Source organism: Pseudonaja textilis, chromosome 1 (genome assembly GCF_049901715.1).
Source record: "Pseudonaja textilis isolate UNSWEBS1 chromosome 1, rPseTex1.2, whole genome shotgun sequence".
Classification (NCBI taxonomy): domain Eukaryota; kingdom Metazoa; phylum Chordata; class Lepidosauria; order Squamata; family Elapidae; genus Pseudonaja; species Pseudonaja textilis.
Genome location: NC_141990.1, coordinates 28,402,603 through 28,690,960, shown reverse-complemented (window position 1 = coordinate 28,690,960; position 288,358 = coordinate 28,402,603). Strand labels below are relative to the sequence as shown.

General features: G+C 38.5%; 6 protein-coding genes, 6 long non-coding RNA genes and 1 other non-coding gene across 29 annotated transcripts in view; 6 read left to right on the top strand and 7 right to left on the bottom strand.

Annotated features, from left to right (window-relative positions):
• The window catches only part of LOC148127544 (uncharacterized), a 20,025-nt gene extending 2,058 nt beyond the window's left edge, over positions 1 to 17,967 (bottom strand). Inside the window, exons 1-2 of the long non-coding RNA XR_015742931.1 lie at positions 17,953 to 17,967; positions 108 to 200 (exon numbers count right to left, since the gene is read on the bottom strand). This is a non-coding gene — a long non-coding RNA (uncharacterized LOC148127544). The remainder of the gene's footprint in view (positions 1 to 107; positions 201 to 17,952) is intronic.
• A 4,495-nt stretch (positions 17,968 to 22,462) lies between these two features.
• On the bottom strand, positions 22,463 to 23,140 carry LOC148127543 (uncharacterized). Its single transcript, XR_015742932.1, has 2 exons — positions 22,937 to 23,140; positions 22,463 to 22,627 (listed from the first exon to the last, which is right to left on the bottom strand). It is a non-coding gene; the product is annotated as an uncharacterized LOC148127543 (long non-coding RNA).
• A 25,892-nt stretch (positions 23,141 to 49,032) lies between these two features.
• CTSB (cathepsin B) lies at positions 49,033 to 65,009 on the top strand. Of its 5 annotated transcripts, none has more exons than XM_087930212.1 (10): positions 49,033 to 49,324; positions 53,617 to 53,770; positions 55,185 to 55,270; positions 56,217 to 56,331; positions 56,806 to 56,924; positions 57,764 to 57,849; positions 58,835 to 58,981; positions 60,512 to 60,628; positions 62,277 to 62,405; positions 63,713 to 65,009. In XM_087930212.1, the coding sequence occupies exons 2-10, from the start codon at positions 53,645 to 53,647 to the stop codon at positions 63,808 to 63,810; spliced, it is 1,023 nt and encodes a 340-aa protein (XP_087786338.1). In that variant the 5' UTR covers positions 49,033 to 49,324; positions 53,617 to 53,644; the 3' UTR covers positions 63,811 to 65,009. The 5 variants fall into 5 exon arrangements, with proteins under 5 accessions (XP_087786338.1, XP_087786322.1, XP_087786317.1 ...); XM_087930196.1 differs by having other exon boundaries at positions 49,045 to 49,804; XM_087930191.1 differs by lacking the exon at positions 49,033 to 49,324 and adding an exon at positions 49,807 to 49,923.
• Positions 65,010 to 66,927: 1,918 nt separating this feature from the next.
• Positions 66,928 to 79,109, bottom strand: FDFT1 (farnesyl-diphosphate farnesyltransferase 1). 5 transcript variants are annotated; one of them, XM_026715970.2, is made up of 8 exons: positions 78,619 to 79,109; positions 76,174 to 76,271; positions 74,890 to 75,073; positions 73,280 to 73,408; positions 72,502 to 72,693; positions 70,414 to 70,590; positions 68,744 to 68,896; positions 66,928 to 67,516 (listed from the first exon to the last, which is right to left on the bottom strand). In XM_026715970.2, exons 1-8 carry the CDS (start codon positions 78,718 to 78,720, stop codon positions 67,295 to 67,297), a joined length of 1,257 nt encoding a protein of 418 aa, XP_026571755.1. In that variant the 5' UTR covers positions 78,721 to 79,109; the 3' UTR covers positions 66,928 to 67,294. The 5 variants fall into 5 exon arrangements, with proteins under 5 accessions (XP_026571755.1, XP_026571756.1, XP_026571753.1 ...); XM_026715971.2 differs by lacking the exon at positions 76,174 to 76,271 and having other exon boundaries at positions 78,619 to 78,756; XM_026715968.2 differs by lacking the exon at positions 78,619 to 79,109 and having other exon boundaries at positions 76,174 to 76,754.
• Positions 79,110 to 85,001: 5,892 nt separating this feature from the next.
• On the bottom strand, positions 85,002 to 91,246 carry NEIL2 (nei like DNA glycosylase 2). Of its 5 annotated transcripts, XM_087930124.1 has the most exons (6): positions 90,989 to 91,211; positions 90,713 to 90,903; positions 89,126 to 89,336; positions 88,028 to 88,368; positions 87,060 to 87,256; positions 85,002 to 86,174 (listed from the first exon to the last, which is right to left on the bottom strand). In XM_087930124.1, exons 3-6 carry the CDS (start codon positions 89,261 to 89,263, stop codon positions 85,855 to 85,857), a joined length of 996 nt encoding a protein of 331 aa, XP_087786250.1. In that variant the 5' UTR covers positions 89,264 to 89,336; positions 90,713 to 90,903; positions 90,989 to 91,211; the 3' UTR covers positions 85,002 to 85,854. The 5 variants fall into 5 exon arrangements, with proteins under 5 accessions (XP_087786250.1, XP_026571761.1, XP_087786256.1 ...); XM_026715976.2 differs by lacking the exon at positions 90,713 to 90,903 and having other exon boundaries at positions 90,932 to 91,246; XM_087930130.1 differs by lacking the exon at positions 90,713 to 90,903 and having other exon boundaries at positions 90,989 to 91,205.
• An 80-nt stretch (positions 91,247 to 91,326) lies between these two features.
• Positions 91,327 to 95,223, top strand: LOC148127542 (uncharacterized). Its single transcript, XR_015742919.1, has 2 exons — positions 91,327 to 91,618; positions 95,148 to 95,223. It is a non-coding gene; the product is annotated as an uncharacterized LOC148127542 (long non-coding RNA).
• Positions 95,224 to 95,504: 281 nt separating this feature from the next.
• On the bottom strand, positions 95,505 to 161,587 carry GATA4 (GATA binding protein 4). 3 transcript variants are annotated; one of them, XM_087930115.1, is made up of 7 exons: positions 161,220 to 161,587; positions 138,052 to 138,840; positions 103,998 to 104,164; positions 103,250 to 103,375; positions 98,673 to 98,760; positions 97,756 to 97,904; positions 95,505 to 96,716 (listed from the first exon to the last, which is right to left on the bottom strand). In XM_087930115.1, exons 2-7 carry the CDS (start codon positions 138,575 to 138,577, stop codon positions 96,534 to 96,536), a joined length of 1,239 nt encoding a protein of 412 aa, XP_087786241.1. In that variant the 5' UTR covers positions 138,578 to 138,840; positions 161,220 to 161,587; the 3' UTR covers positions 95,505 to 96,533. The 3 variants fall into 3 exon arrangements, with proteins under 3 accessions (XP_087786241.1, XP_087786236.1, XP_026571768.1); XM_087930110.1 differs by lacking the exon at positions 161,220 to 161,587 and adding an exon at positions 144,449 to 145,053; XM_026715983.2 differs by lacking the exon at positions 161,220 to 161,587 and adding an exon at positions 144,420 to 144,929.
• LOC148127541 (uncharacterized) lies at positions 156,835 to 179,389 on the top strand. Its single transcript, XR_015742915.1, has 3 exons — positions 156,835 to 157,020; positions 175,785 to 175,916; positions 179,331 to 179,389. It is a non-coding gene; the product is annotated as an uncharacterized LOC148127541 (long non-coding RNA).
• A 4,843-nt stretch (positions 179,390 to 184,232) lies between these two features.
• On the top strand, positions 184,233 to 185,852 carry LOC148127540 (uncharacterized). The gene is made up of 3 exons (XR_015740943.1): positions 184,233 to 184,281; positions 184,961 to 185,002; positions 185,687 to 185,852. It is a non-coding gene; the product is annotated as an uncharacterized LOC148127540 (long non-coding RNA).
• A 7,674-nt stretch (positions 185,853 to 193,526) lies between these two features.
• Positions 193,527 to 206,153, top strand: LOC148127539 (uncharacterized). The gene is made up of 3 exons (XR_015742918.1): positions 193,527 to 193,693; positions 205,561 to 205,702; positions 205,867 to 206,153. It is a non-coding gene; the product is annotated as an uncharacterized LOC148127539 (long non-coding RNA).
• Positions 206,154 to 211,460: 5,307 nt separating this feature from the next.
• On the bottom strand, positions 211,461 to 232,694 carry BLK (BLK proto-oncogene, Src family tyrosine kinase). Its single transcript, XM_026715940.2, has 12 exons — positions 232,581 to 232,694; positions 230,889 to 230,931; positions 227,116 to 227,209; positions 226,056 to 226,154; positions 224,759 to 224,862; positions 222,570 to 222,716; positions 220,455 to 220,607; positions 218,887 to 219,066; positions 218,139 to 218,215; positions 215,994 to 216,144; positions 212,965 to 213,096; positions 211,461 to 212,234 (listed from the first exon to the last, which is right to left on the bottom strand). Exons 1-12 carry the CDS (start codon positions 232,692 to 232,694, stop codon positions 212,023 to 212,025), a joined length of 1,506 nt encoding a protein of 501 aa, XP_026571725.2. The 3' UTR covers positions 211,461 to 212,022.
• LOC113446367 (U5 spliceosomal RNA) lies at positions 226,851 to 226,963 on the bottom strand. Its single transcript, XR_003375471.1, has one exon. It is a non-coding gene; the product is annotated as a U5 spliceosomal RNA (small nuclear RNA).
• Positions 232,695 to 246,494: 13,800 nt separating the features above from the next.
• On the top strand, positions 246,495 to 277,567 carry FAM167A (family with sequence similarity 167 member A). Of its 3 annotated transcripts, none has more exons than XM_087930089.1 (3): positions 246,495 to 246,702; positions 267,352 to 267,734; positions 274,512 to 277,567. In XM_087930089.1, the coding sequence occupies exons 2-3, from the start codon at positions 267,357 to 267,359 to the stop codon at positions 274,773 to 274,775; spliced, it is 642 nt and encodes a 213-aa protein (XP_087786215.1). In that variant the 5' UTR covers positions 246,495 to 246,702; positions 267,352 to 267,356; the 3' UTR covers positions 274,776 to 277,567. The 3 variants fall into 3 exon arrangements, with proteins under 3 accessions (XP_087786215.1, XP_026571749.1, XP_026571748.1); XM_026715964.2 differs by having other exon boundaries at positions 267,349 to 267,734; XM_026715963.2 differs by having other exon boundaries at positions 246,496 to 246,702; positions 267,207 to 267,734.
• The last annotated feature ends 10,791 nt before the right edge of the window (positions 277,568 to 288,358 follow it).

Genomic DNA, 288,358 nt, shown 5'->3' with positions numbered 1-288,358 from the left:
GGGGACAACTATATTGGGCAACTTGTCTTTTTTTTCCCGAGGGGGACAACCCTTGGGGACAACCCTTGGAAGGTATTCTGTAGAGCAGCAACTCTTACACATCTTACCTAAAGAGATAAGGAAGACAGCAAAAAGAGCAACAACTAACAGCTTACAGGAACTCATGGCTGAGAGGGTCATCACCTATAATCATCGATTAACTGGAACAAACAACAACAATAAAAAATGAATGTCAAATAAAGCTTTTCAGCGGCTAGCCAAAAGAGGGAAGAAAGAGTCAGATAGTACCAATTCGGTCCACAATTTGCTTTATCTGTAATGATATGGAGAAAGAATGTGTTAGCCTCCCATCAGACTAAACCCACAAACTCACCTTAACCAAGAGTAAACATTCTGTTGGTCTATTGGCCAAAGCAAGTCATGTGACAACTCTGGAATGCTCCATTGTTGATTTTTTTTTCTGTCTTAGATTTTCTACTAAAAAGGTCTATAGTCTGGCCATGGCTGAGATTATTTTTTAGACCCTAAACGACTTATGTGATTCTAGATTTTAATCATTCAAAATATGCATATTGTTCAACCAATCAAAATACTGTTTCTCTTTGCTAATAAATGAAATGTATATGTAACTAGAATTACATATGGAGCTTAAAGAACTTGAACAGATTTCACGAAATTAAAGTAATAAATATTAAAATCCAAATTCATTAGAATTTGATTTAATATAAGTACCTTTTTATAGATATTTCTTTTACTTACCAAACTAGCCTATCTATTGCTGAGATTTCCTGATGGTTTTTTAATCAACATTAATTATGTCTAAGATTACATATTTTTTTTCTGTTACAAAATCAGCCAAGACTATCTGATGCTGCTGGCCATTTTGAGGCCCATTTTCAGCCTGCTTTTCAGCCCATTTACAGCCCATATTTTGGTCCATTTATGGCCAGCAGAGTGCTACAGGAAGCCACGGAGAGTGAAAACAAGATGCAGGAGGGCCACATATGGCCCATTTTAGCTGCCAGAGGCAACGCTGGCTGGTCCTTTGATATTTTAGGGCCAGCCCCATGGGCTGGATTTAAGCACCCTGAGTTTGACACCCCTGGTTTAACAAATAAATAAGATCAGGGGTGTCAAATTGATGGTCTGCAGGCCGGATGTGTCACCTACAGGTCACACCCACCCCAGTTTCCACAAAGGCAAAAAACATTGTGATATGTCAAGTGAGATGATCGAGTCTGACACCATGATCGAGTGTGACAGCACGTGATAATCCTTAGTTGTGACTGCTGTGTATAATTACAGGTGTGTAAATCTTCAAAAGCATGCTTTGCTTCAAGAAATGTTCATGTAAAGTCCACCTAAAACTGCATCTCAATGCAATACTGCCCCCTTGCTTCCAAGAGCGAAGAGAAGCAACCAAGTTATTCCCCTTTGCTCTGCTTTACAGGGTCCTCAGCACATGAAAATATCGGAAAATGCTTTTGGCTATTGCAAGTAATAAGAGATAAAAAGCAACAGCAATTCTAAGCCTCTGCTTCAGTGAGGAGAACCACTCCTGTACTGCTACCAAGGAAACAACGCAGATGTATCCATGTCATTGCCAGGAACCATGATCCATTCTAGGGCATCTTTAACTTTTAAAATAGAAATACCAATGTACCAATAGAATATATGTAGTTTAGGATTGAACTACGAAGTCCTTGGTGCTCTCAAAGCTTGTTTTCTTGTAGATATTTTAGAACCCAAATAGTCAATATCTTTAGTACTAAAATTGAGTGAGTTAACTGTCTGTTTATTTGCAGCAGTTGCCCTGTGAGTGCTGGTGAGGGTATTGTTTTCTCCTTAGTAGTGTCTTAGGGTACTGTTTACTGTTTGGTATTAATCTGGTATTAACCCCTTTCTATCTGGGTTAAAATTACTGGCAATAACTTTCTAGGGAAGTCTATAATGCTGAGCAAGGTAAAAGGACAACTACTATTGACCTCAACCCTTTCTGAAGAGGTCTGTAGGGGGCATGCATAAGTGCACCAATCATGCCTACCGTCCCTGCCCTATTGTTTCTTTTATTTTTCTTATATGTATCCATTTCATGTATTCATAACTATGTATATACTATTATCTTGTAAGCGATTGACAAATCAAAATAAATAAATAAATTTAAAAATGAAGAAGAAAAGGGTGTTTGGACTCAATTATAATGGTGAAAGGGTACGCTATTGGAAGACCTATAGAACCAGACTAAGGACAGATTTACTAGAAGAAAATATCTAATGTGGTCCCTAGGAGTTGATACTAGTTTGATGGTACATAGTCAGTTAATCAGTGCTGATCTTGATTGACTATTTAGCAGTTCCTTTAGTCCCACTGGGCCATTTTGATAATCTGTTTCTTCACATTTATTATCCATCTCCAGCTACCATGGAAATTTTTAAAGTACTGTTGATATTTAACCTTCAGTGACTTACAGTCATGGCCTAAGGCCAATGTTAAGCATCCTAACACATTGCACAGTTTTTCAGTTCCTGGTTTTAAATCAACTCCAGAACCTAGAGCCAATCTGGATTAGAAAAGACAAAACTACTTCTCTGCCAATAACTGAAAAGAAATTATTTACATATGTGCTCCGATTGGCTCAGTAGCTCTGGAACTGAGATTTTATTCAGCCTATAGCAAAAGAGGTCTTCATTATCTTATGTCATACTAGAAGTTCCAAGCATGAGTTGGTTAGAATCACTGTGAGAGAAGTACTAAAGAGAGAAAGAGGTAAGACCAGTTGGGTCACCACCTGATAGAAATGTTGAATTATTCTATACAATTTTAACATTTACACTTGTGCCTACCTCTATTTCAATTCACCCAAAATAATTCCAGAAAGCCAGTCATTGGAATAGAACTACTGATATTGATTAGGATTTCCCAATCTGCTGTTGTATGGATGCATTTAACTATAGCCTCCATTCCCACCAGCCTGTTTGAACATTCTGGTTAGGGATGATGGAAACTGTGGGCAAATTCAAAAAATAACATGTTGGGGAAGGTGATTTAGAAGTTAAGTTAAATTATAAGTCCTAATTAGTTAATGTAAACTATATTAAATTTGGTCAATACATTCACCTATACATATTGGCCTGGTAAAATAACTATCAGAAAATAAGATCAGTGATTCTCTTCCAGAAAATCCAAAATATTCAGGCACCTTTCTGGATCTGACTTTCCCTTTTTATATGTAAAAATAAATTAAAGAACATATTCCTATCATATGTTTTATTTTCTAATTAAATATCACATTTTTCTATTTTTAGATTGTTATTAATATATCCCCAATTGTATAAAATGTCATGAAAACATCTATAAGTAGTTTATTCTTCATATAATTTAATCATAGCAAATTAAATCTGATTAACTATTACCAAAATACAACAACATAAGACACAACTTGATTTAAATAGCTTGATAAATTGGATTCTTAAAGTGGATTAAATAATTGGTTTTTGAAAAAGTGAATGATAGAATGAATACCTCTCACAGTGAAACACATGTGGGCAAGAAATATTACATGAATGGTAATAAAAATGTCCATTGAGTCATTCACTAATAATCAACATTTATATGCTGCTTGCTTATGCAATTCTTGAGTGGCTTACTGTAAAAAAAGACATAAAATACATCCTAATAAGCTAAACCACATGCTACAAGAGATTTGAAGCTGCATCTTATCTCCAAATTAATATATAACTATATAATTCAGAAAGATTTTAGGAAAAGTTTTGATTATTGTTCGAAAAAAATGTGTTGTAGGGGTAGAAAAAAATAAAAGGAATATGGAGTCTTGCAGGAAGAGGGGAAAAAATAATTATTTATAGATTTTAGCCTTCATCAGTCTGATGATTTCTTCATATAACCACAACTGCCACCAAGCTTGGATGACTGAATATTATGCCAATTATAATTAAAATCATCTGAAGCCATTTGTTTTGCTCTATTGCCAACCCCCAGATTTTTATAATCACAATTAAATATTATTTTAATAGTGGTTGTCAGCATATAAAAAGATTACAATGATGGTCTTCCTTATTTGATCCTCCCAGTTTAACCCAGCAGACTGAGTTTGACACAGCCATGAAGATTTGCCATCTTGCAATTGTCCTTTTCTTTGCAATGCTCTTAGTGAGCTCAGGTAAGATGCACTCACAAAGCCACAACTCTGTCTTGGAAGTCAAATATTATTATTGCAGAAAGGAAACCAAACTCAGGATCAATTTCCCAGCTTTGAAACACTCAGATACTAGAAAAACATCTCACTTTTGCTTTACCTAAAGCAATAATTTATGGTCAAGGTACAAGGAAAATGTGCTTTAAAATTCTAAATGGGACATAATCATAAGGTATAAATTTGTGATAAAGACAATACTTTCAAATGGACTTCATTTAGTAGCATTAATGGAGAATCCAGCAGAACATGTATAAAAGTGATCAGTAGTTTTCCACTAAAACCACACAGCAGAGACTAAACAGACTTGAGGATTTAGATATTTATTTTATTTATTTATTTTGTCAAAAGCTTACAATACAATAGAAATAAGAATAAATATAAGTTTAAATATAAGAAATAGGGACTAATAATTGGGAACAATAGGACAGGGACGGTAGGCATGATTGTGTGCTTATGCACACCCCTTACAGACCTCTTAGGAATGGGGTGAGGTCAATAGAGGTTAGTTTGAGGGTAAAGGAGTGGGGGTTTGAGCAGGTGACAACAGAATCAAGTATTGAGTTCCAGACATTGACCACTCTGTTGCTGAAATTGTACTTCCTGCAATCAAGGGTGGAGTGGTTTACATTAAGTGTATATTTGTTATGTGTTCTAGAGACCATGACATTTCCTTGTTTATTCAGCAATCTACTTAGTATACCTTTCCAGATTCTTGATTTAAATCTTGGCACATTTGGCACATCACTGGAAAAAAAAATGGAGGGGAGTGTTATGTGGGTTTTTTCTTCCAATGCACACAATATTGTGAGCATTTTTCCTTTATGAAGTCATAAAGCCCCAGGCTTGTCTCTTTAAAATGGTAAGTGCTTTACAAAGAAGCATTACTTCACATATATAAAATTATCTGATGGAATTCATCACAAGAGCTAGTGACTGACAATTTTTTTCTGACATTTTTCTAATAGAAATAGGTAATTCACACAAACTCCAAAAAATAGTCATGAAAAACAACATGGAACTTCCATAGACAAAGACAATCTAATTCTGGATATCAAATGTTGGGGATAAAAGAAACAGGAAAGCCGTGATGTGGTAACTGCTTTCAAATATTACTGCATTGGAAAGAAAATTAAAAAGTAATTCATAAGATCTTCTCTTTTCTGCAGGAAATGGCGAACGTATAGTCCGATTTGTGAGCCACTGCCTTCGGAGAGGTGGGATTTGCCGGTATGATGACTGCAGTGAGGGTGAAGAACAAATTGGGACCTGTTATCACCACACTATGATCTGTTGCCGGGATGAAGTAATGTAATTAAGAGAGTGTCCTGGCAAGATGAAAAGACCAATGAATAAGGGAGGATTCTTCTGTCCCCTTTCCCCTGGCTAAAAATGACACTGCCTTCCTAATAAAAGCTATTTTTTGCTCTTAAACTTATGTGTATTCTTCCTGAGTGTCATTTTCCTGTTTAAAATGACCTTTCCAGTTCTTTTTAAAAAAATATCCTTTATTCTATTCAATTCAGTTTTTTAGTGTCATAAACCAGAGACCAGAACAAATAAAAACACTCAGTGAATATCCAATTAAAAATTCTAGAATAAAATAATAAATAACAGATAAAACCTATATTAAAATCCAGTCTCAGTTACACATCGCCTAATTATACTAAACTAACAATCCATAAATGTGAGGCCCATAGTCAATTTATCCTGTCTTTATTATTTTTTATAAATAACTCAAAGGAACAACATATCTAATCCTTCATCCTACGGTTTTCCCCACAAGTGATGTCAATATTAAGCCTATCCCACCACTAACATCTGGCATTTTGTTCCAACAGTTCTAGAGTTTGCCAAGTTCATGCATACATAATGAAGTTTACATTGCCATGTATTTGATCCACATGAATGCCTACTTTGTTATTATATTCAATATTCAAAATGCTTTACAAGGATGTATAGAGAATAAACATGTAATCAGGCAGCAATTCATAACCACTGAAACGTGTTATAAAATATTGCATTTAAAAAGTGATGAGCCCAAACATGAAAAGGTAAAGTCAGGAAAAGTTTAAGCTCAAAATAAACATGTTAAAAATAATTTTTAAAAAGCTTCTTTCAACATGGAAAAAAAAAGAAAAAAGATCAAGGAAACAATTGATCCATAATGGGAAAAAATGGCAAAAAGGTGACAAGCAGCAGGGAGAAAATGAACTGCTTGATTTATTTTTTATATCTGTCTGTACTCAAAAGATAAAAACAGTCCAACCTATCAATAATACTGCAAAATGCAAATCAAAATAAGCAAGAAAATGGTAAGAGAACACCTATACACCCTAGACGAGTTCAAATTGAAGTGCTGAAAGAGCTAGAAAACTACAAACCTATCAGCCTGACATCAATACCTGAGAAGTTACTAGAAAAGATAATCAAGCAATAAAACTGCAAACATCTGGAGGCAAGCAAACTTATAACCAGAAGCCAACATGGATTTGTAAAAACAGATCATGCCATTGCATTCTTTGACAAAGTGACTAAATTAGTGAAACCACAAAATGTTATGGACATAATTTACTTGGACTAAATAAGGCATTTGATAAAGTAGAAAACAACCTACTACTTGATAAAGAAAGAAAAATGTGGGTTAGACAGCATCACCACCAGATACTGATAGATTAATAACTGGCTAACAACCACATTCAACATGTAGTCTTTAATGGAACTACATCTACATGGAGGGAAGTACACAGTGGGATACCCCAAAATTCTGTCTTGGGCCCAGTTCTCTTCAATATCTTCATAAATGATTTAGATGAGGGAATAGGTGAACTCATCAAATTGGCAGATGACACAAAGCTAACAGGACTATCTAACACACCAGAAGATAGGCTAAAAATACAAAAGGAACTCAACAGACTTGAACACTGAGTCCTACTGAGAAAATCAAATTCAATGATGAGAAAAGTAAGGTTCTACACTTAGGCAAGAAAAGAAACAAATGTACAGGTGCAGACAAGGTGAAACTTTGCTCAACAGCAGTAACTGCAAGAGGGATCTTGGAGTTCTAGTGGACAAACATTTACCATAAATATGAGCCAGTACTGTGTCTATGGAAGTCTATGCTGCAGTTACCAAAAAAGCTAAGGCAGTCCTAGGCTGCATTAACACAGGGATAGAATCAAGATCACATGAAGTATTAGTACCACTTTATAATGTCTTGTTAGTAGCACTTTATAATGCAAGACCACACTTGGAATATCACATCCAGTATACTAATAGGCACTAATAGGCAACTTTAAGCTGAAATTTAAGTGTCAAAAGGAAAATAAAGATTTTTTTCCTTGGTCATTTTAAAGCCCTAAAAAGGAGAAGAGTGGAGGCAAAAGGGTGGAACTTGGAATAATGGAAAAATGGAGTGCCACCTGGAAAAATAAAGAGGATTAACAATGAAACTTTGAAAAGACTCCTGAGGGTACATTGTAACTGAAACCTTATTAAAAGATACAGTAACCCACAGAAAGGAAAAGTAAAGGAAAGAAACAAGAAGGAACAGTCTGGGATCATTTGGTGATATAAAAAAAAAAGTCTTTGGCATTGGTCTTTTCTTTCTTCTTCTGTTTTTACTTAAAGTCAATCGGGTGGTTGTTCAAAAGTGTTTAAAATGGAGGAATTGAAGATGAGTCTTAAAAAACAGAAAGAAGATGCAGAAAGGGGAGGAAGATCCTTTGGCTTTGTATTTGAATTTTTTGAAATGGAGATCCTGAACTATGAAAAGCAAAAGGAAAAGCTTCAAGAGCAAGAAGAAGGGCGGGACAAAGAAAAAGCCATTTTCAATGACCAAATAATGCAAAGTGTGGTAATAAGGAGAAAAAGGGGGAAAGGAGTTAAAAGTTTGAGATTAAAGGGAACAGCCAAAAAGAAAAATAGTCTGAAAAGGAAGTATAACAGCAAGGAGAAGCAGAAAAGAAAACCACAGAAGAGAAAATTAGAGAGAGAATGGTATAAAAAAGGGGATGAGAAGAAGGGGGGAAGATAGAAAGGGAAAGAACTCATGAGGGACAAAAACAGGAAATTAAAAAAAGGTGGAAACGTACTAGGATTAAAGGTATTTGGTCAGCTAGAAAATACAGAGACAATGGCTAAATTAAGTTAAAAGTGAGGATTCTGCAAAGGTACAAAAGACAGTGTTACAGTAGAATACTGTAATGAGTTAGAAATGAAATAAGTAAATAATCTATGAGATAAAACTGTATTGTTATGTAATGGTATGTTTATTTATAATTAATGCAATAATAAAGAAGAGAGGGAAACATTGTAATTGTTTCTAAAGATTGATAAAATATTGAAAAGAAATGTGAAAGATTTATAAGGAAATGTATACTAGTTACTAGAATGAATTTGAATAATTATTTTGCTTATTAATAGTAAATAACTTATAAGATAAAACTGTATGATTATCCAATTGTATGCTTATTAACAGTTAAGTAATAATGAAGAAAGGAGGGAAATATTTTAACTGTTCTCAAAGATTGACAAATATTGAAAAGAAATGTGAAAGATTTAGAAGGCTATATATATATATTGTTTTTGCTATGTTTTTAGAATTTTTCTTTTTACATTTATAAGGGGAAGTACCAAGCAGAGTCTGTATGATGAGATTTACATGATATAAAATAGATATTAGAAATTTGAATGTTATAATTTTAGAATGCATAAATTTAATGTTCAATGAAATTTTATATGATAATAACAATAAGACTTAAAAGTGTTGCACTCCGATTAGCAATCATAGGGAGAATTTTGCTTTTAAAGAATGTTGGAAGAGAACATAATGAAATTGTAAACAAGACAGACAAAAGTATAAGTATAATGAATAAAAAGATATAGAAATACAATTAAATAAGAAGAAAATGAGATAATCATAAAAGAAAATTAAGAGAAGTAAAGAGAGAAATAGTGAGAAGTTGGAAAAAGAGTAATAAGATATGAAGTTGAATACATAAGATAAATATGCATATGAAATTGTGTCTGTATGGAAATGTGATAACCTGGAACCATGCTGTACTCAAATAAGATGTTTTATTTGTTTTGTTAAAACTCAATAAAACTTTCTTTAAAAAAAAGAACAATTAATCAGTGGAGCAGCTTGCCTTCAGAAGTTGTGGCTGCTCCAGCACTGGAGATTTTTAAGAAAAGATTAGACAGCTGCTTGTCTGAAATGGTATACGGACTTTGCTTGAGCGGGAGATTGGACTAGAAGATCTCCAGTGTTATTCTGTACAATGTCAAGTGCATAACAAATGTCAATGGAATGGCCTGAGAAGTCACATCACTAGAAGTTGTTGAAGTTTTCACAGCTTTTCAACCCAAAGCATGCCTAGATAATCAGTTAGCTGCAACATTTACAACAGGTATTTCAAAAAAGGTCAGGACAAAATTGGATTGTGACAGAGTCCATTGCCATGCTATGTTTTAAGTTTTAGGTTTATAATTCTTCAGCTGCTATGTATTTTACTTCTTGTTTATTTTGAATTTCTCTTTGTACATATTTTATTTGTTTAATGGTGTAAGCTGCCCAGAGCCATGTGTTCACATGGGTAGTTATCTGGCAAGCTCAGATGTACCGGGTGGCAAAGCAAGAAATGTGAAAAGAAGCAAGTTGGAGTAGGTGCAGGTACCCTTGCTTTTGTCAGAGCTGGAAAGTATCCCCCAAAATGTAGCATGGAAGTAATTAATTAATTCCCAGCATCTGTAACTGATTTCTAGCATAATAAGGTTAAATTTGGACCAGCATGTGGCAAATTTAATATGTATGGACTCCATCTGCTAGATTCTAGAATTACCCAGCTAGCATGGTTGGCTGGGCAATTCTGTGGGTTGAAGTCCACACATCTTAAAGTTACCATGTTTGCAAAACACTAGTTTAGACCTTCTGCGTGGAATTTTTCTTAACTTACCTCTTATGACATAGTAGAATTTAGAACTGAACCGATAAGCTGGGATGACATGTTGAATCCTTCCTACAGGCTCCAATACCACTAAACCCTGGAGAGGATTTGCTTTCCTTGTGTCCTTCAAAGTATGCCTTTTAACTCTGTCCATTTTCTTTTGATGTCCTTGATGCTTAGAATTCAAACATCCCTTGCCTGCCCCTTCAGTAGTATTCTGAAATAAGGTGCTTGGCCTCAAATCTCAGTTAAAATGACCTGAAACAGCTTAAATTCATGCCTTTCTATTGTTATTTTTTTAGTCACTATACTTTAACTTATGCATAGTATGTTGTTTTTTGGTTTAGCTGAAGTACATAGTACAACTGAAATTGTAATATAGCAGTTCTATACTTTAGTAGTATTTTTTTAAATAAAGCAATTAAAATATTGTTCAATTGCCTAAAGTAGATATATTGGTCCACACAGGGATTTTATTAGTTCAAAATTGCACTAAGGAGAATAAATTCATCCACACATGAATATGTGGCAATTAGCAATGGTATTTATGCATGACTGGATGTGATTTGCAAAAGACAGTTGTATCTCAAGCTGTTTGCACTAAACAAACATTCTTTTTAAAGTATGTTATTCCCTAATTGAAGCATTTTCTTAACTTGCTTTATCTATTTTGTTTTTACTGCCAAATCACTCCATAATTTGTATTATGCACTGTATTTGCCTTAAAGAGGCCTTTTTGTAGGGAAAACATGAAATATACATACACGTTTCTGAACAGGCTTTACTGATCCAAGTCCATTTTTTTCAAAGGCCTAACTAACATTTTGTAATAATCAACACTAATGAAATAAGATTGCTTAGAAATGAACAGTTACATTTTGGCTTAAGTCATCCAAATTCCTGTTATGAAAGCATGTTTTGTTTTCAACTTTTAGATACAAAATTCTAATCAGGTCAAGAGACTGACAGTCATGAAGATGATTTGCATATTCTTTGCCAGTGTCATCTTGTCTTTCCTAGCCAGTTCAGGTGAGAAATATCCCAATCACACAGTATTTTTTTCAAGAAACTCCTAACATTTCAGTCAACTACCTAGACTGTAGTAAGGTTTCTACAAAGGGGCTTCTCATATGAAATGCAGCACAACCATAGTTTTCCCAAAAACCTGGGATCATGGAGTAACATGTCCAACCCAACCACTTCCAAATGTACTGAGACTAAAACTTTAAGAATTACCAACCAACATTAATGAACTGAGAGCCCTGGAAATACTGTATTAGAAATTGGAATCACAGCAGACCCAAGTGTAGAAAGTTAGCACCCACCCCTCTCTTAGAAGAATGAAATATTTTGAGAAATATTAAAAAGGCAGAATATTATATTTCCCTAAAGGAGAAACATGCTCTTGGAAAGCAGTCCCCACTTTCCTTAATAGCCCCAGGAACTGGGCCAGCCTATCTACAAAACAAAAGACCTTGAGCTCCAGGGTGATGGGATTAGCCCTCACTCAAGATCCAAACCAGGACAAAGCCATTAAGCCATAATAGAAATTGGCCAACATGCTTTCAGAACACAAGCCTCTTCATTACATCATCACTCAGCAACTTCAACCAAACTTATCTCAGACAACCTCATCTAGACCCCTGCATAGCCCCATGGGAGTCTGACAGCAGCCAATAGAATACATTTTCTTGCACAGGAACAGGAAGTTCAAGTTCAAAGCCCAAGAGGAGGTATAAAAGCCACCTTCTCTCAACATGTGGTCAGCTGCACCAGAACTATGTGCTTGGTGCTTCTGCTCCATTAAATCATCTTTCCAATCAGCCTCCATGTTTCCAGTGTCTTTCTCCTTGCTTGGAACTGAACCAGATAGATATTTCTTCCAACACAAGTATACCATGGATGAGTAGAAGACCTCCAAGGTCCCTTCCAGCTCTATTCTGATTAAATTAAATTTGGAGAGGCATCATTCCAAGGACACTGAGAAGACATTGATGACTGCTGGGAAGTTATCTGACATGGATAATAGTTGTGTTGTCTCTCCATGCAGGCAAAGCGGATTTTGTCACACTGGGCTGCCTTTTCCGAGGTGGAACCTGTGAAACTAACACCTGCAAGGAAAATGAAGTACAGATTGGGAATTGCTCCAAGATTCAAAAAATATGTTGTAAAAAACCGAAACCAGCTCTACAGAGAACAGCCACCTGGAGAAATTAGCACTAGATCCATGGACAGATAGATAAGTGATGCATTTGCTAACATGTTTTGGTAAAGTTTTGTTTTGTGCACATGCCATTTTCTTTAAAAAGTTTGAAGATGTGATGTTTGACTCTTCCTCCTTAAGATGTTTTTGGAGCAACCACATCCAGGTTGCAAAATAACTGGCAGATGGCCGTGATTTGCACATTTTTGCTACTATATGTAAACTTCTGGATTTTATTAGCTAAATATCTTTTTGAGAAAGGATTTGAACATCCCTTTAATTTGTTCATTAATGCATATATTGTATTTAAATTACATCTTCTGCCTGCAAATTCACATTGGTTTCCCTAAGGAAAGAAAGAGGAAGAGTCATTGTGCAGATATATCTAGTGAACTCTCTTGATAAATGGAGATTGAACCTCAATCCCCCTTGTGTAGCTCAATATTTCCTGACCTCACTATACTGACTCTCAGCATACCTCTTGATTATTAATTTATTTCCTTCCAGATAGCACACAATCCATCCTTCCCACCCTCTGGTTTTGTTCTTTGTGTAACTCTAGGCTTCTGCCAGTCCTGTTGATTCTGCTTTCATGTTATTGTAAATTACAACATGGGAGAAGATTTAATTTTAAAACACACTTGCAGATTTTTTCTTTGGAGGACTTCCAGTAAAAAAAATAATTAGAGTGGCAGGTACTGATCTGATCCCTCTGACATACCCTAGTCTACCTAGGGAATGAGCACTTAAATTTTTCCTATCACTAACTGAGCCCATTCTGATGCCAAATCTTCAATTTAAAAAGGAATCCACTGGGAAAAGGTCTTCTCCTTTCCCTTCTAATCCAGCAATATTTATCACCTGATTTAGCAATAGCAAAAGCAATAGCACTTAGACTTGTATATCACTTCATAGTGCTTTAGAGCACTCTCTAGGATGTCTACAGAGTCAGCCTATTGCCCACAACAATCTGGGTCCTTATTTTGCTGACCTCGGATGGATGGAAAGCTGAGTCAACCTTGAGCCGGTGAGGATCGAACTCCTGGCAGTGAGATGAATTAGCCTGCAATACTGCATTCTAACCACTGTGCCATGATGGCTCCTTTATCCTCTGTATCTTCCATATTTGTTTTATTTTATTTCATGCAATGTATATAGCCATCCATTTTACATTTATTACTGGATGGTTCACAAGCTAAAATAAAACTAATGAAGCAACAAGTGGAAACAACATAACATAAACAAATCTATATAAATAAAATTCAAAACAGTTAAAGCAATTAACCATTTGTTAAAGATTCCTTCATTTATTACTGTTCCCGCTATATTGTAATGTATATTATTGTTGCTATTTTTGCTTTATTCGTGGATAATATCACCAGTGATTCAATATATTCATCCTAATTCTTACATAGAAACATTTATTTCAATGGTAAAGATAAAATGCTTCTTTCTAGCCATGATATTTACATATGTTTCAAAAACATCACCTACTGGAGACAAGCAAAACCATCTAAAACAATATTTTGAGTTCCAGGGACCGGTTCTGTGGAGAGAGGTTTTTCCACGGACCAGAGGGGGTAGGGTTTCATTGCTGCCTGCACCCCATGGATGGGGCATCATTTGTTAGCACAGCCTGGTTTCTGGCATGCCATGGACCAGTGCCACTCCACAGACCAGGAATTGGGGACCCCTGATCTAGGAGATTAGCACAATCTGTACTAGACCAGACCAAAAATTAGCAAATGCATACTGGGCCAGATATGACTGAAAGCCCGTAGGCAAGATTTCCCATGTAGAATAGCAATAGCACTTAGACTTATGTACCACTTCATAGTGCTTTACAGAATAGCTTCTTCCTTTCAACTATGTTCCCTTGGAATTAGACAAATGAAATACCAACAATAACAAAAGAAAATTACCAACAAGAAGACTGTTCAAAAGTTGCTTCACTCTGTATGTGAGCAGGGAAGTCTGCAATGGGATGGGGACACTCAGAATATATCCACTCAATGCATAAATGGCACCCTGCCCAGTTGCTCTCACCCACCAGACAGAGAGCCACTCTTCCCCTGCCAGCTCTCATCTGTGGGAAAGGGACCAACAAATTCTCACTCAACTTTCCCACCCCAGCCCCAGGATCCCCCAAGCAGCCCTCCCAGGCCTGACCACAGCACACCCACAGGACCACAGAAGCAAGACTGCAGAAGGTAGCCAAATATATAGCCAGAAAGCCCTGCTATGTTGCACTGGAAATTTAGCAGCTGTGTAGTCCTACTTTTAAAAAATAATTTTAAAAACATAACAGCCACTAACTCTTTTGATACCAAATTTCCTGTTAACTAGAAGTCATGTGAAGAAAGAATTTTTTTTTGCTTTTCTGTATTTTCATATTTTACTTTCATTTCATGAGCCCAGCTTCCAGTGTTATAAAAGAGACAAAAGCATCTCCCCACTTTCTCCCCATCATTTGACAGCTTGACACCTATCTGTTACCCCCCTGGTAAAATTTCCCTAAGTTAAACATTCAAAATATTGTATTCTTGCACAAAACTTAGTTGTAAGGACTGCTTCTTTATTTTTATTTGTATTATTTTGGTAATTATTTTTCTCCAACTATTAATCCCTATTCAGCAGGGAAAGTTGGCAAGGGTATTTATAAAAGGTATTGCCTTTGTCTACAGGAAAATCACCCCAAACTTGTCCTTCTGTCCTGTGCCTGAAATTTGGTCACCAACCCCCAAAAAACCTTGCAGTTGAAGGACTTTGGCTCAATTGTTGAACTATCTAATATTCTTATCTAATCTCAGCTGAGTCAGGAGGCAAACAAAGAACATATGCCTTCAAAGGATTAAACTTTTTGTCAGTTGTACACTCTGTTCTTGGCATTGACTTGAGCACTTTTGCAAAGACAATATTATATTATATAAATACTGTATAAAATTCCATAGAGAAGGTAGCTTCAAGTGTGTTCATACTACTTTCCTGTGTTAAACTGTATATAGGTCATGTCTTACCTCCAAGGATTAGAGGTTACTTTGTTTTCTCTACTTAATTACTCCTTTTAATTCCTTTAGATAGGTGATAAAAATTCTGTGCTTCCTAGAGATGATAGGCACTATGATTCAAAACATCTGGAGAGCATAAAGATGATAACTCATGGCCTAGAAATGAGTTGGGTCAAAATATGGACCTTCAGCACCATTCTAATATTTGCACCTGAGTATAGTTGAGCTGATTTTCCTTTGGTTTGATTATGAGTCTAACTCATTTGAAACCTTGGAGGACTAAAGCCATTGGAAAGGCTGTTTTCCCATTCAGGGACTCTCCTTTCTTCCCATCTCCTGCAATATGAACTCAAAACTCAGTAATAATTTTCCAGTCAGCAGTACATTAGAGTATTCCAAAAACAATATTTGAAACACTATTTCTTTATATCATGAGATGGACAACACCAAAATCACCAACACCAAAATTATATAGGATCTCAGCAGAGGTAAACACAGAATTGCTAACTGTTGTGTTTGAGAACCTCTGAAAAACTCATGAATAGTGGAAGAGAGCTAATGCAGAGTCTTTTTAAAAAGAGCAGAAATTACAAACCTGTTAACTTCTTGCCTATATTGGACAAATTTCTGGAGCAGGATATATTGGATGAGAAGGCAGCAACTAACAAGAACTAAGAAATCACAAGCTAGTCCTACCTTGTCTAGCTTTGATTTCCTTTTTTAAACAGTTACTAGTTTTATAGATCCATGAAATGCAATTCCCACAATACGTTTTCACTTCACCAAAGCATCTGACATTTCTCATGATATTCTATTAATAAAATGTAACATGATAAAATAATTGAATGGAAGGATTCATAACTGAATAAATGACCACATCCAAAACATACTCATAAATCATTCCATATTAGATTTAAAAAATGTATTAAGTAGAGTGTCATCAGCTTTGTCCTGGAATTGTCCATTAGCAACAGCAGCAACAACATTATTCCTTTTCTGCAGAATATTCAGCAAATACTGCTAATCCGGGGTTAATTCTAGCTTTATCCTAAAGCCTAAGTACTGTCTAAACCAGGAGTGTCAAACTCAAGGCCCTGGGGCTGAATCTAGCCTGCGGGGTGTTTAGATCTGGCCCACAGGGCCACCCTGGAAATAGCGGAGGACTGGCCCGCGGTGCCTCTGCCAGTGAAGATGCAGCCCTCCCAAGCTCCATTTTTGCTGGCAGAGTGCTCAGGCCACAGGCACCCCTGACACAAGTGATATCAAGCTGGGCGCACCCACCCTGGCCACAACTACCCCATCCCCCTGAGGTCAAACACAACCCTGATGTGGCCCTCAATGAAATCAAGTTTGACACCCCTGGTCTAAATGTTACCTGCTGATCACCCAAACTAGAACCAGTTATTATTTTAGAAGAAAGATGATTGAAAAAGATCTGTATAGGACAGAACAGTGAAACAAACTGAACAAGAGGAACATCATTAAGAAATATAAAGCCATACATATGGAGTTAAAACTAAAAAAGCACAAATATAGGATGATTTCATACTGTATATGAAAACAGACTGGGTGTTCTTGTAAATCCCATGGTGAATACCAAGCAACAGGGCCACCCTGGAAATAGCGGAGGACTGGCCCGCGGTGCCTCTGCCAGTGAAGATGCAGCCCTCCCAAGCTCCGTTTTTGCTGGCAGAGTGCTCAGGCCACAGGCACCCCTGACACAAGTGATATCAAGCTGGGCGCACCCACCCTGGCCACAACTACCCCATCCCCCTGAGGTCAAACACAACCCTGATGTGGCCCTCAATGAAATCAAGTTTGACACCCCTGGTCTAAATGTTACCTGCTGATCACCCAAACTAGAACCAGTTATTATTTTAGAAGAAAGATGATTGAAAAAGATCTGTATAGGACAGAACAGTGAAACAAACTGAACAAGAGGAACATCATTAAGAAATATAAAGCCATACATCTGGAGTTAAAACTAAAAAAGCACAAATATAGGATGATTTCATACTGTATATGAAAACAGACTGGGTGTTCTTGTAAATCCCATGGTGAATACCAAGCAACAGTGATGCAGCTGCTAAAATGGCAGGTGTGATTTGGATATTTACTAATGGGAATATAGAATCCAGGAAATAATTGTTTCACTCAACTTTGCCTTAGTCAGACTCCATTTAGAATACTGTTCTAGACAAGATTTCAGCTACCAAGATGATGAAAGGATTAGAAACTTAAATCGCTGGAGGAACAGGTATTTTAGCCTGCAGGAGAGAAAACTGAAAGGAGATAAGGTCACAATCTTCATATATCTAAAGGTAAGAGAAGGAAGTGAAATATTTTTTATCACCCAGAGAGCAGAACCAGTACCAAAAGCTGAAATTACAAGGAAGTAGATTCAAGTTGCATATATAGACCTGACCTCCCAATGATGTTGTTTAAAATGTCCAAAACAAGAAAAACAGCAGGAGACAAAAAGAACAGTAAAACTAGCAGAAATCAGATGGGAGCAAAAGAAAACAATCCATATGGTACAGAGGTGACCTTCATAAATGCTTCCATTGCATGCTAACTCACCTGCTGAACCTAAAGTTTTACATGGATTAAAACAGAGCCAGAAGTGGAGGAAAAACTTCTGGCATGGATCCACATGAAGACTGGTTTGAACTTTGTCACAACAGACTAAACCATCCCACAAAAGGTTATGTTTGTCTGAATCCATGTTGAAATGGTTAGTGTTTTGGCCACCTTCCTCACTTATCACTGAAAAAGCTTCCCAAACTTTTTCTATAAATGCAGAGGCTTTCAGCAGTTACACTCCGCATGATCATTCCTGCTAAGACCATCTGACTTTATTCATCCAAAACATCATGAGGATCATTTTTATGCTTTGGGCCCTCTTCAGTTCACTTAAAGTCACAACAGACATAATGGAAGAGAAAACCCAATGGATTTGTCCTTGCTTCTCCACCCTCTGTTATAAATACGTGGGATAGCTGATGCTAAAAGACAATTGAGACTAAATGGAACAAATCTATCACTTGCTGTGAAGGAAGAATCCTGCATCCCCATCTTTCTTGCTGCATTCAGGAATATCCATGGGGGAGACAGTCAGAACAAAGTAATTGAGTCCATCCACTTTGCTGTTAGTTGCTTTGGGTTGGCACCTAATCATCCCATGCCATTGTCTTTCCCAGCACAGGAGCCATTTCCAGACAGCTGGGTTTTCTTCACATAATGTGTTTGAAATAGGATAATTTGAGTCCAGTCCTTTGTGCTTCAAAGGAGAACTGTCAGTTGATTTGTTCAATGATGCATGGGTGTGTTTCTTTGGTTGTCAACAATATTCTCAGGAATCTTCTTCAACAGCAAATTTCACAGATATCAATACTCTTCCTATTCTGCTTGTTTAAAGTTCAACTTTCACTTCCATAGAATGTCACAGGGAATGCTATTAGCAGTCAAGTATCTTTTATATAACAAGATGTTAAATTTGGGTTCTGCACCAGTACCAGCACAATCTAGAAACAATCATTTTCCCAGTGTTCCTGCAAATTTTCTTTCCAGACTAATTAATACTTCTTTCTTTCCTTCCTTCCTTCCTTCTTTCTTTCTTTCCTTCCTTCTTTCTTTTTTTTCTCTTTCTTTTTTTTGTTTTTTGTTTTGAATAGCAAAGGGGAACCTTTATGACAGCTTGGCATGCTGCAACATTCATGGGCATTGCCAGAGACTTTGTTTCCACCATGAACAAGTGATTGGCACTTGCACAAATGGCTGGCAACACTGCTGCAAATGAAAGGAACTATATGAGGTTGTGGAATTGCAAAGAAGCTGCAGAGGGAACAATGACTAAAAGCACCTGGAATATTGCAGAAGCTAAATATTGCCTCTGAAACGTGTATTATAATGGGCACATCCAATGGAACAGAAAAATCATGACTGTTTGCTACTGTCTGAATATTTTGAAAACTAGCCATTGCTTCTCAAAGATTGTATTTCTTTATATTTGTGGAGAATAGGATAGAAAATGATTTTGTGCCTCTCTGACTTTCCAAACAATTTGCAGGCAGAATGTAGAACCAGCAGGTGGCACAATTCACCCAGTTTATTTTAGCCTTCTGAAAATTATTCCAGGTCAAATTTTTAATACAAGGGGACCTCTATGTTCAGCTAAAATTATGGAAAGCAACATCTTTAATAAAAATCAAAACATTAATTAGAATGAATAATATTGTAAAGTAGTAAGTGGTGTGTGTGTGTGTGTGTGTGTGTGGTGCCTTCAAGACTGAAGCCCTGCTGTTTTTCTAAATGCATCTTTTGTTACACATACAAAGCAGCTAAAAAAAGTGTGGCGTTCAAAGACATGATTCCACCATGCCTCCCCTTTGATAGCCCTGGTCTGCATCTTCTTTCCACTCTCCAGCCTTCCTACTCTAAACAGGATTTTCTACTTTAAATTGTCTGTTCTGGGAGGGGGAGGAGAGAGGCTTTCTCATGAGAACAATTATTCCTACAGCAATATTATTCAATATCTTTCAACTCTACAGTTTTATACAACAGTTGTTTATTCAAGAAACCACTTTAACAATTAAATGATGTTGTATAACTTACTGAAATTGGCTAATCTTTTTCTGGACTTAGAAAGTACCTGGATTGGCTCTAGTTAGTCCTCCTGAGAATATCAACACTGGGAAGTTTTAAAATGAAAATTGTTCTGGAAGAAGGCAATGGCAAGTCCATTTCTATACATAGGCAGCGTAATTACATAGGCCTACCCATCAAATCACCAGGCGAGTGAAAGAGGCTTTTTGAAAATGCATTATTCACCCCATCTCTTTGATGGTAAATAAGTGGATGAGGTGGATGAATGGTTAAGGCAATGAACTGCTAATCCATTGTGCGTGGATTCGTATCCCATCCTGGTCAGCATTGGGTATATGAGGATGTTCATTATTCTGTGGCTGCTCTTCTTATCTCTCATTCTTGTATTGAGGTAGGATGGTAAGAACCACAAGATTTGGACTTTGGAGCTGAGCAGAAGTCTAACAATCCAAGTTTGTATTACAATCTCTGCCGATAAACACAGGCAGTGTAGTTTGGCTCTGGGGCTATTTAGTGATTTTAATTTATTTCCTAATGTTTATATACTTCCAAATTACAAAAAAAATGGATGGTTCCTATTTACTGAGAAGCAAGGTCTCACTGTACACAATTATTGCTTAAGAACATATGAAGTTGCTCTCTGGTGAACTCAAGTTCAAAATTCCAATCAGCCAGGATTTTCCTCATCTCATTTCATTTCCAGAGGAAATGTGTTGGAATAAATATCCAGATCCAATTCCAAGCTGGGAGAAAGGCACTGGAGACAAAATGGAGACTGAAGGCTGATTGGAAAGAGGGTCCATTTATTGATGAAGCAGAACCACATGAGTTCTGGGCAGCTGACCACCTGAGGTTGAGAGTGGGGGGTATTTATACCTTATCTTGGGCTTTGAACTTGAGCTTCCTGTTCCTGTGCTATTGTTCTGTTCTATTGGTTGTTGTAGGGGTCATGTGGTCAACCAACTCTGTCGGTTGTCTGAGCTAAGTTTTGTTGAAGTTTGGAGTGTGATGCAATGAAGGGGCTTGTTGGGAAATTCCTATTATGGCTGAGGGCTAACCCTACCTTTGTTCAGATCTTGCTGCGGGAAATTTGCTTAAGCTAGCTATTTCTTTATCTCTTAAATGCTGGTATCTGCTTAGGGCTATTAAGAAAGGTGGGAGTTATTAAGAGTGAGTCTGCTTCCTGCCTCTAAAAGAACATGTTTCCAGGGAAATATAATATTCTGCCTTTTTAATATTTCTCAAAATATTTTTCTTCTAGGAAAGGGATGGGTACTAACTGAATGTTTATATTATAGCAATTTGCAGTAAGTAATGGAGGATGTGATTCCTTTTTGGAACTCCTCCAGACATCTTCAAAATATTCCCAAAATTTGCTAAAACTGAACTGCTTTCCCGTCACTATTAGCAGTTTCCATTCTAAGCAACAAAACAGCTTATTTTCTCTCTGAGCAAACAATGCAGTAAGTGCAGCAGTCAGCTTTTCTTACAATTGGAGAAAGAAAGATAAGAGGAGAAAACCCAACAAGTGTTAATATCTGGGATAGGGATACAAAGAAGACATGGATGCTATAAGTGGAGACCAGAATCCAATTTTGTGCATTTTAGTGTCACTTTCCAGCTAGTGTGATATGTGAGGAATTGGGTATGTGTAGTCTAATGAAAAGAAGGACTGGATGGATATGATAGTACTGTTCCAATATTTGAGGGACTCCTACAAAGGAGTCAAACTATTTTCCAAAGCACCAAAAAGCAACATAATAAACAACAGAAACTAACCAAGGAGAGAAGCAATTTCCTAATGGTGAGAGCAATTAACCAATGGAATAGCTTGCCTTCAGAAATTGTGGGTGTTCCATCACTGAAGGCTATCAAAAAGAGACTGGGCAACCATTTGTTTGAAATGATATGTCTCCTGCTCAAGCAGGAGGTTGGAGTAGAAGACATCTGAGGTTCCTTCCAACTCTATTGTTCTATGTTCTATGAGTGTAAGACTTTATCCAGCAACAAATATTAACATTTCATGTTAAGGATACTGGTTGGTGACTATTTTCTCATCTGTTGATGGTGTTTTGTGAGTGAGGAGAGAAACAAAATTGGAGAATTCATCAACTTAATACATTTGCAAATAAGGTGCACTGCAGATAAGTTGAGCAATATGGCAGAACAGGGATTGCTGATGAAAGAAATAAATGTTCTGCTGATACGTTCTGCCTAGAAAAGGATAGGTGGATGGCAGTTAAAGATTGAGCCATGAGGAAAAGCCCAATGTCTCTTTTAAACATTCTAATAGAAACATCAAACTTGGGCTCAAGGGGAAATTTAAAAGAGGATTATCTCACTGCTGAAGTATGAACAACATTGCAATAGGACCAATCAATACCCATTACAAATACAGCCTGTCCACAAAAAACATTGGTTGTTAAGTTAAAGGAAAACTACAAATAAAACATATACCAAATAGAGCCTCAAGGATGATGACTCACCTAAGGCAGAGTTTTCCCAATTGCACTCATGGCTGTTTTCCCACTTCTTCTTAGTATCAATAGTTGTGTAAGTATTCATATACTGAGCTATAAATCTAGTCTCTTGGCTCAAATTCTTTCCCTAAAGTAGATAACTGCTTGTCCATCTCCTCCTTTCTCCACATCTGCAAATGGGATTAACTATGTTGGTTAGTCTTAGAGATGTAGGACACAGATACATCCAAAGCACATATATGCATTCTAAGAATCATTATCATGCAAAGGCAACAAAGGACACTAGAAGATGGTGAGAAAATAATGCTCTATTTCACTCTACCTGGAGTTTGTTCCCATGACTGTGAGATACAGACCTCTAGGAAAGCAATTGTGCTATCAAGTAGATGTTAGAGGACACCCTTACAAACCAGTCTGCTTGATTCTTCAAGCAGAAGGTAAGAGCCATGCTAGACTAGACCAAAAGCCTCATAGTCTACCTTCTATTCTCCCACTGTTAAAACAGATGTTTTTGGGAAGCCCCCAAGCAGGACATGAGATCAGTAGTATGGCAAACTGACAATTTTCTGCTCAGCTTAGTTTGGAATCATTTTGTGGCTCTCTTGGCCAGCATTCATCTGAAGCTTTATTAAAGTGGCCCAGTTTTCTTCACACAAATGACATTCTGACCTATTCTTTTCATTGGCCAGCGCTCTCCCTCACGAGTTTGGCAGAGCAATAGAGAATGAATGAATGACACTAACCACAGAGCCAGCCACCATTACGACATGCTGGGATTGCACCAAGGTCAGCAGTAAAGATAAGCCTCCTGTTGGAAAACAAGGAACTACTGAAAAAGCAACTTTTGAGATTTTTCATCTGAAGTCTGGGCCAGTGATGTTCTGCAGAACAGGAAGTTATTGCCAAAGTAACCAAATCTCCAGCTTGTTTCCTCCAGCTTTGCTGTGCTAATGTTTTCTTAAGATCTCTATATGAACAGACAACATCAACTTTTCCCATGTAGAGGGGTGCGCACATGATGTTGTGGAATTTCAGTGCTGCAAACAAACAGTGCCTCCATTAAATGCAAGGGGAGAGAGATGAGACACTAATTTTGCAACTGGAGCAAATACAAGGTTTAGTGGAATTCTTGGTGGTCTCTGAGCTTGATTTTTGTTTTGGTAGTCATTTCATTACTCAAGTTCATTAACAAAATGTCTGCCAAAAAAACCCAGCCAAGCTCAGAAAACACCAAGGACTTCACAGTTCAACCCTGAGCTACATTTATTCTCATCTATCATAAGGTTTTGTCAGGGGTGGGATTCTGTCAGTTCGCACCTATTCACTAGAACCAGTTATTAACATTCTAAGCAGTTTGGAGAACGGGTTGTTAGAAGAAATTACTGGCCTAATCCTGTAAGGAAGGCAAGAAGGAAACATTCTGGTGTTGCTTGCAGAAACTGCCTCTCTGTTAACCCTTATTACATTCTTGGCATGACTAGACTTCCTGTCTCAGGAACGTCTCTGGAGGGTTTTTTTTTTTTCCTCCTTCATTGGTACTTTGCTTGTGTGGAGTGACCATTCAAAGTTACAATGGCACTGAAAAAAGTGACTTGTGACCATTTTTCACACTTACAACTGTTGCAGCATCCCCACAGCCATGGGAGGCCAGGGGAGGAGATCTGTGCCTTGATGTGAGTGATATTGAGTTGGCCATACCCAGCCAATAACATGACCACCAAGCCATGTCCACCCAGTCACATGACCACCAAGCCATGCCCACCACCAAAGCCACACCCACAGAACCGGTTGTTAAAAAATTTGAATCCCACCCCTGGGTTTTGTCTTATGCGGGCTCTTCTAAGCATTATTATGTATCAATCTCTCTTTTCACTACTTTAGGTTGCAGTAGCAACTACCCCATTCCTTCATGATCATTTAACTTTACTGCAGGAAAAAAGCCAAATTTCTGCAGAAAATCCTAGAATCCAAAATATTCCATAGTGTTTATTGTGATAGATGTCATTTTTTTTATAAACACAAGTTTGGTGCTCTTCTGGAAGACCAACACATAATATGATCCACAATAGGAAGATATGCACAGGCATTTTTACGTATCATGTTACTGTTGTAGAATAGGGATCAGTACTGAGATAACACAATTTAGAACTGTTTTAGAACTAGTGAGTAGCACTTTGGCACAGCAGTCTGGAAGAGCCCAGAGAATGTTCAGAACCACAAGAAAGCTAAGAAAATGTGAATGTATGTGACTCCTGACAGAGAAACACTTTGCAGGAAACAGATTCTAAGCAAAGAAGAAGCATGTTTCTGGCACTAAATAAAAACAGGATCAATTTTCCAGTATTACTACAGTAAATGGTATTAAATTTATTCCTAAAATGGAGGAAAAATAAGTTTGCAATGATGATTTTTAAATTGTCAAACATTGTTTTATATCTATATGCAGTTATCTCCTCTTTCAATATACATATGGACAAACTGTAGATTTCTGGATATATATTTTTTCTATGAATTCCCAACACTTATATTCAGTAATTGTGCGTTATGTCGTTGATGGCACTCAGGGCTTCTTGTAACCCAGAAAACCCAGGAGATCCTGAAAAATAGAGATAATGGATTATTTGTTATCTAGAATTTTAGACAGAACATGAGCCAAATGAGCTGTTGTGGGGAAAGGTCAATATTGTTTTAAGGAAATTGCAACTCACCAGTGGACCTTGTTTTGTGCACCAAATTTCAGAGAATTGTTTATTTTTGCTGCACTCATAACCCATTATGAAACATGGTAAGAAGTTCTTCACCTGAAGAGGCCATGGTTGGTTCACATAATGAAGTGTGCAGGCTCAGTTCTTAATTTTTTCCAGAAGCAATGTGAACAAACTTACATTGACAATTTTCCTGTACAACCACAATGAAATGGATATGAATATACAAAACCATGATATTAAACAATTGTGCAAAAGAAGCAAAGGATTCTGACACTTGGAAACAGTTTTTGATGACAACAGTCCTGTTTCTGATTTTAAATGTTTAACAGTGGAGAATCAAGATTCATGTTTATTTTCCTTCACTTTTATCCCCATCTTCATCTCTCCAGAGGCTGGTATAAAAACTGGAGATTTGTCACTGTCCAGTTCTGCCGTTTGTATCAATACAATACATTCAATACATTTCTGTATCAAATATTGAAAATGAGATTACTTGTGACAATATTTTCCCACCCTCTGACTATTCACAGATGAGGAAGGCAGTCACTGACAGGAACATGCAGCCTGCAAAATGATCTATTCCACACACAAAAAAATCTACATAAAAATATCCACACATATGAGTTGAAATAAACCTATATGGTGTTTAGGATGGGGTGGAGGAGAGGGGAGAGAAGGAATTGTCTTTTATAGGAAGATTAAATGAAATGCCAGGCATGACTGTGATTTCATTCCTTTTTCACTCTAATAGAGGAGATCTGTCTTTATTTTTTAGCTTCTTTCCCAGAATCCCCCCAACATTGTGGCAGATTGGGAAATTACCTTCTGTCTGGGCTGTCCCATTTCTAGTTCATAATCTAGGCTTGTCCAAGCACAACTCTGCAGAGCTAAATTTGAGCTTTGGTACTAATGCAAACCCCTACAACAGTGGTGGCTAACTTTTTTTGTCTCCCATGTTGAAAATTGCATGCGTGCTCATACGCGCATGCTTGAGTGCTAGCACCCAGAAGGCAATGCATGCGGAGGGGCATATAGGATTTTATAGCATTTAGATTAATACATGTAGAGGCTGGCTGAGGCTACGTGGAGGTACATCATTAACCACTCTTAACAAAGGTCCTGAAATTCATTGTTCCCACATCTGCAAATATTTTCAACAGCTCCTAAAAAAACAGACCTTGGCTCTTTTTTTTTCACTAAATCATTGCTATCTATACTTTAGCAGGCAAACAAAGTTAATGGTTTTATATCTTGAGAGACAAAAAGGGAAAGAAAGACACAGAGATGAGGAGAGAAAACATTTCTCCCAATGACTCATTTTTATAAGAATTTTTTGCCATTTGCAAACTCCCTAGGCCGTCTATTGTGATCAGCTGTTTATCAAAACAGGTATTTGGAGATAGACTCCCCAGTTTGGGATAGGATTGACCAAATTATTGTAACCTTTTAAGCAGTCAATTCCTTTAAGTTAGAAGGCTTGAAGTTCCCTTGGCTTGAGGACTATATTACAGTGGTAGGGTGGTTTTTTTTAAGTTTTTCTTTTTTGTTGTTATTTAATCATTAATGTTGTTGTTTTGCAGTATGTCAATAGTCAAGTCACAAGGGTGTGTGAGGCCAGGTCCATTTGTAGGATTTTAAGAAGTAAATTTTTCATTGAATCCCAAAACTAAAAACAAATGCAAAAGAAAAAAGCTGAAAAAAAGACTGAAAAAAATGCCCCCACACTTTCTAGAAGGGGCTATTCCACATCTCTAATTTAAGATTATTTAGAATCAGAGCGTAGGAAGGGATATCAAGATTTTTCCACATTCTAGAGGGGAAAAAAGAAAGCCCATTGCCTTCTGAAAAACACCTTTGGGATAATCATGATCTGGATGATTGAGAATTTCCATAAACATACTGGACTTGTAATAGCTCAGTATGAATTTGAACATAGAATTCCCTTCTGGTCTGCAGAAAGCTCCCACGAAACTCTCAAATTGAGAGAAAATAGAAAATTGAATTTTCCAATATAATTTTTTTACTCAAGGCAAGACTGAAAGATACTATTTTCTGCCAACTGTAGAGCAATTATAGTGTCTGACACTGATTGGTTCAAAAGAAATCAAACACTAAAGTCAAAGAACTCACTGAGGCAACTACCGCTATTTTCCACTAGATGCCACTATTTACAAAATATGAACCCAAATGCTGACTGGAATTTCTGGCTAGATGTAAAGAACTAAAGCAGGGGTCACCAACCTTTTGGACCTCAGGGACCATCAAACTCATTATTTTAAATCCCGCAGACCACTAATATTAATTTTTGACTGACGGTGGCTTGCTGACATTGGTGGGAAAGTCGGTCCCATATTCCAGAGCTGTAGTAGTCACAGGACTGGCCCTTTGGTCATTCCAGAGCTCCTTCACCCGGGTGTACCGGCCTGCCATGGACTGGAAGAGCTGCTCCAGGATGACCAAAAGGCCAGTCTTGTGACTACTGCAGCTCTGGCATGTGGGACCTACTTTCCCACAAACATCAGAAAGCCACCCCAGGTCGGATTTTCCTCCCCCGCCATTGGCCTTACCTTCCAGTTCCAGTTCGCGTGGCTTCACTCAAGGTAAGGTTTGCACTCAGCTGAAGGGTGGGGGCCAGTAGATGGGTGGGCCATGTGGGTGGCGCAGACTTGTGTTCCTGCACAGCCTGGATTAATTGCTTTGGGGTGAGTGCTTTGGGTGCTTTTCTCTGCAGACTATCAAAATTTTCTCACGGACCACCAGTGGTCCCCGGCCCACGGTGACTATTGAACTAAAGGACTACCTAAAGCACCCTCCATTTCACATAGTGCCACTACTAAATCAGAGAGATGTGGTGACAAGCATAGATTTATAAGAATCTTTGGCCATTTGCAAACTTTTAGGTTTGACAGAAACTGACAGAAACTGAAGGCAGCAGAAGATTGATAGCATCTCAGCATGGTATGAAAATAGATGCTGAAAGAAAGAATGGCTGGAATCTGTCTTTGCTACCCCAAAAAACTATCTGGGGCTATTTTATACATCACTGTGCATCACTCACTGACTACCAGGATCCAATAGAAATAGCCATCATAGCCTTTTGATAGCAGGCTATCAGCACTGTGAGATAGATGGTCTTTATCAACAAGGTCTATATTCAAATTCTTTGCTCAGCCATTAAGCTGTCCGAGTAATTTGGGGGTGTTCATTATCAGCAAAATGTATCCTTCGGAGTTAAAGGGAGAGTAAAATGTAGAAGTAAACAATTAGTGTGACACTTTTAGAAAATAAAGAAGTCAACATAAATGCAAATAATACTCATATTATCTTGTATGTTATAGTTGTTTCAAAGTGAACCTGCTTCAGATCTTTCTCAGCCATGGGCTCAAACCAATCATGTTTTTCTCAAAATATTTTATTTATTCATTGATTAAATTTGTTTGCTGCTCATCTCACTATGAGATAACTCTGGAAGGGTCACAATGTTAAAAAGAACAAAGTGATACAAAAACATGCATATAATAAAAATAAAATGCTATAAAAATACAAATTAGCAACTATAATTAAAAGATGGGGAGGGAAGGAGCAGGATGAGCAGAAAAGGCTCTTCTTCTGGACTCCACTGTCCCAAATTCCATGGCTCGCACCATGCTTCCTCTGCTAACATGGGTTGAGCAGGGCAATCCCAGTGGGATGAGATGATTCCTCAAGTAAACTGGACCCACGAAGGCCTTTAAATGTTATGACCTACCTTGAATTGTATCCAGAAGCAAACTAGCAGCCAGTGCAGCTCCCAAAACAGAGTATGACATGGGCTATTCTATTCTTGCTTTCTCCCATCAATCAGCCTACCTATTCAGGATCTGAACAACGAGGGACTTCCCTGATTCCCCAACTTATCTTCCAAAATAATTGTTTGTCCCAATGCTTCATCTTGAGGACTTTCCTGAGTTGCTCTCTGCGTGTTCTGCTGTGAAGTGATGACCCTATTCCAGAGGCAGCTGATCTTTGGGGGGAGGGCATACTTTTACCTTTGCCCATACCTCTATGGATTTGCTACCTGGTACCTTGACCACTCTTGAAGTCGACTTGTCTCAATGACATTTTAAAAGAGCATGATGCCTTCATGGAGATCAGTATTTCAAGCAAGAATAAAATGGATTGGCAGTCTTCCAGCTCCCTTGTTTTTTGAACATTGTTTTGAAAGGGCATCTGTCCACCATCAGAAATTAATGCTTGATTTGTTGAACCTTTCATCTAAACATACAGGTATTCTTGTGCATGACTAAACATTCCACTGAGAAGTAATTGGTGCGTAGGACTTCATTTGGGCTTTGATGTTTTAACTTTTTGAATTGTTTCTTTGAATGGTGCAAAAAAAATTATTTCTAGCAACCATTTCTTTAAGGAATTTTTGTTTATAAAGGTGTTCATTCTACAGTGAAATTGGACATTAACTTTATGTTAGGTTTGCTAATTGGTTATTCTTTTTTAACTGTATGGGAGATAAATTTTGAGAAAATGACATTAAGAAATTCCTCTGCAAATTAGTGAACTGATGTGTCACCACTTGCTGAAATCTTAATAGATTATCTATCCTGAGGAGGACAGTTACAAATTAGTCTCTCTTTCTTGCAAACTGGTAAAGAATCCAGAAAAAAATGCCAATTACAATTGCTTAGCATATTGTGTAAGGAGGAAATCTTGTACAGATTATGTTGACTGCCAGCGTAGCTGTAGACATCTCTTCCCTCTAAACATGGGAATGAAAGCATGTCATTTTTAGGGCCTTCACAAGTTGAGAATGGCTATTCTTAATAGATTACATGGGATTGGTATGTGACAGATAGAATGCTATAGGATGACACCTTCAGCTAAGTGATGAATGGTGGTTTTGATTTTTTAAAAATGCTGTTCTGGGCTGTATTAAGCCTTTTTCTGAAAAGATTTTCCATGGCTGAAGGGCATCATACACAGGTCATTTGTATTGTCAGAGATGAGCAATTAATCTTCCTCACTGAGATACTGTGGTAATGACCCATTTCTTATCATTGTCATAGAAGTCTGACATGCTGTTTGTTCTTTCTAGAACTGATACGTACCAAATATTTTACCTACACCAATTTCTTCCCTGTGTTCATACCATGCAGGCAGTCCATTGGAATGTCCATTTTATTTATCTCCCTGCTTCTTGCAATATTTTAATCTTATCAGAAAGAAGATTCCAGTATAAAGTCTCTGACCCCTGTCTGTTGACTCAGTAAGCCTCATCTAGTGTACAGCCAAAAGCAGGAATGGGATCCGACCGGTATAACTACTGGTTTTGTTGCTCTGCATCGTGCACGCATGCGCAAGTTGCGCAAGTGCAATTTGAGACCTGCTGAGTTGCCCGGATAGCTGAGCGGCGCTGCCTGCAGGTGCACAGAGGTTGGAAAAGCCCTTTTTTCCTTCTTTTTCAACTGTAGCTGTGCCGCACAAAGCAGCAATAAAGGACAGGTAAGAGCCTGGGCAGGCGAGTGGGCCAAAACAGCAGCAAACATAGAACCGGTTCTGTGTCTGCTGCTCTTCAGAGCTACCAGTTCTGTAGAGCCAGACAGAACTGGTAGAATCCCACCCCTGGCCAAAAGCCTCTGTTCCTGAGATTCAAAGTTTCAACCTCCACACCCAATAGACTAGAAATTCTCAAGAATTAGTCTTGGTTACACTCAAACCTCTTACATCATTCATTATGTCAGTCCAAAAACTCCATGGCTTCGCTTTTAGATCTACCAAATTTTTGCCAGGTTCTACCCCTTATTTACTTTAGACAATATTCTTGGAATTATATTGATTAATTTTTAAAGATCCTTTTAAACTGCTGTTTAACTTCAAATCTATAATACTTTAAAGAACTAAACAAACTTGCATTTCATTGTTTTGTTTTCTTTGTTTGGAATGGAGTCCAATAAAATTTCTAAAATTGGGAAGCTAAGACTATCATATTTCCAAAAAATTGGTAACCACTACATAGAAACATAACATTCAAAAAATTCTATACTGCCTCTTATTGGCCATCTGGATTTTTTGAGCCAAGTTGTGGTAGTTCTAGCAGGTCAGATGGTAATACCTGGCCAATCTCATTTGAGCTCAGAAGCTAAACAGGGTCAGGCAAGGGTAGTACTCAGATGGGAGAGCTCCATCAAGGAAATACTGATAATTCTTCAGAACCATTTCCACTCCAAGAATTCTGAAAAAGGGAACCCAATTATCTTTAGGAGAGATTAAAAAGTTTAATGAAAGAGATGTTGAATCATTTTTTGGCCATGGTACTTCTGTCTTGAAAACAAATCCCTCCTAGGAAATCTTTCCCTCACCAACATATCCTTGCCTCAAAATCAGCTGGAGAGAATAAAAACGAATGGATTTGGAGAGGAATTTTGACTGGTTTGGGAAAAATAGAATTCCCATTTCAAATGTTCCCTTCATTGTCATCACCTTCCACATTACCAGATGTTGCTTTGGCATCACTGCTGAAAGCTGAAACACTAGAAGGAATTCTGCTTTATTCAGAAGTAATATGCTTATTATGAGCTTCACAATTTAACAAATACTCAGAGTAAAGAATTTGTGATGGTATGATATTGGCTATGGATAGCCTGAAGATGCAATGTGATATCTGATGGGTTGCAGCATACCTGATCAAACAAATTTATCTTCCATTACTTCAGAAATTCAAATGCCAAGATGAGTTATTCTGACTGAGCATTTGGCATGTTTTCTTATTACATGAGCTTATCTGACAATTCAACAGGTTGCCTCAGAGGTAGTGGTCTCCCCTACCTAACAGGTAATCTCTTTGAGATTCAGTAGTAAATCTTGCATTGTAAACTAGTCTTTGAAGTCCCTTCCAATTCTATGGCTGCATTTTTCTAATCCAAGATTAAATGAACTATGGTTTTTTTGGTGGTTAAGCCCATTGTCTCAATTTGCACAACACACTGAATACTTGGCACATGGGATTTGTCCAATGTTAGGCTAAAACATGGTTATCCTCTTTGTGATTTCCTATCTTTGCAAATAAGTCCTTTCCTTCTTACCTTATAACACAAAGTTGCATTTTTATTTCATGTAGAACTCCATGGAAAGCCATGCAAACTGTTGCTACTGAGTACTATAAATCATTCTGCATATACTTTATTTTTTAGAAAATAATTAAGATATGAAGTAGCTTTGAACACATTCAATGTTATTTGAAAGGCTTCTATTCTGCCTTGATTTCCAGTTACCTGACCCTTGAACCACATAGCCTTCACCCCTGTTCTAGTTACAGCAGCCTGCCTGACTCCATGGCCAAGAAGAAACACAGATGTAAATTTGACATTGGGATGCATGGGAGGAGATGGGGTAATGGAAGAGTGGGGCAGTAGAGAAGTAATTTTCTGAATGGAAACTTATCAGCTTGTTCCTGTCTAGGGCATTCAGTTATCAGCACTGCTATTTCAGTAAGTAAGAATGGAGCCTCCCCTGAATCCATGCCAGATTGTAAGGAACTGGATGGGGAGGAGGAAAGGAGGTGGAAGACCAGGAGGGCAGTGGGAAGGGGAGGTCTCTGCCGTCAGAAAACTGGGATTCCTGCCAGTATCCTGGAGGGTCACAAAGACAGGAGTCAGTTTTGACCTACTGGTTCTACTTCAGTCCCCGGGTTGAGCAGGATGGGTGAAAAGTTACACCAGTAGAGATAAGAATGGGAAAGGGTAGCCAAACTCCCACGGCCTCTTTTGGCATCACTTTGTCATCCAGGAGATGACATGGACAAATGAGTCTGTGGGTTGCCTTATCTACAACATAGTATTACTGAGTACAAGGTTTAATTCAAGCACCTTTCTTAATGTGCCTTCCAAAAACTTTCAACAAAATTTGGCATTGAGAGCTTAATCTTTTGTTAAATTGGACGTTGTTTTAGTATATATATATTTTTAAAAAACCTAGCTGATTTCTAGACTACCGAGGCAAGCTCCCAACATAATGTAAAAAAACCATTCTGCAATGAACCAAAAAAACCAATACATGTGTTTTACATTAAATCAGAGATAATTTGGAGAAAGCATTTTTGTCCCTCTTGAATAGAATAGAATAACAGAGTTGTAAGGGGTCTTGGAGGTCTTCTAGTCCAACCCCCGATCAGGCAGGAAACCATATAACATTTCAGACAAATGGTTATCCAATCTCTTCTTAAAAACTTATAACATTTACAATTTCTGAAGGCAAATCGTTCCACTGATTAATTGTTCTGTCAGGAAATTTCTCCTTAATTCTAGGTTGCTTCTCTCCTTGATTAGTTTCCACCCACTGCTTCTTGTCCTATCCTCAGGTGCTTTGGAGACTCCATACTGGAACACTGCTATCATGTCACCCCTAGTTCTTCTTTTCATCAAACTAGGAATACCCAATTCCAGCAACTGTTCTTTTTATATTTTAGCCTCCAGTCCCCTAGTCATTTTTGTTGCTCTTCTCAATAAAGGAGACATTTTATATAAAAAGGAAATGTTGCAACTATATATATTTTAATAACCACACTGCATATAGCTCACCAGTCTCAATTATTACAGCTATAATTTGAATTAATAACATGAATACTACCACAGGTATATTATTAGGGTTGCAGTTCTATTTTTTATTTTTATTGTATTGTATTACATTGATAAGCCAGCTGACTCATTACATGATACACAGTTTTTTAAATAATACAATACACACAGTACAAAAAGAATATTCTGTGGGAAAGCTACCATGTCATACACCACATAATCCACAAGAGATTCACCACCACTGTAGTCCAAAGTTCAGGAAAAGAGCCAGGTCTTAAGGGATGCAACAAGGTTAACATAGGAACTTATAAATATTTGGGAGGGTGTCATTCTATGGGACAGTCACCACAATAGAGAAAGCCCATTCCATGAATCCCAGGCCAACTTTCTTAGATTGTACACGATAGGCAGAAATTCTGGAAGGCAGGCAGAAAGTCTGTCAAGGACTATGCCATTAAACTTTCCAGATAATTAGCACTGTGAAGTACACATGGAAGCCCATTGATAACCAATGTAGCCCCCAGAAAGGGGTGTTTGATGGACTTATCAAGGCATGCCCATAACGCATGCTGTTATCTTCTAGGCCAGTTGCAGCTTCTGCGAGGCCTTCAAGAGTAGCTCCACATACAGTGCATTATGGGGTGTGTGTGTGTATGTGTGTGTGTGCATGCTTGTGCCGGTGCACATTTAGGTCTGTGCTGTGAGAAACTTTTAAATTTGCTTTCCACTTAAGTACCCAGGCCCAAATCTCATTTTGTAGATACAGGTGGAGTTGGGAGGGTAATATTTCCTTGACACAACAAGTCTCATTTCTGAGTGGTCTTGAACTGTTTCCTCCAACACCACTATGTTTGCTCTGCAAAATACAGGAATTGTGGTGTCACTTTTCATTGTAACTATTCCTTCCAGGCACTTTTTCTTATCTTCTTTCACTTTCCTGTTTTTCTTCCTATATGGTCACCCTTAAGCTGCACAAAGCCCTCTCATTGGCTCCAACCAACACATTTCCTCTAGGGATGAATGAGTTCACCGATACAGCCACCGACAGGCAGTCTCAGGACAAAGTTCTACTGATTCTTCCATCAACATCCCATTGGCCACTGACAGAGCCTTGAAGGAAATGGGTTATGGCCAAAGGCTACATCAATAGGAAAGCCATGTGAATTAGGGCAAAGGTTTGGGAACTTAGAATAGCTCTGCAAAAAAACCCCAAAAAACAGCCCTAGCCCCTTATTGAGTCTAATGCTCACATGTTCACAGCATCTGCAAAGATGCCCTGCAGATAGGAAGATGTACTTTGCTGTATAGTGTTCATCAATTTGTAATCTATATGAATCTACCTTTATGCACACATATAATCAGCATACCTATTTCATTAGGAACGTGAAGGGACAAGTTGAGTGACCTTGACAATAACGTATCCTTTTTTATTTATTTATTTATTTGATTTGTCAATCGCTTACAAGATAATAGGTATAAGTATAAACATGAGCAAGAATGCAGGAAATAGGAACTAATAAATGGGGACCAAAGGACAGGGACAATAGGCACGATTGTGCACTTTTCCTGTTCTGAATGCTTGCAGATTCTGGATGGGGAATTCTGGGAGAGGAAATCCACACATCTGGAGGCTGCCCTGCACACAAGCAGATGGTAGCTCTGGTGGCCTAGAGGTGGAACTCTTGCCTCACAATCAGGAGGCTGTGAGATCGATCCTAGATAGAGGCTAATATTTGGAGTAGACTCTCCTGCTCGAGCAGGGAGTTGGACTAGATGACCTCCAAGGTCCCTTCCAACTCTTGTTATTCTATGATATACACACTTTGTGATCACCCTGCACACACTGTATGATCGTTTGCAACAACTATGATGGTAATGGAAAATGAATCACAACTGTCACACTGACCGCTAGATGTCACTACTTACTAACCTGAAAGAAAATGCTATCACAATAATGGTAGTCCTTGATTTACAACCATTTGTTTAGTGATCGTTCAAAATTACAACAACACTGAGAAAAGTGACTTCTAACCATTTTTTACACTTACAGCCATTGCAACATCTCCATGGTCACGTGATCAAAATTTGCATGCTTGGCAGCTGGTATGTACTTATGACAAGTAAAATCAATAAGGAAGCCAGATTCATTTAACAACCATACTACCAGCTTTAACAACTGTGGCAAGGATGGTCATAAAATGAGTCAAAACTCACTTAACAACTTTCTCGCTTAGCAAGAGAAATTTTGGGCTCAGTTGTGGTCATACGTCAAGGACTACCTGTACAGCTTTAACATCCGCAAGAGGTACTCAGCTCCCATTTGCAACACCAAGTCATTCATGATTCCAAGGTACAAACCAGTTTCTTCACTATCAGTTGCCTTCTTCACTGGTATATAGATATCCATAGAGCTTTGTAAGGATGAAAATATATTAGCTAAAAGTAATAAACTTTTATTTATTTAATTATTTATTTATTTTTCACATTTTTGAACCATTCATCTCCCTCAGAGAGGGATTCTGAGCAGTATACAGATAAAATTTAAAAACATTAAAAGAGTATATATAATTTAAAGGTGGGGATGAATTTAAAAATCAATGTAAAAATATTGTCAACTTATAAAATATTCCTATGCCTGTTTTAATAGTTGCCATTAAAAAAGGGTGGGGGGAGGAAATCTGGAAAAGCAGTGCAGCAGTTTGAAAGCAAAATTACATTCCAACTCTTATCTTTAAAAGATTGTAATTAAAATACCAGAGCTTTTGCCCGCTGCGAATATATTTAATTGGAGAACGTGAATGATGACACCCAGCCCGTGAACATGCTCAATTGGAGAATCTGGTTTATGAGACACCCAGGGGGGAGGGGGGAAACAGAGTCACAGGTGACTGTAAATTACATATGCCAGAGTTGGCTTCATACAGGGCACTGCCAGTAGGTCGCCTCTAATAAATCCTTTGAAGTCTTTTGAAGTTTGGCTCAAGAATTATAATTTAATTAGAGTGATTGCTGGAATCCTGACAAATATATTAAAAAGCAGCAGGAAGATTTTTGAATCATTACCAGTCTTATGGCTGCATAGTCCTAGGTGAGCCCCAAGCAAGGAGGGCTACAGAGACGTATTTTTACACTTTTCTGGAAGGACAGGGAAGTTGGAGGTCCACCTCACTTCTGAGAGAAGAATGTTTCACAGGAAGGGGTCGATGGCAGAGAAGCAGTGGTGGGATTCAAAAAAATTTACTGCCGGTTCTGTGGGCGTGGCTTGGTGGGTGTGGCAGGGGAAGGATACTGTAAAATCTCCAGTCAGAGGTGGTGTTTTCCAGTTCTCTACACTACTCAAAATTTCCACTACTGGTTCTCCAAAACTGGTCAGAACTTGCTGAATACCAACTCTGCAGAGAAGATTCTCATCTTGGATCTTGCCAGCTGGAATTCTTCTGAGTCAACAACAAACCTTCTCTGCCTAACAGGACAAGTCAATATAATGGGACAAAGATGATTCTGCAGGAAAACTGGCCCATGGGCTTTATAGGTCACAATCAACACCTTGGACACAAAACAAATGATAATGCTCAAAGTAAATTTTTAAATATAACTTTAGTCCAGTGCAACAGTTTGTCCCTCCTGTACCCTTCCTCTGCTCTACTTAATGTATCATTATGTAGATCTATCACCAAAAGATCTATCATTATTTCATTAAGCTCTTGGAAGAGAACTTCTTGCCTTTCCTATCTAGTGGTAAGATCTGCCTGGCAGACAGAAATACAAGAGTCAACAAATATTTGATGAAGGATTAAAGTGATCTTAGTGCCACAGATTGGCTACATTTACTTATTTTAAAATAGGATTCTTTTAATCCCTGGTTTGCTGAGCAAACTCCAATAGTTTGCACAACAGTCTAAATGCAATTGTTGGGGTCACATCACAAGCATAATTTGATCAATCCATATAATAATAAAATGAGGTTTATGGACAGAGCCATGTTGTGTTTGACTGCCTTAATATTTTGTTAATGGGCTAAATCACAAAGATTGACCCACCCACCTGATCGTTTAACAGAGACTTTAATATTGCAGAACACATTAAAGATCTGGAATATCTTTGCAGCCTCTCAACCCATCAATCTGAAGGAGAAAAACTAGAAGAGAGATGGGCAATAGATGAACAGCTTTCAAATTTCAAAATGCTTTACAATAAAATATCATACCTACCAATAAGGACCTCGTCTCTGTCCAGTTCTGCTTTTCAAATTAAAATCCTGGGATCAGATTTTTAAAAGTTGAATCATGTGTCATTAGCATCAGGATCAGAGATTAGGGTCTTGAGAAAGGAAGTAAAAAGAAAGAGGACAAGCCTGAAATCTGAACAGACTTTAGGCAGGCAGTCATTGGGATTTGAGATACATAAAATAAAATCTGGATGTTTTAACATTGAATTGAGTTTCTTTGGGTTGCTCTTCCTTCCCAATATTAGAGTATCTTTGTTGCTATGGTGTAGGTCCATGCAGTCTGGGACTCTAATCCATTCTCCAACCAGAAAAAAAATCACTGACTGATTTTGAGCTGATCACCCATTTGATATGGAAGATAAAGGTGCTATGTATATAAGACCTTACGCTCCTGGAGGAAAAACAGAATCTAACATCAATCAATCAATTAATCAATCAAATAAGGAATATATTAAATCCTGTACACTGCTCCTACACATCACGCTGCATGGGAAAGTGGATGTATACACATGCCCCCATTCTATTATCTTTACATTGGGCTAGTTTTTTCTTGCCATCCATTGAGAGAATAAAACAAAACATGCTTATTGCTTTTCTTATCAAACATTATCAATGCTTTCTATTTGTCCATACCGAAAAGTATGATTAATGTAATACTGTGTGCTTGTATCCATCTGTAATACTGGTCATAAAGATTTTTTGCTTTGCATACAGTTGTGTTGGATTATGTGTCAGTTGTTTTACTTATTTTTCTGATTCACATAGCCTTCCAAAGTACTTCTCAGAACTGCTGTGTTAGCACTGAGTGCAGCAATGTCACAAGTGCTAACTGTTTACAATGGAGCAAGATCTAAAGAATAAGTCAGCAACACTGGAGTCTTCAGCTGAATCTTTGTCAGCTGATGGTATCTTGTGCTCCTGATTTCTTGCTCTCAGTTCCTCTCTGCAGACTTCCAAGATCTGCTTAATCACCAAAAGAAAAAGGAGACATGATTATCAGCATTTATCTTCTCGTATACCAATAAAGATCACTCAGAAATGCAACATGTGTGATTCTAATACTGCCCGTAAGTACTGAATGTCATGATAGCTCTCCAGGAGACATTTCCATACTGAGAGGCACTTTGTTCTGCCTTCATGCCTAGTTTGTTCTCTTAAGTGAAAACAGCCAACATGCTTCTCACTTGGTTGCATTTCAAATGAGTTTTCCGATTTTTTTTTTTTCTGAAGAGCTTCTTTGAAAAGAAACCTGAAAACTTTTCCTTCTCCAGTTTCATGATTCAAGTAATTTCTTGATACTCACAAATGTCTTGGAAGTCAAATTACTGAATACAGGCCAGATTTCCTAGCTGGGGTAATGAAATGTCTGGAAGAAAACAAGCAAGCTCAGAAGAGCACCAAGAACCCTTCAGATTTCTATTTTACCACTTGTCTAGTTGCGCAAGTCAGTTTACATGGGGATCTTTCTTTTTTTCACCCCATGGGGATTCCTTGAATTTTATTCCCAAAACTACAAACCTGTGAATAAACTGGGCTGAAAGGAAGTGGCTTACAGAGGCTAGCTTCAGTTCTTTTCCAAACTAGAGAAAGAGGAAGTAGAAGAAAGAGAGTTCCAGTTTAGGCTAGATCTAAATAAGCAGAAGAACCAAATATAAAATGAACAAAATACATGCTTTTCAGTTTCCTTTTAAATTCTGGCTTTTAAATTCTCTCAAGCACTTTCATAATCGTTATTGAAGATGGAAATAAACTTCAAGACTATACAATGGAAAAGAAGGTATATTAGACATATTTTGTTTATGTTTCCAGAAGCTGAGCCACAATCCAAACCAGAATTAAATGCACTAATCAGTGGCCCGAAATGTGCTTTCTTCAATCTACAGTTGCCAACTGAAGGGAGCAAGGAGAGCACTTGTCACATGCATAATGTCACCATGCAAATGTTGCAAATTACATATTCTGCATGATGTGACTGATACATTCATATAATTCCCACTATTGGTGCAATGGCATAATATACAGTACTAGCTCCATACCTCTGCTTCGCTATAAAACTATGTGGTTGGGCTTAGTTTTGGGGGAGGAAAATAAGGGGGGGGGGGAATTATGTCTCTGCCTACCAGCATCCATCGGTATTCATCTGGCTAGCATCCTGTCAGTGTGTGAGAGAGTTGAGGGCTGTTTGGAAATTGAAACAGTATTTGCTGTTCAAGCAAGGAGACAGCAAGGAGCCTGAGAATGGCTTAGCTCAACTGTTCTGTACTAAAGCTGCTTGGTGCTGTGAAACTGAAATTGAAACTCCTCTCCTCTGCTTTGTGTTTTGTATTTGGAACAGACTTCTTTTCAGGTGGGGAGGGAGAGTAGAACTCCTTTGCATCAGAGTGTGTTGATAATAATATACGAAATACTAATGCTGTGATGGTCATTTTGAAAAATTTTCTTAGTGAGCACCTAGAAACCATGAGGAACATACGTGACAAATTTCAAGTTTGTAGGCTTTATAGTTCTGGAGAGTTTGTGATGATGCATGAGTGGTATTTCCCTTTTATATAGATAGATAGATGACAACATCATAGCTTCTATCAAAAATCTGTGGCTGGCCTTATCTGCTTCTGCAAGGATTTGATTTTAGTAGAGTGGCTTTTTGGGGTTTTTTTTAATCCCACTATCTATCTCCTTTAGCTAAGAAACTAGTTAAAATGGAAGGGATTTAATTCACATGCTAAATTGTGGGATGTTAAGACTTTAGAGTGAGGTTAAAATTCAGAATCTAGATGAAAATATGGACAACCAGGGTACCTATAGTAATTTTATGTGAATTTACCTGAACATCGATTCCACAGATTGTTCAGTACAATTCCTTTGATTATAGAGCAGGGGTGTCAAACTGGCAGCCCGCAGGCTGGATGCATCACATCCCCGCCAGCTCCACGAAGGGGGAAAACATCACGAAATGCCACTTGACAGCAACGTGATGTGGCGAACCTGCAGAATAAGACTTCTTCATTGCATCACTTCAAATGTTTTGGGCTTTATTTACTTCCCTCTTGTGGATGCACCTGGCAGGTGGCAGCATGTTTTGTGATATAATGAAAGATTATTGGGATGCATTAAAAACATATTTCTCTTTGCTTTGCCTTTTACAATCTGAGCAAAGATCCTTAGATGGTTCCTTGCACAGAAATTACAATTATCTTAAAAGTGCATAATTTGTTTAAAATACTATTGGTTCCAAAGGCTGCTGTAAAATGCCTGGGAGGTAGATAAAAAGTGACCCAACTGCTGTGAAAATAAACAGTAATAACAGATAATACAGTTCAGACTCTGCCTGCTGTAAAATTAGGATGGCCCACAGAAAGGGTTCTTTTGCCACAATCTGCTTACAAAGCATCTTACTGGGGAACAGTTGCAAACTCTTCAAGAAGAGCAAGACTCATATTGTTAAAGGCATTGTTGGAAGAGAGCCAAGTTTTGCTTTTGTTTGTTGTTTACTAAATTTATATAGCCCCCCATCTCACATACATGAGATTATGGTAGTTAAGAATCAGAAGGGACATTTTATTAAAAGATGTAAGTTTTCCTGATCTACAGTTGCCTTGTATCTGATGAAATGTAAATTTATGGAAAGCTTAATATAATTTATAAAAAATTATTCCATATTGATTAACAGATGAATGTTTTCCATCTCCCTCTCTTAAGCAGAAGAAGGGGTCAAGTCAAGCACTCTTAAAAGAAATCAAACAACAAGGATGCAGTTTGAAAAATCCTAAGGACCAGGGAGAAAGAGGGGAACATTTGAATTACCTTACCTACAAAATTTTAGGATTCTCTAATTTCTTCCTTCAGTGCTCTAGGAACCATGAACTTTGGCTGTTCTGTTGGATGTTTGTGTTTTGAACTATCTTGTGATTTGGCAGATAGACAAAGGGTTGGGAAGCATTTCAAATTAGCTGCATTTCAATTAGACTTCCTGAAATTAATGGGATTCAGTTATTAACTTCAGTTATATTCATTCATTCAGTGGGTCTACTGTAATTAAGGTTATGTTTGGATACAAAATAAATATTTCAAAATATCAACAAGCTCTCACCTTCTCAATGCATATGTTGCTTTGCATTCCTTTTGTTTATAAATTGTCACTGATATTTTGTAGTTTGTAGAGCAGGTGTTTCTCAGAGCAGATATTTATAGGATTTATTAGCATTTCTCTGCTGTTCATTGTGCTGTTTCCTATAATTTCATTTGATCATATTTCTTCACTCCCTATGTTTTAAGACATGAAGAAAGCAGGATTACTTTTTTACAGTGTGTCCTAAAAACAGCCATATAGTAACCTGCATCTGAAATTGTTAAAATAGCTGCTACAAAGTGCTTTCCAATTTAACAACAGGATATTATTCAGAATTAATAACTAGAAGGAAAGTCTCCACACCAGAGGTAGTATTCAGCAGGTTCTGACCAGTTCTAGAGAACTGGTAGCGGAAATTTTGAGTAGTTCGGAGAACTAGCAAATACCAACTCTGACTGGCCCCACCCCCATCTATTCTCTGCCTCCTGAGTCCCAGCTGATCAGCTGAGTCTTCTTTTGTTGCCCTGCACAGGAGAACGGAGCTGGAAAGCAGGTTAGTGGGATGGGGAGGGAATGGGATATTGCAGTAACCTCCCCCCATGAGTGGGGTGGGAATGGAGATTTTACAGTATCCTTCCCCTGCCATGCCCACCAAGCTACGCCCACAGAACTGGTAGTAAACATTTTTGAATCCCACCACTGCTCCACACCTGTTTTTCTGACCAGGCACCGATACTACACTTGCTCATTTGCAAAGGTGGGGCCTTATAAAGGATTCCAGAGCTGACTTTTGGGAAAATATGAAAGAGCTTTTAAAGAGAGTCTCTTGAATAAGAGATTGAAGGAATAGTAAAAAACTAAAAATAACCCCATCTTGAATTCTTTTTTGTTTTGTTTTAGTATGACACAAGAAAAAAAAACATGAACAGATTTTCAAGATTCTGTTATTATACCATACAATAAAATAGCATTCCTAAAATCTCTGATGGATCTTTTTCTTAACCGGGCTTAACCTGAAGGACTGACCAGCCTCAGGGTAGGGACACTTATGAAACTGTCTATTCATGAGAGAGTCTCCCTCCCTCCCTCCCTCCCTCCCTCTCTCTCTCTCTCTCTCTCACACACACACACACACACAATATCCTGGCCCAAGCTGCCCATTATGTCAGACAAACCACAATGGTAAAGAGATAATGATAATGTGACAGAACCACACTAATAGGGCTACCATATCTGTATTGAAAAAAATCCATATGATCACAAAATAGCAGCAAACCTAATTCTTCACTGCCATCAAGTGATTTCATGTGAGATTTATAGTCTAAGATACAGTACTTCTACAGGAGAGGAAAAGGAAGCTTAGAACATTTTTAAAAGGAGAAAAAAACTGAGTCCACCAGAGAATAGAAGTGGACAGAAGGCAAACTTTTTAAAAAATCCAGAATGTCTGACTTAATTCTTAACATCTGGCTACTATGGTTTTCAAGATGCAGTGGCTGGTTGCACAGACTGCTTAGACAAATCATACAAGAGCAAAGAGTATTATGTAAACAGTTGCCAGGTCTTACTTCAGAAGACAAATATTTGTGTGCAGTGTTACAGTAGCTGTTCTGACTTGTAATATATTGAAACACTGTTCAAAACCGTACAACTTGGCACAGTTTAAAGTATAAATAAAATTTAACAATAGCTCTGATTTGTTCAGTTATTGACAATTTAATGGGGATTGAATAAAAGTGTATTATTAGGGTAGACTACCTGTAGAGGTACAAGGCAGGATTTAGGGGGGAAGTTGTGGGCCATTGCATGTATGCCACATGTAATGACATCCCCAAATGACCCATGTGCTGGTATGGGCAATGTTTCTCAAACTTGACAACCTTAAGATGTTAGCTGAAGAATTCTGGGAGTTAAAGTCCACACACCTTAAAATTGCAAAGGTTGAAAAACATTGTTCTAGGGAGATTTTTGCAAATTAGATATGTTTGGATGTAGTTCTTTTTTTAAAAAAAAATTGGAAAATTATACCTCCATTAAAAAAAAAAAGTTCTGAAAACTATAAAAAAATAGAATCTGGACAACATGCATCTTATGAACTAATGGAACAAATTCTTGGTTAATGAATATCATCCATTTTATCATGTCTAGATCGCTTAAAGGACCACTCAAACCATAACATTTCCCAAAATCCCAATCCAAACCCTAAGGCAGGGGTAGCAAACTCAAGGCCCTCAGGCTGGATCCGGCCTGCAGGGTACTTAGATCTAGCCTGCGGGGCCACCCTGGAAACAGCAAAAGACCAGCATGCGGTGCCTCTGTCAGAGAAAACGGAACCTAGGAAGGGCTACATCCCCCCCCCCCAAAAAAAGTTACATTTTCACTGGCAGAGGACTGCAGGAAGCCGTTGCAGCTGAAAACAGAGCTCGGGAGGGCTGCAAGCTCAGTTTTTGCTGGCAGAGTGCTAACAAAACAAAATACTAGCAAAAGTGACATTAACCCTAACCATAACCCACCCTGGCCATGCCTGCCCCAGCCCCGCTCCGAGGTCAAACACAATCCTGATTCAGCCCTCAATGAAATCAAGTCTTGAATACCCTGCCCTAAGGGATCAAATGAGCCCCATCTGCCCAGAGCAGAAGAGTCCCCCTATTACAAACCAGGCTTATTCTCTGTGCCCAATCAAGCAAAAACTGAATTCTTCTAATAATGCAGTTCTTCTTCCTATTATTGAAAAGGGGAACCAGCATCAACAATGCAGTTGCTCAATCTAAAATTAGGTTATCAGATACAGAGCAAAACCAACAACCAGCCCCAGCTTTTTCCACATTACTAACTCTTTGTCCATTCAGTTTAACATCTGCATAGATCAGCAGCTGACACTGTTTATGGATTGGAGAGAACCCACCATCCAATGTGATTTGTCTGCTATGGACCTCCTGCCAAATTAGTGACCTTGTCAAGAATTCATGTGATCCATAAGCAATTTGAAAGCAAAACCAATTTTTATAGAAGCACTAGATGCCAGGACAATTAACTAAAAAGACATGAGAGTTCAAAAGATTTACTGTGTTTTAAAATGCAAATTTTGCTTTACAGACATAGTCTAATTGATCCCTTGGGGATCTATGTTCCCTTGATCCTTCATCTAGAGCCCAATTATACCCAGCCCATTTCTGCAGAAACAGCTGGTAGGAACAGATGCTTGAAAGAAGAACAGAGATGACAAGACATTTATGAGAATTCTGCAGATGTTGAAATGTTAATCCATTTCAAGATCTGCAGAATTCTTGTAAATATCTTGTCATCTCTATGACAAGGAAATGTATGCTTGGATGATGTTTTCATGGGCTCTTTCAGTTCATATGAGTAAAGAAATGAAAGTGGTCCTGTAGTCTTATTGCAAGCTAACTACAAATCTCCTCCATTTTATCCAGTGGAGTCACACAACATTGTTTGATACTTAGGATCCAATTTACATTCTTATATATTGGACAATTGTTAGCCATAGTTAAAGAGTTCATAAAAGTTGGCAACAAAATACGAACAGTATGTTAATTGTTCACTCTTCCAGGAGAAATGACTCTAACACAAACTAAGAAAATGGGCCTAGTTCATACAAAAGACTAGATTTCCCAAGGAAGCGCCATGAATTCCTCTCTTCAGGCTCTATGCCCCCCACCTCACTTTCTAGCCATGTTTTCTCAATTGGCTCTCCCTAAAGTATCCACCACAAACTCCCCAATCCCAAATATACCCACGGTTAGAAATGGTTGGACAGCTGCATCCATTAATGGCTCATCCACACATCTGGCTTGCTGCAGTGATAACTCTACCAATCATTTGTCAAGGGCAAAGCCTTTGACCAGGGGTCCTCAAGCTTGGCAACTTTAAGACTTGTGGACCTCAGCTCCCAGAATTCTCCAGCTAGCTGGTTGGAGAATTCTGGGAGTTGAAGTCCACAAGTCTTAAAGTTGCCAAGCTTGGAGACCTCTGCCTTTGACAATTGAAGAAACTGTCAAAGGCTCCATGTGACCAAGACTTCCACATCTTTCACGCATTGTTACTTTCACCATGACAATTCTGCGTTTCTGGGGGCTGAAAAATCACAGAATAGAATTTTGAAAGAAGATGACATTCTTATAAAACCAGGCCTTAAAAAGCATGATACAATTTCCAGACCCTGGAGAAAATGAAGGTACTATTTATTTTCCAGTCCAGAACTGGCCTGAGGATGGGGAAACACTCTACCCAGGGAGCTGCTTTTTCCCTTGGAAAAGAAGATATGCAGAGAGATAGCTCCCCAGCTCCCCATGTGATACGTGGGTCCATCAGTTCAGAGGCTGCAAGCTTCCCTTTCCAGCAAAGCTGAAGACATCAATCTATCTAGTTGCAAAGAAAGGCAAAAAATAAGTAATAATGATGATGGCTTGAACTGCCAACCCAACCCCACACTCAGTCAGGGAGTAATTGGCTATTCATCTTTCCACAAGTAGATGAAAAGCATGGGAGGGAAACTGCAAATTATTGCCTTGAAGCTATTCTACATTATATGGTGTGAGGACTGCAACAGCAGGGGAAAGATGTAGGTTATGGATTCAGTGCTGTTTATATCATTGTCTCATCTCAAGGATGGGAGGAAAGCACACTGAGGAGAGACAAAAGTGTCACCCATCAAATGTGGCAGAATAAAGTCTATTTTATTCATGTGATAAGTGCAGATAAGGCCTTGATTTCTTTGGTCGCATAACCCATGTTTTACCTGGATTCACATAATATGCTAAACCAAAACCAAATAGATAAAAGACGAGGCCCTGCTCAGAACATGTTTCCATTGAAATACATACAGAATATGATGTAAAAGATGTAATACTCAAGTTTGGAGTAACTTTGCCTTCTTGTGGGAAACAGCTTTGCAAGAAAACAAAACATAATTCCTTTTGTGTTAGGAGTTCACAAGCAACCTACCAGCCATTCCTCAGGAAATCATGCAGATGAGAGTTCCCATATAAACTTTGATTTTGATATTGTGCTAAGCCATGATGTTCCTCATCTGAATAAACCACAGTTGGCTGTGTTTATATAAAATCTTACACTTTAATTCATTACACTCCACATTGCAAAGATAGAAGTTAACAAGTTGACATGACTTGCTAAGCTAGGATCTAAATAAATCAAACTTTGGCTTAACACCATTATTATCCAAACTACACTTCTATTTAGAATTAAACTATATTTCATTTTAAAAGATGCACTTCTTCAAAACTCTGGCTGCACCTGGATTTTGCTGGTGGCCTTATTACAAAATTTGTAATAAGAATAAAAAACCAGAACCATTTTTATGTAGTTTCATTTAAATTCAACAAAATATAATTCACATGATTATTCCCATATAGTTTTCTTTCAGTCAAATTAAACATTACAGCTCTTTAGCAAACTTTCTGGTTGGTTCAGCCTCTGAGGAATAAAAAACAAAGTCAGGAATCATGAGTCATGATGCCCTTTACCTTATATGTTTAAAAGATATGCTGCCTCACAAGGTGGCTGATGTTGTAAAAGTATAAGATAACAAGAAGATAAGAAGAAACCAAGCAACGCAATAGCATTTTTTAAAATGAAGTAATTCCCAATCAAAACAAAGGCAGTTGATTGAATCTGGACCTTAACAGGATCACATTCCAAAAACTACGAGTAGAAGAGGCATCAGGCAATGGTCTGGGAGATAATATTACAAAATATTCAATCATGTGTTTCTTCAGACCCAGTCAAAGTATCATCAAAACGATACTATATTTACTCCGAGCTTTTGTATAGAAAAAAAAAGGTCATTGATTGAACAAAGCCATGGTGTCCTTGTAGTTCACACATTAGGTAAACTAAAAGCAGTCAAAGTGCTGAATGGGACAACAGGATACAACAACCAGGCTAGTGACCAAGCATTGCTTGAAGTTCCCTAAAATATAGCGAGATGCAGATGGCAGCCTGAATGAATTTGTACAGGGCTTTTGTAGGCATCAGGTTTACACCTAAGATTTTAGGTCAAAGGAACAATGTCTATTTTTTTTAAAAAAAGTAATAATCTGGGAGCATTTCACTTATCTGTTAGCTAGCAAGCCAGAGATCACATTCCAAAAACTACGAGGAGCCAGAATATAAAAGTGGTTGCAGCTAAATTAAAAACGAATGTAATTGTTTTAATTTAAAATGAATTTAATAGTTATTTTAATTATTGCCCTTGCATTTAATAATTCCCTTCATCTATATTAATTTTAAATAGGTGGCTTCTTTAGGAGAGCTCTGGAATCTCAGGCAGGGCAATTTTGCTCTAGCCTTAAATAGAAATACAGGTTCTTCTTAACTAGGCAGAATAGAAAACTGCTCCTTATATTTTCAAAATATTGTGCACTTCACAGGTTTTCCTTCTTGAAAAACATGGTTGCAATAGAAGCTTTGTTCAGGTCCTTGTAAAATCTCAACGTGCAATGAAAGCTTCACTTAACAGTGATACAAGATGTGGATGGAAAACATCCAGACTGATGAAGAAAACTCTGAGTAGTTAGGAATTTTTCTTTTTCTATTTTCTTTTTGACATTTTGGTTAGTCTTAATAAGGAGGGCCTACAGACTCAAAAAATAAGTAATGGACAGATGCATTTAGAAACCCACCAACAGGACTCAAAATAACCAGAATTCAATTCTCTATTGAGCTGGGCAACAGACAGGTTTACCTTAGAAAGTCCCAAAAGTGCTTTTTCAACAGGCAACTGTCCGGTTTTCTTGCAACACTTTCACTTCTCATCCAAGAAGTGAAACATCTTCAGAGAAAAAACATAAAGTCCACTTACTTCTTGAAAAAGCACCCTTGGAACAATCATTACCTAGATGACTGAGAATCTCCTTTTGACATTTACCTTAGAAAACCATTGTCTCACAGCCCAATTTTATAAGGTTGTTGTGAAACTTAAATTATAGTTTCCACCCATGTTTACTTTGCAGGAAGGTAACACCGTATATTTATAGGTGCAGTCATGGGGGAACGGGTTTGTCAAGAGGTGCAGGGATCAGAGCAATAGGATGGAATAGATGGGACTGCACCACATATATATGGGGGTTTTCTTGCCATCTTTTCATTAAGACATTTTTTGAAAAACGTTTGTTCGGATGCTTACAATATCGAGTGTCTGAGGGTGCCGCTTTTGAGAACAGGGCAACATTTGGTAGAAATCAGATAGCGCTTCTAGTGGTCGTTCATATTTCTCGACGCCACTTAAAGGGAAAATCCACAAACATCCGAAAGGTTTGGTAAGCATCGGGGACAAAATTGATTTTTTTCCCACAAAAAAAATTCCCAAATCGGCTCACTCTTGTTAAAAAAAAAGAGAGAGAGAGAGAGACACTAAAAACCCCGTGCCAGCTTTTATTCCCGTGCAAACGTTGAGAGGATGGCAAGTTCAGAGAAACCACGAACCATGACACTGCAGGAAGAGCTTTGATTCCGAGTAAACCGGAGCCCGATCTCACCGACGTCCTGCACAGGGCAACCGGACTCAGCTCTAGATTTGCATTGGTCCCAACCATTCCCCTCCCCATTCCACCCTACCCCACCCGACCCCTGGCGAACCTCCCGAAGACAGATTTGCCGGGTTAAAGGATGACACGAGGGGTTGTGGAGGGGGGGGGGGGAAGAGTCAGGTGATTCAGGGGAGTGGGAGGGAATTACGTGCCTCGGGGTCAGGCGCTGCGGTTGCTGCTGTCGCTGGCAGAGCGGAGCGGCCACGTGAGGTGAGTCAGCGTGGGGAGGAGCGGCTGAGGGCAGGGCTGTGGAGACGCGGCTCTCTGGGTGCCGGTGGGGACCGTAGATAAGGCGGGCAGAGCCGGCGGGCGAGCTGCTGAAGCCTTTGGTGACTCTGCCAGTGCTGCCTTAGGTAAGGAAGGGTTTTATTTGGACGGGAAGCCGTGATCCAAGGTTAAACGTACTTAAAATCGGGAGCGAAGTTTCTCACATTTACAGGAAAGAGAGAGGCAGGAGGCACAGCCGATTCGGTGGCTTTGCCCCCCCCTCCCCCCCAAAAAACCCTGGTGTCCCCTGGATAAGTTGGGGGGGGGATGGAGCCTCGTTGTCTTCCAGAGCCAGTCGTTGTAGCTGCTAATTTTTAAAAGGTGGCCAAGGGATGGGCCGGCTTCCCTTGGCTTTTAATTATTATTGTTGTTGTTGTTATCGTTATTATTATTATTAACATCTACTCCGCCCAAGATGAGGACTTGGTTTGCACGACACTCGCGGCTAAAAATGTCTTTGCACGAATAAAGCTATTTTCTGGGTAATTTGCTCGAACAGGAAGTTTTTTGATTTCTGCTTAAGAGGAACAATGTAATTATGAAAAGATTTCCTGCTCCTGGCAAACTGTGACGAAAAAGAGAGCCGAGTCCATTTGGTTGAACTTCAGGATGAGTATGGATCATGCAAACTCTTGGTCAGAATTTTGGAAAGAGCCTGTTTGTGTGTGTGTGTGTGAGTTTGCATAGTCTCCCACCAGTTTTGCTCCAGATCCCATTTCATGGGCCTTGGCTGTGGTTTTATGTTTGAGTGTGAGCTTTGAAGTAGCTTCCTTTATATTCAGTTTATTTCTACCATATGGATTGACTCATTGAAGGGATTTCAGTTCAGGATAACCATCCCCCCATCCTGGCCTCTTCAGATAGGAGGAAAACTTCTGTAGCCCCAAGCCAGCATAGGGATTGGGGTGTGTGGATCCCCATAGGGGAATGAATGAGGAACGAGTTCATTGCTATGTTGGACTCAAAACTGAAATCAAAACCAGCCAAGGTGGTAAGGAACTCCCCAGTGACATTTATATGCTGGTAAAGTAGCTTACATTGAATTAATTTAAAGGTGTAAGATGCCTCATTTATCCAAAAAGTTCTGGATCTTTTGGGAGTCAGAAATATAAAAGGCATCCGTTCTTCATGGTATTTCAGAAAGAGTTGATCCCCTTTCTGGGGAAGCTTTCAGACATCCTTAAACTGGCAGAAAAGTACTGGGGGGAGAATTTGCTTCCTTTCTGTTGATCCCGAATGAGACCATCCTTATTTACTATGTGTGCAGAACACATCAAACCTAGATAGACGCCATGGCCTTGCTTTCCTCTCCTCCCCTCCTATCAAGTCCCACCAGCCACACATCAGCTGACCAGTGGGGGTGGAGACCTGGATCATAGAGCAGCCAGAGGATGAGTGCTGGTCAGCTGCTGTTCAGTTTATTTCAGATTTGGTGCAGAGAGTGAGTCTGGCTTCCAAAAGTTGGACTTTCCTGCCCTAAGTAATTTAGGGTTGGATTGATTCCACCACGCCTTCTAGGGATCGCCTGACTGCTGTTGACAAAGCAGGGAAGTGTGTCAGTTATATTTGGTGTAAACGCTATTAGGGGAACAGTGGATAATATTACTTCAACACGGGAGCAACTCAAACCTTCAAGTGTGAGTTGAGGATTAGATGGGCAGTGCAGGGAAAAAAGCTGCTCAGGCAGGTTTATGTTTTGGTTAGGTGCAAGTACTAAAAGGAAAGACCTTAGTAACAGAAAGAGATTCTTCTGTTTTGCTTTTTTACAGAGACTTGCATTAGAAATGGAATTGGTGCTTTGCCATATAAACAAATTCTAATGCAACTTCCCTGAAACAGGAGGCTCAACAACAACAGGAAGACAGGCTGGATGTTTTGTAGAAACATTCTAGCATTTTCCAGTTTGTGACCCATGACTTGTTTACTTAATTGTTGGCAGAATTTTATTTTGGGAGGATTTGGAGATTATTTGGTTTTTTTGTATCAGCTGACCAATATTTTGAATTGCAGAAATTTGGTAAGGGTTTCATGACAAGATTCTGAATAAAAGACCTAGTATAGAGGCAAATATTGGGAACATTTTTCTCCCAGCAGTAAGTTTTGTGTTGGACAGAATACAGTTCTTTAAGATATTTGAGGATCCGTCAAATTATATTTGTTTTCTGCTGTGCCACCTGAAACAGATTGCCTACTTCAGAGACAGTTAAAACTTGGACCATATGTTGTACAAGTGAAGACTGATTATAGCAATACTTATAATACCCTGATGCTACAGGTAGTCCTTGATTTACAACAATTCATAGTGATCATTCAAAATTACAACAGCATTAAAAAGTGACTTGTGGCCATTTTTCATTCTTACAACCATTGCAACATCCCATGGTCACGTGATCAAAATTCAGATGATTGGCAACTGGTTCACATTTATTACCATTGCCATGTCCTGGGGATCGTGATCCCTTTTTGCTACTTTCTGACAAGCAAAGTCAATGGAGAAGCCTGATTCACTTAACAACCATGTTACTGATTTAACAACTGCAGCAATTCACTTAACAACTGTGGCAAGAAAGATTATAAAATGGGGCAAAATTCATCTCACTTAGCAACAGAAGTTTGGGGCTCAGTTGTGGTTGTAAGTTGAGGACAACCTCTATAATGCAATATTTAGACATGATAGGTCATGCAGCATACAAAGCCCTAACCTAAACAACCATTATTTGCTGAAAAAACTACAAATGTCTGTACTTGCCTTGCATGCAAAATCATGAGTCATAATTTTCCAAAGTTCACTTGACCAGGTTTGTGCAACATGTAGGCCTCAAAATATCAAGTTTGGTTTCACAGTTTGAATGAGATGTAACATTCAAAATTAGTTCTTGGTGCACCGACATAGTGTGAGTATTCTAGCTTCCTGGAATGAAAACCATTCTCATTGACTTCTAAAGGGAGGAAGGGCCATCAAATTGCTGCTGTATATTGCACAATTCTTTTTCGGATTTTGTGATTTCACCCTGGAAAGGAATAGACCTACATTTCTTTCTATCCTTAGTCACATCAAGAGTGAATGTAGCAATATTTTCTTTTATGCCTAATTATTCTTTATTTTCTGGTTGCACAAATGGTTAGCTGATACATTGGTAAGATGGGTAGCATATAAATTAAATCTATAGCAAATTGCACTTTCATCTTAGCTATGTTTTTCCCATTGGGTTGTATCCAACAGTGTTTTTTTAAGCTTGCTAGCAGTCCAAATTTCTATACTGAATCTGAACCAGGGGAAGAGAGGACAGAGCCTCTACAACCTAGCTTTTAGGATGCAGATTTAAAGCATCGGATCTTCTGCCAGTTGAAAATAGGGTGGGAGATCTTTCATTATGAACTCTTACAGTGATGTAGAATTGGAATTGGACACTTGCATGAATTCACAGCCTTCAGTGTTTTTGTGGAGTATAACATTAGATAAACACACATAGATTTATTTATTCTGTGCTGAAAACCTGGCAATTTTCTCATTCATATAGGTATGGCAGTGCTTGCACAGAGCTGGATTTGAGTGCACATAGCATTTGTCAGGAATATATCAAATCAGATAAGATATATGTTTCCTCAGAACCAACTGCCAGTCGTAGAGGGCAACTGCAAAAGCCCAGGAAAAAAAACATGACTGCTTTACTCATGTTTCAAATTTGGATCTCATTATAGGACTTATTTTGTTAACATTGCAACTGTGTAAATTATGAATCTCTCTCTTCCAGGTAGCATCTTAAGCATCCATTATCAAAAATGAGGTGCTCTGTGGTAATTCTCGGCCTGTTTGTGGTCCTTACAAGTGCCCGTAATGTTCCATACTTCCCTCCTCTCTCTCCTGACTTAGTGAACTATATCAATAAACTCAATACTACATGGAAGGTAAGTAAATTTTTGGGTAAGGTCCAACTTTGCAGGGTGGTGGGAATTGGTAGTTGGCTGTCTTCCAAGATACAGCTTGGCAAACTTAATATTAATGAACTGATTTCACTTAGAAAGACCATTTAACTTGCAGTTTGTTGATCTGGCATGAAGTCGATAAGTTGTGTCATTTTCCTTTTTGGGTGATTGTATTAACTCCCCACGCCTCACCATCCTACATTCATAGAAGAAAGATCCTAGTTGAGCTGGTACAATACAGGTGCTTGTTGAGTTGCTATTCTGTGGTCAACTTCTTGGAACAATATCTCTTGGCCTTGAAGCTTCTATTATGTTTCTATTATGGCCAATAGCCTTTTGTTAGTGAATACTGAGCAAGATTTTTAAACTGCCAGATGACCGGCAAATATCATATTTCCCCCCCTTCCCCAAAGTGCCAACTGGCAGGGGACTAGAAGATGGGCCTCCCAATAGCCCTGATCTGTGGAATATTCTCCCCTCAGAGATTAGAAGGGCCCCAACTCTGCTGGCCTTTCATAAGACTTTAAAATGGGTACCTAACCTTTGTAGACTTCAACTCCCAAAACTCCATGGGCAGCCATGTCCACAAGTCTTAAAGCTGCCAATGTGTGAATATCCCTGTTTTAAAAACTTGTCTATGTACCTGACTTTAGGGCTCTGAATATATTAAGGGCCCTTTTTTTGGTTTTACTGTTAATTATCTCAGTTACTATATATCTATTTATTTGGAATGTATTTGTTTAAATGTTTTTTATTATTTTTATAGTTTTAGAATTGTAAACTTCCCAGAATCATTGGTTATGGCCAGTTATAGAAATTGAATGAATGAAAGATTAAATAACAGATTATTCTAAAATTAAGGCAAGTCCCAAGTTAATTAACAGAAAAAATCTAAAGCAATATTTAATAAATATTTGATTTAATTTTAATATTTGGAGCCAGTTTGGTCTAGCAGGTAAGACATCAGACTAGAAACCAGGAAACTGAGTTCTAATCTCATCTTTCTTAGACATGAAAGCTGGGTTGGTGACTTTGGGCCAGTCACTCAGCCCAGCTCTCCTCACAGGTGGTTGGCATAAGAAAAATAGGGCATATTAATTAATTCACTGTCTTGTGTTATTTATTAAAAGGAAATCAATCATTAGCAGGGGCAAGGAGAGATCTAGTATTTCATCCAAATAAAGGCAGTTACTTCCTTTTACTGAAGACTGCATTTATCAGACATACATATTTTATCTCTGCCTGCGATAAAGAAAGAGTGTATGCAGATTGTGGAACCATGAGTTCATTTTTACGCATGTTTAGTTATTTTTTTAATTAGTAAAAGGTAGTTGTGCTTGGGGTGAAAGATCTAGATTATATTGTGTTTTATTGTTATTTTTACTTTTTTTTAAAGGCTGGACACAACTTTGCCAATGCTGACATGAGTTATGTGAAAAAGTTGTGTGGCACCTTCTTGCATGGCCCCAAACTGCCCGAGAGGTGGGATATTTATGTGCTCTGCTTCTAATCCTGCTGCATATGTGTTCTTGGACTCTGCAGATAATGACTATCTTGCCTTCTGCTCTCAGGAATGGTTTCCTGGTTACAGTTGTATTAAAGTTGCTACTGGACATGAAAGAAAGAGCTTAATTTAATGATAGAACAATTGTTTTTATGCAGAAAGTCTTAGCTTAATAGCTTGTTGAGACTGGGAGACACCAGTCCTGAAATTCTGAACTGTTGTTACTACTTTTATATTTAAATATTGAGGTAGATGAAGGCCAGTTTGGTGTAGTGGTTGAAGCATCACACTAGAAACTAGGAGACCTTGAGTTCTATTCCTGCCTTAGGCACAAAGCTAGTGGATAACCTTGTGTCAGTTACTCTCGGCACTAGAAAGGAGGCAATGGCAAATCAGTTCTTTCCAAGAAAACTGAAGGGATTTATCCAGGCAGTCTTCAAGTATCAGATATGATTGAACAGGGAGAAAAAATTGAGCTAGATAGATCCAGCAGTGTGGGTTAATATTAGAAAGCTTTCCTATGTTTTATTACTTAAAAATAAAAAAGCCAGGAATGTCTCACATTTTAAAAAAAGTACTTGGCATTGATATATAAACAGGCACCATTTTCAAAATTTGAATTCTATAATGATTTGTTGATAGTCTTGTTTCTTAGTAGAATGAATCAATCTGGACAGATGTAGTTCCAGATCAAAATATTAATGCATTCACAAGGGCTAAATGATGAAGTTATTAAATAGATGTCATTTATATATAGTGTGAACTCTGAATCATATTCATGCTAGTATTTTGTCAACATGCTGGAAGCAAAATTGACGCTCTGACATAAGAGATTAAATCCAAGGACTTTGACGAACAAAGACATTACTTAATTAGAGCATTGTTGTTTCTTTTCCACTCAACTTTTTCCCTGTTGTTTGAAAGGTTTGAATTTGCTGGTGATTTGGTCTTGCCACAAAACTTTGACTCAAGGCAACAATGGTCAAACTGCCCAACCATTAGGGAAATCAGAGACCAAGGCTCTTGTGGTTCCTGCTGGGTAAGTACCTTTGCCATAGGTCAGAATTCAGCAGATCTGGTAGTTCATATCCAGTTCTCCATCTTTAATAGAAGCTTCCAATTCCTCAAAAATGCACATTGGCTAAATTCATGCATAGCACTAATTTATGCGTGGCATGAACTGGTTCATTTTGACTTATGTGTAAACTCATTGATTGTGGCATGCTCAGTAAATTGCAAAGGAGAAACCATCTCTTAAGTTAACACAATCAGTGTATATATAACTCTATTTGTGTTGAAACCACCAATCCATTATGAAGCATCAGTGTACATATGCCCAAAGAAAGTCCAGAAGAGCTTTTAATGAGAAAGAGAGAATGATGTAGTAGACTGGTAGTGATAGCGGAGGCAGCGGCAGCAACAATAATTTTGCTTGGTGGTGGTTGGATGGGGTTAGGACAGTCTACAGGTCTCAACAGTGCCACTGACAGAACTTTTGGATTGTCTCTTGTAGGCTTTTGGTGCAGTTGAAGCCATGTCAGATCGGGTTTGTGTCCATACTAATGGCAAAGTGAACGTGGAAATTTCTGCTGAAGATCTGCTCTCTTGCTGCGGGTTTGAATGTGGGATGGGGTAAGTTACTTCCTACCTTGTCACTTGTCTTTTCTGTGAACAGCTTTTTTTTCCTGCTAGAAAGGCTAGCAGGAAAGGCAGAAAATACAGCGGGAACATTCACAGTATGTTAAGATCAGAAGTCTTTTTGTTCTGGAAGATTGATTTCTAGAAAGCCCTCAGACCACTCCAGAACGGCTGGAACAGTGTGGTCTGAAATTAAAAAGAGATGTCTAATGTTTTTCAGATCATTCTATTCCCAACACAGTTTGTGTTCTACATCATAGTAGCCAACAAGAAGACTACACTAATCAGGAATCAAGCTCAACTTGAAAGTTCTTTTTTTGAGGCTGCATGATACTATGAGCTCCAAGATCACCACAAACACTTGTACTTGGTGCCTGTCAAATTTCTTCCCTATTTCCTTTAAAAAAAAATCCTTTAATTATAAACATTGCAGAAAGCTGTTTTGCCTTCTAGTTTTAGCTTTAGCATTATTTTTATTTTAAGAATGCTTCTAGGCCCTATAGAAAATGTAAAAAGCGATGCCTGCTATACAGTGCTTTATGGAAAAATCATCGTAGAACAAAAAGAGCTGGCAACTAGAGATGAGAGCAGCCTATTTACTTCATGGTAAATGGGTGTTTTGTGAATGTGCCATGTCATTTCATTGGAGCCACTTTTTAAATTGCAAGTGTGATCCCAGAATTTTGAACAGGTTGCCTTTTCCATCTCTTTGGGTATCACATGGATAATCATCACTCCAAAGACTCTTCAGTCTTTCAGACTGTAACCCGCAGTTAAAATGTATTTTCCCTAAAGAGTTCTTTTTGTGATAGTTGTACATCATTTTCTTGCAGCTGTAATGGAGGTTATCCTGCAGGAGCATGGAGATACTGGACTGAAAAAGGCTTGGTGTCTGGTGGGCTTTACGACTCACATGTTGGTGAGTTTTCTTTTAAGCAAGATACCTGTGGCCAGGACTGAATGGTGAAAGTCCTTCTTGAGTGTCCATGACTTCACCTTGCAATCAGGTTGCTCACTTGGATTCCATTATTATTTCTTTCTATGCACAGCTTGGGTTTATTCAGAAGATCTTCACTAGAATAATGAGAAAGGGGAGCCTGATGACAGATGGAAGAATTGGAAGTAGCAGGCAGGCAACTTGGGGGTTGGGGTGGGAATCCCTGTGAAATACAGGAAGCCTCGAATTATGACCTCCAAAGTTACAACAGAGCCCTCTTTAGCTAGTTATGACCAGATTGTGAAGTCCTGACATTCTCTTCCCTTCCTCATGTGATATTTTGGGCATTCAGCTGTCAGCCCCCATTTACAGCTGTTTGCAGCATCTCATGGTGATGTGACTGTGATTTATGACAGTTTTGCCATGACGTGGCATTTACTTTTGGTTTCCAGCAAACTCAGCCCAGAATGAACAAACACTTTACGACTGTTACATTTGTTTTACGAGTACCACAAACAGGTCATAAAATTGGATCAGTCACATGATAACTCATTTTATGGCTGTCATGACTTAGAACTGTAGTTGACAGGCTCAGTTAGTCATAAGTTGAGGACTACCTGCATATTAGTTCACATTTTGGACTGAATGCAGAGAGCCTGGTTCAAATTCCCAATCAACCATGATGCTGACAGGTGACTTTGGGCAGATCACCAGTTCTTGCAATATATTTGCTCTCAAAGGGTTACTATGAAGATAAATGGGATATAGAAATGGAGCTCTCAAGGGAAAAGCAAGATGAGCTGTTATCTGAATTAGTGGTTTATAATATACAACTGCAGGGAACTACAGAATGAAATATTTTTGCATGTAAGTGAAATTCTGTAGCTTAGCATGATTTATTTTGATTTGAGCTTAGACTAGGGAATTAAAAGATTCTTTTCAAATGGCTTTTTATTCTAACCAATAGGCTGTAGACCATATTCTATTCCACCCTGTGAGCATCACGTCAATGGGACTCGACCCCCATGCACTGGAGAAGGTGGTAACACCCCTGAATGCATCAAAACATGTGAAGCTGGTTATTCTCCTTCATACAAGAAAGACAAACATTATGGTAATGCATATATATTAAACCGCATATTCTGCTTTATAAGAAACCCACAGGCTTTGATTTCAAAATATTGAAATGATAAAAATGTAATATTCTGGTTTAGATATAATAGATTTTCAAATGCAGTATAAGATTAGATATGTAAATTAAAAATTAGCAATGCAAACAATACAATCAGGATGAAATGCTATTATTATGGTTGGTTACACAGGTAGCCACATATTACTTATAAGAGGAAACAAATTAAATTCTCTTCTGTTGGGGGCAGAAGAGACATAGCTTTGCATATAGCCTTGCATTTGGATATTCTGGATAAAGTCTGCAGCCAGGATGTTAGACCCCTTTCCAAGCCAAGTGTTACATTTGACCTTTCAATAGCACAAGTAGGCAGGGGTAAAATTATTTGTCCTTTTGTACACTTAGAAAATAAAATTATTTGTACTAATTTTTATTTTAAGTAACTCCCCAGGTACTTAGTAATTTCCCCTTCTGTCACACTGTTACAATTCTGTAACTTTTTGAAGATCTCTGCCCAGGAATGTACTCAAGGCTTTGATGGATGGGTATTAGAGTGAAAGCTATGAAGCCATGATTGGGGGCTGTATCTGTTTATAACTAGTTAAAGTTTTATAACTGAGTTAAAGATTCCCCATTAACACCTAGGATGGTGTAGCAGAGAATGGGCAGTGTCAGAGGTGGTATTCTACCGGTTCAGCCTCGTTTGGCCGAACTGGTAGCTTCAAGGATCATCTGTGAGCGAACCGGTTCATTCCAATGATCAACTGCAGGGCCCAGCTCTATACTGACCTTCATTTCCTGGTTTTGAAGCTCAGCTGGTTCACGCGGCACAGCGGATTGCCACACACCAGCTGTTTAACAACAGAATGTAGGATTGCGGGAGAAGTTCAGTAGGAAATCCTCTGTGCGTGCACGAAGTATGTGTTTAGCACGCGCATGTGTTTGGCACATGCACAAAACATACATGCGCGCGCAAAGCATACCCACCAAGCCACGCCCATCGAACAGGTAGTAAAAAAATTGAATCCCACCACTAGCTGGCATATAAAGTTAATAAATTGCAAATCAATACTACAAAAATCACCTGTAGCAGAAAAAGTACAATGTGATGTACAGGCTGGATTCATATATGGCACTGCCAAAATTTGTAAAGCAGGGCTTCTTAAATGGAAGTTGACTTTTAGACAACCTGGATCACCTCACATAATACACCAAATTAAATTAGATAGATTATATTCTTGTTATAAAGTAATTATTTTAAACCTGTTCTCTGATTCATTGAATGATGGTTAGCATCAAATTTGAATTTTGTAGTAACATGTTTGTAATCTTTGTAATGATTAATTAATAAATAATGCATGTTAGAATACACAGTGCATGCATTGCTTCTCAGTTAAGGTTAGGAGTAACAGAGGATCATAGTAATAATAATGTGGTGAAAACCGGCCATGTTTTGAAATAAGCAATTCGAATGCTTTCTAACTTAGAGATCGCTTTCCCATTTCCTCTGGTTAGGAGTGACTTCCTATAGTGTCCCTGGCAATGAGAAAGAAATAATGGCTGAGATTTACAAAAATGGACCAGTGGAGGGAGCCTTTACCGTTTATTCTGACTTCCTCATGTACAAATCAGGTAAGTATTTTTTTTCTGTAACTTCTTAAAGGAGACATATTTTTTTAAAAGAGCCATTTTCATTTTTTAAAACTCTTGAATCGCTAAGTGAATTACATCTGTGTGATTTTGCTTTAATTCCCGTTATAATGGTTTTGGTTTAATCTTCTGATAGAACTGGTTACATATGATATTCAAAAACTTTCAGGCATAAAACTTTGCTTGAATTTAGCTTATGTTAGCAAGACTTAAAGCTTCAAAATAATTTGAGATCTCAAGTATTCCCGAAGTTGACGTTCAGAATGGGATTTGGGAAAACACCCCCGCCCCAATTTTTTTTTTTAGCATAATGGAAATATCAATGAAGGACCATACAGATTTTTCCTCAATTTAAAACCATAATTGGGACTGGAAATTTTGTTGTTATGTAAGGAAGTAAATTGTACCAAGTTTAGGACTATTTGTACAGCTATTATTAAGCAAATCACCATAGGTGAATCATGCAATTGTTAAATCTGGCTTCCTCTATTGACTTTGCTTGTCAGAAGCCAACTGAGGAGGTTGCAACTGGTGATCACATGACCCCCTGCAACCGTTGTAAATGCATGTCAGTTTCAAAGTACCCAAATTCAAATAATTTTCATCATGCGACTGCAGGGTTGCTGCAACTGGCCATAGGTGCAAGGACCAGTCATAGGTTACTTCTGATGTGAGGCCTATCAAGGCAAAGTAGAGGTAGTCTTCAACTTACAACAGTTCATTTAGTGACTATTTAAAGCAGGGGTCTCCAAACTTGACAACTTTTAAGACTTGTGGACTTCAATTCCCAGAATTCTCCAGCCAACATGGGGAATTCTGAGAGTTGAAGTTCACAAGTCTTAAAAGTTGCCAAGTTTGGAGACGTCTGCTTTAAAGTTAGAAAGGCATTGAAAAAAGTATCTTATGGCTATTTTTTGCACTTAACAATAGTTGCAACATCCCCATAGTCATGTGATCAAAATTCACACTCTTGGCAATTGACTCATATTTCTGATGATTGCAGTATCCTGTGATCTCCTTTTGCAACCTCAAAATCACTTAATAACCACGTTATTCTAACAACTGAAATGATTCACTTAACTCTGGTGATAAAGGTGGTAAAATGGGGCAAAATTCACTTAACAAATGTTTCACTTACCAACAGAATTTTTTGCTCAGTTGTGGTTGTAAGTTGAGGATTATCTGTTCTTTCTGTGAGTCTAACTCTGTTCCTCAATATGTCCCTGTTGTATTTGACTTCTTAGCAGCTGCATGAGTCCTGTTGACTCATGTTCAGGATATTCCTATGACTGTATAAAAGCTAGGACTAATAAATATAATGAAGACCAATTTGAATGCAGAACAAATTTAACAATTCCTGGATTTTTCAAGCTTAAATTGGCTCCATTTTGAAGCAGCCCATTCTGCACCTGAAATATATATTTTTGAGCTGCACCTCACCGGGTGCCAGAATCGGAAATGTAAAAAATGTCAAAAATGTCAAAAAAGTTGCCAAGCAAGAGTCTCTCACAAGCCATGATATCTATGGTTTCTTCACAAGTTTAAATCCCAAACAGAATGTTAACTGAATCTGAGCAGGAAAATAACAGGGTTTATACTTGGGAATAGAGTAACAGTTTTTCCCTTGCAGGTGTCTATCAGCATGTCTCTGGTGAACCTGTTGGTGGCCATGCAATCCGAATTCTTGGCTGGGGTGTTGACAATGGCACACCATACTGGTTGATAGCTAATTCCTGGAATACAGACTGGGGTGAAAATGGTAGGTGATCTCCCTTCCTTTGGTGGGTCAATTATCTTTCAGAGATGCCATTGCTGTAGAACTCCCAGGAGCTGTGCTTGAGCAACATCTGGAGATCTGACATGTTCCTTTTCAGTGGACATGTTGACATCATGTTCTTTGTCATGCATATCAGTACAGATAATCCTTGAGTTACAAATGTAATGGAGCCTGCCAATTAAATTCATAACTCGAGGATTTGTTTATTGGGTCACATTAAATGAACGCGATCCCTCCCTACTTTCCCCAATGCATTTGTTAACTGAATGCAGTTTGTTTGATAAGGTATCTCAGGATGGGGAAGACTATTGGGGGTGGGGTTAGTGCTGGATTAGGCCACCTGCTTCTAACCACCCAAGGCCTCCCTCCACCCACTGAGATATTGCATGCTCCATTTACAGTCCTTTGGGATTCCCATAGGTGCTCCCCCTCATCCTGCCCCACTGTGTCTCCACAGGCACTGGCCCTGCTTTGCCCAATTACACTTGTTCCTCCCCACCCCGTTTCCGATTGCTCGCTTACCGTTCAAAAATCTCCAGTGTTCCAGAACAGGTGGCAGAAAAGAGACATTTTATTCAGATGCTGGGGAAGCTGTAAGAATGCAAGATCCAAGGAAAACAGCTTCGCGAGCATGGGTAAAAGATGGATGCTTTTCTGGCATGAGGCCAGCATCCCTGCAGGCCTTGTTTAGTCCCAGTCTGGCCGGCAGTGTGGGCACCTTGTGCTTGCTGCTGGGGAGCTGGTTTGAATGAGCAGCTTCAAGAATTGGAGCATGAAGGCAGAGGTGGCCACCAATCAACCTGCAGCTTGTTTCCTTTGTCTCATCGCCCAATGAAATCCACCAACTGCAAGCCCAATGAGACAAAGGAAAGAAGCTCTACATTGATTGGCTGCCGCCTCTGCCTTCATGCTCTAGTCCCCGAAACCGCTCATTTTCTGCCAAGTGGGCCAGCCTGTTCGGGAACTTTGGAAATCTTCGAAAAGCGAGCGATTGTAAAGAGGGCGGGGAGGAGCAGGTGTAATCCAGAGGGCTAGCAAAGCAGGGCCAGTTCCTAGGGAGACCCAGCGAGGCAGGATGGGGGGTGGTAGGAATAGATAGAGGGCACGTTGCGGCGCCCCCTCAGTCTGTCATAAGGGCGAACCACCACTGTTGTGCTGCAACATATGTAACTTTGGCACCAGATCGTTAAGTACTACATGGCAAGGGGACAAGCTGATTGGGCTGGGTTTGTTTTGTTTTATTTAGTTTTGAGAAATTTTTGCAAGGTTTTTCTCTTAATATCTTCTAGGCTATTTCCGAATCCTCCGTGGGCAAGATCACTGTGGAATTGAGTCTGAGGTTGTAGCTGGAATCCCTCGCACAAGCCAGTATTGGAAGCAGCTGTGATAATCCTGCCAGCTGAATGGCACATAATCATATACTTATGAAGATAGACATGGTGGCAATCCTTTGCTCTAAGACATTTTAGCTGTCAGGATTTTTTTAAAAAGCCTTTAACATTTTTTTAAAAGAATACAATACAGGTGTCACTAGCAGGCTGTCTTTTTGTCTGAAGCATGAGGCTTTCTAATTTTTATTCAACAATTTTTCATGACTGGCAAGACAGAATGGCAAGCACGTTGAGATGAAACTGGCTGTATTAAATGAAATACCTCTAAAGGAATCAAACTACATTTCACTAACAGAAGAGCATGATTAGAAACAACCTTAACCCCTGGTTAAGATGTTGAGGATGCTGTTTGCAGTGGTTTTAATTTTAGCTTCTGCATATTGATGCATCACCCGTCAGATAAGAGTGTAGGATCATGGAATCTCAGGGTTGGATTGTTTTGAGTTTAATCCTTCGTAAACATTGTGCAAAGTGGTAAAGAGGATTCTCTCCCCTACCCCCCACTTTCTTTCTCAAGCACTCACTTTCAGGAAAAAGTAAATAGAAAGGCTAAAATATTTACTGCTTATTTACTGTATGGATGGTGAGGTTTATGCCTAAATTTCAAAGAAACTTTAAGAGGATGCCCTCATGGTAGCAGTCCTAATTCTTCTCTTCATAAATTCTCAATCTCAATATATGCTTCAATAGTGAGAAGATAACTGACCAAACTGACCAAATAGTCAAAATAGACAAAACGTCTGAATCTGTTGTAACTTTATGCATTGAACTTTAGTTCCTTGATAAATTTGGCTAGGTGGGATTATAGGATCATGAAATTTCAAGTTAAATTTAAATTAAATGGAATTTCAAATAGTTGCAGAAGCAGAAACGCACACGTACACATAAAGAGGGAACTTTTATGTGTACCTGTCATTTAAGTTTGATTCCTGAAACTGGGCATTTGCACTAACTGGTCCTGCACATATGCATGATTTATTTCATTTTTTATGATTGTAAATGATAAATGATGAGGAAACATAAGCAGCAAGCATAAACCTAAAATTGAATCTGACGCATAGGCTGTGATTGGTTTCTGGCTTCAAATTCAGTTATTGTTAACTGCAGCAGAATATTTTATAAACTTAAAAGACTTACAACCAGAATTTCATCAGTGTACTTCCAATTCTTATCTCCAGTAAAGTTTTCTACAATGTATGTGTTCATTCTTCCCCCTGGTGGACAGAAAGGATTGTATTTCTGGTCTCTTTTGTGGGGGCGTGGAGGGGGAACACATTTCAGTTCGGAAAATAGACCCAGTGCACGTTGTGCCATACCTAACTGATGAAACAGGTGACTGTTTTACACACCAATACATTTTACTGATCCTTGAGGTTCTGTATTTAAAGTCATGAGAATATGGATTGCTGTGATCAAACGTAATGGTCTTGATACAAAGCCTATATCTATATGTAGATATATATAGGATAGAGGATGGATGGATGGATGGTGTGTGTGTGTGTGTGTATCTTGTACTACAGTATCTTCACTATGTACTTGAAAGTTTGATGATTTGAAATAATAATGGCTTTATGCGCATGTTTACAAGGTTCTAATTTTGAATTCCATAGAGCCTGCAGATCCTTCCTCCCCAACCTCTAGCTCCTCTGCAATTCTGATTTCTTGACTGGGATTAGAATAATTTATATTAGTTTTTGATTTAATTTACATGCCTTAAATTGCTCTTAGGTACTTAGGTACCTACACCTAGAAATTACAATTACCTATATGTGATGTCATGGTCCTTCTTGACCATGAAAGTTCCTAGCAGCCTAGAACCCTTCTCCAAAACCCACTATGGCTCATGACTCGTCCACTTAGGGCAGAACAAGGTTTTGCCTCCCGTACTCTATTGTTTAAATATGCTTTTCTGTGGTTCACTGCTATGCTTCAAAGGGTATAAAAATAGGTAGACTGAAATATACACTGTTAAGTTTTTATTATATGCAGACTTAACCATGGTGCCTTTGTTGAAAGTAAATCATGCTACCTAGTTAAGAATTATTTGCAAAAATCCCAGTAATCCAAGCTGGCTCGTTTATTTTTTAGCCTCTTGTCAAGTTACATAGTACAAGGCCTGCAGAATCTGTTCTGAAGGTTATTCACTATAGCAAAGAACTGGCTTTTAGGTATCAACTGCTGAAAGCCACTATAATGAGTCTTCTAACCTGTACTTGTAAATCAAGAAATTTCTGTGTCCCCTTTATAGAATTAGGACCCAGGTTGCAGAGAAAACAAGTACTCCATGCTAATGCCACAGCAGATGGGTGTTCCTCAAAATGCTAAGTAGGGTTGATCTTGGTTGGCTCTTAGGTGAGATCACCTGGAAATACTGGCGCTTTAGATTACGAAGTCAACCATTTTAGATGTCAGTAGTAAACCAAGAAAACAAATGCACATGTTCCAGTGACACTAGGAGTAGAGCTCGACTTATGAAAGCTCCACATCTGGCCTCATAACTATACTTTACTTCTGTGGACATATGCTTTTCTAGATTGATTTCTTCATTTTTGAGATTTAACCTCATGAATCAAATTCTAAAGCTTTTGAGCAGATACTTTGTAAAGCACTCTCCTTGAGCTTCTTTGGGACGGTGCATGGAGACAACAGAACAGGATTACAGGCCACATGCTTGGGCAGATACCTGGGATGAATCTGCAAAGGGAAGCTGCTATGTGAAGATATTGTCCGCACCTTCCAAAATTCTCACAGCCTACTTTGCATGCTATCCCAAACTAGAACTTCTCCAAGTCTACAGAAGATTTTAAAAGTATTCTGATTCTCAGTGCTGATCTCTATTTCAGGAGTGGGCAGCTTTACTGTAGAAGAGCCCAGAGTTTTGCCCTACCTCACCGATTTATATAACTTTCCTCTCTTGGCTCCCAAAATTCCTTCCATATTACAATATAGAAACCTTTTACAAGAGGCACAATAACGTTTATGGAAAAGAAAAAATAACAAAGGCAAATATCTATCTCCAAACTTAATGTAAGGACAAATTCCTAAATTAGTGCAACTTAAGGCATAGTACAGGCTTTGGAAGTTTTTTTGAACAGAAAATGCAGTGCTCAAACTACAGCAAGAGGAGTGGTTTTATTACCACGTTTTTAGTGTCAAAATTCACAAACACTTTGAAACATCAAGAGTTAAAAAACACTCTACATCAAAAACAAATGCAGAGCAAACTGCAGAAAAGAAAACACTAAGTAAGACTCAAACAAATTTGCTGTAGCTAGTTTAGCTGGGAAAAAAGCAAATGTCTCCATGGGAAACTGTTAGAGGCTTCAAAACCAGCAGCAGATGCTTTTAACTGAAGGCTTCCAGTTCAGTCAGCTTGCAGCAAAACATTCGCAGTCCTGTTCCTTACATTCCTGGGACTCCAAAAAGTTCTCCCATTTCAAAATATTCCCCTTCCAAATGCAGCACAAGAGAGCTCCACTCTCAGTTCTCACCAGTGTGCACATACTCCTCTGCTGCTTTTGAAACAGTGTTCAGATATTGCCAGCTCAAGGCAGCTAAAATCATAATGCAGGAAAAATAGAGGGGTGAATAATGGGTCCGGGAGACCAGGGTACCACTGGGTAAGCTCATGGATTGGACAGTGTTGATGATCTGTTGAGTTTTGGCGGAGGAAGGGTCTGTGCTTGGGACCTTCTGGTAGATCTAGTGAGAAAGAGAAATCAATTAACATACCATAACTAAAGAAAGAAAATAGAAATCACAGATAAAATAGACTAATCAGTAAGTTAAAAGTATTGAACAATACATCACAGATTAATGAAACAATTCCATTTAGCTTTTCTAGTAGAAACACATTTATGGATTGTTTGACACTGCCAGTTGATGCCATCTCACAATCTAATTTGCAATACAATATTAAATCTGGACTTTTTAGATCATCATTAGAGCCCCATTTTGTGTTTCCATAGGATGAGTTTGGCATATCTGTAATTTTGCTAAAGAAAAGGAAAGGAACTTGCACTGCTAGATAAAGAACAGTTGTTAAACAAGTCTGTACACAGGGCTATATGAATTTGTGGTATTCTAATTTTTTTTGCCAAGCCAAAGCTTTAGCTATGTTTCTATGAAATAGTCACGCCTCTCTCTCCTCCTCACCAACAATTCCCATGAGAAACCAGCCACCTTTTCCCATTCCTTTCTTTTTTCTCTTTCACTCCTTATTAGCTAGTGAAAAATATAAGGGACACTTGGAAGGCCAAATAGCATGGAGGAGATTCATGGGAGAGAGGATTTCATTATACCAATTCAGTCCTTTCTGCTCCATGACTTTTCCAAATCCCATGTACTCTCCATGTTGGAAATAGTATATATTTTAGTTTACTTTTTTTTTTAAGGAATTCATAGCAGCAAATATATGGAATAATCCAAAAGATGGTCCTTGCTTAATGACTACTTGTCAGCAACATTATTCAATCATATAATGGTGCTAAACGAATGGTGGTTCTGAGCCGTCCTCATACTTATGTTGGTGGCAGAGCCCCCTGCAGTCACATAATCAGAATTTTCAACCTTTGCCAGCTTCTTACAAGCAACGTCAGTGAGGAAGCTGGCAAGAGGTCACAATAATGGTGACAACTCCTTAATAATCTGCAACGATTTTAATGACAGCAACTGTAAATGCTGAATTTTCATTTACAATCATGTTGAGTTATCTTCCCCTAGATTCAGTCTTAGCATGTTATTGAAGCAAAGCCATCTCCTGAATATCAAAGCTAGACCATCCTAGACCAAATCCAACCTCCTAAGCTTTACTGTGCACTTTTATAGAGTTTCAAAGTAAAAAAGCAGCTGTTGGTGATTATCCATTCTAACTCAACCTTCCCCACTAAAAGGCATCAGGAACTGAATAACGAGGTTCTCCCAACTCACCTCTTCCATATACTGGTACATGATGGTTTTAACAGCCTGTATGTTAGTAGCATCCATCATCAATGTGACTGCTTGTCCCTTTCGAATCTTCACCACACCTTTGAAGATCTGTTGGTTGTTGTAGCAGGCTGCCAAAGTGGCTATAGCCATCACCTAGCAGGGAAGAAGAGATAAAGGGCTTATGATCAAGAGCAGGTGTTTACGTAGTTGTGCACAATCAGGCTCCAAAGAAAAAAACAGAACTTTTTTTTAAAAAAGATAATTTATGAAGATTAATATGCTGATTAGTTTTATAAAATAGTCTCGAAAGTTACATGTGTGAGGACAGCTACATAAATGTGATAAACATTTTTCCCTTCTGTTCAGTTGTGTCCAATTATTGGACATTGCCTGGACAAATCCATGCAATTTTATTGGCAAAGTTTTTCAGAAGTGGTTGCCACTGCCTCCTTTACAGGGTTGAGGAAAAATGACTGATTCAAGGTCATTCAGCTGGCTTTTTGGCTAAGGTGGGAGTAGAACTCAGTCTTCTAGCCTGATGCCTCAACCATTACAACAAACTGGCTCTCTTTATACATACATATAAACATACAGTATATACACCCAATATTCATGCCCAAAGAACAGTGAATGAATAATAAATAGCAAGATGTTCAACAACAACAACAGAATGAATGCTATGTTCATGGACAGATTCCTTAGGGCCTAGTGGACAAGCATCATCATGAAGTACCTCAAGAGGAATGCAGCTTCTTATAAGGTAACAAACCAGAACCCCATAAAAGTCTTTGTGTTTAAGGTTTTGATACCACTTTCTAAGTAAGACAAAATCAAGTGTTTTTCAGCATGTTATAGGAGTCTAGCCACTTTATTAGCAAGTTACATGAAACAAGTGTTATACTATGCCATAAGTACAGGTAGGCCTAAAAGGTTTTATATACACCGTAACTTGTTTTGTTAACTTAGGTTCACAAAGGCAGTCCCAGCAATAGTGAAAAGCAGAAAAGACTACATGTGCCATACAAAAATGTATACATAATGCATTTTTCTACCCTTTTTCATTTTGTTAGACTCAATATGACAAATGAATAACCCAATGGGTTTTTTTTTTGTCATACCGCTATGACACTGGGTTCCCATCACATGATGAATCATGGCATCCAAGTCTATTTTAAAATAGCCTAATTAGTCTTCTAATCCACTGATGAATAAGAAGCTCATTATCTACTTCATGTATGCTTAGCAGAGTAAAATTATTTACTGCCTTTTTCCAGGATATTTTCTAGCCTACAACCCTAACCTTTCTAGCAATCTCTCAACCAAAATACTTTAACTAAATTCAAAGCTTTTTAAGATCAACCAAATTAGGCTTGATCTGGAATTCTAAGAGGCATTGTTGATTTGGAACTCATTCATTTAAAAATCAGATTGGTCCCCTTTTTTATTGATGATCCAGAAGATAGTTAAGACAGATCTCTTCCAAAAGGCATTTAGTAATTAACTTTGCTATTACTCCTACTCCTAATTATTATTTTATTTACTGTGAATATTTTAACTGAGTTTTTGAACTATGGTTGCTTTGTTAATCGTGAACTGCCAGGAATCCTTGATAGATTTGGCAGGATGTAAATGTAATAAGTAAACAAAAGTAAAAAGACAATTCAATTTACCTGTGGAATAGCACAGAAATTGAACACACTTTGATTCTTCAAGCGGGACAAATATGTCAAGACATCAGGAACATGATATAGGGCATTGGTAATGAGCTCATTCATACACTGGACGGCTTTGTCAATGTTTTCCGGCTTAGCCAGATCTGACAGCTTCTTCACATACTTGCTCCAAACCTAGGAACACCAAGAGGTCAAGGTTGTTGAGGCCACTTTTGCAGAATTTCAAAATTACTGAGCACCTGAGATTTTCTGGTTTTCACAAACTAATTTTGCAGGGATTACGCTTATTGGACATGTCTGGGGTGAGATTCTACCGGTTCAGCCCGGTTCAGGTGACCTGGTATCTCCTAAGATCAGCTGTGAGGGAACCAGTTCACTCCGACAATCAGCTGTTGTCTGTGCTTTATTTCTGGGTTTTCCAGCTCAGTTGATTTGCACAGCAGTCAGCTGTTTTACACACATGGCTTGCAGCAGAAGATGAGTTACAAATGCTGTCTGCGCGCACAAAGCAAACCGGTTGTTACACTGTTTGAATCCCACCCCTAAACATGTCTTGTCCTGAAGGCTCTTTGAGCAAATCACTGATGCCTCCAAATAACAATGAAGATTTCCAACAACGACCCACCATTATGTAAAGTACAAATTAGATCAGAGCAAAACATAATTATCCTTGTCATGTCTAATTAGCTATTCCACTCAACTAAGCTCAAAAAGCTATGCTTAATCCAAGAGCAGTTACTAAATCTTTTATTTACCCCCCAGAAGCTTGCATGCTCTAAGTCAGGGATCCCCAATCTCTAGTCTGCAGCCTATTGGGAACCTGGCCATGCAAGTGGCGGACGAGTGCACAAAGCTGCATTTGTGCAAGCAGTGTGGGTTCATGCAGAATCATCTTTCTCCACCCCTGCCAGTTCGCGGAACCAGAAACATTGGGGACCGCTGCTCTAAGTCAATATTTCACAATTTCATCAACTTTGAAACGTGTGGACTTTTACACTCCAGCTGGCTGGGGAATTCTAGAAGTTGAAATCCACACATCTTAAAGTTGTTGAGATTAGGGAACACTGTTTCAAGTTATCTTCCCACAGTAAAAGTGAATAATAAGTAAGCAGTCCTTTCTTTATAATTTAAAATAAGAACGCCAATTCATATTTTTCCCCACTTGTTTCTGTATGCCAGACTGCTCATTATTTTTCTTCTCTACTTTTATCTTTAAAATATAGATAGTCCTCAACTTCTGACCACAATTGGGACCGTAATCTTGATCACAAAGCAGCTGTTAAACAAGATGTCCAAGTGACCACTTAGTTCAGCAACTGCAATCTTGGCTCTTCCTTTTATGGTCATCAAGTGATTCCATGGGAGTACCTCAAGGTTCTGGGAGGCTCACAGAAATTAGGCTATTGCATAGAAATTTGCTATGGGCCAGGAGGCCTTAACTGGCCACAAGGTCCATTAGTGCATGGAAACCTACCAGGGGCTTGGAGGCACAGACCTTCTCCTCACCCCACTATGTGTGGGAAAGATTGTTCACTAGCTTTCTAGTTATCCCTCTCATTGATTGGACCCAGGTCTGGGGGGGGAGGAGAGGACTTCCAGCCATGGGGGACAGGGAGAAGCAGCCATTAAGAAGGCCAAGACTCCAGGACCAAGGCAGCTTAGCAAGCATTGGTGGCTTAAGTGAAACAGCTGAGATGAGGGGGAGAAATAAGTGCATGTGTATGGGTAGCAGCCATAATTAGTAACCAAAACTGCAGTAACAATAGTTATAAAGAGAGACAGGATATTTCTCTGCTGCAATTAGCAGTAGGGAAGCATTAGCTCTGATATCAAGAGACAGAATTCAATCTTACTCCACCAGTCTTAGGGACAATGGGAATATCTTACATGTGAACGAAACCACCTTATATGTAGCTATATGCAGCCTCAAATCCACAAGCGATCCCTGGGCAAGAAAAGTTACCCAGGTATTCTACATCAAGTAAACAGCATAAATCAGGATGGAATCTAGTAGCTTTTGCATGCTGTACACATTCATACCAGTGAGTTAAGACCTCTTCCTCACATCATACTTTTTTCTTTTACCTCTTTGGGCCAGAATTCTCTGCCCACCAGTTGGTCCTCCAGATAGTCCCTAATGATGTTGGTTTTCTGCAGAAAGAGTCCCATGGAGTTGGCCAATTCTACGTCGTGACCGACAACAGGATCTTCTAATTCTGAGGCAGAGAAGAGCCGGGAGAGGCCAATTCCCACCAGGCCAGCAACATAGTGGCAATACTATAGGTTGGAACATTCAGAGCTTTATTAAGATATTTTTTTAAAAATCTAGTTCAATCCATAAAGGCTGCAGCTACCAAACTTTACAATTTCCTTCTTGAATTACTTTTGCTAAAGTAATATATGTTTTGGAGTAAGTTTAAGAGCCAAAAGTTCAGCCTTTAAAACCCCAGAACCTTGCCAATACAATTCTTAGGGCTGTTCATTTTAAAAGGATGTGGTCATGATATGTCAACTCAAAGTTTGCAACAGATCTTGGGTGATGAAAGTTCTTTATTCCAGCCTTATGGTAATGAGAGAACTAAATCCATATCGAAGACCAATTCCAGTTCCAAGACACCTAAAATGCAGGGATCATCTCCTTTGAGCTAAAGAAACATCCCCCAACATCAGTCTTAGTACCACTTTTCCCTGGACCTATAGAAGCTATCCACTTGTATTGTTTCTCCTTAAATATTCTGTTCCCATGCATTATACATTAAAAGCCTCACTGAATAGAAGACTTTGATGGTCTCTGTATTGTAAAGTTAAAGGTTATAGCTAGTATACAGGTTTGCTAGGATACTCTCCCTCCCAACTCACTCACCTTGTCCCACTCTTTGTTAGAATTCATCTTCTTTTCCAAAAACTCTGCCATACCAAGACCCATCTTGTGACAAATGTCAGCAATCACATCTTGATAGACTTTTGCCAAATTCCGGAACTCTAGGGAAATCTAAAGGCAAGAAAAGAAATGGGATCATAAAAAATGATACATGTGTCTCTTCCTGCCTCCCCCCCCCCAAAAAAAAAAAAATTCTGAATTGATAAGGAGCTCAAAAATGCTAGCTCATTTTAGGTTCCATGCACGTAAAGTTAAAAATATTTCAGCAGTCCTTTAATCTTGAATTTACAACAATCAAATATCATATATATTTCCTCTGAGCAATATAGGAAATATTCTTAGAAAAGAGATACTTGGGCAAGTTATTTCTATCCAGGAGGACTAAAAGCAATGCACTCAAGTTTAAAGCAGATCATACTACTTCCAAAGAAATAATGGCAACATGGTTTTTCTTACTTATATAATTAGTTCTGCAAACTTAATTAGCAAGGATACATAACTATTTGAAAGCTATTCCTTAATTGTTACTACTTCCTTTCCTCTTGAGCGCAACGCCTACAAAAGACTCCAATTATTTAAAAAGAATACTTGTTTTGGAAATTAAATCAGTGTCAGAGTTTAATTTACATTACAAATTACATTACACAGCATGTTTTTGACAATGTGCCATGAAAGTAAGTAACTGGCAACATCAGGCTAAAAACCCATCTAGTGACCAGCCACAAATATTCAGGAAGGTCCTAAGTATAAACATGTTCTTCAACTGTTGCCTCCTAATGTTTACCAGGGATTCTGAGGCTGGCAATAACCATTAGACCAGGGCATCAAACTCATGGCCCGCAGGCCGGAAGCATTGCACGCTGGCCATGCCCCGTTTAGCGAAGGGCAAAAAAGTCACAATACATCACGCTGACGATGCCATGACAACATGAGAGTGTCTTGTAAATTCTTATGCATAATTCTTTTAAAATCATTTTTCAGGCATCATAGTAATGATAACACAGAAATATACAGACATGTTTTGGGAAAAACCTTAAGTTTAATTTGTATTGTGCCTATCCAATGCATTTTGTTGTTTTCTACCAAAATTTAGCATGAAATGAAAAGGAAGCACTTGTAATTCGCCATAAAATTTCTCAGCAGAATCCTAAACAACCCTGATAGCCACTAAAACTACCTGGGAGGCCACTTACTACTAATTATCAACTCTGCTTCACATTACACATCCTCAATGCATGTGAACTCAAAGGAAAAACTTATTGAATCTAGATACTCAAGTTATGTATGTGAAGTAAGGGGTTGCACCAGTTGCAATCCTTCAAGTAAGTGCACCAGTTTCTCACACATCTAATATAGTACCATAAAAAGCAAATGTACATATAAAGGCAACTATATAGTGGACAGTCCTGATTTCAATTTTTTTGAAATGGTACCTCTAAAGTTCCAGGACAGGAAACTATCACACTTCCAAACAGATGCTAATATATCTGATTTTAAGAGACTGATCTCTCTCGCACTTACTGAAGTCAGGGGAAAAGAGCCTTAGAGCAGGGATATTTTAACTGCATAAATGCATGAGAGGCACCACTCACAGTTGGAAAGTCTTCCAGCACCTGTCTGTCCTTCTCTCTGCTGTCCATAAATTTCCAGTCTGGCTGATATAAGTAGGAGTGAAAATTGTGTAACATGGGGACCTTAGCTTCAAGACTGATAGTCATGTCATCTTCCACAGTATCCAGAGCTCGGAGAACCAAATAGAAGATGCACACTGCATGGCTACAGAGAAAAGGAAAAAGATTGTTTCTGATTTATATGCCAGAGGAAAGAGAAAAATAATTTGTTCTGTCCAACATTAATCAGTATAAAACTCCATGTCTCATTTGTTCATAGAAAAAAGCACAACATACCTGTACGGAATGAACAGCACCATTTCCCACTTAAGTCTGATGCAATTCAAAACAACTGCATTCTGTTTAAAGCCATATATTGAGCATTTAACCTGAAGCAACAGAACAGTCTGTGATAGCTGAATCTTTTTTTTCCAGGCACCCACAAAGGATTTATAATAAGCATATGTTCTTCCAGGTCAAAATACTAGATATGAAAGAAAACAAAGGAAACAACCTGCTAGGATTTGGCTCTGATCCTATTAACTGCCGACTTCAGCTATTGTCAACTGCTAATAGATTTTACGCAAAAAGAATTGTGGTCTCTGCAATGAAACCTTTCTTTAAAGTTCCATGGATCATATCATAAACTACAATAAATATAATGGTAGTAGATTGCATATACTCTATAATATTATAATAAAATATGAACATCTCAGTAATAATTAACCCTGAATTTGCTGATTTTTATTTAAATATTCCCAACTTAAAAGAATTGGGAAAGGGTGGATTGTAGTCTATATTTACTACTTTTTGAACACCCAAAGGTTGCAGTTGATGCAAATCATGGGATGTTCCCAAAATTCTAAAAGGCTTTTTCTTATGTGTAGGGTAAGGAAAGAGATGACAAACGAATTAATTTTACAATCTCCGGTAGTGGGAAAGCTTAAAGTCAATGGATAATAATTGCAGCCAGAGCCTAACTTCACTGGATGCCTATAACGTATGTTTTTCACAAGAGCTCTACCGTCTCCTGTCAGCAAAAACAAAAACAGGTACAAATCAGAATAGCCTAACTTTGTAAAAAGTAGATGTGTTTCATTTTTTGCTATCAGCAAATCACAACGGATTTCTTTTTCCTCCTCCGCGGGGAATTATGACCGATGAAGATCCTTAGTATTGGGTTGGCGAATACTGCCCAAAAGTCACTCCGTTATTCCCTTTTCCCAGCAAGTAAATAAGAATCACACACACAACAAAAACCCTCACCGTAACTCCCCGTCCAGCGCTTGGATGACGGCGGCGAAGCTCCGACTGGTTTGGTTCAAGTACTTGTAACACACCCGGAGGCTATCGCTGAGCGAGTCCTGCAAAAGGAGCAGAGGCGGAGGCGCAGCCTGAGAGAACAGAAAGCGAGGCCGCGAGCGTTGCGGGAGACGAGAGGTACCGCCGCAGGTCCGCAACCGGCCGCCGCCAGTCAGGCAGGAACTCGACCCACCGCCGCCGCCTGCACGCGGTGGGGAAAAGGCCAAGGTTCGCTTGAAAAGGGACGTGGCGGCTTTGGAGCTGCAGCTGGCCATGGAAAAGGCATACAAGGCCGGAGAGGCACACGGCTAGCGGGCCACCCCTCACAGGGGCCCTCGTGCCTGGGGGCTACGGAGCATCGAAGTAGTTCCGGGACGCCCCCGAAGTTAGACACGCCCCCCCGGCCCCCCTTTCAGATTCGTAATGTTTTTCTTCTCCTTTACGGTACAGGCCCCGCCCATCCGGCAGGGTGAAAGGGGACGTGCACGGAGCGCCCCGCCTTCCAGACCGAAGGAACGAGTGCTGTTATCTGCACATCGGGAGGCGAGGCTCGAAGTGCGCTTTTATCCAACCTTTCTTTCGGGGCAAATCCCGCTAAATTCAAAGCGCCTCCGCGCCGGGGAAACAAGCCTTACCACCTGCCGAGTTCGCATCACATATAGGCTTATTTAATGCCATAATACTTTTTTATTGAATAAATCCAACTAGCAAGATTTTTTTAATTTAATCCTAAAGCATGGTTTGCAAATCACATAGCCAGCCCTTATGATGTTGGAATTCCACATCGTGCTAAACCATAATATGCTTTGTTCACATTACTTGGGGTACGGTGTGAAGCTAGCCGTGGTGGGCTTTCCAATCATGAATTGAAACAAACCTATCTTAGAAGAGTTTGTGAACCGTGCCATCCAAAATGGCAAAGGACTGATCAGCACCATCCTCCTTGAAGAAATAATTGCTTGTAAAGGTGAAAATTAGGGCATGCAAGTAATAGTTTAAAAGGCTGTCCTATGCAAGGGGATGAGTTATTTTCTGCTGAAACTTACAACAATCAAATGCAATGTGTTGAAATTAAAGGATATTACCACCGACTTTGGGAGGAATTTTCAGAACACCTGATGGTTGGAATGGTCTACCTGAACTAGTGAAAGTCTCTCCTCTCCCTTGATGGGAATTTTCAAATCAGGTCTGGATAGTCACCTAATGGGATAGCTCAGTACATCCCCTATACTGAACAGAGTTGTACTGAAAAGCCTATTGCTCCCAACTCATACTCTTTGATTTTATGCTAGCACCCAAACAGCCGCTGGGTCCCCTTATCCAAGTAGTGAAGGGATTGCCATAACATGCTTTAACAAAGCCAAGAAAATGCATTTCTACAACACATTAAGCTTGGTTAACCTTGACCTTGATTAGCTTTGCTGTGATCAGCAAATTGTAAATTAAGTAACTCAAAAAAATTAGTAAGAAGTGCACTGTGTGAACATGGCTTTTGAAGTGAACATTTTATTGTTATCTTCCTATTTCCTTGGCCACTTTTTCCTAGCGGCAGTATAATTGCTGAATCTGAAAACAAACAAAACCACTAACTTTCCTCCAATACTGACATAAGAGAATATTTGTAACTCAGGGTTGAATTAAAGGTGCCTTTGGTGGTCTCTGAGGTGATTATTTTCTTGCAGATGTTTCATTTCTAAAAATGATAAATGGCATACATTGTAATCCAAGAAACTATAATGTATGCTATAATTGCTTTGCAAACCTAAAGCTTGTTATTGTTTTAGTTTCCCCATTCATCTGGGGAGGAAAATTCAGTAAACAATTATCAGTCAATACTTTATCAGGATCCATCCTCTAATTTTCAGTAATGTGTCATTTCCTTAGTTCTAACTAGAGAAATACATAATAGACCAATAACAGCAGCCACCACTAATAGAGATTTAATCAACTTTCATTTTAAAAAACTACATTTATTTCTTCTTCTGAATATCATCATTGGGAGCATGGATGAATTGGACAAGAAGAATTAGATCCCATTTTCTTCTACGACTTTTATTCTTGCTTCCTTTTAGCTACTTTTTAAAAGCAAAAATAAAAATTACACTGGGAACCAAGCTTCAATATCATGTAATTTTATGGAAGCAGATACACCCACACAGAGGGTAAACAAAGCTGTCTAGCATTTGTTTCCCATAAAATATGTTTTCAAAGATATTGACAAGCAAATGAACTTTTGAAAAGAACAATTCAAGAATACTAAAAGCTAGTCATATCACCTAATAAATACTGAATGCTATACATTAATTCTCCAGCTGCCTTATCCATAAAAAAAGAAACAAAAACTCTTGTTCTTGTGCCTCAGCAGAAAAAAAAACTAACCAAAGGAATAAAATAAAAAGCCCAACTCACTTGATCCATTTTGGGCATTACTGTCTTGTATCCACCCATTTTAAATTTCACCAGATTGTAGATCTCCTCTGGATGACCCAGCCATCTCTTTAGCAGCTCCATTGACTTCTGCGTTGACCTGGCAAGGTAGGGACGGTGTTGCTGTTGAAGACTTTCAAGAGCAGAAGATTCCTTCTCTCCTTCTTCTGCCCCTTTTTTTCTAACTGTGCCACCTGCCTTTTGCTTCCTACCCCTCGCCCCCACTTCTAATTTCCGACGTCAATTTTTCCTCTCTCTCTCTCCATTTGGCTGCTCCTGTTTTTCTTTTCCCCCGCCTAGGGGTTTCCAGAAGCGAGGTAATTCCCCCCTCCCTCCACTACACGCCGCCTGCAATTCTATTTCACTTCTCCGACCGAGGGGAGGTTCAACCCAAAGCTATCTTCAGACCCACACCGGTTACGGTATGTTACTTCTCTGCTAGCGTTAGTCCCCTAGCAGCAACCAATCAGCAGGCAGCACCTCCGATTCGGTAGGTTGATAGGAAGCTCGGTAGCCGCGCGGTCCTCGCACCAGGAAGACGGCAGCCAATTAAACCATTTCGGGCTGGTGTGGCGATCCGTCGCTATCTCTTGGTTGGTCAATGCTCGGCCATAGGCGGCCTAAAATGGCAGGATTGATTTCGAAGTCGCCGGGTTTCTTAAAGGAGCCAGGCAATGTTTTTCTTTGTGCAAAGATGTCGTCCTACAAATCCGGTTTGGTTAGTAATAGCAGTTATTACTCAAGGTGGTAAGATAAATCTCAAGGTTTTCAGTCCAGATTTAGATAGTAAATGGAACAAGAATGTCTAGATGTACAAAGAGCCTTCAATATGAACTCCAGAGTTCATATTGCAAACATCAAATGGAAAATCAGGTCATGCCACAAAGGACTTTTTTTTCTGTATAGGGGTTTTTGTGTGTGTGTGTGGAAAGATCTCAAAATGTGGGTGTCTACTGTCTCCTCTGACTACTGAAGAATTTAGACCTCTGTCCACTGAAGAATTTGTATAATGGGCAGAAAGAAGTGGTAGAATGGAATCTGGAGAAATTAAGTGATTCAACAGTAGATTGAAATTGATTATTTGCCATCAGATCAGTTTGGACTCATAGCAGCTGCCTAGATTTTATCTATGATGAAAGATTGATTACCGCCACATCATTTATTTAACTTATAACTGGAATATATAATGAGAAATGTTAGACTAGAAGAGTGGAAATTACAATTACTGGGAAAAATAGCAATCACCATAAATGTTCTGATGACACTTGGATGAAGGGAAAACTTAAGGAATAGATCACTAGAACATTGTAAGTATACTAAGGGAATGCAAAAACTGGCTTGCTGCTCCATATTCAAATAATTCCTGTGTCAAAAGGCAATGCCAATTCAATGGAAGTAGATGAAAAAGTTAAAATACCATCAGACTCTTATGTTTCTGGAATTAGCTAGTGGCTGAATAATGAAAAAAGTATTAAATTCTATAGAAATCTCAAGCCATTTGTTTTAATTAAGGCTTGTTATTCAATTATCAGTTATCATTAATCATTTACAAACATGCAATATTATGATTTAGCATAAAATAAACCCATCTACTCATCCATTCCCTTACTTGTACATTTGCTACTTGAGGTCCCCAACTTGGTGTCCTCCAAATCAATTGGCCCATAATTTTCAGCAAGTTTGGTGTTTGAGGTTCATAGTGTTAATGAAAAAAACTGAAGGAATCCAGATTTTGACAGATGCTTTGTTTTGACACTCTTCCCATGACCAGAATGATGGGCTCACCCTCATATACAAGCAGACTCAGCCATTGATCCACTTTTTTAAAAAAGTAATTGAAATTTAATATACTTTATCACTTGGCAATTTACTGTCTATTTATTTTACAAACATTACTTAGAAGCTGTTTTTTTTGCCATGGTTACAGTTGCTTATAGGTACTTGATTTCACTGTATGAGCATTTATAAATGTAGAGAATTTGAGCTGTAGCAAATATATTTGAGAAACAAAACACTGAACAAATGTGAATATTGCAGCCCAAATTATTTATGTATTTATTACTTTCTATAACTATCCGTCTTAATCCAACTGACTCTCTGAAAACCTGATTTCACAGACCTTGCATTCATTGGATTTTGAATGACAGGAACAAAACTTTACTTTGGATTTTACATCCAAATGACTTTGGGTATCCTTTGGATTTGGATTTTATACCATTTCCAAAACTATCTGATATCTGGCAGAATATATGTCAGTTTGTCATTTATTAGACAGTTAACAATCAATAACATTGATTTATCAACTTGTATTTTGGCCACAAGCTAGTATAGAGCAATGGATAGCTGGGCCTCTTAGGCTACATTTTTTTATCTCGTATCTACAAGGATTAGGTTTCCAGTAGCACCAAAATATTTCACTTTAGATTTCATAAGTAATTACAAAACAGGCTTAGAAGGTAAAACAAAACATTTTCCTTTGCTGATTTCCATTAATTGGTTTCAGTGACATTTTGTGGTTGAAGTTCCCTATTAAAGCCCACAATAGATTGTCCCCTCTACTAAAGCCTTCCTCAGTTCAGACTACACCAGGCTGGAGAGAACGGCACTTTTGTAAGGATGCAAAAATAGATAGTGCTCTACAACATCATCTTGCAGTAAAGATGAAGTAGCTGATTATGATAAAACAGGCTGGATTCACCCTAAACTATAATGTGGAGCTAAACTATAATGTATAACTTGCTTGTGGACAATATTGTAAGAACCTAAACAATTGTGGTTTATACAATAAACTATAGCTGAACAAGCTTAATGCAATTTGTGAATCCATTTGCAACAGACTTCATTTTATCTCTACCTCTGGGAGCTGGTTATGTTGCTTCCACTCCAATTTCAAAGAGCGATTTAGAATATCCTTCCTACACCCAATTCTTACCACTGAACATTTAGAAAAAAAATTGTCAAGAAAAATAAACTTCACGAAGAGCCCCAGTTCCTCAAGGAGTTCTTGTATTTGGCAAAAACATATTAGGCAGATTATAACTTCTCTTTTGTAGTCATTGAAAAGCCTTTCCCTAAATGCCCACTAGAAAGGGCATCTTGATTTCACAGAAAAGAGAAATATTTTTCCTAAAAATATGCTGGAATCACCTAATGTCAGTTTGTTCCTCCAGACAACATCTTTAAAGACTTAGTTACATCCTTATAACCTCACTCACAAATTCCCCTGCTTCAAACCATTTGACCTCTACAACAGGTTCTACATTCCTTTCTAGATTTTATTCATTTTTTTTTACCCTATGTCCAAATTCAGCCCATTCCATCGTTCCCCGAACTTCTGTTTACCTCCTAGCCAAAAATAAAACAGAGGTCAAATATCTTCTACTGTGCTGCAGTAAATGAAGAGACCCGAAGTATGCAACTTAGCATTTTCCTTACCAGTGAAATACCAGAATGAGTTAGGATTCTTCCCAATTTCTGCATTTGTCTGTTGCCATTCTTCACGTATCATTTATGTAACAAAAAGATTCTGATGAGTGGCTTCTGATGATTTTGTGGACACATCATAATAGTGTTGTTGCCAACAAAAAGAAAGTAGTTTGCCATTATTTTCTCCCTGAATTTTTTTTCTTCAATGTCCATGTCTAGTTTGGATCCCTGTGATTCTCTGATAGTTTCCTATTCAGATGTTAACTAGAGGTAATACTGTTTAATTTCCAATCCTGTAATAGGGTCAGTGTTGTCATTTGTTGAAACTTTTGCCAGTCAAGCCAGGGTGAAAACCAAAAAGAACAACCTATACAAAAATATGTGTTGCGGTATGAATATCCTAAGGTCCTAAGACAACGGTGGTTATAGACAAAGGGATAGGAAATACATAATACAAATTAAGAAATAGGGGCTTTTTTCAGCTTCTAGAAATCTGTAATTGGTTTACAAAAAACTCCTGGTTTTCCATCCCATTATTTTCTTCAGCAAATTTTTAAACTTGGGGTTGACTTTTAAATTTGGCAATCTCGTGAGATTTTGGTTATTGCAATTTGACATTTGGAGAGCCTACTATGTGATGGGGACATAGATATGCCATAGAGATTCCCCAATAGTTCTTTTGCTCATGCTTCATGATGTTGTCTCCTTAAGATAAATGTTTGGAAGCCACAAGATTAGACTAGGAAGTCTTTGACATACAGAATATTAATATTTCTGGTAAAAAAATAAATGCTTCCTTTTAAATTCTTGTTTGATGAACATGATGAACACAACAAAGCCATAAATAAATATCAGTTTAAAATTATTATAAATGTTAAGTACTTTTCCCAAAATAATTTGAAATTAATCTCATGAGATATGGCAAACACTGTTAGAAACCCATTTGTTGCTGTACTTTCATGAAATGTCTATGGAGAGTCTCAGTTATCCAGGTGATGGTTGTCCCAAAGGTGCTTTTTCAAGAGGCAACTGGACTTTCTGGTTTTTATTTGAAGACGTTTCACTTCTTATCCAAGAAGCTTCTTCAGCACTGACTGGATGGTGGGGAATGGAAGGATTTAGACTCCTTGCAGACAGCTGTTCAATTGCATTATTTTAGCAAGTCATTAAGGTCATTGGAGGTTTATCTGTGTCCTCAGGGTCACCTGAGTGGTGCAAATGGATGTGGAGTCTTCTTAAAACTATTGAAAGGACTGTGTTGTAGATTGGAGATAGATACTTTCGCTACTTTTACTATGCTGTTTGTTGAGGTATTCCCCGTTAGGAGAATGAGTGCACTCAGGGAAACATAGTGAGAGTGATGATGAGTAACACACAACCAGCATACCAGATACACTGAATAGTAAAATGTAGGTTTTACTTCCGGTAAACAGATAAACAAAGTCCAACAAACAGTCCGAATCATATACAGTTAAAGCAGTTATTATCAGTCCAGGGATAATCCGAAAACAAAGTCCAGTATCATAAACAAAGTTCAGTAAACAGAGTTTGCTAACAGTTGCAAGGCTCACAGCAATCCGAGCAGAACGACGATCAGGCAAAACGGCGAAACAGGAAATGCAAGAAGAAGAAACCAGGCTTCTGGCTCCATCTGATGACCGTTGGAACCTCAGCCAGTCACAATTACAGCATTCTCTTAAAGATACAACAGTATTAAATGACTAACCTGGTTTATATATTGCCAACCCAACTGTTAGGCAACTATCATTCCTAACACTGTTGATGTTAGTTTGGGGTGAATGCATTCCTCAGCATTTGAATATTCAGTTTTAATACTCCTTTGTGTAATTGGATACTGAATTTCCTTATTGGTAGGCCCCAGTTTGTGTTGAGTTGGAAGAAAAGTTTTCAACTCCATCTCCTTGAGTTCAGGTTCCCCACAGGGCTTGAGTCCACTATTGTTCACCTTGATGACCTATGACTGCCATGCCAAATCTGCTTCGAATCATATTGTGAGGTATGTGGATGACACAACAGTGGTAGGTCTTATCTGGGACAACAATGAAGATGCTTATAGGGAAGAGGTGAAAGCACTCTCTGGTGGACTGGTGCAATAAAAGTAACCTGATTCTAAATGTTAACAAAACAAAGATCACTGTAGATTTTAGAAAGAGACGGCAATCATATTCAACCCAGTATCAAGGATGCAGCTGTAGAGATGGTCAACATACTAAGCATCTGGATACTTAATGCAGATAATCTGAACTGGTCTCTTCATACATCATCTTAGTGAAGTGTGCAAACCAGCTCCTGCATTTCCTGTGTCAGATGAGAACACATCTTTATCCTTCTGTCCTGGCCACTTTTTACAGAGGCATAGTTGAGGGTGTTTTAACAAACTGTATCACTGTTTGGTTTGATGGCAGCAGTGCCTCAGAAAGTCCATATAGAGTGGTAAGGACAGCTGAGAAGATTATAGGAATCACATTTCCTGTTATTCAGGATACTTCTTATAAGCTCTATGTACTTAGAGCTCAAAGCGTTGTTAGAGAACCCACACACCCACTTTAGGTCTGTTTCTGTTGCTCTCTTCTGGGAGAAAGCTTTGAAATATTTCTAGCAGGATTACTAGATTCTGTAACAGCTTTGTTCCCTATGCCATCCATCTGGTAAACGTGCAAGATTCGTTTTTCTCACCATGTACATGTATACATCCGGACTAGACTGTGTTATTTCTCTGTGTCATATATGTCGGCATATGCATAATTTTGTATTTATACATTTAGTCATGTTTATGTAGAATATATTGGAGGTGGTGACCCTTTGAGGGCTGTATGCAACAAAATTTCATTTTAATGTATGCCGATTAGTGTACATTCAGTGACAATAAATTTATTCTAAGTTCTATCCCAATTATGTAAAAATCAGCACAAGAAACATTTCATTCAAACCAACGTCATATTTTAATGAAATTGAGGAGCTTCAATGTGCAAGAGAGCTTTCAAATAAACAAAATTCTAAGCCTCTTCTCCCAACTATATCAAGTTATAAATTAACTGAGAAAGTGGAACTTTCAAAATATCATCTCTGTGCTATTTGTAACTTCAAATATGTGGGTTTTTTGATCTTAACGTAAAACACATTCTATTTCTAGAATATGGTTGCACCTTCTTATTCCTCAGCCAACTCCTATGCCTTTGTTTTAAAGGCTTACTAATATTTCAGGTCAACCATAAATTAAAGCCTAATTTACAAATCAAAATTAATTTGCATATTTTTATCCTTAATCCTACACCTCAGAAAATTAAATATGATTCAAAATATTATGTAATTACAGTGGTGATTATAAAGAATTATTTTGATATGAGTCACTCCTATAATAAAAGAATATTGGAATGAGAATCTGAAAAAAAATGTTTGACTATAAATCCAAGACAAGCATGCTCCAAACAGAGAGAGCATTCCTGTCATTATAGGTGGACGGGAACCATTCCCTCTTCCTCCAAACAGCTTTCATCATTGGTAGCAAGCTTCATCTTGCATGCTGCATTTGCAGATCTTGAATCATTTTCAATAACCATAAATCTACAGGTACTACATAAGCGGCTACTTGGACTGTGGAAAGCGATGGCTCAATCCCCATGGTATGAAATTGTAAATCTTAAATCCCTTTAAGGGACACCTGGGCTTGCACGTTCTCTTTTGAATCTTGTTCATGAACTTATTGTTGAAACTTGTTCTCTGATTTCCACATTATCTCTTGAAATCATATAACCAAAGAGATAGTACAAATCAGGTGCCTTGTTCAAGAGGCATATCCATCTCTTCAGGTGGCACTCGAGGCTGGCATTGTGGACACCACCACGTAAGTCTTTTCAATCCATCTGGTGGTCCAAATGTTGCCTTCTTCACCTCATGCCCTTTGGGGCATTTATCTTTCATGTAAATCTGTAGCTGCAATCTTTGTCTTCCCAGCTTGTTGTGGAGCCATGCCAGGCTGAACTGGACAACATGATCAAGCAAAGATTTGAGATCTGTGGACTCCAAAGAGGAGCCAAGAGACAGTGGATGGATCCTTGCTAAATACAGGCTCTCATTTTTAATGATATTTCCTAGAAGAGAGAATAATTCAGGAGAAAGTGAACATTGGAGAGCCTATAAAGAAAGTGAAGTGAAAAAAGCAATCCTTATGCTAAGGATTAGCCCTTCCAAACTGGAGTCCTTAAAGGAGTCTTGGGAAATAATCCCCATCATTCCTAACAAATTATCAGGGTGATTGGGAATCACAGGAACTACAAATATTAAGAAAGGCTGCTGTAGGGCAAGGTAAAAACTTAAAACTAGAAAGTTCAGTCTCAGATATGAACTATATCATTAATCTTCATGGCTAACCTTGTATTGGTCATTCTGTCTAGCTTGTCCTATCTCATAGTGGATATTAAGTGGATAACACGAATATGTTCCTTGTTCTCATTTTGTTAGTTTAGGAAGATATACAGATAGATACAATAAAAACCTACACTTCTGTCAGCTATTTAGGGAACTGCAGGGCAGTTAGAAAACATTTTAGGCAGTGGGCATCATTATGGGATTTCACACATTCTTGTTGTATTTATTAGCGGTGTTATGAAATTATAATTCCTTTTAATTGTACCATGGTTGATTTAATTTTATTGTAAGCCACTGAGAGTTATCAGATTGTGGTGGGGTATAAGCTTAATAAATTAATTCATTATCCTGGATATAAATCTGTAACTCATATTTTTAAAATGGCAGAAATATGTGTATTATGGACCCTGTTCCATTATTGGCCCTCAATGTAGTGTTTAAATAGATGTCAAAGATCCCTTTTCAAGTCAATTCATTTGCAAAATTAAATCTTTTTCAATAGAATTGCTGCCCTAGTAAATTACAACCCCTGCATATAACTCCTATTATAAATCCCAAAATTAAGCATGTATGCACATTTTTGATCTTGGTATCAATTTTGAACCTACCTATTCCTGAGAAATAACTTTGGTTTAGGAGGATGTAGCACACAGGAGTATCTTTTGCAAGGACCTCCAAAGCCTGTTCTCGATCAAACTCCAGGCTCAGAATATCAGTTGCTGGATCAGTGCTAGGAGAAGAGCATTGCTGAATGCGGCAGTTATAAAATACCAGAAAGCTCCCGGCATCAAAATGGAGAACCAGCCTAAATATCCAAAATGAAAACAAACACCAATTAATTTAGAGGAGATGAACGGAGCCTGAATTTCATGAGCCATGTATGACCCTGAAAAACATGAGAGATTATCCCCAAAACCTTTTTTAAATTGTAGGTTTTAATGTGACTGAAGAGGAAAAATGATAAATACATGATGGAGAATCTTAATTTCTTAATAACTTAAAATTGTAACTGATTGACTAAAATGCAAGGAAAATCTAAGGAAAATTTTTCCTGGCCCCAGCATACCGTTTAAAATAAAATGCACTTCTTGGCCAAGAAAATTATACATTTCTGTTTTATTAAAAAAAAGAAGAAGCCCTGTTGAACTGTTTCCAGAAGAATTAATCCAGCTACGAGTAGTCCTCGATTTACAACTGGTGACATGTTTGACATTATGACAGACAACCCCTCCCCAAAAGCTACTTACAACAACCTGATTTTGAAATTATAACATCAGCCCCACCTGGTGGCCATAAAATCACATTATGGTGCAATCAGCCCACCTTTACAGCTGTTTGCAACACCCCTTTGTCACCTGACCATAATTTATTATGGTTTTTCTGGAAACTGGACTTTACTTCTGATTTCCAGCAAAAGAAGCACCCTATTGTGAACTACAAAAAGAGCTGTAAAATCATATCTAGTCAAATAGTTAGCCACTTTATGACCGTCGTGACCATCATTACAAGGTTCAATTATTGTTGCAACTCAAGGATTACCTGTATAGCAATAGAGTAAAACTCCCTTTATGCTAACCTGGGAATTGGATCTCTCCAGTCACCTCTTTTGTTTGCTTTATTCGCCCTTGCAAACTCATTGGCTCGCATGCTTCCATACAGACCAAAGTGGAAGCGGAGCCATTTCCAACTCTGCCCATTATTAATATCCATATCAGATGCCAACCGGCTTGCTGACTCTTCTTGTTGATAGCATTCAGGATTGTACATTTCAACTTCATTTTCTTTCTGGCCCTGGAGAAAGGAACTGCTTCCAGGCATTTCCAGTTTTTGTTCAGACAAATCCGAGGATACACTATCATGGCTGGGCATTATTTTTTCTTTGGTGCCAAAAGCCAAAAATAAGTTCTTCCCATGGACCTGCAAAAAATTGTTTTAAAAATCTCACATTCTATACCATCTTCTCCATTTTAATAACCCTGGCAGCACTCCTTCCTTTTTATTCCTTCTTAATTCTTCTTTTGTTTAAATAACAACTCTAATGTTTAATAAAAGGGCAGGGGAGAGAGAAAGAAAAACAGATGAGCCTATTAACTAACAGAAATATCTGGGCAAGTCTTTAGCTATGAAGCAGGAATTCAGGCTGGGAGAGTTTACCTATAAGAACTCCCATAAAAAAGGCCCAGAATGGAATTCTTCTTAGGATTTTTTAAACCTAAGGTCATCAACATGGCAACCAGAAGCAGCAGCATGTACATAGCCATCGTACATGGCAGTCTTGGACATCCCAAAATATTATTTTTTAAATTATATTTCAGAAATATCTGACATCTTGCAAAAGCACCAAATCTATTGGGATTTACATATTCCAACATGAGATCTTGAACACAGCTATCAAAATCTTGTCAAGACTTGGGTCTTTCTTTTTTTTTAATTGGGAGATGCAATCTCCAAAAAATGGCCAATTGTTACATACATGAAGTGCAGAGATAATAATCAAGTCTCTAATTTGCCTGGAGCAAAAAGCTATCTTCTGTATTTTCTACAGTATATGTTAATGGCACATGCTATATAATTTTTTAACAGTAATAATGTTGGCAAAACAGCATTAATACAAAATAAGCCAAGGTTGCTGTTTAAAAAAAAGTTAAAATATTTATTAGATAGCAAGACTCACTTGGATATCCCACAGTGTCAGTGTTTTCAAATCGTCTGGATTAATCTGTCTAGTGCTTCCTCCCACCTTGGATACCATCTTCCCTATGTAGGGAGAACACAAAAGCTGGAACTTCTTTACAGAGGGGCCTTCCGGCATTGCTGCAGTGCAAGAGCACAAAAACTGGGGATGACAGCCGAGTTCCTGACACTCCTGACAATCAAGTTCAAGGCTGAAAGAGTGTTGGGGAAAAATGGTTAAAAATGCCATTCTGTGCAACAAAATGTCTATTCCCAGGATGGCCTCCAAGCTTCTAGCCTAAATAACAATGTCAAATATACACTAAGACTTGCAGTAAAGTGGCAGCCTCTAACACAGGGCTGTCAAACTTGCAGCCCACGGGAGAGATGTGTCATGTGCTCGCCCAGTTTGGCAAAGGAGCAAAAATTCACGATACATCACGTGACGCTGCAAGTTTGACACCCCTGCCCTAACAAAACAGCTTTAACTTTTTTTAAAAGCCTATTATAATCAGTTGGATTTCCTTTGACCAATATAAGCCTCATGAATCTGTTAAGTATGATTAAGATTTTAACTAACCTTCATAATTGTGTGATTTGTTTCCCCCAGTTTGGGACAAGCACTTTTCAAGATAGGAAGCCACACTATTAATTCTTTCAGATACTTTAGTGCAGGGGTCTTCAAACTGAACAGCTTTAAGACTTGTGGACTTCAACTCCCAGAATTCCTCCTCCAGTCATGTTAGCTTGGGAATTCTGGGAGTTGAAGTTCACAAGTCTTAAACTTGCCAAGCTTGAAGACTCTTGCTTTAGTGAGACTCCTGGGGAGGCAGAAATGTCATTTTTTATGGCACTACTATCTCACTAATTCTTTGTTTTCTAACATTTAGTAAGGTACATTCAGCCAGGAAAGATTGTTAAAGTTAGAGGATAAAACATAATGAGCAACAAACTGTTATGTTTGGGGAGTTTTACACAGCTTGTGAAAAGTATAGTCTCACTGTGTTTCAAACTTGGCAACTAAAGTTGTATGGAGTTCAACTCCCAGAATTCCCCAGCCTACATGTTGGAGTCCACACATCTGCCAAGGTTAAGAAACACCAATCTACCTGACCAATAATGCTAACCTTTAGCAGTAGCAGCAGCTTCAACAGAGATTTCTTAAGTGTACAAGTAGTCCTCAACTTACAACAGTTCATTTAGTGACCGTTCAAAGTTACAATGCCACTGAAATAAGTGACTTATGACCATTTTTCAGTTACAACCTTTGCAATATCCCCATGTTCATGTGATCAAAATTCAGATGCTTGGCAACTAGTTCATACTTATGACCATTGCAGCCTCCCAGGGACTAGCAAAGTCAATGGGGAAGCCAGATGCACTTAACAACCAGTTTACTAATTTATCAACTGCAGTGATTCACTTAATTGTGGCAAGAAAGATTGTAAAATGGGGCAAAACTCAACAAATGTCTCAACAACAAATGTTGGGCTCAATTGTGGTCATAAATCGAGGATTACCTGCACAAGAATGGTACCATACCCCACCTCCAAACACGGCAAAGGTCTAGTTTTGTTGTTACTCTTACCATTATTAAAAGGAATGTGTCCCAGCCCCTAATACAGACCATCCTAGGTTGCTTGTCGCCAATTATTTATAGGTATTTCCATGCTTCCGGTACCAGATTTTTTTTTCTTTATCAACCAATAGCAGATTGAAATAACGGAATATAGTCCATTTACAACAGATATTCGGAGCATTATAGGGGAAGAGGTTTAACTGGAACACAAATCGAAATATATCTTACGTTGGAGACTCCTGAAAGTTGCAATAGAAGAACGAAGATGTGTACACGCGCACTCACATGTAGTCGGAAGAAAATGAAATGGAGATGGTACGATCAATGATTTTTAAAAAATTAAAGTTATTTCCCTCTGTAAAATTTAATTAGTGGGAACTGAAGCCACCAAAGCTTTCACGCTTCAGTTCGCTTCCTGCCTTCTTTCATTTCAAAGCGGGGTGGTTTTTTTTTTTTTTTGTGCTCCTGCCTGTTCGCCTTCTGAAAGGAGCCATCTCGGCAGACCTTTTCAGCAGAGAACCGAGCGGCTGGCTCGTCTCCATCGATCTGCGCAGCCCATCCTATCCTGCGACGAGTGGATTAATTGAGGGCTGGGTGAGAGGCTAGGAAGGCCGCTTAAGCCTTCCAGTTCCGTCTTTCGATGTTTGAACTGTGGGAGAAAAAGTGAGGCTTGGATACGTGTAATCTGAGTTCCCGCAACTCGCTAAAAGAGGCGAAGTGTAAATGCATTTGCACAAAAAGCAAAATTTGGCTAGCATTAACTATGGATAGTTTTGCAGTTTGCGTGAATGTCGGTAGCCATAGTGAGACAATAAGCTATCCTTTTTCAATAAAGGAGAATATTTGTAGCTCAGGGTTGAAGTGAAGGACGTTTCAGACGTTTCGTTATTCAAGCTAGGCAACACCAGTTTCTGGGTGAGATCTGTTTAACTTGTACATATCTTAACATCTTGTATTTTATATTTTAAAATTCATGTCATCTGCCTTATTTTAAGTGTGGTGTTTCTGACAGGAAAAAAACAAACCTAGTTTGGGTCATGAAAAGTCTGCAAGAAAAGAACCAAGTTCAGAGAGCACCAAGGATCCCTCATATCCTTTTTCCTTGGTTGATAACCTTTATTTTCACATTTTTTGGCAACTCGGATAGAATTTGCTTTGGAATCTATTTTCTCCATAAAAAGGGCAAAACTTTTTTTAATGCTAACATTTATGAGCTTGTACAAATTTTCTTTTCTCACAGGAAGCTTTCTTTAAAAAAAGTTTTCAGGGTGTGTACAATGTACCCAGGCTAAAGTGCCTTAAATAAGTTTTGAAAGTATATGCTGGAGAAGACAACCCTTGAGAGCCAACAAAATAATAGGCTCATCAAAGAAATTTATGTAGAGTTTTTATTCAGTGTCACAAATTGCTAGGCTCAAATTATCCTACTTTGTACATATTATGGAAAAGTCTTTAATGCGTAGAAAGGTGGAAGAGGACAGCCAGCAGTAAGAGGGATGGACAATAGTGATGGGTGCACCACTGGTAAGATCTGAAGGTTAAGGGTCAATCAATGTCTTCTTACACCCAGATTTCTTGAAGTAGTAACAATGGTAACAATTAGCTTCCCCCTACAGCAAACCATAGATTTCACCTCCAATACCAAACATCCTACATTCAAAAGCTTTCTCAGTAGGGCTTACTCCCTAATAAATCAACTTCAGATAACCTGGTAGGAGTTTATTGATGCTTTATGAACAAATCAGAGATATCAGATGAGTCAGAAGTAAACACATTTCAAGTGTATGTAATCAAGTTTATTCTTACTAATATCAGCTTGGAACTAGAACACAGGTGCTGATAATCAACTTATTCCTGGCATGGCAAGCATTGGGAAACATTTACTGAAACTTACAATGTTTGCTGGGTTTAAGGTGAAAACAAAAGTACAACTTAGAGGTACACTTGTTCCTTCCTTCCCCAGATCAGTATTATGTACAAGCTAGCACAAAATAATGTATGTAGGTGTATTGCATGTGCAAATTGGGCACTCCTGTTTGGAAGTGATTACTGAGCTATATATTTTAATTTGTATGTTTATTAGATACCAATGTAATATTCAATGCTGAAAATATTGTTCAGAGTCAAAACTGCTAATACTAATGTTGCTATCTTCTTCCTGCTGCTGGGGCCTTGTTACTACAACTAGGACAATTAAAATAGAATATATGTGACTATTTTGAATAGAATAGTGCCAGAATGTGTACATGAACATTTCACAGTAAAACTACATTGATAGTTTAAAATAAAATTGTTTAAATGTCTGAGATTGCACTGATCCAAAAATATGCTACATCTTAGAAAGAAAAGGGATTTAGCAAATGGCCTACACTGGTAACCTCTTTCACTAAAACAGGAGATAGATAAGGTAAGTGGATTCTAATTTTCAGAGATATCAACCTGAATCAGGAAACTATTTCAAATGGGATTCACATGAGTGCAGTATCTACATTTCCTTCTCACTTTAGACCAGTCCCTGAATAACTAGGATTCTACAGTTGTTCATGCTCACATTTATAAGAAGCATGTATGACACTCTAGACAAGTTTTGATATACAAGCAATGCAATCTGAACCAAATAATCAAAATGAATACCCAAAATGTGAATCAAGCCAGGGCTACCATCCACAAGACCAGGGGTCGCCAACCTTTTGGACCTCAGGGACCACCAAACTCATAATTTTAAATCCCAGGGATCACTAACCAGTTCTGTGGGTGTGGCCTAATTTGTAGGTGTGTCTTGGTCGTGTGACTGGCTGGGCATGGCTTGTGTGTAAATATAAGTATTATAAATATATAAATATTTAAGTTTTTATAAAAAAAGAGCAACTTTTACCCAAAATCAGGCAAAGCAGGCAGGCAGATTGAGTTGCTCACAGAATCACCAATTCATTTAGAGATCTGCGTTTCTGCCATCGGCTAACTGAGTCTGTACTGCTTCAGTCCTAAAGAAGGTTCGGCTCTGCTTAACAGAGCCGAAGATCTAAAGATTAGCTAGAAAGCAAGAAATCCAACGATTTCCTACTTTCTAGCTAATCTAAATCTCCCAGCATAGCAGAACAGCTGATGGTTGGGGGGAAAAAGGAAAAATAGCAGATTAGCAGGCAAGTTTACCAGGTAAGGAGTGAGTGGGCGGGGAGGTTTCCTGTGGGCCATCCCGTGCAGCCTGGATTAATTGCTTTGGGGGGTGCTCTGTGGGTGACATTTCTCTACGGCCCACCAAAATTTTGTTGTGGACCACCAGTGGGGCGGTGGCCCACAGGTTGGCAACCACTGCACCAACAGTAGCAAACAGATTTTCAAGAAAATCTCAGAATTGAAGAAGCTTCTTAGATGAGAAGCGAAATGTCTTCAAGGAAAAACAAAGTCTAGTTGCTTTTGAAAAACCAGCTTTGGGACAACCATGACCTGAATATTGAGAATCTTCATAGAGATTCAAGAAACATTTTAGCAAATTCCCTATCCATAATTTTTCATCCCCTTCACTTCTAAGCTTGAGGTATTTAGAATAAAATCTGGGACCTCTTATGATCTAAGAGTCATAATTTACTCCAATTCATTAATTGCTTCTTGTTCTAAACATTTTGAAACTATCACAAAAGTTCTGAGGGTAAATATTACAATTTTACTGATGATTACACACAAAGCTTTGTTTCTGTAAACCAGAACAGAGCAGTGGTGGTATTCTACCGGTTCGCCTGGTTCTGGCGTACCAGTAGCACAGAAGATCAGCTGAGACCGAACCGGTTCTCTGAGAGGCTGCTGTTGGGCCCACCTGCCTGCCTGGGCTCCCATACTGACCTTTATTCCCTGCTTTTGGAGCACAGCTGCTTTGTGCAGCACAGCAGATTGCATTGCGTCAGCTGCTGAAGTGACAGGGAGAGTGCAGGATTGCAGGAGGTGAGTCGGAAAGCTTCTGTCCCTGCGTAGAATGTGAGTTTGGTGTGCATGCACAGTGTGTGTATGTGCACAAAGCACACCCACCAAGCCACGCCTACCGAACCGGTGGTAAACTATTTTGAAACCCACCACTGGAACAGAAGCTTTCAAAATTCTATATTTTGCAATGGTTTGATTATTTCATCACAGGAGATAATGTCTTTCAACACCAATATTTACTAAAGACAATCTAAATGTCAAAAAACATGGATTACTACTCTTTTTTCTCCTTGTATTGGAGTGGAGTTGGGGCGCTTGAATGGAGCTGAACATTACGGGCCAGGTGCCCTTCCTGACACATATATGTTTGCACCAGATATTTTCTCTTTGCATCCAGAGAGAGAGAGAGAAATATCTACCGCTATGTAGGATTGAATTCATAGCCTCCTGATTGTGAGCCAAGAGTACCACCTCTAAGCCACCATACCACTCATACGTTAATAGTGTTTTTATCATTTTTTTCCAGGCATTGTGAAGACAAGCATTAGCAGCATCTGGATTCAAAGCAACTATTAAAAGTAAAAATGACTATTAAAAAAGAATGAGATTGAGTGAAAACAAGTGCCCAATCCTGCCACTGGGTCGTGTTCACCTTAATCATAAGTATAAAATCTTTTTAAGTTTTATTTAGTACTAGCACCATGCTTAATATTAGAGAAAGCAGACTTCAGTTCAAATTATTTCCTTACCCACTACCCCTGCCATATTCTGAAATGGGTGTCTGTTAATCTACAGTCACCCATTCTGTAAAATTGTATATAAATCACAGATAATCCTTCTTTCAGCTGGAAAACACATAGGTAAAACACTATGAGTTGGTTGCTTTGAAAGGAAAAATAGATTTATTAATAGCAAAGGAGGGGGGATTAATCAAGTTGACAGAAAAGCAATTAAATTAACACCAGTGTGCTGCTGGTAGTCATAAAATTGCTGGATCCACAACATTCTTGCTAGAATCCACCAGCCATAGTGGATTGCAGCTATGAAGACAAAACTGTTACTCTGTGTTCCATACTTTAAAAAAAAAACTCTGGAGTCCTCAGTTCACGATTGCAGAATTTGCCAACCACACACCTCCATTTTCTTCTGGATTCTTGTGGGCCACCATCCTTGAACATCCATTTGAGTTTCTTGCAATCAAAGATAATAAAATTTTATATGCAGTCTCTTTGGGGAAGAATAATTTTTATAAATCAAAATGGGAAATAGAAAACCAAAACTCAAGCCTATGCCAGCAACTAGCCTGTTTTCCATTCTTCTTTGCATATACTACTAGTTCTTTAGGCTTCGAATTAGCATGGGATGGATAGCTATCACATCCCAAATCAGGAAATCAGATCTTTCATAAAGGCCACTAGCCACTGATCCTACATAATCCAAAGTTTAGGGATATTGCTGGCTTATTTTTTGTTTTTATTTTATTTTTTATGTTTTTTAACATCCATTCTATTTTTATGGGCTGGCTTATACATTCTTTCATTTTTCAAAGGATGATTGAAGACTGAACATGTGGAAAGCTGCAATTACAATTTTTTTTCTAGCTCATACATACCCTTCACATATACACACATAGACAAACATACCATTTGATATTATATCTCTGTATATCAGTTATGTATAAACATGTAATATTGGTGTCCAGGTTATCTGGAGGATTTCTTAAAAATAGAACTTGAACAGGCCAAAACAATTTGGAATGGTTCTTCTAAGACCAGAACTAGACAAAAACAAAGGATGGGAGGGAGAAACAAGAAAAGAAAAAGAACAAACAGTATTGCTTGATAGTTGCCCATCGCTTACGAGTCCTAAGCTTGGTAACTCCCTTAGAAGGGGGTGAGGAGGCAAAAGATTGTTAAGCTGTGAGGATGTCTCCATGTGTTTCCCCCAAGACTAGGCTGTTCCAAGAATCTTGCTTGGTGTTAGGCTGGGGAGAGTGGTTGATGGCTGCTTGGTAAGCCTGTGGGGAAAGTTTGAGAGTAGGCACAGTGGAGTGAAGAGCAGGTCCATGCCCAGACATTGCCGCAACAGAGAATGCCTAGTGGGGAGAAGGAAAAAGAAGAAAAAACATAAATAATGGGAAGGAAAAGAGAAAATAATGCTTTTTCACTGTTTGCCTGAAGCAGTCTCTGCATGGGGCTCTGTTTTTCCCATTTCCCTTTGCAATGGTCACAATATAAACCTTCGGACCAAACTACCACATACACCTATACCATTTGCCCTAAATTATCAAATGATCAAAAGGCATCTTTTGCTATTTCACTGTATTTCATTGTGAGCTATGGTTAATTCTGCCTTCTCCATAGCAGACTCTGTGCTACTAAAAAATTTGCCACTGAAACCGAAGCCTTATAATTTGAGAGGCTAAAATGTACTTGTTCATTGAGGCCTATTAACAATTTCAACTGCTCCACTTCTTTTACCGATTGTAAAGCATGATAATATTTTGTCTAAACATTATCTAAAGTGAATCTAAATGATACTTTTAGATTTAGCTTAATTATATTTCTATTGTTGCAGTTGTATTTTTGTAACAGTCTTAAGCCACCAGCAGCACATTAATAGGTTAAATAAATTGAAAACTCAGTAAACTTTCAAAATCCCCAGCCACATTCCCCAGTGAATCTGGCTTCCCCATTAACTTTGCTTGTCAGAAGGTTCCAAAAGCTGATTGCAACAATGGCACTAAATACACTGTTGTAAGTCGAGGACTACCTGTATATAAATCACATGGACACAGTCTTCTCCATTACAGAGAAATGTCTTACATCTGGAGAGATCCAGAATAGGAAAAGTTACCCTAATGGACTCTGATTATGCAACCTTTGCTTTAGAAGCTTAAAGTATGCAGGTGGGCGCAGGAGTTTTATTAACAAGCTCACCATAGAACGCTGAAGCTTTAACTCAACTCTGTTCGGTTAAATTCAGTGCAGGATTGTTAAGAAATTAAAATACAGAGAAAGCCATATGCGTCTGATTTTGAACTTGACAGAAAGGCAGAATACAAACGCAGAGCCAATAAGCAATGAGACGATATGACTATATATATATATATTTTGCATAATAAAAAGCTTCACCTGAGGAATAGGGCTCGGGTGTCCATAATGAGATGAGATCCCTGGTTCTGTCTTGATGGGGCGCATTTCTTCAGCAGTAGTAGTGGTGGTCGTGCTGGTGCAGGGGGCTGAGCTAATTGCAGTGGGGAGGCTTTCATTGGTGGCTGACCCTAGGGTGGGAGGTGGAAAAGGAGGAGAGAAACTGTTAAAGCAGATCTGCCCTGAGACTTTAGCCAAAAATTAAAGTATTTGCTGCTGTAATGAGAAAGAATGTTAAATAAGAAAAAAGGCCAAATGGATCTTTATCAGGAAGGTTTTCAGAGAAAAACACCTTGCCACAGCATGACATTCAGCTCTTAGGTAATTACATGAGTTGATGCCCAGATACCTGCAGGACTCCCTTCTCCCATCTGAATTGGCCCACCCAACATGCCCATCTTAATGGCAGCAGCTTTGGTCAAACTCCAGCAATGAAATAAGGGGAATGGAGGGCAAGGAAGTGCTGTCTGCTCAACCTTGGGAAATACCTTCACCTTAGAATGCAGGCTAGGTTCTTTCTAAGGTTCTTACAAGGTGGAATTATTCCAAATACTTGATTAAATACTTGGTTCTCACCAAATTTATTTCACTTTGGATTACTTCTCTGTATTTTTTTATACGTGGAAGGTTTTGTTGATAGTTTATAACCTGTCACAAGGTCTATTTTGAATTGGTGGTATCCAAGGGGAATGCCTGAATGAGCGAGTGACTGAGTGAGTGAGTGAATGAATAAATGAAAGAATGTTTGAAAGAAAAGTGATGTAATTTGAAGGACCACAGAATTCCCATGTTTGCTTTTGGTATACTTTTTCACAGCTTTGGCAGACATTAAGCTTAAATTGTAATTACCACTGAGTCATATTAGATAAGATAGGTTTTTTTTTCCTAATTGTACTCACCTGCTGATGTCTTGGATTTGCTCAAGTTCTTTGGTTTACGCTTCCTGGTTTGGATCCCTTCTTTTCTCATAGCTAAAGGTCTTGGAACCTATAAAGATGCATTAGAGATCAACATTAATCCCCTAGAAAAATCTGCACTTTTTGAATGTACAAAAGGCTGTGAGTAGCTCATTGTTTTCTTAACTGTGATTTGGGTGTGCTCCCTCATGTTGACACAACAAATGCAAAATGAATGTGTGCTGCCAAGGAGATTTTCTGGAGACAGTTTACAAAGAGACAAGAAAATGGTAAACTGTATTTTTATTACCTTTTGACAGGCAAGTCAGATTCATAATGTGAGGTATGTATTAGGAAAAAGCCTCTTTCAGGCTATAAATAGAAAGAAGTATATTTTTGTTATTGTTGTTCCTGGGCTGTTTGTTATAGCTTTTGATTCATAGTGGGCTAACTGAGGTCATTGTGCTGCCAAAAGCTATAGTCCCCCTGTACTGATTCAAATACAAATTTAAAACATTTTTAAATAATTATTTCTTTTGAAAATTGTTCTGCAGGTTGGAAAATAGATAGTGCTTAGTATATTCTATTTCTTCACCTATTTTTCCAGCAGTAAGGCTAAATCTGTTTTCATATCTGCCAACCTGCATTGGCTCAGCATGGCAGATTATGTTCTATTCCTTCCACATGCCAGTACAACCTCAAAAATGGCCCTCATTGCCCTGAGGCTATAGGGTAACTACCCATAGCAGTGGGCACTACCCTGCTAAGAATCACTGGGTTAAATCAGGCTGACTTTGGACATAGAAATTGTCAACATTCAAACAATGAAAATGACTGCTTGACCAGAAGAACTGCTGATTGAACTCAACAATATGCATGGGGCAGTGGTGGGATTCAAAAATTTTTACTACGGGTTCTGTGGGCATAGCTTGGTGGGCATGGTTGGAAAATGATATTGTAAAATCTCCAATCAGAGGTGGTATTTGCCGATTCTCCGAACTACTCAAAATTTCCACTATCAGTTCTCCAGAACTGGTCAGAACCTGCTAAATACCACCTCTGGCATTGGGATATCATTGGATTATGTGAAATACAACAAAAAGGCAAAAATTTAATTGAGCTTGAGAAGACTTGGCATTTACTCTACACTAAAGGTGCCGAAGATGGACGATGTGATGGAGTTGGTTTTTTAATCAACCAAAAGCTGGAAGACATGTAAAATTTGAAAGTATATCAGACAGAGTAGCCCAATGCATCATTCAGTTGAACAAACAATACTAGCTTCAAATCATCCACGCTGATGCTCTAACAATAAGCTATATGGTGATGATGAGGTAGTCGAACAATTTTACAAAGATGTGGCCCATCTTCAAGGCAAAAGAAAAAAGCTGATACAAAAAATGCTAATGCTAACTTTAATGCAAGAATAGCAAAAACAGTGCCTGGGGGTGGGTGGGAAACTGGTCTGTATGGAAGTGATGAACAAGATGATAGAGGTGACAGGCTAATAGATTTTGCTGAAGGACAGGAACTTTACATCATGAACTTATTTTACTAGAAAAAAGCTAGCAGAAAGTGGACATTGAAGAATCCATCTAGGTACACAAGCAAAATTGACTACATCATAAAACCATATTCTGCAATTGTCACCAATCATTTTAATGTTGGAAGTGACCATAGAATGGTACGAGCTAAAGTAAAGATAGACTGTTGAAAAGAGCATATGAAAATGATAAAGACGTCATGAAAAAACAAAAATAAAGAGTGATTAGCTGTTAGAGAACAGTAATTTTGAGATTAATCTGTCAAATCTCTTTGCTCTATTACAAGATTTCAAAGAGATGAACATTACAGACCAAAATGAACAAATAGTCAAAAACATCCTTGAATCTGTTACATTTATAGCACCACCAGAATAACACTTGGTTTAGCCAAAAATCTCTTATGAGCAATTGATTTAATGATGAAGAATATTGAAAGTTTCAGTAATAAACTGGAGTACATTGAACTTTGCAAGACCGTAAGAAAATGTATCCAAGAAGAAACATGCCAAGTTAACATGGAACTTGTGAAAAGGGCAGTTGAAGAAAACAAAGAGATTAAGAGAGCAAAATGCAAGCTTATAGATAACAAAAAAGAAGTTTTTGCATTCAAACGTGAAGATGGTTTGTGTGTAGAACAAGATAGGAAATGTTAGAAATAATTGGAAAATTCTATTCAGAGCTATACAAAGATCAAAATCACTCAAAAGTAACAATACTCACAAAATAGGAAATGCCAGATATCCTAGTGGGGGAAGTATCAAGTGCCATAAAATCAATGAAAAATGGCAAAGCTTCAGGAAATGACTGTGTTACGGTTGAAATGCTAAAAGCTGGCTGTCACAATTTACACAAGATACTAGCAAAACTATACTTGAGATGCCTCAGAGAAAAAATACCCAAATGCATGAAAAAATACTGAAGTGATTCTGATACATAAAATGATTTAAAGAACTATCACCCAATAAGCCTTATTTCTATTATCTACAAGATTTTCACCAAGATAATAGCAAAAAGAATATTAAAAGTATTAAATAATGCACAGGCAAAGGATCAGTGGCTAAAGTGGCTAAAGCACAATGGACCATACCTAGGTTGTTCAGCAAGTTATTGAAAGGCACAACGAGTACACCATACCTCTGTGCATGGCTTTCATTGACTACGAGAACGTGTTCGACTCAGTAATTCCAGCAAGCAATAATTAATGCATTGCTCAACCAAAGCTTGGACATTGCTTACTACATCAATATATGAAAAATCAATGATGACAATTTGCCTTAAGGATCGTAAAGTGGAAATCAACATAGAAGGAGGTGTACAAAAAGGCAACATAATATCACCTATCCTTTCTCAGCCTGCCTTGAAGAAGTATTTTGCAAACCAGACTGGGCAAAAAAGATGGAATAAAAAGCAATACCGCTTATTTAAATCACTTAAGATTTGCAGGTGATGTTATTCTCTTCTCACAAGACCCGAAAGAACTACAAAGACATAAGAACTGCACAAAACAGGAGAACCATTTGGCTTAAAAATAGATCTGAAAAAGAACCAGGTTATGTTTAATAAATTTATCAAAGAATTTTTAAAAAATACCTTGAGAACTAGACCACTACATATACCTTGGCCACTGGATCTCAGTGGAAGGTGATACAATAAATGAAATTGAATAGCTTGTTAAATGTAGTTGTCAGGCATTTGGCAATCTAAGCGTAATTTTCAAGAATAACCTCCCTCTATGCTTGAAGAGAAAGGTTTTTGATTAGTGTGTACTACCTGTTGTAACATATGCCAGTGAGACATGGACACTAACCTCACAATCGATACAAAAGTTATGAGTGGTGGAAAGAGCCATGGAAAGAGAAATGCTCAGCATTACAAGACAAGATAGAAAGACCCGCACATGGATTAGAGAACAAACTGAAAGTATATTATCAAGGGAGTAAAAGAACTGAAATGAAAATGGGCTGGTCCCAAAGCAAGAAGAACTGATGGCAGGTGGATGAAGGCTGTCATAGAATGGATCCCGCTTGATAAAAAGCATCCATGAAAGAGACCTAAAACAAGATGGATCAATGACATCAGCAAGTATTGCTGGCCCAATTGGCAAAAGAAAGCTCAGGACCGTGTTAATTGGAAACAAACAGAAGAAGCCTTCATTGTGCAGTGGATAAACAATGGCTAAAATGATGACGACGACAATGGAAAAAGCTGTTTTCAGTTTCCATTGTTTCCCATAATAAAACATGTTCTTTTAGAAAATGAGAACTTTCAGAATTGTTGAATCAACAACTAAGTCTACTCTGGGTGAAGAGTCCTAGAAGGACACCTCTACTAAAGACCAAATCCAGCCCTCCCCAAAAAACACTCTTCAGATCAGGGGTGGGATTCAACCGGTGTTACTACCAGTTCGGTGACTGTGCTTTGCCTGACGCGCGGCATGTGCGCATGTAAAAAACCCTTCAGCTGTGCCACCCGGACAGTTGAAAAGCACTGTGTACAGGTGCACAGCATTTGAAAAGCCTCTCTTTTGCCTGAATTTTTCAGCCTCAGCTGTGCCGTGCAAAGCAGCTGAGGTTAAAAAAGCAGGAAATAAAGGACAGGTAAGAGCCCAGGCGGATGGGTGGGCCAAACAGCAGCAAACACAGAACCGGTTCGGGGTCTGCTGCTCTTCAGATCTACCGGTTCTTTAGAACCAGGCAGAACTGGTAGCATCCCACCCCTGCTCCAGATTTATAAGGGCAACACTATAAATCCCCAGCCAGGATGATTGGATTTTTTCCCCACCATTTTTCTCCTCTGCCCTCCCATCTTTGGCTTCAAAGGAATGCCCAGAAGGGGCAGTTTCTTTGCACTCTTTATTAACAGGAAGCCCTACACAGGGAGAAATGTCCTGATGCCACTTTCTTGATCTATTTCTTATAAAGCAGCCTTCTCTGGTGCCCTCCAGATGTTTTTACATTCTCAGAATTCCCATCCATCAGGACTTTCAAACTGGGGGAAATTGCCACAAATAGGTTATGCTTTGTTTTCTGCTCTCACCCCATGGAGCTTCATGTATAAGCCACAAGCATTGCAGACTGGCTCTCCTTCAGCATTTCGGCGCCACAGTGTGGTTGTAGATGTATGGCAGTTTGCACATGACAGTCCAATCCGACGGGAGGCTGACTGTGAGGCACAAGAGTTCAAAGCAAGAATAACTGATTAATTCACTAAGATTCAGCTTATCTGTCAATCTTTTTTTACTAATTATCATAACTTGCTATAAAATATGCCAAAACAACTAGACACAAAAACAGTTTTCCCTCCATGCCATCACTGTGCTAAATACCTAATTCCCACAGCACACTCTTATACCTAAGGATATTTACTCATGCAGTAGGGCTGTATTGCTATTATCTTTTTCATCTTTCCTATTACCTTCTTCAATGGCAGGGATGTCAAACTCGCACCCCACCCTCATTTTAGCAAAGGGGGAAAAGTCGCGATGCATCATGTGATGACAACGTGACACTGCAATTTTGACACCCCTGTCCTATGGTATCTTATGATTTATGATTTTGTTGTTTGTATGTACACTGAGAGCTTATGCATCTGAGACAAATTCCTTGTCTGTCGGAGGAGGACGAATAAGCTTCAGAGCCATATTGAAACTGTGTTATGATATACAACCTTATAAATGGTATAAATCTAATTTGCTTTTTACAGGTCAAGATTAATAGGAGACAGGTGGGATTGAAACACAAAGGAGATTCTCACAGCCTGTGAACATTTGCATCACATTCCTTACCAGCCTCCTCTGGGGCTTGATCAGTGGCCGGTTAATGCCATTCATCTTGTGGTAGAGTCCACATGCATTACAAAGATAGTGGCCAGTGCCATCTCTTCGCCACAGTGGGGTGGACATAGCACCACAGTTGACACATTCCCGACCTTCGGAGTAATCATCAAAAAACTCTGTAGGCATAAAACGGGAAAATGAAGTCAGTCATCAAAGGATTTTGTCATGTAGCCATTTCACAAGTCTTTAGTATAAACTCTTGAGTGCCTTGAACACCCTTCTTTAGTCTACCAGGATGGTGCAAAAAGCTGACGGTTGTTATCTCCACCTTTTTATTTCAAGTGTTTTTGGTTTGCTTTCAAAGGATAAAATCTTTCTGCCACACTTCACATAAAAAAGACAATGCATGTCAATTTCATGAATTATTTTTACTAGGAATCTGCAAGTGGCCTACACAGGGAATAACTTTGCACAGTTTTGTACATTCATATGTGTTGGATAACAGTTATCATTTCCAGATAGCCCAAGCAATGGCCATGCTGGCTATGACATTAAGAGTGTTTAAATCCAGCACATAACAGAAACTATCAAGTTGGGAAAGCACAAAGCAAGGTCTCCCAATTACTGTTGTTCCTAAAATTGAACAGTAGAGGGAGATCTTATTTCAGCCTATGCCAGAACAAATGGCAGACCTGTATTATTTACACTGCTAACTTCTACAAAGAAGTTGGATGAATTTATCAAATATTTAAAGACCTATTGTATTTAGAATGTGTAGCAGATAGACTGCTCTGCTTCTGTCTCCTTATTCAAGTCTGAAAGTTGGTCAAGGGATTTACGCATAACACATTAAATCTGCTAAAAACACAATTGCAGGACTCCTATAATTAAACCATGCCCAAACCAAAATAATAATGAAAACATATTGCTAAAAATAATAATTGGATTCAGACAACCTATTAGGACAATGCCTGGATTTCCATAAGTAATGGCAAATGCCCAACTTGGTTTTAGTTTAGACACTAATATATAATATATTGTGTGAATCCACTGCCTCTCCCCTAGATAATCTTCGTTCATTATGAAAATATATCCAAGGTTAGATCTGATAATCTTCCTAAGAGATACCCTGAAAACTTCCAGGGCTGGGGCATTTAAAAAAAAACCGTGAAGAAATAATGAAAGCCATTACTGAATTGCCAGAAGATATTTGGAATGGTTATTTCCAAAATGTCACAAGAGTTGAAATGGTCCAAGAAAAACTCTTGAGGTGATATGGCATTATCTTTTTTTATATTTCTGGGGAAATTTTCACTCTGACAAAAGGTGGCTCAGTTGCATCTGGAAAGGGTTGTAGGATCAATTCAGTTTTCTCTCTTCTCTCACCTGTACTCAGACCTGTTTAATTGTTTTGATGGGATTTGGATGGCAGAAGTGAGAAAACTAAAGAGACAAATAGATAAAGACAACTTGGTCTTATTCTTTGATATTTTAATTTAGCAAATTCTTTAGCAAAAAATGATGTTTTTAAAAGAATATCAGCATTATTGCTATCACAATCCCATCTGGTGCAATACTTGAATGCAGATTTGACTCAAGTGTTCCTCCTCGTCTCTCATTTACGACTGTCTATGCACTGTCTATTTCTCCCAAATCCTGGAAGTCACCCCAGCTCATTCTCCCCATCATAGCTATTTCAGTGCCAATATTAGAATCTATATTTTGTTAATGTTATCTAAAAAGGATATCATCAGAAAATTGACTGAGCAACTTGATTCAACTAGAGCAGGAGTGTCAAACTCACATTGTCATGGCTGGATCACGTGATGTATCGAGGACTTTTTTCCCCTTCGCTAAACCAGGCCTGGGTGTGGCCAGCATGTGACACATCCGGCCTGCAGGCTGGTAGTTTGACGGCCCTGAACTAAATTATGATGGTTGGTCATGATTTATTGAATTTATCACAGTGGCTGAATTCAGATTGTTATACACCCAATCAGCAATTGTAAAGGTTCCACCCCACCCCTCTAATAGGCATTTACTACGGGTTTAAGGGGAAGGAGAGTCAATACTGTCATGGGTGAAGGACATTAAAAAGACATGTTGCTAAAGAAAGAGGAAGATGACTTGCATTTGGCATTCACTGATATTGTGAAGAAGCCCCTCTTTTAAAAAAAATATCATTTTGTAGCATCTGCACTAATTATGTTTAGAAGACCTTGGGCTCTTAGAAGCAAGAATTTGTATATTGAAGAAAAATGAATCTTCCATAGTTGTCAGAGTGATGCTTCTTGGACAAAGCTATTAACCTTGCAAAGCGAAAAAAGACACAATGTAAACGTGTGAATTTATAGACTCAGAAGGTTTAATAGAAGTTTGGAGGATGATTTCAGAAAAACTCACACATATGCATACACCCCCAAGGCACTGTTGCTCTGATCAAAGTCCCTACTATCTCCCAAGCAGCTGTGTCTAAGTTAAGAACAACAGTGTTGGGGGAAAAAAAATCAGAGTACCATCTGTTATAGTTGTGGGATTTTGTTCCAAAGGGAGAACCATGGGAGATACAGTAGCTCTTTGCCTCCAAATACAGTTTGCATAATTGTAAACAAAGCAAATACTGTGAAGGTGCTATAATCCTCCTCCAAGTGAAACTAGGAAATATGGAACGTCTCGCTGTTAAGAAGGACACAATATAACCAACAAACAAAATAACTGCACTTTAAATAATACTGACTGAAATTGGTTCAGATTCTCTCACACAGGGTGGGGGGGGGAGGAGAGATTGCACACAAAGTCCATAAATTGTCTTCTATTTAGGAGCAGAGATTATAAAACACAAATAATGTATATATGAAATAGTGGAAAAGAAGTATCCCAAATGAAAATTGGAGGAGGGCAGAGAAGAACAAGAGCAGGAGGAAAGGCAGTCTGCACTGTCCTCAATTTATATATGGTACACACTGGAGCTGCCTGGGATTTATCATGTAGGAACAGAGGGCTGTTTGTGCCGAATGTTGGAATATTGAGACAAAATATACATAATGTCCCGGCCTGGGTAGATAAGCAATGTATTTTTTTGGAAGACATTCAACCTTGACTGTGCCAGACAGAAGCTGGAAAGCTTTAAAAAAACTGCCTGGAAGCTTTTTGAAAAACAGCATTTGGTTTGGAGAGTCTGTAATAAATTATAATTTTTTACCCTTTGAATGTGGAGGAATAAGCTAATTTTGTACACTTCAGTAATGGTTTCGAAGAATGCCTTTGGGCCTTGAAAGAGTACCTCATCTCTTTAATATTTACTAAACAATCACATTGTTTTTGGCATGCATCTGCTTAAAGATGCAGCTGCTTTAAAAAATCAACTTATTAAAATAACTCATAGCTTTGTCTTTTTTTCAGCTTAATCAGTTTTAATGATAGGAGGATGTTTTATTTACATAATGTTTAAGTGTTTCTAAAGCATACTGAAAACATGCACAGCTGTGCTGGATACATATTGTATTAGAATTGTTGATTTTCTATTAGTTTTACATACTGAAGGTTTTTAGCAGTTTTACTTTGAGTGTGCAAGCATTTTCAGGCTTCATGCAAATGTGTTGGTGGCAGCACACCCCAAACAATGATCTCAGCCAAGAAAGAGATTAAATTTGATTTAATATTAAAAATGGCAATTTATAGGGAATTTTTGGAACAGTTCTTAGAACCATTTCCAACATCTTGTGAGAGACAGATTGTACTTTTTGGCAATACCATGATGATGCACTTTTATTGTGCTTTGTACTTTCACAAAGAAGGGCTGTATAAAAAACATATTAAACGGAGGATCGATTATGACTGGTAAAGTAGCAGTTATCAAAAATTATCAGCTTCTACAGTTCATACCTAAGAATTGTACTCTAGGTGGCTGATGCTATAATTATATGAGATCATTTTGTAGAAGCTTTATATACAAATGTATGCATGAAAAAGAAAAGTGTAAATTATAGTCTTGTCATAGTATCAAATAATTATAGAGTCCAACTGAGAATAGTTCTATACTATAGGAGTGTGCATCAATTCTAGAAATCAATAATATAGGTGATCCATAATAGGGGTATTTGCAGGCCATATGTTATATTCTCCCGCTGTACAAGATTTCCCAACTCTACCTGAAATTGTTAGAAACTGTTGGAAACCCCTCTTCATGCATAATTATGGTTCTTGTTGAAATTTACATTCTAAAGGCTATCAGTAAAACTCCAGTCGCATTTTCATTTTAATAAAATTAAGCTGTAGCAGAAACAGGCCTGAACAAGTACATAAAAATGGTCCTCTCACAATGTGATCCTCTTCAGCTCTCAGCAGTGAATTGCAACCCAAGAGAATGTGATGGAAGAAGATGGATATGTGTAGAGAACCATGGAGAAAAAGCTTTGAAGGGAATACTCAGAGGTCAGTTAAGAAACAAGAGCATTCCTTAAAGCCCCAGAAAGAAGATAATGTTAGGAAAAGGTTCAAACTGATTCTTCTCTGAGTCAGAGTAAGGATAGGTAAACAGAAGCAAACTTGCAAGATACTGTAGCCCAGGGGTGTCAAACTGGTGACAGGCCACGCCTACCCCAGCTGCATGAAGGAAGAAAATGTCACGATACATCACATGACGGCAATGTAGCACCACAAGTTTGACAATTGTGCTGTAGTCTATCTCAATGAAGTATAGTTCCAGTCTTCCTATGGGGTCATCTTCATAATCTGGCTTATGTTTTGAGCTGACATATGCATTAATATGTAATAGGGTAGGGGTGCATTAGGGATGCGGTGGCTCAGTGGCACTGAGCTTGTCAATCAAAAAGTTAGCAGTTCAACGGTTCAAATCCCTACCGCTGTATAACAGAGTGGATTCCTATTATTTGTCCCAGCTTCTGCCAACCTAGCAGTTCGAAAGCACATAAAAATACAAGTAGAAAAATAGGGATCACTTTGGTGGGAAGGTAACAGCACTCCGTGTGCCTTTGGCATTTAGTCATGCCAGCCACATGACCAGGGAGACATCTTCAGACAGCGCTGCCTCTTTGGCTTAGAAACGGAGATGAGCATCGCCCTCTAGAGCTGGAAACGACTAGCATGCATGTTTTGGGGAACCTTTACCTTATGCATTAATACATAAATATGAACATATAATAAAATTCCAGATTAAAATAACGAGAATATGGGTTGTAAAAATTCTGTACCATAAAAAGTTGGGCATTTTCTTTAGCCTGGGAAAGACATCTGCCTAATCCTCTGGAGTATTAATGTCATTTGGAATAGATTATGGGAACTGGAAGCTAAACATATAAAGAATGGTTGCTGAAATTGGGTATGTCTAGTTTAATAAAAACAAGGACTGGGGTGACATGATAGCAGTGTTTCAATATCTCAGGGGCTGCCACAAAGAAGGGAGTCAAGCTATTCTCCAAAGCACCTGAGGGCAGGACAAGAAGCAATAGATGAAAACCAATCAAGAAGAGAAGCAAACTAGAACTAAGGAGAAATTTCCTGAAAGAACAATTAATCAGTGGAATAACTTGCCTCCAGAAGTTGTAAATACTCCAACACTGGAAGTTTTAAAGAAGAGATTGGATAACTATCTATCTGAAAAGGTATAGGGTTTCCTGTCTAAACGGGGTTGGACTAGAAGATCTCTAAGGTCCCTTCCAACTCTGTTATTCTAATTCTAAGATTGCTTTGGTCTGCATAGGCTATTAATTTAGTTCACTATAAAGTGTTTCCTCTTTCTCCTCACTCATCCACCATTATTTTAAAGTAAACATGCCATGGTAACTTTGCACTAATTACTTCTCTGTTCTACCCTATTCTGAGAAACATACCTGAAGAGTTCTGAAGTAGAAACATTTTTTATTCCAAGAGCTGTCCAACCTATTAGTTTTGTATCAATTTTGTATCACTTTTCTCTAGATGATCAAGGTAGCTTACTGGGAACCTCTCTTTTATTCTCACAAGTCTGGAACATCAGTTGGGTGACAGACTGGCTCAAAGTCATCTCAGGAATTTCCAAGCCAGAGGGTGGACCATTTAGTCCAACACCTTAACAGCTTTGTTATATTGGCTTTCATCAGTGAGTAGGACCCCAACACATTAAGATATAATACCATGCTTCTCATAAAATAAGGCCGGGTCCTTTTCTTTTTTCTTTTTTTGAGCCCTGAGAAAACGGCTAGGACGTCTTTTCAGGGGTGACTTAATTTCCTCCCCCACACGCACCCCAATCTAGAGCACCCCAAGCGCACTCAGCTCTCCACAAGGCTGTTTCTATCGGCCGATGGAAGCTCCACGAAGGCAGAATCACCAGCTGCCTCAGGGTGAGGCGTTGCTGCCTGCTGAGTGCTCCTGACAGGAGCGCCCCATGTGCACTCCCCTTGTCACGAAGCTGTTTCTACTGGCCGATAGAAGCACCCCAAAGGCAGAATCACCAGCCACTTCTATCGGCCAGTAGAAGTGGCCTCTGGGCGAGCGCCCCACGCACACTCCCCTTGCCATGAAGCCACTTCTACCGGCCTTTGGGAAGCTTCCATTGGCTGTTAGAAATGGCTTCGTGGCTAGGGGAGTGCGCATGGGTGCTCACCCCAAGGCCACTTCTAACAGCCGATAGAAGCGGCTGGTGACTCTGCCTTTGGGGAACTTCCATCGGCCGATAGAAACATCTGGTGACTCTGCTTTGGGGAGCTTCCATTGGCTGATAGAAATGGCTTCGTGGCAAGGGAAGTGTGCGTGGGGCGCTCCTGTCAGGAGTGCTCCATGGGTAGTCATGCCTTGCCCTGAAGCAGCTGGTGACTCTGCCTTTGGGGAGCTTCCATCGGCCGATAGAAATGGCTTCATGGCGAGGGGCGTGCGCATGGGCATTGGCCTGAGGCCGCTTCTACCAGCCGATAGAAGTGGCTGGTGACTCTGCCTTCAGGGAGCTTCTATCGGCTGATAGAAATGGCTTTGTGGCAAGGGGAGTGTGCGTGGGGCGCTCGTCCAGAGGCCGCTTCTACCGGCCGGATAGAAGCGGTTGGTGACTCTACCTTTGGGGAGCTTCCATCGGCCGATAGAAACAGCTTCATGGCAAGGGGAGTGTGCGTGGGTGCTCACCCCGAGGCCACTCCTAACAGCTGATAGAAGCAGCTGGTGACTCTGCCTTTGGGGAGCTTCCATCGGCTGATAGAAATGGCTTCATGGCGAGGGAAGTGCACATGGGCACTCACCCCGAGGCCGCTTTTACTGGCTGATAGAAGTGGCTGGTGACTCTGCCTTCGGGGAGCTTCTATCGTCCAATGTTCTATCGGTAGTAGATTGGGGTATTCTTGCCTAGGCTACCTGCAGGGTGCTCCTAAAGGCAAGTTTTCTCCCTCCCCTTCCCCCCATTTCTCTTTACCTCATGTAGTTTTAACGAACAATGTGAGAAATGGCGGGGAAATGCATGGATTAAATAGGCCTAAATTTTGGGGGCGGGGCTTAATTTCACCTCATGCCTAGAACTCATGCTGGGCCTTCCTATTGGTGGAGGCCGTATGGTTGGAGAAACACGGTACCTGCTAATACTATCAGGTTCACATGCTATGAGCTACTTCTTGCATGAGGTGAATTCATCTGAACAGAGTTTCCAACTTTTTTTTTTCACAGTTTGCACAGTACTTCCCCCTTTTGGAATAGTTTGTAGACAGTAAAGTGTTGCAGCACACAACACTGAATACAAATTGTTCAATTCAGGCAGTAGCTCTGGTGGTTAAAACATCAAACTTGGACCAAAATCCCAACCCTATTTGATTATGAAGTGTGCTGGGGGCACTTAAGGACAGTCATTCTAACTCAACAAGAAGATAAAAGGAAGGACAGAGGGATAAAATGAAGGAAGACCTTCATGAACACCACTTTGAGCTATTAGTAAATGGAATACAAATGTGATAAAATAAACAATAAAACTATTAAAGGAATGGATCTTGAGAAGTTGCTAAGCTATTGCCCAACTTACTGTGGAGCACAACTGCCAAAAGCAACTGGATTTACAGCTTTCTGCTTCCAGCAGCAGCTGCTCTATATTCTACCATTATGGGGCCTTTTGACACCAATTCTTTCCTGTAGGCATCCCAGCAATTTGGAAAGGAAATGGTTATTGAGGCAGCAAAAGGCCTCAGAGGCTCCTGCCTGGAGTCAGAACAATAGGTCAGCAAGCCACTAGAACCCATTCAGGAAAGATTTATGTATTTCTGATAATGCTTTTGAAAAATTCCTTTTGTCCACTTCAAGGGATATTTATATTCACTCCAAACATATATGGTAGTTTAGGCTGTCAATCTTATTTGACATCGGATGTTGCCTTATATGAAATCTGGCCCTTGGAACATCAAGCTCAGATCTGTTGGAGCTAACTGACCACAGACGTACAGTAAGAGTGTGTAACTTGTGTTGATTGAACAACCACACTAGATTTTAAATAGAGTAGACTAAGGACTAATTACACTCCTACTCTCAGGATTTCCCAGTCCTATCTGGAGTAGTTAGAGACTTAATTCAAGAATACTTCTGTGTGCATAGTTATGCTTCTTCCAGAAAATCACAGCCTGAAAATTATCAGAAAAACTTCAGGCATGCTTTCATTTTAATAGAAGTTTAAATGGAAACAGTCCTGAACCTTCTGAATATAAATAAACAAAATCTTTCTACAACACAATGCCCTTGAACTCTCAGCATAAGATTTGCAATCCAAAAGACTGACGACAATGAATGTGCAGTAAAACACACAATAAAATTACAGATTAAAGTAACAAGAAAACAAAAATCCTGCACTGCAGAAAGTAAATCCAGTAATATGTATTCATTAATTAATTCATTAATTCAGTCATTGATTGAACGAGCGGCCATAGAAATTGAATGAATGAATGACACAAATTAAAATGTCTAGGTATAGTTGCTGGTTTTGTATATTGCTGGGCCTCCCTGCCACAAGGGTTAGAAGAATTTGCTTTTGAAAATAAGCTCTATCAAAATCTGAACTGTACCAGCAATTTTACCATAACTGCTGAAAGGAATATACACAGACAGAAATAGGCCTTTCTGGAAAATTTTGAAGAAGAAAACTTAAGGGTCCCTTCCCCATCATTAAGCCTATAAATCTGATCTAACACATTGTGCTCACTTACAATAATACAATTATTGTAGTTCAGCCTACCTCTCAGGATTATTTGGTAAAATGAGAAATCATTCCAAGTACTGGGGTCTCCAGAGCACAAACACAGTAAAGAGAAATGTAAGAAACTAGTTTGTACTGTTCTCTGAGTGTTTTCATGATATAGTGGTTCAATTCTGCACTTTTTGAAAATGTATTAAGTTATAAATCATTGTACTAGCAGATTGTAGCAAATTGTTGGTAGTCTTTTAAACAGCAGCTCCTTCTCACTTATCTAGGGTAACTCCAAATATATTCAGTCAGCTTTACCTCTAGATAGAAATGCCTAGCTTTGCATTGTTAAAACAGAAGGCTTCTTTGTGTTGCAATTTTGAAGTCAATTCTATCCAGTTCATTGAGGTTTATTCCTTGATGGCTATGGCTTGGACATCTTAAGCATGCTCATATAAATAAATATATAACAATAATACCCAATGCGTGTAATATGGCAAAATCATCGTGAGCCACAGTGGCGCAGTGGTTAGAATGCAGTACTGCAGGCCATTTCTGCTGAGTGCTGGCTGCTTGCAATTTGACAGTTCAAATCTCACCAGGCTCAAGGTTGACTCAGCCTTCCATCCTTCTAAGGTGGGCAAAATGAGGACCCAGATGGTTGAGGGCAATATGCTGACTCTGTAAACCACTTAGAAAGGACTGTAAAGCACTGTAAAGCAGTACATAAGTCTAAGCGCTATTGCTATCATACAAATTCTCATTAAGATAGCTTAATGGGTTAATATCCCGCAATAGTGATCCTGATTAGAGGGTTCCCTGTTATGGGGAAATGAAACTCTTGAGGGTGGAATGGAATCGACTGTTTATCTTGCAAAAAAACCCAAAAAGTCACAATTAGTTGTCAGCCTGGAAACTTGATCAGGAGTAGGCCATACTATTATAGCATTTTCTAGTACATCCAGGTATTGCTCTTGATATTGCTCATTATTATTTCCTAAGCAGCGGGGGGTGGGGGAGAATCCTCTTTCATGTACCAAGTAAAACCGAATTATATTTGTAAATAGAACTCCATTGGCCAGCCACTAAAGTAGGATAAGAAGCTGCCCTCTGCTACCCAGTCAAGACATGTTTGGCATAACCTGCCAGTTCAATCAGCTTTCCATCTTGCTTTCCTTTTATCATCCCAGCTCCTTTCATCTTCATTCCCCAGCTTGCCAAATAGCAATGGGTTCTCAGTCATCCTGTCCTAGTGCTCTGTTTACAGGCAGAGGGAAATTTAATATCAACATTCCTAGAGTTTGCAAAGCAGCTTGTCAGATTGCCGAAGCACCTCTGCAAAGGCAAATCTGTGGACTGGGCAGGCACTTAGAGGCTCTAAACAAATCCCAAGAGAAAGCCTCTTCTTCCCCCTCCCCTCCACCTGCTGAGCAGAGGTTTCCTGAAACAATTTGTTATGATAAGAGATGGCTTTGATAAATCAGGGTACCACGCTGAAATTGATCATGTGAAATTCTACACAGATGAACGAGGAGCATCATCCATGGGAAAAGAAAGGAAAACACAATTAATGCAAGGAGGACATCCGAGTCATTCAATATTGCCACACCTAAAGTTTCTTTCCCTCTTGCTCCTCCTTTAGCCATAAAGGCAATTATTAACTGTCTTTTAATAATGGCAATTATTAATTGTAAACACATCTGCAATTTAGCATGTGCACATCCTCTTCATGACCTGTTTTCCTTGTTACCTTGTGGGAGGAGGCTTTGTGGTCCAAAGCAGAACATCTAGATTCAGTCACAGCTTTGTTCCATATAGTTATCAAACTTGTGAACTCTCATGTTTCCTTTTTCCGCTATGTATTAAAAATAGACAGTGATGAATATATAGGGGTGTGTGTGTGTGTGATGTATGGGTATACACACACACACACACACACACACACTTTCTTTTGAGACCAGGCAACAGAATTTCATTTTTAATGTTTGCCAGTATGCTCACAGTAAAAAAAAATGTCAATAAAGTTTATCTTAATCTTAAATATGTTTATAGTAAATTATCCTAATTTCTGAACTAAAGTATGAAATAACTAATAACTCCATAAAAGAAAGCAACCATATCTCACCTCACATCTATGAACTGTACTATTTCAAAGTGCAGTTAAGCAGGAAAGGCTAATGTTGTTGAACACTTGAACTGTGCGTTAAAAGGGATCCTTAAGATTTTGCTGCAAGAATAAATGAGAACTCTGGCTCAAGAAATTTTAACATACTGGATGTTGTTGGGGAAAATCTACCTGCTTTGCAGCATTGTTATGAAGATGAAAACAGAGCAGGGGACTTGTATAAATTTCATGATGATGATGATGATGATGATGATCATCATAATGCTAAGGCAAATTAGAATAATAAGAAATGGAAATGGAGTCTGGGGCAAATTTTATTTAGTTATTTATTTTATTTGTCAATTGCTTACAAAGATAATAGATATAAGTAAAAACATAGTTATGAATACATGGATACATATAAGAAAAATAAAAAATATATTAAAAAAACAATAGGACAGGGATGGTAGGCACGTTTGGTGAGCTTATGCACGCCCCCTGACATTTAAATTGTATATTTCAACTCTTCCTATTTATCATTTTTTTATTTTGTCTGTGTTTCTTCTTTGAATTTTTATTTTCATAGAATCATAGAGCTGAATATAATCCAACTTCCTTGCTTAACACAGAATTTATTTGTATTTCTTTCACTTATTTGGCACTTTTCCTTTAACAAACTTAAAGGAGCATATATGGATAATTTTTATCCCCACATCAAAATAATGATAAAATAGACTGGACTGAGATTAGCCCCAAAATTATCCCCTGACCTTCATGGTCTAATACTGACTTGAATATGAATGTCTGCAATCCCAGTTCAGCATTTTAGCCAATATAACACACTGATTTTCACAATACAAGAATATGTCTATAGTTAGTTTTCTGGCCATTGCAGCAACATGATTCTACAATTCCTCAAATCAGTTTCTTTTTTTGTTGAGCAATGTTTCTGCTAGCCAAAATTAGATTTCTGATAACCTCTTATTAGTCATAATCCTATCTTGCGGAGTAACAGTTTTTGCATCTTGTACTCTATGTGTTCGTTTTTGCTTAACCTTAACCCAGGAAAAAATGGCTGGAATTTGCTAGTACTGCAAAACGCAGAACCAGCTAACATGCTTACTTTGCTAATTACAGTATTATTTTCCTGGTTAAATACCAAATACTCTTGTGTTTTAAGGTTGTGCCTTTTTCAACAATGATGCAGAAAAGGAGCTTGGAAATACACCTGAACACAAAGATAGCATCACATTAGAAACAACCACAACTTCCACACATCAGCCTAAACTTAAAACACCTGGCTGCTTTACTAAGGTGCTATAACCATTTTTTAAAGCTTGGGCAACTCTATTGTTTTCCAGCAAAGACACCTTAAAGTGGTTGGTCATATTAAATGATTAGGGGAAGAAATATCTACCTTCTCATAAATAAGTAAATTGTTTTGGAGACCCTATGTCATAGTGTAGGTTGTGGGTTAGAGGAAGAGACATGGGAATGATTTTATCTGGAGTAGCACCCAGATTCTGCAACATTGTCCTACAGCAACTGATCAAATTTCTCCTCTTGTTTAACCAGTGCAGCATTTAGGTAGAAAAATATCACCCTTAAAAACAGAATATAATTGCATTTAATAGAAAATAGAATCCTGTGCAAATTCTATAGCACGGTAAAATGAGGATTCAGATTGTTGAGGACAATATGCTGACTCTATAAACCCCTTTACTGACTCTGTAAACCACTTAGAGAGGGCTGTAAAGCACTGTGGAGTGGTATATAAATCCAAGTGCTATTGCTATTATTGGAGGTAGCTCCAAAACATTGGATTTTTGCTGCACTGCTGTATTATATTTGTATTGAACTTCTACAGCCTGTACTAAGGATTGCCTGAGGATTATGGGAACTGAAAACCAAAACATTTGAACAGCATCTGGTAAAGAAAACTGAATGACAATTTAAGGTAACCAGATTCTTAAATTATGTAATAGCAATAACTAAGACCTTGAATGGCAACCTTGGCATAAGCAACAGTATGTCAACTTTTTTATTATTTATTTATGAAATGTTGTTTGTGATAATATATTTACATCAGATTGAATTACTTCTTTATTATAGCCTTCTTCACCCCAGGTTTATGCATCAGATGTCCTTTCTGCGTGCCTTCAGCTTAAAATGTTAGCAGATTATGAGTAACATGAAGGATGCTTAGAAGCAGAGAAAAGTTGAATAAAAAGTTTTGCTAATAAAATTACATCTGAAGGCTATTCATTAAACAGAAGTGCAAGGGGATTGAAAATATAACAATTTCTTGATGCACATCATATAGTTGAACTTCAGCATTTGCTGCTGTTTTAAGTGATATTTACAAGACAAATTCATTGAAGAGAGGCTTATCAATACCTTCTAGACTAGATGGAAGTGTGTGTGTGTATGTGTTTCTGTATGTACACACACACACGCACACACACACACTTCCATCTAGTCTAGAAGTTGTATATATATTGGGACAAGTGGTCATTGGCTTGTTCCATCAGGCTTCTTAGGTTCTGAAAACATCTAAAGACTGCTAACACAAATGATGAAGTAGTACAACTCTATCCATCCATCCATCTAGCTAGCTAGCTTTATTATTTTTATAAATAACTCAAAACTGGGAACATGCCTAATATTCCTTCCACCTCTTATTATCCCTTTATTGGAAAAAAATAAATTAAAATCTCATGCTTCCCACTTTTCACTGCCTGCACAACAAAATAGAAAGGGAACAAATTCCAGGTTCTATCATTAACCAACAGAAAAAGAGCTACTTCTCTGTTATTCGATAGTGCTGCTGACCCTGCTTTTGCTTGTTGGCAATAGGGCCATTTTAAGCAAAATCTTGCAAATATGGAGGGAGGATCTAAAAGTAAATTTTATTTTACATATCCCTATTGTGTTCTGCTTTGGAAATAGATTAAAAATTCAAAGGTGGCATTTCCATTTAAAGCAAGGAAGCTGAAGCAAAGAAATGAAATAAAACAAAGTTTTAAAAAGTTGTTTGGATGGTTTTGAACTATAAACATGGGAAGTAAATATTTTAAAGAATTAATGAAGTTGTTATTGTGACAGAAATAATAGAAATCTAGAAAATAATTCTGTAGATGTTGCACTTATTGGAAAAAAAATCCCATTACTGCTCTAAGTATAGCACAATTATAGCACAAGGATACTGTTTTCAATATAAATAGTATGTAAAAATGAAAATAAATGAAATAAACGGAACAATGAAATAAACCTACTGGAATACATAAAAGAAACATAGATTGGAAATATCAAAATAATTTAAACTTTAGGTTCACTGGGTAAACTCATATTTTTTCTGCTCTGGATTCTTCATAATCTTTTTAAAAGCTCATGTTCATCTGCAATACTTTTCAAACAACATTTTGGGAATTCATTTGTTTTGGCTCTAATTGGGAGCACCTATATTTAACTGCCGTGGCTTCATCTCACAGAGGCCAGTTAGCACATACCAATTATCCATTAATTTCCAACATGGGTATTCAACAAGTCTCCAGCCTGGCTTTCAAATCATTAGTTTTTTTAATTTATTTAAAGAATGCTTTTAAGTTTCTAAGTCAATAGGTTTTAAGCCATCCTTTAAGCTTTGTTCTTCAACTGCACGGAGTGGAAAAAAAGACAGATGAAAGCAACAATGCAATCATGTAATCATGGGACTTTGGCTGGGGGTGGGTTGAGTAAGAGACTAGCTGTAGGACAGCATTTCAAGTGAGGAGCCCTTTATCCAACTCAACCGCTTATGCAAAGCTCCTTGACCAGATTCCTACCACTCAATCAGGCAGGGTCCTGGGGGATAGCAGGAGTTGAGAGCTCAGACTATGGTTTGGAGGCTGCAGCAGTTGAAATTTAACTAGGAGCAACAAATGTGATTCCCTCCATAAGCCAAAGCCCATCAAAATCACTGGCTCAGGAGCAATAAGAGAGAAGCTGGCTCCATGTGAGAGCTCTTTGATAGCAACAGTTCTGGAAAGCTCTTTAGCCTTTGTATATAAAGCAAATATAATTATTTTCAGCAGGTTCTGTCTTCGGCTATCTTATCAGGAATAGTTCACATATTTACTTCTAGTATACACTGCCCACTCATAAAGATATATGAGATGCTCATCCCTTAAAACCCAGAATTTCAGTTTGAAAAGTTTTTTGAGGTCATCTAATCCAATCTTCATTCAGGCAAAAATCTTCAAATGACTGTCTAGCTAGTGTTTAATTATCTCTAGCAAAGAAGAGCCCAGTATTTCTTGCAAATATCTTGCAATCGTAAGATACTTCTCATTCCCTACCTTCTCTCTTTATTTGAAGGCCTCAATGGATAACAGTAGTTGGTTCCATTCAATCCAGCCCCATGTTGAACAGAAGAATGTATGGATTGTATCCATTTTATAATTAAATTGTTCAAACAATTCAGAAAACCTTAATGGACATGGTTCACAGCAGTTGTTCTGAAGCTAAAGCCACTATAGCTGTTTACTTATAGTGAATGAACTAAACTCAATGTAATAGGAAGGAAATATCTAAAATGAGACCCTAAGATAAAAATCAAAATGACTATAGGGTTAGCATTTGCCATTTTCAATATTTAGATTTGCATTACATTTATTATTTTTAAATATGAAGGTGGAATGACTGAGTGTAACTTTTGCATTCATTAAGATAATTTGAGATTTAATATAGTTTGGAGCAAGTAGTGGAATTTACTCCCCAGTGAGTTTGCCTGGGGTTGGTGCTGAACATTTTATGCAAATTAATGTTTATTTAGAGGTATAATTGATAGAGTGACGGTATCTCATGCTTCAGACAGCAATCCTCCTTTTGAAAGATTGACTGGCTGAAATCTGGTTTAAAGATAAAGAACTATAAGGGAACGGAGAGATTTTGAAGCCACCCACCCACAGTTAAGAAATGAGGATAGCAAAAGGTTAAGCCAGTTCATCCTTACTATTCTACAATGTACTGGATTTCAATCAAATTTAAATACTTGCATATACATTAGTGTACTGAAGATTTCAACAAATCTGCGTCCCCTTTTTGGGGTAATGAGTTTCTTGACTACATTAGTACATGTCAATGGCATCATGGTTGCAAAAAATCTCCATCTTTTACAAAATGATGGACAACAGCAAAATACAAATATATGCAAAAAAATTCCGATAATGCACAGTCAAGGAACTAGGTCTTACAGATCAAGGCAAAAGACATATCCTGTTGACTTCCTGTAATGGGAGGAAAAAACATTTTTAAGGAAATTCGTCTTGTGCCTGCCCATGAACTCTGACAGCCTTCTGGAGCATTTCCTGTGTAAGATTTGAATAAATAATAAAATAAGTTTTATACCTCAGAACATAGACAAGACTTGCAGAAAAAGTAGAAATACGATTCTACAGAGGAATTCAATCTGCCTAGCTCCCAACATTTTAAATTGCTTTCTTACTATTTTCATATAGTTGCTTGAGTAATATATCTAAATAAGACTGAAAAAAAATTGCAACTAGGTGCTTCAAGGTAGATAAAGTGGCATGTCCATCTACCCTGGGCATCCTTTGCTCAATCTTGTTGACATGATCAATACTTTGATTCCCACAATAGCATTTGAAAGCGATAATCTTTTGCTGTCATTGTCGATTCATTTCTTTTGAGATTTTCCTTCTTGTAGAGATTTCACTTCATATATTATGATCTTTTCTCAAATGTTTCTAATCCTTTTTTATAGACCCAGAGGCTCTAGCAATCATCCCATGGTATTCCAACAGGTGTCTTAAATTGATATGGAAATGTTCCAAATGTAGGAACATTTTGACAGCAACTATTGTATAGTGGCTAGGAAACAGAATTGTTATATAAGGTCAAGCAGGTTATGAGTACAGGTGGTCCTCGACTTACGACCATTCAAAGTTATCACAGGATTTGAAAAAAGTGACTTATGACCACATTTCACACTTACAACCACAGTATCACATGATCAAAATTACAATATTCCCATAGTCACATGATCAAAATTCAGCTGTTTCACAACTGGCTCCTATTTATGATGGTTGCAGTGTCCTGGGGTCATGTGATTATATTTTGTGACATTTTGACAAGCAAAATCAATGCGGAAGCCAGATTCATTTAACAACCATGTTGCTAACTTAACAATTGCAGTGGTTCACTTAACACCGATGCCAAAAAAGGTTGTAAAATGGTACAGAATTTACTTAAAAACTGTCTTGCTTAGCAATGAAAATTTTGGACTCTGTTGTGGTTGTAAGTGAAAGACTACCTGTAGTTTATTTCCAACTTGTCTGAAAGGGAGAAACCACTACTATATTATTTGAGAGCAAGGACCCTACACAAATTTTGAAATTCCTAAACAGATGATGCTTTCTATCCATGGAGGCCATGTATTTTTCTAAAGTACTTACTCTCTGTAAGGTAGACATTATGGTTTCATTTGTGTAGTGCTTTTGCTTCCTTTAAATATCCCATGCAAAAAGATATCATGCATATATACATGTGTAACATCATTTATGCTGCCTATTTGGAGCTGAAAATCTAAAACTGGATGTGACAGAAACAGTTCATTGAGAAAATATTACTACAACCATTACCATCATGATATACTGACCACAGGTACAGTATTTGTGGTACCTTGCTCAATAGTAGTAACTATGAGAGGGATCTTGGAGTTCTAGTTGACAATGATTTAAATAGGAGCCAGCAGTGTCCTGCAGCTTCCAAAAAAGCCAACAATTCTAGGCTGTATAACAGAGGGATAGAATCAAGATCATGTGAAGTGTTAATACCACTTTATAATGCCTTGGTAATGCCACACTTGGAATACTGCATCCAGTTTTGCTCGCCACAATGTAAAAAAGACGTTGAGACTCTAGAAAAAGTGCAGAGAAGAGCAACAAATATGATTAGTGGACTGGAGGCTAAAACATGAATAATGGTTGCAGGAACTGAGTATGTCTAGTCTAATGAAAAGGAAGCAGTGTTCCAATATCTTAGGGGCCGCCACAAAGAAGAGGAAGTCAAGCTATTCTTCAAAGCACCTGAGGGCAATGGGTGGAAACTAATCAAGGAGAGAAGCAACTTAGAATTAAACTAAGGAGAAATTTCCTGACAGAACAATTAATAAGTGGAACAACTTGCCTCCAGAAGTTGTAAATGCTGCAACACTGGAAGTTTTTTTTTTAAAGAGATTGGATAAACATTTGTCTGAAATGGTGTAGGGTTTCCTGCCTAAGCAGGGGGTTGGACTAGAAGACCTCCAGGGTACCTTCCAACTCTGTTATTCTATTCCATTCTATGAGCAAAGTTGTTTTTTTAAACAGCCATTGATAAAATATCTGTAGAGGTCACTTCCAAAACTCTGCAGAGTCACACAAAACCCCTGACCTATCTGATAAAATAGCAGGGAGCAAAGTTATCAGAGAGGAATAGAACTTGCCTGGTTTCTAAATCAATTGATTGAGCTTTTTATCTAAAATAACAGACATTATAAGATAGGCAAAAAGATCCAGATAAGGAAGAGAATTGAAGCAGTCTTGAATCCTGTTCAGATTGGTGAGAGGAGAGAGGCCAGGTTCAAACTCCTGCTCTCCCTCCACAACAATCAATGAAAACCTCTGACGTGGTCCCAGGATGGTGGGGGGAGGGGTTGAAGCTAGATGAACTTTGAAACCTCAGAGTTTATTTTGTGATTATCATTAACTTTGTAAGCCAGTGTCTATTGATCAAGGCTCAGATTGGAAGTGGCAAAGTTTGAATAGTTTAGAGGAAAGAAAAACAGCTGAGATGGAGAGAGAGGGAGGGAGGGAAGGAAGGAGGGAGGGAGAAAGAGGGAGAGGAGATGGAAAGCGGTGAGAAGCCTGGGGATGATCCCTTCAAATCTCATTGTAATAAATGACCAAGATTGGTAACTGGCTCATTACTATGACAATCAGAAGACTGATGCAGAAATGATATGGAAAGGAAAAGATGTATAAATGAACACACATAGAAGATAAACTTGAATCTCAAGTGATCCCTCTATACTTTGTTCAATGGAAATTAAGGGACCAAGGAACTAGTTTGGAGGAAGAAACTGAATGGAGAGATGATAAGAAAAGGCTAAAAGCAATAGCTTAGGAGGCGAAAGATAACTGCCTGGGAGAGAAAATGACAAGAAATAGAATTGACTTATTGTAGAAAATGCACAATAAAAAGCAGGTAGTATTTTGAAGAAGATAGGCCTTTGGCTGAAGACCTCAAGATGGATCTGTATCTGCATCATCTTTTATATTTGAAAAATGTTTCATACTGTGCTTTCTTTTTCAACAAAGGCTATCAAAAAAACAAAGAAAGGATGAATGTTTAGTTTCCTTAAGATCACACATGCTGTACAATAGAACCCAACCTTTCCAGATCATCCTTATTGTATAGGGGCTATAAGGATTTTCAGGATTTCTCAGAAACTGATCAATGATTTTTCATAAGACAACTTGATTATTTATCTCCTCTGTGAATGGTTTCACAGACAGACAGACAGACAGACAGACACACTCACACATATTTGCATATATATGGAGGCGGGTAGAGGTTACACTCAGACATACAGACACACACACATTCTTGCATATATTGAGAGAGTGAGTAAAAGTTAGCATGAGCCATCCACAAGTTCACTTTTCAGTTACTGCATGTATTCAGAACATAGCACAACTTTTAAAGTTTCCCATCATGTCCCTACCCTCTATCAAGGCATCCCCGAGTCTTTACATAACAACACCAATGGATATTTTGAGAAGAAACACTCAGTTAGCCAAGGTTATTTGTTCTTAAGGCTGTTCTGCACATTTTAAAAGCCATTTTCGTATAATTCTTAGCCATGTATAAACCGGCATGCCAATACCTAGGAAATGAAGACAAGATGCATTACTATGCCAGAAGCAGAGCAGGCAAGTGGGTAGGTTCAATATTTGTGGAGGCCGCTGGATTTGTCTGTGTGAATTAGAGCCAGCTTTGTATGTTTGTTGTGATCGGGGACTTAATTACATGCAACTGATCAAATTTCACAGTTTGATTTATTAATATCTCACCTATCCAAGTTGCGCACATGGTCCTCTCGGGGTTGATCTATCCTCACAACTCTGGTAGGTAATTTTAGATGATAAATGGTGACTGACCCAAGGTCACTTGGAAAAGGTTATGGCTATGTGGGGTTTTGTAATAAAATCGTATGCAATGCTTATTTGATACAAGAAGTATTACAATATGTAACAACCTAAGAATTGAAGATAAGCCTGGATAGAGGAGACTAATAGCCATCCAATACCCTATTTCAAGGGATTAGTCCTTAACACTCTAATTCAAAGGTATACTCCCACTATATTTGGAGATACAGTGGGAGTGTTTTAAATTTTGCTAATTCAGGACTTCACGGGTGTGGAACAATACAATCAGAGAACTGATTTTGTTACTTTATCTTACCTTAAAAGCTTCAAAGAAAATTGTTCATCCTCTAAGCAATCTCTCTCTTTCTCTCTCTCTTTTAGTTTTTATATAAACAACTAAAGTGGCAAACATATCTAATACTCCTTCCTCCTATTCTCAAACTTCTCTTATTACTAAGCTAAGTAATCTCAACATTATATTCCAGTTTCCAACCCTGAACATAGAATCAAGTTTTCAATATCCCACATTATTTTAGTATGACTATTCACTGTATCCATCATTTGTTTTCCTTGGTTTCTAACATGCATTTCAAAGGAAAATGAGGACCCAAAATTGTTGGGAGAAATGTGCTGATTCTGTAAACCGCTTAGAGAAAGTTGTAAAGCACTATGAAGCAGTATATAAGTAAGTGCTATTGCTACTGCTATATCAGCAGTAGTTACAGTGAAGTTACAGTGAACTTCACTGACCATTTGGCTGGAAAACCATTGCGTCCTGAAGGGCTGCTTCTTAAAAATTATAGCATCATTTGCTGTTACTTTTTGCTCATGGGTAATCAATTAAATTGAACAAATTGTAGTTCACATTCTTGGGGAACTCACTGCTATTTATAGACTTATTTATACATAGATTAATTTATATACCACACAACTAATGAATGTCCTGAGAGTAATTTATAAGTAATCTACAAACTAAGGACCACTTATAAGAACTAATAATAAAGCCAATATAAAAGTTTACAGGCTAGCAGATAACACTATTAATTCTACAGCATTAATACTAATGTTAGGCAATAAGCAGCACCAATAGTAATAATCTCAAATAAGAGCTAATATAAATGTTTACAGGTCATCAGACAACAATACTAATACTATATCACTATCGTAATACTAATAATACCCTAATACTAAGTATTAAGCAATAATCGGTAACACTAGTAACAATCTCAAATAATATGAACATGTTTAATACAAATGTTTAAATATTAAGTTCAACATTGGTATTTCAACATTAATTTTAAAATTAAGTATTACAGCTTATTGAAAGGGGAAGGTCTAAGCCAATCACCTTAACAAAGGCAGTGAACATGCCAGACAGATTTCCCTACAGCTTCCATTTCGGTCAGGTGGGGTGAAAGAGGGTAGTGTTGCATGGAAGGCAGCAGCACAAATATAATGATGGCAAGGGGAAACAACAACACCGAGATGAGATCCTCAGACCGCACCAGCATATGGTCTCACAAGGGGTCTGAGGATCTCATCTCGGTACCTAATGGCAGTCAGGCTACCTCTGGCGAGCACATGGAGGGCTGTACGGCCCCCTAAAGAAATGCTACCTCACACCATTACTGACCCACTGCCAAACCGGCCATGCTGGAGGATGTTGCAGGCAGAAGAACATTCTCCATGGCATCTCCAGACACTGTCAACCCTGCCCTGGGTTCCTCCTAATGCAAGACAATGCTAGACCTCATGTGGCTGGAGTGTGTCAGCAGTTCCTGTAAGACAAAGGCATTGATGCTATGAACTGGCCCACCCGTTCCCCAGACCTGAATCCAATTGAGCACATCTGGGGCATCATGTCTCGCTCCACCCACCACAGATTGTCCAGGAGTTGGGGGATGCTTTAGTCCAGGTGTGGGAGGAGATCCCTCAGGAGACCATCCACCACCTCATCAGGAGCATGCCCAGGCATTGTAGGGAGGTCATACAGGCACGTGGAGGCCACACACACACTACTGAGCCTCATTTTGACTTGTTTTAAGGACATTACATCAAAGTTGGATCAGCCTGTAGTGTTTTTTTCCACTTTAATTTGAGTGTAACTCCAAATCCAGACCTCCATGTTGCTAAATTTGATTTCCATTGATAATTTTTGTGTGATTTTGTTGTCAGCACATTCAACTATATAATGAACAAAGTATTTAATAAGAATATTTCATTCATTTAGATCTAGGATGTCTTACTTTTGTGTTCCCTTTATTTTTTTGAGCAGTATATTGTCCCTGAACAAGAACATTACATTCAGCAATCATGGCTAAAACCAGAATGGTTATCATGATCATTTTTCATGTATCCCCCCCAAAATGCAAGGGAATATAAGAACATAATCTATCCTGCACCATTCATTGTCCCACAGCCAGCAAACTTCTCTACTATCTGCCTATTTGGGACACAGAATTTGCTGCATGCCCACTTCCATGTATAAACTAAAGTATCTCCATGCAAGAGATGACAAGATTTCTACAGTTACCATTCTTACATTGAGGAACTCTATAGTTGTATATCAATGTGGGTGAAGAATTTTTTCTAAGACAGATTTTTGCCCCGAGCAGCAGTGAGCATTGCTCATTTGACCTAGGGACTCCCTCCCATTTTTTTCATCAAGGATGAATGTACCGGATCACAGCATCCATCAGATCTAGTTTCCTGTAGTCAATTTCCAACATTTAGTCTGAGCTATAGCTCAGTAGGATTTATCCACTCCCAAATCTACTTTCAATGTCAAGGTTAACTTTTGAAACTGAAAAGTCAGTGTAAATAAAATTAAAAGTGTCACAGTATGGACAGAAGGGCTTTCTTTCACCAATAAGCGATTTATTCAAGCAACTGTTTAAAACCAAAGGAAGAATAGATGTCCCAGCATCCTCTCATTTTACATATGGAGACTTACTTTGTATTCATTAACAGTTTACTTTTAGAGCTTCTACTGGTAGGTGAAAGGATGCTAATGAAGTAGGACTCAGAACAGTTGGCAGCCGAGTATTAAATCTGGCTGGCACCTTGATCTCAAAACTCCACACTTGGTTCTATAAAGCTTAAGGTTCAACTGGTCATTAACACAGGAGGAACCAAGCCCCACTATTAGCACAGTGTCAAAATCCCTCCCATTGTCTTCTGGTTTATGGCAAAAGGCTGAAGCCATATAAATGTCACAATCCATGGAAATACAAGCTACAGGAGCCACTGCTCCCCTGCTGCTTGTAGGATGGCTGTAGAAATTCACTAAAAGTGTTTTTTTTTTAAAAAAAAAAGGAGCAGAAACGTGCAGGGAAATGCAGAGGGAATACTCTGCTTAACAAACAGGAGAAATGTGGTCTTTTTTAAAAAATCAAGCCCCTGAGAAGGTCATCACTTGTCTAGCTTTCCAATCTCTCCCATTTAAACTGTTTTGGTAGCATGGAGAGTACCATGAAAGCTACATCTGATGGCTTTGTATGTCATAATGCTATATCTGTGATGATTGGGAACAGAGGATAAAACACAAAAACACACACACAGAGCATCTGAAGAAAGCAATGGCAAACTACTTTGGTATTATTCCCAAAGTGGTTAAGGAATCACTCTCAACTCAAAGGAGATTTTCCCCTGTAAAATATTAATGTAATATTAACTCCCACAAAACATGTGGATTTCATTATTAATGTTACCTCTGTAGGGTTACTGCTTAGGAATGGCTATGTTATATCATTTAAAATTATGATTTTGAAATGCCTGGTAATCTAGGGAGTATGAAAATGAATGAATGAAGAGAGGGTAACTATAAAGCTCTTAAACATTTCGGAAAGTCAGTTGGTACATTAAGAGTGTATTGGAATAGGAATAGGGAAAGTTAATTCATCAGACAAGTCCACTTTTTTCCAGACCAAACCATCTCAAAAACTTGACATTGCCGGAATAAAACTGAATAAGGAAATTCTATAAAGGCATCTAGAAATTCCCAGGAAAGTTGGGTCAGAAAACTAATGTGACTAAACTCAGCTGGTGCTGCAGAGTGCCAGAACCAGATAGACAGCAATTCCTTATTTCTTATGAGACACTGTTTTTGCCTAACAGACTCAGATTAATGATCCTCCTTGAAAATTAGTTGTCAGGATCCTGACCCCTGATGTCACTTGATACAAACCACTAACTTTTTTCCCAAACTTTAGCCACCTACCAGAAGGTCAGATTATTTGGGTTATATTTGGTTAACATATCACTGGTTTCTTAAAAGTCCTTCATCTCACAGCTTTACAATAATTCTAGGCATCTAATTATCTAAGTATCTAATACAATGATTCTAGGCATGCTGTTGGGGTAATTTATTTAATGGAGTGTTGTGAAGCATAAATAAGCCAGGAGATAGAACATGCTATTTACATTATAAAAATGAAATTAGAAACTTTTGAAAAATAATAAATTTAGCAAACTCGAAAGTGCAGATTAGAAGTAAATAAATTAGTTGTCCAACATGTTTGGTGTTAGATTTTTTTCAACCTTATATACATTGTTGTTCTTCTGATGTAATGGAAAAAAAACCCAATCTAAACCAGCTCCCTGCTCCCAATCTCCCAACCCTCCTCCCAATTCAGTCAGAACTGAAGAAGCTTCTTGAATGAGAAATGAAATGTCTTCAAAGAAAAACAAAGTCTAGTTGTGTTTTTAAAGAGCACCTTTGCGACAACCATGACCTGGATGACTGAGAATCTCCATTGGCACTCTTAATATGAAGGTTGTTTTTTTTAAAGTGTTAGATTACAACTTCCAAACAATCATGCTGCTGGAGAATGATAGGAGTATAGTCAACCCATTCAAAGAGTACCAGACTGGGGCATACTGCTTAAAAGGAAAAATGCAAAAAAAAGGAAAATAGTCAGGGAGGTGAAAGAATAATAATCACATCATTACATTACAGATAAGAGTTGTGCTTATATAGTAAAGGGAGCAATTTTCCTTTGGGATAACTAATCTTATATGTGTAGAAAGAAATTCCATGCATAGAGGTTCTCTTTCAACCTTTCTACAAAATTTATCCGTTGCACTGGCAAACTAATGTATATTTTCATCATGATGAAGACAATTTTGGGGAAAATAAACCAACATGTTAAATGAAAGCATTTTTCTCCACATATTTCCTGCACTGGACTTTCTGAAATCTTAGGAGAAGTGCTTTGCATCCTTCATCCAGCATAGCTGCTCATTCTTTCATTCTTCCTGTCTTCTCTATTGACATGCTCCATGCAATATCTTGTAAGAGGCCTTAGGAACAGAAAAATATAATGATGCTTATAGCAGTTCAAGGAGAATGAAACTGTGATTGTTTTTGTAATTCTGTTCTACCTAGAGTCAGCAAAAGTCCAAGATGTTTTTTTTAAATATACTGTTCAATTGTTCAATGAAGTATATTTTAAATCAGATGACTATGTCTTATCTTCACTCTAACTATTGCTTTTTGGAAAGCATATCCTTCACCTAGAAAAAAAATTATCCTGTTCTAAAGTAATTCTTAATTTGGAAATCATAACATTTAAAAGAACACATTTTTCCAGTGATATGTGGAGACATAGCAAATTGCCCATTATACAGTCCAAACTTTTCATGTACTTAAAATACCAACACACTGGTACTATTTTCACATTAAGAATCTTTGCTTTATTCACTGCTGTAGTCATTGCTACTACAGTTAAAATACTAAAAGATAATTTCTACTTCCTTTACACTGCATGAATCTAGTGCAATGTTAAATTATATCCTTTCCTTCAGCAGATGCACTGGATTAAGGAACTATTTATCTAATTATACCATTATTTGTAGTGGTTTAAATGCAGTCAAAACACACAGACCGTACACTGATAGACGTTAACAATCAATACAAGAAAACAATTGATACATCAGTTTTTAAAAAGAGCATTAAAGCAAAATTGGCAATATACACACACAAACCAAAAGACATTCAAAAACTATTGTTTGACAATATTTTTGAATTGCGAAGGGCTTATTTACTGCCTAATTTGAAACTATACATTTCACAAGGTAAGAAAGAATATTTCCTTTGTGAACAAATATAATTCTGAAGATGAGGATTTTGAAAAATCACTGCCAAATTCCAAATATATGGAATGTTCCATCTTTGTTTAATTGTATGGACTTAACATTAAAATAACATCTTATATCTGTAGCGATTCTCGGTCATTCAAATCATGGTTGTCCCCAAAGTGCTTTTTTTTTAAGGAGGCAAATGGACTTGTTTGTTTTTCCCCTTGAAGACTTTTAGCTATGCACTTTGGGATGACCACCCCTCGAATGGTGTGGGAATATGAACAGATTTCCAAAAAAAATTTGCAGACTACAGGAACCATTAGCACTACTCAAGCGACCCTGAGGACACAGATAAACATCCAAGTGGCCTCAAGGACTCTCTAAAAGGATGCAAATGATCACGTGTCTGCAAGGAATATAAATCCTCCCATTCCCCATCATCCAGTCAAAGCTGAAGAAGCTTCTTGGACAGAAAGTGAAATGTCTTCAAAAGAAAAAACAAGAAAGTCCAGTTGCCTCCTGAAAAAAAGCATCTTTGGGATAATATCTTGTATTCTCCTTGATTTGCTTTGTATTGTTTGCTTCTAGTGCAATTTTGCTTTCACATATCAGGTTTTTAAAAGCTGGACAAATGCAAAGGGGCGAGGTGGGACATTTGCAACAGAAAGCAACTGAGTTTTGTTTACATTATCTGCACGGCTGGACATTCCTAAAAGAAACAATTTCCAACCAGAAGTAATACAGAGAACCACTTGTTTGAAAAGAAGCAAAAATAGAGCTGGGCATGTAATGCTACGGATCTATGGATATATAGAACAGAAGTATAAAGAGTAGGAATCTCTGACGGATATTGTATATGGGACAATTCATTTATTTGCTGCATTGTATTTATTTGCTTATGTTTTTATGGGCTGCTCAATTCCTAAACAGCTCTGGGTAATTTACAATATACAGATAGTCCTCGAGTCACAACAATTCATTTAGTTATTGTTCAAAGTTACAACGGCACTGAAAAATGTGACTTATGACCATTTTTCACAGTTACAGTCTTTGCAAGATCCCTGTGATCAAAATTCAGATGCTTGGCAACTGGTTCATATTTATGACAGTTTCTATGTCCCAGGGTCATATGATCTCACCTTTTGTGACCTTCTGACAAATAAAGTCAATGGGGAAGCCAGATTCATTTAACAACCAGATTACTATTGTATCAATTGCAGTGATTCAGTTAACAATGGTGGCAAGAAAGGTTGTAAAATGGGAGAAAACTCACTTAACAAATGCCCCATTTAACAACAGAAATGTTGGGCTCAATTGTGGTCGTATGTTGAGGACTACCTATAGTTAAATATCTCTATGATAAATATTTTTTTAAAAAAAATCTAAAATTCAGATCAAAAGGCACATGTATTAACATTAAAAATTAATAATTTTTGAACCACATGTTTTTGTAAGATGCTCTTATCTATATGTTGAATGTTATGCCTGACAAACAATTGTTTTCTTTTTCTGGAAATAAATTCATACATTTATTTTTTTTTAACCTCCTCTTTGTTTGTTTTCGTCATTTGATAAAGTACATGGGGGTCTGATGTCAGAGAGAAGCATTCATATCAACTGAGCAGTACCTGAGAACAGTCATGTCCAAGATCATGAAGCCATTGCCCCAGCATCAAGGGATTATGTGAGATGGGTCAAATCCTCCATGGTCATTCAGCAGGATTTAGATCAGGGTGGCAATTAATTTTCCCAAAGGGCCACATGAGAATCTGGAACTGTTGTGGAGGATGGCCACCACACCCCTCCCCCACCACCTCAGGCAGGACAGAGACAGTCAAAGGATTAGAAATGACCCACAGACCCTAAAATTCCCAGGTCTCATTTAGATTGCAGTGCTGATAGAAACTGAAGCTTAACATTCTGGTTCATTCTATATATTAAAAAAATAGAAAGATAATCTCAAAATTAATCTGATCTAATCATGCAAACTTCAAGGAAGAGGGAGAATAAATTCTATCCAGAATGAAGTTCTCATTATCGCCGATAAATCTCTTAAATGGAAATAATTTATAAAATTGCAAAATAGTATCAACCCTATCTAAATAAAATTCCATTTCAATCTTCCCATAAAAAAACAGATCAAACAAATCCCTAATCTTTCTTCTCTTCCCCTTAAATCCTTATTCAAGAAAAGCCTATGATCTTATTTACAAGTAACACCTCTGCCTGGCTGCCCAGGGGCTCCTGGTGTTTCATTTAAATATGTATACTTGGGGAAGAAAGGGAGGCTTTTCCACAGAAATGTCCCTATTCTTCTCAGCTTGCAAAAGCAAACACACGTGTGTAACTTTTGCAAAGCTCAGCCTCATTTGCAGACCAACATAGTGCCCCAGTCACAACAAAAGACAATTTGCCAGTATAGATGTGATACAGGTCCATGTGCTGGGTGTGAATGGAAAATTTGACCTACTACATCACGCAGCAGAGTACAAAGTCACAGATATCGCCTGCTGTTCAGAGGGAGAGAAAGGAACACCAGTAATAAGATGAGAAGGAATAAAATCTTCAAATGAAGTTCAATTCCTCGTGATTTTGTGGGCACAGCTGTGTAGTTTACTTGGTAGCAATATAGAAATGATTTGTCTTCGGAGATCATTGTTCATTTTCCAACCTAGCCTATAATTGTAGTATTCTTTGAAAATCTTCCATTGAAAAACTAGATTGATTCTTCCTATTACATTTGTTTCTGAACCCAAATCTTGTCAGATCTGAATTTCATTGTGCTAAACACAGCCCGTAAATTCTACTCATGTTAAATCTCCAACACTATCAGCACCTTTGGGCAAAAATTGCTGAACATAAAGGGAAGCATATTAGATCAAATAAAAGGCTTATCTAAACCAGCACCCTATCCCAGGGATAACCAACCAGATGTTTCTTAAGTAGGAAATGAACTAATTATATCTCACCACCCCCAAGTTTATATTCCCCACTACCTAGTATTGTGTCGCTCTGATCTCTAAAAGTCCAGCCACCTATAACACCAGCCTGACTAAAAGCTGAAATTGTAGTTTAGTGTCACTCAGACTACTGTAAAGTTCTCCAATCCACTATCTAAAATTTAATTGAGAGAGAAGTTTCAAAGAAAAGCTGGCCTTGACCCACCCCCTTTCCTCCCAATTTACAGCATGTGTACTTTCAAAGGGTTCACCTTAGAGGCCAACTGTGATGTCCATTTGGCACCTATCAACATTATCATTTCTTGGCCCGGTAGGCATGCCACCGCGTAGATTTAAGCAACTTCAGTATGGTTTAATTGCTGACAATGTATGCTTCTTTATACTGAGTTTTAACTAAGCTGCCAGATTGTTTCTGCACTTATTTCAAAATTATGTTTTTATATTGACATATTCTGCAAACCATTCTAATTCCTGCTCCTGCTGATAAATAAAATAAAAATACTTAGGAACACTAATTTAATTAAATGAATCAAATCTTAAAAATACAATAAGGTAAATGTACCAAATTTAGTGCAATGTGTTTATTCATGTAAAAACAGACCTATGTAACGATAAAAAGGGTCACAAGAAAAATGAGAGCTTTCCACCCTTTTGAATTATTGCTTCCAATCCATAAACATTTTGCCCCAATTTTAGATTCTTAATGTTATTCCGTTTTTAGAGAAGGGCATGGATGGAAGAAAAAATCCCTCAGCCAAATGGATTTAGACACACATAAAACTAGCAATCAAAGAATGGCTCAACTGAACTCACATGGTCTAGTGGTCAGAATAACTGGCCAATTTCGGGAAACTAAGATTCAACTTTCCACCTTGTGATGCAAAACTTTGGTTAACCCTGAACCACCCTTAGTCATTTCTATTTCAATCTAATCAACCTCTTAGAGTTATTATAATCTTTCTAAAAAGCAGAAAGGCAGTTAATTATCTTGTCTCCTGACCTTCTCAAAAGAGAAGCAGAAGAAAAGCAAACTAATGGAAATCTGATTGCATCATCACAAGAAAGTATTTCTAGAAGCCTATCCCATTCTGTTGCTCTCAGGTTGGAAAAGGATTATGGGACTCAAAGTCCAATACATCAGAAAGGCTGGGAAATACATTAGGATGGTAACCTAATTAAACAAATGGTGTTAAAATCCTAACTTCCTTTTTCTTTGTCCTCACTTCCCTCTCTCCTTCTCTGTGAATTGGAGCACAGAAACATTACTAAATACTTGAACCACGGAAGAGAGGAAGGGGGGAAAGGGAGGGAGAGAGAGAGAGAGAGGTGAAAAGGTATGGTGATTTATTCATTTTTTGGCCTTAGTGATAATAAATTGCAACTCTATAAAGTGAAAGTCCAGGAGGATTTAGTGTTTTATACAATAACTATACTACACTAGTAAAAGCAAAAATGTAAACATGTTACTCATATTAATTAAATTACAAAAGATAAAATATGCTACAAATTTGCTATGTGGTGTTATGAGGTTTTCAAACTTGTTTAGGCTATGGATCCTGTTAATTAAAAAATAAAATAAAATTCCTGAAATTCTGATCAAGGGGCAAACCTCTAGTTATAGGAAATGGACAATAAAATGAAATTTATTTATTAATCAAATTAATCAAAAATCAAATTTATGCACCAAACATTGTGCTCATTCTAATCAAGGCATGCATATTTATATACTGAAGTTATCTGAATCGTACAGATTCACCCCAAAACTTCCATTTCACCTTTTTCAGGGGAAGGGGGGAAGGAGGCAGAGCTGGGACAGGATGACTTTACAAAGGGCAGGATATGCATTCACCCAAAGATGGCTAGAGCTGCATGGCTAAGGCATTTTCCGAGGGGAAAAATTGTGGCAATCGTTTTCACCCTGCTATTGCCTATCTTTCAGACTTACTCATCCTGATCCACTAAAACTGTGAGAGTGAAGCTTTTGAATGTCAGATAACAACCCTTACTATACCTTGGCCATCCTTGGCTGCATATGAGTGAACTTTCCTTTTCTCCCTTACTCTTTCATGGAACTCTAGGATTCTGCAGAACATAGTTTGAAAACCCTGTTTTAATTTGTGTATACTTCCTTGTAGACTGTGGGCTAATTTAAACTTCAGATTTACATTTACTCCCTCTGTTCTAGAATTGTGTTTAATCAACAAGCAAATCTTGATAACTCTGAACTGAAACCAAAGTAAAATAAAAATAACTCATCTCATAACTAAAGAGTGTTGAAATTAGATTACAGCAAGATTTCACAGGTATTGTGTGTGTATACACACACACACACACACACACAGTATTCAGCTTTTTTCCCACGTCATTATAGTTGTGCTTTTAAAGTTGTAGCAACGTTTTGGCAGAATCTCATCTACCATCATCGGGCTTCATCTGGGTGCCTGGTTGGGGTGTGGTTGAGCTGGAGGTATTGGGGGGGATCTGTTTGTGCCCAGGTGTTTGCCTGGCTTGTGGCGTGGAGATTTTTTTGTTTGTGGCAAACACCTGGGCACAAACAGATCTGGGCACAAACAAAAACACCTGGGCACAAACAGATCCCCCCTGATACCTCCAGCTCAAACACACCCCAACCAGGCACCCAGATGAAACCTAGCTTCCTAATAAATGATAGCCGTCCATTTACTCAGAGCCAAGCTGCACTAAAAGCCTCCAATACAGGAACACAATGTTGCCAGCCAATCAAGACAAAAAAAGCTACAAAAGAGACAGAAGATATTAGAAACACCAATCAAGCAGAACTCAGCAAACTCCAAGACCAATAAACACAGACCAAGACTCCCAACCAATCACGATGAAGAAAAAACCATTCTGGCACAGCAGTAGGCTAGCCCCAAGTTTAAAACTGAAACGGCTGTGAAAGTCTGACTCACAGACGAACACAATACAGACGACTGATGATGGCAGATGAGATTCTGCTTAAACGTTGCTACATCTTTAAAAGCACAACTATAATGACGTGGGAAAATACCCAAACGAAGCTGAATACCATACATGTAAGTACCCGTGAAAACTTAAGAAAACAAATATATGTGTGTGTGTGTGTGTGTGTGTGTGTGTGTGTGTGTGTGTGTATGCATAACTTACATATAAAAAGTATAAGGGTAGGTGCCCTTGCAAAATACTAAGCACATCATACCAAATAATGGATTGCTCAAAACCTTCAATTAATTTTTTTCCAGAGAACCTATACCTGTGGCCAGCTTCTTCTAAGAAGGTTCTTATACCCATTGTATTCAGTTTTTAAAACATCAATAGAATGAATTTCTGCAGAAAAATATACTATTGGGAATCAACATTAGATGATCTGTCCCCCCACCCCCACCCCAAAAAAAGGAAAAGAAAAAGAAACACAGTGGCCCTGGCTGACTTGGAGGTCAGAATGGTAGCATTTCCAACAATCCATAGGTTACCAATTTCTCACTGAATGTGTAAGTATAATAATTTCTAATTTTTTTTAAATGATTCTTAGGCAAATATACACGAAGCTCTTTAACTTATTTACAGCTGAACAGGCAGTGTATATGTTCCAAAGCATTGTTTCTCATCCTTGGCTAGCTGGGGAGGTTCTAGATTTGAAGTCTACACCTTTTAAAGTTGCCAAAGTTGAGAAACACTGTCCCAAAGGACATGCCTTTCTCAAAACAACCTGCAATATTTGTAGTGCTAACAAAGTATACTGTACAGGATAGTACTTTGAGCCTTAATTGTTTAATCCACACAAACTAAAGCTTTAAAGTTGCAATACACTTTTAATAGTAGATTAAAAATTGCTTTATGTTGCAAAGACCTCAAAGGTTAGCCAACGCCCTCCTTCTGCTTCAAATAATACAAAGTAATAAACATAGCTATGAGTCTTTTGCTAATTTTACCCCTAAGCTAAGCAAATAGCAGGCCCTTTTCAGTTCAGATTTATAGGATGGAGGAAGATCATAGGGACAACAAGACATGACCAGAAACAATTCCCAATATATTCATAAGGACTTCCTTCTAGATACAATGTGACAGTACTGCAATTGCGATGGAACGAAGCAGTTCACCAGTGCAGTAAATTATAATATTAGAGTAAAAACAAGAACTATGTGGAATTGGAAGTTACAGAATTTCCCTAACTGTAATCTCAGGTCACAATACTGTTGATTCTTGGGCTTGCTTCCATTTAAAAGACACATTTAACATTTATATTATTGGGACCAATAGTGCTGGGTTCTAAAGCTGATGATGAAGAAATTGTAAGCACTATTTCCCTGAGTTCTTTTGTTTAGGATAGCTGCTAAATGAATTCCCATTCAAGGAAGTCAGAGAATTGTCACATGACATTTCTGGAAAAAAGATCCTCAAAAGACTACCTCACTGACAAAATGTGAAAAAAATGTGTTTTGTTGATAATCTATATATGCTAAATTGCTAACTTCACTGACTAGTATTGCTTATCTTTTAAAATTTAATCAATATCATGTAATCCATCCCAGACTGAAAATACTATGACCGTTCTTGGTATGATAAAGTTTAAAAGATTTATTCTTACCTATATTGGTGTGCCTTGAAGCTCCTGGAGTACTCCGATTCTGAAGGTTGTGGAGCATGGGGCTATCAAAGGGAGATGAAGTCCAACTGGTGCCCAATTCTGGGGTCATATAACTTGCTGGATATGGACTGGAATAGGAGCCACTGAAACTCCGAGCATACTGGTCCCTGCTATTGGCCGAGATACTAAGAGAGCTGCTATAAGCAGATGCTTCTCTGGAAGTAGTTGCTGGGATGGGGGTGCTGGTAGCAAAGGAGAACCTTGGAGATACTGATGGATGAGAAGATCCAGGGTTGTAAGCAACACTCTCAGCTCCAGGCTGAGTCCAAATGGAGTGACTGGATACTGGGCTGCCTTGCTGGGATGAACCACTCCCTTGGAGGTAAGGCAGGCTGGGGATCATGGTAGTGACCCTTGTGGTTGGTATGTAGACAGGAGAAGCAGCAGCTGCGGTGTGCATAAAACTACTGGTCCCTTCATATGCTGGTGGGCCATGGTTGGCTGCCATTGCTAAACTCTGGTACATCTCTGAGGGTGCAGATTGGGCCTTGATTTGCAACTCAACCACACGGACAAGTTATCTCCAGAGATCCAGGTTTGAAGGCAAGTATGAAGGCACCTTCCTCCACAAAGGGCGGGATGGACCATGCAGTTCTGACTCAGATCCAGCGAGGATGATTTCCAATCCAGGAAAAATCCCTAACAGAACTGCCTAGGTTCCACTTCAGATCTTTCCGGACTTATCTGAGCCATCGGGAGTGGCAGAATCTTCAAATTTTCAGTTCACACCTACAACAGAGGTAAAACTAAAATGAGACTGTATCCAGAATGAAAAAAAGAGAAAAAGAAAGCAGAAAAGCCTCCCCATTAAAAGTATTTTAAGTGACCTTGGGGAAGAGGTTAGAGATAGATACAGGTAGTCCTTGACTTATAACCATAATTGAGCCCAAACTTTCTGCTGTTAAGTGAGATGTTTGTTAAGTGACTTTACAACATTCCTTGCCTCAGTTGCTAAATGAGTCACTGCAGTTGTTAAGTTAGTGACAAGGTCGTTAAGTGAATCTGGCTTCCCCATTGACTTTGCTCATTAGGTCACAAAAGGTGATCACATGACCTTGGGATGCTGCAACCGTCATAAATATGAGTCAGTTGCCAAGCTGCAACAGTTGTCACTTTTTTCAGTGCTATTGTAACTTTGAATGGTCACTAAATGAGCTGTTGTAAGTCAAGAACTACCTGTACTCCTTAACCAAATGCTCCTTGTGAAATCAATTCTTTTCCTTCAGATAACTTACTCTTTTTGTTTTAGTTAAACCCAAGGCTATTATTTGATCAAATCACATTAAGCAGATTCAAAATCTGGATTTGAATGAGGAAATGGGAAGTGGAATTTTGAAGGAGCTGAGATCCTAGTGACTACATGGACACAATCATGCAGTTAATCTGCTCCAATCCTTATTAGTTTCTAAGCTAAGGTCAAATTTTCTACCTGCTAAGCAGAGAGGGAGAGAAAAATCAGGAGTGATAGTAACATTATCTAACTTATTCATGCAGGAAAATGAAAAAAGTTGGGCATAAGGATGAGTAATGGTGAAGTCAGTTGTATACTACTGTTAGGGTTTTTTCCCATTTGGTGGCTTCCAGATATATTAAACTACATCTCCAGAAATCCTAGATAATGTGAATAAATACACTTCAGAAGAAGTTCAATGCTTTGTGGATATCAGAATAACGGAAATAAGTTCTACAAATGATTGATCAGCAGTGTTTTTTTCTTCAAAAAATATTTCTAGTTGAAAATTTGAAAATATCTCAGAGATTCAAAATGCAGGAATTTACACCATAAATATAAGTTCCAGCGGCTAAGACTGTGATCGTGATCTGGATTCCTGCAAAACCATATTCAGGAATAATTTACAGGATCAATTATTGCATGCAAATGCTTGCAACATATACACATAGCAGCATTAATTTTCACACAAACGTATCAATAAAAGTTCTCACCAAATGAATTCATAAACAGCTAAAAATATCAGAATAGGAAGAAATGTTTGTGCCTGCATCAACAGAAGGAAATGCAGCCTTTCAACACAGCCTTTCCCAATTTGAAACTTGCTAGATGTATTGGACTTCAACTTAAAAAATATTCAGTTAATAATATTCATATCTAGAGAGCAGCAGGCTGGGAAAGGCTGTTCTAATTTCTGTTGATGCAGGAACAAAGTAAGCTTGTTCATTTCCAGATGAGAACAAGGCTTGCCCTGCCAGTTGTCCTGATAAATTATTTGAAAACGTTTATGTCTCAATGTAAATTGAGGCTGGCCTGGTTTAAAAAACACACACAAAAATGCATTGCTGAGTATATATTTAGTTGCACATCCCCAAAATTTTAGCATTTAGCATTTTGGCAAGAACACTACTGACATACATAGCCATGATAGTTGACTACACTGTTGCCTAGGACTTAATGGTCTGTGGCTACTCTAAGTAAATGATGAAGAACAGAAAGAATTGAGTGTTGTTTACAAAGATCAGTTAACTCTGCATGTAAAAATACATTGCATGCACGTGTACACACACACACACACACACACACCGTCACTAAGTGGAATTTTCTAAATAAGACAAAAAATGGCAACGCTTCATTTCCATCAGAGCTGCCATTACAGGGATATTAAAAATTTGTCCCTAATCTTGGTGAGTACACAACTATAAGATCTCAAGTCTATTCTTAACTTAAATCACACACACACACACACACACACACACACCCCAAATTTATGCCCTCTGGAGATACCGAAGTGCAATTCTCATCATCCTGATCTATCCTAGACACTCAGCCATAAAACTCTATTTGTGATCTTTTTTCTAATTACACTAATGTGTGACAGTTTTATATAAAACAATGATTAAAACAGCTATAGCCAGTTTAACCATTTAAAAATACTATTTTAAAGCAAATAAGTTGTTGCTTATGGACTGCATTCCCACAATATACAATATACAGGTTAACAAAACAAATTGTATGTGCATATTACTATGCATGTACATACATACTATGCTAAAGCAAATATTTGCGTAACATAATTGCCTGTTTTATATAACCATGCTAAAACAACAGCTGAGTTCTAACAACACACTGTATCATAAAATGTATTATCATGCTTTAGTGTAGTCTTGTGCAAATCCACATATAATATGGGTTTGAGATCAAACCAAAGAGAGAAAGTGCAAGAGAAAAACTCAAATGTACCTAGAATAGTACAGTATGTCTACCTGGTGACCTATAAATCAAATGTGTACAGACAGACTTTGACCATTCTGTGCCAAAGAGTCTCAGAAGTTTCTCTTTTGTTCATTACTTCCTTTTTATAAGACAAACTCATGGCTTTGGAAAAGGACCTATGATCAAGAAACTGACTGAGCTGTGCATACATTGTAGATTTGGACAAAATTCCTACTCATCCAACAACAGAAGCTAGAGTGAGATCCAGGGGCTACCAACCTCCTACATGCACCAATGCATGTTCCAACTACTAAAACTTCTGCTTCTGGGGACCCCAGGTTGCAACACGTTCAACCAATGCCTATTGTCATCCTTCCCCAGATCCTTCCTTTCCTCATCATCTTCTAGACCCCAGCAGATCCAGATCAGCTTAAGCAACCTGAGCTGGAAAGACTAGAAGGTGAAGCAAAGAGCAGAGATTAAAGTTGGGGGCAGGCTGGGAAATCTCTTTCACCGCCACAAGCATTTGTGTGCGGGAAGGGGTGCTTTCCATCAAGGATTGCAGAGGAGACCCAGGACAAAGAATTATCCAAGAATTGTCACACAGCCATCCTGTGAATTGTCATCCTGTGCTGGCCTAATCTGAGGGTGATCCTGCTGCATTTAATGAGTCTTACTCTCCGGGAAGCAGGCCTAGAATCACAGCCTTCAGGACTCGCTAGTATTTCCATGGAAAGGGATCTATTTTGAAGAATAGGCTTACTAACCTCTCACTTTTTCTCTTGGCTAAGCACCAGGACATTGGTGCATTTTCTAAATGTGAAATGTGGACGGCTGGAGTTGCCGACAGAGCTATATTCCGGCTGCAGATTTTTAAGTGTGAATTCAGATTGCCACCTCCTTTCTCCCTCCCATCCCACTCTTCAATGCCTCAAGCAAAACCACATTCATCAGTCTCTATCTCATATACCAGGAGGGAGGGAGGGAGAGAAAAAGAAGGAAAGAAAAAGAAAGAAAAAGAAAAGAAAAGAAAAGAAAAGAAAAGAAAGAAAGAAAGAAAGAAAGAAAGAAAGAAAGAAAGAAAGAAAGAAAGAAAGAAAGAAAGAAAGAAAGACAGACAATTTTAAAAGGTGAAATTAATGAAAGAAGTGTTAAAGAAAACTGTTGAAAGAAATCTCGGACAAAACTAGAAAAAGCTAGTATTCCTTCCCCCGCAGTTTCTAATATATTTCCAGTGAAATAAAAATCACCTAACCTGACTGCCTTAAAATCACCTTGATAGCAATTACTAACATATTACTATCACTACATTTTTTTTCCACAGTTATTTGAGAAAACATGCCTACTGTTATATTCTAGTGAAATTATTTGATAATAAGCAAGCAAATCTTAAGTGGCACATGGGGTACCTATAAAGCATTTGTTCAAGAGAAATTGGAAAAACATTTGAAAAATATTATCTATAAAACAAAATAGTTGTATTTAGGCAGTATTTGCACCTTTCATGTATTTCTACAAAATAGTCATATATTGGCACAATTCACCTACACAGTTTACCTATTTCCTACCTAATACGTATTAATCTTCCCATCAAGATTAATGGATTTGAAAGTGATTTCTACTGGATAATGGAATTCAATTAAATCAGAATATAGATCTAAAGAATGCAAATATGAACCCTTAACACTATTTTCATTATCTCTTTGTTATAAGTAAATAGAGAAGAATTAATTATTTTAAAGGTAAAATCGAAGTAGCATAAAGATATCAGAATTACACCAAAAGGCATTATTTCCACCCATCATTTTCTAGAAATATTTATACGAAGGTGCACAAACATTTTATTGGTATACTTTCAAAGTACATTTGAAGAGTAATAAGAGAAAATGTGTGTTAATATTTGAAACTATTGCAAATCGAAATAACTGATTGTAATAAATAGTTGAAACAGATCCAGTGTTTCCGGCAATTTTTACCTGCTCAGGTTAAAATAATATATTACTTCCCTATACTGTTTTAAAATAATCACAACAGAATAAGAAAGGACATAGTAGAATAATAATAACAACAATGCAGCATAGTACATTCACCCATTCTGAAAAGAGAAACATAAAAAAATTGAAGGGAGGCCTATATTTGTAATCTCTTCTGGTTTTTTTTTATGTTTCTAATCTTTTCTCAACTCCTTTTGAAAACCAGAATTCTGTTGTTTTTGAACCAAAGAATATACTACGGGCCTGCAAATTTTCTCTGAGAAACCCCCGCCATTCTCTTAGGAAAAAAAACAAACGGAGAGGGGCTCAGTATATGGGTTCCCTTTTAATTGGGATAAACAGGAAAGAAAAGAAAGTTTTATCCCAAAATATCTTGCAGATTTGAAGTAATCAATGGCAGAAAAGGAACAAGAATAATCATAATCATAATAATCATAATAGCCAACGAAAGCTCCGCGCTCTTTCTTCTTACCAATTTAGCGCAAATAGAAATCGAATTGAGATCGGTGAAATTTAAAACCTCTTTACCTTGGATTGAATTGTGAACACCGCTTCATAAGCAACTAACGCTATTAAAACAAACAAAATGATTTACACACCTAAAATCCGAATACAGTATAGGATTCCCGTTAGGAAGATTACCAAAACTATCGGGAAAGGTCATATTTTGTGAGTTATTATTAGTCATAGTTTTCAAGTTCAATGAATTAAGGGATGTTGAACTCTACGCCCAATCTTTTTTTCTCTCTCTCTCTCTAAAACTATATTCATTATGATTTCTTATGCTGGTAGAGGAAAGGTTTGTTTTCGACGTGTCTGTTCCCAGAAGAGAATACTGCACCCCAGCAGTGAAAGAAGGAGAGATACCGGGGGACGAGAGAGGAAAACTTGGGCGAGCCCATCTGCGTGGCTCGCTCCTACCTGGGCTCCCTTCACTCCAGCGGGTGCGCACGGAATGAAACGAACAAGAAAACCCACTCGCGATCCGGGGAAAGTCGCCTTGCGACGTTTCTTCCCGGGTAAAAGTTGTTCGGACAATAACTTCGGATAAACACCGAGAACCGGGAAGGCAAAGAAAGAATCCAGCCACGAAAAGGGCTGCCAAAGGTGTGTTGGAGTTCCGGGACTAGAAAGGAGTCGAGACTCACGTCAAGTTTTCCCGCAGAGCCAAACCGACCTGCTTCAAACGTCCCCCGCTCGCCGCTTTCGGCTCCTTCGCGGTTTGGTGCCTCGCCGGAGCCCGACCGAAGCCTGGAAGGGGCGCCGATCAGAAAGCAGAGAGAGGCAGGCGCAACGGTGGGAAGCAATCGGTCGGACGGCTTTGGCCGCTGAGGCTCAGCTGGGTTGCCCGCGTGTCCGCCCGCCGCCACCTCTAGGCCACGGAGACGCCGGGAGCGAAAACGCCCCCGCCCACCCAGGCCAGGCCTCCCGGAGCGCTGAGCCGAGTCCGCCTTGCCTCCTTCCTCTGTAGCCCCTGCCTGGCCGCCCGGGGAGCGGGCACGACGAGGCGGGTGCGCTGTCTGGCCCGCCTCGCTCCCGGTGACGCCGCCGACGCTCTGAGTCTGGGCAGCCACGGATGGGACGCTTTGCTTTCCCTCCCCGGCTTTTCTCTTTCTTCCACCCCCTCCCCACCCCCCGCTTCGTCCCTCTTTCCCTACACTCTTCCTTTCTTGTCTCCACCCTGGTGACTGGCTTCTCCACACCACGTGGCGAGGGGACGGGATGAGCTGGGGGGAGAGAAGACGAGGGTATCTGTTGCACCATCAGCCGGCGCCAAGCTTCATTCCTGGGGGGGGGGGGATATATACATTTACACATACACATATACATGCACGCTCACACGGATAGACAGACACAGCATGCTGGAGAGAGGAAGAGAAAGAGAGAGGGAGGGAGGGAGAGAGAGAGAGAGAGAGAGAGAGCGAACATAGGTACGCACGTTCGTGGGCAACTGGGTGCAGCTGTAAACTCAGAGTGGGAGAAACCCACTTTCGACTTGTGCCCCCAAACAACACGTGTAGGGCTTTAACAATTTCTCCCCCAATCCCCCTTCCCGATTTGGTATCCTCCAGATGTGTTTCTCAACTGCCATCGCTGCCACCAGATCCCGACTCAGTAGTCCGTTTCGACTGGTAGGCTCCGTGTCAAAGAGAGGAGGGATGCAGTAGGAGCCCTTACATAAAGAAAGGTCTTTCCCTTCATTATCCTGTGCATACCTTTTATTGCTTCCACGTCAGGGAGTACTGTTACCTATCTTTAGCAGTGAGTCCTGCCACTATGTAGATTTCCCTCTTGGAATCCCTTTCTGATTCATTTTACTGGAGGAGGATAAAAGAGAGAAGAGGAAAAAGCCCTCCACCCCACGCAGGAACGTCCACTACTAAAAAGAACAACAAAAAAAACCTGACAGCTGCAGGCTGTACAAAACGGCACTGCACTTAGGGGCAATTCAAATCACCGTGTAGGTTTTGGTCAGGTGATTTGCTGCTGCGGAGAAACTCGCCCCATGTGATCGAATGATCAAGTGGGTAGAAGTGCATGAGAGCGAACTCCAATTTTGCAAATGCGTTTGGACGTATAGAACTGCCGGATTTAAAGGAAGGAAGGCACATTTAAGTGAAGTGTTCTGAGACACGTGAGAACGTGAGTTTCGTAATGGAACCAGTTTAACAAGACAATGGTCAGTTCTCCCTTGCTGGAGTTTTCATACTGGCAGGGCAGCAGCTTTTGGAAATGCTGCATTAAAGAGGACAAGTGAGATTGGATGACATAACATACAGCGCTCCCTTTAAGTTAATGACTTTTTTTTTCTATATATGCCTTCAAAGCTCTGAAGGCAGCCTTTCTACAACTTCCTTCTCATTTAATTCCTTCTGCAACTCTAAGAGGCAGATCCTCGACTTCTTTTGTACAGCCTCCCCAATTTCCATCTTCACTGCCACTGCTGAGAATCAACTAGCGTGCTTCAAGGCTAGATGGGGAGAATTTGAAGTTGCACCTTCTCAGCTGCAGCCAACATTCTGAATCCTGCTTCATGCAGTTTAGCTCCCTTTGGTAATTGCTTTCCTTAGGTCAGAATGAAAGCATTCTGTCCCCTCATTCCACCCCACCCCCCCATCTCTGTTTTCTCTCCATTTGCATTCCCCTATTTGTAAATGGGAAGAAGAACTTAAGAAGGAAGGAAAATCTCTGACGGCTGGGATTCACTCACTAATTGTATTCATACAATGTGCCACACTGGACTGAAATAGAATTAACGATTTTGCGGTTGAGCATATTCTGAAAAGTGAACTAGGTTAATTTCATTACAAAATAGTAAATACATAGTATGTAAACTGTGGTATGTATGTGACATACAGAATATGGGCATATTTTATTGATTTGGATTTACAGGATATTACACTGTGATAATTCAATCATTAAGTTACACAACTGAAGGAAATTGAATACAGAATTCCCAAAGTCAGCTTGATTTAATATCTCTATGCTGCAATGCTACCCACAGTTGAAGAATAGACCTTGATCCCTCTTCCTTGAGTCAATCAAGGTTGGTATGGTTTATTTCTGCTTCTGGATGGAGGCCATCCCAAGACAGCTTGGTTAGAGCTTGGTTAGAGTGCTTCAAATTCTTCTCCAACCTGGTGCCTTCCATTTTTAATTCTGATTCCAATTAGCCCAGCTATCATGATCAAGGATCAAGGATGATGGAATGTTTACTGTAATCCAAAATATCTGATGAATATCAAATTGGAACCTCACTTTATTCATTAATATGAATAGCATAAAAATAGAGATTTTAATTAGGAGATAATCGGAGGAGGAATTATGTCTGCTTCCATAAAGAGAAAGCTGCAAGCAGTGAGTCAAATTTAACTCCTTGTACCGACTCACCATAAATATTATACATTGCCTGCTAAATAAACACTAGTTTTTAAAACTAACAAAACAGTAGTATTCTGTATGAGTACTGATAGTGTTTTTGTTTTTGTTTTGACACTGTTCTGTGAACATAAACTGGTTCGTCATTGATTGCCCTGCAAAATGTAATACTTAAAATATGTTTAATATAATCAACGAACTCAAGCATGTTATGCAAATTCTGTTCATAGAACAGAATTACTATACAATTTGGATCCAAGCTATAAACAACTTCTGGAAGGCACTGCTACAAAGCAGGAGGTAACAGGCAAAACATGGAGGTGAGATTTAGATGACATTCAGAAAAGAATTGGTGTGTGGGATTGAAACTATCCTGACCCAAAGGATGACTTTAAAACGTTGGGAAATTGTCAAAAAATGGCTGCCATGAGGATGTTTGCCTACTGACTGTGGAGTGTCAGCTGCAAGAAGGCCATTTTCAAGGATGCAAAAGTCCCATATCTGTATCAAAGACAACTCCAAAATAATTTGGTGAGATACATTCCCAGGCAGACACAACATTAAAAATCACCAGGCGAAAGATACCCATCCTTGCAGGCAAAACAGACCTTTATCACTAACTGGCCTTCTGGCATCACCTCTTTCTTTTTCTCTGGATAGTTGGACACTCTCCTGTCTGACCACCTACTATTGTTTTGAATGCCTCCAGGGTTCATATGAGTCCAATGACGTTCTCAGATAAAGAAGGCACTGGAGCCTATTTCTTTGTTTAGCAACATGCCAGATAGTCGGTTTTGAGGCAAGGAAGAAGAGAGATTCAAAAATTAAAAGATAAAAAACAAAGTAATCATAAATATTAGGGGGACAAGAAACCTAGTGGCTATAATACATACCACCGTAAGTGACCACTATAATGTAAAGAAGACCTTAAGTGCCATGTCTCAGTTGGAGCCATCAGTGGCTTTGTGGCATTGACTTTTACAAATGGTCAATGAAAAACTTTAGTGAGAAGGATCTCTCTATTGCTTGGCAAACCACTGGGTAGAGAGGAAGACAGAGAGAAAGGAAGAGAGGTTCATATTCATTCATTAACTAAACCATGACTTACAGAAGCTTTATGAGTTAGCACAATGAACTAAACCACAAATTAGCCTAGATTATATGCAAACCCAACCAGAGGGTAGTGGTAACAGAGAAAAGGAGAACTTGATAGGTCTAGGAAAAAGAGAGAGGAGAGAAAAGGGGGTCTCTAATGAAAAGGTGGTCTAATTAATTCATTGCTCTGATCCCACACATCCTAGGTCTGATTAGTGATAGACACCAGGACACTTGTAGTAGCAGATTATCTTCAAGAACAAGATGCCTTTGAGCAGCATGAACATTTTGGTCCAAAAAGTAGGTGTGGGCAGAAGAAAAACTAACTTGAATATAATTTAATTAGTTACATTTAATTCTAAAAATAGGTTTGCTTCCTCTGTACAACTAAGTTGAGTATTCCATATGCATTTATTAATGTTCTATATCTGTCACATTAATTAATGACATTTTTGGAGTTGCCTTCAGAGTCCCAACCAAATTAGGAGCCACTTGTGACCTTATTTGACACTTTACTCAAGAGGATGCAAGCTGTGGATTTCCAAAAAGTTCTTTTGTGTGCTATTGAAAAAAATAAAGACATATATGGCAATTTATTTGTATTCTCTGCAAGCGGTTGTATACAATGATATTTTTTTCTTTTAAATTAGATTATGGAATATATCTGATCAGAAAGGACATTAAGGAGATGTGATGATCAATTATGGAATCCAGGATGGAATACAATCTCTTTGTGTACTGTAGATCACTCAGTACTTCTAAATAGTTTCATTTCATTGTTTTTTGTTAGGGAAAATGCATTATTAGAGTAGACTAGCCTTCTGAAATTTGATGTCATTGGTCAAGGAGATGGAAATTGTAGTCCAACATTTCTCAAGAAATCTGAGGAATTATGGAATAGCCACATCTTCCAACTTTTGAAGCTCATCTAAGTGTTTCCTTGTAGGTCTTCCATGTTATTGTTTTGTCTCAATTACAATTCCACCAAACATGAAAACCTTTTGCCCTAAGACGTAGACATATAAATATGGACCCATTAGCCATAAAGCTATATTTCATCTCTTCAAGTTGGCCCTGGTTCAGCAAGGGAGTGGAACCAACTGGCAATGAGCAGTTTTGCAATGAGCTGCATGGGTTGCTATAAGAAAACAAGTAATAGTTAACTGGTCAAAATGGCTTCTGCCCATCTTGTCTGAACACTTGAGACGGCCTACTTATCCTCCCCTCTTTAAACACAGTACATCAGATTTGGGTCAGGCATCAGCCTTCCTAAAAGTGCCTCCCCTCCAGCCTGAAGGTACATTATGCAAAATATTTAGCATATTGTTTTCTATTGTGCCTTTGGCCTAATTGATCCATTGTGTGTCTTCCATCAAGATATACATATCTCTGTCTTGTTTTCTTTGATTTGTTCTGTGTACAACAAAGCCTTTTTTCTGCTTTGTTGTACACAGCCCAGAGTCTCAGTCTATTAGGACATTCTACAAATACAGTAAATGGATGAATACGTTAAAACAAAATGGCCGTTTTGTGAGACAAGAAAGCTTGGAAAAATCTCCAAATCCATATCTGAAATAATATACATGCATCCATGCAAAAGAAAGCAGAGTCTTCACTTTTTTTCTCACTGACTTGCTAACTTATTATTCCAATAGGCCTTCACCTCGGTAAGCAAAACTATTTCCACCAAACACACACACTCATTTGACATGTGTCAACAGTTCATTGAGTAGGGCTTCTAGGAGGGTAAGAACTGGGCTGTAAAATTCCAAATGGCCAATAGATGATTGCATAGAGATTTTTTTTTTACCTCTTTGCTGCCATCTAAGATTATCTGGATTTTTGCAGCCCAGATCTGAATAGCCCAACATTGCAAAATTAATGCCTCATGTCCCAATTTAACTAACCAAATGACTAATTATGTTTTTTAATTAGGGCTATATGTAAAAGCAAAGGTTTTCATTAAAAAAATGGATTACTGGATTTGGAATGTATCATGTTTAGGGAAGGGGGGATTGGCTTTTGCTTTCAATTTTCTATTTAGTGAGCCACACCAACATATTTTTTGCGGTTGTTGAGATTGCTCTTTTTCTTTCCTTTTAAAATTATCTTTATGAAGCACAAGACGTGCAAAACCGATGGCCTATCACCAAAAGTGTGCATGTAACTAATCAGGCACACATCAAAGTTGTGCAAGGGATGACAAATGAAATTAAATAAACAAGTTGTACAAACACCGAACAAATGGAGAGGGAACTACCAAAGACCCTTTGTGCTGGGGCGCCATTTGGTCTAGGGCTGGCCTTGGCCATGATGATTGGTTTAAACATAAAATCTGCTTAGTCAATGAGTACATCAGAGTCAGTATCCAGCCATGCTATTCACAAATTTAATGAATTTGGAACTTCCAAGCAGGAGAGAATCCAGAGGGGTTGGATTTTCTCCAGGAAGAATGAGGCACATGAGCTTATAGCAACAGACTTCCCAGTCAAAATACATCAAAAGAACCAAGCACTCATGTAGCAAAGATGTCCCAGAACTATCTCCAGGCTGCTGAATGCCTTTGTTCCACATTTTTGTTATTCCTACATCCCTCAAAATTCCTGCTTCCTCTTTATTCCTAATTTATTTTGCCAGGACTTTTAGAGCAATTTGGTTTTTAATTCATGAAATGAATTGATAATCTACCCCAAAAGGCAGCATGGAACAATCAATCATATTTGTGAGCGAGCCTATTAAGCCCCTTCCAAGATCCTCCATGGCATTCTCCCTCCCCTCTGTTGACTCTGAGGTCCAAGGGTCAACTAGCAATCCATACCTTCCTGCTCAGTTTGCCCTGGATTGCCTTGCTTTGGGGATGCCACTCAACTGGGTCATGTTGGTTTCTAATTTTTAAGAAAATTAACAACATATGTTATGTGACTTCTCTGTATACTAGATCTCCAAAATCCTCACAATTTCTGAATATTTTGTTTTAAAAATGTTTTAGCCATTTTTCAATGACCTTGCTTGGAACTGGGCATGTGATAAGATGTCATTGTGGCAGGAAGTTTTGAAGGTTAATAAGGCAATAAAAACACTATATACTGTATTAAAATATATATACAATAACACATCATCATGTACCCTTTAAGGCTGATAACATTCTAATTTTCTATACAGTAACTGGTTCCCTTTCAGTTGACAAAATGCTCTACAGAAACAAGTGTGGGAAACTAAAATTATAATTAACCATATAGCCCTGATATACATTTCCACAGCAACATGCCCTACAGAGTACAGTAGAATTTTATTAGGAGAGATGTGTAAAATGACAGCTTAAACCCAAATTGCTTAAAGAAAACATGTACACAGAGGGAGAGGTTCAAAATATGGAGTTACAGCTGATAACAGAGCTTAATTCAACATCCTATAAAACTAGCTGCTTTCATGTGGGCATAAACCATCAACTGAAATCTTCAGTGGAGGACCTTGTCATTTTTCCTTTCTTTCTCTAAAGTCCAATTAATTGGGTCTATGATGCAAAGGACTTTTTCTACAGCACTGTCCACATCCTGGACTTCTTCCATCTCCTTGCCTGATCAAATGATGGTCTTTTTAAAAAATCTATGGAGGTGATGGTGGTTCATCAGCTCGTTAATATCACCTATTTTACACATGCCTTGAGATGTGCTTATCCATTTAATAGCACTTAGACTTATATACCGCTTCAAGGTGCTTCTACAACCCTCTCTAAGCGGTTTACAGAGTCAGCATATTGCCCCCAACAATCTGGGTCCTCAGAAGGATGGAAGGCTGAGTCAACCTTGAGCCAGTGAGACTTGAACTGCCAAATTGCAGGCAGCCGGCAGTTAGCAGAAATAGCCTGCAGTACTGCACTCTAACCACTGTACCACTGTGGCTCTAACATTGCTTTAATATATATTTTTGTCGCTTTTAACATTATATTTCATTTTGCACATTACATTTATGAGTCTTGGAGGCATTTTGTGCAAAAGACATTAAAAAATAACTATCATTTTTAGCATAGCGGCTTGAAGAACATGTTGCACCTAATAAAAAAGAGGTGATTGTTGTGCTTTCTGAGCATTTGGCTAAAAGGCTGAAGAACTGAGAATGTTGCTTCCTCACTCAAATGGACAGCTTCTTTCCATAATAGAAAGGAGTCCATCTGCATTGGCTTCTCATATGTGGAAAATGTAAGCTCTTGTCCCAGATTTTAAAAGGATGCAGAGTTTGCTTGAGATGAGACCTAGAAAAATTGATTTGATATAGTTGATGGGGTATAGTAATTTTCATTTATTTTACTTTATCTCATTATTACCTTTATATCCTGTGGAAAGTGAAGTGCAGGCTCACAGCCTCAACACTGTTGATTTAGTCTCCCTGTTAAAAAATAATAGTAAGATGGCTCATATTCTTGTAATAAATTAGTTTGTTTAAAGAAAGCCTTTGGGATTAACACATTAAAATCTGTAGGGCAAACATAAAAGTAAGATGAAGCAACATTTCAGCTACTTTAATCAAAATAGAAAGGAGCAACGTTTTAGTGGCAGGGATGCAAAGTGGATGAAGTATGGTGTACGTGTGAGCTTTGACTTACCTACTCCCGCATTAAGACTTGCTAGGAAGAAAAAAGTAGCATCTATCATGACTGTTTCAAGACAGTAATGCCTGATCCAAAGTCACCCAGTGGATCTTCTAGCAATCCTATACTGACATTCTGCACAGTCCCGAATTTCCTTTTTTTTCTTTAGTCCAGGATCTACCATGGATGGATGGACAGATGGATAGACAGACAGATAGAAGACAATTACAAGCACTATTTCATTTTCTGAAAAAGCTATTATCTGTGGAAGAAATTATGCAGAGTAAAGTGATAAAAATATGCATATATCTGCCTGGTCTGCTATTAATATTCAGATACTATCAGTGGTTGATTAATTCCTGTCCCCGACAACTGTAAAGCTATAGCTTAGAGTTCACATACTGTATAGTCAAGAAACGTAGATATTTCTCCCAGACCTTGGGGTAGGGTAGTTTTCCCACCCCCACCCCACTTAGATGAGACTTTGTACATGGAATGTATTGTTTGGATAGAAGCTATCTTGTTTATTTATAATGTATTGTGTTTTTTATCTTGTTTGCTTGATATTGTCAACTAGTCAGAGTCATTCTGGAGTCAGGCAGAATCTCCATCTAAATAAATAAATAAAGCAAACAAACTTGACAGCCCTGTCTAGTTCACGAGTACCAGAACAGTACTTTTTCCTGACCCAAAGATTTTACAATCTAACATTTGACACAACCAAAGCAACAGAGAAAAGAGAAGGAAATAAAGGCAGCAGGAATTAAAAGGGAAATATTTCTGTGGGAAGAATATAATCTATTTATGACAATGACATGCTTTTTGCTGTACTGAGTGATCAATGAACATTGTATAGTTGTCCTGTTGCAAAGGTTGGCACCAGATAAGGACAAATTTTATATAATGCGCGTCTCAAGGAAAGAAGAAAGAAAATGAACCTACAGAGAATAAAACATCTGTATATTTTTTTGACCTCTAATGCAGGCTTCACTAAACATGACCCATTATACCACACTAATATGGATTTAGGGAACGAGAGAGGGTCAGCTCCATACTGAAGATCATCCCAGGTGAATTGAATTTCTATATGAATCAGAAACAAAACCCAGTCTTTGTAATGCAAAATATATGCAAATGGAACAACTGATGTACAAAAGCACAAAAGCAGTGGTTGAGGCTACACAATGCACTAAGCATTAATCTCAGTGAACAAAAATACTTGCCGTGTGTCATACTTGTTAATATAAACAAATAAACCTGAATATGACATAACATGATGTCCTGGTTCACACAAAATGTTGAGATAATAGTTGGAACTCCTACAACAAATCTCAAATCTTCCCTTCATTTTAACCTTTTCTAACTGTTACATGAACACAATCAGTGAGTGAATCTTTGCCATTTTCTCATCCTGTGCAACAGGATTTCATTTCCAATTCAATGTGCAATTGCCAATTTGTGAAGCTAAGATTTGAGGCCCCCAAATAATGTCTCCTGCCCATCAAGAATCATTCTGAGCCAGTTATGGACTTTGTTCATACAGCACAAAAAATCTTGAACCTGGATTATTAAAACACAGTTGCTGCATTCTGCTATTAATATTCAGATGATAGAGAATACTCAGACAACCATATTGTGATTCCTGGCTCACTTGACATGTTGAGACAATGATTAGGTTTTCACAACCTACTTAATCCATCAACTACAAGGTTAAGCAGTGATTGGAAAACAAATAAAAATAATGGCAAAAGCCATGTGGTCCCCTGCAATCTAAAACATCTTTTTTTGCTTCTGAACCTTAATCACTACACAGTTCTAATGAGCTACCCAAACCCATTTTATCTAGCATGTTGTTGAAATTTAGCCTGTATTTCTCAAGTTAGCCTATCCCACAATGTTGTGCAGATAAAAAAAAAGTGGGGGTGAGGTATCAGCTCACACAAAACCTTGGAAAAAGAGATCAGATATAGTTAAGATTATGATATAGTTAAGTCTAACATTCAGCTGCCAGTAACGAATCCTTGATCAGTGGCCATGTAAAATCATGAATCAAAATATTTTACATTTTATTATTATTTTTTAATCATAATGTTTTACATACTTCTTTTTATTTGCATTAACAAAGCTGTTCTGAACAGATTACCTCCATCCACATAAATGTCTTTTTGGTCTGAAATTTGAATATGGCTGTTTAAAAGTTCATATCTTAAAATAATGTGTTTTTTTAAAAAAAATATTTGCCTTAGTGCCTTTGATTGATGCATAGTTTATTTAAATAAAAACTTACATGAAAAGTGAAATGAAACAGAAAGATTAGCTGTTTCAGTTGCTCTTGGTTGTAAGACATTTTTGCTGTTCCTAGATAACCTTTCTCAAACCACCCTTGAGTTTAATGTGGCTTCCTCACAAGCTGTTATAGAAGGCTGGAAAAGTTATGGAAATGTCTGGTCTCTGATTTGCCTCTGCTGTGGACCAGAGAAGTAGTCTTAGGCAAGGCACCCCCAGTTTCCCCCTCCCTTCCACTGCAACATTGAGGATGACTCAACTGATACATGCTGAGTGCTTGAAACCCTTATAAAACATGATAGAACTGCCAAGTATTATTAGGTATGTTTACGTAAGAAGCATAGTATCTGGACTTTATTTAATGTGGCCAGAGGCTCTTATCTAAATGGAGATGTATTTAAGAACGGGGGTTTAAGCCTGCAATGTCTTTGCATACTGTATTGGGTATAGAGCCCCAGACATACTTCTAAATAAATACATATATACAACACTGACCTGCACATTAAGCAGGATTCTCTCTTCTGTGTGTCAGTACCATTCATTTATGGATGCTGTATGTTGATCAATTCATTTTTCTCAGCATCGGAAGTCCAAGTAAAAGACTCTGTAATTTGATTCATTTACATGGGAGCACATAGGTGGTCTAGATGGCTTTTAATTCTCCTTTGAAGTTGAAGGTTCTTAAAAGTGCATAACTTAGGCTGAATGGCATGATTTGCATTTGAACAGTAATCTAACCATTGTATACAGTATCGTTATCTTCCTACCCCCAAAGTAAGTTCTCTCTGAAACAAACCTAATCGACTTGCAAGAGATAGATTTAGGACTGGGACCCAGAAATCCATCAAATTAAAATTAAATATAAATGATATATGGGTCCTTACATACAAACATTCCACACATGATCCACATGGCTTACAATTTGTTTATTTTATTTTAGATGTTTTTTATCCCATCTTTATTATTTTTATAAATAAATCAAGGTGGTGAGCATAGCTAATACTCCTTCCTTCTCCTATTTTAGTAATATATTTTCTATAAGTTCCTTTTCTATATTATTTGTTTTACTCCTTCAAACCAAAATCAGACTAGTTTATTAGTATGTGTGTGCGCGCACACACACATCAATACACAAGTACTTGTTTGTTTGTAGTGGATGAAAATCTTAAACAATTCAAGGGAAAAGATGCAAACAAATTTACCATATGTGAATCCAGTTATTCTACTAGAGTCTCAGTTCTGATTTCAAATACAAAACCATCCAGGGTTTGAATAGTCAGTCTTTACCAGCCTGTAAAATGGAAATAATTAAGAATGTCTACTTCTGGTTGTAAAACACTCTTCTCTTGTAATTGCTGCATTTACTATGACCCTATGGAAATCCTGTTTATATTTACAATTGTCAGTTGGGAATCTATTACCAACAACATAGGGTGCTAATTTTGGGGGGTGGGAATTACAATTGGAAAGAACAATTAACGTCTCGGTTGTTTCTTGGGGCTGCGGTCCTTTAACAATATCAGGGCAGGCAGAATACTTTTAAAAAGCTTTTAATAGGTGGAAAAACGCGCTTGGTGATAGGGGTGGTCGGTGCCTGCTATTTATGAAGTTAACATGTGTAGAAAAAAAAAATCTCTGTGTTACAATCTTTTTGAGATAAACAGGCAGAGAGCGAGAGAGCGAGCGAGAGAGAAAGAGAGAGAGAGAGAGAGAGTCGGCCGAGATACTGAGGCAGGCTTTTGTTTAGCAGCCACGAAGAATGGAAAGAACCTCGGATTTATTCGACGTGCTGCTTTCCACATTCGAGGGGGATCTTCTACACATATTTTTCTTTGCAGGAGGGTCTTGGCCGAGCGAAGTGTCGAAACCGCGACTGAATCTCAGCGTCGCAATTGATCAAGGTAACTGAGCAGGGCTTCTAACACCCGGGAAATGGGTGGATTTCCTCTCAGTTATATGTTTGCTTAAACTGTGTGAAGAAGTGACAATTCCTTTTTCTTGGGTTCTTCTTAAATTAAAAGGCGAGGTTGTCGTAGAAGACGTAGGAAATAGTCTCACACGTGTACACCCGGAATGCATGATAGACATTTCTAAAAGTATGTAATTGTGGGTTTGTTTGTTTTTAAAACCCATATTTTGCCCATTTGTCCATTAGGTGCAAGTTAATTCCACTGAGCAAATAAAAGATTTTTGCCATGGAAATGCAGATGAGACTGCAGCCTATAAAGCTATTTCCACTACAGAAATACATTAATTGTTGTTAAACATTCATTACTATCACCCACTTCCCTAGTAACTGATTTTATGCTTCAACCGAATTCATATCACTTAACAATGTTGTTATTAATTTAGCTCTGTTTTCTCATAGAGATGCATATCCTAACCATCCTTATGTACTGTGTATTTTTTAAAATTTATGATACATTTCAAAAGTAAAATTATTGAATTCAGTGGGACTCCTTCCCAGGTATTTAAGAGCTTGGAACCACGATGTATGTTTTACTTCTATAATAATATACGTTTTCTGATAAGGAACAAATATTAGGTGTCACTCTATAAACAAAAAATAAGCGGGTTTCTTGTGAAACATAATGCATGTTCTTACATATAAATACACCTTTTATTCGGGTAAAAAAATACTTGATAGTTTTATAGACATATATAAAACATTTATTCCATGTTTTATATTTCAGGGTAATAATAGGAAGAAACCAAGACAAAATCCTTTTGTCCTTCCTCAATGCAAAATTTACAATTTCCGTTTTAAAAATTATATTTTCTAACACACTTTTTTCTTTTTAACAATAAGATTTTTTTAAAAAAAAAAGATCAGGAAAGAAATAATGTTATGCATCTGGTCCACAATGGCTGTGTGTTTTTAAACAAGGTCTTGTAAGGGACGGAGATAAGATTTGCATGCTTTTATGAAAAAGACATGGAAACATGTCTCTCTCCCCCCACCAGCATTCAAAAGGAGTGAAATTCTGATGGGAAAAAAGAATTAAAAGGAAGGAAGGGAGGGAGGGAGGGAGGAGAGAGAGTGAGAGAGAAAGGGAGAAAGGGAGAAATGGAGAAAGAAAGAAAGAAAGAAAGAAAGAAAGAAAGAAAGAAAGAAAGAAAGAAAGAAAGAAAGAAAGAAAGAAAGAAAGAAAGAAAGAAAGAAAGAAAGAGTGAGTCAAAGTCCTTATTTGGAGGGCGTCTACCAGAGTTTTCTAGGTCTGCCTTCCAAGAAAACAGGAGGCTGCTGAGGACTCGGGAAAGGCCGCTTGCACGGTTTCTTCGAGAAACCGGACCTTCCAGCCGCAGGAACTCGGTTTCTTCCCAAGCGAAGACGCGCAAGACGCGCGCAATCTTTAAAAAGCGAATGTATGTTCCTTCCTCCGGCATCAACGGGGAGAAGATTTAATCCGGGGGAGAGCATTGCTGTTAGGAAAAAAAAGGATGAAATGTATACAATTAAAGCTACGTTTCATCCTTTTTCCTTTATATATAATACATAAAATACATTACATATAAATATGAAAAGGCAGAGGGCGACCCCGTCATTCAAATCTAGGTTTGCGTTAGGTCTCTTCCGCTGCTCCGGATTCTCTCCGCTCCCGGCTTGTGGACACGATTTAACCGATATTAAGGTTTTGGGTGTTTTGTTTTTTTTTAACGAGTCTTGTTGCCTTGAAACAGGCAACAAACAGAAAACCGGTATCAATGTTATTCCGCGCACAGAGGAACTGGGCAAGACAGTTGGCGTAGAAGAAACACTGGAAATTACCAACATATTGGCTCTAGTGGGACAAAGAGAAGTAGAGTCTAGCAAGATCTTTTCGGAGCGAAACCGATTTCCTGTACGAAGGGTAAGGAGAAGGAAAAGAGAGTTGTTGGAAATTTCCGATCAGGTGATATTGAAAGCCACGCATCTTCCCCATTAAAAAAAAAAAAAACCCAACACCACCCCGATCTCCTTCCCGCTCAGTTATAAAGGGAAATATTCTGTTAGTCCTTTCCAAAATCTACAGCGTGAGACAAGGCTCGCTCAGTCGGAGATCGCCTTTGCTCCTTCTCCCCGCTCTCACTGACATCTCCCCCCCCCCCGAAGGCTTGCTATCGTCTAATAAGCAGGTATAGGATCGGGCTTGGAAGTTGGTCCGTGGTCTCTGCCTCTCTTCACTCAGAGCCCTCCGTGCACCCTTTGAAGCCCATGGGATCGAGAAGCGAAGCGGCTTGCGCTCCACGGGACTTAATTGCAAATCAGAATTAGGTGGTAAATTCTTGGTGGTCTCCAGACTACATCAAAGGTCATGGTGGGTCTCTGAGCGAGGTGGGCTTACTAGCGAAGAAGCCAAGGTTTTACTAGTCAGAATAAGTCAGACTTTATTAGTCACTACAAAGTCAGAGGTTTTACTTTATTCTAAATCCTCCAGGGGATCCAATTGGAGAAGATTTAGGATTGAGTTGTGCTGAGTAATGCTTAGATGGTGCACTCAAGCCTCAGCCCTAGAGCGGTTCCCTGTAGCACCATTTACACCCAGCCAGAATGAGCTGCGCCAGACTATAGGAAGGGAGTCAGTAGGCATCCCGCAGCATTGATTTAGTTTTATTAATCATTCCTTCCATGATCAAAAAGTTCCCTTCCTTGATCCAAAAGTTAGCATAGGTGTGCAAAAAATTGTTGTCTTTAGCTATAATAAATAAAATAAAAATAAAAAGGATGTTGCCTGAACTAGTTGTTATAGAAACTGTTGCATGTTTGACTATCTTTTTTTTTAAAAAGAATTCTATTGGTGAGTTTCAACTACAACCACCTTATAAAGACAGAGGGAGGTTGGGATGCATGCCTTTCTTCCCTGGACCTTCTCTTCATTGGTTTCAAGTTAACAAGAACCAAACTTAAAGCTCAGTCACATCCATAGTTATCTAACAACAAACCCCATTAAAGACATTGCCTGACCAATTTTAGGGCACAGAAGGTAAAGCTGTACTGCTTGCCAATATTTTCTTAGCAAAAGACCAAGTAGGCATTGTGATCTATTCTCCTTGCTGGTCTTCTTTTATTAGTTTCTATTTCTTTACTGGGTTTCTATACACCTCTTTCCAAACAGAAGTTCTTTACAAGACTTTTTAATAATAACTAAAACCCTCTGTTCATCATACTAGTGAATAGTACACCCCATTAAGTTTGATGTAAATTATAGTTCTTTATTAGCTGGCTGTAGCAGTGTAATATTTTGAAGGGTAACTGCATTAAATGTGTTGCAGTGGATGCAAGACATTTTGGATTAATAGATCTATTTACTCCCAAGAGTACAATTTAGGATGATACTGGTCAGAAATCCTACTAAGCACTGGGACACTTACTCCCATGTAAGCCAGTAAGATAGCAACCTGAACTTGCAGTCTGCCCTTACATTGGGGGGGGGCAGAATCGGTATCAAATGATGAAATTTTTAAATTCAAAGCCTCTAAAAATATAAACTAGATATTCAAATGCATTTGTGCTAAGCATGCTGTTAGGCTTCAATAGGTCTTTGATTGCAGTGAGGTATTGCAGAAAAATCTGCCTAAACAGACAGCAGAAAGAATGAAACAAGGCACCCCTTCTAAATTGATCCTTCTGTTCCTTGTTTTGGATTAGCCAAGTTCATCAGAAACTAGATCAGGTTTGTGATGAAAAGCATCCCCAAACTTCAGTCATGAATGAACCTGTGAATAAAACTTTTGAATCATGTTTTGCTCAAGAACAATCATATTTGAGTCAATGGAGCTGCATTCGAAACTGCTTAACTTCGTACCAAACAGATGGTGTTTCTCCCGATATCTTGGAAAAGGAGAACCTTGACTATCTGTGGGGGTTGCCTGGCATTCAACTTCATCCGAGCCTGTATTGATGGAGTCAAGCCAGACTCATATGCAACTCCTTCTGTACCGTTCATTTAGAATCGTTTTTTAAAAAATCTAATCCTGTTTAGTTTCGTTTTCTTTCAAATTATATAGGTGGCTTCCTTTCAGTGATAATTCTCCCAGTGTTCAGTACAGGAAATATATATCCCTAAACCCATTCTGCATATCTTCTCTTTCAACGCATATTAGTTATATAGTTTCCTACCTTTTCTTTCATTTTTCTTTCTCTTGCTTTTCTTCCATTTTTCCTCCCACTTCTATTTTCTTCCTCTCCTTCTGCTGTCCTTGCCTTTTCTTTTCTGCAAAATCTAATCCCCCGGTTGCTAAGAGCAGGAGAGATCATTTCAAGGACTTTTGTATGTGGAATTGTATCTTCCAGCTCTTTCCAGGACTGCCAGAATTTCTTAGTTCAAGGCTGAGAAACTTTTCCAGGCTAACCATAAAAAATAAAGGCAATTGATATGAATAGCTTGGGAGTCTGAATTCAAATGGGTGTGGGGAGAAATGCCTCTTCTCACATAACCCTAGACCACTTCTTAGAATGGAGCCAGCCAGCTTCACATACCTGACCATATGGATTCACTGACATGGCAGAGGAAATTACAGAAAAGATACTGTTAGGCTTTGACCTTGCATAAAATATGACAGGAAGGGATGAAGATGAGCCTCCAGAACAATCTTGATGTCCTCCAGATGTGTTGGAAAATGAACCCTGTCATCTCTAGCCAGGCTGATTGGAGTGCTGGGATTTGTGGATCTACCACTTGAGAAGTCAGTTACCCCACCATGGAAATTAAATTTCAGAAGAGCTAAAGAAAGATTTTTATTTTTTACAGCTGATGTTTTGCTGGAGCAAAACCAGTGTATTTTCAGTGTGATGAACAGAAAACGATTTTCAAGAAGTACACAAATTCACCTCATTGAATAATAAATTGTAAAATGGGGAAGTAGCTATCTCAGTTTGCCCCAAAGTCTCCAGAGGAAAAATAGGATTCTGTAGCATTGTAATTAATCAATATTGACTGATTCACTCTGAGCTAGTTCCTCTGTTAAGTTTCTATTCCTCATTGGGGAACATAAAGTTTGCAAATGTATATAAAGTTTGCAAACGTAAGCTAGGTTTTCCACACTCCAGGCATTTATTAAGTTTGAGAAAACTATTGTAAGAACACATCAAGAATGGGCAGTAGGTAAATTTAGGTTCAAAACTGAGAGTACAGTATGATACGGAACTTTGTACTTCATAACAATAGAAGGCTTGGTCAAATGACCAATTAGATCAAGAAAAATATATGCAAAAGACTGAATTTGAAAGTTTATTATGTCCTTGTATATAATTGGAATCCATTGTAACATCTAATCCAGATTCCCCAGTCTGGGTCTGGCACATTTTTTCTAAATAGTATAGGAAATGTAGTCGAACGTATCTGGAAGGCTCCAGCTTGTGCAAAGCTGTGCTAATCTTCCAAGGCTTTGGAACATCTGATACATGTTTTACTCAGATATTTAATTCTGGCCAACCAACACAGCCCCTGACCTCAGTGGAGAAATATTTAAGTGAGTTTAGCATGGCCTCGACATTTGAACACTGGGACTATTCAAGCCATCTGTATTCTAAATGTGTCCCTTTGATCCTTTCCTTTCCAGAAAACATAATTCCCCCCTCCCCAAAGGAAAAAATGCATCTTTCTGGAGAGAGGATCAAAGGCACACCCTTAGGATTCAGACAGCTTTGCTACAATCAATTAATACTGTTAATGGGTCTTCCTTGCAAGTCTGAGTAGGACATTTTCTAAACAAAGATAAATCCACATTCAAATTTTGCATAAAGAAACAGAGATTCTAGAGTATAGGCAGGTCACTTTAAGGGGTGCTGGTAGTTTCAAATGATGGTTGAAATAGATTATCATTTAACTTGCCCATGCAGCATTTTCTAGAGAACAGTTTCAACTTCAGATCTTTCATGTGACTCGGCTTCTACATTCCTGCATGCATATTCATCAAGGAGGAGAAAATAATTGTCATCTTTTAAAAAGGAATGTCTACTTACAGGATCATTTAGGAACAGAAAAAGAGGAAAAAACTGGGAAGGAAGATGAAAGTAAATATTGGATACCAGCTCTATTATTATGACCACTGAATTCTTTCTACCTTGACTTATCTTATTTCAAGGGAACTGGGAGGGGCGGGGGAGAGAGTAGTCTTTCAAAGACAATGGTTTTCTTTGCAAATAGATTGGAGAGCCACAGTTTTTCTTCAGTCCTGTAACTCCTGTGAAACATAATTAATATTGTTAGTAGAAGAAAAGAGAGCTAAGTGCTTTTGATCAGATCAGATTTTAGGTGCGTGTCACACTGTTTCATTTCAAGCTTTGGCTCTCTCGTTCTGCGCTTTCCTGTTTTTAATCTTGGAGAGTTGGAGAATCATTGGTACAGAGAAAATAGAATAAACAAACAAACTAGCATATGTACAAATGTAAGTCTTGGAAGCCGGGTTTCCAAGTTTCATTTCTCCCTACTGCATTCTCCTTGCTCTTGGAGAAGGCTGAGGGAAAGAAACAGGAAGTGAACATTAACTGTGGAGGAAGCAGGAAGTGGCCATTGCACTAGACAGGTCTTTATAAACGGGGGTGGCTGGGTGGGCAGGTATTGAACACCAAATAAATAGGAAAAAAAATATCCTTGCACCTTGATTTTGTTTTCAAATGTTTGCTTATAGGCCAACTATCATTCTGTACCACTCATCCCAGTATCACTTTTCAAGCATACTATGAGTACGAGAAAGAAAATCTGAGTATTATTTGCAAAATAAAATATGATTAACCCATTGGCCTACTTAGTACCCATACCATTCATAATCAGCAAAACTGACCTTGTGATTTGGCATACAAGTCCAAATCATGACTGATTATAGTAATTCACCTTCTTCCCCAACTCTCATTAAAAATACTCTGTGTTTAAAGCAATATGAACTAATGACCATACATTTGGCTGTCTTGGTTTCTTAATCCATGAAGGGAACTGGGAGGTGGAGAATGACTCCTGTTTGTCTTTTTTTGGTTTTGCTCACTAACATGCAATCATTCAGCATTAAGTTATTTTATGAAAGCAACACAAGTTGTTCCACTTTTAGTTCATATTGATCGAAAATTCACGAGGACTATGATAACATAGTTCCATAATCTTAAAATCAAATTAACATGTGGTTATTAGAGGTTGATATTTTATTTTTATCGTTGTGTATGCACGCATTTCTGTAATTTATCTCACTTATATACTACCCACTCCAGACAGCTTTTGGGAACCTACAACATAACAATTCTCTTCGCATTATTTTTTTAAATCTCAATGATTATGCCTACTTTAGCTTCGGAGGAGTGAAGCTCTTCGCACCGCCCTTTTCCACTGACAACTGCTTCCAATCCATGGTACGGAGCGGCCATACAGACCCCAGATCCCCTTTCCCACTGAAGCCGACCCCGATGCTCTTTCGCCGCCTATTTACTGGCTTCGACGTCCTTCCGCCGCGTGTAAACGGCGCCTTGCTGCGCCGATTCCCCTGTTGCGCCGGAGCGTTGCGCCTCTCGGGATATTAATGAGGTGTCCGCTGATAGGGAGCTCTGCAGGGTCGCCGCCGGCCTGTCTCTGCTGCTCGGGCGTAGACTCCCCGGCGCTGGGTAAGGGCAGAACCCGGCGGACCCCGATCGCTCCGTGCGAGCCCTTGTTTCTCTGCAGATTACAGCAGCGAGGGGAAGGAAGGAGCAAGGAAAGGAAACGGGCAAGGCTTGACCGGATCGGCTCCCTTCTTGACGGGCAGAGTAGATTTTAATCTCAATGATTATGCCTCAGATTCCCAACAGGAGCCCTCCAACAGACACCCCTGTTGGGAACATGTCAGTTGAGAATGAAAGCCTGAACATGGTGCCTTTCCGAGCCCTTCGGCCTTGCAATCCCCAACTAACAAGGGGTTTGCCTGGTATGTTGTTGGGGAGAAAGGAGCCAACGTCTAACAGTGTTCAGGGCGCCAGGTCGGGAAAGGAAAGAACGCCGCTTTTCAAGGCCGTGGGTGAATCCAACCAGTTCGTTGGAAATTGTAAGCAGGGGAACAAATTGACACACTACCTATCTAGACCTCTTTATTTTACCTTCCCAAATACAAACAAAAGGTTCTGCAAGGAAAGACAATGCAGAGTAAAGAAAGCATGGTGACTGGGGTCTTTTCTTTTCAACCTTCTGCTGGTGATCTCAGCTTTTCAGGAATTTGGAATATGCGAAAGTATGGAGATTGCACAGTCCTTATTCCCAGTAGTGTTTCTGGCTGCTGCCTGTAGGAATCCTTGTTTGGGCTCAGGGCTGGTGTGAGGTGGGACCCCATTACAAGGATTGAGCAAGGCTTTCTTTGTGCATATAGGTCACATAATCCCATCACAGGGCAGTGTGACCATGAAATGGAAGGTAGGAAGGTGAAGTGTTTGGTTTGGAGCACCACAGAATTGCATTAGCTCTGCTGGTGAATTCGTTGTGTTGCAATTCATCTGCTATGAAGAATTCTTGCCTGCCCTGTACACACAACCCCCTTAAATCGTCTTAGTTGAAGAGCTAAGGCATTTGTACAACATTAAGCTTGGTTAGTGTTAATCTTGGTTGCTTAACATGCTCTACATTTATCCAGTGCTGAGGAGTTTTTCAAACAGATGCTGTGAATAGTCATTTGTATGGAATGATGGGAATCATCATTCCATTGGAATTGATGACCTCTTTGGTTCCTTCCATTTATTCAACTCTATGATCCTATGAGCTTCCATACTAATAGAATACTGATGTTTTGTCAGGAAAGGAGAGGCAAGGCAGTCTGCTCAGTTTGTGATGAGCTACCAAGAACTGCACTACAGAGCAAATTGTTTTACCTTTGAAGATACCTGGTACAGATGCTGGTGTAACACTGGAATACACATCACAACCTATTATGCTAGAATGGAAGATTATAGAACTGAACCCATGGAGATAAAAGATTTCAAGTGTATGTCACTTCATTTAGTTAGTTTATAGTTAGAATCTAGTAATAATAAAACTAATAAAGTCTTGTGCAAATCCAGAAAATGGATTCATTCAAAAGCTAGTTTAAGTATTTCATGAATGTAGATTTTTTGCTTCTTCCAAGCACCAGGGCACTTTTTCTAGGCTGGATTTAGAGATGGGTGACTAGTTATCAGACCATATTTGGGAGATGCAAATTCAGCTGAAACTAACTATTCAGTAAATACACCTGCTTTGTTTCTACAAAGAACATTGTTGACTTGAATGTGGCTCCTGATTTGCAAGAGGATTTACAAAAACGTTTCAAACTGATCTTGTCATACAGTGGATATATATTTTATTGGAAAATGGATTACAAATTCAGTGAAAACCTCTTGATATTGAATGATGAAGGAAAGAGTGCCAAAATTGTTCTGTACCACTTGGTGTAGATTCTATGGTGTCTGTAATATAAGGTGCCCAGAGTTACCTGTGTATGAGTTGGGCAACTATAAAAATTTGTTTACTAAATAATAAATACAAAAAACAACATACAAATATCCTTCTGTATTCTGTAGCACTATACTAGTTACATTCAGGATTTTAAAGATAACTCTGATTCTTAAATGTAGAATTTCAACTTCTTCCACTTTATTTTAAGCTGAAAATATGCAAAAAACTCCAAATTACATATATAAAAGAGTAGGATATCAGTGGCATTTTAGATGTTGCTGAACTAAAATCCCAGTAACACCAATAAGTGATGAAGAATGCTGGGAGTTGTAGCCTAGTAAGATTTAGAGAGCCATAAATTTCCTTTCCGTGGCTTATAATAGCTAAATATGCTTTGCAACCTAGCCTATGGAAACATTCAGATTCATAATTCTACTGGCTATCTTTGAAATGAAAAGAACCAGCGATTGTAGCTAGCTCAGTTAGATGCCAGTTGTCAGTTGTACCTAACTAGTAAAAAAAAATCACTATTGTAATTACAAGTAGTGGTTTTATTTAAAAAAAATCACATCAGCTTTCAGAAGTTTCACTGTAAATTATTTGCATAAATAATTATATTTTCCTTTTAGATAGACATAGTTTCACCCAATCCTTCTGGAGCCAGAAAGGGGCAGTTGGCCTGGATTTTGGCTATTCTGACATTAATATCATCATAGCCTACAGTAGTTATAGAAAAGACATGGCTACTACTGGTAGGTCCCGTGAAACAAACTGATTCTTCTTACAGCTGTCTAGTTAGAGGTGAATACATTCTTTATCTATGGCAACTGACCAACATTCATCTTTATTCAACCCCTATATTTGTCTCCCTCAGGAGACCTTGAGCTGTATGGCCTTGGAAAGAGCAACTCCAATAGCTCTGCTTTTCAGCCAACTTAGTCTTATTACGTCCTCCCTCTGTAGTGGTCTCTTTGTCTAGACAGGACAATTTGCACATTCTACAGTGACGGGTTGTAACATTTTTTTAATTAAATGCAAATCCTCAATGCAGGGGGGAGGATGGAACCCACCCTATCATCTGTAACCCTTTGCTTCTTCAGACAGTCCAAACAAAGGATAAACAATTGATTACAACAAACCCCACCCACGGTCAATAGCCATCCAGAGATATCTCTATCGGTGGTTAGTGATTGGTGCCCCCCCAGAAGCTTAAGAACAAAAAAAGAGAAGAAAGTCCAGAGTTGTCTAATTGATTGTTAGGGTTGTACAGATTAGATAGCAAGAAAGTAGCAGAGGGAGTTATCAGAAACTTCAAGATGACTGAACAAGGATAGCAAGCTCCTGGAATAAGCTAGATGAGATCTGTGTGAATTACCAGAAGGTAATGAATGCAAGGATAATGCACTGTTCCAGTGCCAATCTTCTGCCCAGGATACATTGGCCTCTTTCCCTTCTCCTTTCCTTCCCATTGGTCCTGAACTTGGCTTCCTCAGGCTTTTATCTTCCAGATGTATTGAAACAATAAATCTTAGAATTCACAGTCAATGTAGACAATGTAGTTTCAATACATACCTCAGAAGGATTCTTCTACACTGCCCTCCCCAACCCATTAATTTTCATATGCATTGACTTCAACTCCCACCATTCTCAACAGTGGTTATTTGGGGCCTGTCTCCTTGTTCTGCTCTAACCAAGTAAAGAACTTAATTCTTTCATGTCTGGATTGCAGCACCATTCCGTCATGTCCAATTTCATTTACAACATGGCTCCAGGAGGTGCTCTTTCCTCATTTATATTGCCAACTGCAGATATATACCAAGTTTTTCATTTTAGTAAGCATATCTAAGCAGCTACAAATTTGTTGAATAATTTTCCAAGATAGTAATTTATCTTATTTCAATGAAATGTTATGTTAAGGTCTTTGGGAATCCCTATATAAATCTTACTTATAAAGGCTCCACTGAATATCAGAGGCCTGTTGTAGATACAGAATAGGAAGATGCAATGTTGGACTGAACAAAAGATTTCCTGTCCTTGTTGGAAGAAGAATAAAAAAAAATATGTTGCTGGATTAGTGGGCAACACTCAATCAAAAAAAAAATTCTTACATGCACCTATTTGAAATACACAAGGATGGCATTTCTGTGAATTGTCAGATACGCTGAAGAATAGAAACATGTATTTGTGTCTATTGGGTTATGATGGGGCCATTATACAGCTGGCTGCATCCCTGGAGTTTCTCCAAAATTGTCTATCAAACTAATTTTTAATGTAAAAGAAAGATAAATTATTTCAGGCACAGAAAGTATTTTTGTTTATTTGCTTATTTAAATGTATTGGTGAGTAAATTTATTAAATAAATCTTAATTATTCATTATAATAAATCAATAAATTATTAAATAAATGTATTAAATTTATTAACTGAATTTTGTGTGTGTAAGCTTGTTAACTATTAAAATATAAAACATATTTGTACTGGTTCCACCTCTTTGTGGTCATGTGACTCCAGTATACTAGTTTCTGAGTAATGATGCCCCCACTCCTCCAAGCCATGTATGTCCCTGGTACAGACAATAATTACAATAATAATGGTATCTACTTCAGATATATTTTGAAAAGTATGTGGTACTGCCTTTCTGTGCTTATATTATTTCATATTTGCTCTTTGCTCTTCTCCAGTTCTACTAACCTGAGTTTTTATTTGTCTGAAATAAACCTAGGCATCTTATGCATGCAACCCAGGCATTCCATCACTGAACAATGGGTCTGTCTCTGAATGGGCAAGCCTCAGGGAATAGAACATGTACCTTTTACAAGACTTATGGTTGTCTTTATCTGTAAATTGTTGACACCCTGGATTATAAGAACCGAAATAAAAATTAGAAGAATCTAATAAAAATGCTGCAGAGTGGACAGGATGCCATTGACTTTTTGCAAATCAGTTTGAGGCTCTTAGTTTAATTATAGACCAGGGTCTGGTCATTTTCATTTTTAACTTCTCTTGCCCTAGGAAAGAAAGAAATGCAATGATGTCTGGGCTGCAAGCATTCTGCAGCAGAGATAATATATTTGGATGACTTCCACAAAAAAGGAGCTGTGTTAGAACCCAACGCCTTAATTATCCTTAGCATTTTTGGCTTAAATAACACATGCATCACAATGAAAGGATGGAGTCTTAACGTGATAAAAAATGAACTGAATTTGTCTATAGATGGGAAACTTGTTTTTACTATTTTTTTTAGTCTCCCCACCCCATGTAAACTTAAGTAGAAAAATTATATAGCCTAACATAGGAAAGGCTTGAGAAGAACCTTCCACTGGTTTTAAAGATGGAGTTGGTTTTTTTTACAAGGACTGGGTTTATAGTGGAATACACCATTTGATAGTAAGTTTACAGCTGCACTTTTAAGAATAAATATACAAAAGAAAGCAACAACACAGAAATAAAACAACAGCAGCAGTCCATAGAGGGAATCAGTTACTAAAGTTTTTTGAATTTACAATTTTATTATGAAAGTAGAGAATGTACATGTAGTCCCAAGAATGGTTTGGCATGAGAATAGTTTCCATTTTTCATACAAGAGATACCATGAGCTTGATCCTTTCCCATCTTCCAATGTTATTGAATGAAGTTTTCAGTGTGGCTGCAGCATTTATCTGCAGATGGGAAAACATTTGGGATGGGTAGCCCTTTATTGGCTCCATAGAATCCTTCAGTGGCACAGAAGTGGACAAAATTGTTAGGTGAGTTAAGGCACACACATTTTCCACCTAATTCTCACACACTGCTATTTTCCCTGTAGAGACTAGGTGCATAATGGAGTGGAGAGCGAGTCTTTTCCCTGACAATCAGAATTCATCTTTTCTTAGCACCAGAGCATTCCACCTCCTCTGCAAGGAACTGTTCACCTAGCCTAGGTCTGCATATTACCTCTTTTCTTCCTCCCAATCTTGATGTGAAAATTCCTTGGCAATATCAGAGAACATTATCTCTTGTCAGGGCAAAGACCCAGCCATAATAGCGGTCTCTTGTCCATGGTGGTACCAATACATCCTTAAAAAGAAACTCTAGCCATTTCAACATAATTTGGACATAATAATGGAGGATATTATTATTATTGGTGGTGATAAAGGTGCTAGTTTGGTCTAGTGGTTTAGGCACCAGGATAGAAAATGGGAGACTGAGAGTTCTAGTCTCTCCCTAGTTATGAAAAATGGGTGACCTTAGACCAGTCACTCTCTCTACTACTACTAGTAGAGAGAGTGCATAGAGACTACTAACGTACTATGGAATACACAGGGAATAAAGATCTGCAGATGCTTTGGATTTCAAACTTAGCAGCATTGTTAGTGGTAAAGCAGGGCTGTCAAACTCCTGGCTCATAGGCTGGATGTGCCATGCGCTGGCCACAGCCACACCCTTAGCAAAGGGTCTTGATACATCATGTGATGCCACCGTGATGATGTGAGTTTTACACCCCTGTGGTAAATGAATAGTTACCCCAGAATTTGAAGTGTACTCGTGTACAGGATTCAAATCATTGGGTTAGGCCCATGATGGCGAACCTATGGCATGTGTGCCACAGGTGGCATGCAGAGCCATTTGTGCTGGCATGCGAGCCGCAGGCAAATTTACTTCACTGCTCATGCATGCACCTCACAGTTGATTTTTGGCCTGTTTGAGGCCTTTTTTGGCCTCCCAGAGGCTTGAGGAAAGCCTCTGCAGGCCGAAAAATAGGCCTGTTTTGTCACTTCCTGTATTTCTGGAAGTACTGGAAGTGATGAAATGGGCCCGTTTTCTGCCTGCAAAGTTTGCAGAAGCCTCTGGGAGGCGAAAAAAGGCCTCAAATGGGCCAAAAATCAGCTGGGAAGTGCAGTGCAGGTAAGGGGGCGATGGCGGGGGGGATTGCACGTGCATGTGCAGGGGCCATGGGGGAGGTGCACACTGCCTTCTGGGTGCTGGCATGCAAGCGCGCAAGCTCAAGCACACATACAATTTTTGGCACAGGAGCCCAAAAAAGTTAGCCACCACTGGGTTAGGCTATCTAGTGTTTCCCTCCAATTCCTGATTATGATTCAAGTAACTAGAAATCAATAGGCACTGATCTAGGGACCAACTCTAGCATTACCTTTTGTGTTCCAATATTCCTTTTATAGTGGAAGCAAATAGTAAAATTGTTGACAAATTGTAAATATACACTGCTCAAAAAAATCAAGGGAACACTTTAACAACACAATGTAACTCCAAGTCAATCACACTTCTGTGAAATCAAACTGTCCTCTTAAGTAGCAACACTGATTGACAAGCACATGCTGTTGTGCAAATGGAATAAATAGGCGGAAAGCATAGGCAGTTAGCAAGACATCCCCAATAAAGGAGTGGTTCTGCAGGTGGTGACCACAGACCACTTCTCAGTTCCTATGCTTTCTGGCTGATGGTTTGGTCACTTTTGAATGCTGGCAGTGCTTTCACTCTAGTGGTAGCATGAGATGGAGTCTACAACCCACACAAGTGGCTCAGGTAGTGCAGTTCATCCAGGATGGCACATCAATGTGAGCTGTGGCAAGAAGGTTTGCCGTGTCTGTCAGCGTAGTGTCCAGAGCATGGAGGCGCTACCAGGAGACAGGCCAGTACATCAGGAGACGTGGAGGAGGCCGTAGGAGGGCAACAACCCAGCATCAGGACCACTAGCTCTGCCTTTGTTCAAGGAGGGACAGGAAGAACACTGCCAGAGTCCTGCAAAATGACCTCCAGTGGGCTACAAATGTGCATGTCAGAAACAGACTCCATGAAGGTGGTATGAGGGCCCGATGTCCATAGGTGGGGGTTGTGCTTACAGCCCAACACCGTGCAGGACGTTTGTCATTTATCAGAGAACACCAAGATTAGCAAATTCACCACTGGCGCCCTGTGCTCTTCACAGATGAAAGCAGGTTCACACTGAGCACATGTGACAGACGTGACAGGGTCTGGAGATGCCATGGAGAATGTTCTACTGCCTGCAACATCCTCCAGCATGACCGGTTTGGCACTGGATCAGTAATGGTGTGGGGTGGCATTTCTTTAGGGGGTCACACAGCCCTCCATGTGCTCGCCAGAGGTAGCCTGACAGCCATTAGGTACCGAGATAAGATCCTCAGACCTCTTGTGAGACCATATGCTGGTGCGGTTGGCGCTGGGTTCCTCCTAATGCAAGACAATGCTAGACCTCATGTGGCTGGAGTGCGTCAGCAGTTCCTGCAAGATGAAGGCATTGATGCTATGGACTGGCCCGCCCGTTTCCCAGACCTGAATCCAATTGAGCACATCTGGGGCATCATGTCTTCCTCCATCCACCAATGCCACGTTACACCACAGATTGTCCAGGAGTTGGGGGGTGCTTTAGTCAAGGTGTGTGAGGAGATCCCTCAAGAGACCATCTGCCACCTCATCAGGAGCATGCCCAGGCATTGTAGGGAGGTCATACAGGCACGTGGAGGCCACACACACTACTGAGCTTCATTTTGACTTGTTTTAAGGACATTACATCAAAGTTGGATCAGCCTGTAGTGTTTTTTTTCCACTTTAATTTTGAGTGTAACTCCAAATCCAGACCTCCATGTGTTGCTAAATTTGATTTCCATTGACAATTTTTGTGTGATTTTGTTGTCAGCACATTCAACTATGTAATGAACAAAGTATTTAATAAGAATATTTCATTCATTCAGATCTAGGATGTCTTATTTTTGTGTTCCCTTTATTTTTTTGAGCAGTGTATAATAGATTTATAGAGCCAGATATGAACACTTATACTACCACATATATATATATCTCATATATACCACGCAGTGTAATTGGACTTGGACAGCTCATACATTCAAATGAACATTACAATGCAAGATCCAATCTGGGTCAGTCATCCAGACCAGAGATTTAGTCTTCCAAGCTTTGGGACTCATGCTGGAGTCCATCCTCAGGGAACTTCTCTCTCATCAGAATGTATGAGGTACATTCCCTGAGAATGGGCTCCAGCATGAGTCCATCATGACTGACTCAAATTGGATCCTGCAACATTATCCTAGGACATGTATATTTGCCTTCAACAACAACAATAATAATAAAAACGACAGATACATTGGTCCTCGACTTACAACTGTTGTTTAGTGACCAAAGTTACAGTACCACTGAAAAAGTGACTTACAACCATTTTTCACACTGGAGCACCTAATCAAAATTCAAACGCTTGGCAACTGACTCATATTTATGTCTTTTGCAGTATCCCAGGGTCATGTGATCACCTTTTGCCAACTTCAGTCAAGCAAAGTCAATGGGGAAGCCTGATTGCACTTAACAACTGCAATGATTCACTTAACAACTGTGGCAACAATGGGTGTAAAATGGAGCAAAACTCACTTAACAGCTGTCTTGCTTAGCAACACAAATTTTGGGCTCAATTATGGTCATAAGTCAAGGACGACTTGTATCTGAATGGCTCTTAAGTAATAGGCAATTTTTTCTCTCACTACTGCCCCACAGGGCAAGACTAAATCAAACAGATTTAAGGTCCAAGAAATCCAACTTTAGGAGACACCTCCTGAGAATAAGAGCAGTTGACAAACTTTCTCCCAATGAGAGGGTTTGTATATAGCCCTCTTGAAGAGGTTTGAATTCTGAGATGTTTTTGCATTGAGTCCCTGAGTCAACTGGATGGCCTTAAAAGGCCTCCTTTAACTTTGGGATTCCATAAATCTGTAAGAGCCATCCCCATTTGGCCCCTGGGAATGCCACTCTGAGAATTCTAGGAAATGCCTGAGGCACGGAATGCTGTATGGAGACTGCCAAGCGGCCTTTTACAGGGAGCTGGAATGGTACACAGGTTGCAAAGCTTTTCAACCCTACCAAGGGTGAAGCTGAAGTTCAACAGAGCCAGTGAAACGATCCTGAGATAACAGCCCAGAATATCTAAACAGGTAACACCCAATTACAGCCGCAACTCTGTTGACTTACACTTTTCCTTATCACCAGGCATCAGCGTATTCATGTAAATTGCAAAAAGCATTTTGATGGATGCCAACTCAGCCAAGGCCTCTAAGCTATGAAACAGGGAGTGCAGTGCAATGCAATGTATGCTTTCCTTATCAGGAAGCTGTGACTATTGCTATGAAATTAAAACTATAAAAGGCAGGGCCTTATCAGCGACTTCTAATTCCCTGAGTGTTCATTAGGGGCTGCTCCAGACCTGGAATCAGCCTCCCGGGACCATTTTTGCAGGTTTAAGTTGGAAGGGGAAGGGGGGAAATAGTGTTATCACAAGTTGTCTTGACAGTTAAGCAGACTCTTTCTTAAGATGTCTGTTTAGACTAGGCTTGAAGGAGGGAAACAAGCAGGATTAAAAGGCACTTTCATTCCAGTAGTGACCAGGAATATAAGCTGTGTTCCTAATGTGGTCCCAGAGGAAGATGGACCTGTACATTTAGAAAGTCCACCTTGCAAAGTGCTTTGTAAATTTGGAAATTGTTGCAGCAGGAAAAGGGGAGGGTGAAAGCAGTATTTAGAAATACGTGGAACTTGTAACTCAGCATAGCAAACAGTGAGACCTGCCAGCCAGGTAGGTATACCCATATATTGTTTTTATGAAGTTTGGTTTGTGAGACATTCAGCGTTGGGTTCTTAAAGTGGGCAGCCATAAATAAATATGTGCATCCATGTATTGTATGTCCACACAGAGACATGCACACACTTAGCTCTAACAATATGAATTGTACTTAAATACAAGAGACATAAGAGGAGCAATGATGGACCACTCTTCAGATCCATCTTACTTCTCAACAACAGCCCACCAAAGTACATTAGAAGACAGTGAAGCAATAGTCCTCTTTGACCACTGGGCCTAAAATTGCTATTCAGGAACATATTGTCTCTCTGAGCTGGAGAATTTCAGTTCAGTATCTACTTCTAGAGTTACTGGAGTACACGTCTTATCTCCAGCATATATTTTTCATTTATTTGTTAAATATCCTATCATTTGTTCAGAAACTCAAGGCAGCATACATAGAGCCATGGTGGTGCAGTGGTTAGAATGTAATACTGCAGGGTTAATTCACTGCTCACTCCCAAGAGTTCAATTCTGAGTGGCTCAAGGTTAACTCAGCCTTCCATCCTTCCGAGGTCAGTAAAATGAAGACCCAAATTGTTGGGGGCAATAGGCTGACTCTGTAAACTGCTTAGAGAGGGATATAAAGGCACTGTGAAGCAGTATATAAGTCTAAATGCTATTGTAAATGCTATATCACTTGCTCCTTCTATTTTCCCACTATCACAGTATCCTTACAGTGTATTGAGACAGACTAACTGGTCCAAGAGTCAATGAACTTTTATGATTAAGGGTTTGAAGATCAAGCAATGGAAGAGTCCACTGGAATCCAGCAGCTAATAAACTCAATCAATCAATGAGGTTTGTATGGATTTGGAGCAAACAATGTATTCTGCATATATAAAACAATTGTTCAATAGGGATCCTTCCAATACTATGAAATTGGATACTAAATGAAGTTAATGAGCAGAGAAAATAAGCTACAACCTAAAGATTCACAATATAAACTTTCATATCGAGAGGTACAGGATAGTTGACAGTAGCTAACAAATAGTTAATTCTGCTGGATTTTTTTGGTGAGTGCTAGCATTTAGCAGGTGAGCAAATACAGGGCAAAAAAGATAGATATCGCCATCTCTTAGCAACACAAAAAGCAAGAATCGACCATTTTTATCTCATGACCTTTTGCTCTGGACAAAAGCATTCAACAACTGGAACCTAAAATCCATGACCTTCCCCTGCCCTCACCTGGGTTAGGTGTAAGTGAAAGAGTCTCCCAAGGACTTCTGGTGATGAATAAGGATTGCATCCTGCCATTTTTTCCACAGACTCACCTCATTCTTTCTTACCAGAGTTCTTGGTCTGAAAAAAACAAATCAATTCAGAAAACAGGAAGGAAGGTTTGATTTAATCCACAGCAACTGGTGGGGTTCACACATAATGTAATTTGTTTGGTTTCTCCTAATATATTCTGTTAAACTAGCTAATTATCAAAACCATGGTTGATAAACTTAGTGGCTGATTTTTACATTGCGCCATGCTATAAACAAACCACATTATGATTTTAAGCCTGATATCTGAGTCTATCCAAATTTTTTAAAGAGAACATTTGGCTTATTTTGTCAATAAATTTGAAAACATTAAACAAATTGACAATTTCAGACTTTTTGTGAAACAACATGCCTCAGAGAAAAGCATTAAATGAGTGACCATGTCTTCCTAATTATCCAACGATATGCAAAATGAACCACAAAGCAGCAATAAAGTACAACAGGAGAATTTGCTTGGCTAAAACTTAGGACCCACATGACAATTAATTGGGTTATTAGGTATTGCCATAGGAAAAATATTGTTCTGAGATCTCCATTAATAAATGTTTTGAAATAAAATTCATTACCTTATCTCTCTAAATAATGAAATAGCAAAATTTTTATGTCCATATTAGTTCAACCCCTTTGTTTTTTAAAGTAATTTCAAACTTGGGCCAGTCATTCTCTCTCTCAGCCCAACCCACCTCACAGGGTTGTTGTGGGGAAAATAGGAGGGAGACGTGTTGGATATGTTCACTGCCTTATTTGTAAAAATAATGAAATAAAAATAAAACTAAATAAATCAATTTCTCTAGTGTCATTGCTGGTTCTTCCTCCTTGTAAACTCTGGGTTGGAGAGACATTTTATGAACACTATGCAAGTGAGCCCAGAACTCAACTCAGAAATGTTTTTTTTTTAAGAAAAATGAGAATATTCCAAAATTAACTGAAAAACCCTGCTCCCAAAACTCTAAATATATAATAGTGACTTTTGGAGTCTCTCCACTTCTCAAATTTCTCACTCTCCAATCCCAGTGATTGAAGTGTCACAACAAAAAATCAGGCATTATAATCAAATATTCTCTAACATTCATCAGCTATTTTCCAATGGCTTTGTTTAAAAATAAGTCTTGATCGCTTGTGCTTCAATAAATGCAGCCAAGTAGGTAGGATTTTCTCCAAGGTCCCGGTTGGCAAACTATCTTACTATGCGTTCCATGACAGGGACTGGCTGAATGAAACACCCAGAGCAAGGCTTTTGTAAAGCTTTCCCAAAAACTAACTACACTAAGTTTGCCAACCTAAATTTCTTTTTTATGTACAAAACATTTATATCTCACTTATCTTTTAGAATTAAATGGCAAAAATATGGCCAAGCTATAAGTGCCTGAAAAATTCTTCAGCTGTAGGTCACAAAAGAAAAACCAGTGGTATTAGGGTACCCTCATGAGTAAGTCACAAGGATGTCGATGGGCTAGCATAAAAGTAAACTGAACTGAATTGCTGTTGATCTCATAAGTATCAAATAATTATGTTGGCAACAAGTTGGAATTAGTTTGTCATTGTCTTCCATCTTCCTCAGATAACTGACTTACAGAAGTTTTGGTATATGGCTTCTTTCATCTCTAGACAGGGAATTGGAGTTCAACATGTTTGAAAACAACAGGCTGTAGAAAACTGCCTCAAAAACACACACCTTTATCTAATTTCTGTTAAGTAGGGATTGCCAATCTTTTCTTATTGCTTTAACAAAATCGTATAGAGCATCTATTTCAGCCTGTCTAGGAAAGTTCTTTTTTTTCTCCTTCAGCAGTTGTTTTTCTTATTCCTGCATTAAACCAGGTGGCTAGAGAGTGTAATCATCCTTCAAAGCAATATACTGGATGTTTTCCAACAGTTGTTATATTTTGGATTAAAAGCAAGAAAAATTATAGAATTGCCAAAGATAAAGCCTCTGGCTTTTCTGGGGAAAAATAGTTTGAAGGTCATTGGAAAAAGTAGTTTTATGCAGGCTGCTTTATACTTAAAATCCTATTTATTTTTAAAAAAGTATACAAATGTTCTGACCTTTAGAATTATTACTATTAAATACAGGATTTCATATACATTTTAAAAGTTTTTTATTTGACAAGATGATTAGAACAGAAAGAATAAGCAGAGCAGAAATAATAGGTGGGGGAGAGTAACACAAAATAGATGTATTAAACTGATTAATGAAGATTGAACAATCCATATTGCAAGGGAGCAGCAATAGGGAATGAATGGACCCATTTTTCACATTTCTGCTATAAAATGTAAGAAAGAATACTGTGAATCTAAAAATATGAATCTGACTTTTGGTATGTCAGATTGCTGGGTTGCCGGATTATGGATCCAGTAAGCCCAATATTATGTATAATTATGAGATCTGAGCTGCCACAGCTCTACAGAAATTGCAAATTGTTTATGGCCTTCTAGTGGTTATCCATACTACTGCAGTTCAAATCAGAAAGACCAAATATAATCTGTTTAGTCTTTCAAAACTTGATATTAGCAAGATCAGTATGCATCTGATGAAGTGAACTGCAGCCCCATGAAAGCATGTGTCTTTTAATATAATGTATCAAAAGTTGCTAATATACTCTTAATAATGTGGGTATAAGCCAGAAAACTTCATAAATTTCTTCTCCTCTTTCTCCTTCTCCTTCTTGGAAAATAGGAAGAGGAAGGAGTGTTGGATATGTTTATGGCCTTGAATTATTTGTAAAAACAATGAAGATGGGATTTAAATAATAAATAAATGTAAATATAAAGAACATCAGGCAGATATATCATTGTCATTAGAGGAATGTTGATCTGGAATGAAATACTTGTTTTATTATTTTAAATCATGAGAAGAATTATTTGGAATTTACATTTAAGTTTGGCTTATTTTTTTCTTTACTACCCCTTTTCTGAGGAAAAGAACTATCTATTTTTTTTACAGATTGTTCTGTCTAGCCTTCAAAATGAGGGCTAAACAAGAGTTAAATAAAAGGAGGAGACAAGAAAAGAAGAAGGCAAGTATCAGATTTTGAAATATACTTATGTGCTATTTGAGGAATAAAGTAGTCTGTAGGTGCTCAGCTAAAGTAGTAGTAAGAAGAGGAATCTCTGAACTTGTATGTGCTTGGAAATAATCTTTGCTTACACAGAGATTGTGCAGCATCAACATTTAAAGATAAAAGATAGTCCAAATCTGTGGGAAAAAGTCAAGAATATGCATTAACTACTAAAGAACTGGAAAGTAATTTTAAAATCTCAGCATACAGTTTAACAATAAGGCAAGTCACAGCAACTAAAAATTAGCAAATCATCAATACTCATAAAGAAAATTCATGCAAATATTCATCTGGATTTTCCACTACTACCCAGCATACTTCTTAAATCAAAGTATGACTAAAAATAAGACTAAAAATAGATTTAACTGTCTTGGAATATTTGCAGAAAAGATGGTTTGCCAGAATAAAACTCTTGATATATAACAAGATCAGACAGATGATTAATTTGCAAACCACAGACTAATTGGACCTTTGGCTAATTTGTATCATTTTCCAGATCCTTTGAAAGGAAGATTGGATTAGGTGAGCCCTTGCCTAAGTGGTATCCTTCAGATAGTGAAAATTATAGCATCAAAACCTCTGGAAGGCAATATGCGAGAATAATTGACTTAGAAAAATGTTTGGAAACACTTCTCTTTTGTATGAGTTATGATAGTCAGGATCATTTTATCTGAATAACATTACTACAAGAGTACTTTGGTATTCTGATCTATAGATAGGTTTCTCATTAAGACAATGATATATTCTGGGATTCTCATTTTTTTGAGTATTTTCCATGATTGATACAACCATAATCAACAGAACTGAAAACCTTTCTACAATCAATGAAGCACATAGTGCCTTCTTTTTGGTATTCTTTGGCTTTCTCAATTATCCTGTGTATATCAACAATAAGATCTTGTTTTTCTTGACCTGCTAAAGCCAGCTTGAACATCTGGGATCTATTTTTCCATGTAGGGCTCTAATTGATGTTTGAAAATCCTAGGCATTAGAACATAGAATTCCAGAATTGGAAGAGACCTAGTAATGTCAATATCCTTCATTAAGGAACAAATTACATTTTATTAATTCAAATCAAATTAAGGTACAATATTGATCCATATATTAGCATAACATATTGTATGTGTGGTCAGAACTCCGATATTACATATAATATTCCCTTTTATTTGAATAAAACAATACAATTCAGTACTGCGTATATAAATTAAGGTTATATTATAGGGATGATACAGAAATGGGAGCTGTATTTATTTTGAGTTTGTACTTTTCTCTAATATGTTATGTAGTCTTTATATTGTCTTGTATTTTGTATTCTGATATGGCCCTGTGACTAGTCAATAATTGATGATGATGATGATGATGATGGAGGAGGAGGAGAAAGAGATTATATTATTTATTCATTTAAAATGTGCACAATAAGTTACAGTTGTTTCATTATTATCCTAATAGTTTTGAAGTTTTGAAAGGGTGATTTTCCTAATGTTACTTATTGCTTTCATGGAAGATTTGACAGATGGAGGAGATATCCTGATTTGCAACTCATTCCCTGCTACACCAAATCCCTGTCTGGTACTATTCCCACTGTTAGTCTAATGTGGTACAATTCTTCTTCTCATTTCTGAATTCTATCAAATTTTTCTCCACACATGCTGGGACCCATCAACTATTGGGATCTGTTTTTGCTTCAGAATTTGGTAAAAGTTTAAAGCAGTGTTTTTCGAACAGGTGGCTTTCAGATGTGTGGGCTTCATGATGGCTGGGGAATTCTGGGAGTTGAACTCTACACCACTTAAAGTTGTCAAGTTTGTAAAATATTGACTGCTGATGAATATTGGGGCTCTAAAGGGATTTTGATGGCACTCCAGATCTATGTTATCCAAAACCAGACTTGCCAGGATCGCAATCATATTGTGTCAAAAAAAGGCAAAAGTGGTGCAAAAACACTACTGTAGATTTCAGAAAGCTTTCCTTGTTTTCCAGTGAATTTCCTGTAATTTTTGTTCCCTTTACTCTTAAGATTAACATCCAGATGAAAAGTGACTTGAGCTGAAGAGGAAAATATCATCTTTTTCAGTGCCCTCCTTTTAATGGAAAACACCCTCTGTCCGGAAAATAAACCAAAAACAAAACAAAACAGAATTCAAACAACTTCCAATATCCTGTTTTTATCTTTGGGGGCTATTTCCAGTATCTCCCTCCTTGAACTGGGTGGAAAATCCTGAGTAGAATTTGAACTGCTTTGCATTTGGTTTGAACTTCAAGGTTTTGGTAAGAACCCCACCCCCCTCCCTTGCTAAAGCCCTCAGCAGCCTGGCAAAGGACGGTGATTAATGAGAGGAGAGATGCAACATGGCTTCCATCCACAGGGCTTGTCCTTGGCAACAGAGACGTTGCCTCTTGGCAGCAAAGCCACAGACACCTGTGTTTTTCCACCCACGAACCTGTGTGTGCCCTTCTTTTCTCTTCTTAAAGAATGAGAGGGGGGAGCCAGCCCCTTGCTTTTCTCATCCCAGGCAGCCTCGGAGAGTTTGCCAGTTAATATCCTGCCATCTCTGATTGTGTTTTGAGAGGTGTGACATTTGATAAGCTCCATTTAACTTGCTTGTTCGACATTGTTTAAATAATTCAAATACAGATTGGCCCTTTAGAAGGATTTCTGCTCTATTGACCTTTGCTGGTCGCATGTTACAAGGAAATTAGGGAGGGGCCCTGTCAAGAGGCCTGTTTCAAGCAGGCAGCTGAAAAAGAATCAGTTCCAGCTTTTAACTCAGCCCTAGGCACCCATTATTTATGGCCCATTGAAAATGCTGAAACTGTTAATCTTTCTCCACAAGAGTAGGGCCTTTACCATTAGATTTGGGCTGCAAATATCTATAGAACCACTAGAGGATGGCAGAAAGGCAACCTGCTCTATACTGCCATCTAGTGCTCTATTGGATTTCTGCAGATATGGAACTGGATTTCCCACATTAGCTCTGTATGGGAAATAAAGCACTAAATGAAACAATTTAAAGTAAACAAAATGCTATTTTGCTTTCATAGATCTGATATATTGCTTCATGAGAAATGTCTTCAGTATTAGTTTATTACATTTAATTATACAAAAATGGCTTCGGCTAAAAGGACACTCAGGGGTTGTATCTACTTCCAGGCAAAACACCGCGAAAGGCTGAAACATATCCCTTCCAAAAGGGATGCTACCCCTCCCTGATACCCCACTCACCCCAATGATTATCTAATAATGAGAGCACAGATCTATTGGGAAGATCACATCATCCATATGCTGGATAAGCACATACTAAATCAGCCCCTTTTGGGGAAACTTTCTACTGAAAAATGCCTACATGGGGGGCAAAAGAAATGTTTCCAAGATCCTGGAGTTACTTGACATAGATGTGACCACATGGGAAACACTGGCATAAAATTTCTATGCCTGGTATATAGCCTCATCCTCAAGTGCTGTCAAGTTTATAAAGTAAGGTGCACTATGGAAGCTCAACATGTTTGCCCAACATATGTCAGGATAGTCCATGCCCAAATTGGCCTGACCAGTCATCTTTGGACTCGTCATATTAAGTTTGAATTGAATAGTGTTGAAGTTTTCTTCAAAACACCTCTAAAAGGTCATCTGTCCATGAATATCCACTCACAGGAAAGAAAGAGATTGGCTGTTGCATTCCAGGAACAGAAAGTTGGGCAAGCAAAGCAGCAAAGGAGATTGTCTAGTGGAAGAATATGGTAGCTTGAATGCTCTGCAAAATCTTCAGTATGTACAGGATTTTCTTAGAGCTGATTTGAGTCATTCCAGCATATGCAACAGACAGAAGCAGTTTTAACTGTAAGTGTAGATATGCTCTATTCCAAATCCCCAAAAACATACTTAGGGCTAGACAACTTTTAAATAAATGAATATTACCTAAGTTGTTCTATCAGTCAATAACAATTGTGAACACTGCCACACAAATGATTAATGCAGTAATACCTTGTCATGCTTTAAGGTGATTCCAACATCAGAATAGTAACATTTTTATCAAACATTTGAGTTGTCAACAATTTTAAAATACAATCCATTTGAAAGGTGCTGTAACAGTCATTTATATAACGTATCTTTGATGATGCTAGGATTTATCTGTCAAAAAAATCAAGATGGTGCCTGCAACCTTGTGATTGAAGAATCACCCCTTTTTTACATGCATAATGCAAACAACACATAGACAAAGTGACAGGGCTTTGATTGAGGAGTTGTGGTTATCACCTTCATTTTTGAATAACTCATGGATGCTCCTGCACACCATTACTGTTTTTAAGGTGTCAGAGGTTTGTGATTATTTGCACTTTCTCAAAGGCTCAGATACAGTTAAGACTTCCATTTCTGAATACATGATCTGTATTTTTGGTGTGTTCACAGAAAAATATTAAATACAAGACTAAAAAAAAACTAACCATGTGTAATCAAACGATTATGTCTTTAGTTTCACTTCTGATATGCCTTTCAAAGGCCAACGCCTCACCCTCAAACAGTTATTCCCTTAATATTGGAGATTTTCAGTGTCAAATTTTCAACCCAAGTTTTTCATATTATTTTAAAAACTAAGCCTTGTCTGTTTTGGGGGTTGTAGCTTTAGCGTGTTGGGCAAAACTTATTTTAATTCAGCTAAGAAACATTGTGTGCAGGGACTTTTGATGACTATAGCATGAGATGGGAAAAAAATAGTTGTGTCCTCCAAGTCTATCACCTGCTTTGATTTTGGTAATTTAAGCTAAACTGTATTTTACCTTTGCCTCGAGACAACTTTCTGTGGCATCAGAGTAACACCTGTCTGACAATTGTGCAATGTAAGTTTTCTTATATCCATTCAGATAACAGATAATCAGAGTTGGAAGGGACCTTGTAGGTCATCTAGTCCAACCCCCCGCCCAAGCGGGAGACCCTACACCATTTCTGACAAATGGCAGTCCAATCTCTTCTTGAAAGTCTCAAGTGATGATGCTCCCACAACTTCCGAGGGCAAGCTGTTCTTCCCAAAGTTTCTAGATTCAGTTCCTGAAAGCTCCAGCTCAGCTAAGAAAAAGTCTGTTTGAATTCCTGGAAAATTATTGCTGGTCAGTTTTGCCAGTACAAATCCAGTCCTGATCTGGCCCAATTTAAAAAAAAAACCCAGCTTCCTTTGTTGCAGCGGCATCCTCCCAAAGATGCAGCCTTTCTACTACATTCTATATATATTTAGTGAACACTAAACCCTGTTTACCTCACTTGCCCCACAAAAGGGTTAAGGGGTGGTAGCACTGTTTGATTAATTGACAGCACTGTGAGGCTGACCATTTGCATTCCTGGGTCTTTTGGTTTTCCCTCCACGATAAGAGAAGGCCAAAGTCCTCTTGCACTGGGCCAAGAGGACAAACAGAGCCTCCCAATGGACTAGTTATTAATATAAAGCCTTCAGGTTTTCCAAACTGTTGCTCAGCAACTTGTGTTCTTTCACACACTAATCAATAATGCTTTTTTTTTTATTAGATGACTGAAAGGCCTCTAACTCCACCTGGAAATTGTTGAAATGTAAGCCTTTCAACAGTTATTATTTAATGTTCTCACTAAGGACACACTAGTTAATATGCATTAAAGCTATAATGCTGCAAATGATGAACAATTCTAAAAAAGATTTTCTTAAAAGTTGCAGTTGAAGGCCATTATTGTATTAGATGAATTATCATTCCAACAGATTTCTTTATTTCCTATTATCAATAAAAAACAACTAGTATTGTTTTCTATGTATTATTGCTTATAGGGCATAAGCTTATAGGATATAAGTTTATAGGAACTAGGTTTGCAGAATTATGTTTACGGGAAAAAAATTCTAAAATGTAGAAGTGCAAATGCAAAAGCAGACTGAGAAGTGAAAATGTTCAATGTCCATGTGACTGATGGAGATCCCCCCCATCCCGAAAAAAGCATAAAACTAAGAGTGGAGATGGTATGCTACAACCTTCAAAAGGTTATAGCTGGCTGGCATCTCAACAGAAATTCTGTATACTGTCAACAGTTTATTGCTGGTCCCAAATGTTTTCTTACATTTTAAGGAAATGTTGATTCATAATCTTGTTCCTATGGAGTAGATTCTCATCAACTTCTACTGAACTCAAGATTTGAAAAATACAGCTTTAACCCTAGGTTTATAGTCCAAGGTAACTTGGTTTCCCTCAGCAGAAGATTTAAACGTCTCCCTTTACCTCACTCCTATAGGTCATCATCTGCTGGGAAACATGTGGAGGAGCCTTTCCTGGTGGTTAAGGCCATCTGATTTTAAATCACACTCTTTTTTTAATGGCAGCAGAGTTTCATTTTGTTTCATGAGACTGGAATAAAAGACAGTATTGTGTGGATGTGGAATTCATAATGTTCTTTTGCCTATGCCTGAATAAAATACCTTGAAAGAAAATCCTGCACCTTTAGTCTATTAATTTATGTGAAAGTAATTTTTTGCCTAAAAAGGGGAAAATTTTGTTTAAATGGGTTGCCCAAAATCAATAAAGTTCAAGCACATGGATTCCTTCAAAGAGAAACTTAAATGCGGTTTTGACCTCTGGGCTGGAAATAGTTGTCCAAAAGATACAACCTCCTGGGGCTGGTGATAAATAATCCTCTTGCTTCTTTCTCCTCCCAAGTAAAATGGAACTGTCCTGGTGGAAGAGCTACTTCCAAGCCCAGAGTATTACATCATCACTGTAGCTGATAACAGGGAAGCACAATGGAGTGTTAGACTAATAGAAAAACATTGCCTGGATAAGAGAGGCTCCTGACAGCCTGGGATGAGGTAAAAAACTATTGTCTCTCTTGCTGTCAGCTGAGTCACTGAGCAGATAGGGAATTCCATAAGCAACAGGCAATGGAAGGGTCAAAACCTGTGTGGGAAGGGAACCTCTACTGGCTACATTTGAGATGGAGACACGGATGGATGGATTGATTGATTTGTAGGAAGAAAACCCAACTGAAAGACATTTGCTGACCAGTGTTCTGGATCAATAAGTCCCAGATTGTGTGTTTATTGGGCCATTGGATGATGTAGCATCCTGGCAAATTTAGCTGGATGAGCAGAATTTTTTGTCCTTAGACTAGACAGTCTGCCAGCTTTCCCTATCAGAACCTGACCTGGGCTTTCCTCTCTGTAGTCAGACGTCATACCTGATTGATGACTGCTAAGGTTGAATCTATGCCTAAAGAAGAAAAACAAAAACTAGAACTGATAACTGCACTTCAGACTGCAGAAAGAAGTCCAAACATCTTTCTTCTTCAACAGTCCTGTATCTGAAACCTATATTGAAAGCATCGTTTATCTCAGGGATATGCAACTTCTGGACAAAGGCAACAATTAATTTTTTTTATTGTGATGTCATAGGACAAAGTCCAAAAACCTGGTAAATGGTGCAGGAAAAAAACTAAATTTGGTTTCATTTCATTGGTATATGAAGTTAATTAAAATAATTTTTAGATATCACAATATCTTTTCAGCAATTTTCCTCTTCTTTCGTCTTAAAAATTACTAATACAATTTTGGAAGCCACATTCAGCACTGAGCTTGCAGGTTTCCATCTGAGGGGTGGGTACAAGGCATTCTTTTATTTCAAAGCTATTTAATAGTCTCTTATTTAAGAAATATTGATCAATAACTCATGTCTAAATAGCATATTGACTTTTTTTCTGATTGCACTTCCAAAGAAAGCATCAGAGTGCAGCCATTCATAGTTTCATTTTCTCCCACTGCCTGTTGAGTCTGCCAAGGTCCAGAGGCATTTTGGAAAATAATGATGTTACAAGAGGCTTGTGTTTTGCTTTGCAAGCTCCCAGCTTCTCTAGTCTCATCTGGTCTGGTCTGGTCTAGTTAAGTCCAGTCCAGTCCAGTCCAGTCTAGTCTGTTTAGGTAACTGCAGACACAGTTCAGACACAAAAATACCAGCTACTGTGCCCATTGATGTCATATACACTAAATAGGGTTTTCGGTGTTGTCTGAACTTGATTGTATGGTTGCAGATGTTTCATTAACCAAATAGATAACATCATCAGTGCAAATCAATATGGAAGTAAAATGCAGCAAGCCCCACACTCACTTGCATTGATGATGATACCTGTGCTGTCCTGGCCAGTCTATGGGAATTGGATAGTTACTTAGGAATTATGAGCTGTTCCCTTAAGGGAATGCATCATGGTAAATGTAGTTAAAGGTATCCTGGGAAATGTAGTTCATGTCATGTGGCCACGTCTGTAATCCTTATTGGTCACTAAATTGACCCTCGAAGGGTGGGGGAAGTTTTCCTCATTCTTTCTTTGAACTGTCTAACTCATGGCAGCTTCTTTCTATCACTACCAGATGGATTAGGAGATAACCATCTTTACTATAAGGCAGATATACAAAGGATTGGTCATTAAAGAAGAACTTCATCACAAACGTGAGTTATGAGGATACCTGATGAACCAATAAATGTAATTTGTTATGGACGTCTTGTTGAGTTATCTATCTGTATCTGTACAGCTTCAAATCCACCTCTGTGCAGAAGGCAGAAAATTACCACCTTGGATAAATAAAACATCTGCTAATAAAGAACAAATGTTAGACAGCACAAGGAATTTTACAATTCAATCCAGAGTTACTTACTTTTACTACATTACTAGATTCACTTCTACTAGATTATTAGATTTATTCTATTTTTCAATATTGTTATATTATTCTTTATTATATTATTGAATGATCTGGGAAATTTTGTTAATGCTGTGAGGTGTTGTGCTATTCACACCTACAGTACACCAAGATTCCAGTGTCACGGAGTCCTGCTACTCATAGATTGTGCCGTGACACTCAAATTCATTGGAATAACTGCATAGGATTTCTAGTTTCACAGACTGTGCACAACTGTCCTTATGGATAAAAGGTATAGGACAATAGCTAGTGGTGGGATTCAGCCAGTTCCCACCAGTTCGGGAGAACCAGTTGTTAACTTTCTGAGCAGTTTGGTAAATTGGTTGTTGGAAGAAATCACTAGGGCAGAGAACTGGTTGTTAAATTATTTGAATCCCACCACTGACAATAGCCAAGGATGAGTATCAAAAATTGGCAGCTTCTAAACAAAGCAGACATTGGAACTAGACTGGAAACGCATATTAGAAATCTTCCTGTTTTAATATCTTTGTCAAATAAGTAGGAAAAATGAAATGGTTGCATAAATCAAACCATATGTTAAGCCATATCATTAGGCATACCAGGTTATATGAACATAGCAGTTGGTGTTTTATTAATTAAAATTTAGGGTTTGTCTTGTTTTGGGAAGCCAGTTCCTGCTCCTGGCTGGTGTCTCATTCCAGGTTCATAGCAGAATGCTCCCCATACCCTACCTTGGTAAACAATAGCAATCTCATTCTTTCAGGAACCTTTCTGTGCTATAAGCGATGTTATAGACTTGGAGTTTCCAAGCCTATTTTATTAAATAAGTTGAACTTGAGGAAAATATTTGGATGAAGGAATGGAAGGTGACGAGAGCGAGGTAAGGGTGCCCTCAAATCAATTTTAATATGAGCTTTACACGAACTTTTTACATGTTGGTGCATTTTTCTTGACAATACAAAAATATTTAGCTATTGCCTTGCTCTTTTTTTGAGAGGTCTCCAGCCACATACAGTGTGAACCAACTCTTGACACTGTATGGCTTCATTGTTCAGCCAGGTGCTCAGACATTAAACCCCTAACTTGGCTTTTACTTCATCCTCTCTTCTTCTGAGGGTTTCATTTCTGTTTTCTTCAGAACTTTATTTCATTCACACAAGTCACATAGAGAAAAGGAGGGGGTCTAGGAGGTATAGGCTTTACCCAGGAGATGAAATAAGCAGCTGTGCAGTTCTTGGAAAAGAACCTACACAGATACAAAATAATGGAATGCCCAAATGGAGCTGTTTGATTCCCACTCAACCCCACCCCACCCCTATTAATTTATCCCCAAGCAACTATCTGTCAATGAGATGGATTTGTTTTTGTCTTTGGTCATCATTTCTATTGTTATCTGTTCTTTCTTGGGCTCTTTCCGAGCTGGACCAGGAAGGAGTCTTCTTTCTTCCTCTTCTTCAACAGATCCTCATCTTCTTCCTCCATCAATGAGACAAAAGCCAAACAGCATTTAACAAATTGGACATTTCCCTTTCCCTTTTGCTCTCATTTCCCTTTGTCTGGGTGTGTGTTTTTGTCTCTGAAGCCCAGCTTTTCTTACACAGATCCTCCTTTTGAGACAGTCAGCGGCAAAGCTATCTCAAGACATGTGAGTGTTTGACCTGAGGAATGACCACATTTCAACTGGAAACAACAAAACCCTTTAGGATAGTTCACCCCATTTGTTGTGCTCCTATAAGAGAACTATAATTAGAAGGGAGACAAGAAGGTGGAGAGTAGTGGGGCCAGATCCAATCCATTCCACCTTCCCAATAAGCTGACATGTTAAATGCTTAAAAAGCAGTTTTCATCAGTTTGGTGCTCAGCAATTATGTTAAGATGCAGTTCCATCAACCAAATCTAGCTAGAATGGTCAGCTAGAAGAATCCAAGTTGGGAAAGCTTCTGTAATGCCTGGTGTGGGCAACAGAAGCTTAAGTCTCAGGGGGAGTGGGTAGGAGATGGAATTGACACTTAGTTTCTCAAGCATTTCTCCCTCAAATTTCTTCACTTCAATTACTTTTATCTTTATGAGAATTTACTTCTGGTCATGATACACTTCTAGGAATAAAAATACCCAGGAAGGAAAGAAAGAAATTGGTGAAGCAGAAAGCTCTTGCCACATCTCTTTTGATTATGGATTTTAGATTGTTCCCATCCCTGTTTAATAAGGCCTGTCATTCTTATGTCTCATTGACATTTAGTCAATCTGTTGGAATTGATCTACAGGCTTTTCAGTCAACCTGGGAGTTAATTGCCTGAATTAAAAAACTAGATTTTGCCGAAGAATATGTATTGGAAAAGCAGGAATCACATGCCTGGAAATAATGGATTCAGCTGGAATTCCTAATACTGTAGTCCTTTGACCCCCAATTTCTGATCTGTTCCCCATGCTTCAAGAAAGAGACAATGTTGGACCAGTAACCTCAACACTAGTATAGATGCACATTTGGATGTAAAGTGGCATAATGATCCCCTAAAATCAGCTGAAGATGTTACTTAGCCTGATAACCAAACATTTGGAAACCAATCCAAAAACTCAGAGAATGAACCTTCACTCTGATTTTACACCCGAGCTGCAGATATTTGCCACTATTGCAAAAAACCCTGTCTTTCAAGAGGAAGCCATCCAATGACATCCAGTTGTATATACATTAGTGATCCAGCAGATCCCCATCAAGAGGAGGAATCTTTTCCTTTCTTTTATCACTGCTTGGAAAATAACATGTCCCTGAATTTCAGTCCAGAGCTCAACAATCTGAGATTCAACATAATGCAAGTCATTTCTGACCATGCTGAGACTTTTTCCAGGACCACAGTAATTTTCATTCTAATTGAAAGGAACAGTTAAGTTAATAACAGGAAAGTTCTTAGATATTTTCTTTCATACTTCCGAATCATTTGGGAAAGAGAAAAGCCATCCAATTAACCATTGAATCTTTTTGACACTTGCTTGAACCTGATGGCTTATCAGGAGGAATATTTTGATCCCACATTTGTCTGAACCCACCTCATCTCAGAGCAATTACTCTTCTCCAAAGACACTTCATCTCATCAGCTTGGGGAAAGTTTTTGCAAGGGCAGGAATTCAGACTAAACTTGTCTTTTTAAACATTGGTCTTTCAAGACCATAAAACTTCCAACCAGCTGTTTAAAGGACTTTTGCAATGGTGGGATTCAAATTTTTTTACTACCGGTTCTGTGGGTGGGCTTGGTGGGCATGGCAAGGGAAGGATACTACAAAATCTCCATTCCCTCCCCATTCCTGGGGGAGGGTTACTGTAAAATCCCCATTCCCTCTCCACCCCACTAACCTGGTTTCCAGCTCTATTCTCCTGTGCAGGGCAACAAAAGAAGACCCAGCGATCAGTTGGGACTCGGGAGGCAGAGAATAGATGGGGGCAGGGCCAGTCAGAGGTGGTATTTGCAGGTTCTCCAAACTATTCAAAATTTCCACTACTGGTTCTCCAGAACTGGTCAGAACCAGCTGAATACCACCTCTGGGCTTCTGCTTTCCTTAAGCAGAAATCCCTTGTGACACAGCCACCAAATCTTACGTAACAAGAAAGGGGTCACTTAAGATTTGGATTCTTTAGTGGGACACATGTTTATTCAAGTATTACACTAGGACTGAAAAAACTCCAAAACTAACCTTGTAATTAGAGAACTAGATTGAAGCCTTTGATTATTATTTGTTATTTATTTACTAAACTATATTTTACAGCTTGTTTTCCTTCAAGATCATAAAACATCAAGAAATCCCCATTTCCCCCTATAGACACAATTCCATGAAGTTGATTGGATTAAGACGTAGTTACTGTCCCAAAGTCATCAAGTTGATGGGAGGGGTATTACAATAGCAATAGCATTTAGACTTTATATCACTTCACAGTGCTTTTAAAGCCCTCTCTAAGCAGTTTACAGAGTCAGCATATTGCCCCAACATTCTGGGTCCTCTTTTTACCCACCTGAGGAGGATGGAAGGCTGTCAATTTTGAGTCTGGTGAGATTTGATCTGCAAGATTGCAGTCAGCCAGCAGTCAGCAGAAGCAGCCTGCAGTATAAACCTCAATCTCTTATTCTTAATCCCAACAGTTTGACATATATAAGATAATAAACCAAAGTTTTGATGAACAGCTTTCTGTGATACAGATTTGGTTAAATGTCTAACTGTACATCCTGATATTTGTTCCTCGATAAACAAAATGAGAGAATATCAGGCATTTAAAATCTCCCTTGTCTTTGCACAAGATATCACTTCTTTCAATCTTATAAACTTCAAATGTCTGAGTAAACTATTTCAAATTCTCTGAATCCATAATATCCACTATTGGAGATGGTGCTTGAGATATGGTCTATTGTGGAATATGCTGTATTAGAAATGGTATTTCCTGAGATTTAGGAATTATGTTTTGATTGGAATGCAATATTGTTTTGCAGTCATATCACACTGTTCCTTAACCACTTAGTAATCATAGTATATGTATTGATGATGATATGTAAGAGAAAGCTTTTGATATTTTGCTCAGAACTGCATAAATCTTCCCAATTCCAGTACTGGTAGACCTCAACAACCATTCATTTAGTGACTGTTTGAAATTACAATGGCACTGAAGAAAAGTTACTTTGTGGCTGGTTTTCACACTTATGACTGTTGTAGGATCCTCATGCTCACATGATCAAAATTTGAGTTCTTGGAAACAGGTATGTATTTATGGCAGTTGCTGTATCCTGGGGTCATGCGATCACTATTTATAACCTTTCCAGCTGGCTTCTAACAGTTATTTACTGTGATGAAACCAATTATGTAGAAAGATAATAGGCTGCCCTTCACTGGAAATCTTCCAAGCAAAGGCAGCCACCTTTTTGAGAGACTTTGATGCTGGTTTAATTGCTTTACAAACACATTTTCTAGCAAAGATGAATGTGATTCTAGACCATTTCTTAACCATTGCATACCAAAGATAGTAAATACATCAGCTATTTCCAGATTGCTGAGTTTTCATCTTTACACTAAGAAACAAATATGATCCTCCTATTAATGAATCAGAATAAGCTATATTGCTTTTTTTTTTTTAACAATTTGGAGAAGACCTCAAATGTGTTTTTTTGTATAGCAAGCTACTGAATAGCAACTGAAGCACACACACACACACACACACACACAAATGTGGTTATTATCTTCAGGCCTTTTTCTAAGAGACATCAGCTGCCCACTGTTGAAACCAGGATACTGGATTAGTCTAGCAGACTTCTTTTCTGCTTAATTAAAATTAACCTTATGAATTAGCTTCATAGGGCAGCATCATTAGTGGCTCTCTGTCAAAGGGCACGAAGTATAATATGTGTGGTGCCTTCTTATAGTATCTCAGTTTTCCCTTCTATTTGCAGGTCCTCAGCTTTACCATTATTTTGACTCGATGCAGCCATATGACATTTGATGCACACAAGAACAGATTTCCATCCATCACAGACCTTGAAGAAGTTCACAGAGGCCCAATAATTCAGAATGAGAAACATTCCTTCCCAAGAACTCCTCTGGAGTGGAAAGGGGAGAAGGAGGTAGAGATAAGGACACTGCTAATTTGTCTTTTTTAATTGGCTCGGAATACTTGAATGAAAGCTGTTTTGTTATCCTTGGCTGAGCCTTGGCTGGCTTCCAACATCTCAAGCTGTGCCAGAGGCTTCTGAAGTGTGAGCCTCTGATAAATACTCTATTATGATTGACTCCATTTCATGTCATTTGGAGTGGAGTCTAGGGAAAACTGCAGGATTTATTATTACCATATTTTTATTTTGGGATTGGAGTTGGGTTTGTGATAGCCATTGCAAATGAAAGCTACTGAAACCTTTTTGTTTCATTTGTAAGAAAGACCAGTAGTTGTTTTTTGGTATTCTAGCTTCACTGGCTGAATGACTGTTCACATATAAAATCTATCTTTCTGTCTGTCTGTCTGCCTGCCTGCCTGCCTGCCTGCCTGTCTTTCTATCTATCTATCTATCTATCTATCTATCTATCTATCTATCTATCTATCTATCTATCTATCTATCTACCTATCTAAATATTTTTACCACTGGTTTGGTGGATGTGGCTTGGTGGGTGCGCTTTGCATGCGTGCACACACTTTGTGCACGTGCGCGCCAAATGCATGCTTTGCACAGGCGCAGAGGCGTTTGCACAGGCACAGACGCAAACTTACCTCCTGTAGGCTTGCACTCTCCCGGTTGCTTCAGCAGCTGCTGCACGGCATTCTGCTGTGCTGTGTAAACAGTTGTAGTTCAAATTCAGAGGATAAAGGGGAATATGGGAGCCCAGGTGGGCAGGTGGGCCCAACAGCAGAGCGGCAGAGTGAACCAGTTGGTCTCCGGTGCTCATCTCTGCTACCAGCTTGGCAGAACTGGGCCGAACCGGTAGAATACTACCACTGCTATCGATCCTCTATCATTTTAATGGCATACCTTGGATTTCACTGTGCATATTTAGCAATAGTAGGAAGCTATACGTGATACACTGCACCAACCCCCCCTTCCCAACACATGCCTGTACATTTGATTGTCTATCATAACTGATGAGAAGTATTGGGGAAAGAAGTATTGAATGCCAATGGCAAGTCTGTGTTTTCTAGGAAACCTATTTTTCCATCCAAAGTAAATTTCCAGCTGCTGAAAGAAATCACTTTCCCTCTATTCTTCAAAATCCTTAAAAGGCATCTATCCTAATGTCCTGCAGTATGTGCATGCATTTCATAAACAAATTAAAAGGCAGACATTTAATCCATTTTGCTTTCCTTTTTTAAAAGTGATTTGACAGCCATACTCATTTTCTAGAAGAATCTGACACTTGTTTACATGCTGTTTGAACTGATCTCCCGACTTTCTATCCTAAACCTAGCCAGGATGTTTGATCTCTTTTTTTGTAAAAACATGAAGCTTACAGGAAAAAAATAACCCTGTCTCTCTGAAAGACAAAAAAAGAGAAGGAATCTGAAATTTGCTGTTCACTGAGGTACTTTGCTACAGTAGATAAGGCTAAATATGTGTTGAAGACTCCAAGCCAGGTATTAATGATAGTATTTTTTTTCCTTAACGTTATCTGGACCAAAATGGTTAAAGGGTATTGGTTGCTAATGCAGCTCCTGTCATTATTCTGGAATATTGTTTATATTTCAGAGATGTGGATAAAGACTTCTGGCACTTCTGGCACCACTATGCCTCCTGGGAGATTATAGGGAACTGTGGCTGACACAGGCCAAGTTAGATTTGATGGACATTGTAGAGTGGCATGGTTCCTGTCAAGAGAAGGGTCATGTGGGGAAGGGAGAAGAGGGAAGATCTCAAAAGGGAATTTTGGGTATTTTTAGAAAGCTTCTAGAGGGAATCTTCAGCTTTGTGACAGCTTTGCAAGAGAGATTCTTAAGGCCGAGGCCTCCAAACTACAATGGCAAGTCAGAACAATATGATACCCAGAAAATGAAATCTATATCCTTATGTTTCTGGGTTTATTTTTCCTTAGTCATTTACAAATGGTCATTTACTGGAAATAGTTCAGATAAGCTACAAAAGAAGGGGGAAAAGACATATTCATACCAGGTATAATTAAGCTGTAACCAAGTTATAGTGGTCATGGCAACAAATTTGTTTGTGAGTATTCATTCCGTCATATGTATGTATTTATGTACATATGTACATACAGGTTTCTACATTTGTACAAACTGTTTTTCACTATGATTCCAAAGAAGAAGTTCAAAAGAGGGCAGCATTGTTAAAATGTTTATACCATAACATTGCAATATCTTAAGATCAAGATAACAAAAAGAGATAATATGAGACCCAGCAGCATAGATCTAGTTGGATAAACAATTATATTTCCACCAGGCACTTAAGTTTATCAGGCTTGGCATCATTTGCAATTGGACTGAGGAGGGAATGCCCTTTTCAGGATGTTAGAGTAAAAAAAAAAGCTTTCTTTTAGGTTACCACAAACCATGAGCACTGGCCAAGTTTCAGTGGCGCCATCAGGACTGCAACTGCATTTTAATGATGGGTCTGATATTCAAGGTAGAAAATTATTCAGATTAATTAGGTATCCAAGTTCTAAACTCCAGAGGACTTTATTATATGTCAATAGAAGTAATTTGAACATAGATCAGTAACGTATTAGTGGCAGAGACAGATACTTATGCCCTCAGAAACTAGATAGAACCTCCGAATAGAGGCATATCACGCTGTATATTGGAAGCTTTTAACATGATTTGAGAAAGAAAAATAATGCTGATTTTATTACAGTTGGGAGGATTGTAATCTTTGAAGGTGTTGGAGTAGATCAGTGCTTTCCAACCTTGGCGCATTTTAAGGTCTGCGGACTTCAGCTCCCAGAATTCCTCATCCAAAGTTAAAGTTGAATTCTGAAAGTTAAAATTCAAACATCTTAAATTTGCCAAGACTGAAAAAAAAACCTAGAATAAATGCTTTTCAAAGAGGTATTGGATGATTTTGATGAACACTGTAGTCCAGCATTTTTATAAGTTAAAAAGCTGGCTGCAGCCTGTGTTAATGCAAAGCAGATATATATCAGATCATATAATCTGATACTATGTACAACTTGTTTCTATTTTGCTTTCAGATTCCAGGATTTTACAGTCTCTTGTGCTAATGATCACAGATAGTGAGCAATGCTGTTTCTGCAGGATGCAATATTTAAGCTTTTTGTTCTTAAACATTGACTACATACATATGGAGAGGTCTTCACACTCAACTTTTGGTTCCATTTCTTTTCTTTTTAAGAGAGAAGAAGGAGAAACAAACTTGAAATGAGCCCAACTGCAGTCTGAATATTTAACTTATGTTTAATCATCTCCATTTGGTTTTTTTAGATTCAGCTTTTGTGATTCTATGATAGGCAGTATCTTGCCAGCTGTGTGATAGCCTGTGGGAGATTATGCAGGCTCAATAATGGAAATTACTTCACACATTTTTAAAAATGCATTTTAATATTGTCAAATTCTTAAACTACTTACAGGCTTGGGGTGTTTCATTTATGATATCTAAACCAAACATACAAAATGTTTATGGAGATTCTCAGTCATCCAGGTCATGGTTGTCCCAAAAGTTGCTTCTTTTTTCCCTTCAAGAGGCAACTGGACTTTTTTCTCAAGAGGCAACTGAAAAGAAAAACCAGAAAGTCCAGTTGCTTCTTGAGAAAAAAAAGCACAATTGGGACAAACATACAAAAAGAAAAGAAACTGTAATAAAACTAAGAGCGATAAAACGAACGATTCAGGACAAGCTTCTAAACAGTTTAATCCAAGCTACTTTGCTTCTGATTTCTTGTTCTACATCAACACCCTGCCTATTTCTGTTGATTTCTCTTTCACGTTGTCGATGTCCTATTTCTCGGGTTGTTTACTCTGCCAGTTCACTACCCTTCCTGTGATCAGATATGAATCACAACTTATTCTTCCAGTGGCTGAGGCTTCTCAGATTTTGTAAAACTGCATTTTCTAATCACATATAAGTTTAAGTTTAACATTGGAAGATTTTTATGCCATTTTCCAGCAAGTTTTAATTAAAGTAATAATAAAGGCTAAATAAAAATAGAGGCACCTTTAATTCAAACTTAATTCCTGGTGATATACAGACACATCCATAGCAACATATTTATTTATTTTTAAAATTAATTAACTGTCTCAAAAAACCCTCGGCTGTATACAAAATAACAACACTGTTATATTTTATTATTTTTTTTAATTTATTGTTATATATGAAGGTGTTTTGGCACCACCAGCTCCTGGAATGTTTTCTGAACTTCCCAGGCTACTTACAGTTTTAAGATTTCCTGATGGTCTCTCATTCTAGGGCCAAATCTGAACTGACTTAATGTTCATTCAGATCAACCAACTTTGGCCAGCTGCTGCCACCTGTTGGAATTGAAGATTAAATGCAAACCTCAAGGTACAACCCACACCATGTACATTTTTCACCGGTGGGCCTGACTGTACATGAAGGGTGGGGCAGGTATGTGTTGAAAACTTTTCAGTGCCAGGCAAGCATTTTTTTGAAAAAAAAAGATCCATGGATTTGTCCATCTTAAAAACATGCAAGTCCTTCTAATTTATTTTACTATGAATTTTCAGCTTATTTTCCATTTCCTTGTTACGTATTTTTATAGCTGATGGTTTGCAATGCTTCCTGCATGCTACCGAGGTAATTTTTGATTAATGTTGGACATTTTTTTAAAAAAGCATGCAAATACATTTTTTAAAAAAAATATTTGTCTACTCTAGCATGAGAACAAAAGGCATGGAAGTAATTCACTCCATTTTTTTTAAATGCCACCTCCCCATGAAGTGCTGCTGCTGTCACCAGCAAGACAAATTGGAATCTGCCCCTTCATGGATCAGAAACAAATGGCCACACTCTTGACAGGATGTTGTAATAAGGAGATTAATTCACCTCATGAGAGGCTTCTGAGGGGAAATCCTTAACTCAATTGGAGGAAACCCATGGCCAGCAAAATTCTGCCTACTTTTCTTCTGCTTCAGCCAAGCTCAGCGTTTTTTGTCTAGCACACACAAACGCTATTTTTTTCAGTAATCTCCAAATGTCTACTATTGAAGTAGAGAATTTTGTTTTTCTTGGAGTTAAATTAAAGGTTAATCTGCCATCACATTTCCCCACTCTTGCCACTTCTGCCAACTGCTTACCATTTATGTGGTAACAGATAACTTGATATTGTTGCATGTATTTCCCTACCTTTTATAATCATTCATTCATTCACATTAAATAGACCCTCTGAGTTATTCATTTTATCAGGTACTTATTTTTATGTAGTATATGTGTTCATCTGTGTACGCTCCCTGTGAGGTTTCATTTTTATTTTTTCTGTAGTTCATCAAAACCTGTAAAAGATAGAAGATAGATAGTAGCATTCTATATAACATTTTCTTCACTTGCATTTTCTACAATGGGTGCAGGCCATAGAAATATGTATTAAGTATTATTGTATTGTGCCATTCCACTTTTACAAGTCACTTCACCTTAAAAAAAAACTGTCACAAGATGTGTTGACAATTGCCAGTTTAAACATTTTAAAATTATTATTTTTACAATTATTTCACAATGTATTAGGCTGTGGTCTTGGGTCCATGTGTATAACATGCATCTGAATATATTTGCCACATCGTTGCTTCTGTGTCCAACTTCTGGGCTTTCTGTGGGGACATTACTTGGTCACTGAAGAGAAGATTCAGGACAAAATAAATCTTTGTCTCAATCCAGCTAAGTGCTTAGAAATGTTAGAGATGTTTAATGAGTTGCTGCTGCTCCCTGCTAGCAATGGAAGCAGCATGCAATGAGGCAATTCATTATTGTGTAGCAGATTTTAGCACTCTCTGTTCTAGGTAAGGAGTATTACCATAAGTACACCCAGATTTATGGAATTGGAAAAGAACTTGAAGCTCCTCTATTCCCCTCCTCCCATGGATATAGAAAGCAGCTCATAAATGCAACCTTAACAACTAGCTGACGTTTGCCAGAAATGGTACAGCTTCTATCATTAAAGTTCACACAGTTGATTTTTGCATAGCATTCAGTACTATCATGTTTCACATAATGTATAACCTACAATGTCCAATCATTGGTTCTTGTTCTGTCCTCTTGAGACACCAAGAACACATTTGCTCCATCTTCCATGGGACAGCCCTTCAGCAGCATAAATCCAGCCAGCTGTTTCACATGCTCCTCATCAGAGCTGGTTTCCAGGCAATAACTCAGCGGTTGAGTACATGCTATAGGGACAAAAGAACACAGGTTCAGTCCCTCCTATAGAAATCCAGGCAGTGACTGCTAGTCTGTTTCGGTAATAGAATATTCTAAATCAGTACAAAGTGGTACTAGAATATTCTAACTCAGTACAAAGTGGTAAATCTGCCACCAACTGTCAGTTGATTCTATTAGAGTCCTAAGACATAGCTGGCTAATGATTTTGTTCATCAGTGGATTGAGGTTCATTCATCAATGGCTGCATATCCATGCATCAATATGGATTTAATTTCCCAGATCTTTCATTTGCCTTTGTAATCAAGATTTGTAACATGCCTTTCATTGACCGCAAGACTCAGTGGACTCCCACTCTCCCATGCAAGGAGTCAAGGCTTCTTAGCTGGGCTGATTGACGCAGGTTATTGCTCTCCCCTCCTTATTTCAACATTCCTCCCTTGTGCTTCTGGGTACAGGACATTCCCGCCAGAAGAGGAGGGCAGACATGGGAATTGGGTGCAGCTGTTCTTTGTTGTTACCTTGAGCTTCAGAGAGCCCTCTTTCTCTTTCATGATTTGGATGTGCTCAGCTTGTTTTCTCACCAAAGCATACGGGAGTTGTCCAAGAACTGGAGGAGGTTTTCTGTAGGGAGGAGGCTTCTGGGATGCCGATGCACACAGATGGCCAGATCCCATGGCCTTCACCTTGCCTTGCAGCTGAAAAGGCAGCCTTCGAGATTCAGTTGGGCCTATCCAGGTTACAAAACAAAAACAACCTGCTTAGCTTCTGCTGACGTTAATCAGCTTGGCAACCTTGTAAAAGACAACTTTGCACAGCTGCCTGTGTTTTCTAAACTTACAAACAGTGAGTGGTATAGCTACAATGGAGACCCAGCTTTGTTATTCTGCTCCACACTTCCACATGCATTCCAGATGTGCTGGAGTTGGAAAATAGCATGGTCAGGCTGACCGGGAGTTCTGGGAAGCTCCAAAAGATCCAGAGGGCCCAGCATGTGAAAGGCCATTTTCTACCTGTTCCAGAGGAAATAACAAATTGCCAGCCTCTCCACAGACTCTTCATTTGGCTTTCTTCTCTATTCTGCAGGCAAACAATATACAGCAGTAACTATTAGCACAAAGAAAGAAAAGGAAAGAAAGAAAAAAGAAAGAAGGAAGGAAGAAGGAAGGAAGGAAGGAAGGAAGGAAGGAAGGAAGGAAGGAAGGAAGGAAGGAAGGAAGGAAGGAAGGAAGGAGAAGAAAGAAAGAAAGAATCCAAACAAGATTAAAAAATATGAAATACTTGCAATTATGTTTAGCATGGGAGGGAATGAACAAAGTTCCACTGCAGTTCTTAAAACAAAAGCTATAGATTCTAATAACTTCATGGAGTGTAGGTCTCTTAGAGAAAAATACCTCCTTGTTTGAATACAACAGTTTTCAATTACTGGGGATAAACCACCAGAAAGTTTCTTCATAGAAACTTTTTTTGGTTCCCCTAGAAAAAATTCCCATTGGGAAACATGGTGATGAATAAATGGTTTTATAGTATGGAGAACATGCTGAACACATCTCAATATTTTTCTTCATCCACTTGCCCTGTCCAACTCTGAAAAGTCCTGCAGGACATTAACATGGAGAAGTCTTATAAATGACAACATTTCTACTCAATTGATGACAACATTATGGGATATTCTGGATGCAAAAAGTGTGACTCCCAATAATCTTTTTGCTATTTCTCCAAGTGACTGAAGTGACTTGGGGGCGGGGAGTGGATGGGAGATTTGTAGAAAGAAGCGTTCTATAGGGCAAAAATATTGGCTTATGTTCCGCAGAAATATAAGGCACCATTTTATCTCAAAGAATGCTAAAAACTTTATAAAAATGGGATCCTTGGCCCACTCTTTTTTAGGTTGTAGCCCTTGGCATGCCACATAGGATCAGGTGTAATCTTTAAACTGCCGGAGGTTGCATATTGCCTTACACTTTTCAGTTTATGCAGAATCTGAACCACAAAAGCTAATATTGCTATTAGATTCCCTGTTAGAAGGTTGATGAAGCTGGATGCAGTGAAGACGCAAAAGAAAGAGAAGAAGTGCAGGATATTGCTGGTGGTGGGGAAGTAATCAATTACAAGGTGAAATCCCAATCACCTCAAGGGGAGGGCAGTTTATACAAACTGCAACCAGGTTATGAAAGATCAGAGCATAACTGGCCTTGGATGTTCCTTCTCCTGAAGTCCATTGTCTCCAGAGATGGGTAATACATATCCAGGGGTTGACCTCCAGGTGACCTCTTCTTCCCCTGCTTTATCAAAAGGGAAGCTAATCCTGTGGACCACCTAGCATGCAGTCTGAAGGACACAAGGAAGAGAAATGAATGTAAAGTATTAGTTGGTTGTGAGGGTTCAAAAGGTAGAAACTTAAGGAAATATGGCAACAGGGCGGAGGGTGGAGTAGAAAATCTGGTGCCTTTCACATCTTGGAGACTACTGTTTTCTTGAGTTCTAAATAAAGGATACAGTGGGAAGGTCCTGTATATTTTTTCATCTGAAAATATCTGGAAGCTTTTAGGTTGCATTTCTTGTAACGAATGTTTCTAATAAAATCATCAGCCTCGGTGGCGCAGTGGTTAGAATGCAGTACTGCAGGCTACTTCTGCTGACTGCCTGCAATTTGGCAGTTCAGATCCCACCAGGCTCAAGGTTGGCTCAGTCTTCCATCCTTCTGAGATCAGTAAAATGAGGACCCAGATTGTTTGGGGCAATATGCTGACTCTGTAAACCGCTTAGAGGGGGCTGTAAAAGTACTGTGAAGTGGTATATAAGTCCAAGTGCTATTGCTATTGGGCACGTACTTGTTCCTGGGAGGAGATATGAAAATACTATGCTCATTATTGAAATTCTAGGGCAGGTGTCATGAACATTTGGGCCTTCATTTCTTGCTGAACTACGTTTCCCAGCAGTCTCAGCCAATGTAAATAAGAATGAGCTATGCTTGGAATTCAGCATTATCTAGACTCATATAATCCCAGTTCCTATCCCAGACTTTAAAATTTGATATCGTCATAGCCAAATACAATCAAATTATTAAACAGTTCTGAAATTATACGTGTCTCCTTTTCAAAATGGGGAATTCATCAAAGCACTCCACCAATACGTAAGCCAATTAGCTTAAGACATAAGAATGGAAGTCGACATATACCCATGCAGGGTCTGTGACAATGTGATTGGTTCAAAAGTGTGGCTGAAGAACTTTGTAATTCTATCTCCAAAACTCAGAATTAATTATATAATACCCAAAATGATTAGTATACTTCCAGGAATATCCCCAAAGAAAAAAGAAGAAGATGTTGGTGTACACACATCTTTTTTTCTGGTTCTTGGTTTTTACACACACACACACACACACACACACACACACACACACACACGCCAAAACAAAACAAAAATTTGCTCAAAATAAAGCATTAAACTTTGTCCACAAGGAGTAATGAAGTTCAGTCTTTCCATTATATTGATAGACCCAGTCCACAAACTATTCTAGGAGACTTGTGTATACTACATCAATATAGGTAAATGTCTTTTGCATCATTTTTTATTTCTGTATTATGAAGTTTAAAGACAGGAAGAAAATTGACTCGCTTGTGCTGTAGTGCTGGAGAAAGCTTCCTTGGGCAATTAAGGTGACCAACAAGCAAGTACTGGACCAGATATGTCACTGGAAGGAAACATCTCAAAACTGCATCTCACTTATTTTACCTTTATAATATCTTTATTCACCTTAATTACACTCTTTAATTTCTTATTAAAAATATCATTAATGTGGATTTTTTTCAAAACATATTTTAGTATTAATAATAGCTCAAAAGTTTTAGGTGTCATGAAAATACCTTGATCAAATGGCATCATTCCAGTTTTAGAAAATCCATATTTCTCTTGCAAGCAATTAAAAACTTGATTGGTAAAATATTAATACCCCTAATAGCTCATGCATAGTGACATCTGTGAGGCAGAAAGGGAGTGTAAAATGTAATTTACACTGTAATATTTTTACACTTATCTTCCCAAAAATATAACCATCTATTTACATCAATATTAATCTGTGATGACAAAAATCCCAGCGTTGCAGATTAAGCAATGGGTTTACAATCTGAGTTTATTATCTATTTTTAAAACCATAAAGTACTGAAACTCACATTAGTTTAGCCTATCATTGAGTGAATCCAGCCACTCTGTTAAGATGATATTAGCTGCCGCTATTTTTATTATTATTGGGCGGTTTTAATATGAGAATCTTAATGGTTTTTTTGACTTTCACTTAAAATCTTCAAATTGAGCTCAATTTCTGGTGAAAAAATTGAATTCATATGGATATGGTTTGTCCGTTTTCAGTGTTTTTTTCAATTTCGTAGTGTTAAACTTATTAATACAGGACACAAAATAATAACACAGAACGAGTAAGAAGAAGCCACTATTATTGCTAACTTCACAATTATACTTTTCAATAATAGAAGAGAATATGTATACAGTTAGTCCTTGACTTACAACAGTTTGCTTAGTGATTGTTCAAAGTTACAACGGCACTGAAAAAAAATGTCTTATGACCATTATTTCACACTTATGACTGTTGCAGCATCCCTGTGGTCATGTGATCTACATTCAGATGCTTGACAACTCATTCACATTTATGACGGTTGCAGTGGTCCGGGGTCCTTTTACGACTTTCGGACAAGCGAATGGGGAAGCCAGATTCACATAACAATGTGTGACTAATTTAACAACTGCAGTGATTCACTTAACAAATGTGGCAAGAAAGGTTGCAAAATGGGGCAAGACTCACTTATCATATTTCCCACTTAGCAGCATAAATTTTGGACTCAATTGTGTTCATAAGTCAAGGACTACCTGTAATTCAGGTGTCGAACTGTTGAACTTTCCCACATAGATTTAATAGCTAAGAGGGACATTTTCAAAACTGAAAAAGTAATGCATATTTTAAAAATTCTTAATCATTTAATGCATTGCTGTGAAGAATAGCTTTTTGGAGGAGGCCTGAAAGTCTTTTGCACAAGGTCTTTTGCACAACTGTTCATGTTTGTTGTAAAAAATAACCCTCTTGGCATTTGTTTCAGCTTTTAGCATTCACTGAGAGAAGGGAGACACCAAGTGGTCAACTAGAAGAACAACACATTAATATTCCCCCCCCCCCAAAAAAACAAAAACAAACCCTTCCTTCCTTGTTAAGCCTCTTACAAGTATGGCGACAGGAAAATACATAAGCAGATTTGTGAGTTAATTCAGTTTAATCTGAAGCTGAATCCCCTGAATCCATCTTTGTTGGATTGACTATTATCCAAGGTACTCATATGTATCCTCCCCTCAGGGTGACTATGGGTCCCATGTCAATCTGTGTATCACATAGTGACTGGCTGTAAGCTATGTGCATATATTGGTTTAGGATCTGATTTTTTTAAAAAATATAAACGATGCTGTACTTCAATGGTTAGATGGCCTACATGTTGGTATCGAACATAGATCTTTTAATATTATTTTATTGTAGTTTTACTAATCTAAGTGAAATGTTAATATATATTGCTAGTCCATGTACGATATACCATATGTTAAATAAATAACATGTACCTTTATTGACTAAATAAAATATTTCTATTTTTAAGCCAAATCTATAATGCCTCATCAACATCCACAGCAGGAAAAGATGCTAGGAAATGGCTTTTCACCTAAGAGAATTTTCACAAGAGAACGAACATTTTGGCTGCAGTTTTTGGTTGCCCAGGATAGTCGCTATAGTTTGTGCAGGTATGTGAATTTAATGCCAAGGGAGCCACTTATCACTTCAAACAACTTAAATAAATTGCCTGTGTTTTCCCGAAAATAAGACCCAGTCTTATTTTCTTTTGGGCTCCAAAATAAGCACTAGGGCTTATTTCCAGGGGATGTCTTATTTTTTTTCCCATGTACAGGAGGCTGTCTTCTACTTGCTTGTGGCGGAGCAGGAGGCCATGTGGTGTGCCAGTGCTGCCACTGTGAGACAGGAGGGGTGGAGCTGCCCCATGAACCCTGCATCAGCTTACCTCAGGGCCCCTGCAGCCAGGCCACCCAGGCCTGCCTTACCTCATGGCGATGGCTCCAGCAACCTCATCCAGTTTTACCTTAATATACATTTTATATGCTGTTTTTGTGAATGTTATGCATTAATGCTGTATTTTGCTACACAATACAAAATAAATAAAACCAGTGCTACATCTAACCTTTCATCAACAACATATTGATACATATGTTTGTGCATATTTGATGCCTGCATTATGTATAATCATAATTATTACAATAATTGTACATCATAATTATTTAAAAGAACAGTTTAAATGCTTAATATATGCGTTCACTAGTTCTCACAATTTAAATGCTTAATAAATGCATTCACATTTATAGTTATTGAAATTATATCTTGAGCCAATATTTTGTGCCCACTAACCTGCGAGACAGCTTAGCCTTGGAGATGAAAACTATATGGCACATACTGCTATTTATTTGATTACTCAATTTCTGTAGCTGCCCACCCCAGCCATTTTATGACTGTGTGATATGCTGTGAGCTACATGTGATGGTAAATGTCAGCATTTGCACTTGCAGGCCTGAAAGACACATTTGCTAGCCTATGGGCTAGACACTCAGCCACCCCCATTAAACATATTTATTCCCAGATCACAATTTCATGCCTTGGTGCATGAGTGATTACACATGATTGTACTTCCTCCTTAGCTACATCCCACGCAGACTGTACTGAACTGGGCATTGGCAGCTGTTCATCCACCCAGTTGCACACACAACTCTTTCAATTTGCATGACAACGTTAACACCAACTCAGCCAGTTAACCAGCTGTCAGAAGGTGCAGGAACAGCAAATCTTTCCTGGGAGCTGCCAGATGGAGGCTACCCTTGGAGAGAACTTTCTTAATTCATGAAACTACTGGTCTGATTCCTTGATAGGGGTTTTCCCAGCTGTGGAGGGAAAAAGGAGGAAGCAGCTCAATGAAAGATCAATGAATTATAGAACATCTTGGGTTCTACCTTTAACATTTCCAGTGTCTTAAAAAAATAATTTTATTGAAGATAAATTGAAGAATATATGTACAGATAAAATTAATGCAAACTATTAAAAAATCAAAAGTGCAAGAAAAAATAAAAAAAATTAAAAAGAAAAAAGTAACCTCTTTCTTCCCATCAAGCATAAGCAATTTTAGCAACTTATTGCCATCTCTTAAAATACAAAAAATAGTCTTTTCACCCCACATCTCACCCAATTCTCTCTAAACATATCTTTAAAACTTAATTTTCCATCCTAATCAGTAAAAGTCCATGAAGGCTTACCAGAAATAAACTTGATCTAATGAATCTATTTGATCTTCTTCAGTGGTGGAATTCAAATTATTTTACTACCTGTTCTGTGGGTGTGGCTTGGTGGGCATGGCAGGGGAAGGATACTGTAAAATGTCCAGTCAGAGGTGGTATTTTCTGGTTCTCCGAATTACTCAAAATTTCTGCTACCGGTTCTCCAGAATTGGTCAGAACCTGCTGAATATCACCTCTGATCTTTTTCCACTTGTTCCCAATAATCCTTAGTTCTTTAGAGTCCAATTTCGTTGTCTTTGCCACAAAATCATTGACAATCTTAACAAATCCAATTTGTAATCCAGTACAAAAAGGCTATCCACAACATTCTTCTGATCTTTAACAAGTCCCTGTTGAAAATCATTTCTATAACCACATAGAAAGGTTATCCAAAACATTTTTCTGGCCTGTTATTTATGTCTTTTTCAGTTATTAGAACTTCAGTTGGTTTCATTTGTATATTCAATACAGGTAGTCCTTGATTACAGCATTCATTTAATGATTGTTTGAAGGTGAAAAAAGTGACATATGGCCGTTTTTCACACTTATGACCATTGCAGCATCCTCATAGTCACATGACCAAGGTTCAGATGCTTGGCAACTGGTTCATATTTATGATGGTTGCAATGTCCCAGGGTCATATGATCCCCTTTTGCATCCTTCTGACAATCAGAGTCAATGGGGAAGCCAGATTCAATTAACAATCATTTTGCTGTGTTACTAACAACTGCAATGATTCATTTAACAACTTTGGCAAGAACAATTGTAAAATGGGGCAAAATTTATCTAATTGTCTCACTCAGCAACATAAATGTTTTGCTCAATTGTGGTCACAAGTTGAGAACTACCTGTATTTTGTTATTTTCCATATCCATTTTGTAGTTTATCAATTTTAAGTACATATTAATTTCAGTAAAACTTCTTCCTCTTCCACAACATGATCTAGTCTATTAATAATGTCAGTGATCCTTAAAACTAATTTATTTATTCATTGTTCACAATATTTCTCATTATGTCCTTTCTTTTCTTTCCTTCTGGTGCCCTACAGGGTCCAGTCTTCAAAGCCTCATCATGTTTTTTTCTTCCAAATGTAAAGACAGGAATAGTTTCCCCAGGAAGAATGCTTAATAATCATTTCCCCAATTTTTATTAAATCTATCTGAATGCTTGGTCCATTATAACTTTTGAAAATGAACACTCTAAACAACTCTTTGCTGTTAATTCTAAAAATGAATGCATCCCTAAATACATGAAAATACGTTATTTCATACTGGATTGAAGGAAACTCACCCAATAAAGCCCATAAATGTCCTTATATTTTGAATTTTAAAAAGCAATAAAAAATTAATTCCAGAAATGAGAAAGGAGTGAATTTTTCATACTTAAAGGCTACATTATGACTATGAGCTTTGATGTAATCCCTCAATTCCTAGCCATGTGACTCACAAGCTGACTGCAAAAATGTCAGTTCCTGCAGTTTACTTAGAAGGAGCAGCTGTCTGGAGTCCATGTGAGCTATCTCACAGTTTCTGTATTCGAAAGAGATTTTGTCTGTCCAGATCCTGCATCTGGGCCAGTGGTGGGATTCTGTGGGTGTGGCTTGGTGAGCGTGGAGTGGCTTGGTGGGCATAGCAGGGGAAGATTACTGCAAAATCCCATTCCCTCCCCACCCCACTAATCTGCTTTCCAGCTCTGTTCTCCTGTACAGGGCAACAAAAGACCCAGCCAATCAGCTGGGACTTGGGAGGCAGAGAATAGATGGGGGCGGGGCCAGTGAGAGGTAGCATGTGCCAGTTCTCCAAACTACTCAAAGTTCTGCTACCGGTTCTCCAGAACTGGTCAGAACCTGCTGAATACTACCTCTGAACAGAAGATGCTGGGTCTGAGTGGAGAAATTGTGGGGAACAATGGCAATATGTACACCTGAAAAGTGAACTCCTCAACTACAGTATTATTCACTGTGACTGCCCAAAAGAACAATATCTGGTGGATTCAAATGTGAGTGAAAATACAGCTGTGTGTGAGCTTTAAGTCCTTTCTCTGCATGGTACTGTTGGTTACAACCTCCATGTTTCCTTTTCAGTTTAAAATATGCTTAGACACAGATACATGCATTATTTGTATGATGCCAAATTTGACCCTCCATAAAGGAAGCTCCTGAAGTGAGGCAGTTTTTTGAGTCTTACTACCCCACTCTTTGCTGGTTCTCCAAACTACTCAAAATTTCTGCTACCAGTTGTTAGGAATGATAGTCACCTAACAGTTGGGTTGGCAATATATAAACCAGGATAGTCATTTAATACTGTTGTATCTTTAAGAGAATGTTGTAATTTTGATTGGCTGGGGTTCCTCCAATGGCCATAAGATGGAGGCAAAAACCTGGTTGTTGTTTTTTGTTTTGCATTTCCTTTGCTTTCCTTTTGCCTTTTGCCTGATCATCATTCTGTTTGAATTGCTGTGAGTCTTGCAACTATTTGCAAACTCGGTTTACTAAACTTTGTTTATGATATTGGTAAAGAAAAGGACTTCATTTTTGGATTATCCCTGGATTGATTATTTTGAACACTAACTGCTTTAACCGCGTATGATTTAGACTCTTTGTTGGACTTCATTTACCCATTTACAGGAAGTAAAACTTACATTTTATTATTCAGTGTATCTGTGTGCTGGTTGTGTGTTATTCATCACCACTCTCACTATGCTTCCCTGAGTGCATTCATTTTCCTAACGGGGGATACCTCAACACCGGTTCTCCAGAACTGGTCAGAACCTGCTGAATACCACCTCTGATCTGTCCACAGATTTCAGCCATTATGTCATCCCTGTTTTTTCAGGCATGTCTTCAGTTCACAATACTCTCACCAGAAGTCAGGATGCAATCACATTTAATTTTTTCAGATCCTAGCAACTAATGTCCATTTCTGACACTCCCTTCCAAAAGAAAATTGGGCACAATGTAGTGTAGATTAGATGAATCAATGTTTTGACTTAATAAGAAACAATTATCTATCCTTCATTCCTGAACTATCTTTCCTAAATTGTTGGCATCCATAGATGGAGGACAAGAAGAAGAGGAAAAAAGAACTTTTCATTCATTTTCCAAGGCATCACAGTCACTGCTAAATGCGTTTCCATCAGAGGTGGTATTCAGCAGGTTCTGACCAGTTCTGGAAAACCAGTAGCAGAAATTTTGAGTAGTTCGGAGAACTGGCAAATATCATCTCTGACTGGAGATTTTACACTATCCTTCCCAGAGCTGGGATTCTATCAGTTCGCACCTATTCGCTAGAACTGGTTGTTAACATTCTAAGCAGTACGGAGAACCGGTTGTTAGAAGAAATTACTGTCCTAATCTTGTAAGGAAGGCAGAAAGGAAACATTCTGGTGTTGCTTACAGAAACTGTCTCTCAGTTAACCCTTATTTCATTCTTGGCAGGACTAGACTTCCTGTCTCAGGAACTTCTCTGGAGTTTTTTTCCCCCTCCTTTGCTGGTACTTTGCTTATGTGGAGTGACCATTCAAAGTTACAATGGCACTGAAAAAAGTGACCTATGACCATTTTTCACACTTACGACTATTGCAGCATCCCCACGGTCATGAGAGCCAGGCAAGGAGATGCGTGCCTCGATGTGAGTGATATTGAGTTGGCCGCACCCAGCCAATAACAGGACCAAGCCACCCAGTCACATTCCCACCAAGCCATGCCCACCCACTAAGCCATGCCCACAGAACCAGTTGTTAAAAACTTGAATCCCACCCCTGATCCTTCCCCTATCATTCCCACCAAGCCACACCCACAGAATCGGTATTAAAAACATTTGAATCCCACCACTGGTTTCCATACCATGTTACACTTATATTCCACAAGCACTTGAACCTTTAATGGCCATACAATTGTGAGACTCCCATAGCAAAATAACAACTTGACTTAAATCCAACAAAACAAATGAATGAAGAATAAATCTCAATGAACATAGATGTAGTTGCTTAGAATGAGCAACTATGGAATGTTTATGGAATGAGACAACTCACCATAGCCAGCTCACTGCAACCAATTTGCCGGTTCTCTGAACTGCACAGAATCATAACAACTGGTTCTATAGAACTGGTCAGAACCGGTAGAATCCCACCCCTGGAACTAATCCCATGTTGAGTTGTCCCATGGGAAGTTGGCTGTGGTGAGTTGTCCTAGATGCCACCCCAATTTATGTTCTACATTTCTCTCCTTCTCCCTCTCTCTCATTTATGACAGAGATAATTCTGTTTAGCCACTTCATGCATTTGATGAAGTGAGCCACAACACTGAAGTGAATAAGTCTGATTCACCAGTTTGATTTTAATGGTCACCTCTAATTCTAGAGGCAATCTGAATGGAAACATTGATTTTAACTGGACCGAACTTACACCATACTTTGGATTCTTTCTCATAGTGCAGAATGTACAATTCCAGTGCAATTGGCATGGACATGCATTCGGGAAACATGAGTAAAAGAATGAGACCCTATTCTTGTTTCATGTTCTTTCTTCTCTAAATCTAGTCTTGATGGTTTACATTATTTTTCACTGGGTGGTGAAACCAAAGCCAGGCAAGGACATGCAGTAAATAGAGCTTCAGAAAATGGCTATGTCTATGACTTGGAACAACTTTGCAAGGTGCAGCTAAGAGGAAATTCTCCCCAACTATTCCACGCTATGATTTTAAAAAACTGTAGCTCTGAAGAACAAAGTCAGGACTTTTGAGGTTCCATTTCATACTTTTTTTCTGTGGCTGTATAAAAGTCTTCAAGAATAGACTGGAGGTATTCAAATGTCGGTCGATTTTCTGGGTTATCCTTCCAACATTTTAACATAATTGCATAGAGATTAGAAGGGCATGATTCTGGACAAGGTATCCGGTAGCCCTGTTCTATATGCCAGATAACATCATGATTCGTCATAGCTATCGGGAAGAAAAGGAAAAATTAAAGTAGACATAAACCATGTAATGCACAGGTAGTTCTTGATTTACAATGGGATCAAAATTATCTATTATTCATGCATGCATTTGGAATTCTGAAACAACCCAACTGTTTTGAGTTCCTGGTGACTCATGTGTTCTCCAAATCTGTTCAAAAGTAAGATTTTCTAAGCAGGAAGCATTAACATTTAAGTGTGTTTGTGTGTGCTTGTGTGCTGGTGGTGACAGTTATAGTTATTTATTAAGTTCTCATGTTCCTGCTTTCCATTCAGCTTTGTAAATGCGTGCATATCCCATCTGTTTCATGAAAAAAGCCAATGAACCCTTTAAAAATAAAGACCAAGAACCTGATGAAATTCAACTCAAACACATTTGAGTCTGAATTAGTAAATGACACATTTGAAATGCATCTGAAGGCAACTGAAGTATATTTGAAGCCAGTGGTTAAGGCATCAGGCTAGAAAGCTGAAGACTATGAATTTTAGTCCCAGCTTAGACCTTGGGCTAGTTACTCTCTCTTAGTCCAACTTACCTTACACAGATACAAATAAATTAATAAAACAAATAAATATACAATGATGAAAAGCTGTCTAGTACTGGGCTGAACAATTAACCCAACAATAATCCTTTTGAGCGTTTACCCATAGTGGAAGAATCAGACAGAAGCATTGGTTCAAAGTAGTGAAAGATGTTAGATTGCAGCCTGCCTTACCTGGATAGGGAGTCTGTCCGTAGGTAATAATTTCAATGAGAAGAATTCCAAAGGACCAGACATCAGATTTGATTGTGAAAAGTCCATAATTAATTGCTTCTGGCGCTGTCCATTTGATAGGAAATTTGGCACCTGCCATTAAAAAAGTCATTTAAAATGAAAACCTCAAAGCATAATTTGGTTCAGAATATCTATTTTGAGTTTCTTTGCTTAAACTGGATAATTCCAAGTTGGTGGGAGTATGACCAAAAACGTGAATATGCCAAATCAGGAACACTTGACCAGTTCACTGATACTGATTAATATTTGGGGATGTGAAGAAGTTCAACACTGAAAGTGAGCCTAGTTGGTCAATTTATTTATGCATTGGCCAATTTAGTGCAGCCAATATATCAGAGCCAGTTCAGTGCATTAGTTAAAGCATCAGGCTACAAACCAGGAGAATGTGAATTCTAGTCCTGCCTTAGACACAAAGCCAATCATTCTCTCTCAGATCAAGGAAGGACACAATGACAAATCACCGTATCAAATAAAATTTAGGAGTTAAGGCTATGTTTTGAGCTTACATGCACTAGATTTTGCATATCTCAGTTCTATCCAAAAATCACTTCTCAAGTAATATTTTAGGTCTGCAGGAAGAATGGTAGGTACATTGGGTCAGATAAAGAAGGATAAGTTCTCTTCTCAAGGTCAGCTATTTCTAGGCTGTTTTAATATATAGGACTATAAGAAACACTCAGGCTATTTCCAAGCTTTCACAAATCTTCCAATAATCTTTTGTCCTAGCAATATGATCACTTCCCCTCTCCTACAATCTTTCTGGCATAACTAATTTACTGAAAGTAATACACATGCATGCTTATAAAAACGGGACAGAAATTATCTGGGGAGGAGGAAGAGGCAAACCTCCTAATATTGTTTTATAGGTAACAGACAGCATTTTGACTTACATTCAGAGATAAATTAATAGCCAGTGTAGCTTTTATAGTAACAGCATTATGTGACACACCACAATTGTCCAGTAAGTACACGGGCAGCTCCATTCTATGTCAGCTGAAATTTCCAGGTGGTTTTCTGGGGCAGTTCTATTTAGAGGAAATTATAATAATCCAATAGCAAGGTGGCTTAGGTATGGGTGATCATCTTCGGTGTACCATGTTTAGATGATGTGGAAGGGCATATAGACAAAAGTCCTCTTAACTGAGGCCTCTGCCCATCTGCTGTTCCCAGCAGGAGCCATGAATCCAGGACTCCTGGTTTGCAACCTGCGTTTTCCAGAGATATGACAGGAAGGAACCTGGAGATGAGCCTTCTCATTGGTTTTCCTCTTGTTTGGAACAGCCCACCCATCAAGACAAGAATCCTCCCACTCTTACAACCTTCTGGAAAATGGTTAACATCTGTGTGTTCTGGGAGGGCCATAGAGATTAGTAGCCAAAGTAAAATCTGTGTCACTAACAATATTATTTTGCGATTTGATGTATTTTATTGAATTATTATTTGAATTATATTATGATTTTATTTCTATACCATACAGAGCTGTGTAATGAGCTGTTTATAAATCAATTCTCTTCTCCTCAGTTACAAGTACTTTTTAAGCAAACTCAACAAGCTTTAAAAATCTCTTTACCTTCCACTTTTTTTTTTTTGCAACTTCAAATTATGCATTTAGAAGCAGAGCCATATTAAAAAAAAATTTTTTTGAGAGAGTTGGATATACAGTCTTAATACAAAACCAGGCCTTGGAGCTCATTTTAAGATAAAGGGAGAGAACTCAGAGAAGGACATATGGGAGATAATGAGAAGTAACAAAAAGTTAGCTGTGCATGTGGTTGTATATTAGAAAGTTCAGGAAGGAAGGAAGGAAGGAAGGAAGGAATTTTGTGAATAGAGTAAAATAGTCCTTTATTTATGCTGTCTTTCTATGATTGGAACCAAGCAACATAGAGCACAGAGCCTGGATTATGGAAATATCACTCAGGTATTAATCCTTGTGCGCAAAAAAGCAAATATTTTACCTCCAGACAGGGGTGGGATTCAAATTTCTTAACAACGGGTTCTGTGGGTGTGGCCTAATTTGTGGGTGTGGCTTGGTGGTCATGTGACTGGGTGGTCATGGCTTGTATGTAAATATTATAAATATTGATGTAAATATTGATTTTTTTAATAAAAAAGAGAAACTTTTACCCAAAAGCAGGCAAAGCAGGCAGGCAGATTGAATTGCTGACAGAATCACAGATTCTCTTAGAGATCTATCTATCTACAATCGGCTACCTGAGTCTGTCACATAAAATTTGCTTGCAAGCAAACTCACAAAATTAACTCACAACACACCATGTATGTAAATATTGAATTTTTTTATTTAAAAAAGAGCAACTTTTATCCCAAAGCAGGCAAGGCAGGCAGGCAGATTGAGTTGCGCACAGAATCACTGATTAATTTAGTGATCTATCTATCTGCAATCAGCTACCTGGGTCTGCACTGAAAAGCTTCAGTCCAAGGATTTCCTGCTTTCTAGCTAATCTAAATCTTCTGGCAGAGCAGAACAGCTGATGGTCCGGAAAAAGAAAAAATAGCAACTTACCAAACCAGGCAAGTTGGATGGCTTGCATGCTAGGTAAGGAGTGAGTGGCTGGGAGGGGAGGGGCCAGCCACTGGAGTGATTTGCCAGTTCTCTGAACTGCGGACAATCGTGTGTGCAGCCTTTGCAAGAAATCATCAGCTGTGCTGCTGACAAGTGCTGTGCTCTGGTGTGAAGTGTTTGAAAATCCTCATTTCCTACTTTTTCAACCTCAGCTGTGCCGCGCAAAACAGCTGAGAAGGGAAAAGCAGGGAATAAAGGAAAGCCTAGAGCCCGGGCAGGCGAGTGGACCAAACACCAAACTGGTTCGGTGTCAGCTGCTCTTCACAGCTACAGGTTCTATAGAACTGGGCCGAACCGGTAGCATCCCACCCCTGTCTCCAGACTTTTCTTGTTCAGTGGAATTTGACCCACATTTCTATCTCTTTTACCACAAAGTTTCACTAACCTGCCTGTGCAAGGTATTCATCCTCTATGAGTCTAGCCAGGCCAAAATCAGCAACTTTGCAACAAAGGGACTCTGAGACAAGAATGTTGGCTGCCCTGAGGTCTCTGTGGATGAAGTTCATTCTCTCAATGTATGCCATCCCTTCAGCAATCTAGGAGAAATAAAGTCAACAGTGAACATATCTGATGGTGAAAAGATCCAAAGGTTGTCCTGCTCAATAGAGAGAAGAGTTTCTGGGTTTGATGAGGAACTAACAACAACAACAAAAGCTATATATTTCTATTTGTCTTAGTTTTTTTGTAATTGCAAGTTGGTTCCATCATATTTCTGCATCAGCTTGCAAATTTACAGTTTTTACTTTTTTTTACTACTTTTACTAATGTATATTTTTGACTGCCATTGTCCTTAACAGATCCATTTGGAAAAAAAAAACACTTTTAAAAAATGGAAAATTGAGTAAGAGTGAATTCCAAAACAGAAAAAGCCTTTTGGGTTTCTTTGCTGTTTCTAGAAATGAAAACACTGGTCATTTTTTGCTCTTGTTAAGCCAGGCATCTTATTGAAAATGACTGAAGTTTTCCTGTATTAGCAACTAAGATGCAATCCAAGATCTTCTTCCAGCAAACACCCTGGTGGCTTTTTATTTTTATTTTTAACTAAAGGGACACTACATTTTTTTTTATTCCATACAGATTTGTTAGGGGTTTTTATCACACAGTTTCAAAAAGGATATGAAACATATTTTCCACAACTATGCCATATGCTTAAGTTGATTTGCTTTTCGTTCAAATGCTGCTCACCTCAGTGGAAAATGGAGCACCCAGAAGAGTGTTATTTCCTGTCCTGACCTCAGTGTGATAAAGGCTGCAATCTGGTTTCCTCTCAGTGCACTAGTGAGGCTGACCACAGGACCAAGTACGCATTGATAGCCTTCTAATTTTAACTTTTACGAAGAAGTAAGGGGTCATCACTGGATGTGCCTGGGGCCTATTTACACAAATAACACTGTTGTGATGACATTTGCTATTAGACCTACATTTGGTGGTCAGTTGCTGCTAGTATGTGCTGTGTTCCTGTTGCAGGGAAACAATTTGAGGTAAAATGGCATTTCAAATCCATATGTGCTCTATATTTCATAGAAAGAACTCAAAAAACTATTTTATGGGCATTCAATCTTCTGCATTCAATCTTTATCATAGCTTTGTCAGGTATGTCTGGCTTTCAAACGGTGATCTCTCCATGACCATTCAGTGAGTGTCATGGTAGGGTAGGGAGAATCACCTTATCAAGGAGATGAGTGGCATGTAAATTTAATACATAAAATTGAGACTGAATCTTCAAATATGACACAATACCCAGGAAACTTATTTTTCGGGCTCACAGTCACGTTCCCTCAGAGATTATCTGCTGGAATTTACATCTCAGGATGAGGAAAATAGCTTCTCTTTGTCTTGTTTTTATTATTGTTTTTGCTGTTTCTTTTGTTTTTCTTTTGTCTCTCATGTGTACCCCTTCGACACAATTTTTTCTTTGTCTTCCTTCACTACTCCCTCACATTCTGACATTTTGGGCATGCCTTCTATTTCTTTTTGTCTACTAACTAATCTATCTGTCAATCACTTCTGCTTTGGGCTACTCCCCACTTGCATCTATTCATACCAGAAACATCCCATGGCATCATCTTTGCTTTTTCATGTTCTCAAGATGTTGCAATCAACTTGTCTTCAGCTCTTCCATGAGATGCCCTTAAGTTCTTTCTAATTGTATCAGTATTTTCTCCTTAAGCCAAGAGCAACTTGTGGTGGTGCCAAGTTATGTCAAATCTGACATGCTTTGCTGCCCATCGTGTATAGGGGATCAATCTAGTGTCTCGTACTGTTTCAGATCTGTGCTCACCTGCTTCCTTCCCTTCAGTTCCTAAGCACTTTCCTCTCCTTTCTTCTCCTCTCCCTTCCCCTTCCCTTCTTTCTTCTCTGTCTGCAGCCTTTATGCTTCTCCGTGTTACCTTTACCCCCTGTTCTCCCACACATCTTTTTTCTCTTTTAAAAAAGGTAGATTGATAGTGATTGGGGATTCTATTGTTATATAATTGCTAGGTTGAGAAAATAGTAAGACTTTGTACCATTAGGGTATTAAATAATTTACCTGAGCGGAGAAATCTATCAGTTTTGCAAGAGGCAGATTCTTCCCTTGACTGGTGCTCAAGAAATCAAGCAGGCTTCCTATCCAAAAATAAAAACAGCAATAAAAATATAAGAACATTTTGGTTGAAATAAATATTCATAAAGCTGGATGTGATAATACGTTAGGCTGTGATTCTTGCCAAGGGATGACAATCATACCACTTAAATATTGATTTTTTTAAAAAAAAGTTTTTAAGTGATTTTGTAGTGGTTGCATTATCATATTACTAGATTTGTTGATTCTTCAATAAAATTTTGTGTATATATGCAAATAAATTTATTATCAGTGTAGCCTGCCCATGGATTAGCTAATTATATTGTCAACATTACTCAATCCCTCCTTGAAAAATGGCTGGAGAAAAAAAGGGGAAAAAAGACTAGATGTTTTCCCCAAAATGGGGCTCTATTAACAACAGAGTTTCTGTACCCAAAATACGAACAAAGGTAAGGATGGAAGAATTATAGCCATGTTGTCTTTGTGGCAATTTCCACTTTGCTACAATAGCATACAGACTCATTTCAATAGCTGCTTGAACTGTGAACCTGTGCTGAAAGAGCAGGGAAAATAGACTGCTCCGAATATTTGAGGCTCATTAAACAAATCACAAATGCTTGAGAAAAAAATGCCCCTATAATCAGATTTGGCCTGCTTAATTCATATCTAGAGCACTGATAGATAGCCATTAGAATGATTGACAAGACATACTTACCGTTGGCCATGTATTCCGTTACAATATAAATTGGCTGCTGGGTCACCACAGCATGCAATCGAACCAACTTGTTATGCTGAAGTCTCTTCATCAAGTTGGCCTCAGCCAAAAAGGCATTGGGGTCCATGCTGCCTTCTTTTAATGTCTTGACTGCAACCTTCACATTGTTCTTGTAATAACCTGCAAAAAAAGGTGGGGAATTAATGACTATCAGGTAATATTCTACAAAACACAACTAGGTTTGTGGAGAAATGTTGGCTCTCAAACCTAAAATCAGCAGCCCACAGAACATTCCAAGTCTGCCCAGCCACCTTTTGGGAGCAAACCGCTGAATAAGAGTGTCAAAATTTCCATCAAGTTTTCATAGGAAACTAAAGAAGGGGAAGGTCTTTTTAAACCATGGGAAGTTTTGAAAGTGGACAGGGAATTATAAATTCTCCCAAACAGGAGGAGATCCTATTGGCCACATTTTCCTGAGGATGTGGCCATTTATCAGGCCAGACTGCTTATTACTTTCGCATAGCTATATGTATAATGGCTGTGGTTGATCAGGATTTTTCCCACCAACTGCTGTCTGATTCGTTTTTCTTTAACCAAAAATACCAAGGATTGACACTGGACCCTTATTTTATTTGCTTGTTAAGATTTATATCAGGAAATTCAGGATGATTTATTTAAGAAACACAACTCTGGCTGGCTTGGAACAGTTGTATGAAATGAAGCAACATAAAAACGATAAGATCAAAAAGCAATTCAAGCAAAAATTAAACCAATCTTCTTTGCTACAACAACACCACTGTCTTCAAGCTCCAATCTCAGTTTCTCTCAGTCTTGGGGGAAGATCTGGAAGCCCTGATCTGGTAGCATTATTTTAACATAATTTTAATGTAATTTTGCCATTTTTGTAAGCACTTTACAAAGTTGAAACCAAATAGAAACCTAAGATCTTCATGCAGTACACTACTTCCTCTTCACATGCCTTCAAATGAAAAGTAAGAGCCATGGTTAGAGTGCAGCACTGCAGGCTACTTCTGCTGATTTTCAGCTACCTGCAGTTTGGCAGTTCAAATCTCACCAGGCTCAAGGTTGACTCAGCCTTCCATCCTTCTGAAGTGGGTAAAATGAGGACCCGGATTGTTGGGGGCAATAGGCTGACTCTGTAAACGGCTTAGAGAGGGCTGTAAAAGTACTGTGAAGTGGTATATAAGTCCAAGTGCTATTGCTATTGGGCACGTACTTGTTCCTGGGAGGAGATATGAAAATACTATGCTCAATATTGAAATTCTAGGGCAGGTGTCATGAACATTTGGGCCTTCATTTCTTGCTGAACAACATTTCCCAGCAGTCTCAGCCAATGTGAGTAAGGATGAGGTATACACTGTGAAGTGGTATGTAAGTGCTATTGCTAAAAGCTGATAGGTAGAGTAGGGAGTACCAAACATTTTTTTTCTCTTTTAATTAGATATTTTTGAGAAAGAGTAGAAGTAAAAGGAGTAGGCACAGTATACTAATGAGTATATAAAGGCTTTCATTAAGTTATGGAGGTTATAGTGTCAGTCTTAACTTACCCATCCATACCTCACCAAACTGGCCTGCTCCCAGTTTCTTGATGAGCTTTATAGTGTCTCGTGGGATTTCCCATTCATCAGTAGCCCAGGGTATTTGTGGAGTCAGAGACTTGCATGGATATCTTAGGCTTTGACACAAACCATTATTATTAGCTGTGCAGGATGACACAAAGAGAAAGTAGGACAAATCAAAGGTAAATTTTCAGAGAATGAGATAACAAAAATCAGTTGGACAGTTCCCTATAGTTTTGAGGTTGGAAAAATAATCTCTCTCCCAAATTAAGGAAAAAGAGAACTTTCAGATCCCTTTCCTGAAGGTAGGGAAAGAATTGAGATCAGCAGAGATTTTCACATTTTGCTTCATCACCTTGCCCTCTAAAGCTTTTGATCATTTCATAACATTAATAGAAGAACCCTGATACCAAAACACTATGCAATGGGAGGAAATACATGAAATGCATTTTCTTCCTCCTCATCATCATGAGAGATCACTTGCTTCATGCTTTATATAAAGAGAACATGAACTATTTAAATCTGCTGTTCTATGGTGATATTACTTATGCAGGTAGGATATATATGTGAAAAATACTAATGCAAACTGATAGTTTCTCAGTCTTGTCCTCACTGCAGTCTTTGCAACTAACAGACAATATGTTTGGGATAGCACTAATGGATTTCCAGTTCCTCCACCTTTTAGAGAATTGGAAGAGGAATAGTCAAATAAGTTTTGGGAGTACAGGACAAAGTAAAAAATAATCAGGTATCTGAAAAAACAAATCTAATGCAAAATTCAGTGCAAGATGAAGATTTTTGGACTATAATTTTATACATGGGTTTTTACAGCATATAAAGTTTGGGTTTCTCTAAAAATAAGAAGTTAACATTTAAGTCTGGGTTTGATTTGCTCATCAAGGATAGATTTCTTAGATTAGGTAGAAATTACTGGAATTTCCTGTTCTGAGTTATAGTTCATATTGTATTGATGACTTAATTAGGTAGATCTAAGGTCTTAATTAGTAGAGGTAAACCTTAATTAGGTAGATCTAGATCACTTGAGACTTTCAAGAAGAGATTGGACTGCCCTTTGTCAGAAATGGTGTAGGGTCTCCTGCTTGGGCAGGGGATTGGACTAGATGACCTACAAGGTCCCTTCCAACTCTGTTAATCTATAAATCTATAAGCTACAGCCAGATTTTTAAACTGAATTTTATTTAATTTAATATTTCATTTGCCTTTTATTGTTTTATTTTCTTGATTGTCCTTTTAAATATCTAATCAAAATCAATTTAAAAAAATAATAAAATTGATACTTTTTTTCATATGCTTACATTGGCCATCTCAACTCTTGGCTCTCCATTGACTTTGGGCAATCTGAACTCACTTACTTTGCAAACTCTTCTGCTTTCTTCATAAGTTATAAGGAACCTACAGAACTTAAGCTAAATTGTTCTGCTTCTATGGGACATTCTCTGCTTTAGGACTGCATTAGGACTGCAGAAAAAACAATTACTACCAGCCTGCCTTCAATCAAGGACTTGTATAATGCACAAGTCAAAAACAGGTCTGTGAAAATATTTACAGACCCCTCACATCCTGGACATAAACCATTTCAACTCCTACTCTCAAAACAACACTATATAGCACTGCACACCAGAACAACTAGACACAAGGACAGTTTTTCCCCGAACACCATCACTCTGCTAAACAAATAATTCCCTCAGCACTGTCCAACTATTTACATAGTCTGCACTACTATTACTATTAATCTTCTCATCACTCCTTCTCACCCATCCCCTCCCACTTGTAACTGTATAACTGTAACTTTGTCGCTTGTATCCTTACAATACCCTATGACTATTATTAAGTGTTGTACCTTATGATTCTTAACTCTTGATGAATGTATCTTTTCTTTTATGTACACTGAGAGCATTTGCACCAAGACAAATTCCTTGTGTGTCCAATCACAATTGGCCAACAAAGAATTCTATTCTATTCTATTCTATTCTATTCTATTCTATTCTATTCTATTCTATTCTATTCTATTCTATTCTATTCTATTCTATTCTATTCTGTCATATTAAGTATGAATCTGTCAGGTATCAAAAGTATTCTTACTGGAATAATGCTTGACAAGCTTTTGCAAAGAAGAAAATGTAATTGAGGGACAGATGTAGTATCCACCTTGGTCCATAGTGGAGATTTTGTAATGCTTAACAATATCCCCTTGAGAGATAATGTCTCTAATAGAAAGTGAAAATGCACCTGGAACGAGAAAAAAGAGGGAATTATTTATTAGTGCTTAAATTGTGCCACCAGAAGAAACAGTGTACCATAGAGAGGCTATTCCATCCAACATGTACCTTCCAGGCCAGCAAATCTCAGAATTTCCAGTACCTGCAGCATACTGGGAAGTGAAGTGTCAACTTGTCTGAAGGGTGCCAAACTAGAGGAAAGTACTTTTGAATTTTTAGCAACATCGGAATACAGGATCAGATTTATGTGACTCGGGACAAAGCACTGAACAATGAAAAGGAGACCAGATATTTGTTAAATTCTTCTGAATCCTGATTCTTCTGTACAACCCATCCAAATATGCTCATACATCATTGATGTCATTTAATGAGAATATTCAGTTAATCATTGCTGGTCTGGAACAGATAGAGGCAGAGAATTCCTCTACTCCTGACCATTTCCATTTCATCCCTCTTTGCAAAGCAACATATTCTATGATCAATCAATTAATATATCAATCAGAATAGAGCTGGAAGGGCTCATGGAGGTCTCCTAGTCCAACCCCCTGCTCAAGCAGGAGGCCCTATATCATTTGAGACAAATGACTATCCAGTCTCTTCTTTAAAATCTTCAGCGATGAAGTACCTACAGCTTCTGATGGCAAACTGTTCTGCTAATTACATTGTCCTCACTGTTAGGATAAGGATGTTTCTCCTTAGTTCTAGATTGCTTCTCTCCTTAATTGGTTTCAATCTACTGTTTCTTGTCCCACCCTCTGTTACTTTAGAAAATAAGTTGACCCTCTCTTTTTTGTGGTAGTCCTCAAATATTGGAATACTGCTATCATGTCCTCCCTAGTCCTTCTTTTCTCTAGACTAGCTAAACTCAAATTCTGCAAGTGAGCTCTCCTCCCCTTGAAGTTGTGGGAAGAGATTAACTATGGTAAGCCAAAATCAGGCAGATTGTGAGGTAAACTGCAGCTTACAAAAGTTTATACCAATTAATAAAATTTACAAGTTGAAAAAGAAGCCAATTCTGAGTGTGCATTTCCCCTCCCCACATTTATCCTAAAAAGAACTATAATGAAGTCTGAGATGTTTCTCAAATTCCATTCCTCCTTTGGAATCTGTCTGTTCCCTGGACTCTTCCTCTTCTTCCTCAAGGTTATTCTGACAGCCCATTATATAATTTTCTATAGTGCCCACATCAAGAATTTTGGGCCAGATCTCTCTCCCTCCCCTTACCATCTCACCAATACTGCCTGGAAGAAGAGAGGAGAACCACCATAGCAGAATGTTCATCATTCCTAATCCTCATACGTGGTCCTGAATGACATTATGATGGAATGCATCAAAACCACTAAGAAATCAGAGAAAGCTAAGACAGTCACACCATCCCTGAGCTGGTCTACCAGAAGCCACCAACAAGCCTGATCAGTGCTGTTTCTGTATTATTTTCCTGTCTGAAACTGAACTAAAAAGGATTTAGATAATTTTCTCCAGAGCCATTGGACTCACAGTCAAACCTTCTCAACAACCATCCCTAGGGAAAAAAAGATTGGAAATTGGATGAAAATTATTTAGAACTCTTGGGTTCAATGACAGCATCTTGAGGAGGGATGTACCATCACCTTCAAAAAAAGGTGGGGCTACTCACTCTATCATATTACTAAATATACCCAATCAAATGCTGGCTGGTGGGGGATGCAAAATTGAATAAATAGGTTTCTATGTCCATATCTTCAAGAATGACAGACTCAAACTCAATCCACACAAGGCCTTGGTTCAGTCATCTCAACAGTACTTGACAAGTCACAACCTTTAACTCTAGCTAAATCTGAGTGATTTTACCCTCAAAGAATTAGAATAATTCTCATAAAATCTCTGCAAATGATCTTGCCACCTGCCCTTCCCCAGACATCTTTAAAGAATCGCTAGACTGCTATCTGTGGAGAAGATCCAAATGAAAAAATAACATATTGTTGTTGTTTTTATTTCCACGATGCAATCCCTAATCTGGGCGTCTCATGCAAGTTTTACCTTTATATACAAAACAATTTTACAACTTCTTACCTGGAACGCTTTCACTTTCCCTTATCAAAAATGAGCCTACACTGTTGCCAGACATCATTAATAAACGTTCAGCATCTTTTCTGTTAAGGCCTTTAAAAAACCATCTGAAAAAGAAAGAGCAAGTTTTTTATACAATAATTCTAACTAGAGCAGGGTTTTTTTTTTTTCAGACTTGGCAACTTCAAACTTGGCTGGGGAATTTTGAGAGTTGACATTCACACATCTTAAAAATGTCAAGTGTGAAAAACATTGCACTTGAGCAATTATTTTTTAAAAAGCCTGGAAATGTGGAAAATTGCATATTATAACTGTTTTCCCCTGGCTTTTCACTAAGTTTTATAGTGAATTCAGAAGTTCAAAAATGTTATTTAATGCTATGTAATCTTAACAATTTATTTTTTATATGTTTTGTATTGAAATGTTTAAACTTAATAGGCAATTGCACTGGTTCGTTCAGAGGAATATATTAAATGTCTCCTGAAAATTCTCCATTTTTTAAATTAACAGCTTTCTCTTCACTTTCATTTTTATTTCACTTTTGCTTCCCCGTGTTTATCCTTTAAATCTGTAGTTGTATAGCCCACACACATTTTCTGGGATAAGTTGTATTAAATTAAATGCAGATGCATACAGTAAATATCCATATGATTGCTTTTGTTAATTGGTCCCTGTCCCTTATAGGGTCAGCCACATTCCTGAATCAGCCATTAATAACACAGAGCTTGTGGGTGAAACTTTTTTCACTTTTTTTCTTGCCAACAGACCAATTAATCTTATCACTTTCTACTCTGGTTTTTTGTGATGTCAACTGTATACTTTGGGGGAAAACTCAAATGAAACCAATGAGCATAACAATATTCATTGTATTCATAGCAAGGAAACAAACCAATAGATGCTACTATGTAAGGGGACAAAAAATAAGAAATATTCAGTTACATTAATAAATTAAAAAAATAATTATATTAAAAGAAGACTTGAATAATAATAAGAGAAGAAGGATGGGACTGAGGTTGAGGACTGGGTCTAAGTCTGGACACATCATCAGAAGGACCTCCCTGCTGGCCAAGGAATGGGGAAGAGAGTGAACAGAGGAAGCATATGCACAAACATATATGCATATATATATATACATGCACAGATGGATCTGATAATTGCTTGTGTAAAGACTATGATGGCAAGAAAAAGGCTTAGATATCACCTAGAATTTCCACAAGATATCAGAGATAAATTATTTGCATGCATCACAAAAATATCAAGAGCTCTCCATCTCTCAGTTTCCTGGGTTTCTCAGACTTACTCTTCTTCTTCCATGCTGTTGATGTGGACTACAAAATTGCTAGGAATGTAGCCCTGATTTCCAGTAGTGAGGGATTTTGCTAACCACCACTCCCCTTCACTGTGAACAAAATACAACATAAATAAATAAATAAATCTGAATAAAGAATTAAGCTCCTTTTAATCCACTTTAAATAGGATAAATTTACATATAGGACAGAGGCCTTATGAGGCCTTATTATAGGGCAGAGGCCTGCAAGTGGCTATTATGGCCTTATGATTATTATGGCTGACTCGCACTGGGGGGAATGGTCAGTTTCCTGAAATCTCTTCTGACATATCCCGAGCAGCAATAGCAATAGCACTTAAACTTATATATCACTTCACAGTGCTTTACAGCCCTCTCTAAATGGTTTACAGAATAGAATAGAATAGAATAGAATAGAATAGAATAGAATAGAATAGAATAGAATAGAATAGAATAGAATAGAATTATTTATTGGCCAAGTGTGATTGGACACAAGGAATTTGTGTTGGTGCAAATTCTCTCAGTATACATAGAAGAAAAGATACATTAATCAAGAGTCAAGAATCATAGGTACAACACTTAATAATAGTCATAGGGTACAATAAGCAATCAAATCATACTAGGAAACTGTCAATATAAATCATAAGGATACAGAATTAGCATATTGCCCCTAACAATCTGGGCCCTCATTTTATTGGCCTCAGAAGGTTGGAAGGCTGAGTCAACCTTTAGCCACTGAGAATTGAACTGCTGGCAGTCAGTAGAATTAACCAGCAATACTGCTTTTTAACCACTGAGGCTATTGCCTCAAAAAATTAGTAAAAGACTCATAAATGTTCCTCTCCAAGGAAATCTTTAGTAAAAGTGAAAGATTTATACAATCTGACGAGAAACCAGAGTATGTTTCAGGTCAGATGCAGATGAACAAAGCAAGCATAATACAGGCATTTTCTTTCTGTTCTGAGAAGTATATGAGAAGTATTTTTCTGCAACTGATGAGAACAGAAATATTGGGGCATGATGAAATCAGTCATAAGCTGATGAGTATACTTACTTGCAGAAGACTTCAAACTTTTCTCCCACAGTCAAAGACAGATCTCGATCACTCATAGAGATGAAATCATATTGTGCTATTACATATTTCTTGCCTATAGCATGAGACAAACAGAAAACATTAATTGAGTCTAGAATAAAATATAAATAAGAAGTAGGTGAATGGCTCAAAACTTCAGGTAAATCAGGAAGGTTTTCAGATCCTATTCCTTATTAGACAAAACCAGAGTGGGGCCTGAATGACCAAGGCTTAATTGTCTTGTAACATTCCTAAAACCGGTCCAAGGAAATCCAGTAATGGTTTAATTCCTGTTTGCTTCCAGAGCAATTTACTGTCATATTTTTAAAAAGCAATAAAAATATTTATAAGAAATATAATAATAAAAGGAGTAATTCCCCTACAGTGTTTCTTTACTGGGACCAGCAACAGCTAAGAAATATTAACTCTGGACAAGCTAATAAGATACTACCAGTCACCTGCATAATTATGTATGTATGTATGTATGTATTTATTTAGTCATGTTTATGTAGTGTATACTGGAGGTAGAGACCCTTTGAGAGCTGTATGCAATGAAATTTCATTTTAATGTATGCCAATTAGTGTACATTCAACATGACAATAAAGTTATTCTAAGTTCTAAGTAAAGAAGAAAACTGTAAAAAAGAGCATTGAATAAACACATATTCTTGGACTGCAGAATTATTTGCATTTTCTCCAATTCTCCCCCCCCCTTTTTTTTGTCTATTCCAATGTGACCCTAGAGAGTACAGAGCCTATGTGTATGTATGTCTATGGAGATTCTCAATCATCCAGGACATACTTGTCTCAAAAGTCCTTTTTTTCTCAAAACACACCTGGATTTTATTGGTTATTTCCTTATGAAAATGTTTCACTTCTCATCCAAGAGCATCAGATCTGAAGAAACTTCTTGGATAAGAAGTGAAATATTTTCATAGGAAAAAATAAACCAAGAAAGTCCAGTTACCTTTTGAGGAAAAAAAGTACCTTTGGTACATGTATGTATCTTCTCTGTAGATTTTGCATCACACTGCAAATTAACAGAGGAAAGGGGATTACTTATATGTCTACTGGCTCCAGACTATAGTCTGAAAAGAACAATTTGATGTGTTCAGTCCAGTTCCTCCTTCTCTATCATTATCCTTCCTTCCTTCCTTCCTTCCTTCCATTATTTCTGAAAATATTGTATGTTGAAATTGTGCATCTTTTTCAATAATTATGATGAGATGTTGAATGGTAGTAATCATAACCACTATCATAACATCATTGTACAAAAGACTTTCAAAGACAGAATGGATATTTAAGGATATTACTAAATCTAGGAATTAGAAGAACACAGAGAAAGGGGATGGGGTTTTAGTACATGGGTGTCCAACCCAAGGTCCGTGGGCTGGCCTTGAAACATCAAAGGACTGGCCTGCAGTACCTCTGATGGCTAAAACAAGCCCCATGCACCTCGTATTTATTTATTTATTAGAATTTGTCAAACAAAAAAACAAGAACAAGAATAAAAAAAAGAAAATACAAAGACAGGGATGACTTATGCACATCCCCTTATTGATCCTCCATGGCCTCCTGCAGCACTTTACCAGCAAAAAATGGCCAGATAATGGCCCCCAAAGGCCCCCCAAATGGCCCCAAACCAGCTCAAAATGGTGTGAAAATGGCCCCTCAAATGCTCCAAAAGTGGTCTCCCAAAGCCCCCAATAATGGCCTGAAAATCACCCCCAAACAGCCCCCCAAAAAAACCAGTCCAAAAATGCCCCTCAAATGGCCCAAAAACAGCCGGAAAAATGGCCCCAAAACAGCTGGAAAAACAGGCTGGAAATGAGCCGCACAGCCCATTTTCAGCCAGCAGAGTGCTTGCTGGGGCTGATGGATGTTGGAGGCCTACAGGCTACCAATCTCTGTAGTAAAATAAAAATAAAAAAACACTGAGAAACAATTAAGATATAAGAAAGATTCCAATCATATGGGGCAGCTATTAAGAAAGGACTGAAGGATTATGGGGAAATTATCATAAACTGAGATACAGTATATCAAGTTATAAAAGATACAATGGAATCAGTCTAATGCTTGCTAAAATGGTTTCTCCCCATGCTTTTGCTTTCTTCAACAAAATGTTGTCTGCGTTGGGGATTATTAAGATCAGGGGTGGGATTCAAATTTTTTAACAACCGGTTCTGTGGGTGTGGCTAAGTTGGTGGGCATGGCTTGGGGATCATGTTATTGGCTGGGCATGGCCAACTCAATATCACTCACATCGAGGCACGCATCTCCTCGCCTGGCCTCTCATGACTGTAGGGATGTTGCAACAGTCGTAAGTGTGAAAAATGGTCATTGGTCACTTTTTAAAGTGCCATTGTAACTTTGAATGTTCATTTCACATAAGCAAAGTACCAGCAAAGGAGAGGAAAAATACTCCAGAGAAGTTCCTAAGACAGGAAGTCTAGTCCTGCCAAGAATGTAATAAGAGTTAATCGAGAGGCAGTTTCTGTAAGCAACACCAGAATGTTTCCTTCCTGCCTTCCTTACAGGATGAGGCCAGTAATTTCGTCTAACAACCGGTTCTCCGAACTGCTTAGAATTAACACAACCTGTTCTAGAGAATAGGGGCAAACTGGTAGAATCCCACTCCTGATTAAGATCATCTCATTTATGTTCTACTTTCTATTGTCATGTACTTTGTCTTTATATTTATTAAGAATTTTACATAAAGAAAGTAGAAAGAAAGAAGAAACACTACAGTTATGAAATATAATGACTTTTGATCTTCTCTTCAACATATAATTGCAGTCTTCTAATCCCTCCACCTCTTGAATGAGTGAGTTATATTCTTGAGTGTGACCTGACATGAGATGAGACAGTGACAGCCACATCCTCATAAGCATAATCTCTGCTTTTTAGTTGTAATTGTTCAATACAGACTTGATCTCATTAAACTTAATTTCCCTCCCATCCCTGCTCTGCAATAAAAGAGAAAAAAATGTTTTATAATTTAAGCACTTACTGGTTATTTTTCTAAATATAGGCACTCATGAGACAGATACTTCTAAATCTCACTTTGTCTGACCTTTTCAATTAAAAACACTTTTCAATGTAAGGTCACACGTCTCTGGAACAATATATAGCTCTGTGAGAACAGAGCTGTGTATTTCTTGTTTTGGATTTAGAGACAGAAGCAGGTCATTTTGCAAGCCATAATATTGAATAGGGGAAGGAGGAAACTTTGATATTATGCTCACCAGGATTTTGCAAACAAAAGTAGAAGTATTTACCTAGTTCCCTATGAGAAGCTAATGTCTACACTCTTTCTCCCCTTAATCCATAGTACATGTTGCTAATGATGTTTTTCACTTATTTGCCAGTTGTATGTTCAGTTTCTCTAGAAAACCATTTATTAAACTTTTCCATCTTTCAAAAGCATATTTCATAAGAAGCCAAATTCTGGAATTATTTTCATATTCCAGGAAATAGCCATTACTCAAATGCATTTTCTTAACTTTGTTCCTAACTCTGATTTCTCTTTTTTATTTATTTGTTTTTATATTTTATTGTAAACCACCCAGAGTCATTTAAGTGAGATGGGTAATGTAGAAGAGTATAGATATATTAATAAGTAAAGTTGTTCTTATTGCCCTCTTTTATTTAAATGTCATTACATGTTATTTTATTTGTGCAATTGACATCATTAAGTATCATCCGGTAAGAATCCACAATAAATATCCAGAAACAAAGACATAAATCCTTTTTACCTTTTCCAAGTTGGTCAGCAGAAGTGATGGATAAATTCTTGCCCTTTGGAAGAAATTAAAAGGAGAAGCCAAGCATTACTTAATTGCATTGAAATTGGATGTCAAGGATACATTTGTATATAATTCTATTACCAAATGTTGTCCTGGGAGCAAAATTCAGCCTGCTGAGAATTTGCTCATTCCAGTTAATAGCAGAAGCCATCTGTTTATCTGAAGAGAGCAAATTGGGCCTCTTTGGAGTTGACTGAATTACAGTTTCCAGCTTCCCTCACTTCTGACCAGGTTAGGAGATGCTGATGGAAGTTGATGTCTAATAACAACTGGGAGACTACTATTACTTCCCTCTTGAAATATTAGATGTATGCTGAAATTTAGCCATGATCAGCGAACAACCATATTGAACAGAAACTTTTACATTACTTACTCGAGGATGGGATTACATAATCGAAGATGGGGAGATACAAGTAGACCTCAATTTACAACCAAACTTGGGGCCCAAATTTCTAAACAAGATATTCATTAAGTGAATTTTGCCCCATTTTATGACCTTTCTTGCCTCCCTTGTTAAATGAATCACTGCAGTTGTTGAATTAGTAACATAGTTCTTAAAGTAAATCTGGCTTCCCCACTGACTTTGCTTGTCAAAAAGGTGATCAGATGATCCCAGGATATGGTAACTGTCATAAATATGAGTCAGCTGCCATGCATCTGAAGCATTTTATCACACAATCATGGAGATGTTGCAACAGTCATAAGTGTGAAAAATGGTCGTGACTCAGTGCCATTGTAACTTAGAATGTCCACTAAATAAATGGTTGCAAGTTGAGAACTATCAGTATTATTAAAATTAATTCATTAGCCTTAGCTGTCCAGACAGTAGTGAGGAAAGATAGGTATGTCTGGGCATCTGGACATGTTCTCTCTGCATTTCAGATCTTCTTGGATACAATTTCCTTTAATTCCAGGGTTGTTCAGAAATAACAGACATTTTAATCATTTTCTGGACTCATATTTTTACCATCATTATGTGACACTGATATCCTGATTTTTGCATACTGTGTTGAAACTGTGAGTCCAGTCCTGTATTTTGGATACCAACTAAAGCTGAAGGAAGAGTAATAAAAAGTTTGATCTGATTGAAAATTTGGCTGGTGGTATTCAGCAGGTTCTGACCAGTTCTGGAGTACTGGTAACAGACATTTTGAGTAGTTCGGAGAAATAGCAAATACCACCTCTGACTGGAGATTTTACAATATCCTTCCCTGCCATGCCCACCAAGCCATGCCCACAGAACTGGTAGTAAAAAAAATTGAGTCCCACCTGTGGCTGCGACAGCCTCCTGCAACCCTCTGCCAGTGAAAATGGAACATGGCCCTTGCAAGCTCCATTTTTGCTGGCAGAAGCACCACAGGCCGGTCCTTCACTGTTTTCAGGACAGCTCCACGGGCCAGATCTAAGTACCCCACAGGCCAGATTTGGCCCCTGGGCCTTGAGTTTGACACCCCTGTTCTAGAGGAAACAAGGTAAAATTCATAGCTGATAGATGGAGATTAAGATTGATAGCCAGATGGAGAATTCTTTTCTTTTTGGAAACTGGGCTCAGCCTCTAAAACATAGGCATCTGATTCTGAACCTTGCCTGGGTACAGAATTTTAGTTCTTAAATTACTCTTTCTTGAAGATTAAAACTTACCGGTGGTACAGGTGGTGGAACTTTCCTTTTCATGGCTGTCTGAGGTTTCTGTCTATATAGAGAATTCTTCCTTTCTTTCCTGCTTCTCAGGTTTCTGCTTTCACATAGTCCCATCCTGTCTCTGAAATAAATACAAGCAAGGCTGGCTTTAAACATTTAAACATGTGATTTCATGTCGACTTAAATGCGATCATTTCAAGAATGTCTTTGGTTATTCTTATGGTGAGAGTAATCTTCAGGACGGGAATGTCCCCCAATATTTTAAACATAGGTTAGATGTCAAGATGCCATTAATTTAGTAATACTATTTTAGTCCTACACAAAAGTGGCCCCAAAGTTTTGAAATAACCCTGTTGAGTTTGCAGCTCTTTAGCTAAGTTTGAGGAATGACTGGAAGATGTTCATGTATCAGTTTTCTTTTGACAGTCTAGTTAAAAGTTATGAACCTAGATGAGCTGTGGTATAAAGACAGCAACAATATGACAACAGCCATTCATAATCTGCTCTTTAATATAAATATTGTTAGACTAATTCATATCACAAATCTGGTCAAATAAAAAGGATAATGAATCCCACTTGTTTTAAAGGTGTTCAGTTTGTCAGCTGGAGAGCTAGCAGCCCAGATTGGAGACCCAGAGCTCCATGCAAAGGGTTGAGCTCCCATTACTTGCCCCAGCTCCTGCCCACCTGGCAGTTCGAAAACATGAAAATGCAAGTAGATGAATAGGTACCACTTCAGTGGGAAGGCAATAGTGTTCTGTGCATCTTTGGCATATGGCCATGTTGGCCACATGACATGGAAATTGTCTTCAGACAATGCTGGCTTCTTCAGTCAAGAAACGGAGATGAGCAATGTGCCCTAGAGCTGGACAAAACTGACAGGGAAATCTTTACCTTTTTAAAAAACTTGTTTTAGTTACTGAACACATGCTCATTTGTTTGTGTTCAAATATGTTCTTTTTAGAAAAGATTCTAAAATGTCAGAGTTTGACAGAGTTGAACATCAGAACATTCACTGTGATTTAAACACAGTGAATGTTTTGATCTTGCTCTTTCCTCCCCTTTTCTTATGCTGCTAATTATCAAATGTAGAGAAATGGGACTGAGCTCATTACATATTGCCTACTAACATCCAGATACGGTTCATGTTCATTATATACATTTTAAATGATTAATTCAATGTAATAACAGAAAATATTAATTTAATGATTTATATGAATAAAACTAATTAAAACAATTTACTACATTTATATTGTGTTTAATAGCTAAGCATGGATTAGAAATAAATAAATAAATACCAATTAATTTAGACTATAGCTCTACTTCCGTTCTGTGCTTTTTATGATATGTTGACAGCAAGTTCAAATATTGAAAATTCCATTATGTGCCATTCAAATATTGTGAAGCATCAATTGATCTATACTGCAATTAGATGTTCAAGTCAAGTATTAAGAATAAAAAGCCAATATTATTGAGACCCAATATTATCCAACTGAGAGTAGTCAATATTCATTTGCTTAATGGAAAATTATTGTGAAATCAATAGAGGCTGTGAACTCTGAAGATCTGTGATTTATTGCTGACTCCTGTTCAGGTAAGTTTGTTATTGGCCATATCCTTTTAAAACAGAGGAACATAATTTCATGTAAATTTTATCCCCAATAAAAATAATTGTTGAGATAAAAAGAAAAATACTACTTTATGTTATAATTATCTAAGAATAGGGTTTTCTCTGTGATAGCTGAGAATGGTCTGAAGGCAAAACCCAGTCATATCAGAATGGTTACTAAGGCATGTTCACATCATTGTTAGGGGATGTAAAGTAAAACTTTAAGAAAAGCTTGCAGGCAGAAAGATAACACACACAGATACACACACACACAATACACACACACACAAACACACACAGCCAAAAAAAAAACACCAGACAAAACCAGTAACATTCTCTTAAGGTAAAGAAAGTTAGAGATTCAGGGTTTTGAGCTTGGCTGTACCAGACAGATACCAAAAGAAATAATTTTAAGGGGAAAAAAGCTAACAAAAGGGCAAAATTGACATAGGGGACAATTTACATTATATCTTTTGCCCCAGGAAATGTTCTCTCATGAGATTCATTTCTTATATCTGAAATATTAACAGATCTTAAGATTATTATTTTTTATTTTCATTATTGATCTTTATCGTGAATTTTTCCTATTTTGAGATAAATGGCTTTATGTTTTTTGCTAGTTTATATGGTAATAGTTACATTGAGATAAATGGCTTTATATTTCATGCTAGTTTATATGATAATAGTTACAAACTTCCATTTCTTTCACATCTTTATCATTTTATGAATAATTGAAAATGAACATATTATGAGTGCTTTATAATCTTTTAATGTTTTGATAAAGCAAAAAAAGAAATGACCAAAAAAGATCACATTTCCACATTATGTTATTACTTTCTGGGCCTGCAAAACTATATTCTTTATGATATCTCTATGGTCTCATTTTAACCACCATAAATTATTGGGTATTATTGATCAACAGAGTCCTCCTACTGCTTACAAGCTCAAACAAAAATCAGTGGGGAGTTTATATTATTTTATGTATATTTCTCCTAGTCCACTAAATTGGATATGCAGTTTTGAACAGCATGCACATTTCTGCCATAATTTCTTCTCAGATAAATGCACTGTTTTGTGCTTCTTTCCTAGTAACCCATAATACTGTGTATAGATTTTGTCTAAGAACTATTATTTGGAACCCTCTCAGCTGAAGTCCAAATTTTAAAAAAGTTGCCGAGATTTGATTCACGAACTGATTTGAGAGTGGGAATGTAGTTTTTGTGGAAATTTGAATGTAGCAAATTCATTTTCTTTTCCTAACAAGCAGCATTATCTCAGGACTGAGTCCAACAGCATTTAGTATGATTCCTCCCCTTATCTGGTCTAGCACTACCACATCACAGCCATTGCTGGCTATCAATGGCTGTTGATATTCGATTCAATTGTTATCTCCACTTCGGATCAATCCATCACTGTTCAGAAAATTTATAAAGGAAAATGGATGCATTTATTATTTCTCCTTCAAGCAAAAAGAGAAAAAACATCTTGTGCAAACTCGACAGGGCCAAAGGATCAACAATGTGCCTCACAAATGTAATCAAGCCCAATCAATTCATAGATACTTAAGTATGGATAAATATTTAGATAGGATCACCACTTTGGTGGAAATCTCTATATTAGCAATTTTCAAAGTTCTGGAAAAAAGGGAATGATGTGGTCTAACACTCAGGTGAATTGAGAAGGATGAATGTCAGAACATTTCTCTAGTCTAACCCTAACCCAGATTAAGGCTCACTGGTGCCCTAAGCACTGACAAATCTTGGTGTCCCCTTCCTTTGTACATATTGTACAAATGAAGCCATATTCTCAACTTTGAGCCTGGTGCCTTAAGCACATGCTTGGTCTGCTTAATGGTTAATATACCACTGCCCTAACCAGCCACAGCTACTCCTAAAAATGGACTAAATTCTGCTCTTAATTCTGTAGCCCTTCTCTCCCTATATTTTTAAGATATTCAATGAATGAAAGAGTACCACTTCTTCAGCATTCAGTACAAAACTTCTGCAACATCAGTAAAAAAAGTTAAGCAAATTTATGGAGTTCTCAATACAAGAACAATAAAAATGCTAAATGTTACTCAGGATATTGTCTGTCATATCATATCATCATAGCAAGCCTCCCATAAAGTTTAATATTCACAAATTTAATCCCAGGACTTTAAAATATCATAAATCACCCACAAATCAAATTCAAATAAATATATTTTAAATTTAAATGTTTAAATATATTATGAAAATTTAAATATACCAGTAACTTCATTTTTGTTAGGCAATTTAAAGTTCTTCAGAACCAACCACCGTATGTAGCCTTTTCATTTCATTTTGTTCTGCTGTAAATGATGCAATATTGCATTTAATAAAGATTAAGCATGATATCCAAAATTTGATGAATTTTTGGATTAAGACCAAAATGCCAGAGAAATTTTACATTTAAAGAAAAACTTGTGAGGGTGACCCTGCGTCTCTCTCTTTGTATATAAAATGCATATAAGCAATTGCTGGAAATCATATTTGTGTGACCATTTTAAACTTATTTATTTACTTATTAATTAAATTTATATGTCACCTTTCTCACTCTGCAAAGCAGCAAATTGAAAAGAAGTGGCTGGGGTTCATGATAATAGCCAAATCTGCCTGTGACTGCCAACAATTTTGAGGAATGATCATCCGTTATTACATGGAGACTGAATTTTAGTCAACATTTATATACACATTTATCCTGAATATTTTCATAAAATTAGCAGTCTCTAATATACTCTTAATACAATCTTTCACATGACTGTATACTTACAAAATACCAAAAGAAAGAGAAAATGGATGAAAATTGAGAATGCTGAATCATATTGAACAAGAGGAACAGTGGATACATGTCAAAATTATATTTTCTCCTCATTATGGTTAACATCTGCTAAAACTATTCCCACTTTACAGATGGGAAATTAAATTTAAGCGAATGGCTCATGCTTAGCCCCTGGGCAGGTCTCTGAACGCTATATCAAGAGCTGAAATGATTCTTCTGTCCAATGTTCAGTTCTGTGGATCACATTCAATGTCTTCAAATACAGTCCCAATTGGTTAATATTTAATTCAGTTTCTCACCTTAGAGTTCCTTGTGTGTGGCTCAAAACATATTTCATGAAATTCCAAAAATCCTCCAGAATTGCTAAAAGCACAAACAAACCAGGTCTTTTTTTAATGGTCCGCTTGATAAGAATACATGCAACTACAGAAATGCTCTAATAAAGTCACTCTGCTTTGTCAGTTGACTTCTGTTAGTGGTTTCCTGCCAACACCATCAGAATAACAAAGTGGGACAAGGTTGCTGCTGTCTAAAGCCTTAAGACCAGCAAATCAACTAAATAGCATATTTTGAGCTAATCTTAGACTTGTGGCTACTTCAGTGGAAAATAAAATGTCCTCAGGAAGAAACTCGAGAGGGCTAGAAAGAGCTGTTTTATGTTTACAGGCCAAATTCTATTTTTAAAAAATTTCTATTTATTTACCTTTTTCTTCAGTTCCCCAAATAGTAATTAATTTTTTTTCTTCACAGATACCATCCAAGAAATCATTTTTATCTGAGTTCCTGCCTTTATGAAAGAAATTATATTATGGTAAAATATAATAAATAGACAAACAAAAGAAGTCCTCACACATAAGGAATGTATACTTTGCCCTCAAAAATTGGGAGAAGCGAATTCCATTTTGTAATAAAATGTCTAACAAAGTCTTAATGGTTGGATATTCCAACTGAAGTATCAAGCCCCAATCTTTTAATGTGAACCTTGCCCCATTGGTCTCATCTTGATATGCTAGGTTACAACTCTTCTTTTTTTTGGACACTTCCAGGAAATGTTAGGGGATGTAGTCAAAGTCACTTGAAGATTACACAATTAGGGAAGTAGGAGAGACATAGAATGGGAATGGCTACCGACTGAATAAGAAGGCAGCCATGGGTTCTAAATAAATCCATCTATCAACAGCATGACAATAACTTTTTGAAGCAGCAGCTGTTATTTTCAAATAGTTTTCAGAAGCAGCTCCATATAAAATGAGTCAGACTAGGTGTGCCTGCAGAAGGAAGGGAATACAATTGGGAAAAATGCCCATACTATTTCTCCATTTCAAAAAAAAAATATTTTGTTATCTTCTAGAGCACCACTTCTTTTTGTCCTCATTCTTGGTTATGCTGTGCCCTATCCATGTATCCCCAGAGGACTGATGATGACATGGAACATCAATGGAGGAGAGTCCAGGTAACCTGAGAAAGTGCTGGAGAGAGGGCAGAGGTGGTATTCAGCAGGTTCTGGAGAACCAGTAGCAGAAATTTTGAATAGTTCGGAGAACCGACAAATACCATCTCTGACTGGCCCTGCCTCCATCTATTCTCTGCCTCCAGAGTCCCAGTTGATTGGCTGGGTCTTCTTTTGTTGCCCTGCACAGGAGAACAGAGCTGGAAATCAGGTTAGTGGGGTGGGGAGGGAATGGGATTTTGCAGTAACCTTCCCCCAAGAGTGGGGAGGGAATGGGGATTTTACAGTATCCTTCTCCTGCCATGCCCACCAAGCCACGCCCATCAAGCCATGCCCACTGAACCAGAAGTAAAAAATTTTGACTCCCACCACTGAGAGAGGTATGTTGTGTAAGAAAAAGGAGCCCACAGGAAGGACTGCAAGGAGAGGCTGCAGGCAAGCAGCATGGATGAAAGAAGGGATGCCCAGAAAAGACTTGAAAATGGAAAAAGGTAAAAGGGGTAACTGCAACAGCCCAACAACCCATGATTCCCAGCTGTGGAAATACAGCAATGTCAGAAGTCAGAAAAGTCCAGCAACACCAGCAGAGAAGAGAGGCCAACCAGTCACCATACCAATTGTACCCCTTCCCCTTTCCCTGTTCCCACCATCAACCCCTTACTTGCACACTTTGGAAGTAGGGAGGAAAGTAATTCTTTCCTTTTCTGCCCTAATCCCAGCTGCTTCCAAACCAACCTTTCTTTTTTCTTTTTCCTGCTGGGCTGTTCTGAATGTTTCTGTTTCTACAGAGGTCCTTTTCTGTTACTGTGACTGCTTGCTTGACAATGATGCTGCAGAAACTGTAAGCCTTGGTTGGTACAGTTGGCTGCTGCTGAGTTGAGATTATTGTACTGCTCTGGTCTCTTTGGCCAGGTTGGGGTTGGGTGGGCAGGTTGGGTGGGTGGGGATTGGCACTGCTGAACTAGTTCTATCCTTTTTTCTGTTGGGTCTATCAGGCTGTCCCTGGTCAGGTTGGCTGCCATTGGTCAGAAGAATAAAATGCTGATCTTTGTTCTTTTCTTCTCCTTCCTCATCTAAGATCCAAGAGTTAAATTAATTACCCATTCAAGTATTTTTTAAATCACTGTTAACAGAAAACAGGATGGCATGCAAAGGGAGAAACATCGTAAGGTATGTTACAAGTGCAAGGCATAAAAACATAAACAACATTTCAGTGTAGTAAAAACAGTAGATCACTACAGCAATGTTTCTCAACCATGGCAGCGTGAAATATGTCTACTTTGGTTGTCAGAATTCTCCAAGATATGTGAACTTCAAATCCCAGAATTTTTTTTAACCAGTATGCTGGGATCCACATAGTGAGAAGCCCTCGACTTAAAGCCATACTTTCTTAGCTAACCAATAAAGAAAGGAAGAGTTTAGTACTCCATAAAAGATTTATCTGGAATATGGGTTTGTATCTTCTTAATGAAATCAATACAGATTGAAGTGTAACTCAAACTTCCCAACTCAGATCAATTTTTCTCATTTCTTTTCCAGGACATAGCACCCTATGTGTTTAGTGGGTGTTTATTTCTTTGGGCTATATCCTGGTTTTCTTTTTCAGTTGAAAAGTCTCAATCATAACACAAACCTAGCAAGCAAATAAAAAGCCCACAAAAGTCATCAACAAGAACAACAATGAATGATAAAAATGAAATCAGAAATCAGTGTAATTCCTAAACTATAATTTTCAATCTCAACAACTTTAAGATGGTGCCAACTGAGTCTGCCAGGAGGCTACTGTACTTTGTGGAACATAAAAAAGGTTATTTTGAGAGTTTCATATATTTTGAGTGTATATTGTATCAGTAGAAGAACAGGCAGCTCCTGATCAGTGGTGGGATTCAAAATATTTTTACTACCGGTTCTGTGGGCATGGCTTGGTAGGCATGGCTTAGCATGGTGGTCATGGCTTAGTGGGCATGGCAGAGGGAGGATACTGTAAAAACTCTATTCCCATCCCACTCCAGGGGAAGGATGCAAAATCCCCATTCTCTCCCCACCCCACTAATCTGGTTTCCAGCTCTGTTCTCCTGTGCAGGGCAACAAAAGAAGACCCAACCAATCAGCTGGGACTGATGAGGCAGAAAAAAGATGGGAGCAAGGCTTCTAACTAAACAGTAACCCCAGAAAGAAAAAGTGAAGAAAGAAGAAAGTGCTAAAAGAAACAGCTTATTTGGATTGCTTGGTGACTTTGGGACTTTTGGGAATTATCTTTGACTAAAAGCACTTGGGTGGTTGTTTTGGAAAAACTTTTTCTTTCTACAATGGCATCACTTGTGGATGAATTGAAAATTGAATACAAAAAATACAAAGAAGAACAAGAAGGGAAAGACTCTCTTGGCACTCTTTTTCAATTTTTAGAAATGGCGATTTGCACTTATGAGAAACTGACTGCGCAACAAGATGATTGGAATAAAGAAGAAGCCATCTTTGATAAACAAGTAACTTTATTTGGGGAAGAAAGGGAAGAAGAGGAAAAGAAAAAGGGGACTTTAAGACTTGAAAAAACAACCAAAAAAGAGAAAAATAAGGTGAAAAGTGGATATAATGTTAGAAAACAACAGAAAGGGGGAAAGCAGAAGAATAAAAGGGAGGTGGAGAGACAAGGGGGCAAAAAGGGCAGGGAGAAGAACAAGCAAGGAACAAGGAAGGAAGGGATGAGAAGCCTTAATGGTGGGGAGCAAGATGTAAAGAAACAAGATTCATTTAGAGATAATGGGTAAATTTAATTGAAAAAGGGATTCTGCAAAGGTACATAAGATTGTATTTTTATACTTGTACTTAGAAATAATGTTAGAAAACTGAAAGCAACATGTGATCAAAAAATAGGATAAAATATTTAGTGTAACTTAGTGAAATTTTTGTGAATAAAAAGAAGGCAATGAAATAAATGAGAGAATTAAAGTAGGAGGACATGGGAACATTTTAATGATACAATGATTTAAAATATGTGATGTGGGGGGAAATAACTATGGAAAGTATAAGTGTTCCCATAAAAGTATGATATTCAACTGAAAAGTAATGTGTAAAATGTTTAAGATATAAATGAATATTAATATGAATGATTAGATTTGTATTAGCATTGATAGTTGTTTTATTATATTATATAATAATTTTTTTCTTTTTATAAAGTATAATGTGTAATTTTAGAATGTACTAAACAGAATCCCAATGGAAGTCATGTATTATATTAAGTATTATAAATTTAGGGGAAAGAGTTAAAGGCGTCACACTCCAATCAGTGTACAGGAAAAGTTTTGTTTAAAGAGAAAAGAAAAATAGATAGCTGGAGAAACCGACAAAGAATAATAAGCATTATGATTTGAACTGAGATGTGATAAATAAAATAAACTTAAGAAAGTTAAAAGAGGCGAGAGGCTATATAGAAAATGGAAAATGGTAATAAGATATGGAATGGTATGTAAAATGAACATGAATTTGAATTTGTGTCTGTACAAAGAGATGTAACCCGGGATCAAGCAGCTTTCAGAAAAGATGTTTTATGTTTTTATGTTTTAAGTTTTGTTTGTTTGTGTATTGTCTTTGAAAATTAATAAAATTTGTTAAAAAAAAAAGATGGGAGCAAGGCCATCAGAGGTGGTATTCTGAACTACTCAAAATTTCTGCTACCGGTTCTCTGAAGTACTCAAAATTTCCGCTGCCAGTTCTCCAGAACTGGTCAGAACCTGCTGAATACCACCTCTGCTCCTGATATTGTCCTCCATGTCCCAAAGCCACAGAAGAAGAAATAAACATCTACACTTCTCCAGTGGAAGGCAGTCATGCTCTCCAATAGAGAACATGCTTGCCTGCCCCCTTTTCAAGGAGCGTGAGAAACTCAGTTGGCGTTCTTAAATTCCAATCCTTCAACCTCCTACTTTACTTGTCTTTTAAAATTTGTCTAACCACAGCAACCTAAAGGTCAGAAATGGAACATCCCAACAGATTGAAATGCTTTTTACTCATTACATTCCCATGTTAAATGACATCCAATCATGTCAAGCCACTCTTAAATAAAGTGCTGAAGAGCATCTTTTATGTTTCATGAATGTTATGCTCTCACATAAATATAGCATCAAAATAGAAGAAAACCTTCCCATATATCAGCGAAGTATGCAAATTAAATAGACCCAGCTTATTTCCTGCGATTTGTTTAGACTATTTGATATGCAAAAGATTTATTGTCAACATGGCCAAAAGACCATGAACTGACTCCTAATGCAGATTTACAAAACTAGTCAGTTTGTCATAGCTCAGCTTGATTCAAAAATAGGTTCATCCAGACATCCTTGGTTTTTATATGAGGTAACTCTATAAAAAAAATAGGCAGCTCTTGGAGGTTTCAGGTTTTTGTCAGTATCTGCTACCTGGAGATGCTAAGGGATAGACATATGAGTTCTGTTGACATAGTCCATGTAGTTTAATGGTTGTAGGAACTGATGGTGCCAGTAGTTATGAGAATTGCTTTTAAATGTTCAGTTATAGACATTATACATTCCAGGAAAAATAATTATCCCCCTCCTAACCCTAACCCTAACCCTGTCTTGGTAAATTACTTTCTCTAATTTCCCCCATTTTGTCTTTTTGATAAAGCATTGCTTTATTAGTATCTTTTGTGTTACATTACTAGGTTTCATCCCAGACACAAGAAGATTAACAAGAACATTACAAATGCACTACCATGCAAGGAACTTGTTCTATGTTGTTCTCAAAAGAAGTCTAAGAAATAAAAATCTCAAGGAAGTTGTTAAACAATGAGGAAAAGCTTCAAACTTTGACAATGAAATAGGCTGTCTTTGGAGGCTCTGGGATTTCCCTTCTAAACAGAAGCTGAATGTTCATTGGCTGTGGATACTATAGTTCAGCTTGTTCAAAGTTGGTATTGTCTGATATATTGGATTACAATAATACAAATTCCAACTGTTTCCATTTACCATAAACATTGTCCAGGTTGGTTGAAGATGACAGCAATTTAATACATATATACAGGTAATCCTCAACTTACAACAGTTTGTTTCAAGTTTACAACGGGACTAAAAAAAGTGACTTATGACCATTCTTCATACTTATGGCCATTGCAGCATCCCCATGGTCATGTGATTTACATTCAGATTCTTGACATCTGATTCATATTTATGATGCTTACAGTGTCCTGGAGTCTTGTGATTACCTTTCGTGACCTTCTGAAAAGCAAAATCAATGGGAAAACCAGATTCACTTAACTATAGTATTGCTAATTTAGCAACTGTGGTGGTTCATTTAATAAATGTGGCAAGAAAAGTCATAAAAAAGAGCAAAAGTCACTTAACAAATTTCTTACTTAGCAATATAAATTCTGGGCTCAATTGCAGTTGTAAGTGGAGGAGTACCTGTACAGGCATTGGGTTGCAAAAGGTATTGTGGTAGAATCTTGCACTGCAGTTCTTGAACTGAGTAGAGATCTGGACTTAGTTATCTCCAAGCCTCTTCCCTAAATTTAATGTTCTATGACCCTGTGGTTACTTTACAAGAACTTTCATCAGGATTTCTGGGACTTAACATCTTGTCTCAAATAAAGATCCTTATTAGTACATATACATAAATTAGTCCTTCCAGCTTGAAGATGACGTGCTATTGTGCAGTTCTTCTGAGGACAAGGAGTTGGCTCTGCAGTCCAAGTCTTGAAGCAAAGAGTTTAACACAATTGCGCCATTGGTACTCCATTGTTGCAGGGTATTATTCTGTATTGCTACTCATAATTTTCTATCAGTTTTTTCCCCCCAGAACTTTTCTTTGAAGAAGGAGGAAGCATCAGAGCAGTGGGCTCACCAGTAGGTTCTGGTGAGAAGCTGCAGCTTGTAGTTCCCTTAGCTGAATGTCACAGTAGAGTAGTGGTTGTTTCATACTTTGTCTCTGTAGCACTTGTGTGGTTGACCTCAAGGTCTCTTTCCAGATTCTAGTGCACAATAGAGCAACTGATGAGGCATATGACAGTCAACCATTCTGGCGCCATGTTCCACCTATCTTATTTGGGCACAGACAATCAGGGACTCACTAGTGGCGGACTCTGCATGATTTAAGACCTTCAGGTTGGAGACATGGTTTTGCCAATGAATGCAGAGGATGGAGCAGAGAGTGCACAGGTGAAATTTCTCCCGTTGTCTTATGTACCTTTGGTCCAGAGTCCAAGGCTCACATCCACGTAGGAGAGAAGGGATAATCACTGCTCTGTAGACCTTTAGCTTTGTGGAGATACAGAGGTTGTGTTGATTGAGGACTCTAGTATACAGCCACACCAATGCCTGGCTGGCCTTGCTGATCCTGGAGTTTATTTTTTTGTCCAAAGACCCATCACTCAAGATGAAGCTTCCCAAGTAGTTGAAGTTGCTTTACATTTGTCATCCAGGTATTTTCAATCATGATTTTTGGATTTTAGGCATGGTATTTTGCATGGGCCGGTGAAGTATTTTTGTCTTCTTCAGGCTGACTAATGAATTGAATGGGTTCACAACCAGAGGTTCTGACCAATTCAGCAGGTTCTGACCACTTCTGGAAAACCAGTAGTAGAAATTTTGAGTAGTTTTGAGAACCAGGAAATACCACCTCTGACTGGCCCTGCCCCCATTTATTCTCTGCCTCCCGAATCCCAGCTGATCAGCTGGGTCTTCTTTTGTTGCCCTGCACAGGAGAATGGAGCTGGAAAGCAGGTAGTGGGGTGGGGAGGAAATGGGATTTTGCAGTATCCTTCCCCCAGAATGGGGTGGGTATGGAGATTTTACAGTATCCTTCCCCTGCTACGCCCACCAAGCCACGACCACAGAACCGGTAGTAAAAAAATTTGAATCCCACCATTGTTCACAACCCTGTTTTACCCATTGTAAATAAAAAATGTAACTGATGCATCACTGTTGCAAAGGACCTTTGCTGTCATTCCATCATGAAATAGTTGAATCAACTCCATGAATTTCCTTGGGCACCCATAACATCTCAGGATAGCCCTGCTCTCTTAGCAGAAGAGACCTGAATCCAGTGGCATGGAGAAGAAACATTACAGCTGGAGACTATTCCTGTAGCAGTGGATGATCGGGAAGTCTGCGTATCTTACCATGCTCTTAGTGCTCCACGAAGCCTGCTGGGCCTGACTTCTTGACTGTTAAGACTGTTGATCAATCTCCTCCACTCAATCTGCCAGGCCCTGACTTCACATACTGAGACCTCACCACAGATAGAAGACCCATCAGCTATCTATCTGGTTTGGCGCACCTGCCGAGATGGTTTACTGGGATGTGGCTGCTACACATGTTACAGCTATTTGGGGCTACAGGTGTTTGCTGAATGCCAGGTGGGGATGAAAAGCAAACAAGCAGCCCTTAAAAGGGCACTGCAGGCCCTAAACCAGAGGTGCTACCTCTCCCAAAATATCCCATACATTAAACGCCAGTTTGTGAACTGCCTATCTTTTCATGCAAAATGTGACTGATAACCTATATGTTAGCTTGTTGGGAGCATTTGCACATATTTTTTAGCATATCTTTAACCCAAAGTGGAAATACTATCCCAGTTTCAAAACTGTTAAAAGAACAGCTATGGTATTACAAATTTAATGAATTTAACTACAGCATCCAAAAACCAAATATCTCTTGTGTATGACTGCGGAAGAGCTGAACCGAACATTGACATGGAAATTCAAACGTGACAGTCTACTGTATTTATTCAAATAGTGTTGGAGGTATGCAGACTGTCCAGGGAGAACTTTTTCTGCTTTTTGACACCTGAAAGTTCATTTGTGAGAAGCAAAATCAAATCTGGCAGGGTTTAGGACCCAGCCTTACTCAAAGCATCTTCTTTTTCAGGTCTTTTCAGGGTGATGTCTTAGTGGGAGGTAGCATCCAGGACTAGCTGACTGGCATGAATGAGAGAAGAGACAGACAGTAATTCTAGAGTGAAAAGCCTGAAACTGGAATAGTACTGTGGTATCTAAGCAACCAGCTTGACGCAATCACATATATACTCATGAAGGGGGAGAGAGAAGTCCCTTTGAAAAAAAAAAGCACACACATTTTTCAAAGCTGAGGCAGACACAGATTGTGAAGGTGGAGAGGAAGACGAGGAGGTAAAATAGGACCACAGCTGCAGCTGGGCAGAGATTCATGTTGGAAAAGAACAAGATGCAGACCAAGATATGAGGACGTGACTCTCAGATTTTAATGGGGAAAACCCTCTCTGCCCCAGAAAACCTGGTGAGTTCCCTTTATTTTATCCCATTTACTCACAAAGAAAGTGGCAAATCAAGAGCTTTCTATGAAAGCTGCTAGCACTGAGTCTAAGAGTGTTCATACACAGTCATGCCTACTCCAGGGTTCTTCTTCCCAGGTGGAGATTTTGGCATTTCTGCATCATGTTGAGGTGGGCAAATCACCATGTTTTATTATAGCAAAGCTGCAATTTTAAGGACAGCTCTAAAAGTTCCATTTAATAGCGCACATTGCATTTCCACAAATCAGGGTGGAGAGCTCTTTATCTTAGACAGGGTTTCTTTTCTCCTGTCTTGGTCCATTTTTTGTGTTATATTATTAGTTTTCCAATAAATAATATTCTTTGGATAATGTGAAACTAAAAATAAAAATATATGAGCAACAATAATAAATTGCTGAAAATGGAATGCAAACTATATTGAAGGGAGAGAATGCTGGAAACACCTTCTATTAAATAGAAACTCTCATCATTGCCCAGATAGTAAGGTGGGGCAAAGGATATTTGTGAGAAGCACAATAGCACTTTTGAGTCCCCAAAAAAGCTTTGAAGAGTGTGTGGTGAATAAGATTTTTTTAAGATTGAAAACTGAGTGCTTTCATAAGGATGATAGGTTTCATTAAAAGGACAATGGAAAATGAGATAAGATTAAATACAATTCAGTTCTAGGGTATTTTAATTGAGGAGTGTCCTTTGGGAAAAATAGATGCTTTTAATGGGGTGTCAGGCTGATTTCACAGGGTGGGGGCTCTTCATTCCTTGAGCCACAAATGTTATTATGTAAGGAACTCATAGTTCAACTTACTGAAGTATCTTTCAGAGGTATCTCTATGGATGGCTCCTAGCCCTAACATTGAAAAGGCATTCTTCAGCTCTTTTCTCTCTGTCTTTCTCTCCCTCTTTCTTTGCATTTATACCCCACCTTTATTTCAAGCGTACAAGATGGCGTGAATGGAGAGTCTTCCTTCACTTTATTTCTACAACTGCTCTCTGAAGTACATTGTTGGTATGGGTGTGGATATCAAAATAGAAAGGAGATGGTGAAAAAGAGGAATCCCCAACAGAAATATTTATTCTGAAATGGCAAATAAAAGCATCTCCTGAAAGCTTCTCGAGTCTATGCTCCTATCATGAAATCCAGGAACAGCTCTGGAAAAACAAACCTGTAGCTGCAGGTGTGTGACAAGTAATTATTATTAAGACGGTGAGGGTTTTGATATATATTATGCATGGTTGAATGGGGTAGTAAGAAATATTTAAGGACAGTTCCATCCCTGATGTAAACTCACCGTTTTGTTAAGTTAGACTTCACCTCATTTTGTAAAGGCTTTTCTTGAAATAAACATTCTCATTTCTCAAGTTCTCATCCCTTTGCATTCCCCAGCCATCTCCACTTGTTTGCATTTACTTCCTGTTAAAATAAATAACAAGAATATCTCATGAAAGGAACTTCAATAGCAACAGATGATTGTAATCTCAGCATGATAGAAAATTGGTCTGATCTCCTTCCCCTTGTCCTCCCCTGATGGACAAGAAAGAAAGCAGGAAAATGAAATGAACTGAACTGAAGCAGAGGTTTTCTGGTAACACCTATATGACGTAAATTGGCCCAATGGTAAAGTGATCAGATTTTGCTTGCTTTGTCTCTATTGTACTTCTTTTTAAAAATGTGTTGCACGATTAATCAAAGTTAGTCAATTATAAAAAATAATTATTATTTGACTACAATATTTGGAGAGTCATACTAAATGAAAGCTTTTTTTGTTGGTGAGGATGGTGCAAACATCTTATCTTTAATAGGTGTGTATACACATGCATTCATGTGCATTCATAAAAGTAAATATTCTCTCCCTAAATGGTATTTTGAAAAGGTAGAGTTACTCTGTTTTTTCACAATATATGGTCTGTGTCCACTGGGGATATGAGAGAACCTTGTTGCCCATTCTCAATCACTCTGTTCCTGTATCCAAATGGTGAGCTGAAAACATGAATAGGTTTTATAACAAAATATAGTAGTACAAACAACAAATCTGAGTCTGTTTGTTCCAGCCATGCTTACGTGCAAAAACTTTTGAAGAATGTTTCAAGGGTCCCTTTTTGTTCTCATCTGTATCTTGGAACTTAGACATTCTTATAATTCTAACACCCCTGAAGGGCACCAGTGTAGACAAGGCAATTCTAGAGTGAGTACTAAACCATTTAAGGCAGGGGTGTCAAACTCAAGGCCCATGGCCTGGATCCGGCTCATGGGGCTGGCCTGGAAATAGCAAAGGACCAGCCTGCAGTGCCTCTGGCAGACAAAATGAGGTGGAGGGGGGCTGCGCATGGCCCCTGCATGGCCCATTTTTTACTTGGACACTGCCGGCCAAAACGGGGCATGGGTCTCCCACATGCGACCACTGCGTGGCCCATTTATGGCCTGGATGGCCTTATGCAACACTTTGCCAGCCAAAATGGGATGCAGGGGAGTGGCGTTTTTGGCCTGCAAATTGTTGTAGAAGGCCATGCAAGCCAAAAAGGTCCCCCATGCCTCATTTTGGCTGGCAAAATGCTGCAGGAGGCATCCATCCCATCTCTCCCTCCCTTTGAGTCACCATAAAGTACTTTCAAAAGTCTTCATTTAAATTACCATATATATTAATAGATAAGCCCAGAATTTTAGGTTGTAAAATAATTTCCAAAAATTGGGTTCAGGTTACCTGTGGATACACTTTTCCATGAGTATATACAGTAAGGTAAAGGTTCCCCTTGCACATACATGCTAGTCGTTTCCGGCTTTAGGGAGTGGTGTTCATCTCCGTTACAAAGTCAAAGAGCCAGCACTGTCTGAAGAGGTCATGTGGCTGGCATGACTAAATGCCAAAGGTGCATGGAACACTGTTACCTTCCCACCAAAATATTCCCTATTTTTCTACTTGCATTTTTACATGCTTTCAAACTGCAATGTTGGCAGAAGCTGGGACAAGTAACAGGAGCTCACTCCATTATGCAGTGCTAGGGATTTGAACCACCGAACTGCCGACCACCTCCTCCTCAATATTTTTTATTGGATAAATTGATGATACAGTTATTGCTTTGTCCAAAGAAGATTGTCTATTTCAGTATCTGTAATAAAAAAATAATACTTCTTGGAAAGGTTTCTGGCTGGGTTACTGGTGAGTCACAATATACAACAGGGACTACTGAGCAATGGACTCACTCACTACAAGGCAGCTTCATGTGTTCTTCATGACCCAATACTTTTCTCCACTACAAGTGGAATCGATTTTTTAAGGTAGTTAAGGTTTTATTGGGGGTTACTGAGAAACTTTCCAAGGCTTTCATGTTTCCTTGGAAAATACAGTTAAATGGAACATTCTGGTTATAAGAAGACTGGGTGAAATAAAGGAAACAGCGATATTGGCTGTGTTTGGATGATGTCCTGAAGCCATAAAACCAAATCTCAGTGTAATAACCATATCCCCTTCATCAAACAGTCCCCAGATGGTGAGGTATGTCTGCCTGTTACACTAAAAATAACAAAAATCTGTCTGCATTTTTAAAGCTAACAAATGTCTAACTGTATAGTAGCCTATGGTAGCCTATGATGCACTACTTATATATTTATTTCCCACATTTATTATTTTCAGAAATAACTCAAGACGGCAAAGATACCTAATATACTACTTCTTCCTCCTATTTCCCCCACAGCAGCAATCTTGAGAGGTGGTTGGGCTGAAAGAGTGTGACTGGCCCCAAAATCCAGTTTTCATGCCTAAGGTGGAACTCATAGCTTTCTGGCTTCTATCCTGCTGCCTTAACCAATAAACCAAACTGACTCTTATGAATAACTATGACTTATGAATAGTAATAGCAGCAGTATTAGTATTTGTAGCCCATCTTTCCTTTAACACAATTCAGAGACAGTTCCGGTGTTTACCCCTCTCATTCCCCCCGCCCCCCCGTTTTCCTCAGAACAACCACATCTTCCTGAACCAGAGTGAGAGATTGACTCTGTCACTCTATTCTCCCTCAATAAGTTACTTGGCAGTGAAGAGTTGGATGTGAATTTCATTAGTTTCAGTGCTTTCCCCACCATAAACATTGCTGGGTTTCGGGGTGGGGGTGGGGAGGAATAGCAATTTTGGACCATAAACCATGCATGTATGAGTAAATTTAAAAAACAATGACTGCCTGCAGGTCAAAAATAAAGTAAAAGCCAGGTTAGATTTCTTCATTGTAAGCAAAATGTACACACATTTACTATTCACTGGAATAAGTTTCTATATTTATATATTCCCTTGTGAGCTTTTGTCCATATATCTATTTCTGTGAGAAAGAGTTTATAGATGTTTCAGTACAAAGATTTGAGCTGAAAAAAGCCAGTCATCAATTTTTCAACCATTATTCGTAAAGTGCAGAAGCTCTACTATTTGGCCTTGAATTCATTGTAAATAAATGAATTTCTCCTTCTCTCATTGATAGCTTTTTTCAAATATTCAGCACAAATTCAGTACAAATTGCCTATTCACCAAATAGTGGGGACATTTTTTATTTCAAGTTCAATTTGTAGCAATAGATAATATGTAGTAGCACATCTGATTATTTTCATGCAACTGTGTTTAGAATCTATATAGTGATATGAAACAGTCTCAGATATTGTATTAACATAAACAATGCTTGATGGATGGCATATTCCTGTAGGTTACTTAATCATAACTCTTACAGTGAAGGTGTTGGTCTAGAAACCAGGAGACTATGAGATCTAGTTCCTCCTGAGGCATGAAAGCTGCATGGGTGACCTTGAGCCAGTCATTCTTTCTCAACCCTCTTTGGAGGGTTGCTGTTATGGGGGAAATAGGAGGAGGAAGGAGTATAGTAGGCATGTTTGCAGTATTGAATTATTTCTGAAAATAATAAAGATGGGAAATAAATATATAAATAGTGCAAATTACCAGCAGGGTATATGATCTGAAATTTATACTAAAACTGTGATTACCTGGGGTGTGGCACGAAGGCAACACAGTCAGATAAACAGTAGGAGTCCCTTTATTAGCTCCAACTTTGCCCCCAATGGTTACCTTCTGGCTGGAGAAAAACGCTCCCAGGAACAGCCTTTGGCTGCAGAGAATAAAGTCCAAAATGTGGTCAACAAAAACTGTAACTATAAGTCCAATCAAGGCAAAATGAGGCAATTATTCTGACAGGGCAGGAGCAAGAATTCCAGATGTGAAGGCATGGCAATACCTCAACATGGTTGGGAAGATGCCAGGAACACAGAGAAGCAAAGTCAACACAAAATAAAGTCATGTTTGCTCCCAACAGCTGCTGCATTCAGCGTGCATTTCTTTTAAACTCTTATTCCCAGCTGTGGCTAATGAAGGGAATTAGGGCTCTTTCCTCCCCTGTAAGCCACACAACCCATGTTGCTCTCTTCTCCATTCCTTCCTGTGTGCCCTAGGATGAAGAGGGGGTGGGACTGGGTCTTCCTCTGAACTCCCTCTACCTTCTTGTACCTCTTCCCTGCTCTGCCCTTGTCCCAGAGTTCAAAAACAGAAATGGCTCATTGGCCCCACGCTTCTGCAGGGTCATTTGCAAAATGAAAAAGCACTACACAATCTAAAACCATCTCTATCTATTGGACCGGACGGAATATGTGTCTACTTCTTTAAAAAGCTATCTACTGCTATAGCCAAACCTCTAAGCATAATCTTTGAAAAATCTTTCAGGACCAGCTCCTTGCCAAAACTATGGTCACAGGCCACGGTCATCCCCATCTTCAAAAAGGGAGACCCCAACCTAGTTGAAAATTACAGACCAATCTCTTTATGCTGCGTCACCTGTAAAGTCATGGAATCACTTATTATCCATTATCCTCCACTTAGAGACCTACTCTCTAATAAACAATTTGGTTTCAGAAAAAAACTATCATGTAATCTGCAACTCTTACACTGCAAAAACATAGAGACTACATAACTCGATCAGGGCAAAGCAATGGATGCAATCTTCATAGACTTCTGCAAAGCCTTTGATTCAATGGTACACGACAAACTACTCCTAAAACTAAAATCTTATGGTATCTCTGGACACCTGCATAACTGGATAGATGCATTCCTATCAAACAGACAACAAATGGTCAAAATTCGGAGTGTCCTATCAAATTCTGTACCTGTCAACAATGGTGTCCCCCAAGGCAGTGTTCTAGGACCAACTCTCTTCATACTCTACATAAATGACCTCTGTGATCATATTAAGAGCAACTGCGTTCTCTTTGCTGATGATGTAAAGCTATTCAACACTACAGACAATACTGCTACCCTTCAAAAAGACCTTGACTATGTATCAGAATGGTCAAACAAATGGCAATTTCAAATCTCAACAAATCTCTGTCTTACATATTGGCAAAAAAAATCAGAAAATAAAATACAAGCTGAATAGTCAAGACCTTGTTGATGATCCAAACTCTGTCAATTGAATTGCTAACTAGAGCATATAAAACATTTGCTAGACCAATACTTGAATACAACTCATCAGTCTGGAACCCACATTATGTATCTGATATTAACACAATTGAGTTTGTCCAGAAATATTTCCCAAGAAGAGTTCTCCACTCCTCTACTTGTTGCAGAATACCTTATGCACCAGACTTGAAATTCTAGACCTAGAAAACCTAGAACTACACCACCTTCCGTCCGATCTTAGTATAGTATATAAAATCATACATTGCAATGTCCTACCTGTCAATGACTACTTCAGCTTCAACCATAACAACACAAGAGCACACAATAATACAAACTCAAGGTTAACCGCACCAAACTTGATTGCAGGAAATACGACTTCAGCAACAGAGTGGTCAATGTCTGGAATACTCTACCTGACTCTGTGGTTTCTTCCCCAAATCCTAAAAACTTTAATCTTAGACTTTCAACTATTGACCTCACCCCTTTCCTAAGAGATCTGTAGAGGGCATGCATAAGCACACCAATGTGCCTACCATCCCTGTCCTATTGTTTCTTTTTATTTTTCTTATATGTATCTATTTCATGTATTCATAATTATGTTTATACTTATACCTATTATATTGTAAGCGATAGACAAATCAAATCAAATCAATCAATCAATCAATAATAAATAAAGTTTCCTCCACAGCCAATGGAACCACACTCCCACTCCCTGCCAGCTGTTCGTCTTCCTCCTCAGATTCAGACTCTGACAGGGGCATGACAAAAACATTTTTGTTATTTTTAAGCGCAAACACACCTCACCATCTGGGAACTGTTTGGGAGAGTGGGGTACCTTTACACAACATACTACGCTGAGATTTGGATTTATGGCTTTAGGACATCATCCAAACACAGTTGTGGGGTATGTGACATGCAGTAGGGTTTACATGTTTCCCATCTGATAATATTAAGTGGCAGCAAATGAAACAAAATAGTTTTAACAGAACCAAAACAATATGCAATATTAACTTTAAAATGAAATTTCATATTAAAAACTGGATGTTACCTTTAAAATATTGCATTTAAGGTTCCTAACAAGTAAACTAGCTTGCAATTTTGCTGCAAATAATGACTGATTTGTCCTTTTGAATTAAAGTGTGTGTGAGTGTATGAGTGTATGCATGGCGAGAGAGATTTGATATCACTGCATTGTAAGCCACTCTTTTCCCAATCTTTGCATCTATGTATTTACTTCCTTTTGTAAGGTAGAGAAAGTGGCAACCGACCGCAATTGGAGCTCCTCCCAGGATACTTATGTACCTCTCCTTGCTACTTCAAACTTCTCAAAATTCCAGTATTTGGGAGGCATTTGCCCTTAGCCCCTTAAGACCTCCTTCCCTATAGAAACTGATTGGTGTGAGCAAATAAACTGCATTCTTCTTTTCTCTTAGTGTACCTTTGGTCCACTTTCCTTATCTTGCTTTATAACTCTCTCCTTGGATAAACTTTGAATAGCAAATACTTCAAGAGAGGAATCTTTGTCTTCATTGTTGCTCTACAAACCATTTCTACACCAAGAATATTAGGTGCATACAAAATGAACGTATGAAGAATGTGTGTGCTTTGATTAGCTTAAAATTGGCAGCCAAGCTGTAGAGAAAAAAAGCTGTTCCTTCTAACATCCCTTGTGGACTTGCTACATGGGGTGTCAGCTTCCTTTTTCTCACAAGGAGTTTTTTTTCCCCTAATAGTTCTCTTCCAGCAGCCGAGAAATCAGGAGCTCCTGAGATATGGCAGCCAAGGGGTTATAAAGATGATCCCCAGAGGGGAAGATGTCTCTTCCCTCCATCATCTATCAATGACAAAAGGAGAGGAAACATGAGAATTTTAGCGTATCAGTAAATAGGCACATCATACATAAAAAGCAAAGATTCCCAATACCTCCCATCAGCCATCTGTGCCACATGTTTCTGCCCAATTTGCTACTGAATAGTTGCCCATCTCTATTCTTGTAGGCGTCTCAAACAGGATTACACAGCATTAGCATAGTTTCAGGCATTTCTCACAATGTGCCAAACCTTGTTAGGATGTGATGGGAACTTTTAAATGGTAAGGTCATGACACAGATTGGAAGAATTCCAGATTTTATTTTTAATTTTATTTCTTATATATTTTATTTTACATTGTGGTTGGCCAACCAGACAAGCAGGGGTTTAAACTGGATTTGGCATTTTCCCCAAGTTCTTCCCAAGGACCTGGGATCGTCAGATGTTGTTTTTTTGATTGTGTTAAAGGTGTTGTCACGTGATGTAAGCTGTTCCAAGTAAAGCTGCCTTTTGTAATTGACTGATGGTGATTTTATCAATGCCAGTGGTGTTCAAGTGATGCTCCAGGCACTTTTTTTTCAATGCAGTTGTAACTTTGAACCCTTGTTAAACAAATAGTTGTAAGTCAGGGACTACCTGTATATGCATATACATGCATGCATGCATTTCTTTCAACTCAAAGTGGTGAACATACCAAATACTCTTGTCTCCTGTTTTCTGCATGACAACTCTGTTAAGTGGGTTGGACTGAGAGAAGTAAGTAGACCAAAGTCACCCAGTCAGCCTTCTTGCCTAAGGGAAGTCTAGGACAGGGGTCTCCAACCTTGGTAACTTTAAGCCTGGAGGAATTCTGGGAATTGAAGACCTCCAGGCTTAAAATTACCAAGGTTGGAGACCCCTGGTCTAGGACTCTCTGACTTTTGATTTCTAAGCCAGCCCCTTAATCACTACACCAAACGGTCTACAATAAAAGAGTGACTCACAGCAATATTGGAAGGGGACCAGTTATCCCAGACAGGACCATGTAAAGGTGATGTTGGTCTTAGTAAATGATGATTGTATATAGATACTAAATTAATCTCCCCCCAGATAGCACTGTCAGTTATCACGTAATGTAACTTGTAGCCCAAGACATATATGGTCACTAGATTAGGATGTGCAGCCTCAGTGTTATATATATTTGTTTATTAGTATTTTTAAGAAACATTATCTTGGAAAATAGAAATCTGACTCAAATGCATTTTCCATGCTACAAAAATCCTTTTTTTAAAAAAAACTATCTCCCAGTCTTGTTTTATATGGTATCTCCCTCTGTTTTCAGAATATTGCAGAATGAAGGGGAAAGAGAACAATCTCTTTGCCCATTACCAGGTCTTATGATTTCATAATACTTCTTTCCCCTCTAATCTCTAAAGCAATATTGATAACTATTAAGTTACCTACCATGTTTCTCGTAAAATAAGGCCAGGTCTTATTTTTTTTTGAGCCCCCCAAAAACGGCTAGGACATCTTTTCGGGGGTGACTTAATTTCTTCCCCCACACACACCTACACCTAGAGTGCCCCATGCGCACTCACCTCTCCAAGAGGCTGCCACTGGAAGTTTCCCAAAGGTAGAGTCACCAGCCGCTTCTATCGGCTGGTAGAAGCGGCCTCGGGGCAAGCACCCACGTGCACTCACCTCGCCACGAAGCTGTTTCTATCAGCCAATGGGAGCTCCCCAAAGGCAGAGTCACCAGCCGCTTTGGGGTGAGGTGTGGCTGCCCACAGGGTGCTCCTGAGAGGAGCACCCCACGCACACTCTCCTCGAGGCCATTTCTATCGGCCGATGGAAGCTCCCAAAAGGCAGAGTCACCAGCCGCTTCCATCGGCCAATAGAAATGGCTTCATGGTGAGGGGAGTGCACATGGGAGAGCGGCTGCAAACTTTTCTTAGCGGAAGGGAAGCAAGCTGAGTTTCTCTCTCTCTCTCTCTCTCTCTCTCTCTCTCTCTCTCTCTCACACACACACACACACACACACACACACACACACCACCCCTACTAGCCCTCATCCCTGAACCAGGTCAGACAAGCCCTTCTGGTGAGGGAAGGTCTCAGCATCTGTGGGGTTCCCACTGCTGCCCTCCCCTCCCCAGGCCAGACCTTTTCCAGGCACCCTGCCAAAGTCCCAGGGCAGCCAACCTCCCTTTACCTGCTGCCGCTGCTGGTTTGAGGAGTGGGGGGGGGGACGCCAGGGAGGGAAGAGGAGGCAGCAGAGCTCAGCTACCCTTAGAAGGGAGATCGGGCAGGCTCCTGAAAGGAGACGTGGGAGCGGTCCTTGTAGGAATGCGGCAGGGAAGCGGGATGAGTGTGAAAGGGTCGCCGCCGTGACACAGGAGGGCGGGAGGGAGCTGGAGTGAAGAAGGGCAGGAGAGAAGCTAAACCGTCCTTTCTATTGCTCTGGTGAGGGCCGAATATTTGCAGGGGCTGGTTGGAAAGGCCTAATTTTAGTATGAACCTTGAGTCATGGTGGGGGGAGCTGAACGGCGAAGGCACTCTGCACATGATCCGAGGCAATCCTGCCACAGCTCGCGGGTGGTGTTGCTAACAGTTGGGGGGAGTCTGATAAGTTCAGCAACACCTCCATCTCTCTCTCTCTCTCTCTCTCTGAGCACCTGAAAGAGCTCCCGTCATTAACCGATTAACCAACGCCAGCCTCAGAATACCTTATTTCGGCATAATTCGGGATGAGAGAGGAGCTGTAAAACCAGGGACTTGGTGATGAGGTGCAGGCTCTTTTTTTTTTTTTTTGATTGAGTTCAATCACGAGACATTTCCTGATTTCATCGGATGTCGGAGTTGTTCAGAAGAACTTTTGGAAAACTTGTGGGTTTAACTTTGAGAAGCAATGAGTTTGGTCCTCTCAAATGGCGGAGGTTCAGGATGGTCTTTGGAGACCTCCCCTCTCTTTTAGCTGAGGGAGACCTGGGCGATTTTAGGCTAAAAGCTGCCCTGGAGAGATTGATCAGAGAATGGGCAAGAAAGCAAAACAAGAATACATTTGGGCTAAGGCGTTTTCTCCCATTCCCTCTGTTGCAATCTCACAATTTTAATCCAGACACAGATACGCATGTGCTTTCTCTCCTGCCCCGCTGGTAGATTCAAAGACAACTAATGCGAGCTCCCCTCACTAGGCCATTTCTATCGGCCGATGGAAGCTCCCCAAAGGCAGAGTCGGCAGCCGCTCCTACTGGCTGATAGAAGCAGCTGGTCACTCTGCCTTTGGGGAGCTTCTATCGGCTGATGTTCAATCGATAGTAGATCAGGGTATTCTAGCCTAGGCTACCTGCATGGCGCTCCTAAAGGCAAGTTTTCTCCCCCCCCTTCCTTTCCCATTTCTCTTCACCTCATGTAGTTCTAAAGAATGATGTGAGAAATGGCGGGGAAATGTATGGTTTAAATAGGCCTAAATTTTGGGGGTGGGGCTTAATTTCACCTCATGCCTAGAAATCATGCTGGGCCTTCCTATTGGTAGAGGCCGTATTGTTGGAGAAACACGGTAGTAAAATGGCCTTTCATCTGTGGTTTTGTTATCCACAGCATAGTCTAAACACCATATTGGGGCTGGGGAATTCTGGGAGTTGAAATCCACATATTGAGAAGCACTGGACTAAAGTCATTCTTTGTCAGCAAACAAACAAGGAAAATAAGAAAGAATTCAGTATATTTCATGAACGATGTATCTGAAATATGGGTTTGTACCTATTTAATCAAATCAATACTAATTTAAGTCTCAGTCAACTTTCTCAACCCAGGTCAAATCTTCTTTCTTAGTCTATCATTCAGTGCTTTTCCAGGAAAGTGGGGAGGAGTTGCTTCAGTGGTGGGATTCATATTTTTTACTACCGGTTCTATGGGCATGGCTTGGTGGGCATGGCAGGGGAAAAATACTGTAAAATCTCCAGTCAGAGGTGGTATTTGTGGGTTCTCCAAACTACTCAACATTTCCGCTACCGGTTCTCCAGAACTGGTCAGAACCTGCTGAATACCACCTTTGGGTTGTTTATTTCCTTGGATTATATCCTGCTTTTCTTTTTCTGTGGAAAAATCTCAAACATAATACAAACCTGGCAAACAAACCAAAAGAAGCAGAAAATAATAACAACAGAGCAATATTAATGATAAAAACAGAACAATGAAAATGCAAATAACAAAATTCTGTTGAAATTCCTGTTTTCTGGAATATTCTCTCCTTGTGTCCCAATGTTCTTCAGGAAATTATTGAAGGAATTGTTCACCCAGGCCTTAGGGAAAGGTGGGTCTTGGAGACTATTTTTGCTTTGCTTTCTTTTTATACTTTTCTCTCTGGTCAGTAACATTTTTCTTTAAATTCGTTTTTTAATTGTAAGCAAAAAAGAGTAGTTTTGGAATTGGGTGTGTGGTCTATTGAGGTTGGGCAGCTAATACATTTAAACAAACAAATATAAACAACAACCTGATTACCTAGATCTCATTCCTCCTACCTATTCTTGTCATCCATGATGTGTGCAAACATACAGATAAAATATTACATTTTACAGAATTCAGCAATCCACCTTGTCATTCCTTTTGGATAATATCTCATTGTATAAGTAACCCTCGACTGACAACAGTTCATTTGGAGTTCCAATGGCACAGAAAAAAAAGTGACTTATGACCGTGTTTCACACTTACAACTGTTACAGCATCCCCATAGTCACATGATCAAAATTAAAGGTGCTTGGCAACTGACTCGTATTTATGACTGTTGCAGTGTACCGAAGTCATGTGATCACCTTTTGTGACCCTCTAACCCACAAAGTCAATGGGGAAACCAGATTTACTTAACAACTGAGTTACTGTTCTGACCCAGGCTTCATCAAATTTAATAAAACACAAACTTAATTTAAAAGTAAAACCTTTTTTAATGCAATGTTGGGAATTACTTGCACTCCCAGCCAAAACTCATTATATACAGTTCCTCCAGATAAGAGCACACTTTTCAGTGCTGTAGAATGCTGCCAAGAAACAGAAGTCCAATTAAGGCTAAACATAAATCAACCCAAAAACCTAGAAAAAACTGATCAGGGTACAGAGAGGACTCAGAGATTACTGAACTGCTTTGCTTCCTGCAAAGCTCTTCATCATTGAGGACTGCCTTTTATCCCTTATGGGAGGGGCAATCAACTCCCAGCCTTACTCCTGAGTCGCCCTTTCTGCCTCAGCTGCTCTTGCCTTCTAGCAGCTGTGTGCACACCCGCACTGGGAAGAGGCTCCCTGGAGTCCTCTGCTTCACTGCTGCCAGACTCCGAAGGCTCTGAAGGCAGCACCCCACTCTCAGATGGTTCTGACCCCATCCCTGCATTGGATGCAGGACCCTTGTGCAAGTCCTCTTCATACTCCCTGACTGGTTCCCTTTCGTCCTAAGTTGATGGCTACCTGTACTCAAAAGAGCAAGAAGAAATGCAAATGCATTCTGTATGGCAATGCAGGATGAAGTATAGCGTGGCTATTCTTCAGAAGTTCTAATCAACTCCCTTAAGGGGGAAGATTTCTCTAGGGTGGGGAAAGAAATTATCGCCATGGGACTTGGAACTATGCCAGTCACTATTTTTTTCTCCTTTTTTAGCCAGAGAACATTGTGAGATCTGCCAAACTGAGATCTGCCAACAGGAAATTCCATTATGTACTTCTAATCAACAGCTGAGGCAACCACACCTTGTAAATGTCTGCCCTTTATAGGTGTATTTCTCTGAATGTTTCCTTGTTAATGGATGCTTTTTCTTTTTAACTTTGTGTAAATAGCTAATTATTTAAGAAGAGATCCTTCAAGATATAAAGGAATGCCTCTTGCTTAAGTACAGACCCAAGCACCTTTCTAGGGAAATTTTATAAACAAAACCAACAGATGGTCTGGGAAATGTTACATGGAACAAAGCCATTAAAATCTCAAGTGACCTCAGGTTTCTATAGAAAGACAATTAAGAATTGTATCTGCATAATTTACATATAATATTACCCTCCACTCTACTTAGTATAAGAGGGTGGAAGGTAAGTTGTATTTTCTACATCCTGTTTAGCTGCATGTTTATTTATTTACATCATTTATATACCTGAATCACCAGGCCTTAGAAGTTTTGTAGAAAATTAAATCTAAAAAACAGAGGGCACAAGAATAAATTGACTCAAGCTTTCATTACCTGTCATTAAAAGATTATTACAAATATTGTACCCCACAGAAACCTCAAGTCCAAAATAGGTGATAAAAAGGTACAAAAATCCTTCACTCATTTTAAAAATAATAAAAGGGTGCACATTTCAGGATCTCCTATGTTTTGCATGCAGTGTTATAGTACAAGTTTCATTTTCAGAAATGTGATTAATTGTGGTTGATTTTTGAAATCAGGGACAACCTGGCTCTGAATAGGTTCTGAACATGAACATGGCTTTTATGATTGGCTTGGGATCCTTAATAGGGCACCTTTCTGGAAAATGAAGTAAAGCTTTTGGGGCCAAATTATGAGCCAGAAGTATGTGGCAGCAGCCAAAAAACCCAATGCAATCCTAAGTTGCATTACTAGAGGGATACAATCAAGATCAAGTAATACAACTCTATAAATCCTTAGTAAGACCACACCTAGAGTACTGCATCCAGTTTTGGTCACCACGCTATAAAAAAGATGTTGAGACTCTAGAAAGAGTGCAGAGAAGAGCAATAAGGTGATTAGGGGATTGGAAACTAAAACATATGATGAACAGTTGCAGGAACTGGGCATGGCTAGTCTAGTGAAGAGAAGGACCAGGAGAGACATGATAGCAGTGTTCCAATATCCACAGAGAGGAAGGGGTCAAGCTATTTTCCAAGGCACCCGAAGGCCAGACAAAGAATAATGGATGGAAACTGATCAAGGAGAGATTCAACCAAGAAATAAGGAGAAATTTTCTGACAGTGAGAGCAATCAACCAATGGAACAGCTTTGCCTTCGGAAGTTGTGGGATCTTCATCACTGGAGGCTTTCAAGAAGAGATTGGACTGCCATTTGTCAGAAATGGTGTAGGGTCTCCTGCTTGGGCAGGGGGTTGGACTAGATGATCTACAAGATCGCTTCCAACTCTGATTATTTGTAATCTGTAACATCAGACTCTGAAATTTACTTTCAAATATATGAGGTCTTTGCTAGGGATACCTGTGGAGTCATCCAGCAGAATTCTTATTATGCTTTTCTGAAAAAAATAAAAATAAAGCTAGAAATAGTTTCTTCCATTAACACTGACATATAATAGTCAAGTTCAGACCACATTAGAAATATATTCATTCAATAAAATCAAATGATAAAATCCTTTTTATTGGTGGGCAGGTAGAATGAGAGTGAAAAGATTATTTCTTTAGAGACACAAAACTTCCTTTCACATAGGAAGCCATCAGCCAAAAATTATTGTAGTTTTAACTTTCTCCACGCACAACAGGTAGTCCTTGCTTAATGACTGCCCTGTTTAATAACAGCACTGAAAAAGTAACTTAATGACCGGTCCTCACATTTTTCAACCATTGTAGTCCTTGTGACCACAAGGTCACTATCTGCATGCTTTACAGCTGCTTCTAGTAAACAGAGTCGATGGAGAAGCGGGCAGTAAATTGCAAGTTGTGGTCACCTGATGTCTTGCTTAACAACTACAGCAGAAGTGAGGTTGTAAGTCTGTCATGGTCATGCAACGTTTTTCTTAATGACCACATCACTTAGTAATGGAGTTGCCAGTCCCAATTGCAGTCATTAAGTGAGGACTGCCTGTCTACATCTATAAGTGAGTGTTTAAATGAGAGAAACATTGAAAACTTTACAATGAAATTATCAGTCTCCGAATCTATCACATTATCCTTTTGAACTCTAGTATCCCTTGGATTTAAAGTTACTAGGTAAACCAAGGGTCTTCAAACTTGGCAAGTTTAAGACTTGTGGACTTCAACTCCCAGAATTCCTGAGCTAACATGACTAGAGGAGGAATTCTGGGAGTTGAAGTTCCCAAGTCTTAAAGCTGTCAAGTTTGAAGGCCCCGGAGGTAAACAATTAGAAAGCAGGATAAATGGTGGACATTAATTGTTTAGGAGGATAAATGGTGGACATTAATTAATAAAGGGGACATTAATTGTTTAACTTTCTCAGCATCTGCAACAAAAAATTCCAAGGAAAATCTGAAGAAGAATGTATTGACATCTATATAAATGTACAATTAACTTTTTTCCAGCATCAGAAAGACTGGTTTTTCAATTGTAGGAATGTGCTAGAGCCAGTTAGGCAAAAACTTCAGTATGTAACTGAGTAAGGCTTTGTCGGGAGGACTATAATCAACAAATTAAGGTCACAGAATGGAGCTTGTTAACTTTTCAGTTAGCACATTAGGAAAGCACTGCCCCACGGAGAAAAGCTGCATAGTAAGAGATACTTGAAAAGACTGACAGTGTTTAATTTTAAGAGTATGCCTGCTGTACAGACGACATGAGGAGAAAAAGGAGGACATGTCCTCCTTTTGCCAAATGCCTGGTAAATTTATAATGTATAATTATTTTGTTCCCAAATACAGATTGAAAATGTCATAGCAAAGCAAATAGGAGGTAATATGATTTTAACAAATGCTTTGGCCAAAGCAGTTTAATTTCCACAAATCAGCATGACAGGTGCCCTCAAACTGTCAACCAATTAACTTACCCAATGATGCCCACAGCATCTTTTTCTTGCTGCTTGCAAGATTCTTACCCTGCTAGGCATTATTTTTTAAGGTTCCTTAATTACCAAATAAATGACTAAATAAGAAGCGGGTGTTCTGCAAAGCCAAGCTTCTAGTATCATCTTGATTTATGGAAATACCTCGGGGCCCCACAGGCATTCTCTGAAAAGAAACATGGCAAGTCTTTCTTTAAAAATATATCAACCTACTGTACCTCCCCAAAGGAGGATTAGGGATTTATTTTTTTTTAATCACCATCATCAGCAACCACCACTTGGAGAACTAGAAGGCGTAGCAAGGAGTAACTTTACCAGTTTCTCATGAATAAATTTCTAAAGTGGAAACATTCTGTGAATGGGCATCTCCTACCTAGCATTTTGTGAAACCCTCACAACATGCTCTAAATTTCACCCCTTTCATATCTGATACTCAAAAATATTACCTGTCCCTTCCTTGACTGATCGATTGCTCGGTATGTAAATAGGCAAACCCTCTCGTAGCTAATGGATCTTCTGAGTCTGGTTGCCTGAATCTCTTGAAGAGAGTTCCGGCTGTCTTCATACATTCCTAAAAAAAATAAAAAATACAAGGCTGGATAGATCTCATTTACTACTATTTCAGAGAATAAATGAAGGAGAATGAGAGAAACATTTTCTCATTCTGCATGAACAACCATTTTTATTAGAAGAGCTGGTTGATTCATTCCCCTAGATTAAACAGATCTTCCTAATGTAAGGACAAAAGGGTCATTGTAACCATGGAGACAGATATCCTTGGGTCAAGGCTTGACATCAGCACTATTGTGGGTTTTGTTTTGTTTTATCCTGCCTTTATTATTTAAAAAAATAATTCCAAGAAGCCAATGCATCTAATATTCTTTCCTCCTCCTCTTTTCCGCACAACAACAACCCTGTGAGGTTTTGATGCAATGAATGGCCCAAATCTTTATTAAGGGAAAGTTTCAGAGATTTCCTGTTCATTTGCTTTTAGGTTGGGTTACAAATATCTAAAAGGACAAAGAAATATTTGTTCTTCTAGGAATCACAATAGCATAACTAAAAGGGTCTGGAAACATGTTCATGCAGGGAGAAAAGATTCTGGAAAACCATCAGGGAGAAGAAAGTTTTGACAGGTTACATTTCTGTGTGTATATTTACAGATGATCATTAAATTGTGCCAGCTCTTACTTGCATTTTAAGTGCTACAACCTCACCCTGTGGCTGAGTTTGCCCAAATCACTAGATTAAGTTAAAATGGCTGATTACTTTGCTGTTCAACATGTGATAACTAGGCCATTGTCTTAAACAAAAATAAGCTTTATTTCTTTTGGCAGAGCTTGTGAAGTAAAAGTAGCAGTTGTATATATTTTTTCTTCTGTTCAATTATGTTCAGTTCTCAGAGACTGTCTGAGCAAGTCCCTGATGTTTCCTGGCAAGGTCTTTCATAAGTAGTTTGCCATTGCCTCTTTCCTAGGGCTGAAAGTAAATGATTGATTCAAAGTCTGGCTTTGTGTCTAAAGTGAGACTAGAATTCACAGAATTCTGTTCCAGCCTGGCCTCTTAATCACTAAACTGTATTTTGTTAATTCCGGTTTTAAAGTTGTGTGAACCTAGCTAGTTCTGACAACCAGATTTCTACTTACAATATATGCTTTTCTATTCTCAGAAGAAATGAAACTTAGTTTTACAAAAATTTGTTCAGGAATTATATGAACCCCAATGACTACGAGGGGGACTCTAATGGCAGAGCACCTCTGCTAAAACTCATTTCACTTATTCAGTTAGCAGTTTATCATTTATTGTGGCCAAGTTTGGTTGTTTGAAGAGGATTTGGAAGCTCACATCAACTACAATAGAGGTAATCCTATTGTGAGACTCTAGAAAGAGTGCAGAGAAGAGCAACAAAGATGATTAGGGGACCGGAGGCTAAAACATATAAAGAACAGTTGCAGGAACTGGGTATGTCTAGGCTAATGAAAAGAAGGAGTAGGGGAGACATGATAGCAGTGTTCCAATATCTCAGGGCCTGCCACAAAGAAGAGGGAGTCAAGCTATCCCCCAAAACACCAGAGAGGGCAGAAAAAGAAGCAATGGGTGAAAACTAATCAAGGAGAGAAGCAACCTAGAACTAAGAAGAAATTTTCTGGCTGTTAGAACAATTAATCAGTGGAACAACTTGCCTCCAGAAGTTGTGAATGCTCCAACACTAGAAATTTTTAAGAAGAGATTGGATAATGATTTGTCTGAAATGCCATAAGGTTTCTTACAAAAGCAGGAGGTTGGACTAGAAGACTTCCAAGGTCCCTTCCAACTCTGTTATTCTATTCTATTCTAAAATTCCAGATAAATTTAACACTTTTCTCTGGAGTGAAAGCTGGAATGTTAAAGTATGAATATTTTAAAATATGAAAATAGCCTCCTAATATCTTTTTGTTGTAACTAAAAAGCAGCAACAGAAGCAGTGGTGGGTTTCAACATTTTTCACTATCAGTTCTGTGGGTATGGAATTGCTTGGTGGCATGGTGGACATGGTAGAGGAAGGATACTGTAAAATCTTCATTCCCTCCCCACCCCACTAACCTGCTTTCCAGCTCTGTTCTCCTATGCAGGGCAACAAAAGAAGACCCAGCCGATCAGCTGGGACTCGGGAGGCAGAGAATAGATGGGGGCAGGACCAGTCAAAGGTGGTATTTGCCAGTTCTCTGAACTACTCAAATTTTCCACTACCAATTCTCCAGAACTGATCAGAACCTGCTGAATACTATTTCTGAACAGAAGATGCTAGGTCTGAGGGGAGAAATTGTGGGGAACAATAGCAATATGTAACCCTTTCTTCATACCTGAAAAGTGAACTCAACTGCAGAGTTCTGTGACTGCCCAAAAGAGCAATATCTGGTGGATTGAAATTTGAGTGAAAATATAGCTGTGTGTGAGTTTGAAGTATTTTCTCTGTAGGTACTGATGGTTACAACCTCCATGTTTCCTTTTCAGTTTAAAATATGCTTAGACACAGATACATGCATTATTCGTATGATGCCTAATTTGACCCTCCATAAAGGAAGCTCCTGAAGTGAGGCAGTTTTTCCATCCTTACTACCCCACTCTTTTCCTCTCATCCCTATTCTTTTCCTCTTGCAAAGAATAATGGTGAAAAGTTCAGAACATGTAAGGAAAATATAATGATCAGAGTTTATTAATTGTGTAACACCCAGTCATTGCATTTCTTCTCAACGTCTGACTTCATCCTTAGTAATTCACTTTATGGCCTGAAGCATAGTTCTTGACAGGTCTCATTGCAGCAAAATGTTTCTCTGCAAAGCTAAAGGCTTGTTTGCTCTTGCCCCAGAACATCACCAAATAGCTGTGCAAAATCTCGTAGCTGGATGTTTTCTTAAGCTGAAATATTCAACTTCCATTTCTTCTCCAGTCAAGCCATAGAAGGAAGTTCTGATTGCATGTTTGTTCTTTTTTTTTTAATGGTTCCTGGCTGAATCAAACAATATGTCTTTGTTTTTCTGCTTAGATGGTTGGATGAAAGAAATGTCTTGAATTGAGTGGGAAAAACTGCTATGTGCCCAGGAAGTTCTGAGGAGCAAATCTTTGTTTGAATGGTCCTGCCTGCATCTCTGTTGCAAACCTTTCAGTGGATGTTTCTGATTTCCCAGCAGAAAATATGACATCCATGCCAGAAATCGAGATAGAAGAAATGCTGGATAGTGTGGATGATAAGGCTGAAGGTGATCCCCCATTTGATGATCATTTGCGGAATCTGAAAGCCCTGACAGAGAAACTGAGGCTGGAGACAAGAAGGCCTTCCTATTTGGAATGGAAAGCTCAGCTGGAAGGACCAGCCTGGAAGAGCCATTCCAAACCTTCTGAGAGGGACATGGGGAGGCAAGAGAAGAAACCAACAGAGGAAAATATTTCTTTGAGAGATGTGCAGGTTTGTATTAATGGAAGCTCTTCCAGACAGCCAATTTTGCTTGCCCCGGAGAAAGTGTGTGGCTTTGGAAACATCGATGAAGCATTAAATTGGCTCAGAAAAGAGTTGGTAAGTAATTTCCTATTGTTTTTAAAATTCTTTATCAACAGAACCTCTAGGCATGTTTTAGGATTACAGTTGAAAAGACAAAAATTAGGCCTATTCTTGGCAATTAATTTTTTTAATTAATGCACAAGGCAGCTTGCTATGTGCTTTTTACAAGGTTTTGGAAGATTAATAGATTCTGACTTCAACAAGACATCTTTAGTAGGAGAGTCATAATTGTCAAGGAGACATGGCAATATTAAGTCCTATAGACTTGATTGACTTTCAGACAGTTTGAACAAGGGATATACAGTATTTTAATGGCTTACATGTGTTATCTGCTCGGTATTCACATTACAAAAGGCAAGAGCAGGATATACATGCATATGCCTTGCTTCAGTTCTGTTTTTAGAAAATGATAAAATGGGGAAAGATATTATTTGGACTGATTTGAAACAGTCAAGGAGAAACTTAATTTTGTTAAGGTGAAGTTCTTTTTTTGTCTCATTATCTGAGTATTGCTTTTAGTCACTTGGTGAGCAATATAGCAGCATGGTGAGGCATGTGATGCTTCAAACTGATGTATTAATAGATTGCATCCCACCATAAACTTTGCATCGGAAGGAAAAATCTGTTCATATAACTTTAATAAAACCACCCGATTCCAAGTGTGAGACCATTCCATTATCAGATTGGAAATAGAGGCTGTGATTAAAATGCTACTTTCTCTAGTTTTGATGGAAATGCTTGTAGGGCCATGAGATGAACTGAGAAAAAAAAGAGGAAGAATTAGCAAAATACGTTTGGATTTCTATATACAGCCTATATAATTGTTCCACACAGCAAGATGAAAGATATTTCCGTAAAGCTAAAAGGAAGCACTGAGTCTGAGATTACAAAATGCCTAATCCTGGAATCAATGAGATAAGGGGGGGAAAACAGGGGCACATCTGAGACTTTTTTTAAAAAAAGTTTCAAATGCCTTTTTCTTTTCTTTTTTAAAGTAGTGATTCCAATAAAGGAGAATGTTTGTAGCTCAGGGCTGAAATGTAGGGTCCTTGTTGCTCTCTGAGCTTGCTTGTTTTCTTGCAGATGTTTCATTACCCAAACTATGATGATGTTATCTAGTTTGGGTAATGAAAGGTCTGCAGGAAAACAACCAAACTCTGAGAGCAACAAGGACCCCTCAAAGTAGCTATTACTATCCAGATGGAGTGAGAAGTTATAATAGAGCCCTGTCAAATTACATAGACCCTAGTAAAATAAGAGAGAGGGGAAAAATAAATAAATAAAAGAGGTATGTTTACTACTTTTTTCCCTTCAAACCTGGAGTCACCTATCAAAATGAATGCAGTTCTAACTATAGAAAGGATTTCTTACAGTATGTAAAGTGCCATGCAATCCTACATGCTTCCAGCAGTCTCCTGGTGAGCAGGGACTTATTCCTTACCAAGAGTACTTAACATTACACTGTTGTCTCAAAATGGGGATATTGTCATCAGATGGATATCTTTAAAAACTGGCTGGGGAAGAATTAATGGAAGGAAGTTAATTCCTTTAATTCCTTTAAGTCATTGGAGTGAAGTAAAATTTAAAGTTCAAAACAATTAATTGCATTTTTGAATACCAAATGCTGCAGGGAAAACCTAGGAAAAGGATTACTAGCTTAGTTTTTTTTTCCTGATGGTCCTCCTAAAAACGTTTGGGAAAGTTCAGATTTATCCTCAATTATGAAAGTTCGCTGAGTTCATTGGGTGACTTAAGGTCGGGCTACTCTCTTTGTATAAAATTGCCCCAAAGAGTTGTGTGAAAAAGTTGGAGGAACATTATATGCCATGTATGAAGCTCTTGAATGACAGGCAAGCAATCAATCTAGCAAATTAATGAATAAAATTAACTATACTGGCCAATCATTGTTTCAGTTTAGCAATAAATTCTTCTTTTTTAAAAGTGTTACAGTGAATGAGTGTTAAGGATAAAGAAAAAAACATGATAAAGAAAAAAACAACACAAAACTTCATTGAAGCTCATTCTTTTGTTTTCATGCAGTTTGATTAGATAGTGTTTTGCATATGCTGTTTCTGGAAGGAGGAAAGCTTCTTCCATTCAATAGAATTTGTATGGATGTGTGTGTAGACAATATAATTTTCAACATGAAATCTTCCCATGCTTTTTCATCATTGCGTCCATGTTTTTCTTATTAAAAAAAAAAGATGGAATAACTTATACAATGGCTTTTGATTGAATGAATGCCAGGAACTGTCTGTCAAAAGCAATCCAGGTCACGCAAGCAGAGGATAAGTTGACCTGGGAAAAATGGTAGCAAGGGAAAAATATGAAAAGCAACTCGTGGATGCATTCATTCTTGTTCTTACATCTCTTCATTTAAGGAATCTTTCTTAGAAACACAGAAAGAGATTAGAGAAGATTTTATGCTTTAGCAGACTTCAGAGATTAACATTATATCCCTGTGGAGTTGAAACTATTATTTTTCTATCCCTGTATATTTTTCTATTCCCAAAGAATATTTGACTATGCAAGAAGCTTGCTAGTTATCCAAGCTACCAGAAACTATAAACACAAGTACTGAACATGGGATGAGATCCAGCAATGCCATCTTGCTCCTCATTGTCCATGTAATTCTTCTGTCAACCGTCCCAAACTTTCCCTTGTGCCCTTTATCAGCAAAATATCAGCCTCTCCCCTCCCACTTTCAACCTCTCCATTTTTATTTTACTAGAGTACAAAAAAGTCTTCTCACCCTGAAGGCAGAACATTCTTGACAGCAAGAAGCTTTATCTCCCTGGGAAAAGTTTGATGCTATTGGACTACAGCTAGAAAAAAGCTGATCCCTATAAGAAAAAAAAACGGGCGGGGGGGTGGGGGATCAGTACAGTAAAAAAACAATCTAAAAATAAAAACCATGTTGTAAAGCCACAAAGACACCGAAATGGCCTGACAATATGTATTAACTTTAATCTAATCTGACATTCTGGTTTTACCAGCAACCTCTTAAGAAAGAAAATAAGGATAGCTACCAAACTAAGCATGTTCAGCATTTCATGAAAGACTGCCTTTGAAATGGGATCCTGTGTAATCAGATTTAGTATTTGTTAAATCTCCAACCCAGTTATCAGACTCTTTAGCAGCCACCTGAAATGAAAAGTGATTCTTTTCAAGGAAGATTGTTGCAAAGTTCTCCTTTATGAGATTTATTAAGAACTTGGGGTTAAAGAAATTGAAATATTTCCAGTTTAGAATACACACACACACGTATGCTAATATGGAGAGTTTCTAATGTAATCTTCTGTGTAATCAAGGCCCTTCATGAAAATGGGGAGATTGCAATGGCTATTTACAAAACAGTCCTCAGAACCTTTATCAATCTGACAATCAACTCTCATATTGGTTTTATAACAAATGATGCTCAGGGAAAACACAGAACTAAAATGAATTAACAACATTTTTCAGAAGTAAGGCTGGCAGATAACATCAACAAAGCCAATAAAGCTGACCAAATGACATGAATCAATCATATTTCTTCCAGATGAACAGGAACCACAACTCTTGGAGATTTCTTACCTAACAAGTTAGTTTTATTTCCAACATATGTGGAGGGTAGCAGTTAGGGAAATACTAGTTTAATCATCTACAATTGCCATAATCCACCACTTTCACTGTCTGAACGACTTGCTGCTATTTTGTGACTGGCAGAAGTTGACAGACCTTCTCTCTGAAAAGCTGATTGAATATTGTTGACTAGACAGAGTCTCCTTGTGCAAACAAAACAGTCACTTTCTGTTGTGAACTGCAATAACTGTATTTTATTTATTGGTCAATTTGAGGTATTATCCATCTCACTCTCAGAGTGACTTTGAACACTTTTCCTCTAGTTTAACTTACCTTTTTAATCAGGAAAGGAACATCAGTTGTTTGATTTTTTTAAAAAAGCAAGGTGCACAATCTTACAGTTCCAGGGTACAAATGACCCTTCCCTGTCTTGAGAATATCTACACATTTTTCTTCAATGGAATTTTTCATTAAAAGAAGAGGGAAATTTATCAGACCTTTATCCCACCTTTATTAGTTTATATCAGAGGTGGTATTCAGCAGGTTCTGACTAGTTCTGGAGAACTCGTAGTGGAAATTTTGAGTAGTTCGGAGAACTGGAAAATACTATCTCTGACTGGCACCACCTCCATCTATTCTCTGCTTCCTAAGGCCCAGCTGATTGGCTGGGTCTTCTTTGGTTGCCCTGCACAGGAGAACGGAGCTGGAAAGCAGGTTAGTGGGGTGGGGAGGAAATGGGATTTTGCAGTAACCTTCCCCCAAGAGTGGGGAGGGAATGGGGATTTTACAGTATCCTTTCTCTGCCATGCCCACCAAGCCATGCCCACCAGCTACGCCCACAAAACCGGCAGTAAAAAAAATTTGAATCCCACCACTGGTTTATATGTAACTCAGGTTGGCAAATATACGTAATACTCCTTCCTCTTCCTCCTGTTTTCTCCACAACAATCCTGTGAGGTGGGTTGGGGTGTGAGAGAGTAACTGGTCCAAAGTCAGCCAATTGGTTATCATCCCTACAGAGGGATTAGAACTCCTGGTCTACAGGTCAGCACCTTAACCTCTATGCCAAACTGGCTTTATATTGGTTAAATACATAGATTTTAATCCTGTTGACTGTATTGATTGACTGTTAATTAATTTTAATCAAATCAATACAATCAAATTTGTACTAATCCCACCCCCTCAAAGACTATTTGCATTTCTTGTTCTGAGACACTTGCATTCATTGTATCTTAATTGTAATTGGAGGGGAGATTTTTGACATTTGTTTCTGAGACACATTTTGTTTATTTCTGCCATCCATTCATTTTGTCAACAGTTTCCCAGAGGAAGAGTAGGCAAAGGCAAAACATTAGGGGAAAGATTCACAGGCACCAGTAAACCTTCTATTGCTGGCCTGACGCGTTTTGAAAAATATATCTTTACTGAGGCAGTTGTTCAGATAGTTTCAGGAACAGCCTTGGGGAAATGCATATAAACCATCCTCAGTAAAGGAATATTTATCAGAATGGTCAAACAAATGGCAACGTCAAATCACAACAAATAAATGCATACATGTTGGCAAAAAAAATATCAGAAAATAAAATACAAGCTGAATAGTCAAGACTTGATGATCCGAGCTCTGTAAAGGACCTTGGAATACTCATCTCTAATGATCTAAGTGCTAGAGCCCACTGTAACTACATAGCCAAAAAGGCATTAAGAGTTGTTAACCTAATCCTACGTAGCTTTTTCTCTGGTAATATCACACTACTAACTAGAGCATACAAAACATTTGCTAGACCAATACTCGAATACAGCTCATCAGTCTGGAAGCCACATTATGTATCTGATATTAGCACAGTTGAGAAAGTCCAGCAATATTTTACAAGAAGAGTTCTCCACTCCTCTACTCGTTGTAGAATACCTTATGCTGCCAGACTTGAAATTCTAGATCTAGAAAACCTGGAATTACGCCATCTTCGTTCTGATCTAAGTATGGTATATAAAATTATACATTGCAATGACTTACCTGTCAATGAATACTTCAGCTTCAACCATAACAACACAAGAGCACACAACAGATGCAAACTCGAGGTTAACCGCACCAAACTTGATTGCAGGAAATATGACTTCAGCAACAGAGTGGTCAATGTCTGGAATACTCTACCTGACTCTGTGGTTTCTTCCCCAAACCCCCAAAACTTTAACCTTAGACTGTCTACTATTGACCTCACCCCTTTCCTAAGAGGTCTGTAGGGGGAGTACATAAGCACACTAATGTGCCTACTGTCCCTGTCCTATTGTTTCTTTTATTTTTCTTATATGTACCCATTTCATGTATTCATAACTATGTATATACTTATATCTATTATCTTGTAAGCGATTGACAAATCAAAACAAACAAACAAATAAAAGCTTCTCCAAAGTTTCAGTTGTGGGGAAAGAGCTGGATTATGTGAATGAGGCAACAGGAACAGCAATTAAATTCAAAAGATTTGGTGGCCACTAGGTGGCAGGCATCCAACAGAGGTAAGTGGTACACTTGTAAACCAGATATTATATGTAGGCTGAATTGCAATCATCATTATCCAGAATTTTATTAAGGTATTTGGGTAGCATAGAACATTGTGGAAGAGAGGGGATTGGTTTTGTTATTAATTAATTGAACCTAACATTAAGATATATCTAAATATCTATAGGTTCTTGTCCATGTGATTATATAGTGTAGAAAATAGAATATCTTTCAGATTATATTCTGTATATAGGAGCAGCAGCATACGTAGGGAGATGTTACAGATGTTAAAATAATACTCACAGCAAAGCATATATGAGCATGTAACATAACATAAACAGGTAGTTCTCAACTTAAACTATTTGTTTAATGACCATTCAAAATTACAACTGCAATGAAAAAAAGGGGATTTGTGACCAGTTGTCACACTTAAGACATTAGTTACATGATAAAAATTCAGGCGTTGGCATCTGGCATGTATTTATGATAGATGCACTCTCCCAGGGTCATGTTTGTGGCAGGAATGAAGTAGATCACAAAAAAAGAACTTGTCATGGGGCAAAGGCTTTCCTAGACCCTGTACATCAGGAATTTTAACTATGGCAGCAGTGGCGATGAATAAGCCATCTCATTTTTTGTCAAAAGAGGTACAAGTTGCAACCCCAACTCTTCACATCTCCTCCTGATTTGATGATCCTTTGCCATCTTGTCACGCCCTTCCTGCTTTTCTGTTCCAGATGGAAATGCGTCTCCAGGATCAGCAGCTGGCTCGGCAGCTCATGCGCCTGCGCAGTGATATCAACAAACTCAAGATCGAGCAGACCTGCCACCTCCACCGGCGGATGCTGAATGATGCCACCTATGAGCTGGAAGAGAGGGATGAGCTCTCTGACCTCCTCTGCGATTGCCCCCTCACATCCTCCTTCAGCCTCTCCACCCCACTCAAGCTCATTGGCGTGACAAAAATGAACATCAATTCCCGCCGCTTCTCGCTTTGTTAAAGTGGGAGGAATGGGCACTGGAAGTGCACGGGATGGGAGATACCTTCAAGACTTAGGAGAAGAAACTCCCATTGCCCGGTTGGGAGATAGGCACAACAAGGGAGAAGACAGAGTAAAGGGGCTCTTCCACTGATCTAATAGGAATGGGCTGTGGTGCCAGTCAAGATAGTGTCCAGAAGGATTTGCAGATAAGTGGAGAATAAGAACAGTGAGGCTCCCAAAGGACAGGAACTAAATCACATCAAACTCTAACTCATATAGGCAGAAGCATCCCCTCTTTTCAGTGATTAAACTTATCCTAAACTTGGAGACTCCCTAACTAAGAACAATAGAGGAGAAATATAGCTGAAAACATTATTGAAGCTTTTTGGCCTCATTCAAATTGAATAATATGAGACATGAAGAATGTCCACAGTGGAGGAGAGCTAGTGAGGATGTTGAAAACTAGCCAGAAAGTATTATATACCATCTATAATTTCCATTTAGTTTTTATCAGTGGAATGCAGCTAATTTGTAGATACAGTTGTTTACAATAATCCATATCATCATTGCCCCCGAGATGCTGTTCAAAAGGCAACTAGGCTTTCTTGTTCTTTTCCCTGAAAATGTTTTGCTTCTCATCCAAGAAGCTTCTTCAGAACTGTTGTTGGTTTGCTTCTATGACCAACTAATGTCTTCTTGTTGTGAGATGTGGTTTGTAGATTATACTAAGCTGGGACAGTTTCGTATTGCAGTTTAGGTGGCTGGTGTCCTGTGATGCTGTTTCTCAGAACTTTCAGATTTCAGGAACTTAGTAATGGGATTTTGCTGGTGCTCAGTCCAGACTACCCGTTGCAAGATCTGATCAGCTGTTCCTCTGTTTTTTGCTCTTCTCAAGTCTTATGGTCTAATCAACTAGGTGAAAATTTAGGCCTTAATAGACATCACCCTACTAGAATTTGATGAAGCCAAGCTGCTGACTTTCGAGCATGTCAATTAAAACTATCTATCAATACAAGTTTAAGTGAATACATCAGGATATTCCAGAAAGAGTGGGATCAGAGTAAGCAAAAAAAAAAAAAAGGAATTATATTTTTGCAGTTTATTTCCATGACTTAGTACAGTTCATTACTGCAGGATATGAATGAAAAACAATAGCTATCTGACATTGAGAAATGGAACCATCTTTTCCAAGGTTCAAACACGAATGTGCAGGCACTGGGACAAACCAGAGGAATCACATCTGAGCCCTCTTTGTGTGCTTCAGAGAAGCAGCTGATGGACCACTGTGGGAAGCCAAAAGTAGCATTTTGATCTGATGTAGCAGTTTAGTTATTTCAACTTATAAATGTATATTCTGCTCTTCTCTGCTAGTTATACCAAACAGGCTATATTGCTTCAGTTTTTCAGTTATTTCTGATTCTTTGTGATCTGAAGGACATAATACTGCCAGGACTAACTGAAATGATAAAAATGAAATGACATTTATTCATGGATCAACAGCAATAAGAATACTACAGAATAAAATGTCAGTTAAAACAACAGCAAAAAGACATGGCTGGAAGAGGATTTTCAAAGCCAGAAGGAATGCAAAAGTTTTTCAGCTGTCACCAAAAATATATAAGATAACAATAATTTATACAAGATGGCTGTGCATTGCCTTCCAGACTGGTGCTCTTTATGTGTGTTGAATGTAGCTCCCATTATTATAGCCAACATTGTTCATGAAATGTAAAGAAAAAACATGGCGGCACAGTGTTGCAGGCTAATTTTGTTGACTGACAGCAGTTTGATTCTCACCAGCTCAGGATTGACTCAGCCTTCCATCTTTCCAAGATCAGTAAAATGAGGGCCCAGATTGTTGGGTGCAATACGCTGACTCTGTAAACTGCTTAGAGAGGGCTGTAAAGCACTGTGAAGCAGTAAATAAGCCTAAGTTTTATTGCTATTAATATAGGTTAGCCATCTCCCACTTCCCAAAAGGTCATACAGTCTTATGCCAGTCTATTGATTTGTTCCCATTCTACTCCTCATGAAATTATGAAAAAGCTTGACACAAAAGTACAAAGAGTGGCATTTAAGCTACTTTTCCAGGTCAAGAATTTCAGAATCAGGGGATGCTACAAAGAAGACCTCTTTCCCAGGTTTTCTGACTTATATCTGATGACAGTTGGACTTAAGGACAGTCATGAACCACTAGGCTGTCTTCTTATTAAAGTTGCAGAACATAATTGGACTCCAACTAGGCTCAGATACATTCTGGTTCTTGTCCTAGCATATTTAGAAAGCTATATCTCAAAATCTTATATAAGCAGCCACTTTAAGAAAAAATCAAAGACTTTGTACATAACTTTATAGGCCAGCTTCGGAATAGTTGCCTGCAGGCACCTTCTCACTGTGAGTCCATATTTAAAGCAGGAAAACAACACCTGTTTATCAAAAAGTAAGAAAGGTGATTCTGTTAGAGTTGAATGAAAGAAAACATTCCTTCTGCTTATTCACACAGTTCCTAACATATCTGCACTCACAACTCTTTGGCTTAAGCAGAAAATGTGCAAGAATGGGAAACGCAGATCTTTTCATTCCTTCCTGAAGAAGACAACTATCCAGGCATGCACATTTAATATTATGCATACTAACATTCACACATGCTGTCGCCTGTAGCCCATACCCATTTTGTCTTGAAACCTTTGGAGGCTGTTCTAACTCTGAGATATAAGAATATTCTGTCCACTGGTGTATTGATGGGATCCATTTTGTTTTAATGATAATATCTTTTTCTATTCAAATAAATGATTTTGATTCTTTTGGTATTGATTGAAGGTGGTTTTTTTTGTTTGTTTGTTTTGGGGAGGATTAGAAGAAAGGGGGAAAAAATTGAAATGGAACATTCAATGAAGTTTTAAAAAACATTTAATCTTTTTTTCTGCAAATTTCAACATGCCAAGATGTCCTAATATTGTGTCTATGACTAGTGTAACAATGGGGCGGGGTGGGGGGGGGGCGGGGGAGGGGAAAACACCATTTGCCTGCAGTAGCCTAAAATGGACAGTAGGAGGTGGATAGAACCCATCTCTGATCACACCAGCTGTCATTTCCAAAACTTCTGTTAACAGATATCCACAGCCAAAATTGTGTCAGGAGAAGAAGGAAGACATTACTTTAAAACGGGAACAGCTAAGGAAGATATTACATTGCCTTAGCAGTGAATTAGACAATGAGACAAAGGCAGAGGTGGCATTCAAACATTCTAAAAACCAATTTGCTACCAGGTTGCTGGGTTGGCATGGCCACGGTGGATGTGGCCAACCAGAACTTCCTGTTTCTGGCTTCCGGTGGACCTTCAGAGTCTGGAGGAGACTGTTTTCACCCTCCCAAAGGTCCAGAGGCTTCCCTGGGGCCTCTGGAAGGGCAAAAACAGCCTCCCCTGGACTCTGGAGGCCCACCGGAAGCCGGAAACAGGTCCATTTCGTGACTTCCAGTACTTCCGGGAGGACCATTTTTTTTTGCCTTCCCAAGGGGCCAGAGGCCTCCCCCGGGCTTCTGAAAAGGTGAAAAGGGCCTCCTTCGGGCTCTGGAGGCCCTCTGGAAGCTGGAAACAGGCCCATTTCCTGACTTCTGTGAGGCCCATTTTTCCCCCTCCCAGAGTCTCCATGTGGACCCTGCACTTACCTGCATTGTGTGCCCTGGGAGGGGAGGGGAGGGGTGGGGTGGGCAGGGACAGCCAGTTGGTTGAAATATCGGTTTGGCGAACCAGCTGTAACTTTAACAGCCGATTCACCTGAACTGGCCTCAACCAGTAGAACACCACCCCTGGACAAAGGCAATATTGCAAGGACATGATATTAAAAATTTGATGTCTGCCAGAATGAGGTTTTCTTCATTTGTTCTTTTTTGATTTGCAATTGCTTTAGATCAGCAAAACATTGCTTCAGCCTGGATATGCTTCCGATATTTGACAAATTAATTCTGTAGATTGCCATTCAGATTTATGTTGAAGTCTCAGAACTTGATTCTATGGCATTGGAAGGAATATAAAATGGGAATATAAAACCCTTTTTTTTCCTTCTCATAATTGCCATGTTTCCCAGAGAGAGAGAAATAAAGTCAGAGTGCCCGATATTTGTTTTTTGAAATAAAGCTTCACTAAATGTATGCAAGGCCTGTCTTTATAGAAGATTTCCTGCTGGGCAAGATGAAACAAGCAAGAAATTGGCATCCTTTTCCTGTGAAATGATCAAATGAGCCAAAGGCATCTTTGGGATATGCCAGTAGCAAAGCTCTACCTTCAGCAATTCCAAGATACAGGCAGCAGGCAGAATGGCAGAAGATCAAAAGATTTCTGATGCTGCCATTTAAAAGATTACTGCTTAGTAAGGGGTGTGCAAAAAAGCTGTTATGAGGTATCAGCAAGTTTTAGCCGGGGGCGATTTTATTTCAATTGTCTGGAAATCTCTAACTTGTCTTTTGTTGCATTAGGAAACTGGAAGACTTTAGAGCACAAATGGCAACTGTCAGGATGAAGTCTTCTCCTCCTCCCTCAACCCATTTTAGTATATAAAAGGTAAGGAGGTCAGGGAAGAGGATCAATGCTCTTTCAGATTAAACACACTTCCGAGAAGTATTCAGGCTGAGTCTCCTGCTAATCATATGATGCTGTGATGCATTTCTTACCACACCACCATTTCCTTGTATATCTCAATAGCTGCATCCAGTTTTGGTCACCACACTATAAAAAATATGTCGAGACTCTAGAAAAAGTATAGAGAACAATCAACCAATATTGAGAACAATCAACCAATGGAACAGCTTGCCCTCGGAAGTTGTGGGAGCATCATTACTTGAGACTTCCAAGAAGAGATTGGACTGCCATTTGTCAGAAATGGTGTAGGGTCTCTCGCTTAGGTGGGGGGTTGGACTAGATGACCTACAAAGTCCCTTCCAACTCTGATGCTCTGTTACAGCATTCATGATTGATCTTCTACAGGATGGCTCAAAGTAGAATTATTGCCCTGAGATAGCACAGATAGAACACTTTTACATGCAGATTGGAGGTATTATTTTTTTAGATGACACTAGGAACCAACCATTTGGGGAATCTGACCCATTAATTGCTAATGAATGAAAAATACAGTAAATCTGCTTGACATGTCTTTGATCTATCTATCTAGGAGAAAATCAAGGGTCTGAATTGCAGATGGGTATTCATTTAATATTAAGTTTGTCCAGAAGCCAGAAAGGTTTGCTTCAAGTGGTGAGCCAAACGTTTCATTTGGTGGTACTGTAGTAACAAAACTGGACCAATTGGTTGGAAAGAAACAAAGCAGATATGGAGATTTTCCAATGTAGAAATGATTAAAAAGGGAAATATCATGCAATCCCTGGAAAAGGAATAGTTGGCTTAAAGAGTTCTAAACATTTCTGGACTTGTATGTTTTCTGAAACACCACTTGTGGAAGAAATCAGAAAGGTTTCATAGCCCTAACATTTTACAAATCCAGCATTTTTCTAAATTTTTAATATCTGTGCCAATTTAACACCTTTGAAACATTTTGTATCTAAATTGTCAAAAGGCTATATTGGCTTGATTTATTTATTTTATTATTTAGTATGATAGCAAGAGATAATTTTATCTCTGTATCAGATATCTTGCTTGTAGCATTCCATAAAGCTTTATTGTTGTTTTGTGCCACTTAGCCGAAGTACTATGCATAAACTAACTTATGCTAATTGGCAAAATCTGAGTGTAAAAAGTTTTATTCAAGCTAACTGCTTTTTTTGTCTTATGAATATACAATATATTCATTTATGCACATTTAGAGGCCACCCAGCTCCTTAGCAACAACAACAACAACAACAACAAAGCATAATACTTCCATAGATTTTTCCATAACCTGCAGGGATCCAGTTCAGGGAAGCTATATAAAGAAGAGATTAAAATTCACATCAAAAATGCATGATTTGAAATCCCCCCAGAATGCATGGGGGTTCCCCCCCAAAATCCCAGAGTTTCTCCAAACATTTCCATAGATCTGCATTTTTTTTAAAAAAAAAAGATTTAACTGAAAGGATGATTAAGTACATAACAAGTAATCATATTAACTGTATTTCTGTAATTATATTGTAAAGTTCATACTGTACATTAAATATATTAAATTCAATCAAGTTTAATTTCTATCCTGGCCTAGTCTATTGCCATTATGCTATCAAAATGTTGTATGTCTTTCAAGTTGTTCTGGATGATATTTTTGATAACCTTTCCTGTGTTGATAACCTTTCCTGTGTTTATAACAGTATATATATTAAAAGTAGAATTTGAAGGCTCTAATCCAATACATTCTTCCCAGTAATAATTCTTTTACTGGACTCAATAGGCTGTAAACATGCATACCTGGGATTTCTCTGATATTGCAATTTTTTGGTCACTTGAACTAAATTCTTCTTCTTTTCTCCAAAATTATAGTCAACTACCTTTGGGCAAGCTATGTTCTCTCAGTCTCCACTCTTCCTCACACCTGACATTCAGCTACCATGGATGGGAAAGACCCTTCTAGCAATGTTATTTTAGTTAAATTTAGTGAAGACATGTTATTTTAGCTGGGATAATCTGGGGGAAGGCCTTATAAACATTCATTCTCATGTTGCCTTAACTGTCAGCAAGAATGACCTTCAACGTTTTACTAGGGATAAAGATGATTTTGCAAGTCAAATAAGATTGTCTTTTTCTTTTTCCAAACTGCAACCATACAAGTTCAAAACAAGCCAGTGTCATACTGCTTAGAATCATTTTGCAGTTTTCATAACAATGTTATTTCAAGACTTTCTCAATTGTCTTGTATCATAGACTATTGCTGTAACTATCAGCTTTGCATTTCTCAAAGCACCGCCAAGATTATTATTGCAAAAGCTAATCCTCACAACAGTTTAACTAGCAATTAAAATTTGCTTAATCAAGAAGGGATAAAATATGCCTGCCAAGTTAATTTCTTTGAAAAGGTCACAATTTAATGCAATGTTATTTGCCTTGCCTGACCTGATTAAGCAAAGTATTCTTCCTTTTTTAAAACTTGTGTATCACCTGCCTAGTAAAGCAATTCAACTGAACAACTGCTGGCATTTTAATTAAAACACAGTAACAGGATCTGGCTGCAGTGTCAGGGGAACTATGCCTGTTACAAGCATAATATATAGGGCTCCGTCCAGAAAACAAAATAAAAATTCAGTGAAAGAAATTATACTGGGCACTTTAATTACTCATTACTTTTATTTCCAGCTGTTGTTCTGTCCTAGGCCACCCCAAAAAGCACTAAGTCAATTCTGAGTCTTCGCAAAACCTCTTTTATTACATTAATGGAAATTTATTTCATTCATAGTCAGCCAACGGCTTGGCAAACAGTCTTGCAAAGGTATACTAATTAGCTCAGACCTTATCAATCCTAGAACGCTGCCCAGTAAATATTTCCACACTCAGTGCTGATAGGGAAGGGCTGGGTTATACAGACAAATCTTCACAAAGCCAAACAAACAAGTGAGTTGTTTGCTCCAGTTTGCTTCTCTTTTAAACCTGATGGGAGGGGCCATTCATTGTCTACCTGTGGCCTTACTCCCATGTCAACCCTGAGTTCTTAATTGTTCCTTCCTTTTGGCAGCTCTGCACATGTGCAGGCTGGGAACCAGTTCCAGAAGTTGCCCCGCCTCACTTCTGTCCAAGCCTAAAGGCAGCTGATGATTGCCAGCCTGCCCTAGCCCCATCTCTGCCTCTGATGCAGAGCCCTCACCCAAGCCTTCCTCACCCTCCCCAACCTCCTCACTATTGTCCGACTCTGCTACCAGCTCCGCCTGCTGCCAGCCGGCCTCAACAGCTGTCCTTCCTCTCACAGAATGTATCAAATGCTGTGTTCACATGACACAGTGACTTGCTAAAACAATACACTTCACTGGGCCAGGGAAGGTTAGTTTTTCACACAGAAAAACTCACATCCCCTTCTTTATCCCTTAAAGCAGGCCTGTCAAACTGGCAGCCCATGGGCCAGGTATGTCACACACAAGTCATGACCACTCTAGCTCAACAAAAGCAAAAACATATCATGATATGTCATGATACATGATGTAACACAATCGAGTTTGACACCCCTGCCCTACAGGAATTAATTCTAATTGAAGGAATTATTCTAACTCCAACCTACCTGTGTGGTAATATATTCATCATATTCTGCAAGTCCTCGTACAGCTTTGTAAGATCTGGGGGTATCACAAACGCTCCTCATGAGGGCAGTAGTGCTTTTATGATGGGTGATTTGATCCTGTTGGGGTCTGCAAAGCTCAGAGACCAGGAATATCGGTCAGAGTTCACAGTACCTAGCCGAGCCATTCCCATGAGACCTTTGGTGCCTGGATATTCTCACGGGAACTTTATCACCTTCGCTGAGGCCTGGCTGAGATAATGCTGCTGAGGTAATTGTTTTGATTTTGTACTTGCATTTTCTTAATAAATACTGCTACCCGAGTGCTCTCGGGGCTGGCAATTGCTCAGACGTTTCCCTGCGTCTCCCATTTTTCAATTGTCAGACCACCACAAGTGGTGACCCCGACGTGATAGTTTGGAAGGCTATACGTTTCGGCGTGATAGCTTGAAAGCTATACGCTTCCCGCATCCTATACTCATCGTCACGGACGCCGACTGGGCCCTCATCTTCTTCGCTGGACGGAGATAGATTCTTTTCGTGAGTATGGGGGAGGTCTCTCGAAAGCTCAGACAAAGCATTTCAGGGAAATGAGAGAGATCACTGGGAATAGTTTTAAGTTTGGAGTTCATAGTAGAGGACATGAAGTAGGAAAGAAAGAAATTGAGGACTTATTACAGTATGTTTGGAAACATATTCCGTGTTATCCAGAGGGAGGTAGTATTAAAGTAGAGTGCTGGAGAAAGATAGGGAAATTTTTGCACGAGGAGCCTCGTGCCCCTTCTTCAATTTTGTTAACCTGGAGGGTGGTTATGGATGCATTAGCTACGCATGAACAACCGCTCCTAGCACCCCCCGAAGAAGGTTTGCCGCCTTACCATGCGGTACGTATATTGCCACCGACAGCACCTCCAGATAAATCCAGAGGACTGTCAGGCACTGAAAATACTTTGTCAGAAGAGAAGAGTTTGCCTTTAAGAGTTCAAGTAGATGCAGTTACTGCAGCTATTCAAGAAGCAACAGATAGAGGGGAATTATCAGGAGATGATTTGGTAGATTTTGGAGTGGAGATTCAACTTAATCCAGTAGAAATTGGTGTGGATGTTGTTTTAAATCAACAAAGAGATGGAATGCCAGAGGAGGGGTTCGTTCTTCTCCCACAGTTAATTTTACAAGCCGTGGGGGCTCTCCCTGACGGCGAAGGTGGTGAGAAGACCTTTACTAACATCAAACAAGGGAACAATGAACCCTATGAAAATTTCATTAGCAGATTGAAAGTGGCTATTGAAAGGCAAATTGACAATCAATTCGCCCGGAATGAATTGCTTTTGAAGTTAGCGGTAGAACACGCTAACGCAGATTGCCAAAAGGTGGGGAGTCAGACTTTTAACATGGAGACTTTAGCTCTGGCTCTGCAGGCAGGAAATGCTAAAAAAGAAACTTTTTTCAATTGTGGGAAGCCTGGACATTTTAAAGCGCAATGTCGGGCTCCTGGGGGGGGGTCAAAGTCAGCAAAATGAGAGATCAATGGGACAGGGTGTGACCTAAATCAGTATATCAGATGCTCCTACAGTTTTTACTGATGGAGAAATTTTTTTTTTTTTTGGTGCTTGTGTTTGGAAAGATAAATCTGGAATTTGGCATACAAAAGTGACATCAGAGCAGAAGTCTGCCCAGCAGGCAGAACTTGCTGCTGTAGTTTTGGCTTTTCAAAATTTTCAAAATCAGGATTTTAATCTAATAGTGGATTCTTTGTATGTATATAATTTGTTACCCTTTGTAGCAGGTTCTTATTTGTCTCCTGGAATATCACCTAATATTCTACGTTTGCTTTTGTTGTTGCAAGGATGTTTGGAGCAGCGTGTGAATGCGTGTTTTGTTGCCCATATCCGTAGCCATAGTAAATTGCCTGGAATTTTATCACAAGGCAATGCCAAAGCTGACAGTGCTGTAACTTCAGTTCTCACTGTCCAGCCATGGGACAGCCATAGTTATTTTCATCAAAATGCTAAAGCGTTAGCACATCAATTTAAGCTTACTGCTGCAGAAGCTGCTGCCATAATTCAACAATGTCCAACTTGTTCAAAGCAAGGCACGGCTATTCCTATGGGAGTCAACCCCAGGGGGTTGAAACCCTCAATGATTTGGCAAATGGATGTTACTCAATATCCATCATTTGCACCTTGGAAGTATATACATGTGACTGTGGATACTTATTCAGGATTTCTAATGGCTACTCCTCAAAGAGGTGAAGCGGTTAAACATGTCATCAATCATTGCATTAAGACATTTTCAGTTGCTGGTACGCCTCAAACTTTAAAAACAGACAATGGTGCGGCTTATCGGAGCACAGTCTTTGATCAGTTTTGCAAACAGTGGTCCATGGAACATAAATTTGGAATTCCATACAATTCCACAGGACAGGCTATTGTGGAGCGTTATAATGGCACGCTCAAGAACATGTTAGCTAAATTAAATAAAAAAGGAGGGAAGCTCCTGGGGCTTCCGGCAATTCAAGATCATTTAAATCTTGCTTTGTATACTTTAAATTTTTTAAATTTGTCTGGTAACCCCCCTGCGAGCGCGGCCAGCAGGCATTTTTCTTCCCCTTCTACAGATGCAGTGAGGCCTCGAGTGTTGGTGCGATTCCTTCCGGATCCGGCATGGGTTCCCGCTGAGCTGATTACGTGGGGACGTGGTTATGCAGCAGTAGAACATCTTGGTCAAATTCGTTGGGTTCCTGGTCGTTGCATTCGGCCTGATCATTCACAAGCGCCTTCGCAGGTGCCAGTGAGGGAGGTTCCTGATTCTCAGGATGGCGTTCCTGTGGTTCCTGATTCCGTTCCTGAGGTTCCTGATTCTCAGGATGGCGTTTCTGTGGTTCCTGATTCTCTTGATGCCGGCAATCCAGGCGTGGCGCTGTGAAAGCTGGGAAAAGATGACTGCTTATCTGAGATTATCAACTTGTATGCAGCAGGTTCCTTTGGGGAATCGGACTAAATTAATCTGCAAACAGCGGCATCTTTTGATTTTTCCAGCATATTGGTCCTGGCATAAGGGTCAAGACATTCTTTACTCGGGACCTGATAAGGATATTATATCTTCAGCCTGTGCTACAACTCTGATTTTGTTTAATGTTTCTGTTTCAGACTATGGACAATATTGGTGTTAATTGGAGTTGCCTAAGTTACTTTACACAACCTCTCTTTCCATTCGCCTTATGCCTCCACGGACTCTAATACGGAGGCGGAGAGCTGCTATTATCTCAGAAACTAGAGACCTTGGTGATAATTTATGGAAGGAAAATTCCTACATCAAGGACGTTCGGATTGCAGCAAAGAGTTTAAATGTAACTAATTGTTGGCTTTGTATGCATGTACCCACCTTTGGGAATAGCTATGAACTATAGAGATATTCATATTTTAAATAATTTTACTGTTGCTATGTTTAATGATACTGTTAAGAATATTAAGATGTTAAATGAAGAAGTGTCTGAAATTCGCCAAGTTACTTTACAAAATCGTTATGCTTTAGATATAATGTTAGCTGCTAAAGGAGGAGTTTGTGCTTTAATTCATTCATATTGTTGTATTTTTATACATAATTATGAGCCTAACATTACAAGAACTGTTCATGATATGGAAGACCGCATAACTGAACACGAAGCAGGGGAAGATGGCTTCAATAAGTCATTTTGGGCTTTGCTATGGGATTGGCTTCCTGACAGCTCATGGTTACGTTTATTGTTTCAATTAGTTGTAATAATTGTTATTATACTTATTATGTTATGTTGCTGTATTCAATGTATTCCTAATCTATTTCAAATGTGTGCCTCAGCTTTAAGTGTACGAAAACCAAGTTGCGAGGGAACTGTGTATTATGCCACTAAAACACCCCCTATCTTTGAATAAATAAAAAAGGAGGGAATGTGGTAATATATTCATCATATTCTGCAAGTCCTCGTACAGCTTTGTAAGATCTGGGGGTATCACAAACGCTCCTCATGAGGGCAGTAGTGCTTTTATGATGGGTGATTTGATCCTGTTGGGGTCTGCAAAGCTCAGAGACCAGGAATATCGGTCAGAGTTCACAGTACCTAGCCGAGCCATTCCCATGAGACCTTTGGTGCCTGGATATTCTCACGGGAACTTTATCACCTTCGCTGAGGCCTGGCTGAGATAATGCTGCTGAGGTAATTGTTTTGATTTTGTACTTGCATTTTCTTAATAAATACTGCTACCCGAGTGCTCTCGGGGCTGGCAATTGCTCAGACGTTTCCCTGCGTCTCCCATTTTTCAATTGTCAGACCACCACAACCTGATCCTGGTGGGAATGAGCTAAATCTTCCTGTTGAACTGCACTGTGCAAATGACTTAATAATGAATAAAATGTCCACCAGTCCCCTTCCAAAACATGTAGCCCTAAAGAAGTGGGGAAATGACCAGAATGGGTATAATGGAGTAGCTCCCTCCAAATCTGCAATTTCCCCTTGATTTTTGAGTTGATGTCACACAGGAAGAGCCACTAAGTACTCAGTCACATTTTAGCCTAATAGAGTGAGCAGTTCATTTGGACTGTAGTAGTTTAATCTGCTGTGAAAAATTATTTATTTATTTATTGGATTGGACAACGATTTGTCTGAAATGGCATAAGCTTTCCTGCCTGAGCCAGGTGTTAGACTAGAAGATCTCCAAGGTCCCTTCCAACTCCATTATTCTGTTATTTATTTATTTATTTATTTATTTATTCCTCTTATTTGCTCATCTCCCTCATAGGTGCAGGAAATGAGATTGGGTCACTACTTTCAGCTAACTACTGGTAAGTATATTGTGTCACAAAAAGCTACTCAATTGATATTGAACTAGTAGAATGAATAACAATATCTACATTGTTTGGAGTAGAGTGGGGGACAAGTGCCATTTCTATTTGTCCACATTACTATATTAAACACTCATTTGCAAATGAGGGAGAAATCCTGACCTCATTTTTTCTGGTTATTATGTTAATTAAGTGATAGCAGAATATGATTCACTGCATTCAAGCATTTGTGTCAGTTTATCACTCAGAACCATCTTATGACTTTGTAGATGTAATATAAAACTCTGGATTTATATGATTTTATAGCCTGATTGATAAAAGAATTAAATTGCAACTAAAGTTGTGTCCTGCATGATCATATACTTATCCATATCATGTATAGTAAAGGTATACAAGATGCATGTATATAACATGCTACAGATGGTTAATGATATCCTTGGCTAGACTTTTTGTGTCTTATGTTATGGTGCAAACCTAACTTACCTGATTAGATTTTCTGCAACCCAGAAAATTCAGTACTGTAAGCAGGTTAAACGTATTGCGTGAATCAGTTAATGTCTCCCAAATGTTAGTAAGAGTCCAGAAACCCTGGTGATCATTCCA

Bases quoted from the DNA above. Each gene is read 5' to 3' on its own strand.
- FDFT1 (XM_026715968.2), bottom strand. From the start codon at position 76,484: ATGGCCAGCTGCAGCTCCAAAGCCGCCACGTCCCTTTTCAAGCGAACC. The intron at 75,074-76,173 runs GTGAGGGTTTTT...TTTTCTCTGTAG, and splicing joins GCGCTGGACGGGGAGTTACG to CCATGCAGTGTGCATCTTCT. The intron at 73,409-74,889 runs GTGAGTGGTGCC...TCTTGCCTTTAG, and splicing joins TGCTGGAAGACTTTCCAACT to ATTTCCCTAGAGTTCCGGAA.
- BLK (XM_026715940.2), bottom strand. From the start codon at position 232,694: ATGGGACTATGTGAAAGCAGAAACCTGAGAAGCAGGAAAGAAAGGAAG. The intron at 227,210-230,888 runs GTAAAAAGGATT...CTCATGCTATAG, and splicing joins TGCTGACCAACTTGGAAAAG to GCAAGAAATATGTAATAGCA. The intron at 213,097-215,993 runs GTTAGTGAAACT...TTTTAATGGCAG, and splicing joins TGAATACCTTGCACAGGCAG to GTGCCAAATTTCCTATCAAA.
- CTSB (XM_087930212.1), top strand. From the start codon at position 53,645: ATGAGGTGCTCTGTGGTAATTCTCGGCCTGTTTGTGGTCCTTACAAGT. The intron at 55,271-56,216 runs GTGGGATATTTA...GTTGTTTGAAAG, and splicing joins GGCCCCAAACTGCCCGAGAG to GTTTGAATTTGCTGGTGATT. The intron at 56,925-57,763 runs GTAAGTTACTTC...ATTTTCTTGCAG, and splicing joins GGGTTTGAATGTGGGATGGG to CTGTAATGGAGGTTATCCTG.
- NEIL2 (XM_026715976.2), bottom strand. From the start codon at position 89,263: ATGCCGGAAGGCCCCTCTGTAAAGAAGTTCCAGCTTTTGTGTTCTCCC. The intron at 88,369-89,125 runs GTGAGTCTTGCT...AATTTTTTGCAG, and splicing joins TGACACTGTGGGATATCCAA to GTCCATGGGAAGAACTTATT. The intron at 86,175-87,059 runs GTAGGTTCAAAA...TCTCTCTTCTAG, and splicing joins AAGTTATTTCTCAGGAATAG to GAAATATCATTAAAAATGAG.
- FAM167A (XM_087930089.1), top strand. From the start codon at position 267,357: ATGACATCCATGCCAGAAATCGAGATAGAAGAAATGCTGGATAGTGTG. The intron at 267,735-274,511 runs GTAAGTAATTTC...TTTCTGTTCCAG, and splicing joins ATTGGCTCAGAAAAGAGTTG to ATGGAAATGCGTCTCCAGGA.
- GATA4 (XM_087930115.1), bottom strand. From the start codon at position 138,577: ATGTACCAGAGTTTAGCAATGGCAGCCAACCATGGCCCACCAGCATAT. The intron at 103,376-103,997 runs GTAAGGAATGTG...TGTGCCTCACAG, and splicing joins TCAAGCCCCAGAGGAGGCTG to TCAGCCTCCCGTCGGATTGG. The intron at 98,761-103,249 runs GTGAGAGCAGAA...GCATCTTTATAG, and splicing joins TATACATGAAGCTCCATGGG to GTTCCAAGACCTTTAGCTAT.